This window comes from Eubalaena glacialis, chromosome 7 (genome assembly GCF_028564815.1).
Source record: "Eubalaena glacialis isolate mEubGla1 chromosome 7, mEubGla1.1.hap2.+ XY, whole genome shotgun sequence".
In the NCBI taxonomy this organism is placed as follows: domain Eukaryota; kingdom Metazoa; phylum Chordata; class Mammalia; order Artiodactyla; family Balaenidae; genus Eubalaena; species Eubalaena glacialis.
Genome location: NC_083722.1, coordinates 75714574 through 75964445, shown reverse-complemented (window position 1 = coordinate 75964445; position 249872 = coordinate 75714574). Strand labels below are relative to the sequence as shown.

The window sequence follows — 249872 nt, the reverse complement described above, 5'->3', positions numbered from 1 at the left end:
GTGCCATTTTCTTAATTGTTTTGGGTTTGCTTTTGTAGGTCTTTTTTTCCCCCTTCCTCTTTTGTTCTCTTCTCTTGTGTTTCTTGTCTAGAGAAGTTCCTTTAGCATTTGTTGTAAAGCTGGTTTGGTGGTGCTGAATTCTTTTAACTTTTGCTTGTCTGGAAAGCTTTTGATTTCTCCTTCGAATCTGAATGAGAGCCTTGGTGGGTAGAGTATTCTTGGTTGTAGGCTTTTCCCTTTCATCGTTTTAAATATATCCTGCCATTCCCTTCTGGCTTGAAGAGTTTCTGCTGAAAAATCAGCTGATAACCTTATGGGGATTCCCTTGTATATTATTTGTTGCTTTTCCCTTGTTGCTTTTAATAGTTTTTCTTTGTATTTAATTTTTGTTAGTTTTATTGATATGTGTCTTAGAGCATTCCTCCTTGGGTTTATCCTGTATGGGACTCTCTGCATTTCCTGGACTTTGGTGACTATTTCCTTTCCCATGTTAGGGAAATTTTTGACTATAATCTCTTCAAATACTTTCTCAGGCCGTTTCTCTTTTTCTTCTTCTTCTGGGATCCCTATAATTTGAATGTTAGTGCATTTAATGTTGTCCCAGAGGTCTCTGAGACTGTCCTCATTTCTTTTTTTTTTTTATGTTTTTAAAAAAAATTTTGGCCGCACTGCACAGCTTGTGGGATCTTAGTTCCCAAACCAGGCCCTCAGCAATGAAAGCATGGCATCCTAACCACTCACTCACCAGGGAATTCCCTCTTTTGTCTTTATCCTGTTCCATGGCAGAGATTTCCACCATTCTGCCTTCCAGGTCACTTATCTGTTCTTTTGCTTCAGTTATTCTGCTATTGATTCCTTCTAGTGTATTTTTCATTTCAGTTATTGCTCATCTCTGTTTGCTTGTTCTTTAGTTCTTCTAGGTCTTTGTTAAAATTTTCTTGTATCTTCTCTATCCATGCCTCCATTCTTTTTCTGAGATCTTGGATCATCTTTACTATCATCACTCTGAATTCTTTTTCAGGTAGATTGCTTATCTTCTCTTCACTTAGTTGTTTTTGTAGGTTTTTATCTTGCTCCTTCGTCTGCAACATATTTGTCATCTCATTTTGTCAAACTTACTGTGTTTGTGGTCTCCCTTTCACAGGCTGCAGAACTGTACTTCCTCTTGCTTCTGGTGTCTGCCCCCTTGGTGGGTGAGGTTGGTCCAGAGGCTTGTGCCATTTTTCCCTTGATAGGGAGTTTGACTGGTGTTGTGGTGATCAGAGCCTGCCCTAGAAATTGAGCGGGGCCTCCCCTTTGCTCTGTGGTTGTCACTGACCTGTCAGGGATGGGGTCTGCTCCCTAGCTGTTCGAGTAGAGGCCCAAAGATCTGTTTCTTAGCTGTGATTCTGATCTGCAGTGCGAGGTATGTGGGATTGGACCACTCCCACTGGGAGAGAAGTCACTGTGTATTCCTCCTCTGAAGCTGTTTACCTGTGAATATGCTCTGTTGTATCCCCTTCTGCCCATTGTGAGGGCTCACAAAGTATATTGTTGGCACTGCTCTCAGTCCCACCTTAACTGTGGGTATGCCGGCAATCAGCCCTGTTGACTCTCAGGTGTTGTTTTCACCCGGCCACCGGCGCAGGTCCACTGAGGTCAGGTCCTAGGACTGCAGTAGTTGTGCACCTGGACCTGCTGTGGGAGCTAAGGAGGCAGCTCAAACTCTGGTCTGGCCCAACCCCCATGAGTACATGCCCACAGAGCCCACAGCTGCTAAAGCCAGACCCGTCGCAGCTGCAAGAGCACTTGTCCTTTCGGATGTTTCACAGGCGCTGAATTAGGGAAGGCATCAGTGGAGGTGTAACTCCGCAGTTTGTGCAGCCGCAAGGAGAAATTTTAGCTCTTCTTCCTTAGTCACACAGCCCCTGGGGATCAGCTGTGGTTTCAGCCCCTCCTCTGGGCGGATTTCCTAGTGGGGGTAGTTATCCACATCCTCCTGGGACAGCAGAGCAGGTCCTGACACCCACTGGTGAATTTCCTAGTAGCAAGAGCTATCCGTGCCCTCCTGGGACAGTGGGGTAGGTCCTGTGGCCCGTTGACAGAATTCCTAGTTTCAGGAGCTGTCCACACCCTTCCAGGTCAGCAGGGGCGGGTTCTGTGACCCGCTGGCAGAATTCCTAGTTTTGGGAGCTGTCCGCGCCCTCCTGGGTCAGTAGGGGCGGGGCCTGGTGTCTGCCTGCGGGTCTGGAAGAGGCGGCCAGTGCCCACCTCTGGAGCCCAAGATGGCGGTGGCTACTCGCACCTGCCCCCAGAACTCCTGTAGGCGGTGTGCTGTTGCCTGGGAGCGCTCACAGGGATAGAAGTTCTTATGGTGTTCCCTCTCCTCTTCTCATGCGCCTCCCAATAATGGTTCCTTGCCTCTCTGGTGGGCCCAGGCTTCTTCCTAGTACACCCTCAGTTGCTGTGGCCCAACCTCTTCAGGCTCTTTCTGCACCTAACCCTGGTCCTCTCTCTGGGACTGAGCTTAGGAGTCTGAGCGTTAGTACCTGACCCTCAACCTCACTAACAGAGGAGTATCTCAGGTTTGAGAGTGCAGGGTGGGGGTGCTGACCCTCTGTGCAGGTTACTCTCCATTTTGCCTTTCACAAACCAGTTGCTGCTTACCCTTTTAGGCTCCAAAACTCCCCCTCCGTCCTAATTTCTCCACTTGTGAGAAACCTTCCCAAGGTGCAGGAAACTTTCCTCCTTCACAGCTCCCTCCCCGGGGTGCAGCCTGTCCTGATTCCTTCTTTTTCTTTTTCCTTTTGTCCTATCCAGTTACGTGGAGGTTTTCTTGTCTTTTCAGACATCTGAGGTCTTCTGTCGGCATTCAGTAGCTGTTCTGTGTGAATCATTCTGCTTGTAGATCTATTTTCAATGTTTCTGTGGAGGGAGGTGAACTCTACTTCCTATTCCTTGGCCATTGTGATTGAGCAGTGACTTTCTAATACCTTAATTCTTCCTACATATATTAGTTGCTTTCTAAGGAAAATATTTCTCTTCTCATTAATTTTTTCATTTATTAATTTATATCGGTGTGACTGATGGGTTCCTATTTAATTCTATAGGTTATAATCTGCTATCATCATAATTTTGGTGCTCAAATTGACCCAGATTTGGCCACTGGGAGCCCTTCAGCCTGGCTTCTGCATTCTTCTGACATGCCCCCTTCACCTTTGATTATTTCTTACACCAAGATATTACGGACTTGGAAGAAATAGAAAATATATATTGGTCTTTGCCCCTAGACCCTGGCACAGAGCTCCTGAAAACCTTGTAATTTCTTTTTTTTTTTTAAATTGTGAATAACATTTTATTTAGTCATTTTTGTTTACAACTGAAACTATGGGAATTCAAAATTAATATACTTACCCATGAACTTCTTATAGACACCAGAAAATGTTTCAACTTTGTATTCCACATTATTCTGCTGTGCTTTATCCAAATGAACCTTTATGAGCCAGCTGCCATCCAGTTTCTTGCGGATTCTCTTGCCCACAGTCTCACTTGGGAAAACCAAGTCCTCCAGGATCACATCATGCACGGCTGTCAGAGTGCAGCTCCTGGGATGCTTGCTTATTTTTTGTATGGCTTTTTCGAGTTGGCTGAGGCAGAATTCTCCTCTGAGTGACAAAGACAACATGCCTCCTGCTGAACTTCTTCTCCAACTCACACAATAGCCGGACCTGGAGTTTCTGGAAAGATTTCAATTGAGGAATGAGAACAAAGGTTTTAATAGCTTTCTGACCACCACTAACTTCAATGTCCTTGGCAATTTTGATGTTCAGCTCTCACAGCTGGGCCTTGAGGTCCGAGTTCATCTCCAGCTCCACGAGGGCCTGGAAGATTCCAGACTTGAACTCCCAGCTTCTCACAATTGGGCTTCATGATCTTCGCACTGGAACTGAACATGGCCTTGACCTTGCCAATGAGGCTAACTAACATTTGTTCCTCACCGCACCCCACACTTGGAGGCCTAGGGAGAGGCCTAGGTCTCAGGAGAGCTCGTAAAATCCCAGAGGCAGAGGGGAAGAGGCGGGAATAGCGCAAGTAGAGAAACCGGAAGAACCACAGAGAAATGGTGGAAGCCTAGAGTCCCAGGAAGCACCCTTGTATTTTCTTAAGTGATAACAGCACTAGGAGCATCTTTTGTTCTAATATTTGGTCTTTGAACTGGATCCTGACACAGAGCTCCTGAAATTCTTATAATTTCCTGGATGATAGGCGTGTCCTTTGTTCTAATGAGGTGACTCTGACAGAGCTACTGGATGGACTAACAATGAAGGCTGGTCATTGAAAAGACTAATATATAATTAGAGTGTGGAATTTCCAGCTTTACACCCCCTTTTCTTGAGAAGGGAAAGGATTGAAATAGGGTTTTCCAAAAGTGGCAAAAATTAAGTGTTTTGTATGAGTAGTAAAGGAGACACACAGGAGAAAGACTCATAGGAGGCAGAAACTGACCTTTTCCCACTCAGAAGGGGAAGAATTGTAGATTTTTCTAACGTAGTGGTATTCCCTAGAAGAGATGCCACAGTATCATCTGGAAACTTGTTAGAAATACTCATTCTTGGGAACATGATATACTGAATCAGAAATGGTGAGTGGGGGCTTCCCTGGTGGCGCAGTGGTTGAGAATCCCCCTCCCAATGCAGGGGATACGGGTTCGAGCCCTGGTCTGGGAAGATCCCACATGCCATGGAGCAACTAAGCCTGTGCGCCACACTACTGAGCCTGCGCGCCACAACTACTGAAGCCCACGCACCTAGAGCCCGTGCTCCACAACAAGAGAAGCCACCGCAATGAGAAGCCCGTGCACCGCAATGAAGAGTAGCCCCCGCTCGCCGCAACTAGAGAAAGCCCATGCGCAGCAACGAAGAACCAATGCAGCCAAAAATAAATTAATTAATAAAAAAAAAAACACACAGAAATGGTGAGCGGGGCCCAGCAATCTGCTTTAATGAGACTCTCCACATCATTGGGACCGTTGATAAAGTTCGAAAAACATTGCCCTATTTCCCTCTTAGGTTCAACACCCACGACAGGATCTCTTCATGAGAAGATTGACCACTTTCTTCAGGGGGCAGAGCTAAGAGGTTATCTTGGAGTGAAAGCTACCACAGACATGCTTTGCATAAGTGGAGTAGAGAGCAAGGGAAGGACCTGACTAGTTCATCTATTCTCCTCATGCAGTTGTTTCATGAATGGCTGATGATTGCCCATGGTTTCCTCCTGCTGACTTGCTGAACTAGGCAAATGATAAAATGCCACATTGGCTCACAGGTGACCAATCCATGATTAGATTCACACTCAGGCCATTCTAATTCTAGATGATTAGCTGATTTATTCATTACTCCACAGCTCTTCTCTTTTTTACCACACTACACAGCATTACAAGAATGTTCTGATCTTCTGGGTGCATTACGTGAGAGATAATCCCATGTTTATTGTAAGAATTTCCTAGGCATACCTTCTGCCAAGTTTCTAACTCAAAAACCAATTTTTGAAAACCCATTCCGGAAAAGCAACTTACATAAAATTCAATCTCCTTTAAGTGTTTCTTAATTTGCTGAGATCTCCTACTCCTTTGCTATCTGTCTTATTAGCAAGCCAACTTCAGTGAAAATGGAGGTTTATTGGCTCACAAAGGTAAGAATTCCCATAGTATAGTGGGTGGTAGCCTCAGGCATGGCTGGGTCCAGAGGCCCAAAGGAATCCTTAGGACTTAGTCCCTCTCTTTCCATCTTTTGGTTCTACTTTCCTCTGTGTTGGCTCCATTCTCAGCAAGCTATTTCCATGTGGTGTCCCCCAGCAGCTCTGGTTTCATAATTCTTACAGTCATCAATCCTAGTAGTTCCACCACGGCACCAGAACTAAGTCCCAGTGGCCTGGCTTGCATCATGTGCATATCCCTGAACCAATCACTGTGGCCATATACATAAATTATTCCAACATTCCTCTAAGTAGTTGTACATCCTAGGTTGGTGCCTCCATCACCCAGGAGCAATCATGTGGGTGCCCTGCATGGGAATTCTCCACCCATCCTTGTGGAGCTTCTAGGGATGAGGGGTAATCAGGGCTCAGAAGAGCAGAGCTGTGTCTGAGGATGGACAGGTTAAAGAAAATGATCTCTGCCAGCAACTTACAGATCAGAAAATCCCGTGAGTTAGAGAAACAGCTACAAGGAGACATGACATTATAAGAGTTGATAGAGGAAGGCAGAGACTGAGGGAGAAAGATACTGGGGAACATAAAGAGATAATTATAATTACAGTGAAAGACAAGATTATGAAGGACAGACAGAGAGGGAGACACAGAGACAGCAATGAAGACCAACAAAGCCAGAGAACAGTATGCCCAGATGAATGGAGACACAGTAACAGCTCCTCCTTCCACCACCCAGTACACACACACACACACACGCACGCACACACACACACACACACACAGAAACACTGCCAGAGAGAAATAAAAATTCAAAGAGGCTGAGAAAGACATGTCTTTTGGGTATGAGGGATTTGGGGTGGTTGAAGAGAGAACCATTCATTCAGGGATGGTGGGACAGTTGTTTCTAGGGAGAAAGATTTGAGTCATGGTAAAGCCACAAATCCAGGGCCTGGATAGAACTGTGTATTCATTCATTACCTAAACATTTACTGAAACAACAAAAAGACAACCACAACCCAATTAAAAATTTTTTTCAATACTTGAATAGAATTTTCTCCTAGAGAAGATACACAAATGACCAACAAGCACATTGAGATGCTCAACATCACTCATCATAAGAGAAATGCAAAAGAAAACACAATGAGACACCACTTCACACTCACTAGGATGGCTAGAATTTTCTTTAAAAGGAAAATAACAAGAGTTGGCAAGGATATAGAAATATTAGAACACTTGTATATTGCTGATGGGATGTAAAATGGGGTAGCTACTAAGTATTTATAGTGGCATTATTCACAACAGCCAAAAGGTGCAGACAGTCCAAATACCTATCAAGAGTGGATAAACAAAATGTAGCGTATCCATACAATGGATATATACTCTACTATAAAAAGTAATGAAGTACTGACGCATGGCTACAACATGGATGAACCTTGAAAACATCATGTTAAGTGAAAGAAACCAGACACAAAATATCGCATGATTCCACACTAGGTAAATCTATGGAGACAGAATGCAGATTGGTGGCTGCCAGTGGCTGGAGGAGCAGGTACTGGGGAGTGATTGCTTTTTGGGTATGGGGTTTTCTTTTAGGACAATAAAAATATTTTAGAAATTGATATACATAATAGTGGTTGCTTAACACTCTGAATGTACTAAATGCCACTGAATATTATGTGGTTAATATAAAAATGGTTATGTGGATTTCACTTATCTGTGCGACGTGATGGTCAGTCAGGTGAGGCCACATGAGAATAGGAGAGGCACAGGAAACAAGGTTTACTGTACTTACAGATGCTGGAGAAGAGGTCACCACCTCATGTCACACAGGGTCAGAGGACAAGCATCAGGTACTGGGTAAGTGGCAGAAGACAGGGGTGAGAAAAGAACTTTTGCCATGGTCTTTCTTGAAGCAGGAAAGGCAAGGTTGGGCAGGGTAAACAGTTCAGGATTGGCTAGTTTGAGTAATTCAAGTGGGCTCTACGTTATAGGGGTGGTCCCCAGATGCCCGGTACCTGGACCTTGGATCTGGAATCTGGACCTGCGATGATTAAGGCACTGGAATATTGCCCTCTGGGGTGCACAGGCCCGAGAGAGGAGGTAAGGCTCTGGATTGGTTGGTTTGCAAATCATAGGCATGCTCCAGGCTGAGTCCTTTGCCATCTCAAAGAATTGGCCAGCCCTGGGAGGGGTAGTCTACCCAAGCCAGAAAGGAATGTTCAAAAATGATGTCAAAATGTCATAATATACAGAAAGTTAAAATGTATAGCCAGTAACATATTGAAAGAGAGAGAGAGGGAGAGAGAACCAACTGTTCTAGATCCTGGGAACACAGCACTGAACCCAGAGTCCCTGCTCTTTTGGAGCTCACCTCTCGTGGGGGGGGGAACAGAAAACAGAGAGGTAAGATAACCTTGGTAGGGATGAGGACTGAAACAGGAAAGCAGAGTCAGGAGCTAGAGTATACAGTAGTGGGCGGGAAAGCTATTTCAATAAGGTGATCAAATCAAAGGAGGCCTCTCTGGAAGGAACATGGAGCAGAGACAAACCTGAATGGAGTGAGGGCTCCACCTGCAAGAAGACAATCCAAGGAAAGGTGGCAGCAAGAGCAAAGCGCTGCGATGGGAGGGTGCTGGGGTTTTTTTGATATTAGCAGAGCCGCCAGGGAGGGCATTGAGAGAGTGAGATGGCCAAGGCCAGACTGTGTGGGCTTATGTAGTCCCCAGGCGGGTGGGGGCATTTTGGAATTGAATGGTCTAAATTGAATGAGAATGCTCTTGGATTGGAAGAATTAACATTGTTAAAATGGCCATACTACCCAAAACAATCTACAGATTTAACTCAGTCCCCATCAGATTACTCATGACATTTTTCACAGAACTAGAGCAAATAATCCTAAAATTTATATGGAATTATAAAAGACCCAGGATTGCCAAAGCAATCCTGAGGAAAAAGAACAAAGCAGGAAGCATAACCCTGCCAGACTTCAGACAATACTACAAAGCTACAATAATCAAAACAACATGGTATTGGCACAAAAACAGACCTATGGAGCAAGGGAACAGAATAGAGAACCCAGAAATAAACCCATACACCTAAGGTCAATTAATCTTTGACAAAGTAGGCAAGAATATATAAGGGGGAAAAGACAGTCTCTTCAGCAAGTGGTGTTGAGAAAGTTGCACAGCCCATGTAAATCAACGAAGTTAGAACACACCCTCACACCATACACAAAAATAAACTCCAAACGGCTGAAGACTTAAATATAAGACACGACACCATAAAACTCTTAGAATGGAACACAGGTAAAAGATTCTCTGTACCAGTGTTTTCTTAGGTCAGTCTCCCCCGGCAATAGAAATAAAAGCAAAAATAAACAAATGGGACCTAATCAAACTTACAAGCTTTTGCACAGCAAAGGAAACCATGAGCAAAATGAAATCACAACCATACACCACACTATGAAGGAGTTTCCCTGGAGCTGGCTGACTTGGCAGCTCTGCAACTTCATGTCTCCTACCCATGGCAGACATTACTAATCAACCACAGACCCCGCTCATCCCGCACCTGGCTCTTAGAATCCTCCTTCATATGGGACTCCAGACAACCTCAGAGCTGACCTGTGAGATGCCCAATATCTGCCATCATTTACCTTGACCCTTCACTGAGATAAGGGCCTCTTGAAACTTTTCTGACAGAGATCTTGTGACACAGTGTTGGAGCCGACCTGATCAATTCTTTATTGGGAAGGGGATGCAGTCTCTAATCCGACAGATCGGTGATCCCAGAGAGACCTCAAGCTCAAGTCCTAGCTAGCTTGCTGTGAGGTCGTAGCTGCCCTGGAAAAAGCCACGGTTTTGACATGTATGCCAGCGCCAGTAGACCTGGATGATGTGGGAAGCATGGAGCAAACAGCAGTAACAAAGGTGGATGCGCCGCATGCGACCAGGACTGTAGCCTGACCACTGCCCATTTTTGCCGAGCATAATACTCCAGTGCAGCCTGCCGCTTCTTCTCCAGCAGCTCTGCCAGCTTCTGTTTCCACCAGTACTGAATGATACACGGTCTGAGTGCCACGTGCAGCAGCGTCTGGCGCACCAGGGTGCCCCGCCACCAGGCCTGAATCTTTATGGTTTTCTGCTCTTCGCCTCCCTTTTGAGGGAGGGCCTTCAGGAAAAAGAAGGGACACTCAGGAAATGTTCCCGACCCACCTGGGCCCTGGTGTGAGCCAGGAAGGGGTCCTGATCCTTTATCAACAATGGCACCTTCCTCAGAAGTTTGTGAGCACTGGGCAGACCACTGGCTGGAGCCAGAGACCAGATAAGTGTCCTGTCTCTGCCACTCTTGGTTAACAGACACATCACAGTTGAACTCTTGAGTCTCAGGGTCCTCAACTGTAACATGGGGCACAACTGCCCTAGCTGTCACCTGGTTTCTTGGACCTAGTTGGCCAGTCTAGAACAAGAACACCACGATCTATGGGTCAAAGGGTTATTCTGTTGTGCCTGGGCCTGACCACCTACCTGGGAAGCATATCACTTCCCTTCAGACCTCACTCACAGGCTGGAGAAGGGGCATTCTTTGCTCTCCTTTCATGCCTGACTCCAGCTCCAATGCACAACCTGCTGTCTCCCTCCGTCAAGTCACAGGATTAGAAGTTTGGGACTTCCCTGGTGGTGCAGTGGTTAAGAATCCACCTGCCAATGCAGGGCACACGAGTTTGAGCCCTGGTCCAGGAAGATCCCACATGCCGCAGAGCAACTAAGCCCGTGTGCCACAACTACTGAGCCTGCGCTCTAGAGCCCATGCTCCACAATGAGAGAAGCCACCACAATGAGAAGCCTGCACACCACAATGAAGAGTAGCCCCTGCTCGCCGCAACTAGAGAAAGCCCGGGCGCAGCAACAGAGACCCAACACAGCCAAAAATAAATAAATAAATAAATTTATTTTTAAAAAAAAGAAGTTTGTCTGCCCCACACAGTTTGGCACCTTTCTCATTTATTCCTCACTTTCACTTCCTTTGGTTCTCACATCTTGAACTTCAGTTAACATACATACATGTACTCATGTAAACACACACACGCTCCCACACGGTTCTAGACTTGGGTTTCCCTGTAGTTGACTCTGCATCCCCCAAACACAGCCCTCCCACCCCACTCCCCAACTTGGCATAGTCTGGTTCCCAATTGTCAGGGTTTCTTCTCCCTACAACCAAGTCTCCATATCTCAGTCACACCCACCTTTCTCAGACTGAGAAGGAACTAGGACAAAAGGACAACCAGGGATGAGTCAATTCTTATTCATTCCAGTTCTGGATAGGACAACCACTCATCGTGGTTGGCCTGGGACACTCTCAGTTCATGATTGTTGCTCCTGAGCAATAATTCATAGCACTATCTTTCACTCACAAATGTATCCTGTTTTGGATGACAAATTCCCTGATCATCCCATGCTATGGACCATAGCGAAGACAACCATGACTCCCGGCTGACTTTGTTTAGACATGTTGCAAGTTGGGGTGCCCCTCAACTTTGAGGCTTTCTATCGGCTTACCTTTGGTGGAGGGGATGGAAGGGGTGAAGGTGGAGGCTCTTCTCGCTTTGTCTTTTTTTCTTTTTTGTTCATCAGTGGGGTTTCATCAACATTCTTCGGTAATCAGAGTTTAGAGGGGAAAGATATGGGTAGGTTGTTCTTTGTAAAATTCTGTGCCAAGTCCACCACATACTTAACCTCCTGCCTTGCCCAAAGACCCTAGATGTAGGCCGTGTATCCTTAATCAAATGTGCAAATCCACCTTCCCCTTCCTGCAACTTTGCATACACTGGCTCTCTCTTACGCAACATCAAATGCCCATGACTTGGAAATAGATGGTTCAAATTCCTCAGGTCTGCGATCCCCTAAATTTCCCAGAGTTAGGAGGTAGATGCTTCTATCGCTCTGCGGGCTGTACTCTTCCTTGAGATCCATACAAGTTGTTGTATATATCAGTAGTTTATTTCATTTTTTAAAATAAATAAATAAATTTATTTATTTATTTATTTATTTATTTATTTATTTATGGCTGTGTTGGGTCTTTGTTGCTGCATGTGGGCTTTCTCTACTTTTGGAGAGTGGGGGTTACTCTTCGTTGCAGTGCGCAGGCTTCTCATTGCGGTGGCTTCTCTTGCTGTGAAGCACAGGCTCTAGGCATGCGGGCTTCAGTAGTTGTGGCACGCGGGCTCACTAGTTGTGGGTCGCGTGATCTAGAGCGCAGGCTCAGTAGTTGTGGCGCACAGGCTTAGTTGCTCCATGGCATGTGGGATCTTCCTGGACCAGGGCTCGAACCTGTGTCCCCTGCGTTGGCAGGTGGATTCTTTTTTTTTCCTCCATTTATTTGTACATTTATTGTGATTATTGATACAGACATTTTCTATTGTCTTACAACATGCTGTTTATTTTACTTGCTTTTTTTTTGAATTTTATTTTATTTTTATACAGCGGTTCTTATTAGTTATCTATTTTATACATATTAGTGTATATATGTCAATCTCAATCTCCCAGTTCATCCCACCACCACCACCTGACCTGCCACTTTCCCCCCTTGGTGTCCATACATTTGTTCTCTACATCTGTGTCTCTATTTCTGCCCTGCAAACTGGTTCATCTGTACCATTTTTCTAGGTTCTACATATATGCGTTAATATATGACATTTGTTTTTCTCTTTCTTACTTACTTCACTCTGCATGACAGTCTCTAGTTTCATCCACGTCTCTACAAATGACCCAATTTTGTTCCTTTTTATGGCTGAGTAATATTCCATTGTATATATGTACCACATCTTCTTTATCCATTCGTCTGTCGATGGGCATTTAGGTTGCTTCCATGACCTGGCTATTGTAAAATGGTGCTGCAATGAACATTGGGGTGCATGTGTCAGAGAATTATGGTTTTCTCTGGGTATATGCCCTGTAGTGGGATTGCTGGGTCATATGGTAATTCTATTTGTAGTTTTTTAAGGAACCTCCATACTGTTCTCCATAGTGGCTGTATCAATTTACATTCCCACCAACAGTGCAAGAGGGCTCCTTTTTCTCCACACCCTCTCCAGCATTTGTTGTTTATAGATTTTCTGATGATGCCAATTCTAACTGGTGTGATACCTCATTGTAGTTTTAATTTGCATTTCTCTAATAATTAGTGATGGTAAGCAGCTTTTCATATGCTTCTTAGCCATCTGTATGTCTTCTTTGGAGAAATGTCTGTTTAGGTCTTCTGCCCATTTTTGGATTGCGTTGTTTGTTTTTTTAATGTTGAACTGCATGAGCTGTTTATATATTTTGGAGAGTAATCCTTTGTCCTTTGATTCGTTTGCAAATATTTTCTCCCATTCTGAGGGTTGTCTTTTTGTCTTGTCTGTAGTTTCCTTTGCTTTGCAAAAGCTTTGAAGTTTCATTAGGTCCCATTTGTTTATTTTTGTTTTTATTTCCATTACTCTAGGAAGTGGGTCAAAAAAGATCTTGCTGTGATTTATTTCAAAGAGTGTTCTTCCTGTGTTTTCCTCTAAGAGTTTTATAGTGTCTGGTCTCACATTTAGGTCTCTAATCCATTTTGAGTTTATTTTTGTGTATGATGTTAGGGAGTGTTCTAATTTCATTATTTTACATGTAGCTGTCCAGTTTTCCCAGCACCACTTATTGAAGAGACTGTCTTTTCTCCATTGTATATCCTTGGCTCCTTTGTCACAGATTAGTTGACCATAGGTGCATGGGTTTATCTCTGGGCTTTCTATCCTGTTCCATTGATCTATACTTCTGTTTCTGTGCCAGTACCATATTGTCTTGATTACTGTAGCTTTGTAGTATAGTCCGAAGTCAGGGAGTCTGATTCCTCCAGCTCCGTTTTTTTCCCTCAAGACTGCTTTGGCTATTCGGGGTCTTTTGTGTCTCCACACAAATTTTAACATTTTTTGTTCTAGTTCTGTAAAAAATGCCACTGGTAATTTGATAGGGATTGCATTGAATCTGTAGATCGCTTTGGGTAGTATAGACATTTTCATAATATTGATTCTTCCAATCCAAGAACATAGTATATCTCTCCATCTGTTTGTGTCATCTTTGATTTCTTTCATCAGTGTCTTATAGTTTTCTGAGTACAGGTCTTTCACCTCCTTAGGTAGGTTTATTCCTAGGTATTTTATTCTTTTTGTTGCAATGGTGAATGGGAGTGTTTCCTTAATTTCTCTTTCTGGCAGGTGGATTCTTAACCACTGCACCACCAGGGAAGTCCAGTTCATTTCTTTTTATTGCTGAGCAGTATACCATGGTATGAATGTACAATTTATTTAGCCATTCACCCATTTGGGTTGTTTCCAAGTTTTTGGCTATTATCCAACTTTGAAATATTGTACATGTTTTTGTTTGAACATAGGTTTTCAATTCTCTTGGGTATATATCTAGAAGTGTGGGTTATTGGTAATTCTATAATTAACTTTTAAGAGACCATTAAACTGTTTTCCACAGCAGTTACCCCATTTTACATTCCTATGAGCAATGTGTGAGAAATCTAGTTTTTCCAATCTTCGCTATCTGCTATATCATAGATATTGCTGTATTGCAGAGATGGAGCCAACAGCATTTCATGATGGATTGATGTGGGAGGGAAATGAATGGAGGTAAGTAAAAAGGAGTATTCAGAGAGGAATTTGAATCAAACAGATTGGGTGAATGGTCAAGTGAAGTAATTTTGGTCTTTTTTTTTTTTTTTTTTTTTCCCGCACTGTGCAGCATGTGGGATCTTAGTTCCCTGACCAGGGATCAAACCTGTGCCCCCTGCAGTGGAAGTGCAGATTCTTAGCCACTGGACTGCCAGGGAAGTCCCTAATTTTGGTCATTTTTGCCAACAGTCTCTCATTAAGTACTCTTGATGAATATCATTTCTGTGGAGTTGGGGGTAAGGGATGCCCAACTGGAGTGAGTTTAGGAGAGAATTGGAGGAGTGGAAGGGGAGACAGTGACAACATATTTTGCTATGAGGAGATATAAGAACTGGAATAGGAGTTAGTCAAGGATGGACTTTTTAAATATGGGGGACAGTTTGTATGCTGATGGGAATCATTTGGTGAAAAGGTGGAAACTGATTTAGAGAAAGAAATGAAATTACAGGATGACATCATTGCAAAGGGAAGAGGTGATAGGGAGCAAAAGAAAAAGAAGAGCGCAAGAAGAGCAAAGTGGAGAGGGTGGCCTCAGATGGGGCAAAGAATTCATTTCAACTCAAGAAAGGCAAAAAGTGTGGTGCAAATGATTCTGAGGTGGAGGATGAGATGATAGGAAGATGAGGTTCCAGTCTGCTGCTATTTCCTTGGTTAAGTGTGTGGTAACATCATCATTTGAGGTTAAGAGGAAAAAGAGGGAGAACTGACCATTTGAAGAGACTTGTATGCAAGCATGCAAGATCTTCAGGTCAAGAAGCAAGCTTATAACCTATTTACAAAACAGAAATACAGTCACAGATATAGAAAACAAACTTATGGTTACCAAGGGGTAAGGGAGGGAGGGATAAATTGGGAGATTGGGGTTGACATATACACACTATTATATATAAAATAGATAACTAATAAGAACCTACTGTATTGCACAGGGAACTCTGCTCAATACTGTCATGACCTATATGGGAAGAGAATCTAAAAAAGAGTGGGTATATGTATATGTATGGCTGATTCACTTTGCTGTACAGCAGAAACTAACACAACATTGTAAATCAACTATACTCCAATAAAAATTAATTTTAGGGCTTCCCTGGTGGCGCAGTGGTTGGGAATCTGCCTGCTAATGCAGGGGACGCGGGTTCAAGCCCTGGTCTGGGAGGATCCCACATGCCGCGGAGCGACTGGGCCCGTGAGCCACAATTACTGAGCCTGCGCGTCTGGAGCCTGTGCTCCACAACAAGAGAGGCCGCGATAGTGGGAGGCCCGTGCACCGCGATGAAGAGTGGCCCCCGCTTGCTGCAACTAGAGGAAGCCCTTGCACAGAAATGAAGACCCAACACAGCCAAATAAATAAATAAATAAATAATAATTAAAAAAAAAAATTAATTTAAAAAAAAAAGCAAGCTTATAGAGAAGTATCTTGAGAAGTTTGTCCATCTGTTGTCCTGAATAGAAACCCCAACCATGCAGTATGGTGATTTGTTTATCTTCAGGGAAGTTCAGCTCTTCTGGTGCAAGATGAAGCAGGTGAAGGGTTGCATTCATCCAAAGGTGGAGAGAGAGAGGGCAAATGGTGGTAAAATGGTAAAAGAATGCTTAATAGACAATGGATCTAAGCTGGGGCAAGGGGTGAGAGCATGACGGCATGATGGGCAGTAAAATACTGGTAAGGTCAATCTCTGGGAAGTTCTTAGGGCTGAAGAAACATTTGGAGTGATGCATAAGAATCAACGGCTCTAACACAGGGGTTGACAAACTTATTCTATAAAGGGCCAAATAGTATCTTAGGCTTGTTGTCTGTACAGTCTCTGTCAAAACCACTCAAATGTAGGTCATAGTTTTCTGACCTCTGCTCTAAAGGACAGAAGGCAAAACTCAGAGACCGGGGTGACTGAAATTATTATTATTGCTGTGATCAGTTTTGAGTGATGACAAGTGTCACTAAACAGGACCCCATGGGGCCTTCCTGGGACAGACCCCCCCACACACCCATGTCCTTTGCCCGCCTCTTGTCTGTAAAAACAACTTTAGCTAAAGAATAAATTTAGGGCTTCCCTGGTGGCACAGTGGTTAAGAATCTGCCTGCGAATGCAGGGGACACGGGTTCGAGCCCTGGTCTGGGAAGATCCCACATGCCACAGAGCAACTAGGCCCATGAGCCACAACTACTGAGCCTGCGCTCTAGAGCCCACGAGCCACAACTACTGAGCCTGCGTGCCACAACTGCTGAAGCCCATGCGCCTTGAGCCTGTGCTCTGCAACAAGAGAAGCCACTGCAATGTGAAGCCCGCGCACCACAACAAAGAGTAGCCCCTGCTCACTGCAACCAGAGGAAGCCCGCGTGCAGCAGCAAAGACCGAACGCAGCGAAAAATAAATAAATAAATAAATTTATTTTAAAAAAAGAATAAATTTAATCAGAAAATTAAAAAAAATGCAAAAACAAAGGCAAGCAGTCAAACAAGACAAAATAATAATAGTTTAGCCATTAAACAAAGGCAAGGACCTTTAGTTCCTCCTCGAGGGCTAGAGATAATATTCTCAGCCATATCTTTCGATCTGTTTTACAGATACTGAAACCCCCACCAGGTGGAAGAAGTTAACTGTATGCTGCCCACAAGCACGTAGACCCCAGACCAGTTGGAACCAAAAGGTTCATGAGGTTGACTCCTGGTTTCTCACCACCAACTAATCAATAGAATACCCATGATCTGATCATGTACCCTGCAACCCTCTCCTCAGCATGTAGCCCCTTCCTCTTTTCCCCATACTGTCTTTGAACAAAATCTAAAGAGTGGGGAATTGGTTCTTTGGGATATGTGTCCACCTTCCTCCCAGGGTTGCCAACTTCCTCAGTAAAGCTATCTTTCTTTTTACCTAACACTTGTCTCTCAGTATTGGATTTTTTTTTTTTTTTGGCTGTGTTGGGTCTTTGTTGCTGCACATTGGCTTTCTCTAGTTGTGGCGAGCGGGGGCTACTCTTTGTTGCGGTGCATGGGCTTCTCATTGCGGTGGCTTCTCTTGTTGCAGAGCACCGGCTCTAGGTGTGTGAGCTTCAGTAGTTGTGGCACATAGGCTCAGTAGTTGTGGCTTGCGGGCTCTAGAGTGCAGGCTCAGTAGTTGTGGCGCACGGGCTTAGTTGCTCCGCGGCATGTGGGATCTTCCCAGACCAGGGATCGAACTCGTGTCCCCTGTATTGGCAGGTGGATTTTTAACCACTGCGCCACCAGGGAAGTCCCTTGTCTCTCAGTATTGGATTTTCAAACGACAAGCAGCTGAACCTAAGTTTGGTAACACAAGCACTAGGGGAATACCACCCAAGTGTGGTGAGCATTTGTTACCACCGAGATAAGCACAGAGATTGAGAATAAGCATTTAGACACTTTTAAAGCAATTTGAAATAGTAATTTTGTGTCTGTTTTAATAATTAAAAACAAGCCTTGTATTCTGTATGCCTTTTCCATTTATTTTTATCATAATTTATTTCTTTGTTTTACAAAACAATCAGTCTATGATGGATTGGACATTAAAAAAATGGTCCTTCCCCACAGACAGCTTCAGAAGCAATGGTCTTTAGTGCGATCATAGGAGTTAAGAACTAAGCTAGGGTGGAAGTCAAAATCACTGGAGGTGAGAGGCAAGGGGCTTGGGGGCATCATCCGGTCAATGTTGAAGTCACTAAGAATGGTGTCATACATAGGGTGGAGGTGGTTGATATCAGTGGGAGTCCTATTTGTGTTCAGCACCCTAGAGAAGCTAGCACTGAGGAGGGAGGATGGAGACAGAACTGAGGTTCCTTAAGATCACGATATCCGCTATTTCCCAAAGAAAACAGCATCCAAATTAGCATGAAGGTTGCAAAACCTTGTGTCCAGTCATCACTCAGGCCAGCCTCCTGTGCTTTCTCTGTTCCCAGGAGAGCCAGACAAGTGTCTAACTTCTGTCTGGGGCTTGCCAAACAGAAAGCCAGTGGGTGTAACCCCAGCTGGGCCCCGACAGTAGGCTGAGAGAGTGTGGCGTGGCCTCACTCTCAATAAGAGGAGGTACCCAGAGTCTTCAGGAATATAAAGCCCAATGCCCCCCAACTGCAAGTTTAGGAGACAAGACTGATGCTGGGACTGTGGAATGAGACACCTGGCTCTGCATATATGAGGTCAGCCTCAGGCAGCAATTTCTGATTTGCATAGAGTGAGTGGCATACGGCCACTGTGAGTCCAGAACAGGGGCCATAGGTACTGAGGGGTCGGGGTGGGGATGGGAGGGAGAGATACCTATATTGAAGTATTTCCCCAAGTAGAAGAGGAGGGGCAGGGCCTGAATCTTTGGGGTCCCCATCCTGTGGGAGTCACTGAAACACACAAAACCTGGTCAGACATTTATTGGGGCGGTGGAACCAGCTCTCCACCTTATAGTACTCTTAGACTGATAGGATTTCAATATGGAACTCTGGCTGGTTGAAAGTGCCTTCATATTGTGCCTGTGAAACATCACTGGTCTGAAAGGTGAAGCAGCTCTTTGGAGCTTGGAGTATGCAGACAGCGTTGCACACTTGGCAATAACGTTGATGGCACTGCCACATGCGAACCCAGGACTGGAGCTTGACTGCCGCCTGCTCCTGGATTACATAGATCTTCAATGAGGTCTGCCGCCGCTTATACACCTGCCTCCACAGGACTGTTCTCCACCAGGACTGAATCATCCAGGCCCTGAGGGCGGCTGCCAGCAGGGTCCTACGCACCAGGGTGCCACGCCACCAGGCCTGGATCTTCCCAGCCGCCTTCTCTCTTGCTCTCTGGCGTTGTTTTGCAAGAAGCAACTAACCAAGCAAAGCAGAGGACTCCCAGTGAATTTGTCACCATCAACCACAGCTCTGGTGTCTGCCACAAAGGACCTCTGATCTCCCCTCTTAACAATCAGCCTTTTCCCTGGTGGTTCTGAGGACCCAGGAGACCTGGGTGGGGTTTTGGCTCTAATTCTACCTTGTCTGTGGCCATGAACACATCTGCTCACCCTCTGAGTCACAGTGTTTTTGTCTATAAAATGGGCATATGCTTGCCCTGTGGTCTTCACAAGTTCATGGAATCAGTGGAAACACTTTCTGATCCAGGAGACCCGCAATGGATGTGAGGAACCAAAGGGTCCTCATAAGGATGAACCTGTGCATTCACAGCTTGCACCTCAGCCCAAATTCCAGCCTGTGATGCTGCCGCCTGACGTCTCACACCATGTCACAGCCCCTTGGCGTCTTCCCCACCTCAATTCTTTTGACTTCCACTACTATCTCTCAGTCACCCTCATATCCTTCTAGGCCCAGACTGCCCTTTCTCCAGCTCTCCAGTTCTCACTGTGCTGTGTCCCACCTTCCAGGTTGCCTGTGGGTATCCCGATTCCTTGCTTCTCTACTGTCTCTCTCCCCTGCATCCTTAACACAGATCACCCAGAATAGGGAAGGAATTTACAAGGACAGGAGGGCAACACTGGGCTGACTCCTTTGAGACTAGCGATGGAGTCTTTACTTCCAAGGACCCTGGGGTCAGAGGGCCAATGATCTGTGGTTCTCTCATGCTCTTGGGTCCCACCTACCTTTTTTTGCCTCTCTTTCTCTAGAGCATCATTATCTGGTTCAGACTTCTGCAATCAGAATGTAGGGAGAAAGCATGAGTGAGGACTAGCCTCTGGGCAAAGTCTCCATAGCCCCAGCTCCCCGTTCCTTCCCTTGGTCCTTTGAAGTCATCTAGTGCTTCCCTCTGCCATGGGACAACTCCTCACGCCCGGGGAAGGGAGTGTCTAAGTCTTACACAGCATTTACTGCCCATGGTTTGAGGGCAGTGGTTCAGGTGTTCACATCCCCCTCTGGTCGCTGCTCCATTGGCCCTGGCAGAGGCAGGCAGGATGGTAGATGAGAAGATAGCCATGATGTCACAAGGGCAACTATGACCCAGGGACCATATTGTCTTCTCCAGGCTCAAACTTGTTGGATAAAGTGGAAACACCTGCCCATTTCCCTCCTGCCAGGGATGGACCAGTGTCTTTGGTAGTACCACAGCCCCTGAGAGTCTGTCTTGTCCCAAGAATGATCTCTGGTCTGGCCCACCCACAAGATCGTCCTGTCCTCAGCCGCTGAGTAGCGCAGCCCACACAGTGCAGAGGAAGGTGCATGGGCTCAGGCTGCTCCCCATGCCCTCCTGCTTTCTCTGCCATGGTGCCCTTCTTCAGTGGGTGAGAAAGTCCTTCTTTAATGGGGAGCAGTGTGGGTATGGATGGTGAGCAGAAGGGGCCAAGGAAAGTTTGGGATGGATGTACCTCAGCCAATTTCTACTCCCTCCCTCCAGCTGCTGTAATCCCCTGTCCTTCTGTAGCTGTTGGGTTCCACTTAGCAAGTCAATATATGTTCCTTATAACAAAACAAGACTTTTCATCCTGTCTGAAACAGTGGGTTGGAGGAATTTCCCAAATGGTCATGACCTAGGAGACAGGTAATATCCCAGACTCCTCTGGTAGTGGCAGTGGTCATATTTTAAAGTCAATTAGGGGGACTTCCCCGGTGGTCCAGGGCTTAAGACTTCGCCTTCCAGTGCAGGGGTTGTGGGTTCGATCCATGGTCAGGGAGCTAAGATCCCACATGCCTCGCGGCCAAAAAACCAAAACATAAAACAGAAGCAAACCGAATGTAAAATGGATGGCTAGTGGGAAGGTGCTGCATAGCACAGGGAGATCAGCTCGATGGTTTGTGACGATCTAGAGGAGTGGGATAGGGAGGGTGGGAAGGAGGCTCAAGAGGGAGGGGACACGGGGATATATGTATACATATAGCTAATTCACTTTGTTGTACAGCAGAAACTAACACAACATTGTAAAGCAATTATACGCCAACAGAGATGTAAAAAAAAAAAAAAGCAATATTGTAATAAATTCAATAAAGACTATAAAAAGGGTCCACATCAAAAAAAATCTTTAAAAAAAAAAAAGTCAATTAGGTATTCAGGCTTGCTTCAAAAGCCAGCTGTCTTCTAGCTGTCCCCACCACCATTTCCCAGCTACGCTCACATTCTCTCTCCCTCCAGATCTCAGTAACATGCTGACACTGACATTGCCTCTTCATTTTAAGGCATTATCTATCAACTTCCCACCAAAGAAGATGAGGATTTAATTTTTCTGTCCCACGCCAAACAACCCCACTTTTTCTTCTCCTCATCTTCCCCATGAGGTTATTTGTTTTAGGTCCAATCATGATTTAGTGTTTACATTATCATGACCATGTGAGTGCTACTGACAGCCGTGCCAAGGAGCACACTCTGATTCCCTTCCTCTCCCTGCACAGTTTCATAGAAGCTTTTATTATGAAAATGTTAAAAATATACATAATTTGATAACAGTGACTCCAAATGTACTCAGGACCCAGCATAACCTGTCTTCCTCCTCTGAATTCATTTCTAAGTGATCTCCAATGATTCTCTACAGCAGACAATGCTGCAAGGAGCATCTTCCTGTCTCTTTGCAGCTGTGGGAGGCGTTCTCCAGAGATACACACAGGGTGGCTTGCTGAGTCATAGGACAGGTGGCTCCTCCACGCCACTAAATCCTGACTAACTGCTCTCCAAAGTGGCAGCCCCAAGTCTAACCTATGTCAATCACTTACTAATTTTTCCTGAACTGAAAGATGTAAAGTGGTGTTGCCTTGCTATTTTACTTTCATTTCTCTGAAAAGAGACTTGAGCAGAGTGTGACTCTTAAGAGTGAGTACCTGGGTTCCAGTCTTGACACAGACCCTTTCTGGCTGTGTGAACTTGAGGCAGGAGATAGATGGGCCCCAGGCTGAGTAGCTGGAGTTTGTCCCCTGTGGTCAGATACTCCAAGATGAAGATAACAGCAGGAACAAGAGAGGAGCTGAGCTCTGCCCAGATAAAAGATAAAGAGACCACATATTTCTCATTCTTGAGGTCAAGGAGACCTTTCTACTACACATGTGCAGAAAGGCTCCTTGGGTGCCAAAAAGGGAGGGGGCACCACCCCATGATAGGTGATGTCAACCTACCCATAGGCCTCTTCGCTAGAATCCATCTTGGCTAAGAGATCCATGCGCACACAGGGAAGGACCCTGAGTTAAACCAAATGCAGACTCAGAGCCAAGCAAAGCAAGATGATTGCCAGAGGAAACCTGGAAGTATGCTCCACATAAGTGATTCAAACTACCACGAGGGCACGACTCTCTCGGAGCCCGCCCGAGTGAGAGTACGTCTATTCACACATACCCTTTTTCCTCCTAATAAACACTTTACTTGTTTCACTACTTTCTGTGGAAATTTCTTTGTGGAAATTCTACAAAGCCAACGGGCCAGGGCCTTGTCACTGGCCACTGGTCTTCGTGGTCTAGTGGCTACTAGCGGGGGTTACTGTTTGTTGCGGTGCACGGGCTTCTCATTGCAGTGGCTTCTCTTGTTGCGGAGCACAGGCTTAGGTGTGCAGGCTTCAGGAGTTGTGGCACGCAGGCTCAGTAGTTGTGGCTTGTGGGCTCTAGAGTGCAGGCTCAGTAGTTGTGGCACACGGGCTTAGTTGCTCTGCGGCATGTGGGATCTTCCTGGACCAGGGCTTGAACATGTGTCCCCTGCATTGGCAGGCTGTTTCTTGACCACTGCACCACCAGGGAAGCCACCAGCATTCTCTTGTATGACTTCCTTGGATAACCCTTTGCTGGATAGAAATGTTGCAAATATCCTTCCCAGACATCATCTGCCTGTTAACTTTTCCCATGGTGTCTTTCATTGCACAGATATCTTTCCATTCATTTCCCCCTTTATAATCGTGCTTTCTCATCCAAACTCACACATTTTTTCTATTAGATTCTGGTTTATGTTTTACATTGAGGTCTTCACCAAGTGACAGGAACATGATTCTGCACACCGTGTCGCCCTCTTTCTAGGATTTAGTCCCTCATTTTGATAGAGCACATCCTATCTTAGTTTCCTAAGAAAAGGTGCATTGACACAAATTTGCAGAGAGATGCATGGCTGAAAATGACTTTATGCTCAAATCTGATTGATAGTTTTGCTTAGTATAGAAGTGTAGCTTGAAAATAATTTTCCTCAGAATTTTGAAGACTTTGTTCCACTTTCTTCTAGAAGTCTAATGCTACTCTGATTCTTTAGTCCATGGGATGTAACCTATTTTTTACTCTTTGGAAGCTTTAAAATCTTCTCTTTATCTCTGATGTTATGAGTTTATTGTTGTTTCAATAAATACTTATGTAATTAGTACACGATTCTATCCAGGTCTTAGATGATTCAAATCCTACTCTCTAGAAACAACTGTCCCACCATCCCTGACGATTCTCTCAGCTAACCATCCCAGGTCCCTCATCCCTAACAGACATGTTGTTCTCAACCTCTCCAAGATTTTTTTCTTATTCATTGTGTTGGGTGCTTGATTAGCCTTTTAGTTTAGAAAATTCATGTCATCAAACTCTGGAAAACTTTATTGTATTCGTTTTTTAAAAAAAATAATTCCTACCCTTCAATTTTCTCTATTTAGTACTTATACAAATCCTATTAGTAAGATCATAGATTGATCCTCTAACTTTTCAATATTTTCTACATTATCTTCTAACTTTTTTTTGTTCTACTTTTTTGGAAGATTTTCTCCATTTTTTTAAGAGTCTTAACTTGCAAGAGCTCTTTCCTGTCTTCTGAATATTCTTTTATTGGCACACCATTCTTGTTTCACTGATTTGTCATCTCTTATCAGTCTAGAATGTTAGCTATAGTTATTAGTTTGGGTTTTTTTTTTAACATTTTTCTTCTGTTCCCAGTATTGCCTCTATTTCTTTTAAGCCTTTTTTTCCTGTTTTTGTTTTTGTCTCAGTCTTTCATGTTAGAAGCTTTATGCAAATATCAACGATTTACATTAAATGTTCCCTATTTAAGTGTAAGAGGAGAATGCTGAAAAATAGAAAGGAAGCTCAGCGTCCATGGGTGGGGCTTATGATGCCATTCAGTAAGGGCTAATAAGGCAGAGTTGGGTTTTGTTTCAAACATCAGTATTCATTTGTTTTATTCTTTGGAGCTTGTGGTAGATTGCATTAGTGGCCTTATACTGACAACTTTTGCTATGGGACTTTGAAGTTTCTTCCCATAAGGGAACAGAATCTATCTTCCTGTGTCTTGGGTTTGGCTATGTGACTTGCTCTGCCCAGTAGAATAAGGTGGAACGATGACATGCAAGTTTGACTTTGGCTTTGAAAGGCTTTGCCCATTTATATTTGCCCTTTTGCACTTCTGCCATTGCCAAGACAAGAAAAAGCCCAGGTAGCCTGCTGGTATGAGGAGGAGGAAGAGAAACATGGAGCAGAGCTTCCCCGGCCAAGTCACCCCAGTTCAACGCAGCCTAGGTCAACATGCTTACTGTTGCATGCCACTGAGGCTTGGGGCAGTTTGTTATGCAGCATTTGTGTAGCAATAATGGACTGATTCCCCAGAGAAGAATCCCAGAACCTTGAGTCAGAGAGTAGGAAAATGAAACTTGACTGCAGGCCTTCAGGGAGCTGAGTTGGCAAAGAGGTTTGGAGGTCTCAATGTTCACCCTACACACTTCCAATCAATCCCTCCATTTTAGTATAGCACTTCACCTCTGCCTTCAGCATGCCTGAAATCCCTGAGTCCAGATGTTCCTTGCTTTAACTTATCTGGAAAATAAACCTCTCTCTTGCCAGGCCTGGAGCAGGGGCTATTGCCCAGCGGTACACATGAAGGAGGGGAATAGGGTAATTCCTACAAAGGAAGGAGGAATTCCAACAAATCCTTAAATAAATGTTTAATCCTCACCTAGAGATTCTTAATAGCTGGTGCCCCAATTTCACAGTATGTTATTATTACAGGTTTGTAATGCATTTTAATGTGACTGATCATTATCTCAGTCTCTTTTTTCAAAATTGTCTTAATTGCGGATATTTATTTATTCTTCAATATGATTCTTTTGCCTCAGTGTGCTAATTTACCAAAAACTCCTAATGAGATTTTTATCGGAATTGAGTTTAATTTACAGATTAACTTAGAAATAATTGACAACTTTACAACGTTAAGTTGTTTTATCAATGACTATTTACTATTTTTCCTATTTATTTAGATCTTCTTTTATGCCCTTTCGAGCTGTGGACAGAAGTGGTATATGTAACTTCAAGGACATGCCCTTAAAGAGAAGTAGCATGCCTTTCTCCTTCTCTTTCATCCTTACTGGCTAGATTAGGGATGTAATTATTGATCGTAAAGCTGCCATCTTGGATCATGAAGTAACCTTGGGACTAGAGGCCATATATAGCAAAGTAAAAAGTTGGAAGGGGAAAGGATTTCTTAACCTGTGGGTACCATGCCAGGCCTGGAACATGTTTCTGAACTTAAACCTCAATTTGTTTAAACCACTGCTACTTTGGTTCTGCTTTCATTTACAGCCACCATATAGCTAAACTCTACCCCAGTGATTCGCATAGTGGAGTTCCCTAAAACAGTAGTCACAGAATCACCTGGAAACTTGTTAGAAATACTCATTCTTGGGAACGCGATATACTAAATCAGAAATGATGGGTGGGGCCCAGCAATCTGCTTTAATGAGACCCTCCACCTCATTGGGACTGTTGATAAAGTTTGAAAAACATTACCCTATTTCCCTCTTAGGTTCAACACCCACAATAGGATTTCTTCATGGGAAGATTTCTTTAGGGGGCAGAGCTCAGAGGTCATCCTGGAGTAAAGGCTGCCACACATACGCTTTGCATAAGTGGAGTAGAGGGCAAGAGAAGGACCTGACTGGTTCATCTATTCCTCACACAGTTGTTTCAAGAATGGCTGATGATTATTGCCCATGGCTTCCTCCTGCTGACTTGCTGAACTAGGCAAATGATAAAATGCCACATTGGCTCACAGGTGACCAATCCATGATTAGATTCACACTCAGGCCATTCTAATTCTAGATGATTAGCTGATTTATTCATAACTCCACAGCACTTTCCTTTTTCACCACACTACACAGCATTACAAGAATGTTCTGATCTTCTGGGTGCATTACGTGAGAGATAATCCCATGTTTATTGTAAGAATTTCCTAGGCATACCTTCTGCCAAGTTTCTAACTCAAAAACCAATTTTTGAAAACCCATTCCGGAAAAGCAACTTACATAAAATTCAATCTCCTTTAAGTGTTTCTTAATTTGCTGAGATCTCCTACTCTTGCTATCTGTCCTAGCAAGCCGACTTCAGTGAAAATGGAGATTTACTGGCTCACAAAAGTAAGAATTCCCATAGTATAGTGGGCGGTAGCTTCAGGCACGGCTGGATTCAGAGGCCCAAAGGAATCCTTAGGACTTAGTCCCTCTCTTTCCATCTTTTGGTTCTACTTTCCTCTGTGTTGGCTCCATTCTCAGCAACCTATTTCCATGTGGTGTCCCCCAGCAGCTCTGGTTTCATAATTCTTACAGTCATCAATCCTAGTAGTTCCACCATGGCATGAGAACTGAATCTCAGTGGCCTGGCTTGCATCATGTGCACATCTCTGAACCAATCACTGTGGCCATATACATAAATTATTCCAACATTCCTCTAAGTAGTTGTACATCCTAGGCTGGTGCCTCCATCACCCAGGAGCAATCATGTGGGTGCCCTGCATGGGAATTCTCCACCCATCCTTGTGGAGCTTCTAGGGATGAGGGGTAATCAGGGCTCAGAAGAGCAGAGCTGTGTCTGAGGATGGACAGGTTAAAGAAAATGATCTCTGCCAGCAATTTACAGATCAGAAAATCCCGTGAGTTAGAGAAACAGCTACAAGGAGACATGACATTATAAGAGTTGATAGAGGAAGGCAGAGACTGAGGGAGAAAGATACTGGGGAACATAAAGAGATAATTATAATTACAGTGAAAGACAAGATTATGAAGGACAGACAGAGAGGGAGACACAGAGACAGCAATGAAGACCAACAAAGCTAGAGAACAGTATGCCCAGATGAATGGAGACACAGTAACAGCTCCTCCTTCCACCACCCAGCACACACACACACACACACACACACGCACGCACACATACACACACACACAGAAACACTGCCAGAGAGAAATAAAAATTCAAAGAGGCTGAGAAAGACATGTCTTTTGGGTATGAGGGATTTGGGGTGGTTGAAGAGAGAACCATTCATTCAGGGATGGTGGGACAATTGTTTCTAGGGAGAAAGATTTGAGTCATGGTAAAGCCACAAATCCAGGGCCTGGATAGAACTGTGTATTCATTCATTACCTAAACATTTACTGAAACAACAAAAAGACAACCTCAACCCAATTAAAAATTTTTTTCAAAACTTGAATAGAATTTTCTCCTAGAGAAGATACACAAATGACCAACAAGCACATTGAGATGCCCAACATCACTCATCATAAGAGAAATGCAAAAGAAAACACAATGAGACACCACTTCACACTCACTAGGATGGCTAGAATTTTCTTTAAAAGGAAAATAACAAGAGTTGGCAAGGATATAGAAATATTAGAACACTTGTATATTGCTGATGGGATGTAAAATGGGGTAGCTACTAAGTATTTATAGTGGCATTATTCACAACAGCCAAAAGGTGCAGACAGTCCAAATACCTATCAAGAGTGGATAAACAAAATGTAGCGTATCCATACAATGGATATATACTCTACTATAAAAAGTAATGAAGTACTGACGCATGGCTACAACATGGATGAACCTTGAAAACATCATGTTAAGTGAAAGAAACCAGACACAAAATATCGCATGATTCCACACTAGGTAAATCTATGGAGACAGAATGCAGATTGGTGGCTGCCAGTGGCTGGAGGAGCAGGTACTGGGGCGTGATTGCTTTTTGGGTATGGGGTTTTCTTTTAGGACAATAAAAATATTTTAGAAATTGATATACATAATAGTGGTTACTTAACACTCTGAATGTACTAAATGCCACTGAATATTATGTGGTTAATATAAAAATGGTTATGTGGATTTCACTTATCTGTGCGACGTGATGGTCAGTCAGGTGAGGCCACATGAGAATAGGAGAGGCACAGGAAACAAGGTTTACTGTACTTACAGATGCTGGAGAAGAGGTCACCACCTCATGTCACACAGGGTCAGAGGACAAGCATCAGGTACTGGGTAAGTGGCAGAAGACAGGGGTGAGAAAAGAACTTTTGCCATGGTCTTTCTTGAAGCAGGAAAGGCAAGGTTGGGCAGGGTAAACAGTTCAGGATTGGCTAGTTTGAGTAATTCAAGTGGGCTCTACGTTATAGGGGTGGTCCCCAGATGCCCGGTACCTGGACCTTGGATCTGGAATCTGGACCTGCGATGATTAAGGCACTGGAATATTGCCCTCTGGGGTGCACAGGCCCGAGAGAGGAGGTAAGGCTCTGGATTGGTTGGTTTGCAAATCATAGGCATGCTCCAGGCTGAGTCCTTTGCCATCTCAAAGAATTGGCCAGCCCTGGGAGGGGTAGTCTACCCAAGCCAGAAAGGAATGTTCAAAAATGATGTCAAAATGTCATAATATACAGAAAGTTAAAATGTATAGCCAATAACATATTGAAAGAGAGAGAGAGGGAGAGAGAACCAACTGTTCTAGATCCTGGGAACACAGCACTGAACCCAGAGTCCCTGCTCTTTTGGAGCTCACCTCTCGTGGGGGGGGAACAGAAAACAGAGAGGTAAGATAACCTTGGTAGGGATGAGGACTGAAATAGGAAAGCAGAGTCAGAAGCTAGAGTATACAGTAGTGGGCGGGAAAGCTATTTCAATAAGGTGATCAAATCAAAGGAGGCCTCCCTGGAAGGAACATGGAGCAGAGACAAACCTGAATGGAGTGAGGGCTCCACCTGCAAGAAGACAATCCAAGGAAAGGTGGCAGCAAGAGCAAAGCGCTGCGATGGGAGGGTGCTGGGTGTTTTTGATATTAGCAGAGCCGCCAGGGAGGGCATTGAGAGAGTGAGATGGCCAAGGCCAGACAGTGTGGGCTTATGTAGTCCCCAGGCGGGTGGGGGCATTTTGGAATTGAATGGTCTAAATTGAATGAGAATGCTCTTGGATTGGAAGAATTAACATTGTTAAAATGGCCATGCTATCCAAAACAATCTACAGATTTAACTCAATCCCTATCAAATTACCCATGAGATTTTTCACAGAACTAGAGCAAATAATCCTAAAATTTATATGGAATTATAAAAGACCCAGGATTGCCAAAGCAATCCTGAGGAAAAAGAACAAAGCAGGAAGCATAACCCTGCTAGACTTCAAACAATACTACAAAACTACAATAATCAAAACAACATGGGGGGGCTTCCCTGGTGGCGCAGTGGTTGAGAATCTGCCTGCTAATGCAGGGGACACGGGTTCGAGCCCTGGTCTGGGAAGATCCCACATGCCGCGGAGCAACTAGGCCCGTGAGCCACAACTACTGAGCCTGCGCGTCTGGAGCCTGTGCTCCGCAACAAGAGAGGCCGCGATAGTGAAGAGGCCCATGCACCGCGATGAAGAGTGGCCCCCGCTTGCCGCAACTAGAGAAAGCCCTCGCACAGAAACGAAGACCCAACACAGCCAAAAATAAATATAAAAATAAATAAATAATAGATTACTATTAAAAAAAAAAAAAACAAAAAAAACAACATGGTGACTTCCTTGGCAGTCCAGTGGTTAAGACTTGGCTTCCAATGCAGAGAGTGTGGGTTTGATCCCTGGTCGGGGAGCGAAGATCCCACATGCCTCGCAGCCAAAAAACCAAAACATAAAACAGAAGCAATACCGTAACAAATTCAATAAAGACTTTAAAAATGGTTCACATATGGAAAAAAAAAACCTTAAAAAAACCCCCGAAAAACCCATGGTATAGGAACAAAAACAGACATATGGATCATAGGAACATAATAGAGAGCCTAGAAAGAAACCTATACACCTACAGTCAATTAAATTTCGACAAAGGAGGCAAGAATATATAATGAGGAAAAGACAGTCTCTTCAGCAAGTGGTGCTGGAAAAGTTTGGCAGCCCCATGTAAATCAGTGAAGTTAGAACACACCCTCACACCATACACAAAAATGAACTCCAAATGGCTTAAAGACTTAAATATAAGACACGACACCATAAAACTCCTAGAATGGAACATAGGTAAAACATTCTCTGTACCACTGTTTTCTTAAGTCAGTCTCCCCAGGCAATAGAAATAAAAGCAAAAATAAACAAATGGGACCTAATCAAACTTACAAGCTTTTGCACAGCAAAGGAAACCATGAGCAAAATGAAAACACAACCATACACCACACTATGAAGGAGTTTCCCTGGAGCTGGCTGACTTGGCAGCTCTGCAACTTCATGTCTCCTACCCATGGCAGACATTACTAATCAACCACAGACCCCACTCATCCAGCACCTGGCTCTTAGAATCCTCCTTTATATGCGACCCCAGACAACCTCAGAGCTGACCTGTGAGATGCCCAATATCTGCCATCATTTACCGTGACCCTTCACTGAGACAGTGACCTCCTGAAGATTGTCTGAGATCTTGTGACACAGTGTTGGAGCAGACCCAATCAATTCTTTATTGGGAAGGGGATGCAGTCTGTAATCCGACAGACCTGTGACCCCAGAAAGATCTCAAGCTCAAGTCCTAGTTGGCTTGCTGTGAGTTCATAGCTGCCCCTGAAAAAGCCACGGGTATGGCAATTATGCCAGCGCCAATAGACCTGGATAATGCGGGCAGCATGGAGCAAACGGCAATAACGAAGGCGGACGCGCCACATGCGGACCCAAGACTGTAGCCTGACCACAGCCCATTTTTGCTGAGCATAATGATCCAGCACAGCCCGCCGCTTCTTCTCCAGCAGCTCTGCCAGCTTCTGTTTCCACCAGTACTGAATGATACATGCTCTGAGGGCTGCGTGCAGCAGCGTCCGGCGCACCAGGGTGCCCCGCCACCAGGCCTGGATCTTTATTGCTTGCAACTCTTTGTCAGAGGGGGGCGCTTCCACTGGGGGGTGGGGCTGCAAGGAAAAAGAAGGGACATTTAGGAAACATTCCCGACCCACCTGAGCCCTGGTGTGAGCCAAGAAGGGGTCCTGATCCTTTATCAACAATGGCACCTTCCTCAGAAGTTTGTGAGCACTGGGCAGACCACTGGCTGGAGCCAGAGACCAGATAAGTGTCCTGTCTCTGCCACTCTTGGTTAACAGACACATCACAGTTGAACTCTTGAGTCTCAGGGTCCTCAACTGTAACGTGGGGCACACCTGCCCTAGCTGTCACCTGGTTCCTTGGACCTGGTTGGCCAGTCTAGAACAAGAACACCACGATCTATGGGTCAAAGGGTTATTCTGTTGTGCCTGGGCCTGACCACCTACCTGGGAAGCATATCACTTCCCTTCAGACCTCACTCACAGGCTGGAGAAGGGGCATTCTTTGCTCTCCTTTCATGCCTGACTCCAGCTCCAATGCACAACCTGCTGTCTCCCTCTGTCAACTCACAGGATTAGAAGTTTGTGACTTCCTTGGTGGCACAGTGGTTAAGAATCCACCTGCCAATGCAGGGGACACAGGTTCGAGCCCTGGTCCGGGAAGATCCAACATGCCATGGAGCAACTAAGCCTGTTTGCCACAACTACTGAGCCTGCGCTCTAGAGCCTGTGCTCCGCAACAAGAGAAGCCACCACAATGAGAAGCCTGCGCACCACAACGAAGAGTAGCCCCCGCTTGCCGCAACTAGAGAAAGCCCGGGCGCAGCAACAGAGACCCAACACAGCCAAAAATAAATAAATAAATAAATATATATATATATATAAAGAAGTTTGTCTGCCCCACACAGTTTGGAACCTTTCTCATTTATTCCTCACTTTCACTTCTTTTGGTTCTCACGTCTTGAACTTCAGTTAACACACATACATGTACTCATGTAAACACACACACACTGCCACACAGTTCTAGACTTGGGTTTCCCTGTAGTTGACTCTGTGTCCCCCAAACACAGCCCTCCCACCCCGCTCCCCAACTTTGGCATAGTCTGGTTCCCACTTGTCAGGGTTTCTTTTCCCTACAACCAAATCTCCATATCTCAGTCACACCCACCTTTCTCAGGCCGAGAAGGAACTAGGACAAAAGGACAACAAGGATGAGTCAATTCCTATTCATTCCAGTTCTGGATAGGACAACCACTCACCCTGGTTGGCCTGGGACACACTCTCAGTTCATGACTGTTGCTCCTGAGCAATAATTCATAGCACTATCTTTCACTCACAAATGTATCCTGCTTTGGACCATAGAGAAGACAACCGTGACTCCTGGCTGACTTTGTTTAGACATGTTGCAGGTTGGGGTGCCCCTCAACTTTGAGGCTTTCTATTCGCCTACCTTTGGTGCAGGGGACGGAGGGGGTGAAGGTGGACGCTCTTTTTTCTTCTTTTTCTTCTCTCTCTCTTTTACTAATGTGGTTTCATCAAGGTCTTCTATCACGATTTGACAAACGTGGCCATCTTTCTATAATCAGAGTTCAGAGGGGAAAGATATGGGTAGGTTGTTCTCTGTAAATTGTGTGCCGAGTCCACCACATGTTCAACCTCCTGCCTTGCCCAGAGACCACAGATATAGGACTTATATCCTTAACAACCGTGGAAATCCACCTTCCCCTGCTGTAACTTTGGGTAGACTGGCTCTCTCTTACACAACATTGAATGCCCATGACTTGGAAATAGATGGTTCAAATCCCTCAGGTCTGTGATCCCTTAAATTTCCCATAGTTAGGAGGTAGATGGTTCCATTGCTCTCAGGTCTGTACTCTTCCAGCCACAGCTCTGGCAGGAAGAGGAAGGGAAGACAGAAATGATGTCATAAGGGCACCTATGACTCAGGCATCAGAATTGTTCCCCACCATTGAGCCCTTTTTGTGAGAATTTGGAAATCCTGTCCCTTCTTCCTGCCATAAATGACCAAAATTCGGCTAAAATGGCAGGACACTGAAAATACTGGCCCATTGGCACAGAATTGTATGAAGTTGGTCATATCAGGCTGGTTGATAAAAACATAAATTTGAGACGATTTAAATATTCGTCAATAGGGAATTCAATTTCATTGACTTTAGTTCAATCAAACAATGGAACCAAGTAATATACAGAAAGAATGAGTTTGGAGCAAAATCTTAAACAGGTTCTTTACAAAAGATTTATGATGGCTAAGAAGCACATGAAATGACGCCCAACATCATTATTCATGATGGAAATAAAATTAGAACCACAATGAGATATTTTCTAGACACCCTAGAGAATGGCTAAAATAAAAAATACTGACAACATTAAATATTGACAAGGATGTACAACAGCTGAATCTCTTATACACTGCTGGTGGTAACATAAAACAGAAGAAATACTCCGGAACATGGTTTGGCAGTTTCTAATAAAGTTAAGGATATCTCCACCCTATAACTCAGCAATTCTACTCCTAGGTATTTACACAAGAAAAATGAAAACATGTGTCTACAAAAGATTTGTGCAAAAATGTTCATAGCAAATTTATTCAGATAGGTGAAAACTGGCAACAACTGAAATGTTCACCATAGGTGACTAGAGAAAGCAACTGTACTCTGTTTATATAATGAAATAATATACAGTAATAAAAATGAACAAACTACTGAAACACACAATAACACAGGTGAATCTCAAAGACATTATGCTAAACGAAAGAACCAGACATAAAAGAGTATTTACAGGATGATCCATTTATACAAAAATTTTAAAACAAGCAAAATTAAAATATAGGTGAAATGATTCAGAATAGAGATTACACCTAGAGTAGAGGTATAAGATGTATTGCTTGCAAACAACACAGAAACAAAGAGAAATGTGCTGTATCTTGTTTTGGGTGGTGCTTACTGGGGAATATAGAATTGTGAAAACTCACCTAAATGATCTATTAAGAAGTGCTTAAAGGGGAAGGATCAAAATGGCAGAGGAGTAGGACGTGGAGCTCACCTTTTCCCCACAGATGCATCAAAAATACATCTACATGTGGAACGACTCTCATAGAACATCTACTGAACACTGGCAGAAGACCTCAGACCTCCAAAAGGGCAAGACAATCTCCACCCAACTGGGTAGGACAAAAGAAAAAAAAAAGAGAGAAAGGAAATGGGACGGAACCTGCACCCCTGGGAGGGAGCTGTGAAAGAGGAAAGGTTTCCACATATGCGGAAGTCCTCTCACTGGAGGGGAGATCAGACAGGACAGAGGGGGAGCTTCAGAGCCTCAGAGGAGAGCAGGAGAGCATGGCAACAGGTCTGCAGAGGGCAAAGTAGAGAGAGACCTGTACTGACATTCGGTGCTGACCGGCACTCCCTAGCCTGAGACGCTTGGCCATTGGGGCTGGTGGGGGCTGGGTGCTGAGGCTCGGGCTTCGGAGGTCAGACCCTGGGGAGAGGACTGGGGTTGGCTGCTCGAAGGCAGCCTGAGGGGGCTAGGGTGTGGTGCGCCACAACGGAAGGAGTCCGGGAAGAAGCCTGGGACCGCCAGAGAGGCAAGGCGCCATTGTTGAGGGGCGAGTGAGGAGAGGGGTGGGCACACCATAGGAGCTTCTGTCTCGCTCGCTCTCAGGGGGCAGGACACCGCCTACACAAGCTACGCGGGTGGTGGGGAGGGGTGGGGTGCAAGCCGCCACTGCCATCTTGGACTCCAGAGTCAGGCGCTGACCATTACCCTGCTGAGGGTTCTGTGAGTGGATGTAGGTCACTGTCCCCAACTTCCCAGGAGTGCGCACAGCCCACCAGTGCCAAGGGTCCCACAAACAGGCGCCAACCACTGCCCCCGCCTCCCCTGGAGTATATGCAGTCAACTCCCTCCGACAGGGGATCTGTGACCAGGAGGCAACCGCTGTCCCTGACTTCCTAGAAGCGTGTGCAGGGGCTGTGCACCTGCACACCCCCTATCAAGGGGATACTGGGCAGCACATGCTGAGGAAAGAGACAGCAAGCATCCAAACCAAAAACAGCCCTCACACCAAAAAAATATTAAACCCACACAAGCTATGCAGGGACATTCCCACATATAAATAGCCCTACAAGATGACAGTAGGTATTTGTTTCTCCTAAACTCACAGAGTAAGAGAAATATAAGCAAAATGAAGAAGGAGAGGAACCACTCTGAGTTAAAAGACCAAGAGAATTCCCCTGAAGGAACAAACAATGAAACAGACCTCTTTAGTCTAATAGACACCAAGTTCAAAAAGAAGGTAATGAGGGATTTCCCTGGTGGTCCAGTGGTTAAGAATTGGCCTTCCAATGCAGGGGACATGGGTTTGATCCCTGGTCAGGGAACTAAGACCCCAAATGCTGCAGGGCAACTAAGCCCACGCACCGCAACTACTGAGCCCGTGCACCACAACTAGAGAGCCCGCATGCCACAACTACTGACCCGGCGTACACTGGAGCCTGCGCACCACAACTACTGAGCCTGCGCGCTCTGGAGCTCACACATCACAGCTAGAAAGAAGCCCGCGCGCTGCAACTAGAGAAGACTGCGCGACACAACAAAGAGCCTGCGCACTGCAGCGAAAGATCCCACATGCCTCAGCAAAGATCCCACAGGCCACAACTAAAGATCCCAGAAGTGGCAACAAAGATCCTGCGTGCCGCAACTAAGACCCGGCACAGCCCATAAAATAAATAAATAAAATAATTTTTCATAATAATAAATAAATAAATTTTTTTTAAAAGGAGGTAATGAAAATACTGAAGGAATTAAGAAAAGCTATCAACAGAAATGCAGATTACTGTAAAAAGGAACTAGAATCTATAAGGAGGAGCCAGGAAAAATTAGAAAATTCATTTGTTGAGATGAAAGCTGAGCTCAAAGCAAAGAATAGCAGAATGCATAATGCAGAAGAAAGAAGAAGTGAACTGGAAACTAGAATGGAAATTACCCAATCAAAAGAGCAGACAGGGGACTTCCCTGGTGGTCCAGTGGTTAAGACTTCGCCTTCCAATGCAGGGGGTGCGTATTCAATCCCTGGTCGGGGAGCTAAGATCCCAAATGCCTCGTGGCCAAAAAAACATAAAACAGAAGCAATACTGTAACAAATTCAATAAAGACTTTAAAAATGGTCCACATAAAAAAAAAAAAACAAAACCTTAAAAAAATTAGTTAAAAAAAAGAGCAGACAGAAAGCCAAATGAAAAAAAATGAAAGCAATATAAGAGACATATGGGATAATGTAAAGTGGGCCAATCTACGCATCATAGGGATTTCAGAAGGAGAAGAAAGAGAAAAGGGGATTGAAAATGTATCTGAAGAAATTACGGCTGAAAACTTCCCAAACCTGAAGAAGGAAACAGATATCCAGATACAGGAGGCACAGAGGGTCCCAAACATGATGAACCCAAACAGACCTACTCCAACAGACCTACAACAGACATATTACAATAAAAATGGCAAAAGTTAAAAATGGATTCTAAAGGCCACAAGAGAAAAACAAAGAGTTAATTACAAGGAAACCCCCATAAGGCTATCAGCTGATTTCTCTACAGAAACACTGCAGGACAGAAGGGAGTGGCAAAATATATTCAAAGTCTTTTTAAAAAAAAAAAAATTCCAGGATTTAGATTTTTTTTTTCTTTTTATTTATTTATTTATTTATTTATGGCTGTGTTGGGTCTTCGTTTCTGTGCGAGGGCTCTCTCTAGCTGTGGCAAGTGGGAGCCACTCTTCATCGCGGTGCGTGGGCCTCTCACTATCGCGGCCTCTCCTGTTGTGGAGCACAGGCTCCAGACGCGCAGGCTCAGTAACTGTGGCTCACGGGCCCAGTTGCTCCGTGGCATGTGGGATCTTCCCAGACCAGGGCTCGAACCTGTGTCCCCTGCATTGGCAGGCAGACTCTCAACCACTGCGCCACCAGGGAAGCCCTGTTCAAAGTCTTGAAAGAGAAAAATCTGCAACCTAGAATACTCTACCAAGCAAGATTATCATTTAGAATATGAGGAGAAATAAAGAATTTCTCAGACAAGTCAAAACCAAAAGAATACAGCAATAGTAAAGCTACCCTAAAAGAAATATTGACAGGTATTCTCTAAATAAAAAAGAAGCAAGAAGATATAGGAAGAAGGAAATAAAAATTGGAAAGTAAATCACTTAAATTAGTCAGTATACAGATCAAAAAGAAAAAAAGAAAAACCTACTTGTGAAAGCAATGATAAACACAAGGAACAGCAAAAGGATAAACAAGAAGATATAAAAAGGGACATCAAAATCATAAAATGTGGGGAAGGAGAGTAAGAAAATGCAGATTTTTTTTCTTTCTTTTTTTTTTTCTAAAATGTGAGTCTATAAGACTATCAGTCTAAAGTAAGCAGATATAGGAAGGGGTTAACATACTTGGAAAACCAGGGCAACCACAAATCAAAAACATACAATAGATTCACAAAAACTAAAAAGAGAACACAAGCATAAAAAAGGAAATCATCAAACCACAAAAAGAAAAACATAAAGAAAAAGAAAGGAACAACCGAGAAACAAAGAACCAACTGGAAAATAAGGTTTGAAATGGCAATAAATACATATGTATCATAATTACCTTAAATGTCAATGGACGGAATGCTCCAATCAAAAGACATAGCGTGGGACTTCTGTGGTGGTGCAGTGGTTAAGAATCTGCCTGCCAATGCAGGGGACACGGGTTTGATCCCTGGTCTGGGAAGATCCCACATGCCACGGAGCAACTAAGCCTGTGTGCCACAACTACTGAGCCTGTGCTCTAGAGCCCGCGAACCACAACTACTGAGCCCACGTGCCACAACTACTGAAGTCCGTGTGCTCTAGGGTCCACATGCCGCAACTACTGAGCCCGTGTGCTGCACCTATTGAAGCCCGTGTGCCTAGGGCCTATGCTCCACAACAAAAGAAGCCACCACAATGAGAAGTTGCCCCCGCTTGCCGTAACTAGAGAAAGCCCGTGTGCAGCAACGAAGACCCAACGCAGCCAAATAAATAAATAAATAAAGACACAGCATGGCAGACTGGATAAAAAAACACAAGCCTACAATATGCTGCCTACAATAGACCACCTTAGGGCAAAGGACACACGTAGACTGAAAGTGAGGGGATGGAAAAAGATACTTCAGGCAAACGGAAATGACTAGAAAGCGGGAGTTGCAATACTCATATTAGACAAAAGAGACTTTAAGGTAAAGACTATAAAGAAAGATAAAGAAGGACACTATAGGGATTCCCTGGTGGTGCAGTGGTTGAGAATCTGCCTGCTAATGCAGGGGACATGGGTTCGAGCCCTGGTCTGGGAAGATCCCACATGCTGCGGAGCAACTAGGCCCGTGAGCCACAACTACTGAGCCTGCGCGTCTGGAGCCTGTGCTCCGCAACAAGAGAGGCCACGATAGTGAGAGGCCCGCGCACCGCGATGAAGAGTGGCCCCCGCTCGCCGCAACTAGAGAAAGCCCTCACAGAAATGAACACCCAACACAGCCAAAAATAAATAAATAAATAAAATTTAAAAAAAAAGAAGGATACTATATAATGATAAAAGGATCAATACAAGAAAAGGATATTACACTCATCAACTTATATGCACCTAATATAGGAGGACCCAAATACATAAAACAAATACTAACATACATAAAGGGAGAAATTGATGGAAATACAATAATAGTAGGAGATTTTAACACCCCACTCACATCAATGGATAGATCTTCCAGAGAGAGAATCAATAAGGCAAAAGAGATCCTAAATGATACAACAGAAGTTAGATTTAATTGATATTTTCAGGACATTACATCCAAGAAAAAAAAAAAGGATATACGTTCTTTTCAAGCACACATGGAACATTCTCTAGGATTGACCACATACTTGGGCACAAAACTAACCTCAACAAATTTAAGAGTACTGAAGTTATTTCAAGCATCTTCTCTGACCACAATGGCATGAAACCAGAAATCCACGACAGGAAAAGAAATGAGAAAAAAACGACTACATGGAGACCAGACAAAAAAAGGACTCCATGGAGAATAGACATGCTACTAAAAAACCAATGGGTCAATGAGGAAATAAAAAAATAATTTAAAAATACCTTGAGACAAACAACAACGAAAATGTAACCATACAAAATCTATGGGATGCAGCAAAAGCAGTTCTTAGAGGGAAGTTCATAGTGATACAGGCCTTCATCAAAAAAACAAGAAAAATCTCAAGTCAACAACCTAACCTACCATCTAAAAGAGTTAGTAAAAGAACAAAGAAAACCTAAAGTCAGCAGAAGGAAGGAAATAATAAAGATCAGGGAGGAAATAAATAAAATAGAGATTTTAAAAAAATAGAAAAGATCAATAAAACCAAGAGCTGGTTCTTTGAAAGGGTAAACAAAATTGACAAACCTCTGGCCAGGCTCAACCAAGAAGAAAAGAGAGAACCCCAAACAAACAAAATAAGAAATGAAAAAGGAGAAATCTCAACTGATACCGCAGAAATACAAAAAACCATAAGAGAATACTATAAACAATTATACACCAACAAATTTGATAACCTAGAAGAAATGGACAAATTTCTAGAAACATACAGCCCACCAAAATTGAATCAAGAAGAAACAGATGATTTGAACAGACTGATCACTAGAAGTAGAATCTGTAATTTAAAAAACTCCCTACAAACAAAAGTCCAGGACCAGGTGGCTTCACAGGCAAATTCTACCAAACATACAAAGAAGAATTTACACCGATTCTTCTCAAACTATTCCAAAAGACTGAAGAGGAGGAAACACTCCCAAAGACATTCTATGAAGCCAACATCACCTTGATACCAAAACCAGACAGATACCACCAAAAAAGAAAATTACAGGCCAGTAACTTTGATGAATATAGATTCAAAAATTCTCAACAAAATATTAGCAAACCAAATCCAACAAAACACAAAAAAGATCATACACCACGACCAAGTGGGATTCATCTCAAGTTCACAAGGATGGTTCAACATTTGCAAATCAATCAATGTAATACACCACATTAACAAAAGAAAAGTTAAAAATCACATGATCATCTCAATAGATGCAGAAAAAGCATTTGACAAAATTCAACATCCATTCATGATAAAAAACTCTTACCAAAGTGGGAATAGAGGGAACATATCTCAGCATAATAAAAGCCATTTCTGACAAACCCACAGCCAATATAATACTCAGTGGTGAACAGCTTTAGCCTTCCCACTAATATCTGGAACAAGACAAGGATGCCCACTCTCATCACTTCTATTCAACATAGTATTGGAAGTCCTAGCCAGAGAAATCAGAAAAGAAAAAGAAATAAAAGGTATCCAAATTGGAAAGGAAAAGGTATAATTGTCACTACATGAGGATGACATGATACTTTATATAGAAAACCCTGAGGACTCAACACAAAAAATACTAGTTCTAATAAATGAATTCAGCAAACTAGCAGGATATAAGATTAACATTCAAAAATCTGTTGCATTTCTTTACACTAAGAGTGAAACATCAGAAAGGGAATTTAAAAAAAAAAAAACCTCTTATTTTTAAAAAACTTTTTATTTCATATTGATTAACAATGCTGTGATAGTTTCAGGTGTACAGCAAAGTGATTCAGTTATACATTTTCCCATTTAGGTTGTTACATAATATTGAGCAGAGTTCCCTGTGTTATACAGTAGGTCCTCTTTGGTTATCCATTTTAAATCTAGCAGTGTGTACATGTCAATCCCAAACTCCTTAACTATCATTTCCCCCCACCCTTTCCCCCTGGTAACCATGTTTCTTCTCTAAGTCTGTGAGTTTCTGTTTTGTAAATAAGTTCATTTGTATCATTTCTTTTTAGATTCTGCATATAATGATACTTTCTTTCTCTGTCTGACTTACTTCACTCAGTATGACAGTCTCTAGATCAGGGGTCCCCAACCCCCAGGCCATGGACTGGTACCGGTCTGTGGCATGTTAGGAACTGGGCCGCACAGCAGGAGGTGAGTGGTGGGCAAGCGAGTGAAGCTTCATCTGTATTTACAGCTGCTCCCCATCGCTTGCATTACCACCTGAACTCTGCCTCCTGTGAGATCAGCGGCAGCATTAGATTCTCACAGGAGCGTGAACCCTACTTAGAACTGTGCATGTAAGGGATCTAGGTTGCGTGCTCCTTATGGGAATCTAATGCCTGATGATCTGATATGGAGCTGAGGTAGGGATGCTAGTGCTGGGGAGCAGCTGCAAATACTGACTATCATTAGCAGAGAGGTTTGACTGCAAAGAGACCATAATAAATTGATTGCTAGCAGACTCATATCAAAACCCTATCAGTGAGTGGCAAGTGAAAAGAAGCTCAGGGCTCCCACTGATTCTGCATTATGGTGAGTTGTATAATTATCTCATTATATATTACAATGTAATAATAATAGAAATAAAGTGCACAATAAATGTAATGCACTTGAATCATCCGGAAACCATCCCCCCCCCACCCTGATCTGAGGAAAAACTGTCTTCCACGAAACCGGTCCCTGGTGCCACAAAGGTTGGGGACTACTGCTCTAGAGCCATCCATGTTGCTGCAAATGGCACTATTTCATTCTTTTTAATGGCTGGATAATATTCCATTGTATATATGTACCACATCTTCTTTATCCATTCCTCTGTCGATGGACATTTAGGTTGCGTCCATGTCTTGGCTATTGAAAACAGTGTTGCAATGAATATTGGGGTGCATGTATCCACTGGGACCATGTTTTTCTCCAGATATATGCCCAGAAGTGAGATTGCAGGATCATATGGTAGCTCTATTTCCAGTTTTTTAAGGAACCTCCATATTGTTCTCCACAGTGGCTGTATCAATTTACATTCCCACCAACAGTGTAGGAGGGTTCTCTTTCTCCACACCCTCTCCAGGATTTACTGTTTGTAGATTTTTTTGATGATAGCCATTCTGACTGGTGTGAGGTGATATCTCATTGTAGTTTTGACTTGCATTTCTCTAATAATTAGCGATGTTGAACATCTTTTCATGTGCCTCTTGGCCATCTGTATGTCTTCTTTGGAGAAATCTTTATTTAAGTCTTCTGCCCACTTTTTGATTGGGTTGTTTGTTTTGATGATATTAAGCCGCATCAGCTGTTTGCAAATTTTGGAGACTAATCCCTTGTCGGTCACATCATTTGCAAATATTTTCTCCCACTCTGTGGGTTGTGTTTTCGTTTTATTTATAGTTTCCTTTGCTATGCAAAAGCTTTTGAGTTTAATTGGGTCCCATTTGTTTATTTTTGTTTTTATTTCCATTACTCTAGGAGATGGATTGAAAAAGATATTGCTGCAATTTATGTCAGAGAGTGTTCTGCCTATGTTTTCCTCTAAGAGTTTTACAGTGTTGAGTCTCACATTTAGGTCTTTAATCCATTTTGAGCTTATTTTTGTGTATGGTGTTAAAGAATGATCTAATTTCATTTTTTTGACATGTGGCTGTCCAGTTTTCCCAGGACCATTGAAGACACTGTCTTTCCACCATTGTACAGTCTTGCCTCCTTTGTCATAGATTAATTGATCATAGGTGCAAGGGTTTATTTCTGGGCTTTCTATCCTGTTCCATTGATATATTTATATTTCTATTTTTGTGCCAGTACCATACTGTTTTGATGACTATAGCTTTGTAGTATACTCTGAAGTCAGGGAGCCTGATTCCTCCAGCTCTGTTTTTCTTTCTCAAGATTGCTTTAGCTATTTGGGGTCATTTGTGTCTTCATAGAAATTTTAAGATTTTTTGTCCTAGTTCTGTGAAAAATGCCATTGGTACTTTGATAGGAATTGCACTGAATCTGTGGATTGTCTTGGGTAGTATAGTCATTTTGGCAATATTGATTCTTCCAATCCAAGAACATGGTATATCTTTCCATCTGTTTGTGATGTCTTTGATTTCTTTCATCAGCATCTTATAGTTTTCAGAGTGCAGGTCTTTTGTCTCCTTAGGTAGGTTTATTACTAGGTATTTTATTCTTTTTGATGTGATGGTAAATGGGATTGTTTCCTGAATTTCTCTTTCTGATCTTTCGTTGTTAGTGTATAGAAATCAACAGTGTATTAATTTTGTAACACGCAACTTTACCAAATTCATTGATGAGCTCTAGTAGTTTTCTGGTAGCATCTTTTAGGATTTTCTATGTATAGTATCATGTCATCAGCAAACAGTTACAGTTTAAATTCTTCTTTTCCCATTTGGATTCTTTTTATTTCTTTTTCTTCTCTGATTGCCATAGCTAGGACTTCCAAAACTATGTTGAATAAAGATGGAAAGAGTGGACATCCTTGTCTTGTTCCTGATCTCAGAGGAAATGCTTTCAGCTTTTCACCATTAAGTACGATGTTAGCTGTAGGTTTATTGTATATGACCTTTATTATGTTGAGATATGTTCCCTCTATGCTCAATTTCTGGAGCGTTTTTATCATAAATGGGTGCTGAATTTTGTCAAAAGCTTTTTCTGCATCTACTGAGATGATCATGTGTTTTTATTCTTCAGTTTGTTGTTGTGGTGTATCACACTGATTGATTTGCAGACACTGGAAAATTCTTGCATCGCTGGGATAAATCTGACTTGATCATGGTGTATGATCCTTTTAATGTATTGTTGGATTCGGATTGCTAGTATTTTGTCGAGGATTTTTGCGTCTATATTCGTCAGTGATATTGGCCTGTAATTTTCTTTTTTGTGTGTGTGGTATCTTTGTCTGGTTTTGGTATCATGGTGATGGTGGCCTCATAGAATGAGTTTTGGAGATTTCCTTCCTCTGCAATTTTTGGGAACAGTTTCAGAGGGATAGGTGTTAATTCTTCTCTAAATGTTTGATAGAATTCACCTGTGAAGTCATCTGGTCCTGGACTTTTGTTTGTTGGGAGTTTTTTAATCACAGTTTCAATTTCATTACTTGTGATTGGTCTGTTCATATTTTCTATTTCTTCCTGGTTCAGTCTTGGGAGATTGTACCTTTCTAAGAATTTGTCCATTTCTTTCAGGTTGTCCATTTCATTGGCATACAGTTGTTTGTAGTAGTCTTATGATCCTTTGTATTTTTGTGGTGTCAGGTGTAACTTCTCCTTTATCATTTCTAATTTTATTGATTTGAGTCCTCTCCCTTTTTTTCTTGATGAGTCTGGCTAAAGGTTTATCAACTTTGTTTATCTTTTCAAAGAACCAGCTTTTAGTTTCATTGATCTTTTTTATTGTTTTCTTTGTCTCTATTTCACTTATTTCTGCTTTGATCTTTATGATTTCTTTCCTTCTACTAACTTTAGGTTTTGTTTGTTCTTCTTTCTCTAGTTCCTTTAGGTGTAAGGTTAGATTGTTTACTTGAGATTTTTCTTGTTTCTTGAGGTAGGCTTGTATTGCTATAAACTTCCCTGTGATAACTGCTTTTGCTGCATCCCATAGGTTTTGGATCGTTGTGCTTTCATTTTCATTTGTCTCTGGGTATTTTTTTATTTCCTCTTTGATTTCTTCAGCAATCCATTGGTTGTGAGTAGCATATTGTTTAGCCTCCACCTGTTCATGTTTTCTACAGTTTTTTTCTTGTAGTTGATTTCTTCTTCTTCTTCTTCCTTTTTTTTTTTTTTTGGCTGCACCGTGGGGCATGTGGGATCTTAGTTCCCTGACGAGGGATCGAACCCAAGCCCCCTGCAATGGAAGTGCAGAGTCTTAACCACTGGACTGCCAGGGAAGTTCCAGTTTAAAAAATTTTTTTTCTTTAATTGTGGTAAAAGTCATATAATATAAAACATACTATTTTAACCATATTTAACTGTACAGTTCAGTGGCACTAAGTACATTCACATTGTTGTGCAACTCTCACCATCATCCATGATGACCATCTTTAGTGTTGTGTTTGGGTTGCTTTTTCTTTTTTTTTTTTTTTTTTTTCTCCTCACCTCCCTCGTCCCTCCCTCCAACCTTTTCCAAGGCTCTCCTCAACCATTTCTCCCGTCACAAGGCATAACGCAAGACCCTCCTAGAACAGAGTAGGCTGGGGGAAGGGGGGTGCGGGGGAAGAACAGGGGCCGACAACCTCAGTCCCTCCCTTGCCCACCTCCACCCCAGGGGTCTTTATATTTCCTTCACCTACCCGTACTCGCTTTTTCTTTTTTATGTGTTTATCTACTGTAGTTTTTGGTTTTGCTGTTCCCATGAGGTTTTGATATAGCAGTCTGTATATGTACAAGGTTGTTTTAAGTTGCTGGTCTCTTTCCCGCCTAGAGGAGCTCCTTTATCATTAGTTGCAAAGCTGGTTTGGTGGTGCTGAATTCTCTTAGCTTTTGCTTGTCTGTAAAGCTTTTGATTTCTCCATCAAATCTGAATGAGAGCCTTGCTGGGTACAGTATTCTTGGTTGTAGGTTCTTCCTTTTCATCACTTTAAATATATCGTGCCACTCCTTTTTGGCCTGCAGAGTTTCTGCTGAGAAATCAGCTGATAACCTTATGGGAGTTCCCTTGTATGTTATTTGTCGTTTTTCCCTAGTTGCTTTAAAAATCTTTTTAGTCTTTAATATTTGTCAATTTGATTACTATGTGTCTTGGCATGTTCCTCCTTGGGTTTATCCTGCCGGGGGCTCTCTGTGCTTCCTGGACTTGGGTGACTGTCTTTTCCCATGTTAGGGAAGTTTTCAGCTATTATCTCTTCAAATATTTTCTCAGGTCCTTTCTCTCTCTTTTCTCCTTTTGGGATGCCTATAATGCGAATGTTGGTGTGTTTAATGTTGTCCCAGAGGTCTCTGACTGTCTTCATTTCTTTTCATTCTTTTTTCTTTATTCTGTTCCGCGGCAGTGATTTCCACCATTCTGTCTTCCAGATCACTTATCCATTCTTCTGCCTCAGCTATTCTGCTATTGATTTCTTCTAGTGTATTTTTCATTTCATTTATTGTCTTGTTCATCTCTGTTTGTTTGTTCTTTAGTTCTTCTAGGTCTTTGTTAAACATTTCTTGCATCTTCTCAATCCTTGCCTCCATTCTTTTTCTGAGATCTGGATCATCTTCACTCTCATTATTCGGAATTCTTTTTCCGGAACGTTGCCTATCTCCACTTCACATAGTTGTTTTTCTGTGGTTTTATCTTGTTCCTTCATCTGGGACATAATCCTCTCCCGTTTCATTTCGTCTAACTTTCTGTGATTGTGTTTTTCATTCCGCAGGCTGCAGGACTGTAGTTCTTCTTGCTTCTGCTGTCTGCCCTCTGGTGGATTAGGCTACCTAATAGGCTTGTGCAAGCTTCCTGATGGGAGGGACTGGTGGTGGGTAGGGCTGGGTCTTGTCCCTCTGGTGGGCAGGGCCGTGCTCAGTAAAAGTTTAATCCACTTGCCTGCTGATGGGTGGGGCTGTGTTCCCTTCCTGTTGGTTGTCTGTCCTGAGGTGACCCAGCACTGGAGTCTACAGCCTAGACTAATGGGGCTAATGGCGGCCTCCAGGAGGGCTCACCCCAATGAATATTTCCCAGAACTGATGCTGCCAGTGTCTTTATCCTCACACTGAGCCACAGCCGCCCGAAACCTCTGCAGGAGACCCTCCAATACTAGCAGGTAGTTCTGGCCCAGTCTCTTGTAGGACCGCTGCTTTTTCCCCTGGGTCCTGGTGCGCACAAGACTTTGTGTGTGCCCTCCAAGAGCAGAGTTTCTCTTTTCCCCAGTCCTATGGAAGTTCTGCAGTCAAATCTCACTGGCCTTCAAAGCCAGATTCTCTGGGGACTCTTCCTCCCATCACTGGACCTCCAGGCTAGGAAGCCTGATGTGGGGCTCAGAACCTTCACTCCAGTGGGAGAACGTCTGTGGTATAACTGTTTTCCAGTTTGTGGGTCGCCCACCCAGCGGGTATGGGATTTGATTTTATCACAATTGCGCCCCTCCTACGGTCTCATTGTGGCTTCTCCTTTGTCTTTGGATGTGGAGTACTTTTCTTTGGTAGGTATCAGTGTTTTTTTGTCGATGGTTGTTCAGCAGCTAGTTGTGATTCCAGTGTTCTGATAAGAAGGGGTGAGCGCACGCTACCTTTTAAAATAGCACCAAAAACAAAACAAAACAAAATGAAACAAAAACCCAGGAATAAACCTGACCAAGGAGATGAAAGACTTATACGCTGAGAACTATAAAACATTAATAAAGGAAATTAAAGAGGATTCAAAGAAATGGAAAGATATCCCATGCTCTTGGATTGGAAGAATTAATATTGTTAAAATGGCACTACTACCCAAAGCAATCTACAGATTTAATGCAATCCCTATCAAAATACCCAAGACATTTTTCACAGAACTAGAACAAATAATCCAAAAATTTATATGGAACCATAAAAGATCCAGAATTGCCAAAGCAATCCTGAGGAAAAAAAACAAAGCAGGAGGTGGGACTTCCCTGGTGGCACAGTGGTTAAGACTACATGCTCCCAATGCAGGGGGCCCAGGTTAGATCCCTGGTCAGGGAACTAGATCCCACATGCATGCCACAACTAAGAGTTCGCATGCCACAACTAAGGAGCTGGTGAGCCGAAATTAAGGAGCCTACATGCCGCAACTAAGAAGCCTGTGGGCCACAACTAAGGAGCCCACGAGCCACAACTAAGGAGCCCACCTGCTGCAACTAAGACCCAATGCCACCAAATAAATAAATAAATATTTTTTAAAAAGCAGTAGGCATAACTCTCCCAGACTTCAGACAATACTACAAAGCGACAGTAATCAAAACAGTGTGATATTGGTACAGAAACAGACATATGGATCTATGGAACAGAATAGAGAGCCCAGAAATAAACCCACACATCTACGGTCAATTACTCTTCGACAAAGGAGGCAAGGATATAAAATCGGAAAAAGACAGTCTCTTCAGCAAGTGGTGCAGGGTAAGTTGGACAGCTGCATGTAAATCAATGAAGTTAGAATGCACCCTCACACCATGCACAAAAATAAACTCTAAATGGCTTAAAGACTCAAACATAAGACATGACACCATAAAACTCCTAGAAGAGCGCACAGGCAAAACATTCTCTGACATAAATCATACCACTGTTTTCTTACGTCAGTCTCCCAAGGCAATAGAAATAAAAACAAAAATAAACAAATGGATCCTAATCAAACTTACAAGCTTTTGCACAACAAAGGAAACCATTAAAAAAAAAAAAAGAAAAGACAACCTACAACCATTAAAAAAAAAAAAAGAAAAGAACGTGGGGAAAATATTTGCAAATGATGTGACAGACAAGGGCTTAATCTCCAAAATATACAAACAGCTCATACAACTCAACAACGAAAAAACAAAGAACACAATCGAAAAATGGGTGGAAGACCTTAACAGACATTTCTCCAAAGAAGACATACAGATGCTCAGTAGACATATGAAAAGATGCTCAACATCACTAATTATTAGAGAAATGCAAATCAAAACTACAATGAGGTACCACCTCACACTGGTCAGAATGGCCATCATTAAAAAGTCTACAAATAATAAATGCTGGAGAGGATGTGGAGAAAAGGGCACCCTCCTACACTGCTCGTGGGAATGTAAGTTGGTGCAGCCACTATGGAAAACAATGTGGAGGTTCCTCAGAAAACTAAAAATAGAATTACCCTATGATCCAGCAATCCCACTCCTGGGTATACACCCAGACAAAACTATAATTCAAAAAGATACATGCACTCCTATGTTCATAGCAGCATTATTCACAATAGCCAAGTCATGGAAACAACCTAAATGTCCATTGATGAATGAATGGATAAAGAAGATGTGATACATATATACAACGGAATACTACTCAGCCATAAAAAAGAACGAAATAATGCCATTTGCAGCAACATGGATGCAACTAGAGACTATCATACTAAGTGAAGTAAGTCAGACAGAGAAAGACAAATACCATACGGTACCACTTACATGTGGAATCTAAAATATGGCACAAATGAACCTGTCTATAAAACAGAAACAGACTCACAGAGATAGAGAACAGACTTGTGGCTGCCAAGGAGAAGGGGAGTGGGGGAGGGAAGGACTAGGAGTGTGGGATTAGCAGATGCAAACTATTATATATAGGATGGATAAACAACAAGGTCCTACTATATAGCACAGGGAACTATATTCAATATCCTGTGATAAACCATAATGGAAAAGAATATAACAAAAAAGAATGTCTGTATGTGTATAACTGAGTCACTTTGCTGTACAGCAGAGATTGGCACAACATTGTAAATCAACTATACTTCAATTTTAAAAAAAGCACTTAATAAAACTACAAAGAATGAGTTTGTTTGCTATGTACCGACATGGAAGGTGAAAGTAAAACCAATTGAATTGAAGAACAATACCATCCCTATCTAGGTACATATTTATATGTATTGCTATAAAGGCATTATTTTTAAAAGGAGGGGATTAGGGAGTTACACACTATAAAAATTTAAAAAAAAATTTTTTTTTTAAATTTTTTGGTTGTGCCACGCAGCATGTGGGATCTTGGTTCCCTGACCAGGGATCAAACCCGCGCTCCCAGCATTGGAAGCACAGAGCCTTAACCACTGGACCACCAGGGAAGTCCCCACACTATAAAAATTTAGCAACAATCATCTTTGATGAGTATAGTGTAGCTGGGGAGACAGAGTAAACTCTTTCACTGTGGCTGAATCCCCTGTGTCTGGCCCTTCTGCCAGGTACCCAGTTATCAGCCTCCTGGGAGAGCCAGACCCACATAGAGTACCCATCTCAGGCTCTAGTGGCCTCAAGCACTCTCCTGTCTTCCTCTTCACCTGAAGAGGAAGTCACAATCAGGAGATGGGGGAGGGCCAGCCACTGCACAAGCAGGGCCCACCTCTGCCTACTTCTGGCCTCGGAGGACCCACCCGGAGCCAAAAGATCAATGCTGAGCAGAGAGGCCCCTGGCCAAGCCCCAGCAGTTATTGAGAGGCCCTGTTTCCCTCTCCGAGGCACAGACCCAAGGGTCACTAAGGAGCATATTTGGAGTGCGGAGGGTGAGTATGGGGGAGGCCAGTATGAGCTACAGGGGGTGTGTAGAGAAGAGGAGGAGGCTATTTACGGCCAAGGTGTCAGTGTGAAGTTAATGGAATTAAGGCAGTGGGGAAGATAAGAGTAAGTTGGAAGATGGGGGAAGTGGTGGGTGCAATGCATGGGACAGTGAAGGCATGGGAAGCATCTGAACATAAAAGTGTCAGACAATCCCCAGATGCCAGGCTTCCATCTCTGGATTTGTTTCTTAGTTCAGACCATGGCCCAGAAAATTTTTACTACTATATTATTACTTTTCAATTCCTTCAATCAGAAATTTAAAAAATATTTTGATCAGCTTTTCCAGTTATTCTTAAAGGATTAATCCTAACTACTTAGCACACCATCATCAGAAGCGGGGGCTCTCTCCACGCTATATTTTTTTCTACCACTTTATATTCAACTTCTTATCTCCTTTTGTTAACACAATTTAGGTGTGTCCATTTTGATCCAGCAAGAAAGTCTATGTATTTTTAATAGATGAATACTGCAAATTCACATTTATTATGATTTCTATTATGCCTGGACATACTGCCATATTGTTTAATGGTTTCCATTTATCTTTTTTTTTTCAGTTTCTCTTTCTTCATTGGATTGGTTGAATTTTCTTTGAAATTTTATCCCTTTTACTATCTTTTTTTAAAATTTTTATTTATTACTTATTTATTATTTTTATTTTTGGCTGTGTTGGATCTTCGTTTCTGTGCAAGGGCTTTCTCTAGTTGAGGCAAGCGGGGGCCAATCTTCATCACGATGCGCGGGCCTCTCACTATCGCAGCCTCTCTTGTTGCGGAGCACAGGCTCCAGACGCGCAGGCTCAGTAGTTGTGGCTCACAGGCCTAGTTGCTCCGCGGCATGTGGGATCTTCCCAGACCAGGGCTCAAACCCGTGTCCCCTGCATTGGCAGGCAGATTCTCAACCATCGCGCCACCAGGGAAGCCCCCTTTTACTATCTTGAAGTTGAGACAGAAACTGCTAATTGCCTAGCCAGTATTCATTTTCCTAACTAACAGAACTGTGATAATTTGGAGTAGCAATGTGTCCAGAGCAGGGAGGAGGAAAAGACAACCTTCCAAAGCCTCACCTGTAGCTAGGGCTGGTCATGTGGCACTCACTGGCCAATGAGATATCAGCAGAAGTCACAGGGTGGGTCTTTTGGGAAAGCTTATAAAAAGGCTGACTCTGGACAGAACGGCTTTCTTGCCCTTTGCCTTTACCTCTCTTCTTTCCTGAAATGTTCACATGATGGCTGGCACTCTGGTAGCCATATTGAGAGTAGGAGGAAAAGGGACCAATCATGAGCATGGGAAAGAAGAGTAATAGAAGAAGTCTGAGTACCAGCCAGGGACTTCCTACATCTAGGCTTTTTGTACGTGAGACAAAAAGAACTCTCAGGCTTCCTTGGTGGCGCAATGGTTAAGAATCCGCCTGCCAATGCAGGGGATACGGATTCGAGCCCTGGTCCGGGAAGACCCCACATGCTGCGGAGCAACTAAGCCTGTGCGCCACAACTACTGAACCTGCGCTCTAGAGCCTGTGCGCCACAACTACTGAAGCCTGCACGCCTAGAGCCTGTGCTCCACAACAAGAGAAGCCACCACAATGAGAAGCCCACGCACCACAACAAAGAGTAGCCCCCGCTTGCCGCACCTAGAGAAAGCCCGCGCACAGCAACAAAGACCCAACTCAGCCAAAAATAAATAAATAAATATATTAAAAAAAAAGAATTCTCTCATTTGTTTGAGTGACTATTGTCTAGGTTTCTTTCCAATTTGGATTCCTTTTATTTATTTTCCTTATCTGATTGCCGTGGCTAGGACTTCCAATACTTTGTTGAATAAAAGTGGCTAGAGTGGGCATCCTTGTCTTGCTCCTGATCTCAGAGGACATGTTTTGTGTATCCCTTAACTACTTATTGTGGATATAGATGGTTTTACTACTTTTGTCTTTTAACCTTCCTACTAGCTCTGTAAGTGGTTGATCTACTACTTTTACTATATGTTTACCTTTACCAATGAGATTTTTCTTTCGTAATTTTCATATTTCTAGTTGTGGCCTTTTCTTTTCCACTTTGAGAAGTTCCTTTTACATTTCTTGTAAAGCCGGTTTAGTGGTGCTGAATTATTTTAGCTTTTGCTTATCTGTAAAACTCTTTATCTCTCCTTCAAATCTGAAGGATAGCCTTGCTGGGTACAGTATTCTTGGTGGTAAGTTTTTTTTCTTTCTTTCTTTCATCACATTGAATATATTGTGCTACTACTCCCTTCTGTCCTGCGAGTTTCTGCTGAAAAGTCAGCTGATAGTCTTATGGGAGTTCCCTTGTATGTAACTAGTAGCTTTCTCTTGCTGCTTTTGAGATTCTCTCCTTATATTTAATTTTTGCCATTTTAATTATAATGTGTCTTGGTGTGAACATTTTAGGGTTCATCTTGTTTGGGACTCTCTGTACTTCTTGGACCTGGCTGGCTGTTTCCTTTCACAAGATAGGGGAATTTTCAGCTAGTATTTCTTCAAATAAGTTCTCTGCCCTTTTCTCTTTCTTCTCCTTCCAGGATCCCTATAACGTGAATGTTAGTATGCTTAATGTTGTCCCAGAGGTCTCTTAAAAGTATCCTCGTTTTTTAAAAATTCTTTTTTTTTTTTAAGTCTCACCAGGATTATTTTCACTAATCTGTTTCCAGTTTTCTGATCCATTCCTCTGTATCATTAATCTACTGTTGATACCTCTAGTGTATTTTTCATTTCAGTTACTGTATTCTTCAGCTCTGTTTGTTTCTTCTTTATATTTTCTAACTCTTCGTTGAAATCCTAACTGTGCCTATCTACATGGTCCGAGGGGGCTGGGTTCCTGGTGCTAACAGGCTAGAGAAAGGATTCCAAAATGACACTTACCAATGCAGGTATTATCGTGGTAGAATTAGCTCCCCAAATTGGCTGCTGCCAGCATCTCCATCCACAAGAAGATCCCCAGTTGCATCCTGCCCCTCCAAGATGCTCTCCAAAATCAGCAAGTGGGTCTGACCCAGGCTCTTTTCAAACTACTGCTTCTGTACCTGGACTTGGAATGTTTGAGATTTTGCATTCACCCTTTTAAGAGTGAAGTTTCTGTTTCCTATAGACCTCTGGCTCTCCCCCAAATAAGCCCCACTGGTTTTCAAAGCCAGACGTTCTGGGAGCTCATCTTCCCAGTGCAGGGTCCCTGGTCTGCAGAGCCTGATGTAGGGCTGAGACTCCTTGATCCTTGGGGAGGACCTCTACAGTTGTGATATTTCTTCCATTTGTGGGTCACCTTCCCAGGGGTTTGGGTTCTGACTATACTGCATTTCTGGCCCCCTGCCCATTTTGTTGTGGTTTCCCTTTTATGTCTTTAGTTGTGGAAAATATTTTCTGCTAGTCTTCAGGTCATTCTCATAGATAGTTTCTCTGTAAGTAGTTGTAATTTTGGTGTGCCTGTGGTAGGAGGTGAGTTCAGGGTCTTCCTATTCTGCTATCTTGGCCTCCACCCACCCCTCAGGTATTAATATTGATAACTATGTTGTTCCTCTTGAAGATCCATAAGTGGCTCTTTCAAATAATGTGTTGTTCTTTTTTTAAGGCTAAGTGGTCTTCTGTGAAAAATATTAACTTTATTTCTTTAAATTGTCTTTTTTTTTTTTTTTTTCCGGAGCTCCCCAGCCCCTGTGAGCTAGGTTTGTTTGTCAGTTATGCTGTTGGTGGTGGTGGTAGGCTGGCTGGCTGGTTGGTTGTTTGGTTTATTATTTCTTGGTGGTTTTTTTTTTAAAATTATTTATTTATTTATGTATGGCTGTGTTGGGTCTTCGTTTCTGTGCGAGGGCTTTCTCTTGTTACGGCAAGTGGGGGCCACTCTTCATCGCGGTGCGTGGGCCTTTCACTATCGCGGCCTCTCTTGTTGTGGAGCACAGGCTCCAGACGCGCAGGCTCAGTAGTTGTGGCTCACGGGCCTAGTTGCTCCGCGGCATGTGGGATCTTCCCAGACCAGGGCTCGAACCCGTGTCCCCTGCATTGGCAGGCAGACTCTCAACCACTGCGCCACCAGGGAAGCCCTAAATTGTCTTCTTAAATCTTCCCTTTAGCTATTGTGCTTCTGCTTGTTGGGTTTAGGGAGGTTTTTTCATGCTGCTGGTTTCCCCTAAAGCTTGATGACTCCTGGTTGCATACTCATCTTTGTTCTGAGATTCTCTTTAGCCTGTTGATGAATGCTTAGTCCCTGACTCTACAGATTACATGGGTGGTGTGGGATAAACTGTTGGGGTGAGGTGTCAGTGGGTGGTCACCTGGGCAGGAGTCTTCCTGTACAAGAGTGTCACATGGTAGCAGGCTCTGCCTCTCCTTCCCAAGCCAGTCACAGTTCCTCCCTGAAGACAGGCCCTCTCTTGCCAACTGCATGACGGGCCCTCTCTTGCCAACTGCATGACTCAACTGGAAAGTTGGCTCCTCCTCCTACAGATATATTCTAACTAGTCCCTGTGGTAGCCCACAGCCTCTGCTGCCCCCTGCACAACCTACCTCCTAGCTTGAAGGGACTGCACGGCTCTGCACTTTTGTATGAGACCTTTTTTAGAGCTTTGATTCATTTTCTTTCAGTCTTTCCATATCTGCCTCTGTCCTTTAAAGCAGCAGTCCCTAACCTTTTTGGCACCAGGTACCAGTTTCATGGAAGACAATTTTTCCACAGACCAGAGGTTGGGGAGGGACGGTTCAGGAGGTAACGCAAGCGATGGGGAGCAGCAGATGAAGCTTCGCTCACTCACCCACTACTGACCTCCTGCTGTGTGGCCCATTTCCTAACAGGCCATGGACAGCTACTGGTCCGCGGCCTGGGGGTCGGGGACCCCTGCTTTAAAGTGTCCATATAATTTCTGTCCACTGAAGATCTCTTCCTATTTTTTTAAGGTACTATTAGAGATTTTTTTAAAATGTATTCCTGGATTTCCCTGGTGGTGCAGTGGTTAAGAATCCACCTGCCAATGCAGGGGACACGTGTTCGAGCCCTGGTCCGGGAAGATCCCACATGCCACGGAGCAACTAAGCCCGTGATCCACAACTACTGAGCCCGTGTGCCTAGAGCCCGTTCTCTTGCTCTGCAACAAGAGAAGTCACCGTGATGAGAAGCCCGTGCATCGCACTGAAGAGTAGCCCCCCCTTGCTGTAACTAGAGAAAGCCCGGGCGCAGCAACAAAAGACCCAAAGCAGCCAAAAAAAAAAAAAAAAAATGTATTCCTTTTCTGTTATTCCCAGGAATTTGCAGTGGGAGAGGAAGATCTGAACCTGTGCTCAAATATTTTAATCCATTTTCTTATGGACATTTTCTGAGTTTTCTTTGTGGTCATGTTTCCTTGAAGTTTGGGGTAAAAATGTTGAAGCAGATTTTAGCCAGTGATGAAGAATTTCCTCTACAGATGGTATGTCTTTTTTTGAAATTAAAAATGTAAACTTAGTTTCTTCTTGTTCTTCCTTTCTATTTCCTCACTTTCTCTCCTGAACATTTCAGTCTGAAAGTCATTAGGCTGGGCAGTGCGACATAGGTGTACTGGGGGGAGTGGGGAAGAGAATCCCCATGGCACAGAGCAGGACATGGATCCCAAGAGGATGAGGAAGGTGTTGGCATGAAAGGTCTACCCAGCATGGAACCCAGGCAGGGGTAGGAAGAGTCCACACAGGGATCCAAAGTCATGCCAGTGATGTGCATCATAACTAGTGGGGTGAGGAGGGCATCCTTAGTGGTATATTCAAGTCTGAATTTGAATACAGTGAGGAGGATATCCACACAGGGTGGCCTGACATTTTGTGTATTTATTAATGGTATTATTTTCTCTTTCTTTGCACTAAGGATTTGAAATCTGATGTATATTTTACATTTATAGCACTTCTCAATTAGGACTAGTCACATTTCTAAGTATCAACAGCCACATGTGGTTACTGGCTACCACATTGAACAGAGCAACCTTAGGGAATACAATATATATCCTTAACTTATCAAAGTGTAATATAAATTTAGTACCAGACAATTCAAGGACTTCAGAACATTTTAACTTTGGTTAACTCCTTTTGCAAGTTAAATAATTACTGTTTTGCACAGTCCACATTCATTTAGATTTCCCCAATATTCTCTATTTTCATTTCTGTTGCATCTCTGCCTGCCACCTAGGCTCATTTTCCTTCTGCCTATACAATACCCTTTAGTATTTATTTTAGTGTTGGTCTGCTGGTGATCAATTTTCTGTTTTTGTCTAAAAAGTTCTGTATTTCCCTCACTATTGAAAGATGGTTTCAACAGGTAAGTCAGTAGTTATTTATTTTCTTTCAATACTTTAATAATATAATTTTACTGTCTTCCATTCCTTCTGCTAAGGAGTCAGCTGTTAGTCTAACTGTTGCTCTTTTGAAGTAATCTTGTTCTCTTTCTGAGAGTTTTCTCTTTGTCTTTGGTTTTCACCAGTTTTCCAATTATGTGCCTATGTGTGGTTTTCTTTTTATTTTTTCCTATTGGGCTTCTTGAATCTGTGGTTTTCTATCTTTCCTCATTTTTTGGAAAGTTTTCAGCTGTTCTCTCTTCATATGTGGCTTTCACCTCATTCTCTATCCTCTTCTACTAGGATAGGAATCTAATTATATATTTGACTTTTCACTGTATCCCCAGTGTTTCCAATCCTCTCTTTTGTATTTCCATCTTTATGTCCCTCTGTGCTTCACTGTATATATTTTCTCTTGATTTTTCAGTTAAGTAATTATCTCTTCATCCTTGTACAATCTTCTGTTAAACTTATGCATTGAATTTCTAATTGGTTGTTGTGTTTTTCTGTTCTAAAATTCTGTTTGATAGTTTTAAATAAGTTTCAGTTTTCTGCTGAATTCTCATTTTGTCTTTTATTTTCATTAACATATTAAGAATATTTATTTTACAACTTGTATCTGTACCTTCATTATCTGTCTCCACTGTCTTTTTCTGTTTGTTTTTAATTTGGCTGCGCCGGGTCTTAGTTGTGGCATGCTGGATCTTCATTGCTGCACATGGGATCTTCAGTTGAGGCATGCAGGATCTTTAGTTGTGGCATTTGGGATCTTCAGTTGTGGCATGTGGGATCTTTTAGTTGCGGCATGTGGGATCTAGTTCCCTGACCAGGGATCAAACCCAGGCCCACTGCATTGGGAGCATGAAGTCTTAGCCACTGGACCACCAGGGAAGTCTCTGTGAGTCTATTTCTGTTGTCAGCTATTTCTCTTGTTTTCAAGGTGGGGTTTTTTTTTTTTTTTTGGTCTTGAGTTTGGCTATTTTTTATTGAGTGATGGATGCTGTATAAGAAGATTCTTCAAAATAAGTTGAAGTCTGAGAGGAAGTTCTCTTTCTTCAGAGATGATTTACATTTGCTCTGGTAGGTGACTGGAGCATTAGAAATCCTGGGTTGCCTTAATCTAATTTCAGAGATTGAGATGATGTGAAACTGACCTTCCATCATTGGAAATGCTAGTCTATTTCTAATTCACTTTTCTCTTAGTATTGTAAGCCCTCTTGCCTTCCAACACTAAACATCGGGGATTTACCAGGATGCCCTCATTCTTGGCAGTCCTGGTCTCCAAATTCTGTGCCTCCTCACAAAGAAACTGTCAAAAATTCTGCTCAAAATTTCAGCTTGTTGACTTTCCAACGGTCTCTTCACCACCCCTAGCACCACCTCTACCACTAACCAGGGAGGTGAATAATAAGATGCCAATGTTGAGTTGACTTTTTTAATTTTTGATTTCTGTGTCCAGAACACTGGATGCTTGTGACCTCAATAATCTAGTTTCTCTCATTTATATAGGACATCCATCTATCTTCTGCTTCCCTAAAATGTTTCTTCAACTTTCTCAGCTTTAATTCTAGTTACCGTTTACTTTTTTATTGACATAAGAAACACGTAAAACTTACCATCTTAACCATTTTTAAGTGTACAGTTCAGTGCTATTAAATATGTTCATAACGTTGTACAACTGTCACCATCATTCATCTCCATAACTCTTTTCTTCTTGTAAAATTGAAACTCTGTGCCATTAAACAATAACCACCCATTCCTCCACCTCCAGCTCCAGGCAACCACAATTCTACTTTCTGCCTCTATGATTTTAACTACTCTAAGTACTTTCTATAAGTGGAGTCATTTAGTATTTGTTGTTTTGTGACTGACTTATTTCACTCAGCATAATGTCCTGAAGTTTCATCAATGTTGTGGCATAAATCAGAATTACCTTCCTTTTTAAGGCTAGATAATATTCCATTGTATGTATATACCACATTTTGCTTATCCATTTATCCATCGATGGACACATGGGTGCTTTGATATTTTAGCTATTGTGAATAATGCTGCTATGAACATAGGTGTACAAATATTCTTCAAGACTCTGCTTTCAATTATTTTGAGTATATACCTGGAATGGAATTGCCATATAATAATTCTATCTTTAATTTTTGAGAAACCACCATGCTGTTTTCCACAGCAGCTATACCATCTTACTTTCCCAGCAACAGCGTACAAGGGTTCCAATTTCTCCATATTCTCATCAACACTTGTTATTATCTGGGTTTTTTAAAAAAATAGTATCCAACCTAATGGGTGTGAGGTGGTATCTCATTGTAGTTTTGATTTGCATTTCCCTAATGATCAGTAATGCTGAGCATTTTTATATGTACTTATTGGCCATTTGTATATCTTCTTTGGACAAATGTCTGTTCAAGTCCTTTGCTCGTTTTTTAATTGTTTTGTTGTTGTTGTTGCCGTCAAGATTTAGAAGTTTCTCTGTATTCTGGATATTAATTTCTTATCAGATATATTATTTCAAATATTTTGTCCCATTCTCTGGATTGCCTTTCTGCCCTGTCAACAGTGTCTTTTTTTGTTGTTGTTAGTTAATTAATTAATTTATTTATTTTTGGCTGTGTCGGGTCTTCGTTGCTGTGCGCGGGCTCTCTCCAGTTGCGGCGAGCGGGGGCTACTCTTTGTTGTGGTGCGTGGGCTTCTCATTGCGGTGGCTTCTCCTGTTGCGGAGCACGGGCTCTAGGTGCGCGGGCTTCAGTAGTTGTGACTCACGGGCTCTAGAGCGCAGGCTCAGTAGTTGCGGCGCACAGGCCCAACTGCTCCACGGCATGTGGGATCTTCCCAGACCAGGGCTCAAACTCGTGTCCCCTGCATTGGCAGGCAGATTCCCAACCACTGCGCCACCAGGGAAGCCCTCAACAGTGTCTTTTGATGCATAAAAATTTTTTAATTTCATGTAGTCCAATTTGTCTATTTTTTCTTTTGTTGCCTGTGCCTTCGATGTCATATCCAAGAAATCATTGTGAAATCCAATACTGTACAATTTTTGCCCTATGTTTTCCTCTAAGAGTTTTAGGTCTTTGAACCACTTTGAATTTATTTTTTATATGGTGCTGGATATGGGTCCAATTTCATACTTATGCATGTAGATATCCAGTTTTCCCCATACCAATTGTTCAAAACACTGTCCTTTCCCCCACTGAATGGTTTTGGCATCCTTGTAAAAAATAACTTGAACAGAGCCCATGTCTGGGCTCTCTTTTCTATTCCATTGGTCTCTATGTCTGTCTTTATGCCAGTACCACACTGCTTTGATTACTGTAACGTTGCAGTAAGTTTTGAAATTATGAAGTGTGAGTCCTTCAGCTTTATTCTTCTTTTTCAAGATTGTTTTGGCTATTCAGAGTTTCTAGAGATTCCATATGAATTTTAGGAAATTTCTATTTCTGCAAAAAACGTCATCAGGATTTTGATAGGGACTGCACTGAATCTATAGATTACTTTGGGTAGTACTGACATCTTTACAATGTTAAGTCTTTCAATCCATTAACATGGGATATATTTCTATATTTTTATGTTTTCTTTAATTATTTTCAGCAGTGTTTTGTAGTTTTCATTGTACAAGTCTTTCACTTTCTTGGTTAAGTGTGTTCCTAAGTATTTTATTGTTTTTGATGCTATTGTAAATACATTTGGGGGGATAATTTTCTTTTAGGATTGTTCATTGTTAGCAACTGATTTTTGTCTTCAATTTTGTATCCTGCTACCTTGCTGAATTCATTTATTAGTTATAACAGTATTTTAGTGGAACCAAAAGAAACTCTGGTGCTGATATTTTTCCTCCCTCTAGAGGGAGCTCCTCATCAGCCAAAATACAACGCCTTGGACAATGCTTTTAAAATACCTGTTTTGAAACGTTTTCTTCTTCATGTGATTTGGTTGCAAAAAGGAAAGTAGTTCACTCATAAAAATTCTTATAGTTTTAACACTTAAAACTTTGGAAATATAATTTCCTCACCTACTTGTCACTTACTTATCCTCCCCTCCCCCCATCTATTTGTTAAAAATATTAAAATGCAACACCTTCTGATTTGTTTGTAGAATAGCTGTTTGTCATTAGGAAATATAGACATTCTAAAGCCAATAAAACATTTGCATAATTGCTGGATACAACTGGAAAGTGTATTGAATTAGGAGGCAGAAACAAGAATGCCAACTTCCCTCCAAGCGTCAGGGCTTTGTGATGGTCTTTTCCAGTTTCAGCAGCCATTAAAATCAACATCAGGGGGAAGTGAGCTTAAATTCCAGACCAGCATATCACTGCAGGACAAAAGGTTAAACCAGGACTTCGCCCAAATAAGAAGAAAAACCAATCACCCAGCAAAAGACATGAACAGACAGTTCATAGAAAAAGAAACAGCGGGGCGGGGTGGGGGGTGGGGCGCAGATTCTGGACATATGCAAAGATGCTCAACTCACACATAAAAAAGAAATAAAAAGTTGATTGGTGATGACAGGTCCTCCAGGTTGGTAAGGGTGAAGAGAAACTATTATATGTTGTTGGTTAGAATGTAAACTGGCAAAACCTCTCTTTGAGTAACAATTTAACAAAATCCATCAAAACAAAAAATGCACAGACCCCTTGATCCAGCAACTCTACTCTGGGAATTTTTTTCAACAGAAATACTCCCAAAAGTTAGCATCCACTTGACATCAAAATCAGATTAGGTCAGCACAGGAAGAGAAAACTATAGGCCAATCTGACTGGTGAACCCACATGGCAAATATTAAAAAACTGAATCCAGTGATGATTTCAAATAACACTTAAATGAGTAGAATTTATCTCATGAATGCAAGTGTATTGATCATTGTTCTTTTTTTAAAAATTTATTTATTTTATTTATTTATTTTTGGCTGCATTGGGTCTTCGCTGCTGCGCGCGAGCCCTCTCTAGTTGCCACGAGCAGGGGCCGCTCTTTGCCACAGTGCGTGGGCGTCTCATTGCGGTGGCTTCTCTTGTTGCGGAGCAGAGGCTCTAGGCACGAGGGCTTCAGTAGTTATGGCTTGCGGGCTCCAGAGGGCAGGCTCAGCAGTTGTGGCACACGGGCTTAGGTGCTCTGCGGAATGTGGGATCCTCCCAGACCAGGGCTCGAATCCGTGTCCCCTGCATTGGCAGGTGGACCCTTAGCCACTGCACCACCCAGGCAGCCCGATCACTGTCCTTAACTACAAACAACACAAGCTGATTCATATTCATTTAAGCAGAAAATAAAAGTACTGAAACAATACTTATTAGCTCACCAGATTTTCAGGAAGCCTGAACAGTAGGCTCAGAAACAGACAGAGCAAAGAAAAGCTACATATCCAGAACCACAGAAAACGCCTCACCCTAGAACCAGCCTGATGAAGATTCCACCATGGGCACAAAAGATGCTCTCTTGGTTTTCTGGATCCCAAGCCGCAAGTTGAAAATCCCTAGTGGGTACATTTGACTGGCCAAACCTGTCACATGTCTGCCCAGCAGTCAGGGAAGCTGGGAAAGCAAGAAATTGGCATTTACAGCTCTATAATTAGAAGCAAGCTGTTTCCCACCAAGAGAGATAAGAAGGGTAGTCCCCAAACACAGGGAAGGGGCTCAGGTGCCAGGTAGTCTTAAATATGGCCAAGGCCCACCACTGTGAGGAAATTTCCACAGTAAAAAAATCTATTGATGTAATTTACAATATTAACAGATATAAGAGGAAAACCATGTAATCCTCTCTACAGTTGCAAAAAGAAAAACATTTAATAAAATTCTTCATTAAAAAAAAAATTAGGGACTTCCCTGGTGGTCCAGTGGCTAAGACTCCGCGCTCCCAATGCATGCAGCCCGGGTTCAATCCCTGGTCGGGGAACTAGATCCCGCATGCATGCCGCAACTAAGAAGTCTGCATGCTGCAACTAAAAGATCCCACGTGCCACAACAAAGATCTCACATGCCGCAACTAAGACCCGGTGCAGCCAAAATAAATAAATAAATAATTTAAAAAAATCATTTGTAATTCTATACAATAGCAATGGAGATTTTAAAAATGAAATTAAGAAAACAATTCTATAATAGTATCAAAAAGAATTACTTAGGAAAAAATTAACCAAGCAGGTGCAAGACTTGGACACTTAAAACTATAAAACACTGTTGAAATAAATTAAAGGAGACCTAAATATATGGAAAGATATTTTATGTTCATGTGTCAGAAGACTTAATACTCCCCCAGTTGACCTACAGATTCAATGCAACCCTATTAAAATTCCCACTGCCTCCCCTATTTTTTTCAGAAATGGACAAGCTAATCTTGACGTTCATATGGAATTGCAAGGGTCCCAGAACAAAACAGTCTTGAAAAAGATAAAGTTGGAGGATAGATATATAAATCAATGGATTAGAATTGAGAGACCAGAAGTAAACCTACAGATCTATGTTCAATTGATTTCAACAAGGGTACCAAGACAAGGGAAAGGATAATCTCTTCAACAAATGGTGCTGGGACAACTGGAAAAGCCCATGCAAAAGAATGAAGGTGAACTCTTACCTCACAACATTTACAAATATTAACGCATAATCGACTGAAGTCCTAAGTGTAAGAGATAAAACTAAAAAACTCTTAGAATAAAAAACACAGGGGTAAATCTTTATAACCTTGGATTTGGCAATGGATTCTTAGCTATGACACCAAAGCACAAGCAACAAAAGAAAAATAGATAAATTGGACTTCATCAAAATTTAAAACTTTTGTGCATCAAAGAACATTACAAAGAAAGTGAAAAGACAACCAGAAGAATGGGAGAAAATATTTTCAAATCATATATCTCGTAAGGATATAGTGTCCAGAATATATAAAAGACTCACAATTCAACAACAAAAAAGACAAGTAAGCCAATTAAAAATAAGCCAATTAAAAAGTGGAAAATGGTTTGAATAGACATTTCTCCAAAGAAACATATATAAATACCCAAGAAGCACATGAAAAGATGCTCAACATCATTAGTCTTAGAGAAATGCAAATCAGAACCACAATGAAACACCACTTCACACTAGCATGGCTATAATAAAAAATAAATGGAAAACAACAAGTGGAGATGTAGAGATTGGTAGGCATGTAAAATGGTATAGCTGCTGTGGAAAACAGTTTGGTGGTTCCTCAAAAGTTAAACAGAGAATTACCAGGTGACCCAGCAATTCCACTCCTAGGTATATACCTAAAAGAATTGAAAACAGGTGTTCAAATAAATACCTGTACACAAATGCTCACAACAGTACTATTCACAATCACCAAAGAGTGAAAACAATTCAAATATCTGTCAATTTACGAATATATAAACAAAATGTACCTATACAATGGAATATTATTTAACCATAAAAAAGAATGAAGTTACTGATACATTCTACAACATGGATGAACCTTGAAAACATGCTAAGTGAAAGAAGCCAGACACAAAAGGCCATATAATATATGATTCTATTTATACGAAATGTCCAGGATAGGCAAATCCATAGAGACTAAAAGCAGACTAGTGGCTGCCAGGGTGTGGGGCAAGGGAAAGAAAATGGCAAGTGACTACTTAATGGGTACAGGGTTTCTTTTGGGGATGATGAAATTAGAATTAAAATTAGATGAAATTAGAAACTGGACTTAGATAGTAGTGATGGTAGTACAACATGGTGAATGCACTAAAAGCAACCGAAATGTACACTTTAAAATAGTTAAAATGGTTAATTTTACATTATATGATTTTTACCTCAATTAATTTAAAAAGATACACAGAAACATACACAGTTTTCTATTTCTTTAGGTACATGGATGTTCTGTGTCCATAAATGCACAGCTAATTGTCCAGGATACCCTCCAAGCTGGGAGCAGTAATAATGTAAGGCAGAAAACACTGATTGCCAAGCAAAATTTATTTTGAAATGTATGAATTAAAAATAAATTATAGGGCTTCGCTGGTGGCGCAGTGGTTGAGAATCTGCCTGCCAATGCAGGGGACGCGGGTTCGAGCCCTGGTCTGGGAGGATCCCACATGCCGCGGAGCGGCTCGGCCCGTGAGCCACAATTGCTGAGCCTGCACGTCTGGAGCCTGTGCTCGGCAACGAGAGGCCGCGATAGTGAGAGGCCCGCGCACCGCGATGAAGAGTGGCCCCCGCACCGCGATGAAGAGTGGCCCCCGCTTGCCACAACGAGAGAAAGCCCTCGCACAGAAACGAAGACCCAACACAGCCATACATACATACATACATACATACATAAAAAGAATGTAAGCAGACAAGAATAGCATTAAAAAAATAAAAAATTAAAAAAAAATTATATAAACTATAATGGAAAAGAATCTAGAAAGAATATATATATGGATAAAACCGAATCGATTTGCTACACACCAAAAACTAACGCAACATTGTAAATCAACTATACTTCAATAAAAAAATAAATAATTTTTAATAAAAAATTTAAGTCTGTGCATGGCATAAGGTCTGAAAGAATAGCTCTGGGGGTAAATTTCAAGGGAAATTCCCTTTCCACCTTATATGTCTCTGCATTTTTTGAAATTTTAGAAACAGACATACTATATTTATAATCAGGGGAAAAAATTAAGCAAGAAAAAGAGAAGCAGAAGCTGGAGAGGGGAGCAGTGAGGAAATAGAGACCAAGGAGTGTCATCTGTGAATGCTTAGTAGGACTCAGGGAATGCATCTTCCCCTTTGGCCCCATATGCTGCCACTTTGTGAATAACTACAAAAGCGTGAACATAAAAGAGGCTGGCAGGTTTTTCCAGGGACTTTTAAGAAGGAGACAAAGCCAGGATATTCTGGCAACAAACAGCCAGGCCAGAGTGGGGCAGGGGAGAGGTCCACAAGGAACAGTGGGATCTAGTGTTCTGACCATGGCAACCCAGCCTGGATGGACTGAGCCTCAGAGTGCTGGCCACAACCACAGCCCCCTTCTAAGTGATCCCTTCTTCGGAATCCAGCAGATTGGGCTGGAAGTAGACATCTGACACCAGGACCAAAGGTTCAATGCAGTGATAGAGGCCTTTGAGATGGTTGATACCAGCACTCCGCTCACCCAGATTGCAGACGTTAAAGGAAGCAACAGGGTCCACTCTTGAGGACTCTTAATGTGATGCAAAGAGGTTGCTTGCTTGACAATAGGGCCAGAACCTATAAGACCTGCCAATGGACAGTGCCATGGCAACTAGTATGAGTCATGGTAAGAGGGCTCTAATACACATAAACAGGAGCCACAGCGCGTGGCCCCACGAGCAGTGGGTACCCAGCAAATCCTCATGCAGAAAAATGAGCAATACCATACATGCTGAAGGCAGAGCCAGAATGGCCTCCCAAATCCCAAAGGACTCACAGCATCTCTGCATCACCTGCGTCTGCAGTTCCAGTCCTAACTCTGAATGCTAGAAACACAGCTCTCTGTGAGCTCCCATGGGCCCTTGCCACACAGTTGCATTCTTACAGCACAGCAGGGCAGACCCAGGTTTTGTGGGAACTGAAGCTTATATAATTTGGAAGGCCTACTTTAAGAAAAAGAATACAAAATTACAGACTTAAAATTAGGCAAGTGAATATTTAGGACAAGTAAAGAAATCACATCAAATTACACATTTTAAAAAGTTGGCAAATATCACAAACGTAACAATGTATATATTACTTAAGTGTCCTACCTCTATAATATTTTTCCTACATTTTTTGCTGCATAACCTTTGATTACTTCTTCGTATGATGATTTTACAATATGATTTTCTATAGAAACTTGTTTATTATTGACATTCGAGATGTATAAAATGTGATTTCTTGTGCCAACATATGCACCATTCACAGCGGTTCTGGTTGGTTCCCTATAATCGCTGGAATCCTGATAAATTCTACTTCAGAAAATTTATACCAAAAAAAGAAAAAAAAGCTTAGAATGTTTATAACTGTGTCACTGCATTATCAAATATATTCCTGACAAGACAAAACTTCAATTTTAATCAGGCATCAATGAGAACAGAATCTACCTCTTACGGTTTAACATGCCTGATAAAAGGAAGAATTTTCTACAGACCGGTTTTTGTCTCCATACTTTTCAAATCTTGCTTTTCCTCCCCTGCACATATACTTCTGCTGCCGGACACTGTAGGGAGTCTCCATATCACCATAGCAGCACTTCTGTCCCAGTATCCTCATACCATGATACAGGTGAAAGGATGATGTAACTGGAAGGAGAACTCCTGGAAGCCATTGCTAGCAGAATGGCTAGCAAGAATTTACCTATTCCCAGGGGTGACTGTGAACCACATAAATCTATCACATTAACCCAAACTAAGTATATTCCAACTCATCTTCCCCTTAGTCACGTTCCAAAAGAAACTGCAGCCATTCCATGGCACCCGACAAGAAAAGGGTGACAGAGGGGGTCAGAGAGGTGGAGACAGAGGCCCTCTCCAATTGCAGCTAAAATATCTTGCTTTCACAAATTTAACAAAAAACATACTAGCCCATGAACACACTGCTTGGATCCCTCCCAAAGGCTCTGACACTTAAGTTTCCATAAATCCACACTGGTGATGAGTAGTCCTAAGTAAAATCCCTTACTTGAAGGAAAGCTGCATGAATCTCTCTCTTCACTGCCACCAGCAGGAACAGACATAAGTGACTGGAAGGTGTAGAAAGAGCAAGACTTAAGACACCAGTTAAGTCTGAGAAATAAACTGAAAGAAAGAGATAACGGCAGTCCCCCCAAAATGATGGGAATCAATAAATAAGGTGACTGGTCAATCCCTAAGGAGATAAAAACAAAAGAAGAGGAGAAAGAGATGTGGGCAAAATGTGGATGGACAGGACCTGATGAGGGGAGCCTTGTGTGCAGGTGGGCGGAGTCTAGTGATGGGGGTGCCTAACAGTTGAGGGCGGGGCTAAAGACTAGGGTGGCCTAACTGATAGATGAGTGGACCCTAAAGACCAGGGCCATGGACACACAAAATGTGAGTGAGGCCCATATGGAAGGGATCTGCCCAGTGGATAATGAGCAGTGTCTAAAGGTGAGTAGGGGTTTGGAAATAAGATGGATGGGGCCCAGAAATGAGAGGCCAGGGCTACCTGGGCCAGGCCCCCTTTCCTCCCAGCACCAGAGGTGGGTCTAGGAGTGGGAGGGTACCCCACTGAGCATCTCCATGTTCTTCCTTCCCCCGATCAGTTAGAGAAGGCAGCCATAAAGATTCAGTCATGGTGGCGTGGCAACATGGTACGCTGGACGTTACTGCATGCAGCACTCAGGGCCTGGGTCATCCAGTGCTGGTGGAGGTCGATGCAGGCCAAGATGCTGGAGCAAAGACGGCGCCTGGCACTAAGACTCTACACCTGCCAGGAGTGGGCAGTGGTGAAGGTGCAGGCACAGGTTCGAATGTGGCAAGCCCGCAGACGGTTTCTCCAGGCACACCAAGCGGCCTGCATCATCCAGTCTCACTGGCGCTGGCATGCCAGCCAAACCCGAGGCCTGATCCAGGGCCGCTATGAGGTCAGAGCCAGCCGGCTGGAGCTCGACATCGAAATCCTCATGACCTAGGGTGCTGGCAGAGCCAAGGAGACTGGATCTCTCTTCCAATAAAGACATTTACTGACCATGGTCTTGCCCTTTGGAAATCAGACCCATAGATGAGGGACCAGCCCCTTATCTTCCTGCCTTCCACCCAAAAAAAAAGATTTCCTGGCATCGTCTTAAAGCCCATGCCAGGGCAACTCACACTAGGCCTTTGTTCCTAATGCAAACCTGACCAATCCTGCACCCAAAAGAAACCTCAGGGCCCAGGTCAGTCTCTGACACCTCAGCCAGCCTGATCAGAGCTCCCTCCACAAGTTGGGGTAAGCATTGGGCTTTATTTTTCTGCAGCCCCTGCCCAGCCATCTCCGTTCAGGGTAGGACTGGCTGCAGTCAGAGCCAGCTGGGAAGGCCAGGATTCCACAGGTCTGTGATTGGCAGGGCCCTCAGGGCCAGCACAGAGCTTAGCAGGGAGCCAGGAGGACAGGGTACCCCAGATGAGCAACAGCTGGACAGGCACTGTGCCTCAATGGGGGATGGCCAGCCAAAGCCAGCCCCTGGGGAAGGCCAGCGCAGAAGCTGAGATGCTGCAGCTGTGCCTGCTGCCTCCCTCCCCAGGGGCTGAGAGACAAGGCTTCCCTCCCCTGTGCTGGCCACTCCCTGGGAGAACCAAGCATGGGGTTGGGGAGGGGAGAGAGAGCCTGGGGATTGGAGTGGGTAAACAAGCAGAGGAGGATTAGGGGTGGGCAGGGGGGATGGCTGTCCCTCTGCCATTGGAGGTCATTAGCTTGGGGATGCAGCCTCTAAATCCTACCACATCTTCAGAAGTAGCTGTGCCAGCCTCCCCTCAAGATTCCCTCTCTTCCCCAATCCTCCCACAAACTACCACACCCTCTGCTGGGCCTGCCTCGAGTGGGTACTGATGGATCTCTGCTTTGCTGAGTCTCTCGTTAACTCTTGGCATTTATGTCTCAACCATCTCTGAACATGATATCTCAGTCTCTGCTTTGTCATCCATGCCCAAGATCCCTCACTCTCACCCTGTGTCAGATATGATGTTTGTCTGAACCTGCATCCCAGAAGTCTGAGGTCCACGGCCCTCCCCAGAATTTTGCGATGGGTGGCCTTGCAAGGGATGGGAGGACCAGCTGGGGAGGTGTACAGAAGTCAGAGGTCTTCATGGGCCTTGCAGCTGGGTAAGGTTTTCCCTCACCACAGGGCCCATTGTATGTGTGTGTGTGTGTGTGTGTGTGTGTGTGTTTGGGATTCAGGGCAGGGTGTCCCTAGAAGCGCTGTGACAGATGTGAGGATTCAGAGTTCAGTTCAACATCCATCACCTCCAGTAGCTGCAGGTGACAACGATGCAGCTAGGTTCCTCACTCTTCCAAGGGACCCCTTTTAGGAGCTTCGGACACAGCTCTCTCCTCCCATACTGGCAGCAGTGAGTGGCAGGAAACTGGTAAGGTCTGCAAACTGAACATGACAGGAATTCTGGGTGACTAGCCCATTAGGCGCCCACCCCTGCAGTGAGAGGTGTTTAAAACCTGTGCTGACAAGAATTTAACTCTCTGATTCACAACCTACATTGGACATTGGAATCCCCTAAAACACACAAAAAAATACTGATGCCTGGGCCCACCCAGAGATTCTGCTTTAATTGGCTGGGAAGTGGCCTGGGCACTGAAATTCAATGTGCAGCCACAATTTGAAAACCGCTGAGATAAGTCCTTCCCAGCCTGGGTTATATGCCCGCCAATCTGCCTGTGTGGTCCCACCTGGGGAGAGTCGTGCAGAATTCCAAGCTGAACACTCAGTGGGCTCAAGGTAATCAAGGCTTTCTGCTCTCTGATGAGCTAAGAATGCAAAGTAAAATGGGGATCTAGAGGCAGAGCTGCTTTGGGTCAAAAACCTTTGGAAGCAGGAAGATGCAGCCCCTCCTGAGAGCTGGGGCCTGAGATGGGGAGAGGCTGTTAGGGGGAAAGTAGGCTGGGCCTCTTGTCCCAGGTAGAGGGGATCCCAGGAAGATGGCACCACACAGGTGTGAATAATGGAGACTCTGGGGCAGCCCAAGAAAGCCAAGTTTCATCCAAAGTCTTCACCACCACCTGCAAGAGTCCTTTCAAAGATCAGGGGTCTTGAGAAGCCAGGGATGGTCTAACCCCATGGATGTTGGGCATCAGAGAGCCCCAGGCAGAGGAATGAAGCATAGAACAGGAGTCAGGAGAGAAGCTCTTTTAGCAGCAAGGTCTGTGGCTAGTTGCCTAGATTTGTGGAGCCATCCTTCTCTCCTCAGCAGGGATGAGGCCACAGGTGGGACTTCTTAGAGGTAGACCTCTCAGAACCTCATAGATCCTCTCTTCTCTTCCCCACCGTCACTGAGAACTGAGCTGCATAAGGAGCTCTTCCTGAGAATACACTGAAACACTGAAGTGGGGATGGGAGGAGCATGCTTGCAGCTTTGAGTCAGGGGTAAGCCTAAGAGCACTCTGGGGGATTTGGTATCCCCATTCATGCTCCTCCCCCAGGTGACATCGTGGTCCCAAGAGATATGTGACCCAGGCCTGTTCAACAAAGAAATAAACTGACCCTCAGATGGGCCTAGCCTCCCGGGTCCCTAAGAAGGTAGTTCAGTAAGTGAAGGCTCATCTCCTACAGGTCCCCTTCAGCCCTGGAAAAGGTCCCCAGGTTACATCTAGTCTCCTTGCCACAAGACGCCCACCCCATGCTCTCTAGCCCCTTACCTCATGCATCACCAACCTCAGCTCTGATCCCACCGCTCCAGGGTCTCCATCCTGCCTTGTCTTCTTTCTCTTTCCCACATGCCAAACCCTAAATGAGATGCCCACAGCCACTGCCATGCATGTCTGGCAGCTTGAGTGGGCTGACGAACATCCCGCTGATCACTCACACACATTCACACACATTATCGAAGGACACTGGTTCTGACCACTACCCCACCCACTCCCATTTTGCCGGGTGGATGTTGCTAGTGTAAAGAGGTCTTTGTTCAGCTTTGTTTCTAAAAATCAAGTTTGTTCAGGTCCATCATAAATTAGTAGTCTGGAAATAAGCGCTTATTATGTAGAAGGGCTGGGCTGAGTTGAGAAGAAAATTTGTTTTCTGGGCACTCCCAAACTGGGCTTTCATATCTTCAGAACAAAGAACTTAGGATAGAGTGTGACCTTAAAGAGGGTGACCACAGATTCTGACAGCAAAAGGGTGTAGGGCACAGGGCAGGTAGAGAAAGTTCCAGACACAAAGGAAGAGACAAAAGCCCATTCACTGCCCTGAGACAGAGGAGTGTGAGGGGGCTTAGGTACTGCTGCAGCCTGCTGCCAGATCCTGCCCTTAGCCCCTCCCCTCAGGTCACCCCAGTAGGCACAGGGGGATCTGGGGGAGGCTGCATGGTTCACAGGCAAAAAGTAGTAAAAGCCAAGGAAGGGGGAGTTCCTTGGTGGCCTAGTGTTTAGGATTCTGGGCTTTCACTGCCATGGCCCGGGTTTAATCCCTGGTCAGGGAACTGAGATCCTGCAAACCGTGCGGCGCGGCCAAAAAACAAAACAAAACAAACAAAAAAGCCAAGGAAGGTACCAAAGTAGTGGGTCTGAGGGCTGCCCTTATTGAGCCCTGCATACTCCCTATGGGGCTGGGAAGTAGTCAAGAGTCCCTGGACCCCCAAGATGGGAGAGGTAAGACATGCCAAAAGGACTGGTGGTCCCAAAGAGGCCTAGGACAGAGACAAGAAGCCACAGACTGTGGTGACCTTACCACCTGAGGCCAAGGCAGGGACCATGGGCATCATAGAAGGTGGATTTAGGTCTGTGGGTGGGGGACACAGTAGGATTATCTTTTGGGGGCGGGCTAAAGACAACATGGTTTCCAGGAGAGCAGGCAGGACCACCCACAAGACCCAACCCAGGAGGGGAAAGTGGGAGATATCAATGAAAGATGTTTGGCTATGAGTTGATAATTGCTGAAGCTGGAATGATGTCTACTCTGTCTCATTTTGGATGTGTTTGAACATTTCCACAATAAAAACATAAAAAAATAACTTTAGTATAAATAATAGAAGAATGAAAATCACTTAAATAACTTCCATAACATTTGGGAATTGTATTGGGCTCTTAGGAACAGAAACCTGAAAACCAATGGCTTAAACAAAACAAAAGTTTGTTTTCTTCTCCCATAAATAAAGCCCAGCAGTGGGAAGGCCAAGGTACAGCAGCTGCATAATATCAAGAGGTCCCATCTTCTCTGTTTCCACTCTGCACTCCTAGGATGGGACTAGTCCTCTTACTCTAGGATGACTCCTAGAGTTCCAGCCATCATGTCTACATTTCAGGAGAGTAGATGAAGAGCAAAAAGAGAAACACTTCCGCCAGCTGACTTCATTTCTTTTAAAAACCTTTCCCAGAAGGCTCACTCACCCAGCCCCCTCCACTTGTATTTCATCGGCTAGAACTGTTACCAGACCTTCCCTGCTACAAGGACATGCATGCATTGCCGCCAGGTGTAACCAAAGAGGCTAGATTCTGCTGTGATGCAAACTTCCAAATCTCAATGGCTTAACTGAAATGTATTTCTCACTCACACAAATCTGCGGGGCTCCAGGCAATTCTCCATAAGGTGTCCCTCCGGGTGCTTGCTCAGCCTTCCAGGCTGCTCCATGCTTACACCACCTCCATGTGGATATGAGCTCCTGTGATTGCGCTCCTCGAAGTAGGGGAAGGAAGGGCTGGAGAGAAGAGCAGCAGCGTTGTAGATTTCCACTTGGAAGTGTCTTATTTCACTTCTGCTCCCTTTTTATTGGCTCAACAGCCATGCAGCTGTGTCTAACTTCAAGGAGAAGGAAAATACAATCTTCCAACTTGCCTGAAAGGAGAGGGAACAAGAATGTTGGTGAACGAATCAATGTGCCCCACATCAGGGTGCCGTTTACAAGATAGAAGAGAGAGTAGGTATGGGGGGCGGGGGGCGGGGGGCGGGCAACCAGCAGCCTCAGCCACAACCCCTAAAACATTAGAGAAAAAATATGAAGAAGAATTCTCCATCAATTCAACGGAAGTATGAAATGGAAAAAAATAAGAAAACAGGATAGAAAACCCAAAGATGGGAATAAGTCTGTATTAAATGGAAATGGGTACAATTCATCTATTAACAGAATCTGATATTAGGTTTTTAAAAATATCCAACCATATGATGTTTTATAATGGACACATCTAAAATAAAGTTGGAGACTGAAACTAAAACAACAGAAAAACATAAAGCAGAAGAGAACGTTTAGCTGTTTAAAAACACATTCACTCTCCTCTCTCCTAAGATCTAAGGAAAATGAAAAGAAAGCAATTAACTTCACCAAAAAAGCTCACAATTGGGAACAGAGTGAAACAAGGGCCGTCAGAGGATAAAGAGGACCACAATTCTGGAAAAGGGAAAGTAAGAGGAGATGGGTACCAGATGAAGCAGGAAGGAGGAAGCTGAAGAACAAATGCTCAGAGGGCCAAAAGGATGAGGAACCGGACTCAAACATAGGCACCTGACTCCAGGACCCAGGCTCTTAACCATTCTCCCAACTGCCTCCTCCAGGAGATTTGTGGCTCTGGCTGTAAAAAAGTCCTGATAGGGAACTCCCTGGTGGCCCAGTAGTTAGGACTCCGTGCTTCCACTGCAGGCGGCACGGGTTCAGATCGGAGAACTAAGATCCTGCAAGCAGCACGGCGAGGCCAAAAAAAAAAAGAAAAGTCCTCATGGAATGAAAGAATATGGAGCTCACACTCCTACATTTAAAGGATAAAATGAGTATTGAGGGCAATGGGCAGTCTTGCCACCATGAAGTTCTGCAAAATATAAAACAGCAGATCATTCCAAGTAATATAAACTATTCCAAAGTATAGAAAGAGCAGAAAGTTATCCAACTATCTTTATGATGCTGGCATAGCATTGTTATCAAAACCAGACAAGTATTCTGAGGATCTAATACTGTACTGTGTAATTGAAATTTGCTGAGAGAGTAGAACCTAAATGTTCTCACCACATATATAGATATGTTAACTAACTAGATGGGAAGAATCCTTTCATAATGTATTTATATATCAAATTATTAAAATGTATAATTTTATTTCTCAATTACATTTTAATAAAGTTGAAAAAACTCCTTAAAAACCACCAGAGAGGTTGCGGAGAAGATGGCGGAAGAGTAAGACGCGGAGATCACCTTCCTCCCCACAGATATATCAGAAATACATCTACGCGTGGAACTGCTCCTACAGAACACCCACTGAACGCTGGCAGAAGACCTCAGACCTCCCAAAAGGCAAGAAACTCCCCACGTACCTGAGTAGGGCAAAAGAAAAAAGAAAAAACAGAGACAAAAGAATAGGGACGGGACCTGCACCAGTGGGAGGAAGCTGTGAAGGAGGAAAGGTTTCCACACACTAGGAAGCCCCTTCGTGGGCGGAGACTGCGGGTGGTGGAGGGGGGAAGCTTCAGAGCCACGGAGGAGAGCGCAGCAACAGGGGTGCGGAGGGCAAAGCGGAAAGATTCCCGCACAGAGGATTGGTGCCGACCAGCACTCACCAGCCCGAGAGGCTTGTCTGCTCACCCGCCGGAGCGGGCGGGGGCTGGGAGCTGAGGCTCGGGCTTCGGTCGGATCCCAGGGAGAGGACTGGGGTTGGCGGCGTGAACACAGCCTAAAGGGGTTAGTGCACCACAGCTAGCCGGGAGGGAGTCCGGGAAAAAGTCTGTACCTGCCGAAGAGGCAAGACTTTTTCTTCCCTCTTTGTTTCCTGGTGCGCGAGGAGAGGGGATTAAGAGCGCTGCTTAAAGGAGATCCAGAGACGGGCGCGAGCCGCGGCTATTAGCGCAGACGCCAGAGACAGGCATGAGACGCTAAGGCTGCTGCTGCCGCCACCAAAAAGCCTGTATGCAAGCACAGATCACTATCCACACCGCCCCTCCTGGGAGCCTGTGCAGCCTGCCACTGCCAGGGTCCCGTGATCCAGCGACAACTTCCCCGGGAGAACGCACGGCGCACATCAGGCTGGTGCAACTTTACGCTGGCCTCTGCTGCCGCAGGCTCGCCCCGCATTCCGTACCCCTCCCGCCCCCCCGCCTGAGTGAGCCAGAACCCCCGAATCAGCTGCTCCTTTAACCCCGTCCTGTCTGAGCGAAGAACAGACGCCCTCAGGTGACCTACATGCAGAGGCGGATCCAAATCCAAAGCTGAACCCCGGGAGCTGTGCGAACAAAGAAGAGAAAGGGAAATTTCTCCCAGCAGCCTCAGAAGCAGCGGATTAAAGCTCCACAATCAACTTGACGTACCCTGCATCTGTGGAATACCTGAATAGACAACGAATCATCCCAAATTGAGGAGGTGGACTTTGGGAGCAAGAGATATTTTTTCCCCTTTTCCTCTTTTTGTGAGTGTGTATGTGTATGCTTCTGTGTGAGATTTTGTCTGTATAGCTTTGCTTTCACCATTTGTTCTAGGGTTCTGTTTGTCCGTTTTTTTGTTGTTTTTTTTTTTACTTTAAAAAATTTTTTTCTGAATAATTATTTTTTATTTTACTTTTTTTTTTTAAGGAAAGGGAATTTTAAAAAAATTTTTATTTATTTACTTATTTATGGCTGTGTTGGGTCTTCGTTTCTGTGTGAGGGCTTTCTCTAGTTGCGGCAAGTGGGGGCCACTCTTCATCGCGGTGCGCGGGCCTCTCATTATCGCGGCCTCTCTTGTTGCGGAGCACAGGCTCCAGACGTGCAGGCTCAGTAATTGTGGCTCACAGGCCTAGTTGCTCCGCGGCATGTGGGATCTTCCCAGACCAGGGCTCGAACCCATGTCCCCTGCATTGGCAGGCAGATTCTCAACCACTGCGCCACCACCAGGGAAGCCCTATTTTACTAACTTTATTTTATTTTATCTTACTTTATTTTATTTTATTTTATCCTCTTTCTTTCTTTCTATTTTTTCTCCCTTTTATTCTGAGCCGTGTGGATGAAAGGCTCTTGGTGCTCCAGCCAGGCATCAGGGCTGTGCCTATGAGGTGGGAGAGCCAACTTCAGGACACTGGTCCACAAGAGACCTCCCAGCTCCATGTAATACCAAACGGAGAAAATCTCCCAGAGATCTCCATCTCAATACCAAGACCCAGCTTCACTCAACGACCAGCAAGCTACAGTGCTGGACACCCTATGCCAAACAACTAGCAAGACAGGAACACAGCCCCACCCATTAGCAGAGAGGCTGCCTAAAATCATAATAAGGCCACAGACACCCCAAAACACACCACCAGACATGGACCTGCCCACCAGAAAGACAAGATCCAGCCTCATCCACCAGAACACAGGCATTAATCCCCTCCACCAGGAAGCCTACACAACCCACTGAACTAACCTTAGCCACTGGGGACAGACACCAAAAACAACGGGAACTATGAACCTGCAGCCTGCGAAAAGGAGACCCCAAACACAGTAAGATAAGCAAAATAAGAAGACAGAAAAACACACAGCAGATGAAGGAGCAAGGTAAAAACACACCAGACCTAACAAATGAAGAGAAAATAGGCAGTCTACCTGAAAAAGAATTCAGAATAATGATAGTAAAGATGATCCAAAATCTTGGAAATAGAATAGACAAAATGCAAGAAACATTTAACAAGGACCTAGAAGAACTAAAGAGGAAACAAGCAACGATGAAAAACACAATAAATGAAATTAAAAATACTCTAGAAGGGATCAATAGCAGAAAAACTGAGGCAGAAGAACGGGTAAGTGACCTGGAAGATAAAATAGTGGAAATAACTACTGCAGAGCAGAATAAAGAAAAAAGAATGAAAAGAACTGAGGACAGTCTCAGAGACCTCTGGGACAACATTAAACATACCAACATTCAGATTATAGGGGTCCCAGAAGAAGAAGAGAAAAAGAAAGGGACTGAGAAAATATTTGAAGAGATTATAGTTGAAAACTTCCCTAATATGGGAAAGGAAATAGTTAATCAAGTCCTGGAAGCACAGAGAGTCCCATACAGGATAAATCCAAGGAGAAACACGCCAAGACACATATTAATCCAACTATCAAAAATTAAATATAAAGAAAACATATTAAAAGCAGCAAGGGAAAAACAACAAATAACACACAAGGGCATCCCCATAAGGTTAACAGCTGATCTTTCAGCAGAAACTCTGCAAGCCAGAAGGGAGTGGCAGGATATACTTAAAGTGATGAAGGAGAAAAACCTAAACCAAGATTACTCTACCCAGCAAGGATCTCATTCAGATTTGATGGAGAAATTAAAACCTTTACAGACAAGCAAAAGCTGAGAGAGTTCAGCACCACCAAACCAGCTTTACAACAAATGCTAAAGGAACTTTTCTAGGCAAGAAACACAAGAGAAGGAAAACACCTACAATAACAAACCCAAAACATTTAAGAAAATGGGAATAGGAACATACATACTGATAACTACCTTAAAGGTAAATGGATTAAATGCTCCCACCAAAAGACACAGACTGGCTGAATGGATACAAAAACAAGACCCGTATATATGCTGTCTACAAGAGACCCACATCACACCTAGGGACACATACAGACTGAAAGTGAGGGGATGGAAAAAGATATTCCATGCAAATGGAAATCAAAAGAAAGCTGGAGTAGCAATTCTCATATCAGACAAAATAGACTTTAAAATAAAGACTATTACAAGAGACAAAGAAGGACACTATATAATGATCAAGGGATCAATCCAAGAAGAAGGTATAACAATTGTAAATATTTATGCACCCAACATAGGAGCACCTCAATACATAAGGCAAATACTAACAGCCATAAAAGGGGAAAATGACAGCAACACAATCATAGTAGGGGACTTTAACACCCCACTTTCACCAATGGACAGATCATCCAAAATGAAAATAAATAAGGAAACACAAGCTTTAAATGATACATTAAACAAGATGGACTTAATTGATATTTATAGGACATTCCACCCAAAAACAACAGAATACACATTTTTCTCAAGTGCTCATGGAACATTCTCCAGGATAGATCATATCTTGGGTCACAAATCAAGCCTTGGTAAATTTAAGAAAATTGAAATCGTATCAAGTATCTTTTCCGACCACAACGCTATGAGACTAGATATCAATTACAGGAAAAGATCTGTAAAAAATACAAACACATGGAGGCTACACAATACACTACTTAATAACGAAGTGATCACTGAAGAAATCAAAGGGGAAATCAAAAAATACCTAGAAACAAATGACAATGGAGACACGACGACCCAAAACCTATGGGATGCAGCAAAAGCAGTTCTAAGAGGGAAGTTTATAGCAACACAAGCCTACCTCAAGAAACAGGAAACATCTCGAATAAGCAACCTAACCTTGCACCTAAAGCAATTAGAGAAAGAAGAACAAAAAAACCCCAAAGTTAGCAGGAGGAAAGAAATCATAAAGATCAGATCAGAAATAAACGAAAAAGAAATGAAGGAAACAATAGCAAAGATCAATAAAACTAAAAGCTGGTTCTTTGAGAAGATAAACAAAATTGATAAACCATTAGCCAGACTCATCAAGAAAAAAAGGGAGAAGACTCAAATCAATAGAATTAGAAATGAAAAAGGAGAAGTAACAACTGACACTGCAGAAATACAAACGATCATGAGAGATTACTACAAGCAACTCTATGCCAATAAAATGGACAACCTGGAAGAAATGGACAAATTCTTAGAAATGCACAACCTGCCGAGACTGAACCAGGAAGAAATAGAAAATATGAACAGACCAATCACAAGCACTGAAATGGAAACTGTGATTAAAAATCTTCCAACAAACAAAAGCCCAGGACCAGATGGCTTCACAGGTGAATTCTATCAAACATTTAGAGAAGAGCTAACACCTATCCTTCTCAAACTCTTCCAAAATATTGCAGAGGGAGGAACACTCCCCAACTCATTCTACGAGGCCACCATCACCCTGATACCAAAACCAGACAAAGATGTCACAAAGAAAGAAAACTACAGGCCAATATCACTGATGAACATAGATGCAAAAATCCTCAACAAAATACTAGCAAACAGAATCCAACAGCACATTAAAAGGATCATACACCATGATCAAGTGGGGTTTATTCCAGGAATGCAAGGATTCTTCAATATACACAAATCAATCAACGTGATACACCATATTAACAAACTGAAGGAGAAAAACCATATGATCATCTCAATAGATGCAGAGAAAGCTTTCGACAAAATTCAACACCCATTTATGATAAAAGCCCTGCAGAAAGTAGGCATAGAGGGAACTTTCCTCAACATAATAAAGGCCATATATGACAAACCCACAGCCAACATCGTCCTCAATGGTGAAAAACTGAAACCATTTCCACTAAGATCAGGAACAAGACAAGGTTGCCCACTCTCACCACTATTATTCAACATAGTTTTGGAAGTTTTAACCACAGCAATCAGAGAAGAAAAAGAAATAAAAGGAATACTAATCAGAAAAGAAGAAGTAAAGCTGTCACTGTTTGCAGATAACATGATACTATACATAGAGAATCCTAAAGATGCTACCAGAAAACTACTAGAGCTAATCAATGAATTTGGTAAAGTAGCAGGATACAAAATTAATGCACAGAAATCTCTTGCATTCCTATACACTAATGATGAAAAATCTGAAAGTGAAATTAAGAAAACACTCCCATTTACCATTGCAACAAAAAGAATAAAATATCTAGGAATAAACCTACCTAAGGAGATAAAAGACCTGTATGCAGAAAACTATAAGACACTGATGAAAGAAATTAAAGATGATACAAATAGATGGAGAGATACACCATGTTCTTGGATTGGAAGAATCAACATTGTGAAAATGACTCTACTACCCAAAGCAATCTACAGATGCAATGCAATCCCTATCAAACTACCGCTGGCATTTTTCACAGAACTAGAACAAAAAATTTCACAATCTGTATGGAAACACAAAAGACCCCAAATAGCCAAAGCAATCTTGAGAACGAAAAATGGAGCTGGAGGAATCAGGCTCCCTGACTTCAGACTATACTACAAAGCTACAGTAATCAAGACAGTATGGTACTGGCACAAAAACAGAAATATAGATCAATGGAACAGGATAGAAAGCCCAGAGATAAACCCATGCACATATGGTCAGCTTATCTTTGATAAAGGAGGCAAGCATATACAGTGGAGAAAAGACAGCCTCTTCAATAAGTGGTGCTGGGAAAACTGGACAGGTACATGTAAAAGTATGAAATTAGAACACTCCCTAACACCATACACAAAAATAAACTCAAAATGGATTAAAGACCTAAGTGTAAGGCCAGACACTATCAAACTCTTAGATGAAAACAAGGCAGAACACTCTATGACATACATCACAGCAAGATCCTTTTTGACCCAGCTCGTAGAGAAATGGAAATAAAAACAAAAATAAACAAATGGGACCTAATGAAACTTCAAAGCTTTTGCACAGCAAAGGAAACCATAAACAAGACAAAAAGACAACCCTCAGAATGGGAGAAAATATTTGCAAATGAAGCAACTGACAAAGGATTAATCTCCAAGATTTACAAGCAGCTCATGCAGCTCATAACAAAAAAACAAACAACCCAATCCAAAAATGGGCAGAAGACCTAAATAGACAGTTCGCCAGAGAAGATATACAGATTGCCAACAAACATATGAAAGAATGCTCAACATCACTAATCATTAGAGAAATGCAAATCAAAACTACATTGAGGTATCACCTCACACCTGTCAGAATGGCCATCATCAGAAAATCTGCAAACAATAAATGCTGGAGAGGGTGTGGAGAAAGGGAACACTCTTGCACTGTTGGTGGGAATGTAAATTGATACAGCCACTATGGAGAACAGTACGAAGGTTCCTTAAAAAACTAAAAATAGAACTACCGCACGACCCAGCAATCCCACTACTGGGCATATACCCTGAGAAAACCATAGTTCAAAAAGAGTCATGTACCAAAATGTTCACTGCAGCTCTATTTACAATAGCCAGGACATGGAAGCAACCTAAGTGTCCATCATCGGATGAATGGATAAAGAAGATGTGGCACATATATACAATGGAATATTACTCAGCCATAAAAAAGAAACAAAATGGAGTTATTTGTAGTGAGGTGGATGGAGTCAGAGTCTGTCATACAGAGTGAAGTAAGTCAGAAAGAGAAAAACAAATACAGTATGCTAACACATATATATGGAATCTAAGGAAAAGAAAAAAAAAAAAGGTCATGAAGAACCTAGTGGCAGGACGGGAATAAAGAAACCGACCTACTAGAGAATGGACTTGAGGATGGGGGAGGGGGAAGGATAAGCTGTGACAAAGTGAGAGAATGGCATGGACATATATACACTACCAAATGTAAAATAGATAGCTAGTGGGAAGCAACCGCATAGCACAGGGAGATCAGCTCGGTGCTTTGTGACCACCTAGAGGGGTGGGATAGGGAGGGTGGGAGGGAGGGAGATGCAAGAGGGAAGAGATATGGGAACATATGTATATGTATAAGTGATTCACTTTGTTATAAAGCAGAAACTAACACACCATTGTAAAGCAATTATACTCCAATAAAGATGTTAAAAAAAAAACCAAGAAGGTAAGCATGATGTATAAAACATTGCTTTAATAATACAGTTATAAAGGAAAATATGATGAGAATTTACTCAAAAAAAAAAAAAAAACCCCAGAGAGGTAAATTAAGACCACTGTCCATAATGATGGACTGTTAAAACCCTAAATAGAATATTAGCAAATTACAAACATCAATTTTTGTTTCTTCATTTGTTTGTCTGTGTTTGTGTTTGTATTTTTTGGCCACACCATGTGGATTGTGGGATCTAAGTTCCCCAACCAGGGATTGAACCCTGGCCCTCAGCAGTGAAAGCAGAGTCCTAACCACAGGACCGCCAGGGAATTCCCCAAACATCAATATTTAAATGTATATACATAATGACAAAATAGACCAGGAAACCAATGATGGTTCAACACTGAAAAATCCATCATTGTAACTGATTAATTCAAAGAAGAAAAAAATCATATGATTAAAATTAAGCACTCATTCTCATTTTTAAAAAAATTACTAGTAAAGTGTAAAGAAAAGAAACTATACTAAGGATCCAAACAATAAAAAATATATAAGGATCTCACATAACTCAACAGCATAAAAACCAAGCAACCTGATTTAAAAATGGACCAAGGGCTTAATAGACAATTTTTTCAAAGAAAACATACAAATGGCCATCAGGTACATGAAAAGGTGCTCAACATCACTAGTCACCAGGGAAATGCAAATCAAAACCACAGTGAGATACCACCTCAAACCTATTAGAATGCCTATTATCAAAAAGACAAGAAATAACAAGCGTTGGTGAGGATGTGGAAAAAAGGGAACCCTTGTGCACTGTTAGTGGGAATGTAAATTGTTACAGCCACAATGGAAAACAGTATGGAGTTTCCTCAAAAAATTAAAAAGAGAACTACTGTATGATCCAGCAATCCCACTTTTGGATATATTTGGGAAGGAAATAAAATCATCATCTCAAAGAGATATCTGCACCCCCATATTCACTGCAGCATTACTCACAACAGCCAAGACATGGAAACCACCGAAGTGTCCATTGACAGATGAATGAATAAAAACAATATTGTTTTGGCTATTTTGGGTCTTTCGACTCTCCATACAAACTTAAAATCAGTTTGTGGATATCCACAAAACAACTTTCTGGGATTTTGTTTGGAATTGTGTTGAATCTGTAGATCAAGCTGGGAAGAGCTAAAATCTTGCAATATTGTGTCTTTCTATTCATATACATATTCTCTCTATTTATTTAGTTATTATAGTTTATATCTTCATCAGGGATTTATAGTTTTCCTCATATAGATCTTCTACATATTTGGTTAGAGTTATATCAAGTATTTCACTTTGGGGGATGCTGTGTAAATGGTAATGTCCTTTTAATGTCAAATCCCCGCTTTTTATTGCTTTTACGTAGGAAAACAATTGACCTTTGTATATTAACTTTGTATTCATCAACCTTCCCATAATCACTTAGTTCCAGGAGCTTTTGTATTCGTTCTTTCAGATTTTCTACATAGATGATCATGTCATCTGAGAACAAAAACGGTTTTATTTCTTCCTTCCCAGTTTGTATACCTTTTCTTTCCTTTTCCTGTCCTCTTGCTTTAGCTAATGGTGTTGAAAAGCAGTGATCTTGGTCCTGATCTTAGCAGAAAAGCTTTGAGTTTGATTAAGTATGATGTTAGCTGTGGGTTTTTTTTGTAGCTGTTCTTTATCTAGTTGAAGAAGTTTCCCTCTATTTCTATTTTGCTGAGAGTTTTTCATCATGGATGTTGGGTTTTGTCAAAGTATTTTTCTACATCTTGATATGATCATGTGATTTTTTCCTTAGCCTGTTGAAGTTATGAATTACATTAACTGATTTTGAAATTTGAACCAGCCTTACATAGCTGAAATACATTCCACTTAATTGTGGTACAATTCTTTTTATACACTGTGAGATTTTTAAATAATTAATTAATTTATTTATTTATTTATTTTTGGCTGTGTTGGGTCTTCATTGCTGCGCGTGGGCTTTCTCTAGTTGCGGCGAGCGGGGGCTACTCTTCGTTGCAGTGCACAGGCTTCTCATTGTTGTGGCTTCTCTTGTTGCGGAGCACAGGCTCTAGGCACGCGGGCTTCAGTAGCTGTGGCACGCAGGCTCAGTAGTTGTGGCTTGCGGGCTTTAGAGAACAGGCTCGGTAGTTGTGGCACATGGGCTTAGATGCTCCGTGGCATGTGGGATCTTCCCGGACCAGGGCTTGAACCCATGTCCCCTGCATTGGCAGGTGGATTCTTAATCACTGCACCACCAGGGAAGCCCCTACACTGTGAGATTTGATTTTGTTAATATTTTGTTGTGAATTTTTACATCTATGTTTGGGAAAAATGTTGGTCTATACTTTTCATTTCTTATAATGTCTTTGGCTTTGGTATTAGGGTAATGCTGGTCTCACAGAATGAGTTAGGAAGTATTCCATCTGTTTCTATCTGAAGAAATTATAGAGTATTGATATAATTTCTTTTTTAAATGTTTAGTAGAACTCACCAGTGAACCCATTTGAGCCTAGTACTTTATATTTTAGAAAGTTATTAATTATTGACTCAATTTAAATAATAGATATGGACCTACCAGATTATCTATTTCTTCCTCTGTGTGTTTTGGCAGATTGTGTCTTTTAAGGAATTGGTTTGTTTCATCTAGGTTCAAATTTGGGAGCACAGAGTTGTTCAAAGTATTCCTTTATTGTGTTTTTAATGACCATATTATCTGTAATGATGACATTAATGTGGTATCTGACATTAGTTTGGGGCAATTATCAGACATTATTGCTTCAAATATGGCTTCTGTTCCTTCTCCTTCTGGCATTCCCATTATGCGTATTTTACACCTTTTGTAGTTGTCCCACCATTCTTGAATTTTCTGGGTTTTTTTCTTTTCAGACTTTTTCTCTTTGCTTTTTAGTTTGGAAAGTCTATTATCATATCCTAAGCTCAGAGACTCTTTCCTCAGCCATGTCCATTCTACTAATGAATCCATCAAAGCCATTCTTCATTTCTGTTACAATTTTTTTTTATGTGTAGAATTTCTTTCTTTTTTTTTTTTTTACTTATTAGATTACTGCTTTATTATAAAAGGATATAATTCAGGAAGAGATGCACAGGGTAAGGTAGGGGGATGGAGGGTGGAGCTTTCTTTTCAGGTACCACTCTCCCAGAATCTTCATGTGTTCACCAGCCCAGAAGCCTAGAATTTCTTTTTTTAATTTTTTCTTAGAATTTCCATCTTTCTGTTTACATTATCCATCTGTCTTGGATGTTTTTTCATTAAAGCCAACAGCATATTAATAATATATTTATTTAAATTCTTGGTCTGATAATTCCAACATTCCTGCCATATCTGGCTCTGGTTCTGATGCTTGTTTAGTCTCTTCAAACTGTTTTTTGTTATTGTTTCTTTGGTTTTTTTGTTTGTTTTTGCCTTTTAGTATGCCTTGTAATTTTTTTGTTGAAAGATAGATGTGATGTATTGGGTAAAAGGAATTGCGGTAAATAGGCCTTTAGTAATGTAGTGGTAAGGTGTGGAGGGAGGTAAAGCATTCTATAGTTCTGTGATTATGTCCCAGTCTTTTGGTGATGCTGTATCCCTGGACTGTAAAGTTCACCAGTGCTTCTAAGTTTTTTCCTCCTTGCATGGAACAGATTGGCTGGAGGGACTGGAGTTGTGTATTTCTCTTCCCACATGTGTTAGCAGAGCCAACCAGAGTTGAGTGTTTCTCTTCCCCCTTGTAGGTTAGACTGTGATGTAATGCCAGCAGGTTAGGCTCTGGTAAAAATAGTTTCTCCCGAGGACAGGCCTTGTTAAGGAAACAGAATGCTCTTACATACTTCAAAATGATTTATTTCCCCTCCCCCTGTCAGAAGCACAAGGGTATATTTCTCTGATATTCACTGTGAGGGCCTGGTAGAGTTTCTGGAGATTAAACTCACAAAATGTGAGAGCTCCACTATGGCTAGGCTCCTCTGGTGTTTTTATCTCTCATGCTTGTCCACACTGAACCTCCAGCAATTCCTCAATTATAGTTCAGGTTTTCCTACACTCACACTGGTTCCCATGGAGGCTTCTGCTCTGATAAGTTATGATTCTCTGTATCCATCTATCTGTATCTTCAATTTGGGGGGCAATGGTTTGCCCTGTGACCTTACTTCTCTGACAGAATAAGAAGAGTTCTTGATTTTTTAGTTTGTTCAGTTTTTTACTTGTTGTTAGGATGGAGTGAAGACTTCTAAAGTCCTCACATGATGGACTGGAAACCATAAATCCTATCATTAATTTTTTATTCTAGTTATTGTATTTCATTTCTATAAGTTTTATTTGGCTTGTTTCTAAATTTGCTTGATTATTATGCATAATTTCTTGTTTCCTGATGAATTTTTTATATTTTTCTTTCACTTATCTCAAAATATTGCAATAGTTACTTCATTTCTGGGCTTGACCATATCAATATCTTAAGTCTCTGTAGATCCATTCCTGCTAATTCTCACTCTCATGGTGCCTTCTTTCCTTTTGTGTTTGGTAGGGTTTTTAAAATGTGATCTGCCCATTTTACCTGGGAGAATTACTTGATTCCTGGGATGAATATAGGTTCCTACAGAGAGGATTTTGGTTTTCCTCTCAGATGGTTGGGCAGACAATTAGTCCAGAAGGACTGCAAACTAAAATCTCAGCTTGCATGTTTTTGGATAATCTATGTAGTGTGAATTTTGGCTGAAAACCTGCAAGAGGTTGGCTGAAAACCTGCAAGAGGGATGTCTTTGGTTTTAAATCCTCAGGAGCTATTTTTCTTCCTTTATACAGTCCCAAAAATCTACTCAAGAAATGTTCTCTGCCATGTTCAAGGGTTGGAGGGGGGGGATGGTATTTGGGGGGTCCCAGATATATGGGAGAGGATCTCCTATTTGACTTCCCACCTTGGGCATGTCTTCTTGTTCCCTGATCCCTGTAATGCTGTGACAACCAGAGCTCAAATTCACATACTTTAGCAAATGTCCTCAAGACAAAAAGGAAACTTTAGAACTCCAGTTACTCTCTGAACTCCCATCTTGATTTGGTTTTGAGTTTCAGTATTCTTTTCCATCTTGCCATACTATCAATGCTTTTAAAATATAGTTTTTAAATTTTATTCAACATTTTAAATTGTTTTCAGCATGGAGACTGATCAGGATTCCTAGGCCACTAGATTGCTGGAAACCTAATAGCCTAATGTACATCATTTTTAAACCCAATTTGGCCAGATCCATAACTGTTTTTAATAGATATATCTTGGTCAATAGACCCTGCAGATAGAAATATCCCACAGCATCTACATTCTGTGTTATATTTCTCATGTCAATCAGAGCCCATAAAACCTGATCCGTTACGAGATGGCATGGCATGAAAAACCTCTGCCCAACAAGGAAGATCTGAATCAGTCAGAGTCTCATGAGCTAGAATTTGACAGTAAATAGGGAGCGAATCATTGAACATGTGCTGAGGCTTCACATGTCTTAGAGTCCATCAGATAGAGAACAGAACATGAACATTCGGAGAAAACAAAAGCTATGAAATAGAGAAGGCCCATAGAGAGAAGATGAGGACACTAGTTAGTTGACAGGAGGAGAAGGTAACAGAAGCAGAGAAACCCACAGGAGCCCAAGAGGTCAGGTCCACAAAGTCCTGAGTTCTGGAGAAGCATCCCATCCAGTTCAGGTTTCTGGGATGCCAGTCTTTCTACAATTCCATTACTTTGATCCCCAGGACTTATCTACCCTCTCCTTGATCCCTGGAATGGTCTTTCATCATGCATGCTACCTTTTGTGACACTCCTTGAAGCTAATGGAAACAGTAAAAACCTCCTATGACTACTTCATCACTGCCATGATGTAATACCACTTTTATGTTGAGCACATAAAAGTCCAGGAGAACATGGTAAGCAAGGAAGTCCTTGCAGGACTTGTCCCTCCACCTGAACTAGCTGAGTTACATATAATCTTGGTATGATTTCACTTCCTCTGGAAGGCAATGGAAGCACCATCCATAAGGTGATTAAACAAGCAAGTAGAAGTCTTAGGTCCTGCTACTATATCAAGGGGACTAATAACCCAAAGTCTTGGGATATATGCTATATGAACACTATAAGTTTGACATGTCCCCTAGGTTGCTATCTTTTTATTCCCAGTTGTGAAGAAGAGTTAACATAGCAGCCCTGAGAATCTTATCCTTAGGAAGGCATGCTTGAAAAGTCAGCCATTCACTGGTGTCAAGGAATTCAGATTTTGACAGTATTCCCACAATTCCCTAACTGATAAGGTCATTTACTTCATCTAAACTGTTTGTACAAGCAATGTAGTTTATGCTGAATACCCGCTTTTCTTATGGGGCTCTGGAATTTTGGTATATGCTATCCAGAGGGTGCCTATGTGTCTGAACCCCAATAAAACCCTAGGCTCCTAGATTCAAGTTATCCTCCCTGGCATATGTGTTGTCATAAGTCATTGTTGGAGGAATCAAGCACTTCCTGTGTTGACTCTAATAGGAGAGCACTCTTAGAAGCTTACATCTGGTTTCCTCTAGACTTCACCTACTTTGTTTTTTTCCTTTGCTGATTTTGCCTATATCATTTTACTGGAATAAATCTTAGCCACAGTTACATCTATATGTGGAATCCTATGAATCCTAGGGAATCACTAAACCTGGGGATGCTCCTGAGGACCTCCAACAAAGCAGTGTATAAAATCCAGAAAACAAAAAGTCATTAATTTATTGTACAAATATAAGGACACAGACTTAGAGGGTGCTGGTAGCCACAGAAGGAGGAAGGAACAGATGCAAGTTGTGAAACCCAGAGCAAGAGACAGAAAAGGCCTGAGCCTAATAAGGCCTGAGAGAGGATATGTGGCACCAATATCCCTGCTCTTCTAAGTAGCTGGTAACAGGGAAGGATTATAGATGGGCTACAAAAGAAGAGAATCCTGGTGTGGATGGGACTCAGAGACCCTATATTTCCATCCTGGGCTCTGCTCTATATCTGATGGATGTGGAGTGGACAGCTGTCACAACCTGCTCCATGGCACTTGTTATAGAAGACACAGCTGTGTGGTAGGTATAAAACCCCCTATGTCACAGTTATGATTATGATCTTGTAACTCACCTATCCCTTCCTACCAGTGCCAGGACTCTCAGCAACCACATGAGTGTTGGCTGTCATCCAGAGCCATGGCCAGATCCACTCTGGTGGTTTCCACAAGACTTGGGGTATCATGTGCCTTCATAAGTCCTGAGATAGGATAGGAAGCCACAAGGAATAAAACACCACATCTTCTACTCATCCATGTAATAAGAACAGAAAAGCGGCCAATGTATTAGAATTGAAGACATCAAAGACACAATCCTATGGCAGCAGGAGTAGGTAAGCGTATTTATTAAAACAGAAGCAAAAGATACATGGGAGCTCCACAGGAATAAATAGAATCTTAACTATTTAAATATGAACCCTTGGTATCCCAGGGCAGAGAATCTGGTCTTTTTGTTGGATACAGAGTCTTCCATATCCAGAGCTTGACATTGTTCTCTTGCTCCCTCTTATCCTCCCCTTTCCAGACTAGGGGGAGGGTAGTTTCTGGATGAGAGATGGAGAATGAATGGTGGGAAGAAGAATCAGCAAAGTGTGAACAAGGAGTGGGAGAGGAGGACAAGACTAGGGATTAGAAGGAGCTGTATATGGAAAACCTGGACTAGAAATACATGGTTAGGGAATAAGAGTAAACGGGTGAGGATCAAGAAAAGAGAAGTTGGAGAAAAGATAAGAAAGGCCCAAAGTCTTCTGGGTGAAGAGGTGGCAGCATATAGGAAGCCACAAGCCTTAGGCTGGGACTGGCAGGGTTAGCCATAAAAGAGCAGGAGGATCACTACATGGGTGGAATCTAGAGGGAAGGGATGTGACCTGAAATTATGAAGGCTGGCACAAGGAAATTCCTGAAACTCATATGGCATCCTCCAGATCTAACATGCAAAAAATAAAAAGAACAGGAAGCCCAAACTCAAAGAACAAGGTGATATGCCCTTAGGGGGAGAGGGGTTACCACTCAGGTGTCCTGGCTCCAAGTCAGTGTCCTGCTAACTTCCCTTAACTTTGAGCAAGGACTGATTGTTAAAAAGAAGAATCCAGGCTGTTCCAGAGAGAGACCCTGGGGCTGAGAAGGGTGGCAAGAAATTCTGTCTCTGCCTAGAAAAAAACACAAAAAGAGCAAGAGCATCCATGAAGGCAACAAGCCCAGTGATGAAGTATACTGATGTGCTGGACATTGCTGCATATGGCTCTCAGGGAAATTCAAGTCAAAACCATGATGAGATAGCACCTCACATCTGTTGGAGTGGCTATTATCAAAAACACAAGATAATAAATTCTGGCAAAGATGTAAGAAAAGGGAACCCCTGTGCACTGCTGGTGGGAATGTAAATTGGTGCAGCCACTATGGAAAACACTATGAAGTTTCCTCAAAGAATTAAAAATAGAATTACCATTTGATCCAGAAATCCCACTTCTGGGTATATAATCTAAAGGAATTGAAGCCAGGGTCTCAAAGAGATATCTGCACTCCCATGTTCATTGCAGCATTATTCACAGTAACCGAGATATACACACAACCTAAATATCCATCAACAGATGAACGGATAAAGAAAATTATATATACATGTATGATATCACTTACATGTAGAATCTAAAAAGAAAGGATACAAATGAACTTATTTACAAAACAGAAACAGACTCACAGACTTAGAGACAGAACTTGTGGTTACTGGGGGGAAGGATGCGGGAAGGGATAGTTATGGAGTTGGGATCGACATGTACACACTGCTATATTAGATAACCAGAGACTTCCCTGGTGGTGCAGTGGTTAAGAATCCGCCTGCCAATGCAGGGGACACGGGTTCGATCCCTGGTCCGGGAAGATCCCACATGCCACAGAGCAACTAAGCCCCTGCGCCACAACTACTGAGCCTGTTCTCTACAGCCAGCAAGCCACAACTACTGAGCCCGCATGCTGCAACTACTGAAGCCCACACGCCTAGAAGCCCGTGCTCTGCAACAAGAGAAGCCACTGCAATGAGAAGCCCGCACACCGCAACGAAGAGTAGCCCCCACTCTGCCGCAACTAGAGAAAGCCCGCATACAGCAATGAAGAACCAACACAGCCAAAAAATAAATAAATAAATAAAAATAAAAATAGAAACAGTAAACTGGTTTTTAAAATAAATAAATAAATAAAATAAAATAGATAACCAACAAGGACCTACTGTACAGCACAGGGAACTCTGCTCAATGTTATGTGGCAGCCTGGATGGGAGGGGAGTCTAGGGGAGAATGGATACATGTATATGTATGGTTGAGTCCCTTTGCTGTGCACCTGAAACTATCACAACATTGTCAGTCAGCTATGCTCCAATATAAAATTTAAAAATTAAAAAGAAAAGAAAATGATATATATAAAGAAAATGTGTGCACACACACACACACACACATATATACATTGGAATATTATTCAGTCATGAAAAAGAGTGAAATCCTTCCACTTGCAACAACATGGATGGACCTGGAGGACATTACACCACATGAAATAAGCAAGACATAGAAGGACAAATACTGCATGATCCCACCTTTATGAGGAATCTAAACCAGTCGAACTCGCAGAGAGTAGAATAATGATTACCAGGGCTGGGAGGAGAGGGAAATGGAGAAGTGTCTGAGTAAATTCTGGAGGTCTACTGTAAACATAGAGCTTATGTTAATTAAACAATACTGTATTGTATACTTAAAATTTGCTAATAAGGTATATCTTATGTTAAGAGCCCTTACCACAAAAGAAAAAATTATTTAACTTAATAAATAAATAAAGGGATGGAAGGAATCTTTTGGATCTGATGAATACCTTCATGGTCTTGATTCTGGTGATCTTATGGGAGTATACTTATCTCCAAACTCATCAAGTTGTATATGTTAAATATGTACAGCTTTTTGTATGTCAATCATGCCTCAATATAGTGGTTTTTTAAAGAATTATAAGAGAATACTAGGAACGACTGTACCCTAATGAAATGGATAACATAGATGAAATGGACAAATTCCTAGAAACACACAAATTATGAAACTTGACCCAAGAAGAAACAGGAAATCTGAATAGACCTATAACAAAGAGACTGAATCACTAATCAAAAACTTCCCAACCAAAAAAGTTTAGGATCAGGTGGCGTTGCTATTGAATTCTAAGTGAATATTTAAAGAAGAATTAATATCAATCCTTTTCAAACTCTTCCAGAAAATAGGAGAGAACACTTCTTAGTCATTCTATGAGGCCACCGTCATAGCAAAGCCAGAGAGGGACATTACAGGAAAAGAAAACTGCGTATCAATATCCCTTATGAATGTAGATACAAAAATCCTCAACAAAATATTAATAAAGAAGATCCTACAGCATGTTAAAAGGATTGCACACCATGACCAAGTGGGGTTTTCCCCCAGGATTTAAGGTTCAACATACAAAACCATCCAAAGTAATACAACACATTAATAGAACAAAGGGGGGAAATTCACATGATCCTCTCAATTGATGCAGTGAAAGCTTTTGACAAAATCCAACATCCTTTCAGGATAAAAACACTCAGAAAACAAACACACAAACAAAATATGGAAGATCCTCAACACGACAAAGAGCATTTATGAAAAAAACCCCAGCTAACATCAAACTCAAAGGTGAAAGACTGAGGGTTTCCTCCCCACCAAGATTAGGAACAGACAAGAATGCCCACTTCACTGTTTTTCAACACTGTATTGAAATTCTAACCAGCAATTAGGTAAGAAAAAAGAAATTAAATGCATCCAAATTGGAAAGGAAAGAGTAAAGTTATCTCTGTTCACAGATGACATGATCCTACATATAGAACATCCCAAATAGGGAATTCCCTGGTGGTCCAATGGTTAGAACTCCACGCTTCCACTGAAGGGGGCATGGATTCAATCCCTGGTCAGGGAACTAAGATCTGGCATGTCATGTGGCGTGGCCAAAAAAAAGAACATCCCAAATAATTCTGTTAACTATTAGAGCTAATAAATGAATTCAGCAAAGTTGTAGATACCAAATCCACGCACAAAAACCAGCTGTGTTATTGTACATCACCAATGAACAATCTGAAAAGGAAATTAAGAAAACAATTCCACAATTCACAATACTATCAAAAAGAATAATACATCTAGGAATAAATTTACTCAAGGAGGTGAAAGACTTGTACATGGAAACTACAAAACATTGCTGAAAGAAATTACAGAAGACCCAAACAAATGGGAAAACATCTTGCGTTCATGGATTTGAGGACTTAATCATTTTTGTTAAGATGGCGATACAGTTGGCCCTCCCTATCCGCAGTTTCCACATCCATGGATACGGAGGATATATCCATGGATACACTACATATCCACTATACTTTGCCATCTTATATAAGGGACTTGAGCATCTGTGGATTTTGGTATACAAGGGAGGTCCTGGAACCAATCACCCGCAGATACCAAGGGACAATTGTACTCCACAAAGTGATCTACACATCCAATGCAATTCCTATCAAAATTCCAATGATCTTATTTACAGAAATGAAAAAGCAGATTTTCAAATTATTATGGAATTGCAATGAATCTTGAATAGCCAAAACAATCTTTAAAAAAATAAGAACAAATTTGGAAGGTTCACATTTTCTGATTTCAAAATTTACTACAAAACTACAGTAATAAAAACAGTGTGGTACTACCATGCACAAAAATAAACTCAAAATGGCTTAAAGACTTAAACATAAGACATGACACCATAAAACTCCTAGAAGAGAGCATAGGCAAAACATTCTCTGATGTAAATTGTACCAACGTTTTCTTAGGTCAGTCTCCCAAGGCAATAGAAATAAAAACAAAAATAAACAAATGGGACCTAACCAAACTTACAAACTTTTGCACAGCAAAGGAAACCATAAAAAAAAACCGAAAAGACAATCTATGGAATGGGAGAAAATACTTGCAAATGATGTGACAGACAAGGGCTTAATCTCCAAAATATACAAACAGCTCATACAACTCAAGAACAACAAAAATAAACAACCCAATCAAAAAATGGGCAGAAGACCTTAATAGACATTTCTCCAAAGAAGACATACAGATGACCAGTAGGCACATGAAAAGATGCTCAACATCACTAATTATTAGAGAGATGCAAATCAAAACTACAATGAGGTACCACCTCACACCGCTCAGAATGGCCATCATTAAAACGTCTAGGGCTTCCCTGGTGGCGCAGTGGTTGAGAATCTGCCTGCCAATGCAGGGTATACGGGTTCGAGCCCTGATCTGGGAGGATCCCACATGCCGCTGAGCGACTAGGCCCGTGAGCCACAATTGCTGAGCCTGCGCGTCTGGAGCCTGTGCTCCGCAACGAGAGGCCGCGACAGTGAGAGGCCCGCGCACCGCGATGAAGAGTGGCCCCCGCTTGCCACAACTAGAGAAAGCCCTCGCACAGAAACGAAGACCCAACACAGCCATAAATAAATAAATAAATAAATAAAATTAAAAAAAAAAAAAAAAAGTCTACAGGACTTCCCTGGTGGTGCAGTGGTTAAGAATCCACCTGCCAATGCAGGGGACACAGGTTCGAGCCCTGGTCCGGGAAGATCCCACATGCCACAGAGAAATTAAGCCCGTGCACCACAACTACTGAGCCCACGTGCTACAACCACTGAGCCCACATGATGTAACTACTGAAGCCCGTATGCCTAGAGCCTGTGCTCTGCAACAAGAGAAGCCACCGCAGTGAGAAGCCCGTGCACCGCAACAAACAGTAGCCCCCGCTTGCTGCATCTAGAGAAAGCCCGCGCACAGCAACGAAGACCCAACGGAGCCAAAAATAAATAAATAAGATCCTGCATGCTGCAACTAAGACCCGGTGCAGCCAAAATAAATAAATAAATAATAAAATAAATGTTAAAAAAAAAAACTTTCGGGAGGGAGGCAAAAACAAAACAAAAAACAAAAAAAAAACTTTCATCTAAAAAAAAAAAAGTAAATCAAAACTTTAAGCTCAGGAATGAAAAAGCTGACATAAAAGGACTGGTGGTGTCTTGTGCATGCATTAGATATGGAATGAATATTAAATAACTAAGTAAATTAATGTTACAGAACAGAATTTAAACATGATTAAATTGATGAAATTGGACAGTGTAAAACTATTAATCAATGCTCTAATTACCATTTTAATGCAGTGTAAAAATACTAATTAATGAGAAACGTTCTCAATTTCTCAACAAGGAATTAATCAATCAATATGGTCTACAATGAAAATATGGTTAATAAAAAAAAGCATAATGCTGCAAGACCACCAGGGTGAGTTTTACATTTTGTGAATCAAACTCACGAGACACAAGAGGCTGTCCCAGCACCAAAGTTATTTCGCTTGGAGAAAGGATCCAGAACAGGGAGCCCAGTGTCCCAGGGCCTGTGAGACCCAGACACAGTCTGTCAAGCCACCATCCCTGAGGAACGGGAACCGACATGAGTGCAGACCACATCACCACAGAGAAGCTGCAGCGCCTGGGCTCCCTCCTCTGAAATACCTTGCTAGCCCCCTAGCACCTGTGGGTGTCTGCCTCGCACCCATCCGTGCATTGGCAGTGCATCAATGACGCGTTAGTCAGCAACCCCTAGACCAGGTGCAGTGTGCTTCAGGAAGAGCTAGCATCAGCTCACCCTCCTCTTGTTCATGTTGTAAGAAGGCTGACCACAGGTCAAACTCTCCTCCCATTCCCTGAGACTAAAGGAATGTTTACCTCTAAATGTCACTGTCTCTTTTTTTAAACGTACAGGGATCTTTCAGGGGGAAAAAATATCTTTAGTGGTGAAGAAGTGTATGTGAAGTTCTAAGTTTCTTCAGTTTCACTTCATATTCATTTTCTTCAATTAGAATCAAGTAAAATTAAATCTTAACTAAAAAAAATAAACATATGGCATGATCCCATTTTTATGAAAGTATTTCTATCTCCCATTCTTTCTGTAAAAACGCATAGAAATATGTCTAGGATGCTATACCAGAAATGTCAATGATGGTTATATTTGAATGATGAAACTTGAGGTTATTTATTTATTTATTTTTAGCTGCATTGTCTCTTCGTTGCTGTGCGCGGGCTTTCTCTAGTTGTGGTGAGCGAGGCCTACTCTTCATTGTGGTGCGCGGTCTTCTCACTGCGGTGGCTTCTCTTGTTGCAGAGCACAGGCTCTAGGCATGGGGGCTTCAGTAGTTGTGGCACGCGGGCTCAGTAGTTGTGGCACATGGCACGGGCTTAGTTGCTCCGGGGCATGTGGGATCTTCCAGGAGCAGGGATAGAACCAGTGTCCCCTGCATTGGCAGGCAGATTCTTAACCACTGCGCCACCAGGAAAGTCCAAGAGGTAATTTATTTTCTTTTTGTACTTTTCTGCTTAAACTGTTCATGGGGAGCATGTACTGTTTTCACAGAAAGAATAAAGCGATTTTTCTTAAAAACAAACAAACCCTGATATCTTGGCAAGAGTCCTCAGGTATAAAACTTCTCTGTTTTACTCTCTTCCTCTTCCCCCCTCCCCCACCCCAAGTCTCCTCCATTTCCCTCCTCCCTCCCTTTTCAGTTCCCTTTAACCCCCCACCTCTCTCCTTCCCTTACTTTCCCCAGTTCTAGCCCCTCTTCCCCAGACTGCGAAAACTGCATCTTTCGTGCTGATGCCCCGCTGGCCCACAGGGGTGGCAATGGTAGGCTCCTTCCCTTTTTCTGCAGGAGGCTGGGGTGGGCACATTTTTTCAGACCCTCAGCGACCCCTCAACCTCTCAGGACCCCCCACACCAGGAGAGGAGGTGAGAGCAGCCACAGTGGGTCGGGAGGAACGGAGAGAGAGCGCTCTGGCTGAATAGAGCTCTGGGGCAAGGCTCTCCACACGATTCCGCCCTGTGGACAAGCTTGAATCTTCTTCCCGTCTCCGTGTCATCCCCTCAGCTCCATTTTTTGCCCCCAATACCTTTGCTTAATACATCCCAACTTCTTGGGTTGCGATATTCTCTCAAGGGTCTGCCTCTGCAGAGGGCTCACTATCCCCTACGCCGCGCCAGGAGGATCAGTGAGCAGAGTGGCCGGAACCACCTTCGCCCAAGCCCAGGGACCCCCTGTTGAGAGGGAGCTCCAGGACCACCCAGACAGGCTGAGGGCTACCTGCAGTTTACCACAAGAAATGTCCCTCCAGAGGACGACTGGGTCGTGGACCGGACTAGAGAGACGATAGGTCTGCCTACCCACCTCAAGGAAACTTCCACGCAACGTTTTAGGCGCACAGTTAAAAGGATAACACCGCCCCCACCTCCACCCCCGGCTTCCCTTACAGATTTACTGGTGCATCTATGCCTCACTATCCTTGTCTCCTCTCTTCGTCCCTACCTCACTCTTACTTTCGCGCCTTACTGCGCTGGAAATGGGGGAAAAGAACTCTGCCAGACATTTTCCAACCTCGCCGCTCCCGCTTGGAACTTCTCATTGCGCAGGGCACGTCAGGAAGTTTCCAGCCCTTCTCAGAGGCAGCTACAGACCGCAACTACAGGAGCTTTGCCCTCAGGGGTTTGCCTTATCCACCACTTAATTAACAGTCATCAGCTACAACCGTGAGGAAATATAAAATGTAGCCTTACTTAAATAGATTGTAAGAGACTTCGTGCTGTGGTCTTGCCGCGGTCCCTTCGCGAGTTCCCTCGTGCCACAAGCGGTCTGCGTGTTGGGAGGGGGGGGGCCGTCCCGCGCCCCTCAGTCAGGGCCCACGGTGGTGGGACCGCGCCCAGGCCGCCATCATTAGTTGCGCACCGCCTCAGTGGGCTGCCTTTTGGCGGGGGTCCGCCCCCGCCTCGCCCTAAAGGCAAGTGAGCTCGGGCGGGGCTGCGTTGCCCTTGGGGCCACGCCCCCGGCGTACGTGCCCCAGAGGTAACCCGTGTATGCTGGTGCCATTGGCTCACCAGGCTTGCGGGATTGGGAGGCTCCGGGACTCTCCGTCTGCTTAAGTGCAGACAGGGTGCCTCCGCCTGGCGCCGCGGTATCCCCTCCCTGCCCCGCCCGCCGCCCGCCGCCCGCCGCCCGCCGCCCGCCGGTGCGAGCCCGCGGCGGGGAGGGGAGGGCAGCCTGGCGATGGGGGCGCCGCCCACAATAAGGAAGGGAAAAGAGAAGCTTTTTCACAAACCACCTCCCTGAATAGCCAATGCCTGTTTTCAGAAACTTATCACGCTTTTCGAGAAAGGGTGGTTCCCTGACCAAATACGTCCTAGAACTATGAGGATGTCCGTTCCAGGGGAGCAAACCCTGGAACACAGGAATTAATCATTGGCCATAGAAGCTATAGAGAAGCCTTCAGGAAGGTTGCTCATCCAGGGTACCATGGACGCCAGGTTAGGACACGGCCTCAGGACGCTGGGGCCAGCAGGACCGCCATATGGGGGAGGAGATAACCCCTATTTTGGCTAGGGTCGAGGGTACTAGGTGAACGGGGACCTCTGGAACCAATCCTTCTTAGGGAGCCCCCACAGGACCTCCTAACGCTAGTGCTCCTCTCTGTTACAGGAGCACTCTCTCCCTGAAGGAACAATGGGAAACATCTCCTCCATCCCCAAGGCCTAACCCCTTGGGATCATTCTGAGTCGCTGGAACAAGTTTTCTCTAGATTTTTAAAATTATTATTACAAATATTGAAGATGATATCGGTATCAGACAACATCAATTGCTTAAATGCAAACGTTATTATTATTATTATTTTTTTTTTGAAATTAACATTACTTTCTTTTTTAAAATTAATTAATTAGGCTGCCTCCGGTCTTAGTTGCAGCAGGCGGAATCCTTGCTGCAGCATGCATAATCTCTCCCAGCGCACGGGCTTCTCTCCAGCTGCAGCGCTCTGGCTTCAGAGCTCGTGGGCTCTCTAGTCGGAGCACACGGGCTCAGTAGTTGTGGCACTCGGGCCTAGTTGCCCAACCAGGGATCAAACCCACATCCCCCACATTGGAAGGCGGATTCTCAACCACTGGACCACCAGGGAAGTCCCTCTATATTCTTTAAAACGAAGAAATCTCGTTTTCTTTTGTAAAACAGCCTGACACCAATATAAACTTGAGGACCATCAGGCCTGGTCAGAGAATGGAATCCTCAACTATAATACCGTCCTACAGTTAGACACTTTTGCAGAAGGCAGGGAAGATGGACAGAAGTTCCTTATGTTCAGGCTTTTATGACCCTAAGAGAAAACCCGGAGCTATGCAAGTCCTATGTAAGGGAACCTTGCTGGCTGGGACCCCTTCAGGCTACACAAAAGCCCTCTCTATTGGCATTCCTGGAGGAACCCAAGCCCCCAGGCAGAAGACCCTAGCCCCAACACTCACCATCATCAGCCCCTCCCCCGACCTAAAAGCCTCTTTACCCTTCTGTACCAAAAGCACAGCCAGAGCTTCTTTGCCCCCTTCAGGAAGTAGTAGGTGGGCCTCAGGAAATTACCAGAGTCCACCTTCCTTTTTCTTTGTCTGACCTCAACCAGTGCCGCACCCCCTTGGGTGGATTCTGGGAGGACTCTAGCCGGTTCACCCAAGAATTCCAGGGACTGACTCTCTCCCCTGACTTTACCTGGAAGGACCTAAATATTGTTCTTTCCCACTGCTGTACCACTGAGAAAAAGACCTGTATTTGGGCACAGCATCAAACATATGCTGATGGATTACACGTTGCCCAACCTCATCAATACCCTGTGGGCATGACAGCAGTGCCCCTAATGGATCCCAATTGGGACTATCAGCCAGGCCAGCTTGGTATCACTAGAGGGGGCCACATGAGCCTTTGCCTCATTGAAGGGATGCATAATTAAACCTGTTAACTATAAGGTTAAAGAGATCACCCAAGGCCAAGATGGAAATCCAGCCCTATTTCAGGCCCAATTGGCAGTTGCCCTCAGAAAGTATACGAATGTAGACCCAAACACTTTTGAGGGACACATTGTGCTTGCAACCCGCTTCAATAGGCAATCAGCCCCTGACATCCGTCGGAAGCTTCAAAGCTTGCCATGGGGCACCAAACCCCTCTCAACCTTCTTGTTGATACAGGGTTTTCAGTGTCTTTAATAGAGGAAGAAAGGAAGAAACAGCATGACTTAAGAAATGGCAAGCCAGGGAATTCCCTGGTGGCGCAGTGGTTAAGAATCCATCTGCCAATGCAGGGGACGGGGGTTCGAGTCCTGGTCTGGGAAGATCCCACATGCCGCGGAGCAACTAAGCCCGTGTGGCACAACTACTGAGCCCACGTGCCGCAAATACTGAAGCCTGCACGCCTAGAGCCCGTGCTCCGCAACAAAGAGAAGCCATCGCAATGAGAAGCCCGCGCACCACAACGAAGAGTAGCCCCCACTCGCCACAACTAGAGAAAGCCCACGTGCAGCAACGAAGACCCAACGCAGCCATAAATAAATAAAAGTAACAATTTAAAAAAAATCCATCTTTAAAAAAAAAAAGAAATGGCAAGCCAAGCTTTTGGCAGTTGTCATGACAAGATTTAATCCACCTCCTGGTCACCCCAAAAGTACTCTCAGAAGACCCCTGCCAGGAAAGGGAGCCTGTTTTACCTGTGGGAGCTCCAAACACTGGAGCAAGGAATGGCCAGGAAACAGGTCCCAACCTCTACCCAGACGCCATGCCCAATCTGTAAGAAGATGGGCCACTGGAGAAGGGAATGCCCCCAGCTCTGAAGGGAGTGAGGAAATTCCCCCATGCCAGTCATGGCAGTGGTTGATTGATGGGACCTGGGACCTCCCAAGGCTTCCTAGAAGACAGTCATCACATGGGAGGAACCGCGGGTGACCACTGATGTGGCAGGTAAGCTTGTCCAGTTTCTAGTGAACACGGGAGCCGCGTATTCTGTCCTGACTTCTCACACTGGGCCCCTTGCCCTTGAAACCTGCTCTATTGTTGGGGTAGAAGGAATGCCTAAGCTAAAACATTTCACCACCCCTCTCACTTGCACCCAGGGAAAGACCCGTATAACTCACAAGTTTCTTTTCATGCCTAAATAATCCAGTCCATTTACTGGGAAGGGATTTTCTCTCAGCCTTGGGGGCAACTCTTACTCTCCCTGAAAACCAAAAGCAAGGCCTACTTTTGGCTGGATTATGCATTATGGACAGTCCAGCCCCAAATATTCCCCCCAAATTAAAAACAAACAAAAAAACGTATAGATCCACAGGTCTCGAATCAGGGAATCCCAGGGAAAACAAAGTTTGTCACTCCTTTAAAAAATCACCTTAAAGGAGGCTAATGGCTTCCCTTCCAGGTGTCAATACTCTCCCTTTCCAGTAAACTCCCTGTATCTCTGCTCTTTTGCTTCTCATGAAGTCATGTCTCCTTTAACCACACCCATCCTAATGGTCCTCCTTTTTTTTTTTTTTAAAATCCCCTCACATCTTTCTAGCAACTTCCAACCGTGAGGTCTGACAGACCCAGCGTCACTTTTTTTTTTTAATATTTATTTATTTGGTTGCACCAGGTCTTAGTTGTGGCAGGTGGGCTCCTTAGTTGTGGCATGTGAACTCTTAGTTGTGGCATGCATGTGGGATCTAGTTCCCTGATCGGGATCAAACCCGGGCCCCCTGCATTGGGAGCCCAGAGTCTTATCCACTGCACCACCAGGGAAGTCCCTTGTTATTCACATAGTCACAGCTCCAGCTTACAAACATCCGCTATCCAACACCATGAATGCCATTGCTAAAGTTACTAACTCTTCTGACTGTTGGATCTGCCCCCACAGCTGTACCTCCCCAGAGGACCTACATCTTTTAGGACTCCCTACCTCCTTGAGGGACTTGATGGGGCTAACAGCAAGATATTTTGGGTTCTCATTTACCACCCAGTGCAGTAAGGAAGGAAGGACTGGGGCAGGAACCAATTGGAGGCCAAACTGTCTGGAACAGACACCCTCCTCCAAATCAGAGGGAAGGGTATTTCAGCTTTTAGACAAAGTTAGCCTCTGTTTTACTGGTATTAGCATCTGGAGACAAGAATTACGATGGCTTAATGAAACATACTACAATCACACTCTAATGTTTAGTAATCACAGTTAGGTGACAGACACCAACCAGACTGCCAATATCTAATATGTGGGGAGCGTCACTATCTGGTGGAAGAACCTAGTGACTGGAATAAATAAATCTAAAACTCACAATAAAAGCATAATAATAGTTAACAATACACAAGAGAAGGCCAGCAGAGGGATTGGACAATATTCCGGACTAATGTTTAATATAATGAATACACTCAGATATACTCCAGTTTCTCCCTGTTAGCTGCTATATCGAAACCTGAGGTGCCAAGGGAAAAGATCCCACAGCTTCAGAAAACTTCAGCTTCAAATGATGATATGTCAGGGATTTCAAACCATCCCACTTGAAGATGAGGACTGTCAACATCCACTGGATAAGCATGCTGCCTCCTTCTACTCCCCACTCTCCATGTCCGCCACTGTAAACAACCCCCAAACCCCTATCTCTGACAGATAGCAAGGAGACCTGGACTCATAGGTAGGGACAACACCCATGCTCAGCTTGAAGCAGTTACAGGAGATGGACCATCGACCCTTTGCCCCTTGAAAGACTTTAAGGGTCCAGATTCCTTGAAGGGGGAATGTTAGAGCAGGTAGATAGCTAGATGTGAACAGAGAAAGGCGGACACAGGCCAAATGGCAGGAAACCATACATCTTGTAAACAGTGGGGGTCCTTGGGCAGACAAGGAAAAGCAGGAACTTCTGGACTGACAGGAAACCACACATTTGGGGTGATAAGTGTCCTGGAGCCAGACAAAGAAAGGTGGGAAAAGGCGTGACTCTCTGGAGTCTGAAGGTAACATTTTGCTCATTATGCTCTCATTACAATAAAATTAGCCTTGCAGATAAGAAGTTCCCATCATGCACCGACACCATGACACTTCTGATCAAGACTAAAGGACAAAAATCCCTCCTCCCCTCGGGAACGTGGAGCTGGGATGAAAATCAGGGAATCCTCCCCAGTGAATATTCCGTTCCTTCATTTCTATACCCCACATAACTGGCTTGCCAAAGAAGCTCAGCCCAGCTACTCACTTGAGCCTGCCCGCTCTCAGAGCGTTCTGTTGCTTAAGTAAATCCTGGCTTTGCTTTCTTTACCTCCCTGTCTCGTCTTCGAATTCTTTCTGCCATGAGACAAGAACCTACTCTCCAGTAACATCCGGAAAGGGCAGGGACCTCTGAGCCCCCATCCCTTTCAGGGCTTTGTGGACATGAATGTGGCATTGGAGAAGAGAGCAGGGACATAAACGCAGAACACTCAGGATTGGGAGGAGAACTGGGGGCTTGGTCTTAGTAATGTGTGATAAGGACTGAGAGCTAAGGAGTGAAGGACAAGAGATTCTCCACCTTCAACACTGTCGGGGAGTGGGGATGGCGAGGGAGGGAGGAAAGGGATGTGGTCCACAGACTTGAGGACTGACCTTTAGGAAGTCTTCACCCACCTCCTGCCCTCCTCCCCAGCTCTCAGGCCTCTGGGCCCTCTCCTTGGATGGGTGGCAGGGATAGAAGGAGAGTCTTCACTGAATACACTTTGTACCTTTTTAGCTGTGAACCATGTTAATTACTACCTTTTAAAACTTATTATTATTATTATTACATTTTAAGGAAAATACACTTGAGCCATGCGAAGGAGGGTTGCTTTTCAGCTGCAAGAGGAGTTGCAGAGTTGCTCAGTTGCAGAGCCCTGTCTTGGCCTGCCCAGGGCCTGGGAGGGTGGGCAAATGTTCCTTGGATCCAGTTTAGCATGAAGACCCAGAAAAGGCCACACTGGAAGCAGGGAACAGCACCACAGGTCCCATGGGGCGCAGCGCCCTGATGCCTGGTCACTAGGGGCTGCACCCAGGCCTGGGTCATTCAGGGCAGGGATCTGGGGCAGAGACACCCCAGTAGTGTTGCCAAAATGAGCAAATGAAAATACAGGCTGCCCAGTTAAATTGGAATGTCAGATAAACAATAAAAATGTTTAGTGTAACTATGTCCCAAACATCGCATGAGATATACTTATACCAAAAAGGTTTCCATTGTTCATATGACATTCAAACTTGACTGGGCATTCTGTATTTTATTTGGCATCCCTACACCCCTAATATTGGCTGGAGAGGAAAAGCCACTCTTGCAATTTTCTTTTTTCAGTTTTCTGTGTTCATTTCTTAAATTGTTAACCCAAATTTCCACAGCCTTACCAGCCTATAGATGCAAATGAATTCACTTAAAAATAACAAATGTCGGGACTTCCCTGGTGGTCCAGTGGGTAAGACTCCGCGCTTCCAATGCAGGGGGCTCGGTGGGAACTAGATCCCACGTGCATGCCACAACTAAAAGATCCCGCATGCCACAAAGAAGAGCCCACGTGCCGTAACTAAGACCCGGCGCTGCCAAAGTAAAAATAAATTTAAAAAACAAAAAACAAATGTCCCTGGTCTGCCCGTCTCCCAGTGCAATACCTCGTCCCTCTAAGATACCTCAGTCTGGGGCCTCCCCCAAAAAGTCAGGTTCCTCTGCTCCTGTGGTAGCTGGGTGCCCAGTGCCCGCTAGGCCACAGGAGGGAAGCGGTTGCTTGGCTGAGTCGTGTCCGAGCCTGTGCCTCGGCGCCCTCTGCTGGTGAGTCCCAGACTGCAAACGCGGGGGCTGCTCGAGGGCGCCGGGCTCCACAATCCCACGGTGGGGCGAGCGCCTCCAGGGATGGGAAAAAGGCCCCCTTCTCCCACCTCTCACCGGGTCCGACAGCAGATGGTCTCTCCAACTGCCCTCCCTACCTCACCTCCTCCCTCCTCACGCCCTCTTCCTGGCTTTGTTCGCGCCACGTGAACAGGCGATGCTCCAGCCTGTGCCTCCTCTTGGCTCCTTCCACCCCAAATGCTCAGCCTGGCTCTGAGCTGACCAAAGGCTCCTCCAAGTGCCAGGCAGGCCAGACAATGGAAAAGCCCACAGTTCCCAAGGTCACAGTCAGCTGCCCCGCCTGCTCCATCACCCACATCGTCCACGTCCTCCCCCAGACTGCCAGGTGAGCTTGTGTCCATTTAAATCTCCCGTCCTCACCCCAGTAGTGCCTTGGCCTGTCTGTAGCAGCTCCTTTCAAGGAAGGATGGCTTATTCATTTTCTGTGTCTCCACCAGGCGGGACTGGGTCTGTCTTGTGGCCACCAGATCCTCCTAGCATAGGCACAGAGCAGAATGAACAAATACTAGCAAAATGAAGGTTGAGAGGCTGTGGTGGGGGTGAGGGGCCTCCCTGGATCAGAGGCAAAGAGTGATTTTTTTTTTTAATAAAGACACTTTATTTACAGATAATACAAAATAAACCACAGGACAAACTACTGTGCAGGGGGAGCGACAGCCCCCATTTTGACCCCCCTCCCCATCCCAGAATAACTTATATAAAAAATTTAAAAGGCCCTAGAAGGAGGGAGGGGCAGGGCTGGAAGCACCTTTGCTGATTGGGGATTGGGGCCTTCAGTCCTCAGCCAGCCGGTTCCAGTGCAGAGTGGACCCTGGCTTGCTCCCTTCCAAGTCCTGGGCCAGGCAAGGAGGGGACACAGCTGCAAGGGCAGTTGGTGGTCGTTATAGAGGCTCCCAGACCAAGGACCCTGACTTCTGACTCTGAAGGGTTGGAGTGAATAGGTTGGTAAGTGGCGCTGGGGGTGGGCATGGGGTTGGCATTATTGCAGTGCTCCAGCCATCTTCCTCCTGGCCCTGGACACGGGTCTGCACCGGCTTCTGGGGAGCAGCCATGTCGGGGCAGGAGTGTGGGGATCCTCAAAGCGATGATGTTGTTGAGTCCACCACCTCGCGGCCGTTGCAAACAGTGGGGACAAACTGGGAGCCAGACCCTAGGGAAAGGAAGCTGGAGGTTGGGGCCAGTCCCAAGGTCCCTTATACAGTAGGGCAGGCAGCGGGGAAGCAGGGCTGCGGAGAGCAGCTCACCATCACCCCCCCCCCACCCTCTCCTGTCCAGTCTCATCTAGGGGGCACTTTACCCCCAGCCAAGGAATCTCAGCAACCCAGGGAGTTGCCCCCATGATGAGGAACTAAGGTGGGGAGAGGGGGCACAGGTGGAGAGGGGTCTTAGAAATAGATGGACGCTGACCTTGGCCGAGGCTGGAGCTGGCTCTGGCAGCTGCACTGCTGAAGCGGCTGGTGGGTGCGCGGTGGCTAACCACGTTCTTCTGTGGCTGGAACAGGATGATGTGCAGCTTGGGCGCGAAGAGACAGCCGAGCACCACAGAGCCGCTGAGGCTGACTGACACGCACATGGTGGTGGTCTGCACCTGTGACGGGAGAGGTCAAGGATGAGTCTGTCCCACAGGCCTGGGCCTGGCCCCAGGAACCCTGCCCAGGAGGTGGGGTAAGGAGCAGGGGAGACCGTAAGCATCCAACACTGGACCTTGGTCCGTCTGCCAAGCTCCAAAGAATTTTTAGGAAGGTTGGGCACAGTCCCAGCATCAGCCCCAGTGCACTGTCTTCCAGGACGACCAGAGTTCTAGCTGTGGGGGTGAACATGCAGGATGCATGTGGGAGTGCGTGTGCAGGCATGTGTGTGTGTGCGGGTGTGTGTAGGGGTGCAGGTATGGAGTGCACGCATGTAAGGGCATGAATATCTGTACGGGGGGTGTGTATGTAGGGGGTGGTGAGAGTGTGCAGTTGTGTGTGCAAGTATAGGATGCATGTATATGGATGTGTGGGAAGATGTGGATGTTTGCCAGGTGTGCTGGTATGTGCACGTGTGTGAGTGTAGGGATACATGTGTACGCGCATGTGTGTGTGGGTACTGTGTGTGTACATGCCAGGTAAGTCCTTAGCCACCTATGATTGGCATGCAAATGCAAATCATATGCAAATGCAGGCTGAGTCCGAGCAGATTCCCTCCCCAGCTCTGGACTCCACTGCCCAGGCTGGTGGCCCAGCAGGTGCAAGAGCAGCCAAGCCCAGCCGTCCCTGGCCACCGGCACTGCCCACCCTACCTCTGTCCTGAGGGAAAGGGCTTTTGCAGGGGCTCTTGCCTCGATTTTCCTGTTCCTTTAATTGTTAAAATTGTCAGCTCAGACCCTGCTCTATACTCCCAAGCTGAGCGACCTTAGGCAAGGAATTGAACCTCCCTGAGTCTCCATTTCTTCATCTGTAAAATGGGGAGAGCCACAGAATTTACTCCAGAGTTGTGAGGATTACCCAAGATTATCCTCTTATTGTTCAGAGCTCAGCTCACCTGTCACCTCCTTGGGGAGGCCTGCCCTGACCACTCCATCTGAAGCAGCCATTGCCCCTTGAAGCTGAGGAGACCCATTGAGCACTCAGTGCCAGTTGGAATTTTGCTAGGAAGCCACCAACTGGGGTACAGTTTTCACCTGCTTTGACCTTCCTGAACCCTACACCCCAGATCTCCTCCCCCTCTTTGCTTCACCTTTCCTGACCTCCCTGGTTTCATCTCTCAACCCCAGAGTCGCACAGCTCTGGGGGCACCACGCCACACTGCACAGCTCCAAGGGGCATCAAAGCATTGTACCCTCTGGGGCTGCTGGTTTAATAGCCCTGCCATTCCCATTCTTGCTTCACTCTCACCTCTGCCTACCTTTCCACCATGTACACCCCCCCACCTCAACTCCAGGTGAGGGGGAGGGCAATGCAGACCCTCTGCTCCAATCAGCTTCTGTATTGGCTGCCCTCCCCACCTCCTCCACCCTACCTATTCCCACCTGCCTGTGCTGCAGAGTCCAGTTCAAGGACCCGTCTTCCAAAAAGCCCTCTCTGACTTCCTACACACTCATACACAAACCACCACCACCACCACACACACACCTCCCTCTTCTGTATTCTCACTGGGGCCTTTTGTCAACCTAAACCAGTCAGCAGCTCTTTGGTCAATCACCCTGCTAGCCCGGAGCTCCACAAGAGCAGAGACCAGGGCTGCCCTTCTGCAGCCAACCCCTCAGTGGAGCAGGGTAGAGCCTCTGCTCATTTGGACATATTTCGGCACCTCCACCTCCACCCAGGTTAGGAGATAACATCTGAGTCCTGAAATCTCTTCTCAGCTCTAATTCCTCCACCTCCATGGCCATTTCCCCAGGCCCCACTCAGCCTTCCCACCTTCCCCTGGGGTCCACTCCTAACTGGGCCACCACAAGCTGTGTGCTCCTGGGTGAGGATTTAAACTGTTGGAGCCTCAGAGTTACCAGAAGATTAAATGAGATATCAGGAAATAGAAGGTCCTGTGTCCCACTCCACCCTGCCCCACATCCCCCCCAGCCTCAGCCCACCCTGGAGCAGGTAGCTCACCCGGTAGTCACTGGAGGTGACATAGAAGATGGGCAGGAAGGCCAGCCAGATGATGCAGGTGGTGTACATGGTGAAGCCGATGAACTTGGCCTCATTGAAGTTTTCAGGGCACTTGCGGGTCTTGAAGGCATAGAGTGTGCAGAGCGCAATGAGGAGCACATTGTAGGCCAGCGAGCCCAGCATGCTTGCATCGCGGTGGTTGCAGCGCAATGTCACTACCTCCCGCCGCTCAGGGGCTGTCTCCTTGCCCGTGCCTGGTGCCTCCACCACCAGCCAGGCAGCCACGATGAGCAGCTGGCCCGAGATAAGGGCCAGACAGATGGCCACCTGCGAGGCAGGGCTGATGAAGCGTGGCCGCTGGGCTCCCTCCCGGGCCCCACCGAAGATGCGCGCAATGCGGTTGGTCTTGGTGAGCAGGGCCGAGTAGCAGACGGAGAAGGCAGTGCCCAAACCGAGGCGCCGTAAGGTGCACACCACCGTGGACGGCTTGGCGATGAAGACGAAGGTCATGCAGTAGCAGAGGAAGACACCACCCAGCAGGATGTAGCAGAGCTCCCGGCCAGAGGCCTTGACCACTGGGGTGGCATTGTGCCGCACAAAGACGCCCAGTACAAAGAGGGTGGCCAGGGCGCCTAGGCAGGCGATGGTGACAGGTCCCACGGCCCAGGCATCGCCCCAGCGGATGTACTCCTGGGGCAGCTCAAAGCAGCCAGTCAGGCTGGCATTGGGCCAGTAGCCCAGGCCACAGTCAGCACAGGTGAACTCATCCAGCCGGTACTCGTAGGGCTGGCAGGGGATGCAGAGCCAGCAGCAGACCTCCCCCGGCTGCATGCTTTTCACCTCATTCTGGAGGCAGGGCTCACTGCAGCGAGAGGCAGGCAGGGGCCCGGCTGAGAGCGAGGCCCATGGGATGAGGCTGGTGTCCAGGGTCAGGCCTTCTGCCCAGTAGCCCACCTTCTGGTAGCGATAGCGCCCACTGCCTGCCCGCAGATAGGTGAAGATATTGTAGCGACCAATACCGTCCCCAAAGCGGTCGAAGCGGACCTCACTGTGGGTGTCAGCTGGGCGGAAGGGGGCTGGGGTCGGGGAGGGAAGGAAGAGAGGGTTGGATTGGTGGGTCATCCTGATGTGACCTCAACCCTAACATAGAACTCAAACCCCAAAGCTTAGGTCAGTCCTCATCCTTCTGATCCTCATCCCAGCACTAAAGCCAGCCTAACTCCAGCCATTTTTCTAAATGAGAGGCTACAACAAACCCCAACCCTAAGCCCCAAATAGAACCCCAACCTTAAAATCCAGGCACCTCCACAAACCTAATGCCCACACCAATCCCCAACCGTGACTCCCAAAACCCAGCCTTAGACCTTCCAACCCAGACCCCAGACCCCAACTTTATCCCAACACACACCACAGCCCTTTCCCCAAACCTACCATGGAGACCCCCTAAGGCTAAACTCGACCTTAGGTCTAGTCCTGGTCCTACTTTTAATCCCATCAATGACATCCCCAGCTCCAGCCCCGGGCAATCCTAACACGGATCCCAGTGCAAGCTGAATCCCAACCTCAGTGGTCACCTGGGACCACCAATGTTCACCAGAATATGCTTGGCAGGCAGCTCACAAATCACTTGACTCCCCATCCCCATTCCCCTGTGAACCTCACATCTCTCAGCCAGGCTCAGAAGGCAGGTACCCCTGTCATCCCAGGTCCCAGTGAGAAATGGTGTTCAAGTTAGCAGATCATGTACTTAAGGCCCCGTGGTGAATGGTGCAGCCTGGTGTTGAATGCAGGTCCCCCGCAGCCCCTACTCTTTCTACCCAAAAAAGTCCTCAAAATCCAACTTGAGCCCTACCGTAAATTCCACTTAGCCCAGCGGGCTAAATTTAGCCTTGTTCTAATGTCAACCCAATCAGACCCAAATGCAACACTAACCCCCACTCTGATTCTCCCATAACTCTGAATGTCAGTCTTATTGGAATTACTATTCCTCTTGATCCTGGTCCAGTACTCCAAGCTTTGTCAGCCCTGGCACCCTCTCTCACTGTTCCCACAGTGATTCTTCCTGAAGCACAACGATGATTCTGAGGCATTTATTTTTCTTGAAGCTGGAACTTCTATTAAAATAACTTTTGGTTTGAAGAGACTGTGGCCACCTTGAGTGGAAAACCAAGATTAGGGAGAGAAATTTTCCTGGAAAATAGAGTGTCATCCTGATGCACCTTTCTTCTGACTCTCACTGATATTTTGCTGCCTGACAATAGGCTTGAGGTCTCCTGATCCCTACTCCCTGCATGATAAAGAGACAGGAGATAAAGGGCAAGGCCCAAGCAGGAACCAGAGATCCTCACAGTGAAGGACCAGGCCAGACGTCTACTCTCTGGAAGGAACTCAGAAAGTGGAACCTTAGTCCTGGCTCCTGTTGGAGTCCTCTCTGCCTAGCTGTCCTTGTCCTGGCTCTGACACCAGCCCCTTGGGTAATGCCCTTATTTGCTATGGGCTATGTTTTCTTAGCCATGTACTAGAACCTGAGGGCCTGTTCCCTTTCACCCTCCGAGGGCAAGCTGCCTGGTGGACACTGGCCAGCACCATTACCATTGAACTTGACGTTGAGCACGAAGTCTTTGTAGAGGCGGCGCCCGTTGACAGGCCGCATTGCATCACAGAGGCGGGTGGTGTTGGGGCAGAGGGCGCGATGCATGTTGTGCAGTGCGTGGGCCATGGCATACACCGCATTGACCACAAACATGATCTTGGACTCTTGCTCAAAGGGCACAGCCTGCAGGGAGTGGGCTGCACAGTCTCTCTGCTGGAAGCTGCAGCGGAACCTCTGCTCCCAGAACTCGCGGAACCAGGGGTTCCGGCTGTTATTCCACGGGTCCAGGCTCCGGAAGTAGGAGGCAAAGTCGCTGATGGGGTAGGAAGCCAGCTCTATGGTGATGGCACCTTCAGCAGCGCCCTCGCTACCTGCCACCACGCTCTCCAGGGCCCCCCAGCCATCGCTGGCCACCCAGGTGAAGCTGGCATTGAGACGCTGGGTGGCAGCGAGGAGCTCGCGGGCGTCCTCGGAACGGGTGAACAGGACAGCCACGCGGGCACTGGGTTTCTGCAGCAGAGCTCGCACCACGCCCTCGAAGGCTGTGCGGCTCATAGCACGGCCCACCTTCTCCGAGGTGGCCACACAGATGTTGCGGGCACGGGCCTCTAGCTCAAAGGCTTCGATGCCTGTCTCGCCATAGTCGCCCTCGGATGCCACAGTGGACACGTAGGTCCAGTTGAAGAAGCGGAGAATCTCAGCCATGGCTTTGGCTTGGAAGAAGTCAGGGGGCACCGTGCGGGCAAAGTAGTCATAGCGGGACTTGTCACTCAGCTTGGCACTGGTGGATGCATAGCTGATCTGAGGGATCTGAAATAGCCGCAGGAGGTTGGCCACCTGGGGGAGGGGTAGAGAGGGTGAAGATAGAGACCAAGTCAAATGCTGGAGACAGATGTGCCCCCACAGCTATCGGACCTTGGGATCAAGTGCCCATGTGGTTGGCCCTGAGGTCTCCCTCTCCCAAAAGACCTATATCTTGTCTTGATGTGTCTTCCCCCTGGTGGCAGGGAGTTTTCTATCCCCTCCCAAGGGCTAAGAAAGACCCAGGGCCAAGGCACCAGGGTCCTGAGCCACACCTGAACCCCTTTGCTGTCTCCCTTCAGACTCATGGCAGTAACAAAAAGAGACAGCTAAGGGAAGGCCCAATTCCTGGGTGGAGAGAGGTTGGCCACTGGCTGCACAGGGAAAAGGAGGCCCTAGATGGCAAGTGGGATGCTCAGGGCTCTTAAGCTCTCTACCCCGGAGTCAATTCTGATGGGATGATGGAGAAAGAAGGAAAAGACTCCCCCAGGAAGACCCAGATTTGAGGGCTCCATAGCCCTGAGAGCCCAAGAGTTTGTCTCCACTGGATGCCTGAGCCTGAAATAAACAAGGCTTCCTGCCTACCACTGCCTGCCTGGCAGCCGATCTCCCACCCCCAGATCCCTGGGACCTGCCCCTAAGAGTGGGGTCCAGCCAAGGACCAGGTGGGATGGTGGGTAGGTGAGAGCAGGGCATGGCCCAGGTTCCACAAGCGGGAGTTAGGTCCTGTATTTGCAAGTGGGACACAGGTTTTTACTCTGACAGTGTCAATGCCTTCCCTGTACTTTCTAACTCTGTGCCCCTGGGCAAGTTAGCAAACCTCCCTGAGCCTCAGTTTCTCATTCCTGCCTTACAAGGTTGATGAGCAGATAAAAATGATGTATGTGAAGCCACAATGCCTGGAAGATGATAGGGGTTTTGGCAAGAGAGAAGGGGCCAGAATATGGAGGAATCATTAACAGGCAGGTGCAGCCTATGGATAAAGGACTGAGCTCTGCTTTGACCCAGACAAGGAAAAAGCAGACTGATGTTGAGGTGTGGGCCCTGATGCAGGAGGCGGGCAACTTGGGGTTGGAGAGAGGTAATTGGGCTCCTGGAGATGAATACATGGGGCCCTGAAGAGAATTGTGAAGAGCGGGTGCTGGGAAAGCACCCCAGAGGCCCCTGCAGACATCAGCAGGTGGGAGGCTGCCTACCCATCCCGGCCCCCACCCCAGGGCTGCAGATGTAGGTGCTGGTACAGCCACACCTGTCCAAGCTACTGCTGGCCACTTCCAGTAGCTGGGACTAGCAGGACCGGTAATTCATTCCCTGCAATAGGGGTATGAGCAGGCCTCCCCAACCCCAGGCCAGAAGCTGCCTTCATGGTTTAGACTCCTGCTTCCTTTCTCCTAAACAAGCCTTCCAGGTCAGGGGTCCTGGCCCTGCTTCTGATGGCAATGCCCTCTGCTGGCCTCCTAAAGGAAGCTGAGGCCCCAGACAAGGCCCTCCTTGCAACTCCCAACCCCAGTCCCAGCTCTGGCCTCACCTTCCAGCAGCCTATGTCAGGCACCAGGAAGGTAAGGGTCCAAGCAAGAGGAGGAACCCAGTCAGGGACAGGGAGGATCCCACCTGGGCTAAAGCAGCCAGGTGTGGCAAGGGACATTAGCTGAGCCAGTACCCTCTGCTGACCCCTTGTGGGAGAACAGGAGGAGGGAGGACCTGGTTCCCTCTCCTTCCCACCCCTTCAAATCCTACACCCACTGAAGACCCTTGGGTACCCTCCTCCTCACCTCCACACACATCCTGCTTCTCTTCCTTCTGGGCCCCCAACCCCTGTTTCTCTTCTCTGGTTTGCTCTTGGCTTCTATCTTCCACCCCTTTCCAATCCAAAGAGAGATGATCTGACAGTCCCGGAAGTCCTTGGCTGAGAGCCCTAGGTTCACGTCTCCACTTTGTGAGCACCTGGACTTGTGTCTTGCCTCTCTCCAAGCCTCAGTTTCCTCATCTATGAAATGGCTTAATAACAATAGCAGCTAATGTTGATTACGCCATTACGATCTGCCAGGCCCCGATTCATGCTTTGCATGTATTACCTCATTAAATTTCCACCACACCCCTAAGAGTGGTAAGTATTATGAGTCCCATTTTATAAGGATGAAACTGAGGCACAGAAGAGAGAAATAATGTCCAGAGTCACACAGTAAGTGTGAGAGCCAGGATTCAAAACTAGAGTTCTGACACAAAACGCCTATTAAGTTTCTTAGGGCTGTATAACATCAGACGTGTGTGTGCGTGTGTGTATGTGTTGGACGTGGGATGCTTTCCTTGCACAGTCTCTAAAATTCTACTCCCATTTTGCCACGGGGGCACTTTCTTAGTCTTCTGTAAAAAGCTAACTCAAAGGAAGCTTCTAGTCCCTCTTCTAATGCATGGTAGCCCAGAGCCCCTGCTCAGCAGGAATTCCAGGTTCCCACCTCTGGCCTCCCTCCCCAGCCCCCACTTAAACAGCCCCCATGTACCTGGATGGAGACATCGCTGTAGGAGCCGCCAATGACACCAGTGATGGCAGTGGGAGCATCACCATGGGTGGCATAAGAACCATCGGGGCAAACGTGGCGTGAGCCATCGGCACCATGGCTGAGTGATGCACGCACGAAGTCAAGTGCCTGCTCCAGGGCATGTGTGTCCTTGGAGCAACTGTCGAGTATGTGCGCACCCAGGCGCACGCCCGGCAGCAGGCTCGGGTCATGGTTGATACGATCCAGTGCAAAAAGCATGGCCTCCAGGCGCTGGATGCCGCGATGCTCATTGACAGGACCACACTCCTCTGCTGGGCCGCCCTTCTGGTGTACCGGAAACAGCCCACCCAGAATCAGGTCCCCCTCCAGGGTCAGCACCTTCTTGGCTGGGCCCTCAGCCACAGCGCCCCACAGCAGCAGCAGAGCCAGGAACCCAAGCAGTGATCCCATGGCCCCAAAGGGGATGGATGGGTCCAGCAGACCTGGGCCTCCAGGGGGTGAGGGCAGAAGCAGCAAAGGCAAAGAGAGGTGTAAATAGACCAGGAAAGGACAGACAGGAAAAGGATGAGGAGGGACCCAGCTCCTGCAGAGAGAGAGAGAGAGAGAGACAGACAGACAGACAGACAAACAGGTAGGGAACAGTGGAACCTGAGAGTGGCTACCCCTTCTGACTCTGCCTCCCGCAAACTCCTTTCCCAGGGACTGAGGAGCCAGGGAGAGGTGGTGCCCCTAACTAGGATGAGAAACTCCTGGGACACTCCTTTGGCCTGTCTCTCAGCCCTGCCCAGATCTGGGGCTGGAGATGGGCTCTGTGCTCATCCCAAATTTAGCAGAGATGGAGGATTACAGAGAGTAGAGGCCCAAACAGAAAACAGAAGACCCAGAAGAATGTCCAACACCCTGCACAAACCTGCCGGGACTCCAAAGTCAACAGCTTTGCAGCAGAAGGTCACAGTTACAAACTTGGGAGTCCAGTCCCTATCCTGAGCCTTGGATTTCCAGAGAGGAGCCATTGCTGGCTGAGAACCCACCAGGGAAGAGGGAAGGAAGAGTCTCTAGAGGGTAGTTAGTCTCCAACCTCTAGGGAAACTGAAGCCCAGGTGAGCACCCAAGGTTCCCAGCCTCTCGTTCTTAAAAAGCCATCCCCAACGCCCCCTGACTGGGGAATAGACTCTAGGCTTTGGAAGTTAGATAGCAAGGTAGAGAGGCTGGCCCTAGGGAGGGACACCGAAGTGACCACAGGCCCTGAAGTCAACAGGGAAAGTAGATGTGAGTGTATGTGCATGTCAGGGGTGGGGGGTGGGGCAGTCCATCTGGTCAAAATCTCAAAACAGGGCTCAAGGTGAGATTTTGGACACCCTAGCACTGTGTAGACTGCCGTTTGGGACTTTTTGCTTTCGTTTTCTCTTCAGCTCAGAACCAAGCAGAGAAAGTCACCATCTCCAGTCTCCCCATCCTTGGTCTCAGGGCCCTGTCCATCCTGGCCCTGGCCCTCAGAGACCCTGCCTCCCTCTTCCACTCTGCACCCTATATTTGTGCCCCAGCTGCCCTCCCAGACACCCATCCCACACAGGCTCTCACAATCACACAGGCTTGGGAAGGCTAGCAGAGGGAAACTGAGCCTGAAGAAGGGCAGAACTAGTTGAAGGACCCCATATCCTGGCCACAGAGACTGGGGCTCTTCACTTTGCCCCCTCAGCTCCCCAGGGTTAATCTGCCACTGGGGCTAGGCCAGAAGAACTGCGATCCTGTGCATACCCAGAAAGAAGCAGCTCAAGCAGGCAAACAGGAGAGAGAAGTAAGCATGAAGACCAACACAGATGGGGACACGGACCCAGATGGGGGCTGAGGCCCAAACTGGTCAAGACCACGATACTCCCACAGGGGTGGCTGGGACCAAAGCTCCAACAAGGGACAGAACCCTGAAGGGAGAGAGAACCCTAGAAGGGGGCAGCCTGGGGGCCTGGGCCACAAAATTCAGGGAGGGAGCGATGGAGCCTGAGAGGCTGAGACAAAGACAGAGGCACAGACAGAAAGACTGACCAAAGGACGGAGGAGCAGGAAGAACGAGGGATCGAGATGCAGGGCGTGCGTTCTTTGGGGCAGAAAGGCGGGACGCCTAGGGCTGTCTTCCCGCTTCCCGGAGCTCCTGGCAAGCGTTGTCTGGACGCCCTGGCCAGTCCCAGCCCCAGGAACCCCAGAACTCGAGGGCCCGTGGGAGCCCAGGACGTGGGGTCAGGATCGATAAGGTCGGTGGCGGCCGCGGCACCACCAGGCTTACCCTACCTTGCGCGCCCGGCTCTGGCGCGGAGAAAAACGGAGAGGAGCCGGGGGCGCGGGGTTCCAGCTCCCGCTAGCGCGCTCGCTCGCTCGCTCGCTCGCTGGCTCGGCAGCTCTGCGCTCTCTGCCCGCCCGCTCAACCTGCAGCTTTCAATCGCGGCCCGCCCCGCCCCCGGCCCCGGCCCCGGCCCGCCCTCAGCCCCTCCTCCATTCCTCCCCATTCCCGATCTCCCGCGCCCAACCGGGCCTCTGCCTCCCTCCAGACTCCTCCAACGCTCCCCTCTTCAGGCGCACCGGCTCGGCGCTGTCCGCCGCGTGGTGCTGAATCCTCGGGCTCTCCCGCCCTGTGCTGGAGCAGGTGCCTCTTGGTCCCCTCCGCCCCAAGTCAGACTGCGTCCCAGAGAGCAGCGGGCATGAGGCACTGGGCTGGGAAGGTCACTGAGCCCCGGGAGGTGCGCACAGTGCTATGGGTTCCCATCTGCGAGAGCGGGAGGGCTGGCCCTAGGGTAGTGGGGTCCACTGGGAGATAGGTAAAGGGGCACGTAGGAGATAGGTGGAGCGCTTAGCCTGCTGCATCCCTGTCCTCACACTGATTCTCCCTATCCATGAACTGCAGTTCCATCCACATGCCAGGCCTGGGGTGGGGGAATGTGTCTTCAGCCCCAAGTGCGAGCTGGGGCCTGAGTCACTAGAAGGAAGAGATGGAGTGGGGGGGAGGGAGAAGGATCAGAGGAGGATGGGACATTCTCTTCCTTCCTGCAGATGACCTTTAAAGCCACTACACCCCCCACACATCCAGCCCTGACCTCCCCCCACCCCTCCACTAATCTCCACTCTCATGTGCAAAGGGCATTAATGGCAAAGAGATACCAATCTGGGGTGGGGGGTGGGGTTGCAGGACCAGGGACTCAGGGTCAACCCTGAGGGACAGGCTGGGGCTGGCAGGGGGATCTGGGAGGGAGGGGGCTGGGGAAGAGGCTCCTGAAACTGGCTGCTGCGTAGGAGGGAGAGGGAGCTGGAGCCTGAGCAGAGGGAGGACAGCTCTGAGAAGATATTCTTGAGTCTTCTTCCCTCCTGCAGCAGAGTGGGGAAGGATACCCCTGGGTAGGGGTGGTGGATAATCTGCATCGCCACACTGTACTGAGGGATTTGGAGAGGGGGGCTGCACCCAGATTTAGCCCCAGAGCCACAACGCACACACTAACATGTACTAAGGGGCACAGCATCTCCACACGTTCCCCTGGTGCTGCCCTTTCTTCCACAGGTGTCAGTAGAGGTAAGGCTAGCTCAGACGCATGCCAATGAGCACATGCTAATCCCAGGTCCCTCTGGTACACACACCTACATGTGGGCTTGGCGTTGGGGGTTGGGGGGCAGGGGGTTGTCACCAAGGAAGGACAGGCTTTTTCCCCGGACACAGAAACTGGATGCTCCACTGCTCTGGAAAGAGCACAGCTGTACAACAGACCAAGACATCAAACACAAACAAACTCCATCGCTAATGTGAGGCAAGGTAGCAGCAGGATGAGGGTTAAGAGCTGTCAGACAAGGCTGGAGAGACAGACATGCTGTCTTCCAGCTCCTGCTGTTCCCACCCTCTCCACTGTCTCAGAGCAACTGATCCCTGGGGTAGGTGAGTGATGGGCTGGGCCCCTGGAGCAGAGGGGCTGACAGTAGCAGGGTTCTGAGGTGAGAGGAGCTGCACAGCAGTCCCAGCCCACTCACCAAGGCAGCCTCACAAAAGACAAGGAGCTTTAAACACAGCACAAGCCCAAGTGGCCATTATATGGCCGGCAGCAAGTGAGCTGCATGGTCCCGCCACAGCACATGGACATGCAGTTACACACCCAGCTATGCAGCCACCAATCCCAGCTATGCACACACAAACATACACCCAGCCTTACATGCAGAGCTGTACATGTGGACACAGCCACACACATAGCAGTACACATAAACACACAACTGCACACACAGCTGTATACACAGACATAGCCGTAATTCATAGCTCTACACGTGGACACACAGCTGTACACATGGACACATATACGTAGCTGTACAGGTGAACATGTCCACACATATATAGCTATACTCATGGACACACAGCTGCAAAGACCTATAGCTTTACATATGGACACAGAAAAACACACAGCTTTACACATGAACACATCCCGCCAAACATAGTTGTACACAGATACATAACTACACACAGACAGCTGTATATGGACAAAGCCCCCCGAGTGATGCTCCCAGATAGCCAGCCTCACACCCCTATAATACAACCAAAGTTAGACACTAAGCACAGCAACATGTGCACAGAGTCACATAGCCATCCACACAAATACAGCCACGCCCAGCCACAATCACATCCTGATGCACACTTGGGCAAAGCCTCACCCAGGACCACCATGACCCAACCCATCCATGGTCACACATAAAAGACCAAAGGCATGCGTGTGTTCGCATGCACACACGCAGATACACAGCCACTGGCAGGCACGGCAGGGATGTCCTCACCGGCTGGACAGATAACAGTGTCAGCACAGGCACACTCTAGCCACAGACACAAAGGCATCCCTTGGAAGCAGACTGAGGCAGGCTGTGAGCTCCCCACTCCTGAGCCCCAGAGGGCACCCCATGCTCAGCTTTCACACCCCTTGTCCTAATCTGCCTGCTTTCCAGCAGCCTGGGGGAGCCTCTGGGGCTGCTGCAATGGAGGGGCAGCTGTCAAGTGGGGCCAAAGAACAGGGAGTGAAAGGCCTCCAACTCCCCCTACCCCACCCCACCCCAGGGTACCTGGCCAAGTTCCTTCCTCTCCTCAGGTTGGGGGTGCTCCTGCCCACTCTGGGTTCCCCAAGGTGGAACAAATAAATGCACAGTACAAATCCAGGTGAAACAAAGAAAAGCATTTGCTTTATTCTGGGTCCTGGAAGCTCCAATGTGAATCTGAAAAAAAGATGTAACGGGGTGGCAGGCCCAGGGGCTGGGTGCTGACAACAGTCCCAGCTCCTTTGGCTCTGGGAGCTGAGAGGGCAGTGAGGAGAAGGCTTAGCCAAAGGCCCAGGGCAGTAGAAGTCAGGTCCGCTTGAGACCCCTGGCCCCAGCCTGAGCCCGGGAGGTGGAGGAAGAAGAGGACTGAAGAGGCTGCTCAGTTCCTTAGCAACTGCACCACAGGAACATGCAGGCTGCGGGTTACTCCTCGCCCTTCTCAGGGGTACTGGGCTCCCGGGGCCACTTGGCAACCCCCAGGGGTTCAGCCTCAGGGCCGACCCTTGGCTCCCCCAGGGGTCCCTCACCCTCCAGGTCCAGCTCCTCAAAGGAGGAGCCGCTGGCACCTGACTCGCTGTAGCTGTGCTCACTGCGGGTGTCACCATCATCCCAGCCACGGCTGCTCACCCCAAGGGACAGTGTGGCAGCTGAAGTCTCCCGGCTGCCAGGACCCACCTCCAGGCTTACAGAACTCGTGTCACTCATCGTGTCAGTTCCTGGAGGAAGAGGGAGCACAGGTTAGCTAGGGCCCCCACCCCCTCCTCCAGGGAGAGGACTGAGGCTCTCCCACCAGCCCAGCAACTCAGCATACACAGTGTGCTCATGAATAATAAAGCTGCCCCTGGCTCAAGAGGCTCATTCCAGCTGCCCTCTGCCCTGACTTGAGCTGCACTGGCAGGGCAGAGGGAGAGAACAGGGAGGAAGGGAGGAGGACAGCCTGCTGTATACTCCTCTCCCTACCCTGAATTAGCCTCAGCTCCCTGCACTCCCACAAAGCCTGCTGCCCCCCAGCCCCCAACAGTCCATTAGGGACCATTCAGCCCCAACCTGAGGAGCTGAGGGTAGGACAAAGAGACTTAAGTAGTGTCCCCTCCTCCACCCCCCATTTCAGGCTTGGAGAGAGGTTTCTCCAAGGCCAGAACACTGCCCATAAGGCCTGAGGACAGCAGAATGGACCAGGAGGCCTGCTCTCCTGTGTCCCTCCCCCATGCAGGGCTCCCCAAGGGGCAGCCATATCCCTGCCTCTGGCCCACACTGAGCCCGTTTGAGGAGGAGGTTGGGGCAGGAGTGGGATGGAGAAGTCCTGAGAAATCCTCGACCAATTACACGGGAGGAGGGTGTTGGGACGAAGCACTTTAAGGACTTTCTTCCTCTATGCCTGGGTCACCCCAGAGGAGTCCTTACCCATCCCCAACCACTAGTGGCTCCTGAGCCACAAAGCAGCAGAAGGGACCATGGGAGCACTCTGCAAGTGGCTGGAGAGCCCTGAGATCTCTCCCAGCCTGCTCCTCCCACCCCCAACACGTCCTCCAGGGCAGGTTCATCTGCCCTGTTCAGGAGCAGCCCCTCAATTCACCTCCTCAGGTCAGAGGCACTGACAGCAGTTGGGGGTGGCAAGGAGGAGCAAAGAGCTCAGGCCTACTGTGCGTAGGAATCCAGATTGGGAGAAGGTGGATATGCCTCCCTTCCTCTGTGAGAGGGAAGGGGGCAGCTATCAAACATCACAGAAAGTGACGGGTGGGCCAGCTTCCTCAGATCCTGTCTCCATGGTGATTGAGCCCCGAACCTGGCACAGCTGGGGACTGCTTGGCATTTGGGACTTGGCCTGGAACTTTCACTGAACCTCAGCTGGAGCCCAGGGTGAGGGGTGGGGTGGGGTGGGGTGGGATCTGCTCCCTCAGCCTCCTCGGCCCCAAGATGACCTCTGGGACCTACTGACAGAGGTGAGATGAGCCCTGTAAGTGCCAGGTTGCTGGCCCAGGGCCCTCTTCTTGCTGGGGCCTCAGTCGTGGCTCCCAGAGTGGAGGTATTCAAGAGTTAGCCAGGACTACTCCCTGAATTATAGGTGGTTCCCTCTGACCCTGGGGCAGGACTCCAGCCCCTCTTTCTTGCCTTAAATAATGATTGGTGCCCCAGAGGCTACAGGCCTGAAAGGAGCAAAGGAGGGGGATAATTTCTCCCTGGCCCCATTAAGTTCAATCCTCCCACCCACCCAAATGGCTCTCTTGGGACCCAGGTATGGGAACCTGCCTGCTTGCCAGCTAGCTGCCTCCTCCCTCTCCCAGTTCCTAGGCTAGGAATGATCAGAGGAAGGAGGCCAGGGGTGCCCCTTCAGGCCAGGGACCAGCATGCTGGGATGAGAACAGCCCCTGGGCACATGTGGACACTTCTGGCAAAGGAGTCCAAGGCAGGGAAGTGGCAACCCTCCAGCTCCATCAAGGTCTGCACAGGAGGAAGTCCAGAGTCCTGGGTCTGTGTCCCAGGGCAGAAGAGGCCAGGCAAGGCAGGGTAGCACCTAAATCCCGAAGGCTGCTGAGGCAGAGAATGAAGCTGCCACCTCACCCCAGTCTCTCCCTCCTCCACTGCCCACAGCCAGTGCAAGAAGATCAAATATTCATCGCCTCTCTGGAGCTAAATAATACATCAATGTAATAACAGGCGCAAGGCAGCTAATCACCCCCTTTCACCTCCCAGCCCAAGCGGGGGCCACAGCAGGGAGGCAGACAGGGACAGGCCAAGCCTTGGGCAGACAGGCATCCACCACACACCGCTGCGCAAGTGGCATGCACCTGGCAGGCAGACACCCAGAGTCCACCCCAGGTGCCAGGGCAGACCCTATCAGAGGAGGGCAGACCCCTTGCCTCCACTCCAGGGAGTGGGTGGGCAGGCTGGTGGGTAGGACAGGCCAAGGAGCTGGGGGCGTGGGAGCTAGGCTGCAGCCAGCTGTAGTGGGTGCCAAGCAGTCCTTCAACACCCTGGCAGGCAGTGTTTGGAAGGGGAGCTGGGTAGGGGGGGACAAGAAAGGGGGTGCAGGCAGCCGAGGGAGGTTGAAAGAAGGTCAAGGTGCTCCCCTCCTGCCCTGGGGACTGCCTTGGCCTGCTGACCTTGTAGCATGTCCTGTGCCCACAGTAGGGGCACTGAAGAGTGTCTGCCAGGCACTACCAGGCTGGTGTAAGCAGTGCCCCATGGAGGTAATTAAGTGGCAGATGAAGTTAACTCTGTTGGACATGGCCCCTAGGGAGTGAAGGCTGCCTCCCAGTACCCGCCCCCTGCCCCCGCCAACACATGTCTCTCAGGGTGACCTTGGCTGTTGAAGATTGGATGGACAGAGGGAGTCTCCTAAAGCAGGAGGTGAAGAGGGACAGTCACTCTCCTCCCAGCCCTGTACCACTCCCACAGGTCATGGACCTCCAGAGTCACATGAGGCTCCACCAGCATGGCCAAGCCTTAGACCCTCTAAGACCACTTGGGATGTTACCAGCAGGTCCCCTCGCCCCTGGGGACAGCTCAGGGTCACGAGAGGTCACGAAAGGGGGTGGGCTGAGAGCAGGCAAGCAACCTACTGGCCTGGACCTGGGGTAGGAAGGCTGGCTCTGATGGAAGGGGCAGGGCGCTGATCTCCTGGCTCCCCTCTGCATGCTCTCTGGTTCCTCTTTGACTGATTCACTGATTTATTCATTCTTGGCTGCGTTGGGTCTTAGCTGCTGCGCGTGGGCTTTCTCTGGTTGTGGCGAACAGGGGCTGCTCTTCGTTGCGGTGTGCAGGTTTCTCATTGCGGTGGCTTCTCTTGTTGCAGAGCAAGGGCTCTAGGCACATGGGCTTCAGTAGTTGTGGTTCGTGGGCTCTAGAGCGCAGGCTCAGTAGTTGTGGCGCATGGGCTTAGTTGTTCCGCGGCATGTGGGATCTTCCTGGACCAGGGCTCGAACCCATGTCCCCTGTATTGGCAGGTGGATTCTTAACCACTGGGCCACCAGGGAAGTCCCCCTGTTCCTCTTTGGAAGGAAGAAAGCAGCTGGCTCTGGGTGGGGCCCCATATTGGGGGACACCTTGTTCCTCTCCTTACCTTCCATATCCAGAGCCAATCTCACTTCCTGACGAGCCCACCCAAGTGATGCCTTTCCTGAGCAGCCTCAGCCCCCTCCCATGAGCATCCAGCTGTCTGTGATCTGTGTTTCCAAGGGTACTCCTGCTGCATCTGAAGGGAATCCAGGCAGGGTCTTTGTATCTGCATTGCCAGGGGTAACGTGTGAAGCCACACCTACATGGATCTGCGTGTCTAAGAACAGGTAACTCAGCACGTGGGTAGATGGGTCCCTTCTTCCACCTCTGTCAAGCTTCGCCTGGACACCCACAGTGCCACCCAGCCAGGGAGGAGGCCCCACCCTCTTCCCCCTGCAACACCCCTGCCCCATACCTGTGCCATCCACCTGGGCATCACTGGCCTCCGCAGGGCCCCGGAATTTCCGTTCTGTCTCCTTCACCTCAGGCACATAGAAGTCTCCCTGCCGTGCCAGTGGGCACATGAAATAGATCTGGTCTTGCTGGTAGATCTCCAGCCGTGGGTGGGCACACAACTTCCGCTCCTTGTGGGAGAGCACGAAAGGCGGAATGAGCCCTACAGGGCCTCTGACCCACACGTCCCTGAGTGGCCCCAGGAACTGTCTATTGTTTATTCCCTCCCAGGGGGCTGGCTCCGCTTCCTGCCCCAATCTCCCGGAGGCACCCACACAGCATCCTAAGGGCAGGGCCTCATACTCCAGGGGGCAGTGGTCTGAGGACCTGGGAGTCCTAGGACAGGTGCTAAAAGAACCCAGAAGCCTGGCACTGCTAATCCTGGGACCAAAAGGCTGTTCCAGAAAGCACTGGTCTCACAGAGCCACGAAGCTTAGCACCCCAGAGTACCCTAGGGCAGGGACCCCACAGTCTTTGGACCCAGGCACCCAAGCCAAGCCAAGGTCTGACCTGCCAGACTTGCCATCTCAGGATCCCATGGCCCTGACCTCCTCTCTGCCCTGGACAATGCTGACTGACCCACCAATATCAGGAGAGGCAGTGCCCCTGCCTCTCAGGCCTCTAGCCCCTGCCCTTGCAGACATGTTACTGACTAACCCTGAATAGGAGCTCCAGGCCAGCTAAACCTCTCTCTTACTCCCATTCCCCTGCTGGTTCAGGTCTATTCCAACCTCCGAGACTATCAGATGTGGTTGGTTCCCACCCCTTCTCAGACCTGGGTCCTGAGTTTCAGCCGAGGGGGAGGTGGCAGACTCTAGGCTGGAGGAACAGACAAGACAAGTAGGTCTAATATTGGACACTGCCCAACTCCCCAGTGGGCTGAAGTGCCAGCTTATAGGGCCCCACGTGTAGACAGGCACTCCACTCCCTTCTGCCTGAACACAGAACCCAGTGCTCCGTAGCCCCCAGTGTGTGTGAAAGGGGCACAGACACATGCCAGAGCTGCCCTGAGACAGGCAGACAAACCAGAACAGGGGTCAAGTGCATCTTGCTCCTGAGCCTGCCCCTCTTCCTGCAATGGAGCACAATTATCCACTAAGATGACTGCAAGGACCTTGCCCTGTCACTGCTCACCCGCCAACCTTCACAACACGGCTATTTATAGCACCCGCCCGGCTCTCACCATGAGCTCTGAAATGAGCCTTCCACTTAGCGGTAATGAGAGACTTACTGCCCGGTGGGGAGAAGCCACTCCAGGACTCCACTTGTCTGCCTGCCTGGCCACGCTTAGGGTTGAGGAACCCCCCTCCAATTGAAGCAAGTGGAGAGAGAGAAAAATGAGCCCCCGGGAGAGAGAGGGAAGGAAGGTTTATTTTATCCAGCCAGGGCCCTCAGCAGCCGGCTGGAGGCCACATGGGGGTGGATGTCCTGGCCCAAGGTCTAGCTGCAGCTCAGCCTCTGACTCCATGGGTGACCCAGGCAAGGCCTTTCATCCTAAGTCTCTGTGCGCTCGAACAGAGTGGGACACCCTAGCCCTGACTCCTCCAGGGGCAGTGAAGGAAAGTCATTATTTTTAATAGTTTGAGTCTGACCTTCTTTGCTAACATGGGTGCTCTTTTGGCCATCTAATGAGGCCATGCCCCCAGCTCTTCCCATCTCCAAACACATCAATGGCTGCCTCTGCTTTTCCACCTGCCCACACACCCACCCCAGCCCTGGTCTTCAGGAGGAGGGTGAACAAGAACACGACGTCAGGAATGAGTAGCTACCAGGCTCTGGGGCCCCTCTAATGCCAGCACCTGGGGGCGAGCATCTGCCAAACCTGAACCCCACTCAGTGAACTGGGTCACGAGGCCAGGGTCAGGGAGGCTCCCTGAAGAAGGTCCAGGTCATTCCCTGATAGCTAGAGGGAAAGGGCCCCCGAACCCAATCAGGGCATGGCCTTCACCAGCATTCCATGTTCTGGGCATTCAAAGGGTCCAAAAGGAAGCTGCTGAGAGGCGATCAGCTACCCGGAGGCCCATCTCTCAAGGGCTGAAGACAGTTGGCTTTTGGGGATGCTTCCAGGAATCAGAGCCTGTGCCCACCCAGAAATTCCAGGGACAACCCTCGCCAACACTCAAGCCACCTGCCTAGCTTTCCTTTTGGAAGTAACAGGGATGATAAGAGGGAGCAGTGCCCTTTCCACCCTCTCCTGGAGGCCAGGCATCAGGGTGGGTAGCACCAAGCAGCCACCCTTGCCAACTGCTCTGCCAGCCCCCTCATTGGCAGGCAGGAGGCAGCTCTCTGTGGCTGCTCTGTGCATCTGCCTCCTCCGGAGAGCCCGGTTCTGAAGTTGTCTGGCTGTGGACAGCCCCGTTGCCATGGAAACTGCATCCTCCATCCTTGCCGTCGCCTTCATCTCAAAGCCATCCGGGAGAACAGAGGAACAGGGGAGACAGAGGAGGGAGAGAAAACTGTGGCCTGGGGCTACCCAGCCTTTCCTTCCCTACCCAGCCCTCCCTCCTCACAGCATCCCACACAGAGAGCGCCAGCTGCCCAAGCCTGTCCCCAGGCCCCTGGAGGGGCAGCCTAATATCTGAGCCCAGCCCAGTCCTACCCAAGCCACCTGGGGGACCCTGGCCCTCCCTACTGGAGAGAGGCATGGAGCTAATTAAAATCTCATTGACGGCTCAGCCCAAATCATTTTAACACATGCTGGATCCTGTCAAAATTCAGACTCAGGGGCAGAGAAGGGGCAGGAAGAAGGCAAAGGCAGAAACTTCCAACCCAGGCCCATAGACAGGGGGAGGCGCTTATAACTGTCCCTGTAGCCTCTCCTTGAGATCCCTCTCCACGCTCTGCTTACTGACCAAGAATGAGTTCAGTGGGGGGCTGGGGATGGAGCGTGGGGGCAGGACTAGCCATATGCCCTGTCCCTAAGTGATCAGGCAGAGAGAACAAGCCCTTTCCCTCCCAGCCAGGTGCAGTCTCTGAGGGAAAAGAGGATAGCCATGGGCCAGCTCTCAGGTCCTCTCTGCACAGCAGGAGCTGTGGCCCGGGCAGCGTGTTGATGACCTGGTAAATATTGGAAAATCATCGAAGTAAGGCAAGGCCAGCTGCCTCTCCCTCAGCTAGCCTCAGGGAGCCCTTGGAGAACTGACTGCCAAGGACACCAGGCCAATGCCACACTGGGCTGGTACTGCTGGGGAAAGGGGACTGGATGGGCCTGGAGTCTTCCCAGCCCTGGGCACAACCCCTCCCACAGACCAGACAGCCAGAGGCTTGAGGAAGCATCACCAGGACAGGGGAACCTGCTCTGGCCACTGAAGCCACGGGCTATCTGATGAGGCCACAAGCCAGGGCAACTCATTCCCACACGCAGACTCAAGGGGATCACAAAGCCCTGCTCCAAGGTGGGAGAGATGCAGATGTCTATAATCCTCCCCGCCTAACAGGAAGAAGTTAGCTAATCATGCCAAGGTGCCACTAGGAACTGCTAGAAACTGGATTCTAGAGTTCCAGTCCCTCAGACACACCTCCAAGGCTTCCCTCCCCCCGGGGCTTCCACAAACAGAAACAATAGTTGGACTTGGGACCCACCCATAATGCAGGGATTTCCAGGAGACCTCAGTCACCAGCACTCCCCCCACCACTCCTGCACCAACACCAGCTCACACCCCCCACAGGGGTGCTGGCAGACAAGGGAAGGAGCAGCACACAAAAGGCTGCCATGGTGCCACTGCCCTGGCTACCTTGGGAACACACCACACACTCCCTCTTCACCTCAGGCTGAGCTCATGTCCTGGGTGGGGTGCAGCTCAGGGCTCCTGCAAAGGCACCAGATTGGCATATGCCGAGCCAAGGTTTCCCCACAGGACCCACGGTGCCTCCCCTGGTAGTTCTTACTGAATTAGGAGAGGGGAGGAGGGAAGAAAGAGAGAGGACTTGAACTACTCTCATTTGGTGTTCTGCTCTCAAACCATCAACCTGTGCCCTGGCCTGGACTAGGGGTGGGGAGAGTGCAACATGCAGAAGAGGTCAGGCCCAGGGCGGGAGACAGGGTGGATCCCATTCCCAGGCTGCCCAGATCCTGGGTTTGCTCAGAGCTATGTGGCCTCAAATCCCCAAAAGGACAAGGCAATGGGTGCAGGCCAAGGTCTGGGTCATGCACCTCCTAGATGAGCTCTAGGCCCAGAAAGGGATGCGGTCTGCTCTATCAATCTCCACCCCATCACAGCCCTCTACTTCCTGTCTCACTGAAGTGAGGGGCCCTGGGTCTTCCTGTTCACTCTGAGTGGCCCAGTCCTACCTGTCCCTCCACGCCAGGCTGGAGAGCTGGGCAGCCACACAGCCAGCAAACAGCTGTTGCATCCCACCCGAGGTGATGGCATCTCTTCACTGGGTGAAGTGAGGCATGCTCATTTTTAATTACACAGACACTGACGTGCACCCGCCTGCACATAGCAGTCCCTGCAAGTGGGGGCTCAGACCCTGGAGGCCCCTTAGGCAGCTGGTCTGCATCGAATGTGCAAAGTGATGGGGGAGGCGCAGCGGGGGCTGCTGCTGGAATGTGGCACATTGTTATTATTCTGCCCAGGAACTTCCATCAACTTCCCTCTCCCAGGCTCCCTCTCATACCCAATGGGCCTTTCAACAGCCTCTGGACCAAAACCTAAGCCTGTCTGTGGGGCAGGAAGTGACAGCAGGAGACAGCTCTGGGGATGCTGCAGTGCTAGCAAGGGAGAGCCTGCAGAAGGGATGGTGAGTATCCTTCCCCCTTGGAGCAGGACGGCCCAAAGCTCTGCAAATGAGAGGCAAAGGAGAAAAGGAATGAGATGGGGCTGCCAGGGACAGGACAGAGGGGGAAGGAAGTGGCAGAAAGAGCTCCAGGCAGGAGCCCAGAGCCTTGGCCTAGCTATTGACAAATGGGTGGCTTCTCCCTGGGTCTCAATCTCCCCAACTGTAAAATAAAGAGATTGGAATAGATGATCTTAAAATAAGTGAGGAATTGGAAAAGATGAATAAAACCCCCATTACTTAAAGATAAAACAATTGTACACTTGAAAAACCCAAACAGAATCAACGGAGAAACTACCAAAAATATTAAGCTCACAAAATTAACAAAAGCACAGCCCATTTTTCTGTGCACTGATCAGCCAGTTAGAAGATATAATGGAAGAAAGAGATGAAGGCCCTCTTGGGGTCAGGTCTAGCCCAGGGCCGAACTGGGAGCCCACCCCAACCCCAAATGGCAGGGGAGGCGATGGCAGAGAAGCAAGGCTTGGGTGGGAGTCTGGGGAAGAATGCAGAAGGGGGAAGGTGTGAGGGAGAGCAGGGCGCTGTGCCTGGCACCCCAGCTGCTGTGCCTGCTGCCGCCGCTGCCTGAAGACTTTTCATTTTCACCTCAGAGCCGGCAGCTTGCCATGCAATTTACACCTCTGCTCATATTCCTGCTCACCCAGGCCCTGGCTTCCTGGGCAGCCCAAGAGGGGGGCATCAGCAGCAGTGGAGACCAGGGTGGGCTGGGGCACTGAGAAGGGGGAAGAGTAGTTCTCTCTAAGCAGGCACAGGGGGCACAGGCCCTTAAGCATCCTAATACCTGGGTGGGCCGGGCAGGTCCTGATCTGCAGCCATGCCCAGCCTTTCCCCAGGGTCCAGATGGCCAATACTCAACCCCAGCTCAGCCCTGCTCTGGCCTTCGGAGCCCTTGTGGAGCAAGAGCAGAGGGCTGGAGTGTGTGGGGGTGAGTACCCACACGGGGAGCTCGGGGGCTCAGACCTGGGATCCTAACACTCTCCCTTCCAAATCTGGAAGGGGAGCCACAGCCTCCCAGACGACACTGCTGCCATGGCAGGCTCCACAGCCCATCCCTCTCTGAGATCCTGCCGCTGTCTGCAGCATCTGTGCAGTCAAGGACCTTGAGCCCAGTCCGGCTTATAAGCCAACGAAAATGTTCCTGATTGATTATCCAGCAGCAGGAAGGCTGCTTGGTGCAGATGGAGCCATGAAGTCAAGCACCTGGGAGCCAGAGGAATCAGGAAGTGCCAGAGGGAAGGACAGCTGGGCAAGTGGGGACGGAGAGGTGGGGAGAAAGACAGAAGGTAGGGGAGGAGGAGAAGGCCCTGAATTTCTCATCTCTGACTGGTACCTCCACTTGCTGCTCAGGAAAGACCTTCCCTCTGGAGCCTTAGGTTTCCTGTCTGCATAACCAGACAGACAGCCTCTCCCGATCTGAGGGCTCCACTAAAAGGCAGAGTTGTTCTGCTCTGGAGGGATCTCCCTCCTCAGAATCTCTCCTCCTTCCTTGTTCCTGAAATCCCAAGCTCTCTGGAAAAGAGCAAAAGAATCCTTCCTTGGTAAGGCCCATCTGCCTGGGGAAAAAGGCTCTCTCTGGATTGGTGATGGCCCAAGCCCACAGCACCATCCAGACAAGCCTCAGCCCCCAGGGTCCTGCAGGGCTGCCAAGCTACCATATCTGGGCTGGTATTTCGAGAGTGGTGGCTCCCACGCCCGCCCCAGCAAAGGCTGGCTTTGTGCTTTCATTACTGGGATAGGGGAGTGAGGAGGGGTGAAGCCTGAGAGGCTGAGGAACAAGATCCAGGGCCCCAGGCCGGCAGAGGGGAGAGCCTTAGCCTCCTGTGTGGGTCCCCACACCTCAACATCCAGGGGCAACTTCCTAAGGGGAGTCAGGGAAGCCAAGCCTTGGTGTGTGTTTGTGGAATTGGGGTGGGGGGTCTCCTCCCGGCCCAGGGAAATCTGGGAATGGAGAGTCACTGCTACTCTCCGCTAACTTCTGTTACTCTCGTTCAGAGTTTGACTGTGGCCTCTGGCTCTTCCTCTCCATCCCCCAGTGCTCAAGTCCTGTTCCAAAGCCAGCCTGGATGCTGTCACTCATCTGATCACATACCATTAGTGGCTCCCTAAAACCTGCAGGACCCAGCCTCATCTCTTGGGCCCAAATTCTTGCTCCTCCCCTGCACTCCAGCCACAATGGATACACAAAGCCATGCCCACGTCAGTGCCTCTGCCTGACCTGCCTTCCTACCTGGAGAACGCTACCCATCCTTCAAGGCTCAGCCCAAATTTCCCCACCCCCAAAGGTTGCTTTGCCTTTCCCAGTGAATCCATCTCTCCCCTCCCCACCCCACTCCCCCTAGGCTAAGCCCTGTGGCTGGGAGAGATGGTGGGAGGAAAGAGTTCTGGGGGCTTATCATTCAGCCCCAGGTCCTGGTGCTACTGAGCACACCCTCCTCCCTGAACTGGGGCAGGCCAATTAGCAGGTCGCAGCCCTGGCAGGTAAGCTGGCCCTGTAGCCGTCTCTACCTCACTGAGGGTAAGGACATGAGGACCAATAAGGCACCTGCAGCAGCTGTTTCCTGTGCCCAGAACAGCTGCCAAGGTAACCCTTAATGAGTCCCTGCTGGGAAAATGGGCAGCCAGGCTCTTCCTGCCCTTTGCTTCTGGCTCCCCCAGCAGGCTCCCAAATCGACAGCCTCAGCCCCTGACTCTGCCCGGCAGGGCTGGAAACAGAGGGTCAAGTGGGTGTTAGGACACAGTGCTGCTATCCCAGGCCCACTCTGGGTACCACTCCCAGTGCATCCCAAGTTCATGACAGTCCTCAGCCTGTTGGGCCCAGCCCCAATCATGGACAGGGCAGAGTGGCAAAAGGCATGTAGCCATCAGTGATTCTCTGCCCAGGGGATCCAGTCTGGACTTGGCCACTGCTTCAACCCTTGACCTTGGGTAACCTCCCCTCCCTAGCTCTCACTGTCCTTACTGGTAAAACAATGGGGATGCTGGCTTTGATTAGGACCCTATGCCTGCCTCCTAGCTGGTTCCTCCATGCCCCAAACAATGCCACACAAAAGAGGGCCCAGTAAATAACTGCAGAGTTAAGTGACTGAGCTGAGATACCAGGAAGGCCTTCCTTATTAAAAATAAAGCTTGGGGGGCTTCCCTGGTGGCGCAGTGGTTAAGAATCCGCCTGCCAATGCAGGGGACATGGGTTCAAGCCCTGGTCCGGGAAGATCCCACATGCCGCGGAGCAACTAAGCCCGTGCGCCACAACTACTGAGCCTGCGCTCTAGAGTCCACGAGCCACAACTGCTGAGCCTGCGTGCCACAACTACTGAAGCCCGTGCACCCTAGAGCCCGTGCTCTGCAACAACAGAAGCCACCGCGATGAGTAGCCCACGCACCGCAACGAAGAGTAGCCCCCGCTCGCCGCAACTAGAGAAAGCCCGCGCAGCAATGAAGACCCAACGCAGCCAAAAATAAATAACTCTAAAAAAATAAAAAATAAAGCTCGGGAACTCTCTCACATTAGCTCAGCAAAGGTGATGGGCAGGGAAAGAGATGACCCCAAATTTCATATCCCATGGGGGTTTCCTTACCTGGATTCCCACTGCCAGGACCATCCTGCTCCCTACTGGTGTTTTGGCCTCAGTGTGGACTCAAACCACCCCCATCACTGACTCCCTCAAAGTCACCCAGACAGGTTGAGGGAAAACAAACACAGGAGATCGTGAGGCACTGGGCAGGACCCAGACTCTGACCATGCTACTGGGAGCTTCCTCCCTGCTCACGCTCAACAGGATGACCCACTTCTGCAGGCACCCTGCTGAGGCAGCTGAGGCCCCCGCTCCTTAGTTTCCAGCTGGCTGTCCCTTGACACTGCCAGCCTATCACCCACCACTCGGGAATTCAGTCACATCCACTCCAGGGAAATCTCCACCGTGACACTCCCCAGGGCTTCCTCCAGGTCCAGCTTCCAGCTCCCCCAGAAAGTGCCTCTTCTGGGAACCCCTCCTGCCCCTGCCTACACAAGGGATGAGCCCTGGCACCTCCCAGCTCCACTCACATTGCAACTGCCACGGCGTCCTCAGGATCTAGAACAGACATACAGTTGGCCAGGGGTGGAGGAGGCATCTGCCCAATGGTGTACCCCGCTTAGGACAGAGGTTTTCAAACCAGTTAAGTCTCAAACATCCTCCTCCAAACAAAAGCTCAGGAGGTCATCTGATGTATAAAACCCAGAGGCAGAGCTACTCCAGCTGAGGCAGGTAAAGATCTGAGTGCGGCCCCCTATCCCTGGCTGCCAGCCACGGGGGCACCTTAGCACAGCCCCTAGGCTCCGGCCCCCAGAGCAGTCTGAGAACTAAGGTCTGGGGTCCCTGCTCACAGCTGTCCCTAGTAGAACAGCCTTATCAACCCAGCTACCCCTGAACTCTACCACCAAGGTTCCCCCACTGGCTCACTGTACCTACTCTGCCTATCACACCTCTCCAATTCTATGGAGAAAGAGCCACTATCTGACCTCCAGGGCTTGCCTGCATTTACCCAGCCAACCAGCCTCCACACAGACAATGCCCTGTGTCTCCCTAAACTCAGGAGATGCCCAAACATCACAAGGAGAGCTCCCTTGAAAACTTGGGGAAAGCAGAGACCCTGGGGAAGGGGGTTTATGGAAAAGATCATAGATCCTGTTGGAAGGAAGTCAGGCACGGGGGTCTTGGCTGGCCAGTCTAACACTCTCAGTGATCTCCTCACCAACTGCAGACAGATATGAGCCAAGTACCGAGCTCAGGGACCTCACACACAATCTCACACGTGGGACCCCAGGCCTCGCACTCAGCTCTGGTCTGCTCCATGTGCCCCAAGCCTTCCCTGGCTGCTCATTAAGACTGGTCTCACCTTGTGGTGAATTTTGAGGCCTTTGCCTATTGTTCTGGGCTGACATCTGGGTCCCACCTCCTCTGTGGCCTTGCAATTTCAAGGAAGCTCAGTTCCCTCCTTCAGCTGCCAGAAGAACCCCCTTCCTGGGGCTCAGGGAGTGGTCTCCTCTTGCCCTGGAGGCTAACTCCTTGGACCCTGGTGGAGCGGCCTGACAAAGCTGGGGCATCTTCCACAGAGACGAACAGTCACACAGAACCCAGGGACCCCTCACACACATGCTGTCCCAGAGTGCTTGGCCTGGGGCCCCCAGTGGTTTACGTGGAGAAAGGCAGAGTTCCAGCCCCTATAGCTTGCCAGGCTGCCAAGCTGGGGAAGCCTGGCCAGAGAGCCAGGGGCTGCCACACAGACCACAAAGCTGGGATCCAGCCATCCTTCCAGAATCCCCACAAGAGCCCTGACAAATGCTTGTCTTTGGTTCCTCACAGAGAACCCCCAGGACCTTGCTGTCCCATGAGACCAATCCTGTCCCAGGCTCAGACATCTGCCACTGCCGGAACAGCAGCTGCTCTCCACCTCCCTCATCCAAAGCTCTGAGATCATTCACCTCCACCCCTCGCCCCAGCCTCTGGGGAAGCAGGTGAGCCTGCCAAGTCCTCCCTCCCCTCCTCTTGGCTACTGCCTCCCTCACCCCTCCTGAAATAGAAAGCCGACGGGCTGCTGTCACTGCGTTTGAAGCAACTCCACAGCAGACCCAGCCTCAGATCCAGAGAGAAGCCAGTGGGGTGGAGAAAAAAGACACGCGCACATGTACGTAACATGTACATACACGCACGCACGCACGGTTAAAGGCAGCCAGCTGTCAGGGTTAGGAGAGTCAGGAGCACCCAGAGTCTCATTAGCAGCCTCTTTTCTCTGGTCTCAGGGCAGTGAGGAAGAGGGCAGGTGTGAGAGCGAGCCTTACATTCTCTTCTCTCTGTCACCTAGGCCAAGAGAGGCACAGGGCCACCCCCTGTCCACTGCAGGCTGAGACCAACAAAGAGAACCGGCCCCTTCCTCGTCTTTCACCTGGGTTTGTTCCCCACCCCCAAAACCAGCAGAGCACCTGGGCCGTGCCTCCACTGAGGGCAGCCCGGCATCTGTCTCACTCTCCCAGCTGGTGGTCAAGCCCACACAGCACGCCTCGCAGACATCCCTGAGAAGCCCCTTGCATTGCCCCGCACCTGTGGCTTCCTCATCACAGGCAGGAGAGAGGATGGTACGCCCCCTGCTACAGCCCCAACTCCAAGAAAATCAAGCCCAGAGCACAGCTGACAGGCTCCCACGGGAGGAGGAGGTAGGAGGAAGGGCTTTCATCAAAGAGGTGACGTCAAAACCAGGCAACTTGTGAAGCTGTCAGGGGCCAGGAAATTTGGACAAAGGTGTCTAAAAATAAACCCCTGAAGCCAAGAAAAGGCTGTGGTGGCTGAGTTGCTCGCCACCACACCACATGTCCTGTTCTGAGGTCTGGAACCCAGAAAGTCTCTTCCCAGGGGTGCTCCTCCAGACTGGCCCTTGAAGCTGAGGATGACACAGACAGGACCAGAGACACCACACACCAGCCCTTCCTTGGGTGAAATGATGAGCAGGCCTTAGGCACTGATGTCTCTCTTCCTGCCCTCAACACCAGCCAGCTCCCCCACCTCCTGCCTCACCCTGCCCCTTAGCCTCCGGCCCGACCCCACACCCAGCACCCTTCTGGCTGCCAACCTCCAGCTCACAAAGGAAATCCTCCTCCATCCTCCCCATGCCCCTTCCCTACCACAGCAGCCCTCCTGTTTCTTCTTCCTGTCTCTGCCCACAAAGGCCACAGCTGGTGACCCAGGGCCCCATTTATTCATTCCCAAGCCCTGATACCAGACACTTAACCAGGACATGTCTGAGCTCCCATTTCCATCACCAAGGCCCTGTCCCTTTTCCCAAGCTGCTCTGGAGAACAAGCCACCAGGTTCTTCCAAAACCGCCAAGTTCACATTCTTGCTAACTTTTTTCTCCTGTTCCCTGATCCCAGCCACACTGGCCATGCCCTCTGTACACTCTGCTGCCTCAGCCATCCTCCAGGGCAAATACTGTCAATAGGCTCATGTCACCAAACATATTCACCAGCCCAATCCTCTCTGAACTCCAGACTACACACGTCACTGTGGACTCCACACCCCAACTAAGATGTCCCTCAGGCAGATCCCCCGACACAGCCCACAGAGCTGGCCCCCCAAACCAGTTCCTCCCTCCGCCCTCCATACCTCAGTAGAAAGCACCACTACATGCTCACCCACCTGCCCTGCCCAGAGGGGACTGCAACCTGTGACTCCTCCCACTCCTTCCCCTTCCCATCATCCAACCCATCCATAAATCCATCAGTTCTACCTCCAAAACAAATTGTCAGTCTCCACCCTTGTCTGCATCTCTACAGCTACTGCCCCAGCCCAAGCTGCCGCCATGCACGGCAGGATTCATAACAGCTTCAAAGCACCTCCACCCGGCCCCCATGAGCCACGGTCCAGCCTTACCCTGCCCAATGACAGCAGAGCCCATCTTGCACAGGCGCAGCTCGGATCCTGGCTGGAACTCTGCAGTGACTTCCCACTGCCTTTAGATCAAACCCACGCTCCTCACCCTAGCTCTGCCTAGAACATTCTTACCGCCCCTCCAAGGGCTCTTCTAGGATTTTGCCTGAGAGGTTACCTCCTCCGAGAGGCTGTCCCTGACCACTCTGTGCACTTGGTTCCCCGCCTTTTCTCACCCTGTACTTTCCTAGCATGTATCCCGTTTTTGTTTGACGTTATTACCTATCTCCACACCTCACTGTAAATGCCTATTTCATGCACCAATATCTCACACCACATCCAGCACAGCACCTAGCACAGACACTCAATAAATACAAGTTCAACAGATGAATAAACAATCACTTCCAAGCCCAAATTGGGGTCATTTCCCTAGCACCCAAGTTTACAAAATGTTTTAGAGGAGGAGTAATTTACAACAGGGAAAGTTTGTCTCAGGGCCCTTGCTCTGCAGGGCCCAGCAGGATAGGGACAGGGTGGGTCTGGAGTGGGGGCTGAGCACTAAGGATGTCTTTGTACCAAGTCAGAGGTTAAATGACAGGACTGGGTTTCTGAACAAACTACCCGTACTCCTGGGAGATGCTTGGGGCCCAGGAGGTCTCGGGTGTATGGAAGAAATGCCAGCAGCCTCTGCCCATCTTCCTAGCTCCACAGGCACCTGCTCCACGACGTGCTGCCCTCCCAAAATGGCCTTTTCCTCCCAGGCTAGGCAGGCCTCCCCAGAACCCACTCAAAGGACTGGCTGCCCCCTGACACACACACCAGACTTGTGTCTCACCTTGATGTAGGTGTCCAGGGCAGGATGGACACGGCGGGTAGCCAGCCAGATGGACAGGGGTGTGGTGTAGGGGAAGGTGGCCATCACCACATGGCTGGGTGCCGGGAAAGAGAACACCTTGAAGCCAAATTTCTGATAGAGTCGGATGAGCTCAGGGGAGGGTGACTCCTCACCTTCACTCAGAATGCTGCCCACCGCACAGCGGCACTTCTCAGGGGGCACCTGGGGAAGCAGAGCAGGGGTGTCAGGGTTGGGCAAAGGAAGGAGGCCCACAGACCTCCTGCTTCCTGGCTTCTGTGCCAGCGTGGGCCTGGCAGAACCACTAGCTCCAACAAGCCACGCAGCCCCAGACACCATAATGGAGATGACAATTTCCTGCTAAAACCCGGCCTGTGGCATCCCGCTGCAGGACTCATCCATCCCTCCATTGCACAGGGCAGGCCCCTGCCGGCTGTGGAGGGGCCACAGAAGGGCTGGTCAGGAAGCAGAACTGAACTCTGGGTTGCTGATCAAACTGTGTGAGATCCTCTTCCCCAGGCTCTTAGGCAGGGCCAGCCATCATCAACAGGGCCTCAATACCTCCTCTCCAACCCACACCCTATCCTAAACCCTGCCCCACTTCCCAAGCCCCTTCTTGGCTGAGACTGCTGGTTCCCCCTAAGTCTCCCTGGACCCCTAGTACCTACACTTCACTTCACTCTGCTCCCCTCTCTCCCCTGGCTCCCACAAACCCCAGCCAGGTAAGGGCTCCTACATGAGTCTCCAACACTTCCTAGGCCTGACTCCAGGCCTGAAAGGGCCAGCACTTGCTTTTCCTTCTGGTATCAAGGGGTCCCAGTTTGTCTCACCTCCTGCCACCTGAATCTGTACCAGCCCCCAGGGGTATCTCTTCCTAAATCCAAGAGACTTACCACAGACCTTTTGCTCTCCATCCTGGGTTTTCCTCAATCTGAAGGCCCTACTCAGGGGCCACTGACCCCTAAATTTAAACTCCCTCTACCTCCACTTGCTCTTCTCCTCAGCCTACTTTCCCAGTACCGTGAAGTCATTTTTACCTGTCTCTGCCCTCCCACTGGCCCTTTCCAAGTCCTGTCAACAATCCCCCAGGGGTGTCTCAGCCCTGCTCTGCCTTTCTACTCTGGCCAATTCAGCCCTGTCCTTGGAGTCTCACTTTGCCTGAAACTTGGGAACTGACTCCCACCTCTGCGTAGTCCCTGGGGGTCACCTCCCACTCTCTGCAGCCCTGATCCCCTTGAATCCTATGTCATTAAGCATAACTCAGGGCTTTCGTGGCAGGCAATATGGTGCAGTGGTCAGGACCACAACTCTGGGAGAGGCAGGCCTGGGTGTGAATCTTGAGTCCTGTGCTTTGGATGAGTCCCTTGGTTTCCTGAAGCTCCAATTCCTTGATATCAACTTACAGAATTGTAAGATACTTCACATGAGGACTGAGCATGGTTCAGCAAGTGCTCCATACTTGTTGTCAGTTATTAGTAGCTATGACACCGGCCAAACAAGTAACCACTGGCCCAGGATGCCCATCTACCCAAACCTCTGAACATGTAGCTCCTCCCTGCCCATCCTTCAGGTCCAAACACCCTCTTGGAGAGCCTCTCAGGGTGGCTCAATGGCAACCCCCACAGACTCCAATACTGTGCTGTAAACCCTTACCCACATCAAGTCAACCTTGCAGCTCAGTCACTTCTCTCAACCTCACGCTCCTCCCACCCTACCCAGAGGTGCTGGAGAGCACTGCAGTACCACCTCTTGTCTCTAGATGGTGCAACTGCCCCATTCACACCCAAGACTTGAGGATGGCCAGAAAGGCAGGTGGTTCTGGCAGGCCTCCTGCTGACAGACCAAGGGACAGTGTCTGCGGCAAAGCCCATCTTCATGTTCCTAACTAACCCTAGCGACCTATGCTATACAAAAGAAACATCCAATACAGGTTAAACAGACAAATGGATGGAAGGTCAATTGATAATCTCCTCTCCAACACCTGGCCTGCCTGGGTTTGGGTCCCAGGGTCTTGATCACCTCAGCAGCCCTCACAGACCTTCCAGCTCCACATCTTTCTCAGTCCCCCAAAGGCACCAGAACACCTGTGATCATCCTGCTTAGACCCTTTCAATGGATCCCAATTCACCTCTATGACGAAACTCCCGAGGCCAGCATGCAAGGCTGTCTCAGGGTGGCCCACACAACACACTGCCTGGATTTGTCCACACACTCACCTAGCACTCCTTTTCTGCATCCCTAGGCCTGAGTAGGGGCCAAGACCCAGGTGGGCAGGCGCCCACTAATCATGTGAGTGGCAGAGGGAGAGACAAATCCGGGCTCTGGCAAGCCAGCCTTACCAGCCTCCTCTCCTACCACACCCCCACACAGAACTATTTGCAGCTCCCCAAACATGCCACATCCTCCCATGCTTCCTCCCTCTGCGTAGGCTACTTCCTCTGCCTGGAATGTCCTCGTAACCCTACTGCAGAGTCCTTTCTGCCTGGGAAACTCAACCATCCTTCAAGACTCAGCTCCTCCTGAAAGCCTCTGTTGCTCCTCACTAAGCAGCCCCTCCCCTCTGATCCCAAAATGCCCACCAGAGGGAGCAGGTCTTGTGCTGCACTGTAAGGAGGTGGCCTCTCCTCCTCCCCACCACTCCAGGCCTCTAGGGAGAAAGGTCCAGGATCCTGTGCACATAAGTTCTTCAGCGATAGTACAGGCATGCATGCATAAACCTGCTCGCACAGGCTCTGCATCATGAGCAAACCTCCTCTCCCTCTCCCTTGAAAAAGGAGGAACTCTTGTCATGGGGGAGGGAAGCAGCTAATAAGGAGACAGGGCTCCTGAGATCTTGGGCACGGGGACTCCCTTCCTGCCTGAGCAACTTTTCAATTCCAGAAGTGAGAACACTTCCTGCCCCTTCCCTTGTCCAATTGGCTAAGGGGCAGACTCGGAGGTTACCCAGCAAGCCTACCACCTGCTAAGCAGCCCCATACCAAGCGGGAGCTGGGAGACAGCTGAACCAGGCACCAGCAAGGAAGAGATGGGACAGGGCCTAAGACAGGCTGGGGAGTGGCAAGGCTGGTCTCAGAGCAGGGGAAGGCTTTCCTGGGCTCCCAGGAGAGCCCAGGCCTACCTCCAGGGGAATGGCCCACTGAGATGGTCAAGGGCCCAGAAAGGAGGAGTGTCTTGATGGCTAGAAACCCCACCCACCTTGGTTCAATACAATGTCTTTATTTGGGCCTGACCTTCGAAGGGCAGGCTGGGCCTTCTAGTTCTATCTGCCTTCTCCCTTTCTTCCCTGTATCAGTCATTTCTCTGGGTACCTATGACCAGAACAAGAGCTGGACCAGAACTAGCACCAGCAAGGAACCATACCAGGGAGACAGGGCAGTGGCCAGACCCACCACCAATTTCAGTAAGGCAGGCCCATCCAGAATCTGCCCTCAGAGCAAAAGTGCTAGGAAAGAGATACCAGAGTTATCTCCTTCAGGCTGTGAGGCCTCTTGAGTCCTAGCATTCTAAGAAGAGGACAGTCTACTTGGAACCTACAGCTTCCGGGTACAAGCTGGCCCTACTGCCCCTTCCGGAGAGGCCTTGCAGTACCTTGCTGACCCTGCTGTGTGAGGCCACAGCGAAGAGAGGGTCTCTGCCTGGCCAAGACCTCACTGAATCTGGAAACTGGACAAGATCAATAAATTCCAGGGTCCAGGAAGAAAAAAATGGTGTCAGCTAGCCCAGACCAAACCCAGCCTTTGGGTTCACTAGAAATGGGCCACCCCAGGTCCATAACCTGCATAATCTGACTGGGACAGCTGCACTGTCTGCCAATCCCAGACCCAGAGGGATACCTTGACTCCTCCCTGGCCAGACTACCCAGCCCACCTTTCCACAGGGGCCCGCAGTTAACCTGCTGTGAGCAGAAACCTAGGTTCCATCTAGCAGAAAATCATCACGGGGTACCTGGGGTAGGCGATGGCCTGGGCCTCCAGGAAGCATCAGCTCAGCTCACATTCCCATTGCCCTTGTTGAGGGCTCAATCCTGGGAAATCTTACTCCCTCACCCCACCCCTTCCCAGGCTCCATGTGACCTCAGTGCCTCCAGGGAGAGCAGGGGGCACCATCCCCACATATACTGAAGGGGAAGTACGGCACAGGCCTACGTCAGAAAACTCTTACTGGCCTCAGCCCCTGCAGACGTGGTGACCGTAAACCAATTCTCAGTGGACTAGGGGGAAAAAGAAACTTCAGTGTGGTCTAGTTCTCTAAAGGCGGTACCCAACCGCCACCAGTCCCCTCCCCAAACCCCTCCATGCCTGGAGGCAGCACCCCCTCCTAGGCCTTGCCCAGGTGAGCTGAACAGGCTGCCATGCTCCACCGGCCTCAGCCAAGCTCCCCACAAGGGCAGGCAAGCAGGCAGGTTACTTAAGCCCCAAACACAGCAGTGGAGGCGGTGGCAGCAGAGGGTGGGGCAGAAGGAGGAGGGCCAGGCTGGCAGACAGGACAGGCCCATGGGCACAGCGACAGCAGCCCAGCCACTAGGGCCTGTTCACAGGCCAGAACTGGTTAGGATCAAATAAGGTGCTCAGGGTCCTCTCCACCTCCTTCCCAACACCCAAGGCTCCCAGAGGAACTAGGCCCAGGAGGGGAGGCAAAAGTCACTGTCCAAGCAGGAGAGAGAGGGCAGAATTATACAAGGGCAGGACAGAACTGGGTCTCTGTGTGTGCGTGTGCGTGTGCGTGTGCGAGGGAAGGGGGGTGGAGAGGTGGGGACAGATCCTTGACTGACTCTGGAATCACCCCCTTCCCTTGGCACTTAGAAGAGGAAATGACGAGACTTCCCTGGTGGTCCAGTGGTTAAGACCCAGCACTCCCAATGCAGGTGGCCCGGGTTCAATCCCTGGTCAGGGAACTAGATCCTGAATGCTGAGACTGGGAGCCTGTGTGCCGCAACTAAGACCCGGTGCAGCCAAACAAACAAACAAATAAATGTTTTTTAAAAAAATCATTGACTTAAAAAAAAAAAAGAGGAAATGGCCACACTCCATGAATGCGGTATCCTGGAGAGGAGAGGGACACCTATGAGCCACTGCCAGGGTCTGTCAACTTCTTGCCACATGCTCCTTCCTTCCTTCCCCCCACCTCCACCAAGGCCCTCAGGGATGAAGAATGGAATCCTTCCTCCTGCACCACAAGAACCACTTGCCCAGATCTTACAGGCTTATCCCATGAGAACTCCAAAATATAGGGCTGGCTAGCTAACTGACATACAGACATACATATGCATGTCCAGGATATATATGCTCAAGCAGCATCTCATATGAAATGGTCCACTGCAATCGCCACAATCTTGCCTTGTTGGTACCCTTTTCTGTGTCACTTCCTGAGCCCAGAGCCAGACCAGGGGAGCCTCACCAGGCCTTTCTCAGGAACCAGCCTCCTTCTGTCCAGCTGAGGCCTGGAAGGGGTGTGGCTGGGGAGCTGTCAGTCTTATATCTCACGGGGGTGGGCGGCACCCACAGCACATGGCCACCTCTCACCTGGTCACTCACTGCCCCACTCACAGAACCTGAAATAGCCTCACTTCCTCCCACACTCAGAGAAGCAGGTTCTGGCTCCTGTTGTGCTGTGCTGGGGAGCGTGGAATGGGGATGGGACACTCCACAGCTCAGCCTATATCCTGTCCCTTCCTTCTGTGAACCATAATACGCAGGGCCCCATGCTAGACACTGCTGTAGGAGGCAGCTAGGGAGCAGAAAGCTTGGCTTCTTGGCCTTCCCCAGGACTGGATGAGGCCTGTCCTTCAGGCCTCCCTGACACCCCCCACCCCGACTGAGACGGCCTGAGGGCTGGGCCCCTTGGTCCCCACTGTGCAGCAGTGCCCAGGACAGAGTGGCACAGACAGGGTGCTCAAATATTTGCTAAATGAAAATAAAAAAGCATGAGTAAACTCAGATAGTACTGCAACTCCTGCTAACTGCTCCTTAGTCTCCTCCTCTATAATATCAGCAGTGTGGACCCAGAGGCTTCAGGTCCTTATGGACCAGATAGTCTGTGATAGCCATGAGCACCTGAAGCCTGGGGGTCCAGGGTTCCCTGAACCTTTTAGGATCTCTGCCAGGCAGGTGAGCCATCGCAGGTGTCAGGGTGTGATCCAGCTCTGAATAGGGACACAAGTTTCTTCCAGAGTGACCCAGGACTGGGATGGACAGGATCAGAGGGGCCACTTTAACATATATATTCATTCTCTGTGCCAACCAGACGGTCACAGCCAGGCCTAGGGTCTAAGCCTGGGTTATGAGTGCCCAGCCTAACAACCCCTCATCACACCTAATTAGCATGAGTGTTTTTTCCACCCATTTTTTGTTGTTGTTACAACAACTTCTTGAGGGCAAGGTACTGGGGTGAATGCCTCACCTATGTCACTTAATTTAACCCTTGCCAGCCTACCTATAAGCAGGTATTTTTAACATTACTCTGCAGATGAGGAAATGGAGGCTCAGAGAGGGTATGTGGTATGCCCAATATCACACAGCAGGACAGTGGTGAGACAGAATCAAAACCCAGGACTACTAACCTCGAGTCTGTCCTCTCAGGCCATGGGCCCCCAGACTGGTATCCAAGTCGGGCTGTGCCCAGCCAACCCTGGAAACCCAAGTCCCACCATCTCAGACAGTCCACCACACCTCCAGGAGAGCTGTACGGTGGGCTGCTTGGAGGTGGCTGGGTCAGGAGGCCATAGGGAGAGTGTCCCATGCCAGGATTCTTCTATCTCACTCTTCCCTGAGCCAGCCTCCAGCAATGACCCAAAGGTACGGTGCTGCCTTGGCCCTTTCCCATTCTGGAATTAGCACCTCCAACTCAAGAGGCGATGTACTGCTTCTGGAACAGGACATGCCGGTGAGGAAAGAGGCAGCTGCAAGGACCCTCATCCCTCCCACTGAGGTCTTGCAGAGGGTTCCAACTGGGTCAGATGTGGAAGGAGGGGCAGGGACCAGGGGAGGGTAGAGGAGGGACAGGGACTTACACAAGAGACCCCTGCAAGGGTGGGGGCCCGGCATCTGGTCTAGGAGCTTCCCATAGCCCAGTGCCTGCCCCATCCCACTTGGGTCCCAGTGTTCTTGACTGTCACTTAGTGCCACCTCCGAGCCATGTGACCTCAAAACCTCAATGTCTACTCATCCCTCAACCAGGCCATATCACCTCTCACCCAGACCCAGCCCAATCTCCTCGATGGCCCCCTGCCTCGTCTCCTTCTCTCCTCCACCTGCCATCCGCTTAGTTTCCTAAATCAAAGGTGGCAAATTGTGCTGTACCTTTCCTCCCAACCTACTGTACCTCCCACCACCTGGCCCAGCAAACCCTTCTACATCTTTCTCTGCCCACCACGTGTTCACTTGCCACACTTCCTCTGTCATCCGACATCTGCAGGCCTGCACTTTGCAGTTCCGCTTAGCCAGGAGGCCCTTCCCAGTAGAGCAAAATTCTACTTATGACAGAAGACCTCCTCTCTGAGCCTCCCTGGCAGACTTGAGGCAAACCCACAGCTCGCTCAAAGTTCTGTGAGCATCGAACACAGTGTCTTGCTGGAGATGCATCTGTATAGGGCTGACTTGCCAACCACACAAAGCTTCCTGAGGGCAGGGCCATGTCTGTTCATCTCCAGAGTGCAGGTGTCAAGCAGAACCTGGCACAGAGAGGGAGTCAGCACAGCCTTGTTTCGACTGAGTACCCCATTGTGGCCTGTTCAGCACATGGTGTGGAGGCTATAGGCCTTGCCCACTTGAGCTCTCCAGGCAAGAAAACCAGAGCTGGGGATTATCAATGCCTGGTGTGCCAAGGCTCAGAGCTGGAGGCTCCAGCTGGAGGCTGGAGAACCCTTGGCAGAGCTGCCAGCCCATGCAGCTGTGGGCAGCACCACCTCATGGCATGGCAGGAGGCCACATTGGTGAGTCCTGATTCACCACAGGCTGTAAATACAGCCATATGCCCACAGGGTGCCACTGATGTCAGGTTAGTCTCTGACCCCAGCATCTTGGACATTCTGGACAGCTCACCTGGCTCCACCTGCCCCCAAAGCACTCTCCCAACCAGGCAGCTTGATGTCCAAAGAAATGCCTTATCCTTGGGCCAGGGGACACCATAATGGCTGGAAGAGTCCACCTTCTTTCAGCATGAGAGCTGAAAGAGGGAAGGCAAAGAAACAAGATATGACCCCAAAGAGAGGGCAGCATCTGAAATGGCCTGGTCTTAGAGTGCTGGCTTCAAATGGGGCTGAGGGAGGGACAGAAGAGGAGGCAACAGACCAAGGCCCCCTCAGAGGCTAGGGACTCACAGTGGTGTGGCCCCCTGCACTCAGAAGTCCATGGGCAGAGACAAGCCAGGAAAATTAGATCGGGACAAGTAGAAAGCCAGCATATGGATGTCTGGAGCAGAAGTCCAGATTAAATCTGGAAGGAGCTTCAAGCTCAGAGAGGAGGTGGTGTGCACAGCCAGCTCAACGATTTTCCCACCCCTTCCTCAGAAACCAAAACACCCCTTGCCCAACAAGCCCTGCCCCATGTCTGTCCATGGGGTAGAACCCCAACCAGCACCCAGGAGGCTCCTTACCGTGCGGGGGTTGTCATAGTAGACGGCAACGGAGCGGAGCTTGGGGGAGACACTGCAGCTCTCTGTGAAAAGCTGCCCAGTCTCACCATAGGGCCCCACGTGGAACTTGTAGGCCACGGTGACGTTGCGGACGGGGGGTGAGCCAGCACTCACTGCCACCCCGGCCAGCAGCCCTGAGTACCCAGCAAAGGCCAGCAGCGTCAGGAGCAGCAGCAGAGTCAGGCCCCCAATCAGGCCCAGGAGTAGCAGGTCCGACATGGCTCTGTGCCCCCCACGCCGCACCCCAAGGCAGCTGCAAAGGAGACAGAAGGAAGAGGTGGCTGGTAGCCTGTCTGACCAATGTGCCCACCTTCCCGCCAGCCAGTTCTGGCCCAACCTCAGCCCTGCCTTGGGTGCTCTGATGCAGGAGAGGCAGGAGCCAGAGGTGTCTACACACAGAGTGACCTAGAAGGGAGTTACAAAGGATGACTGAAGCTACAAGCCTCTTTATTTCTTAATCACAACTGTTGAGGCTCTCAGAGCAGCTCTGTCAGCTAGCAGCCTTGGTCACACCTGGGGTAGCTGAGTCATAGAGGGGCACAGGAGTGAGTCAGCCAGGGACATACTCCTGGCCCTGACCAGCCGCCCCTGCTGGGCCAGACGTCAGCCAGCCTGCCTTTTCCCCACATTGCCTCTTCCTTACCACAACTGAGCCACACTGCCTGCCCAGTCTCCCCAAGCCTCATGGGCCACTGCCAGAGGGAGGACGGGCAAGCACAGGGCCCAAACACTTATTTAAAAACAGGGAAACCATGAGGAACAAAACGTCAGGGGGAAAAATGTGCCACAGGAAGGGACTCTTGTAGGAAGCTCTCCTTTGCTAAGCACATCTGGCCCGCGAAATACTGCTTTCCAACAAGCTCACCCATCCAGAACCAAAGGAGAGACGAGGTTAAAATAGCCTGAGCAGGCAGAACAAAGTCCAGCACTATGCTTCCCAGACTTGAGCGGAGCTACCGGTGCTAACAAGCTTCATCTCACTTTTCCAGTCCATAGATTAGAATCAGCAAGGAAGAGGAGGAGGAAAAGACTGCTAGAAGTTGGAGACACAACAGGTAGCGGTGAGAGTTAACCACGGCTGGAGCATTTCATCCCATGGTGGAGGGGTGCTAGCCTGGCAGGGAGCCACACCTGGGGTCCACTTGCTGCCCTGTCCCTCCCCCTTCCTTCCCTTCTCCCCAACATCTCCAGATGTTTGGAATTCAGTTTTTGTGGTTCTGATCTCCCCACCTGGCCTCCTGTACTAGGTAGTTTACAGGAAGCCATCCTGGGGTAGGTATGCTGGGGCGGGGCGGCGGTGTCTTTTTTCCTTTCTGTGTATGTCATTTATCTGACAATTCTCCCTCTTCCTCAATGGCCTTTCCCTGTTTCCCCTATTTGCTATTTGCATGGTACAAGCAATAAAGATACTTGTTTCAGGGGAGAAAAAAATAAAAAGCAGAGAAGCTATCAAAGAGCAAGCCTAGGGACACAACACATAGGTTGGTGTATGAGCCATTCAAGACAGACTGCCTGGAACTCCATGAAACTTGGGGCCAGAAGACTAACCCTCTTACACAGAGGGCTTGACCTGCGTCACCCAGGGAAAAAAAAAAAATCACACCACAGAGAAGACTATTTAAAGAGGAATGGAAGCATCTGACCCACTGGAGGAACATTCTCACCCTAAGTACTTTAAATTTTAAAAGCTGTAGGAGCTGAAAATCAACATGTCGGCCCTATGGAAAACAGCTGTATGGAATAATTTGTTCCCTGTGGGTTCTGGGTATCAAAATTTTTTGCTGAAAAACTGTCTTTGGAGTCAATGTGCACACAGTGTTTGTCTCACAAAAAACGCAAAGTAAACTTCTAGACCTTTGGCATCATGACCTTGAGGTGTCTCACACTGGTCTTCTCACCGACCCCTGTTCCTGCCCCCCAGCTGCGCTTGTTTTGGATGCATTCCCTGTCCTACTCAACTTGCCTCCAGTTAGTTTCACTCCTGTTTTCTTTGATGATAATGATGATAAATCTTTCACTGAGTACTTACTATATGTTAGGCACTGTCTAAACGTTGAAACACAGCTACTTCATTAATCCTCAAAACCAGGTGGGTATGGATCAGAAAACAAGTGGTTAGAGATTAAGAGGCTTGCCCAAGGTCACAAAAGAACTAAATAGAGCCACTTGGACAAAATGCAGGCAAGGAATCCAAGTAGTCTGATTCTAGGCCCCCACTTCCACTTTCTCTCTCCTCCCTGGGAACAGGACTTCCAGAAAAGCCGAAGCATTTAATCCATGTTGGATATCTCTGAACCCAAGGCTCTCAGCTGGAAGCTCTCAGCATCTAAGTCTCCCACTCATCCTGGGAGTGACCAGCCCTCACTATGACTTACCCCCATCTTCTCAGCTGCACACTCCCTGTCTCCTGAAAGGAGCTTAGTTCCCACCTTTCTCTTCTTCTCGTCTCCTAAACTGCTCAAAAGAGGGGTGAAAGGTACCTGGGGGCCGCAGAGCTTTGGTCAGCCCAGGAAGGAGGCAGGGCAATGGAAATTTCCCCTTTACTCAAAAGAAAGGGAAGGAGAAGGACTGGGGAAGCTCACCTCTAAGGCCAGTCTCAATTTTAGCAACTCATGGCATCCAGCACGGCAGGGACCAAATGCTCCAAGTGCTCCAGGGCTGGGGGCAGAAAGAAAATAACCACTGAGCCGGGCACCCTGCCCTGACTGATCTCTTTTCAGGAAAAGCCCACAGGAGCCTCTACAAGAACTCTCTCCCCGCCCCAAGGTTGCACTCTCCACCATGTCCTCAGACCCCTTAGGGAAATCAGAAGCCAAATTCCGCCTCAAAAATGTCAGCTCTTCACTAGACCCCTGCTCATATATCCCTGTTCTTGGAGAGCCCTCTTCCTGGAGGGCTCCAGCCACCGCACCTGGCCCTGACACAGCCCCTGCCGCTGACCCTGGGCAGGTTGTGACCCCTCTCGAGCCTCGGTTTCTCCTCAGGTTAGAGGCCCAGGCGGAGCGTCTGGGCGGGCTGCCCCGCGCTGGCTTCCCGAGGCTGCTCACGTGCGCCGCGGCGGCCGGCCTCGTCCTTAAAGGGCCCGCTGCAGGCAAAACTTTGGCACTCGGGGGACGCGGGAAGACGTGGAGTCTGAGGGGCCTGCGCAGGAAGGACGGGACGCTACCTCCACTCTGGGCTTCCAGCCCCTGCTCACCCTCGCCTCGCTTATTTACCCAGCCCTTTTCTTTTCAGCCACGACCTCACGGGGTCCCAGGCACCTCTGCAACTTAAAGGAAGTTAAAAGTTTGCAGCCAACGCTTCGAGGCGCGGCCTCAGGAGACGGGGGCGGAGTTAAGTATGGTTCTGGCCTCAGTCTTCGTGCTCCCCACCCCCTCGCCCGCCCCGGCTCCCTTGCCTCCGGGCGTGCCCTGCACCCGTGGCCGAGGCAGAGGGTGATCCGGGATGGTAGGCTGGTCCAAGGTCGCATTCGGGCCCTTGGACCGGCCGGGGCGAGCTGTGGGCGAGACGAGATGCAAAGAGCGGCTGAGCCGCGGGGGGTCACGGTGGGGACGCGGGGGGCCCTGAGGTTGCGCCCGGGCGGACTGAGGTCCCAGGCCCTCAGCGCGCGTGGAGCCGCCCCGGCGTGAACACCTCCCCGCCCCGGCCCTCACCTCAGCTGCCGCCCGCCGCGGACGCCGATCAGCGCACGCGGTTCGGCGCTGAGCCGCGGAGCCTGCGCGCGCCCGCCGCGCACGCTCGCTCCGCCCCCTCTCGCGGCAGGACGTGGCCGTGGCCGTGGGCGCGTGCGCGCGGGACCCGATGGGCAGAGGCCTGCCCCGCCCCGTATCCAGGGCAACGAACGTGAGCCTGTCAGGGGCCGAGCCCGTCCCGTACCTTCGTGCCTCCCACAAACTACTGGGTTGCAGACGGTGATTTAGGAACAACCTCTTAACTTCTGGGTTGTCGAGAGCACCCCAGACATGAGGGGAAGTAGAGAGGCAGTGTGGGGTCCCGGAAGGCGGCACCGGAGAGGATCGTTTGAAGAGGCTTGGGAAGTGCAGCACGGCAGTAAAAGTCTGGCATTTGTACCACCCTAGTTACTGCTACTTTCTCTCACTGAGGCTTTGCGACAGACCTGGGAACCGCGCAAGGCAGGGCCACTTGCTCCCGTTTTACAGCTGAGGCTCAGGGAAGAAGCGGGATCCAATCTCCGGACAGCGCAAATATCAGCTTCCTACCTCCAACACTCCACCCTTACCTCCCCCTTCCCCCCCCCCTCAAACGGAGCACAGGGGTGATCATTCATCCATCCAACATTTATTGAGTACCGCTCCCTGCTAGTACAGTTCTAGGGGCTGCGGATACCAAGTGAACAAAACCAAGGCCCCGCCCTCCTGGAGGTCACCGGGGAAACGCCCCCCTTCCAGGCCCCTCCCTCAGTACCCTAGACGCGGCTGTGGGAGGCAGGTCTGCCCTTCTAGCTTAAGTATTCTAGATAACCCCCCAAGTCAACTGTAAGTTCGTTGAAGACAGGTTCAATCTTCAGCTCGTATTTCTGAGGATCTAGAAACAGCAAAGCACTCTTCTCGGGCCCCAAAGATAAAACCTCGCCCTCTTGAGAGGCCCAGTCTTGCAGTGGAGGGGATGGGGGAGATGACAACTATGCTCGTAAGATTGGCTACAAGACAGGCGGGGCCAAGAGCTACTTTGGTGCTCCTCACATAGAGGATTGATGTTTGGGAGGTGAATCATCTTTTTGTGGATCCCATTACTGTACTAGCAAAGGGCAGACTGGACACACAGAGGCACTTGTAGCCGGTTTCCTTTCCTTCTGCTTCACATTTGTTCTGCCCACAGGCAGGGAAGACTGAACCTCACCCACAGGGCTCTGAGCCAACTAGCGGAATGGGTAGCTGACTCCTCAGAGGCACTCAGGGCTGGGCTGGCAGGGTCGTGGCAGTTGTTTTGCTGATGAACATCAGGCACATGATCATAACCCTTTGGGTGCCCCAGGCAAGAGGACTATACACTTGGAAGCATTTCCTGTGAGACGAGGAAGGGCCAGTACCCTCAAGAGACAGACAGCCTCTGTATGGTCAGTTCTGCTTCTCAGAAGCTATGAGCTTCTCCCACGAAACTGTTGTCTGGAGCTGCCCTTTCATAACTTGTCCTGTCTGCTCACTTCCTTTAGCTTGGTTGGGGAGCTCCAGAGCCCCACGTCAGAGTTCAGGGTGTGCCTTAGGAGCTTCAGCACCTCTGTGGTGAAAGTAGAGTTGGCCTGTGACTGGGGCTGCAGGCCATCAGCCTCCCAGGCTTCATTGCAGGCTGCCCCCAACAAAGCAAGCCCTGTCCTCCCCCGGATCCCTGCAAGGCCTCCACTAGCCACCAGGAGGCAGTAGCCCAGGCACTTTCCACTACCCCTTGCAGCAAGTCTGAGCAGAGCTGATCACCTAGCCATCTGCCTCACCCATGCTCCACCCCCAGTCCTATCTCCCAATAGCACATATTCTCCTCTCATGAGCCCAGACTTGGCCTTTGTCTCCTCCTGCCTTCCTCTGTCCAAAGAATTCCTACAGAAGCGCTTTAACTCTCGCTTAGTAAATTCCAGAGAATGTTTCCCCAAACTTGGGAAACTAAAGCATAGACCATCCCCTCCTTCCCTACCTCTTCATGCTCCAAAGCCCTTGTTAGTTCTCTGAGGCAGTGGTTAGATCCTCTAATTCAGATGACAAATGGAGAACACACATGCAATGTAAGATGCTCTGCAAACCCTGCCACCAGCCATCTCCCCCCCGCCCCGAAGGCACTGATGCTGTGCCCAATCCCTGGCCACTCACAGCCTAGTTAGGGCTGCCCCTGCAGGACTTGCCATGACTGAGGGACCAGCTAGCCTCAAGCCACTCTGAGTCAGCTTCGCTGTTTCCTCTAGAGCCAGGAAATGCGGTCCTCTTCAGGTGAGCAAAGGCAGAAAATGCCTAATGAACCCCACTGCATAAAAAGAGCGTGCCAGCAGTCTGCCCTCTGTTCCCACCCCCCACCTTCACAGGTGCCATCTCAGCATCCACTATGCTCTAAGTTATATCCCTTTCACCACCACCCAGCCAAACAGCTGTTCAGACAATTCCCTGATCAAACAACACTGCCTTCTTCAGTTTAAATTTTATTTTACAAAAAGAGAAATAAAGAAAACTGATAGGCAGTTATACTTACAATTGTTCTGTTTGCTTTTTTAAAAAAGTGACATGAAACACAAGTAAAAATAAATACGTCATAGAAACAGCCAGTTGCCCAGTCTCTGGGGCAGGAGCACCTGCCCTGCTGAGAGAGGAGGGAAGCCCATGATCACACCAGCAGCTGGAACACCCAGCTACAGATGTTCCTCAAAGCCAGGCGCAGGTCCCAGGCCTCAGGGGGTGTCCTGAAGAAAGAAGATGGAAAACCAAAGCCAGGTGCCAGGTCCCTGGGGCCACCTCATCTCTCCCCCACCCCACTCCTCCTGGCAGCCGTGTGGCCTTAGTGGTTATCCATTGTGACCCCCTCAACCCACCTGGACCCCCTTCCCCGACCCCTCTGGAGAGGGTACAGGAAAAAAACAGTCTTGGGCGGGCTGAGGGGATTCTTCTGGTTGAGTCCCCAGCCCACCCTGAGTAACACAACCAGATAACAGTTTACACCCACGTGCACAAGAGCATGCGTGTGCACACACTCTGTCTCACACACACACACACACACACACCCCCACACCCACACACACAAACCTGGGCTGAGCTCTCTTCCAGGGGAGGGCCCTGGGTCAGGTCACAGTATGAGGTCCCCTCTTTTCTGAATATTATCCCAGTAGTGGTAACAGAGAGTACCCAAATCACTCCCAGCCCCCAGCCCTACAGACTCTGCAGCCTGTCTAGCTACCTCTCTCCAATGCACTAGATTACTATATCAAATAGACCTCTGAGAGAGGAAAGGAGCAGACTAAGGTCCCTGAAGAGCAAAGAAGTTGGACACTGCCTGCTCAGGAAGTTCATCGTAAGACTCGGGTATTCATAAAAGGCCTAGGGCCAAGCCAGTGGCACAGAACAGACATTAAGGGGTCACAGTGGAATACACAGGACAGCAGAGAAGAGTCAGTAGGAGGGAAACAGAGTCTGAAGGTGACTGATGGAGAGCATAGCCTTCTCAGGCAGACCTTGAGGTGCGGATTTCTTGGGAACAGTCAGCAGAGGGCCAGAAAGTCTCTTGGGGAACTAATGGGGGAAGGAGCTCTTCTCTCAGGAGTTTTGATGGGGGAAGAGTCACCGAGCTGGGTGCATAGGAGGCCATGGCTCAGAAAGGAGAGACTGGTCTTCTGTGGAATCACAGGGAACTGGGAAGCACAAGGGGGTCATGGCCAGGAACACTAGGAACAAGGAATGTAAAGCCCCAGAAGGCCTTCCCCATGGGATAAGGACTCAGTTCCAGAGCAATGCCAGGCATGAAAAGACAAGCAGAGAGCCTTGCTCTGCTGAGTGCTTTGGGAGTGACAGTCCTACCCAGACTGCTAAAGTTTGGTTGAGTGTTTCAACCTATCAGCAAAATATTACCCCAATGATTTGCTTCAGGTCCTGGAGTGGGAAATTTTCATATTTAGTTGTGAATCACAAGTATATAGTGATTCCACACACTAATTCCTAGGGAATAGAGTTCCAAGGACCAGAGACATCCTTAAGTCAAAAGATGCTTAAGATAGATGCTTAAGAAGCATAACTCAAGGGGGTGAAAACTTTGCAGATATCTAATCTGAAGAAAAATATCTGGATCCAACATGGTTCACTTACTTTCTCACTTAAATGGCTAATCTGTCTCTGTTGAATTTTTATCTACAAAGATACTGAGAAAAGGAAATCAAGCATTATTACAAATGGTAATCCTGAATTATTAAACTGTACTATATTCCCTAGGCTGAGGATTTAGGCTAAACCAGACAGATGGGGCTTGAAAGGCCCTTGAAAACATTCTATGGAAGACCGTAGTGAGGGAAGATACCTAGACCTGATCTTCTGCCCTCCCTCTTATCACCATCCTTCCCTTACTCAGGCCTGGACGGTGCGTGGACATCACCACCAAGTGTTTCTGATCAAAGAAACTGTAAAACATGGTTCTTGGGCTCTGAGACATTTCCTGCTTCCCTCACACATATGCTTACGTTTGGTGTGCATGCACGCTTGCCTACCAGCACACAGAAAGAGACGGCAGAAAAGTCAGAGAAGTATTTTCAGGTTCAATTAAAAAAAACAAACCAAAACAAAAAAAACGAAACAAACCATGGAACCAGTAGCACTCTTAATTTCCCATGATCCCAGCCCTACCCCCTTACACAATATAAGCTGCACATATCAAAGAAAATCTTGTCTAGCCAGGTCAGCCTCCCAAAACTATGGCCTCTCCTGAGTTGAAGCAAGACCCAGCCCATGGAACCACTGGGTAGAGAGCAGGCACAAGCTGCCACTCAGAACACCCATTCACTTCCCGGTACCTTCAAAAGCCCATCCCTCCAGTGACTGGTTTCGGTTCCTTGCTGGGATAGTTTCTGGATTCTCAGAGCTTGCTGCTGTGATTTCCTAGAGGTGAACACAGAAATACCCCTCCTTCCCCAAACACACACACACACACACACACACAATTTCTGGGATCCCAGTGCTCTGGAGCCTTAGAGGCATCAGTTGTAACCCAGGTTGTGAGTGTGCTCTGCAAATCAGAGATCCAGGCTAGCTTACTCCCATTAACCAGCCTCAACCTGAGAGCCCACTCCAACTGAGTCCCTTCATCATTCATTCTTGGGATGCATCTCAAAGAGAAAGCACTGGTTGGAACTGCTGTTTTTAAATTATTAAAATAATTTGCATAGCTAAATTGTAGGTCTAAGGCTTCTCTGAGTAGGAGAGTTAAGTGTCTGACAGGGTGCTTATGGAAATACAGAAAGCAAGCTCCCTAAGTTCCACTTTTGGTGTAACTGAACAGCGCACAAACACACACACACACACACACACACCCATCAGCCATCTCGTCTCTTCTCTGGGGATAATATGCCAGAGTGTGCTAAGATTCCCCAACAATGGAAACAGGCTGGTCAGAAGAGTTGCGGAAGCAAGCAGCTACTACTTGGGGTGAGCTGGCTAAGCTGCCTCCAGGGCTTGGAAGAGGCAGGTGCAGCAGCTGCCCAGTGAGGAGGGACCCATGGGTAGGAGGTAAAGCTCTAAAGCCAGACAGGGTTTGTTCATCATAAAGAACTGCCCAGCAAGGTCTTAGCAGCAGGGGGAAAGAAGACAATATGAAGACAACCAGTGTTTATGCTTAATGCCTAGATGCCCCGCCCCCGCCCCCAGCAGAGACCCAGAATGACTGATGTATTCTTTTAAGACGATTTAAGTCTCCTACAGAGGAAGGGCTCCTCCATGTTCCTTCAAAGAGGATGGAGGTAGCAGACACCAGGCCCACAATGATCATCCGATAGGTTGAGGAAGCCAAGACATTTCCCAATAGGAAAATCAACAGTCTGTTCCCTCAACCCAGCAGCCACCTACACACAGCTTCACTAGTCAGCATAGAGAGCCTGCCCCTAAGGTCATCCCAGGAGGACACAGCTCCAAATTTGGGGTCACTTACTTCCCAATTGCAAACTCCATGATCCTAAATTTCAAGCACTGTGGAATGAGTCTCACCATCACTAACTATCCAGTCACAGGATTCCCTGATCTTCCTGAGAGGCCATTTCCTGAAAACATAGTTGTTTAGTGTAAACCTTGGTCAAGCCTAACTTTCTTTCCTTTGTCAATTCATCATCTACCCAGGATTTATTCACCAGCAGCTATGGGGTCTGAGATATCTTAAAATTTCCCTTCCCATCTCCTACCCTCCTTACCCTAACCTCCCCTCCCACCCCCCAAAAAAGAACCAAGACACATGAAAAGTCCAAATAATAAATAATTGCCCATAAGAAATAAATTAACATGGAGCTCTCTAATGGGGAAGGAAAAGGAAAGGAAAGGAAAGGCCACCAGAACAGGCAGCTGGGGGCTCAGTTCCAACCTTGTGAAGAATGTTTTTTCTGGCCACAACTCCATGACCTCCCACTCACACACTGCAATGCTTCTCCCTCCCAGTCTCTGCACACAGACAATCTCACACCCCAGAAAGGGAGATCTGCTCAGAGACAGCCACTGGGGAAAGAGACACAGATTGGTAATGCCCATTTTCTCTAATAATTTCCCCCAAATTTTAAAACAAGTCTGGCTCTGATAACCAGGGACGTGGGTTAGCTGGGCCTTGTCTTCACCCAAGTAGAAGGAAACTTGTGGTTTCCATGGCTCTTCTCCTGGGCTCACCCTGATGTTCATACTAATAGTTGCCATGAACCACCACACTCTGATTTCCATTTTACAAAAGATAAATTCATTTCTTAGTTTCCCCCTTAGTCCCTCCCTCCCTCCCTTCCCACCCGCCTTTACCCCTGCTCTGTTACATACATGTAAGTACAAACATAAACACACACACACAGGCACACACACACACATACCTGGTCTGCTTCTTTCCCACCCCCTAAAAGGATTCCACTTCATGTGGAATCTCAGTCTGCCTACCCTTCTTCTCTTACCCTCCCTCCCTCCCCTCCCCTCTCCAGGCCAAGCTAAATCACCCAGTAAGGCAGCTCTCTCGGGAGAGAATGTTCCCAAAGACAGAAATGGGATATGAGCATCTACCCTCAGATGGGCAAGCAAGCAAGCAGACAGCATAAGCAAGGCAGGCAGGAAGAGAGGCAGACTGCTCTGCCTCTCCATTCCTGTTTTAGGTCCCTGATTTCCCACTATTGCTGCTCTGTTGGATTACTTTTGCCTCTTTTGTTAAACAGCAACAGAGCCCTGCCACCTATGGTCAACCACCTTCTTTGTCCTCTTCCTTTTCCCTCCTGCCAAGTGCCCTATTCTCAGAAAGCCCAGATTGCTGCCTTCCATCTTGGTGGGCAACCTGCTGGGGCCCCGAGTGAGGTGCAGAGGGGCTCCCCAGCTATTTCCCAGTGACCTCTATTACATCATCGTCCTTATCCTCATCATCATTGGAGCTGAACCCCACCTCAGCAACCTCATGAGAGTCAAATGGAGGCACCTGGGACCGGAGAAGGCCGCCAGCTGGGTAGCCTGCATGTGGGGATATGTAGCCTGGGTAGACAGACATGCCCCGTGAAAGGTTGCTGGGCAAGACAGGGGAAGGAAAAGGCGCAAACATCCTCGGCTCGGACAGGAGTGGCTGTGAGAACGGGAGTGAGTAGCTGGGTAGTATCCCTGGTACAGAGGGGTTGAGCATGAAGGAGGGGTTGCTGGCAGTGACTGAGGTAGCCGTGGAAGAGGAACTGACGGGGCCTGCTGGCACCAGAGGGTCAGTAGTCACTGGAAACACCAGGCGGGCATCTGCCAGCAAATTGGACAGCTGGTAGTAGGAGGGGGTACTGCCCATAAACAGGGAATTCTCCCCAGCCTGGGAGGTGAAGGGTGGGGTGAGGTTATGGTTTAAGGAGACGGGTGGCATGGCAAACCCGCCAGAAACTGGATACCCGTGTTCATACGGCTGCACGGGGGCTGGCAGATGGCCCTTCCTGGACCGCCGGCGGGCTGACTCCTGGGCAGCAGGTGGTGTGGCCAACTTTCGCTTGTGGCCCCTTAAGTCCAACACTGGGTGCCTGTCACCACAGGGCTGGCCGGTCACCAAGAGGGAACTATTGAGGCAATGACCCCCATGTCTAGGTTCAGTCCCAAGAGCTGTCCCAGGAACAGCACTGCTGTCCACAAGTTGAGCTGGGGGGCCAGGCAGGGCAGCATTGGAGCTTGGGGAGCTCTGACGGGATTCCCGGGCAGCAGCCACATCTGCATACTGCTGGAGCTCACTGATGATCTCCGGGCTGTCTGGAGAGACAGGCCTGGCCAGCCCCTCAGGGTCGGGGGCTTTGGGTGATGAGGCACTGTGTCTGCCGTTGCTTGTAGACTCGAGAGAAGGCCCCTGGGAACCTGGGGACAAAATGTAGGTAACTGAGAACCAGAATGGTCAGGGAGAGAAGGCGGGTGTAAGACAAAATTCCATTAAAAAAAAAAATCCTGTCCTGTGGTCCCCCAAATTCAAATAGTTTGATGTGCAAACAACATCACCGAGTCAATTTTTCCCAATCACAAAGAAAGAAGTCCTTTGATCTAGGAAACAAGTCTATCCATGCAAAGACATGTAACTTCTCTGTACCCCAGTTCCCTGTAAAACTCCACCAAGGTGAATCCTATGAAATAAAGGATATGAAATGCTGAAAGATATTCTTTTAGTCACACTCCTTCTGGGGGCAAAGATGGTCAGTGACCAGGATGGGCGAAAAGAGGAAAATGAAGTTTAAAAAGCAGTCCATCCTGGTTAAAAACAAAACAAAATCCATGGCCATGAAAGTGAATGGGGCAACTGGGAAATCTGAAAATGGCCTGAATAGTAGGTAATATTATGGAATTGTTAACTTTTTTTAGTGCGATAATGGTTTTGTGACTAGGAGAGTATGTCCTCAATCTTAGCAAATGTGTGCTGAGATATTTAGGGATGAAATGACATGATGTCTTCAACTTACAAATAGTTCAAATAATAGGAAGGAAAGAGAGAGAAGAAAGTTTATGAGAATGATAAAAGTCATTGGATCTAGCTGCAGGATACATGGGTGCTCACAGTGCTGTTCTTTCAACTTGTCTGCATGCCTCTCAATATCCATGATAAAAGCTGGGAACAAGAGCAATCTAGCTCTCATACCCTCATACCTCATGGTGGGAGGATAAGTGAGAACCACTCCCATAGAGGGGACTTTTGCAAGAGTTCCTAACATTGTTAATGTGCCACACATATACTCTTTGATCTGGCAATCCCACTTCTAGGAATTTTTCCTACAGATACACCCATATGACTGTGAACCAGTACTGTAATGGTGGAGCACAACAATCTAAATGTCCAGGGACAGGGAACTCGGTAATGCACTGTATTATACCCATCTAACTGCATCTTGTGCAAACCTTCACTGAGGAACATTTAAAGAAAGGATAAGGAACAAGCACTGAGATACACTAGTGAATGAAGAAAAGAGCAAACAGTATATTACAGTCAGCATTTGTTTTAAAAATACAAAGAAAAGTTATATACATATATACATTTTTTTAATATACACAGATACACACATGCGCACATACATATCCCTGTACCATGTATATGTATAGAATATCTCTTAAAAAAAAAAAACAACAGGAGGGACTTCCCTCGTGGCGCAGTGGTTGGGAATCCGCCTGCCAATGCAGGGGACACGGGTTCGAGCCCTGGTCTGGGAGGATTCCACATGCCACGGAGCAGCTAGGCCTGTGTGCCACAACTGCTGAGCCTGTGCTCTGGAGCCCGAGGGCCACAACTGCTGAGACTGCATGCCACAACTGCTGGGGCCTGCGCACCTAGAGCCCGTGCTCTGCAACGGGAGAGGCCACTGCAATGAGGGGCCCACGCACCGCGGCGAGGAGTGGCTCCCGCTTGCTGCAACTAGAGAAAGCCCGCGAGCAGAAACAAAGACCCAACGCAGCCAAAAATAAATAAATAAAAATAAATAAATCTATAAAACAAACAAACAAAAGAAAACAGGAGTAGCACCTCCAGGAAGGAGCAATGGATGGCTGGGAGTATGAGGGAAGAAAAACTTACTTTTCACTTTACCCCTTTTTGTACCCTTTGAATTGTGAACCATGCACACATTATCTATTCAAAAAATAAATTAATTACAAACCAAACCAAAAAAAAAATGCCGTGTAGGTCAATGGAAAGTAGAAGCCACTATACCTGAGGCAGCCATCTGACCATCTTCAGGGGCCTTTGGTTTGCCAGTCGCCCGGACAGCAAAGATTCGCCCATCACTGGTACGGATGTATGTCCCTAAGAAGAAACATGAGGAAGACTGTTAGGAGCAGACATGCAATACAGCCAACCCTGGGAAACTCCAGGCCTAGGCACTGTGGGCTCAGAAACAGCTATAAAACTGGTGTCACACCCTCTCTCAATATCCCTGAAATGAGGAGTGGGATGACTGAGCTGTGGACCCAATATTACTCACTTATTCCACAAACACTGACTGCATGACTACCATATACCAGACACTGTTCTAGACACTGAAGTACACAAGACAGAAAAGGGCCCTGTCTCACGGAGCTTAACTCTAGAGTGGGAGATAGACAATTATGCTAGAAAATATCAGGAAAGGTTAAATGCAATGGAGGAAATAAATAGGGTGCTGTGAAAGAGAGTAAATTGGCTCCTTCTGTTCTGGCCCAGGTCCTCTTGATCTGGAAGGAGCCTTTTTCCCTCAATAACACACCTCCCTTGGTAGGAATAATTCAAGATGGGCATTCTATTCCCACATGGCACTAGTCTACCTTCCCTTGGTCTTGAGCATGTCATTTGATCTATCTCTTGGTAGGGCTGCCTCTTGGCCAGAGGTCAAAAAACTTTTTCTTAAAGGGTCAGTTAGTAAGTATTTTTGGCTCTGTGAGCCATAAGGTCTCTGTTGCAACTACTCTGCTGCTGTAACATGACAGCTGGGTATGGCTGTGCTCCAAAGGTCTTTATTTATGGACATTGAAATGTGAATTTCATATCGCTTTCATGTCACAGAATACTATACTTTTGATTTTTTTTTTCAACCAATTGAAAATGGTTGAAAATGTAAAACCCATTCTTGGCTCAGAGGTACAGTAACAGGAAGCAGGCATGATTTGGTCCGTGGGCCACAGTTTGCATACCCCTGCTCTAGGCCAGGAAGAACCCAGTAAGGGTGAACCCAGTAAGAGTATGACCTTCTCTGGGTGTCATGTATTTCATGGCATCTTTTCCCTGAAACTAAAAGTACTTTAACCCAACAGAGGCTAGGGCAAAATCTCCTTACTAAACAAAGACCCTTGGGGAGCCTCACACAGCAGAGGCTGACATAAAAGATAGGCTTCAGCTGTGTCCTAACACCATCCAGCCCAGATTTCTCCAGCAATCTCACCTGGAGAACTCCATAAGGAGGCCAGAGGCAGTGGACTTTTCAAATGGCCACACTGGAAAATTCTGTCATGCAACCCAGGTACACTAATTCATCCACCCACTGCATTTCCTAATCAGAGACGTCCACCCCACTCTAAGCAAGTAGGTAAGACGGCACAACAATAAACATGTTTTCTTATAACCCATTCCACAGCTCATTCCCTCTGATTCTGGTCTCCCTGTGTGTAGTGTAAGTGCTAGACATTAAGCTTTTGATTGCTAAGACATCCATTTCAAAGATATCCATCTTGGGTAAACAAACTGCCAGCTGTACGGCACAGCTACTAGCTAAACTACTAGGTAAGGAACCAGGCTGCTCCCTCCCTTGAAAAGTTCCTTTTTAGAAAGCCTGAGGTAACCTAGGTAACTAACCCTTGAGTGACCTCGCTCTTCCCTTCCCACACACTAATTCCCATTCTTATGTTTTAAATTCACCAATAAAGGGACTTCCCTGGTGGTTCAGTGGTTAGGACTCTATGCTTCCACTGCTAGGGGGAACAAGTTTGATCCCTGGTTGGGTAATTAAGATCCCACAAGCCGCACGGCGTGGCCAAAAATATAAATAAATAAATTCACCAATAAAGAGTGAACCTGTGAAACCTTAGCCACCCCACTCTTGGACCCTAATAAAGACAGAGACCCAGGTCCACAATCTCTTTCTCTCTCTCTCTTCCCACAACCTTCCTGTGTGGCCGTTGAGTGTGCCATGTACCCTACAGGACCTGTGAGTAGTAAACCTTGTTTTTTCAAAGTTCCCTGATGATTGTTGCTGAGGTACATCTTGCAATCATAATAAGAACAACAAGGGCTGGTCTAGCCACAACACTGGCTCTGGGGAAGTGTATGTGGGGGCTTGCCACAAGTACTACAGGACTGGATGAGTGCCCCAGGCATTCCTAGCCGATACTATCGATAGGCTGAGACCAACACAAAACACTGTGTGTATCCAAACCCACTCCAAGATTCTCCATAAAAACAATGGCAAAATATAGGAATGCAGGGACCCTAACTCCTTTCTTTTAAGCCACTGACAGATATCCTTTGAGCCCACCCCAACTCGGCTAAGCTCCTAGAAATGTCATTTTCTCATGTTTCCCCCACATGTTACACTCCTATAGGATGATTCCTATCTTCTCTCTAGCTCAAGCCATATGTATTTATTTTGCTTGCCAGCCCACCACTCTCAACCAAAGGTAGGGAATAATCCCTTTGGTCAGGCTCTCACCTTTTGTCCCACGGATGATGTGGATGCTCTCACCAGCATTAATTCTTGCCTGTACGTCTGTGGAGCTGTTGAGTCCAGGAATAACAATATCTAGTGGAGACAACAGACCTCAGATTTAGATTACATGGGGCCTGACTGAAGGAGGGAAATAAAATGCAAAGTCCACATGCACCCCTGTTCCTCAATGGTTTCCCTAAAGCATCTCAGTGGAGCAGAGGTCAGAACCAAGGAAGGTGAAACCAGCAGGGCCTCTCACAACTGTCTAAACAAAGAAAACTGTGAAAACAAGAAACTTTTTAGAAATCTGATCATCTTTCTGATCAATTTTCCTTGATTTAATTTAAAAATCATAGAGTTTTTGGTTTAGAAAAAGTTTCAGTTCAAATGGTTATTTCTATTTTTGTTTCTCCTTCCCTAAGCTATTTGCATGTATCTGCTGCTCCTGTCACTATGAAGACAAAGAGCATTTTCAAGAATCAGCAGAGAAATAGGATTATGAGAGGCTCTCTCTTTTTTCTGGCTGCGCCGCAGGGCAATGGGATCTTAGTTCCCCGACCAGGGATCGAAACCACACCCCCTGCAGTGGAAGCACGGAGTCTTAACCACTGGACCACCAGGGAAGTTCTGAGAGCCTCTCTGTTTTTAATTTGTTTCAAAATTTTTTTTTTTTTACAATGAACAGCTATTATTTTCATACTCAAAAACACCAATTAAGATGTTTTCATGAAAATGTATTATGAATATTTCTAGATAACAAGATGAAACACAGCATCATGAAATGCTTTCCTTCCCAATTACCCTGAACCACAGAATCAACTGCAGGGACGGATGGGCTGCCCACCTCCTACCACTGGCCCATCATGCTCGATCTACATTAAACTTACAAAGAAAGAAGCAAGCGACATTTAGGTCTTTAAAGAGGTTGAGAGCTGTCCTTCATACCCACCTGACCCTACAAGTCAGGCAGGACTCAACACATTCACACCTCTCTCTGAAGACCAACCCTATGTCCAGTGACATTTCCACAATCTCTGCAGTGTTCAGAGTCCATCCCACCCACCACATTCAAGAAAACCCAGTTCCGTGTTGCTATTCTTAAGACATTTCATTAGAATGCAAATTCTTCAAGATCAGGGACTGCTGCCTTCTCTATTTTTACCTAGAGTGCCAATGTAGTATGGCCTAGAATGCAAACATTGTTTAATAAATACTTCCTGAATGAACAAAGTAATTTTAAAAGGGACAGCACCCTGGAAGAGAACTCAGGAGCTCCCAACCTGTTGTGGTGACCACCTTCTGCACAAGGACTCCCGCACGTTGCAGGTAGTTGATTGGGAAGTTCATAGCTGGATTTGTGCTGGAGGCAGAGCTTACACTACCTCCCAGTGGGACATGCCGTGGCATCATGGGGATCGGGGTGGACTGTACAGGACGAACACTGGCCACAGGCTTCTCATCACTCTTCAGTGTTGGCTGCCTAGGAGAGAAAGAGAAGCACACTAAGGAAGTTTGGCAGAACAGCCCTTACTTACCTTTCTGCAAAGACTGCTGAGCCTCTCCAGACTTCCCCATTCTACAGCCTCAGATGCTGCTGAGAGAAGGATCAAAAGAACCTGCAGGGTATGGTAAATTCAAAAGGAGACTAGAGGCAGGGCTGAGACAGAGAGGAGACAGAGACAGCAAGGGATAAAGCCTCTCAGAGTCTAATAAGAATCAGATGTCAGTGGAATAACGCCTTTTTGGAAATGTGAGGTGACATCTGCTCCTCTAGCATTTGGACTGTCTACATACATTAGGAATTCGTCCTTGGAAGGAATTTGTCCTTGGAGTCAGGTAGAGGCAAAGAGGCATTAAGTGGGGGGAAGTTCTTCAGAACACGGTGCATACTAATTTGAAAATAAATGGGTGGAATTTTCCCACTAACCCAAGAAAATAGGGCCATGTGATGTCACATGTTCTGGTGATCTTGAGACCATCTATCCAGCTTTAACCATCATTACCCTCTGAAACCTCAAGTTTCAATAAGTAATGCAGACACCTCTCTCCTCTGCATTACTTTTCAATGGACTTCTCCCAGGGCCAATCCCCAAAGTGCCCCTATAGTCACAGCCACGACAAAAGCAGCAGCAGGCAAAACGCCGTGCACAGAAGTTGGGCTTCTAAATGGCACATAGCCATGGCCAGCCTGAGCACCGGTTGTGCATCTCTTACTACCAAAGTGCCAAAATGTTATCCTGTGGTCAATGATGCATTCCTCACTTTTCACCTTCCTTTCAACTGGATGTTGGTACCTTAAGAAAGCTACTCCTTATTTAAGGTTTTTGAAATTAAGCCCCTGTCTCTAAGCTTTCTGAAGTCTGCATCTTTGGTCTTTAGTTCTGAGAAAGAGAGCCTCTTGGACTGGTATGCTCTTCCTCATCTGACTGAAGACTGGCACATAAAAGAACACACCAGGGCTTCCTTGGTGGCACGGTGGTTGAGAATCTGCCTGCCAATGCAGGAGACACGAGTTCAAGCCCTGGTCTGGGAAGATCCCACATGCCGCGGAGCAACTGGGCCCGTGAGCCACAACTACTGAGCCTGCGCGTCTGGAGCCTGTGCTCCGCAACAAGAGAGGCCGCAATAGTGAGAGGCCCGTGCACCGCGATGAAGAGTGGCCCACGCTTGCTGCAACTAGAGAAAGCCCTCGCACAGAAACGAAGACCCAACACAGCCAAAAATAAATAAATAAATAAATTTATTAAAAAAAAAAAAAAAAAAAAGAACACACCACTGCTGTTGGAGTAGGTCTGCATGTCTCCTCAGTCACACTGCTCTCAGGCTGCCTTTGGGCAACCCCTGGGGCCCTGTGGATGCCATCATTCCCAGATAGGCCAGGTAGCACAGCAAGCTCACCAGGATCTGGGACCCACTTCCACAATGCCTGCCCAGGGTGGCTATGCAGGAGCTGGGGGCCCTGCTCAGATGTCAATGGGACTCTTCTCAGGATAAGAAGTCAGAAGGGTAACAGGAATCTAGCCTAAGCCCCATACTCTGCAGGGGCTAAGGCTAGGAATTTGGGCGGAAAGCCCTCCTCACATGTACCCAGACAGGATAAGGAATCAGCAGGATCACAGGATAGCTCATCAAATGCTGTGAGAGGCCGATGCCTCCCACAGGGCCAGAGTTGGGCCAGAAAAGGAGCTGAAATCTCCTCACAGCCCAGCCCATTTGTCACATCTTCCCTCCATATGGCTTTTCTCCTACTGGGTTCAGACTTAGTCCATTCCTGCTATTACAAGGAAAAGCCCAGAAAAGAGATAAAAGGGGTGGAGGTCGAGAGGAGAACATACTCAGGCAACAGTATCTTGGAAAATGACACAGAAATAAAGTTTGAAGGCTTTGAAACATAGCAATTTTCTACTTGAAAGCATCTTATACATAAAAAGTAGCAAATTTACTCACTAAAATTTAGTCTTACATAAAATCTTACATGGCTTCAGTTCCTTTAGAAGCTCATTTGACAAGTTTGTTTTTTTTCTTAAACATGGAATAGTCAAAAGAAACAATTCTTAAATCTATCCCTCTCAAAATAATTATCTTTAATTCAAGATAATCAAACAATGTAAAAATGCAAACCAGGCAATCAGGAAGCTGATCTGATAAAGGCTATGAGGCACTTTGTCTTGTAATGAGGAAAAAAAAAAACACAGATACTATTCTATAATTTCCTACAAAGAGCTTTTCTCCCGCCTAGCAATTGGCTTCCATGCTTTTCCTATTCTTAATAGTTCTGGAAGCTGTACTCAAGAAAAAGATTTTTTGCTCAGGAATAAGGCAGACACAGAATGAAATCCCATTAGGAACAGCAGAATTCCCTGACTACAATCCAAGACCCATAGAAGACCTGGCCTCCACTCTTGAACTTCGCTGCTAAGTGAGGGCTAGCACCAAGGTGCTGCAGATAGGAAGCAGCTGTGTGGGAGGGCTGGGCATTTGTGTTATGGGAAGCTGCATCTCCTCGGGAGTCCAGAGGGACTCTCCTGAGTCACAAGGCCAGCAGCTCACTCTTCCAGCCAGAGCTGCTTAAAACACCAGAGCTGCTGAACTGCTTCAGCACCTCATCCAAGAGCAGAACCTCTCAGTTCACAGCAGCCAAAGAGCAAGTTGTAGGGTCTCCCTTTATTTAAAAAAGGAACCAGTTGAAAGGCTTGGCCTTGGCCCAGCAGCAAACCTTCCTCCCTTTTCAGTGACTCACCAGTTTCTCTGACTGAAGGCAGGGATGCTGGTCAGGCTCTGGTCACTGGCGGGGTAATACTGCGCATATGATGGGCGGGTGTAGGGGACCGATGTACGTTTGTCTTCCTCATAGCTTTTCTTTGCTGCTTTTTTCTCAGCTTTGGTCAGCTTGTGATCCTTTCGGTTAAGGAGCAATGACTCATGCTCAAAAGGCTCCTGGGGACACAGGAGGATGTTGATTTAATTACCAGTCTTTGTGACGTACAATAAGCCTTACTTTGAAACCAAGAAATGGCTGGCTGTCTCCAGTATTTAGCAAAGAGCCTGCTCTCAGACAGACAGGCGGGTTTACTGTCTTCCTGTCAGGAGCATAAATTCTCAACTCTAACCAAGCACCAGCTTTAGACAACCTAAGTCTGCCTTCCATATCAAAAGAATGGGAGAGTTCAGAGAATTACCAGACTATATTTTCAGAACTTTCCCCCCTCTCTTTCTGCTAGGAAAACTCACAATGGCCAAATTATTATCATGACTGAGCTCACACTCCTAGGATGAGACTAGGATAGGATAGGTGGTTTGGAGAGGGGAGGGGGACTGTCTGGGGCAAGGAAAAGAGGCAGCTAAATTCAAGTCGTCTGCATGAAACAAAACTTTGGATGAAGGAAACAAGCTTGCCAGACAAGCCTCCCTCAGTGGAGAGTGCAGTACTGGGACACATGCATACCAGGGTCTTACCTTGGTGATGAGGTGAGGGTATTTCAGACAGGCAAGTTGCAGGACTGGCTCCTTGATCCCCTTTATGTTCAAGGATGCTTGGGGAGCTGGCTCCTTCTCAACAAAGTGCAGTAGGTTCTCCACCTCCTTTCGAGTAAAGTTCAGCATTGGATTGAGATCATCCACGACCCGATCTAGAAGGGAGAAGACATGGAGAAAGTCAGTTCACAGCAAAGAAAACTGCAAAAGCTAGCTACAAATATTGGAAGAAAGGTTGTGGGTGGCATAATTGTCACTAATATCTAAACCACCTCAGGCCACCCCATATCTGAAAGTCAAAGAGCAGGTCTGAGGCCCTCATGAAACAGAAATATGTTAAGAGAAAACTGCATAACCAGCTCAGCTCTTACCATTAAACCCATCTTCAACAATTTGAGGTAAATTCCCTCTTAAGCAATTATTTGAATCAGAATGAGATGGAAGGAACTGCTAGCTTTCTATGACTGAAAGCCTGTCTGTGTTTCCACATCCTGCCCCCCTCCCCTCCCACCCTTGATACAATTAGAATGGTAGCCTGTATAAATGTGCCTCTTCTGAGCCTGGAAGATGGCCCACCTGACATGCCCTGCTTGGAAATCTGACGGTCATAGATCTTCTTTTCGAGGGTGAAATCAGCCACAAGGCGATAGATGTGACAGGGCTTTTTCTGGCCGTAACGGTATACCCGACATACTGCCTGAGCATCATGGCAAGGGTTCCAGGAAGCATCAAACACCACCACTCGGTTGGCACCAATCAGATTCACGCCCAAGCACCCAGCCCTTTAAAACACAAGCCAATAATCACAGAACCTTTAGTTTTAAAGATAGTTTTCAAATTGGTTTCACCCTCTGTGACTCCTACCCCAATATCATGCTCTTTATCCTAAGCAGAATATACTGAATGATTCTGCTAACGAACAGTGCATTCCTCAAGCACTGAAAAGTATGCCCTGAAAGTCCAACATGGAAGTACCTACCAGCTCAGAAAGAAAACCCACTCTCCCATCCCTCTGTGATGAGTAAAGGCCCACATCTTGGCCCCAGAGTGATGTCACTGGGTGAGGGGAAATGTCTGCGTACCAATGTTTCTGATGTGTTTAGTCTAACAGCTTAGGAGAATGACTGGTTCATACCCTATCGAGGGCATTCTGATGGCAGAAGGCAGCACAGCCTTCAAGTCGCTTGGCATGAGACAAATAATGCCATCAGCCTTTTATAGTTATATTACACTTTCTACTTATTAAAGCACTTTCACATTCATCACATCATCTAAGCCTCAGAACCGTCCTGACAGAAAAGCTAATTATGACCATTGTGAATGAAGGTCTCAAAGAAATTCATGACACTATCATAATTGCCCTTCTAACACAATTTCTTTCTGGGGTCCCCTCTATGACCTCAAAAACAAGTCACAAACCTGAGGAGATCTCTTCCGACAGAACTTGGACAAGCCTTTGCCGTACCTGCCCATGTAGCCAAATGCCCTGAATGCAGTCCTCTGACCTCTCCTCTCAGGATCCACTCACCTTGTGGAGAGAAGGAACAGCCAGGTGGTGAGGTTGCTGGGATCATTGAACTGATTAATGAGCCGCTCCCTCTCAAAGGCAGGGGTGCTACCATCTAGCCCTAGGACAGAAGGAAACACACAAGAAATGGACAGATGAGGGCAGGGGTACACAGCAAAATCAATGTGCAAACGTGTTTAAAACAAAACAAACACACACAACAGTGCTCAGATTCCACACCCTGGACATTCCGTGGGGATCTACCATGAGACCCAGGCATCTATAATTTTAAAATACCCCCAAGTGATTCATATGTGCAACAAAGACTATAAACTGTGTTTTTCCCTTTAGTATCTTGGGTCAATTCTAAGGCCAAGGTTCCTAGACTTCAGAGTGCAAAAGAATCACCTTAGTTAAGGAAGCCTGGTAAACACTGGCTTAAGGTAACTGCTCTGCCTCAGTCCTGTGAATCTTAGTGACTGCAAAAGGACCAAGGGTTTTGTGTTTTGATATGGATGATGTTCCTCCACCACGCAGGAATCCACATTGTTAACAAGCTCCTAAGGCTAAGAAGTTGCTCTAAGGAGACATAAAAAAAATAGAACTGGAGCAGTGGGATGGGACATATGAGTGAAAAGACGGAAGCTCAAGAGAAAGAGAAAAGGTAAGTTTCAGTTAAGAAGCATGAATAAGCGAAGAGGGGCGACATTTGCCACCTGTAGTAAAGCAGAGAAAAGCGCAAAGCTAAGAGTATGAAATACTACATGGAGAACTGAATTACTACCAATGTAGGAAGCATTAGTTTAATTGCCTGGTATTAGAGGCTCCCTCAATCAACACCCCAACCTACCTTTCAACTTGAGTTCCCACAATTTCCAAGCACAAAAAAGCTCAGCACTGACTCATTGGGCAAGCCTATAGTCAACACAAGGATCCAGGCTAGCTCCTGTGCTGGAGTCTCATCACCACCCCCTGAACCTCCATTTCTCTAAATCTTTCCTTTAGGCCAGGGCTTCTCAACAAGAAGATTTCCCCACCCTACTACCCCACAGGGAACATTTGGCAATGTTTGGAGACAGTTTGGGTTGTTATAACTGTGTGGATGCTACTGCCATCTAGTGAGTAGAGAACAGAGATGCTGCTAAACATCCTACAATGCAAAGGACAGCCCCCTACAACAAAGAATTAACTGGCCCAAATGTCAATATCTGGTCAATAAGTCCCTGAAGTCAATATTTCTCAACTTTTTTTTTCATTACCACCCCATTAAGGAGGCTTTTTACACATTTTTTCCCAATCACCATGCCCTCCATAAAATTTTAACACTACAGATATACTGTATATGTTTACTCATTATATACATATTTGTGCTTTATACTTTTAAAAAGTTAAGATTTTTTTGTCTCCTCGAGAACCAATTTTCACCCCCTTAGGGACACCATCTCCCCCAATTTGAATACACGATCTAGGCTGTGTTCACTTTGTTCCTTCTGCCTAAGATGATCTTTGGGCCACACCAGCTCTGTATATCCAAATTCTCCCCATCTCTGCAAGTCTAGTACAAGTTCCACCTCCTCCAGGAAGCCTTCTCCAACCGTCCTCACCATGATGATTCTGTCCTCCTTAGAACCCCCATGAGGGCAATCAATCAATGCTACTTTGAATCTGTCCTTGAGTTGCTGCACCTCGGATGATGACAAGGCATACGTCTTCTACATCTCTGCACTCCCCCTATCTGGCTTAAGCTCTCCAGCCCAGGATAGTGCCTCACACAAAGCAGCTCGTTCTTAGTGTCTCTCTGCTCCTTAGTCAATCACAGATATTCCTGTTCACGTGATGGTGAATGGAGTAGGAGAAGAGAGAGAGGGAAAGGAAACCCTTAGGCAGACCTTGCCAAGGCTCCAGGAAGAAAGCAGCAATGAACTCACGGAAGTAGCTGACGTTTCGAACCCACTTCTGTACTCCTTGCCCCTCAGCACCGGGTAGACAGGGCGCTTCTCGTTTCCCTAGGAACTCCTCGATTAAAGCCAAGGTGGAAAGGCTCTGGCTGAAAGGGACACATTTGGTTCAGAAGGCTCCTGGACCTAAGGGAATCTTGTTACCCAATAGGCCCACCTCAATAGGCTCCCCTCTGACAGTGGGAGTTCCCACATCCTACTCCCCACAAAGAACCACCCTAGCTCATAAGGGAGTAGAGTCATCCACACACTTATTACCACCACCCTACTAAAAAATTCTCTATCCTATTACTTCCTTGATTGAAAAATTCTGAGATTTAGCTCAGTGCAGAGTAACAAATAGCATCAGCATTAAAAACCAACACTGCATGAATATGCATTAGATCTAATTATAGGCCACAGGCAATACTATGGATCTTACTAAGGAGATAGATCATTTAGTTGCTTCCAAGTTATGCAGAGAACCAGTCCATAAAAGCAGTGGAACACTAGGCTCTCCCTAAGTTACAATCACTGCTTTCCTCTCAAAGTATCTTACACATGGGAACCCTCACTCTGAGACTCCCAAGCCAGGCTCCTGCCACTTAGCTCTCACTGGAGCATAATCTAGCCGGAACAAAGGAGAAGCAATCTACTTTACGTCTGTTTCCCTGAGTGAGGCCTTGATGGGACTCAAAGCTCTGGCAAGACTGAGAATGTGACTTGGAAAAAAAACATCATTTATTTGGCCTTATATACAAAGCTTAGAAAAAGAAAAAAAAAGAAAAAGGCTGGGGAGGCATAGACACACTTTAGACCAGGGGTCAGCAAATGTTTTCTGTAAAGGGCCAGAGAGTAAATATTTTCAGGCTTTGCAGACCACACACAGTCTCTGCTGCATATGCTTCTCTTTTTTTTATTTTTATTTAAAAATTATTTTATTTTATTTTTTTTGGCCGCACCCTGCGGCTTACGGGATCTTAGTTCCCTGACCAGGGATCGAACCCGTGTCCCCCGCAGTGGGATCTCAAGAGTCCTAACCACTGGACCACCAGGGAATTCCCTGCATATGCTTCTTTAAAAAAACAAAAACAAAAAAACTCTTTTCAAATGTAAAAACTAGCTCTCAGGCTGTACAAAAACAGGCCACAGGTCATATTTGGCCTGTGCCGCAATCTGAAGGATTAGACTGTGATCTCCAATGTTAGCCTAAGGTTTCAAATTGTTCTCTGCAGACAAATTGCATTGGATAAAAAAAGAAACTCTAAGAAAGAGAAGAAATGCAAGAAGGTCCTCACAAGAAGCACTGGTTGCAGAGGCATGGAGATAAAAGGGGGCTGGTGCAACCCCGGATGGTCTCACTCTGCAGGGGTTGTATCACTCTTTACCAAAGACACACACTCGGCAATTTCTCTTCCTACCTGAACACAAGGATCTTGTCTCCAAGCTTCACACTTTCCTCAATCAGGTGGAAAAGCAGTACCATCTTGGGAGAGTTCTCTAAGACACCAGTCTGATAATTAGTCAAAAGGTCCTTGGCCTATAGGAGAGGAAATGAGGCAGCTTGGAGCAGGTCCATGGCCAGATTACTAGAAATAGAATTCTCACCCTCAAAGGCAGCAGCTCACGGGCAACCTTAATAGTTCCCTGCAGACCTTAGCAGTACAGTGCACTGCGCAAGCCCCACCCTCTCCCCACGAAAGCTTTGCACGATCCCTTCTCAGCAGTGGTTTATGGCCACAAAAGTATCTGCTTGACTCACCCATTCATATGTGACAATGTTGTTGCCTCGCTCCTGGAAAGGGTTAAAGCCGACCCCTTGTAGGAACTTGCTATTGGTCGCCTCTCCCATTGAGGCGCTGTCCTCACCCTTGCCTTTTGTTCCCTGTGAAGGGCAGCGGGCACTAGTCCCTGCTGAACCAAGCTCTTCCACGTCTAAGTCTTGCTCATTGGCCAGGTTCTCCTTCTGAAGGGCTTCGTACAGCACGTCGGGGTGATTCCAGATCTGAGGTTCAAGTTAAAGGGGAGGAAGCATAGGGCAGAGAACAATCTAAGGGTGTCCCAGGGAGTCTGGAAACATGCAGTTATTCAAACACACACCTCCCACAGCACACAGTCACACCAAAAATTAATGTCTCCCCAACCCCCTCATGGTCAAAGAGCCTGCACATTCATTTTCACTAACCAACTCCGATTGCCATGATAAATGAATGGGAGAATTCACACCAGGAGGCATGCCAGTATGATTGGTACACAACCAAAAAGGCTGTGTCACAAGTCTTGCATTCTTATTTAAGCAAGAACAAGAACATTCCTGTTTCACCATGTGGCTACAGTCAACTACTGTATGAAACTATGAAACAAGACCAATCTCTCCCTATGGACAAATGTATCTAACTTACAGATGACCAACCATAAGTCATTTCAGGGACTATTCCTGGCAGGAGTTGAGAATTCCAGGGGAAAGAGGGGTGGGGGGGGGTGGGAAGGGTATGTTTGCACCGCAGCATCCTCAAGACCATGTCTGCTTTAGCTTCCTTGCCCTGGTCTAGGACTGTGGGTACAGAAGAAATATTTTGAAACCCATCTGTCCCCAGACACACACCTTCAGCTGACTTATTAAAGCAGTGCTCAATTGGAAATAATATCCAGCAGGTTGGTTGAGAGCTGTCAAAGAAACAGATCCTTCGTGAGGCAACAGAGAGCATCTGGCCAGGTCAAAGACAAGTCAGGGTTCATCAACCTATTCACGAGGCTCAGTGCTAAAGACACCTAGGCCTTGCTGCCCCCAAACCATCTCAAGCATTATCAGAATGAAAGAGATCTTGATCTGATTAAATACAGAATCAAATGGAAGGTATCCCTAATAATGTGTCTATGCTATATATTTCTTGAATCCTGATTACGCTAGCAGTCAAAAATTTTGTCCCACGATGTTCCACCATCACTCCATTTCTCAGGTGAAAAAAATCAGTGAGAAAGGAAGTGACTTCTCAAGTTTGGTATAACAAGTTGCACATTTGCAAGGGCACCATTTACATTATAGTCTATGAGTGGCACTCCCGGGAACTGTCTCGCCTTGGAGCTCTCAATTCAGTGAACTTCTTCCTTTATCAAGGACTCCCAGCAGGAACAACTCCCTTGGGACCATGAGCATCCTTAGTCTGTATCTTAGTATTCCCTGAGGCCTCAACACACCTTGCAGCAGACACAGAAAGCCTTGAGGGGGTTCAGCCCCAGCCAGCCGCTGCTACCACAGTCCCGGAAGCGGTCCATGAACTGTGTATACAAATCTCGCTGGATCTTAGAGAGTCGCACCAGGATCACATTTTCTTCCTTGGCAGGGAGATGAATCTTCAGCACAGTGTGGCCTCTCCTACAAAGGTACAGATCAGAATTGACAAGGCAGTGTGTCCAGGAGGGGTCAGTGCAGGATAAAAACAGAACCCTGCATTTCTGCCACACCGCCTTCTTTAGGATCTCAACATTCACAACAGCCTTACCATAATGCGGATTGGCTCAGCAACCATCAAGAAACTTATTTTGAGTATAAAAACTAAAGCAAAGAGGCAGAGTGACCTGGGAACTCCAGGTTCTTACCCTAATCTAGGGCTGCTTCTCTAAGCTTTCTCCACACATGCCATCTTAACAAGGAAAAACAACGGGATGCTTCAGACTGGCCTAACCTACATCTTCTAAGATGCTGAAACTGGTGAAGTCATACCCCTGAGAACCACCACTTTATTCTTTCACTCAAGTCATTAGAATGGTAGCTGTCTCCTGCTTCTCTCAGCAAGTAAGGCAGATATCCCTAGTAACCTCAAAGATTAACTTCTGAGAAAAGCACTTCTGGACCAGACTTTCAGAGATCGAAATATTGGATATCCATCGTCTGCTAACTATTCAGGAAAAGCTATTCAGTAAAAGGAAAGTTTTACTATTGCCCTACTAGAAAGGGGCCCTCCCACTGTAACCACCTTTCCCCTTCAGGAAAGCCTTGTCATGTCTATTCCACCAGGGCTCTCCAAGGATTTAGAAAACAGAGCCCTGAGGATGGCTCACCTCTGCACAAAGCCCTCCAGGAGGCTGTGCAGGACATGGCTCCGGTACCGCATGAGGCGGACATCCTGAGGCGTGCTGTCAATACACTGTCCATTCAGGATGGGGCGCTCAAACATGTTGCTGAACTCCTGCCGGGTGCCAAGGAAGTCTGGGCGCACAAAGTCCACCATGCACCAGTACTCGATGAGGTTGTTCTGCAGGGGGTATCCAGTCAGCACCACCCGGCGGCGAGAGCGAATGTTCTTCAGGGCCTGTGAGGTGCTGGCCTGGCAGTTTTTGATGCGGTGTCCCTCGTCACAGATTACCACATCAGGGCCAGGGCGGCATAAGGCCTTCTCAAACTCTAGGGAGGGAAGAGGATCCGGAATAAGAGGGTGAGAGGGCCTGCTCTTAGTCAACAATATGAGAAGTAGGGGTGCACCCTGGAGGAGACAGAAGAAATGAAGGAAGCAGGAAAGCAAGAGTCAGCCCCCATTGGTGAAAGGGAGCCAGCCATTCAAGCTCCTGTGCATTTGGTGTGACACATTAACCTGGCCTATTGACTCTTGCAGTAAATATCCCTTTTCCCTCTTTCCTTTCCTTAATTTTTTCCCTTTAGGCTAAGAGTAAAACTGACTTACATTCCTAGGGCTTATACCAACTAGGTAGCAGACAGCATGACTTTACAGAGTACCAGCCTAGGATTAAAAATGAGTCTGGATGATATTGATGGGAATAATCCAGACACTTCCACTGGCTCTCACCATTGTCTTGGTGCCATCTGAGAGCTGGCTGGTGGGAACTAACTAAAGGACAAGGTCTTCCTGGAGTTACTCGCCAGTCAACGCTAAATGGCAAATTCAGCCACAGAAGCAAACCTAAAAAACAGAATCTCATAGATGAAGAGATCTATAAAATGAAACAGCCTCTGAACCTTAAAAAAAATTTTCTTCCCCAAATAGACCAAGGCCCCATAGAAGAGGGAACAGAACTAGAATTATGAGAAGAATGGCTTTCACCAAAAAACAAGAAAATTGGGATAAATTCTTCTTTTATAAATTCACAAACAACATTATTACTACTCTGTATATTAGCGATTTAAATACTTTATATTTTCTTAATGCTATCTCACAACATCTCTGGGAAGTGGTGAAGGGAGCAGTTACTCTTCTAACTGTTCTATGAAAGACACAGGGGAGTCTCCCCCATGCCAGCCTGTGGCCTGGCCTACCCAGAACTCCACTGCCCGCAGAGAAAGCATTACCTTCTGAGAGCCAGTGCAGGTCATCCTACCTACCTCGGGGACCAGGATTTCTGGTTCATGTCAATACAACTCACATCAATAATGCTTCCCATTTGACTAGGTGCTATAGCAGACACTATTTCTCTTCCCCTGGATCACCCTTTAGAGTATTCCCAGAGAGGCTGCCCACCTCTTCGAAACTCCTGCTGTCGATCTTCCTCATCCAGATCAATGATGACCGGGTGAGAACGTTTCTTGGTTTTCTTCGGTCTACCTGTGGCAAAGGATTTCTTCAGGGTGAGGAGTCTGTACATTTCGTACCCCATCAGCAGCACCCCACCCTCTGACACCCAATCAGCCATCACTTTAGCACGAGCTGCCATTGTCCTGCAAGAGTGAACAGAAAGAAAATATTATTGCTTCCCCTGCTCCCCAGGAAAAATTCCTCACAGTCAAAGCTGTGTTCATGTACATTCAGAAGTCCTTATTGCCAAAGACTTCATGTGGCAGCATCACAGGGCTGGCCAGCTGCCCAAGGACTTTCACACCATTCTAGAGATACTAATTGCACTAAGGATGGACTGGTTCACTGATGATGGTTAAATAACAAAAAACAGAAATTCAATGGCACAAGACAAGCACAAGTGACAACCTCCCTGGATGTACATTCATGACTACAATTCTACATTTGAGGGAGAATTTCAAGTTATTCCCATAATGAATACAAAGTAGTAAAAGCAAGGGCAACATTCTGCCTTTCACCTGCCCAGGCCCTCGTGAATAAAGAGCCAAGGACGCACAGTAAAGGAAAAAGAACAGCAGAGACCGGATGCCACTCAGCACAGTCCCTCTACTCCTAAACAATTGAGCCCTGGCTGTATTTCATTAACTGCTATGTGGACTGACAGTCCTGAAATCTAGGAAAGAGCAGGTGATCAGCCACCTGTGGGGCCACTCATAGTCTCCTCATTTTGATGTGTGTGACCAAACATCACAAAAGGTGGCCTCTGCAGAAAAGAAAGTCTACCTTCTCAATTATCCATATAAACGAGGGGAAAGGGTAGCATGGATTGCTGGCTTGGATCAAGAAATAGCTTTAGATTTTTGGAAACCAGGTTGAATTTACGGAATGGAAATATAAATAATTTTATTTAAATCTGAAACAAAAGAAGGTTTGCACCTTTCAAAGCTTGGAAGTTGTACTGTTAAAGGTCAAATATAGATCGGTGTTTAAAAGAAGAGACTGGTGATTAGGTTTCTAATAAAAGATAAATGTAAAAGGTGAAAAGTTAGGAGATGGAAAGTTTCATTTTATCATGTTGAATTTTATTACTATACACATGGGAAAATGTGACCATGTACACAGATTTTTCAGGATATAGAAGCATCTTCAAGCAGAATACAAGAAATTTTCCAGGCTACATAACTCTGACTTTACTGAAAAACTAGGCAGAGAAAAAATGAGTAGCAAGAAGAGAGAGGGGGATACATCAAGAAAACAAAAGGAATCTGGGAGGACAAGGCACATACCCAGATAGACTGCCTTGACATCCAGATCCTGGGAAGAAGTCTAAAAGGAAAGGGGGGGACCTTCCCTGGTGGCGCAGTGGTTAAGAATCTGCCTGCCAATGCAGGGGACACGGATTCAAGCCCTGATCAGGGAAGATCCCACATGCCATGGAGCAACTAAGCCCGTGCACCACAACTACTGAGCCTGCGCTCTAGAGCCCATGAGCCACAACTACTGAGCCCATGTGCCGCAACTACAGAAGCCCGCACTCCGCAACAAGAGAAGCCACCGCAATGAGAAGCCCACACACCGCAACGAAGAATAGCCCTTGCTCACCGCAACTAGAGAAGGCCTGTGCACAGCAACGAAGACCCAAGCCAGCCAAAAGTAAATAAATAAAATAAATAAAAATTTTAAAATAATAATAAAAAAATAAAAGGAAAGGGGCAGAGAGGAGAGGGCAGGACACCTACTTGTGCTCATCATTCAAGATGTGAACTTTAAAGAACCGAGGCTGGACTTCTTCAGGCTTGTTGTCAGCTGGAAGGGCTTCAGGAGCTGGGAGCCACATGTTGAACTCTGCCAGCCAGTTCTGAAGAGTATTAACCTTCAGAAAGTCAAGTCCAAAAAGAGAGTTTTAGGGAACAAGCTCAGAGCTGAGCTCATAAGGCTTTTTAGTGCCCAGTAAGGCATTACTCCAGAGCTCTGAAGAGGGGTGACCAAGTGGTGCCTTCCCAAACACTTACCGGCACAATGGCAAGGACGGTTTTGGCTGGCGTGTGGCGGAAGAGGACATCGATGAAGGAGATCACTTGCAAAGTTTTCCCCAGTCCCATGCTGTGGGCCAGGATACAGCCAAAGCCACTACTGGTCTTAAATCGCTCCAAGGACTCAACCAGGTTATCATACAGGAACCGGATCCCACCAATCTGACAGGGAACAAACACAAACAAATATCTTTGGCTGGCAAAGACCAGGGGTCTAGTTTACTTACTTTGGAACTAGTCAGAATTAAGTAAATGAGCAGACATTGTACCAGACAGCTGGTGTGGATGGCTACAGAAGTTTCCCTGAACCCTGACTAGTTTATTGGCTGGTGATGTTCTTCTCGGAGAAAACACAGAAAAGCATTCACCTGGTACAGTGGCCCATCTGAGGCAAGAACCTTGAGTACCAAATTCCTGACTGGGTCCTTCACTTAGGCTTCGTCTGGCTGACCTTGGCTGCTCACCTCAAGGCAGCCCATTTCACGAGGAGCTATTCTTACTGTTAAGAGTTCTTATGTTGAGTCAACCTCTGCCTTCATAGAGCTTTCACTCACTGGTCCTGGTTCCAGGTTCTGGGTCAACACAAACTACTCTGATCCTTCCTATCAGAAAGTCCCTCAGACTTCTGAGTCTCACATCTCTTCCAGAGCCACAACTCCCTAATCAAAGCACTGCTCTCCAGAGAGTATCTCAATCAGTCTTGCAGATCTCACAGAAGGAGGCTCAAGATTATTAAGCCAAAAGATTAGCACCTTCTACATGATAGGGCATCTCTCAGGCTTGTCCCTTCCCATTCATCAGGAATCCTGAAGCATCAACTGCTAGGAGGAAGAATCAGGCCTTTCCAATAGCTGCTCATGGTACCAAACAAGTACTTCACAGGCTGTGATGCGGGTGACGTCCACAGCAAGGAAGCTGAAAGGAGACCAAGAGAAGAGTCCAGATTTGCTGTACCTGATGCGGTTTCACTGCCCGTGCCAACTGCGGGGCCAGGAAGACATTCTCCTCCTCCGGAGGGTGGTTCAAGTTGATAAGGACCCGCCCCAGAGCATCGCGCTGATTTAAGACGTCATTCACATGGGTGCCACCTTTCTCCTCTTCCTCATCCTCCTCACTGACAGACTCACTGCTGTCCACAATGTGCAGAGTGTCCTCCTCTCCAGAGCTCAGTTCAATCACCTCTGAGACAGCCAACAAAACAAAACAAAAACTCAGGGAGCAGAGATAATTTACTGCTCGTTGTTAAAACAGGAGAGCATGGAAACAAAGTTAGAACTTGTTATCACTTGTAAAAATTTTTATTTCTATTATTTCTCTCTTTTAGCTTCACGTTAAGACAAGGGGAAAACTTATATTTACCAAGGAGACTCAGGGAAATTTGTCACAGTCAGACCCCAAACTGAATGAGGAAGGACTGAACAATTTTCTATTCAAAGGTACAGCCAATCTCTCAGGGCGAACATTGGGTCAGGAGGAAGGAGGGGCACCTCTGGCTCAATCTTACCATCTCGACTGCTTTTTTCATCCTCACTGCCACTGCTACTGTCCAAACAAATCACTTCCTGGGTCAAGACCCGAGGAGGCAGTTGGGGTCCATCGCTTGCTCTTAAGACAATTTCTTCTGGGGAAAAAAAGATGGACGGGAATGTCAAAACCACATTTAGCTCAAACATATTTTCCAAAATGATTTGCCATCCTCCTCCTTTGTTGCTCTCTGGGGGACTATCCCCTGAGGAGACAAGTAGGGGGCATCTCAAGAACCCCAGTCTTCTTCCCAAATTCCCTGTTCTCTACTGGCTGTTACTTCCTAGTATTCACCTGACCACTAGAAAATGTCCTAATCCCTTGGCATGTTAACATCCAAAGTTATGGATGAAAATCTAAATAAGATCAATTTGAGGAGGTACATTTTTATCCATCTTAACTTTTCAAATGAGATCCTCCTGATCGTGTGCTTCTAAGAAACTGAATGGATTGAAAGGATTCCTGAGAGGCCACCATCTTTTTCCAGATCTGTCCTTGACCACAGTGTGCACTGAGGGTCTCTTCTCCCTCCAGCGCGGGGCCTTTCCTGCCACCTCCACTGCTTACCGGGAAGGAACTCCAGGGGAACGGTGGGAATGGGGGCTGCGTAATCCTTCCTCTGCTGCTCCAGGCGTTTCCTTCTTTCCAATTCTTCCTGTTGTGCTGCTTTGGTAACTGGCTCCAACTGATCCTCCCGGAGCAGCTTGCTAAACATTTAAATAAGAGAGAGCACTTGGGTTCACTTGAGATTTGGGCAATGTAATGTCAAGATAAAGAGGGAAACCATCATTGCTGGGCTCAGAGAGCTGAGGTGGGAGAAGAAGCCATATCAGTCCCACTACACCCATGCAATGGGCAAGGCAAAAAAATAAATGGGACTTCAAGGCTCAGGTGGTTCTGGGCTAATATGTTTTTCATATTATTTAACTTCCTGTCAGGTCCCCCTGCCGAATCATCTCTGCACATAACAGATCAAGAGTGAAATAGAGTAATATGTAATTCATAAAGCTGGAAAGCAGTATAAAAAACAGAGTTGTTATATGGGAAAGTAGGATTATGGATGATTCTACATCCTTATTCCCCAAACTTAGAGTAAATTTTCAAGTCATCATTATGTTTAAAAAAAAATGAGGGTAGGAGGAAAAAAATATCATTTATCTCCTTTCAACAGCAAAATTGTCATTGGTGGAAGAAAGGACTATTGGGGATTTGGATAGTTAAGGAGGTTCACATCTGCTGATCTCTTAGCTCAAGGAAGAAGCCCTGCTTTGGACCAGACAGTCGTCTTCCAACTGATGTTGAGTTCTAAGAAAATAAGAACTCAACTTCTTTTATCTCCTCTTATTTTGAGACATAAGGAAAAAATAAAGGAAGAAACCAGAGTCCAACCAGAGCATGCTATGGCTGCTTCCCAGGGCCTCCAAAGAGTGGGACGCTCCCCAGGGGTGCTCGAGTGCCATCCACTTCAGCCCTGTATCCTCTGACAGCCCAGACCCAGTGGTCCTGAGCTGCATCTTCACTATTAATTGGGGCACACAACTTATACTTTTCTCCTTGGGAAATCGGACTCTCCTGCTCAAACCAGTCCTTTTGTTACTGACAGCCTTCAAATGAAGGTAATACTTCTACTCCCTCTCTTCCCCTCTTACCAAGAGCATAGCTCACCGTATGTTTCTCCTCATGTGGGAGGGCTTCTGAGCTCTCTTCTTTTTGGGGTCCTCGGAGGCAAGGCTCTTGCCTTGGTGGCGCCTAAGCTGCTCTGAAGGCTCAGACTGAGATGAGGTAGTTGAAGTGCACCGCGGTGGCCGCTGCCCATCTTCCCCGAGCTGGGCACACTCAGTGCCACACATGTCTTCCAGGGATGGGTCTGAAGAGACAAAGGGAAAGAGGTGCCAGGGACCAACCTTTACTGGAGGAAGAGTGGGTTTTGATGCCAGACACAGCAGGGTCCAAATCTCAACTCAGCAACTTATTAGCTGGTGATCTAATAAGGCAAGTTACATCTCTCCGAACCTCAATGGACTTATCTATAAAATGAGTATAGTAATGTCCACACTGCAGAGCTATTGTGAGGACTAAATAGCGTGCATGCTTAGAACCAGGCCTGGCCCCCAGAGTAGGCTCACAACAAATGATAGCCATCACTCTTGATATAATTTAGCACTATGATCAGAGTGAGGAAGTGTCATGGTCTCAGACTACTCAGAAAGGGACAACTGAGTTCCCAATACAGCTCACACTCATTTGTATGACTCTAAGCAAGTCTCAACTGCCAACAGGGAGACCACTCCTTCCTTCAGTGTATTAAAGGGTTCATTCAATTTGCCAACCATTTAATGAGGGATTACAACATGGCAAGCACTGTCCTAGATGCTTCAAGGAATATTTCTAAATTCCTTCCCTTCAAGGAGTTTGTTTTCTAGACATAATAAGGCAAGGTGCGCTAAATACCAAAGGAGGGGCAGGGAAACTGACCTAAAGACCTTCAAAGTTTAAGGTACCATTTTTCAGCCAGAGGTAATTAGCTAAACCAAGAATAATTGTGTTAGGGTCACAGGAATATGAAAGGTACTATTTCATGGGATGATCACACAAGGACTTATATGGGAGGTAAAATGTAAGTGAGAACTTAAAAGATGAACAGAATGTCTAATGGTATTATTGCCTTGGGGACAGGGGAAAAAAGGGAAGAAATTCCTGACAGAGGGAATGTCATTTGTGGTATCAACCACCAGCAAGAACTGGGGTCCATGTGCACATCCCTCTCCTCATTTGCTGAGCTGCATTCTGTTCGCTGGATGGGCAGGCTTTGACAATCACATAGACCTGTCCCCAAGTCTGCCACAGCCTCCCAGATACAAGCACTACACAACCAAAAGGTCTTTCCCAAAGGTAAGAGGAATTCAAAATAAGAACAGAAATGCTGAAACTGAGGTGCTCTAGTCCATGCCACTTGGCTCTCAGGCAGGAAGGACTCAGGAAGTTTTGTTTTTTGGTGGTATTATTTTTGTTCGTTATTTTGGATTTACCAGTTTTCCACTAATGTCTTTTTCTGTTATAGGATCCTATCTAGGATACCATATTGCGTTTAGCTTTCATGTCTTTTTAGTCTTCCCTAAACTGCAGCAGTTTCTCAGCCTATTCTTGTCTTTCATGACGTTAATTTTTTTTTTTTTTTTTTGTCCGTACCAAGGGACTTGTGCGATCTTAGTTCTCTGAGTTCGAACCCGGGCCCTGGCAGTGAAAGCGCCAAGTCCAAACCACTGGACCACCAGGGAACTCCCAACCTTGATACTTTTTTGAAGAGTACTGGTCAGGTGTTTTATAGACTGTCCCCCAATTTGGGTTTGTCTGATGATTAGATTGGGGTTATGACTTTTAGGAAAGAATACCACAGAGGTGAAGTGCTCTTCTCATCACATCTTATCAGGGTACATGATATCAACATGACTTATTACTGGTGACATTAACCTTGAAGTGGTGTCTGCCAGATTTCTCCACTGTAAAATTACTATGTTTCCCTTTCCATATTTTATTCTTAAGAGGCCAATCACTAAGCCTGGCCCACATTCAGGGGGAAGAGAATTAAGCTCCATTTCCTGGAGGGAGGGGCATCAAAGAATTTCTGGACATATATTAAAACCACATACAAAAAAATGTTTGTGGGGGGTACTTTGAGGCTTTCAGAACACAAATATCCTTAAAAGTTTCATCCACTAATTTTAACATTCATCAGTGGCTCTTACCTAGAGCAATTATTACTGTGGTGTTCTAATGGTGGTTTTCTATTTCCCTCTTTCCATCTACATTTATTATCTGGAATTTTTCTGTAAGGGAGACTTGTCCCTTCTCCCTCATTTATATATTCAACATTTAAAAAAACATGTCAGTATGGACTCAAGAAGAAACATGCAACCCTGTAGACTTTGGTAAAGGGAGGCCAGGGCTGCCACAGACCTCAATGAGTGAACCAGTAAGCTGATGTGCCCAAGCTGAAAAAAAGACTTACCATGGGTCATCATCCTACGCACTCAACCACCAAAAAATACCAAAGGGCCGTCTCACCAGTCAATGGCTAAGTCAGAGAATCATGAGTGTCCCAGGCATTCTGTTACTACTCACCTTCCGTGGCTTGGTGTAGCCCCTCCTGGCCCTGTTACCATTCTGGGTTCCCTATGGTCTCTTTCATATTAATGCCAGATTCTAGAACAGCATGGAGTTGGAAACTAATGTTTCCCAAGAGATAACAGAGCATAGGGGTTCAGTATAGACACTGAAGCCAGACTGCTGGGGTGTGAACACCAACTCTACCCCTTATTATAACCTTTCTGTTCCTCAATTATAAAAAGGGAATAACAAGTGTAGTGCTATTCCTCAGTCTCAGAGGGTTGTGGTGATGATTATATGAGATAGCCTAGATAAAGCGCTAAGACAATGCCCGGCACACAGTAAACATTGTATAAAACAGCTGCTGCTTTTACTATGACTACCACTATTCCAGGTACAAAGAATGGGTTTGGTTTCTTTTCTTCTTTCTTTCCTACAGTAACTCTACAAGGTGAGTTTTGCTCCCTTCATTCTAAATATGATAAACTGGGACTTCCCTGGTGGCTCAGTGGTTAAGAATCTGCCTGCCAATACAGAGGACACGGGTTCGAGCCCTGGTCCAGGAAGATCCCACATGCCGTGGAGCAACTAAGCCCGTGCACCACACCTACTGAAGCCCGCGTGCCACAACTACTGAAGCCCATGCGCCTAGAGGCCGTGCTCCGCAACAAGAGAAGCCACCGCAATGAGAAGCCCACGCACCACAACGAAGAGTAGCCCCGCTCGCCGCAACTAGAGAAAGCCTGCGCGCAGCAACGAAGACCCAAAGCAGCCAAAAATAAATAAATAAATTTTAAAAATAAATAAATATGATAAACTGAAGCCCTAAAAAGATAAAAAGACTTGCCTATGGGTATACAGGAAATAAGCAGGAAAACAGGAGCAGACAGTTATGAGAATAAGCTTTGTAGTCAGCCAATCCTGGTGTTGAATCCTGGCTTTGTCACTTATTAGCTCTATGTTCATGGGTTCAACTTCTCTGAGCCATAGTTCCCACATGTGTAAATGAGGATGTAAATAGCTCTCTCATGGAAAATATTATTCTTTAAACCCTGGTCTGCCAAACTCCATACTCCCACAACCACATTCAACAGTCTGGGAGTACACAAAGCTCTGGAGCTTGGTCAGCCGTGCCAGGTAGCAGTATTTATTTGTATGGAGAACTCAAACTTCAATTATATATCCTAATCAAAGATCAGAAATAAGAAAGCAAAGGAAGAAGCAGAAATAACATATGAAAACAGCATTTGGTTGTTACAAAATGAGTGTTTCTTACACACACACACACACACACCCCTCCACATTCTAAACCTTTCCACTTGAGACTGCCGCAAACCAGACACTGTTCCCTCTCCCATCCCCTGCTTTTAGTTTAGCCTAACATACATTTGAGCATCTGCTATGTACCAGGCCCTGTGCCAAGGCACAATGGAATGGTCCACGTGGGGAAACATGTGTATACGTATACAGTGGAATGCCTAATAGCAATAACATTTGGGGAAAGGACACTTAATCTAGCCTTGCCTATCACTGGTTATGGGGGCGCTTCCTTGGGAAAGGTGAGACTTGGGTTTAATCTAACAGAATGGGGTAGGCACCAGCTAGAAAAGGAAGGAAAAAAAGAACATTCTAGACAGATAGAGGAGCATAAGCAAAAGGAATAGAGACTCTAAACAAGGTGGAATGGTTAGGAAAGTACATGCAGTTCAATATTGGCTAAAATGAACTAAGCAAAATAGCAGCACAAGTGGCCTTCCAACCCAACAACCACTTCCCTGTCTCTTCCCAGGAGCCCCTTGTCCAAGGAATACTTAGGTACAGACCAGAGGTATAGACCAAGTTTCTTGGATGCTGGCACAGAAGTCAATCCCTGTCCCAGGGAGGACTAATTCCAAGGCCTTTTATTCCTAGCATTCTATATCCCATTGCCTGGTGTTTGGGTAGGGAGGGGAAGCTAATGTGGCCATTGTAAAAACCGTGGGTGGAGGGAGATGGTGGGTGTGGACCTGTGTGCATGCACGCACACACACTCACATGTGAATGCCCAGGTTGATTCACTCCCCTGAAGCAGCACTGGAAGCAACTTTCTTGACTCTTACACGGAGAGACCACTAAAGATTTCAGGTAGATAACCTTTGCTTTTTTTTTTTTAATTTATTTTTATTTATTTATGGCTGTGTTGGGTCTTCGTTTCTGTGCGAGGGCTTTCTCCAGTTGTGGCAAGCGGGGGCCACTCTTCATCGCGGTGCGCGGGCCTCTCACTATCGCGGCCTCTCTTGTTGCGGAGCACAGGCTCCAGACGCGCAGGCTCAGTAATTGTGGCTCACGGGCCCAGTTGCTCCGCCGCATGTGGGATCTTCCCAGACCAGGGCTCGAACCCGTGTCCCCTGCATTGGCAGGCAGACTCCCAACCACTGCGCCACCAGGGAAGCCCCATAACCTTTGCTTTTTGAACAGCAAACGGGAAATGGTCAAGGGAGGCACCAAAGAATGTTTATGACGGGACACTGCAATATCATTAACAGGAGCAAGAGGTTAAAACATCACAATCCCCTCTCCATTACCACTAGGTCCACAGCAGGCATTTTATAAAAAGGCCTCCTAAAGACAGCAGAGTCCAGGGTGGTTAAGTGGCCTTGGCTCATGGACTGTTCCACCTGCTGAGGAGACAAGGTGCCATCGCTCCTGTGTCCAGTCAGACATGAGAACTAAAAGAGAAGCTCCAAAGTAGAACTGCAAGTCTGGCTAGTTGTCTTCCCAAATTCACTACCTTCCTTAAACAGTCCTCTCGCATTTCCATCTGAAGCCCTACAGGAGGAAAGCTCAGCAACTCTTGGTTTTCCTTAAAGACTATCATTCCTTCAGGCCTCCCACTCCTCCAAAGAGCTAATACTTCCATAGCACTGTCATATAGTACTATTGTCACCTTCCTCCTAACTCACAGCCCTGAATTCTTCCCTCCTAATTGGGGGCCATCAAATTTTTCCTCCCAAAGGAATAGATGGCTAGACAGCAGGCTCAGGGCTGTGTTGGCACACTTCAACTTGGTGTTTTGCTGGGTCCCTTGACCTGGTTAGATAATGACCTTTGATGCTCTCCTGGCCTTAAGGCCTTTTGTTTTGTTTCTATTTCACAAGCAAATTTATTGAGTAACCACTTGGAGGAACAGCTGGAGGCAAGGCTACAGAGTAGGCAGAACAGAGTCAGAGTATAGACGGCAGGCCTTGAATGTTGGTCCAAAGGGTTTGAACTTGATCTGTTGGGCAGTGGGAACTTGTTGCCAACTATTGTATTTATTTCTTCTGGTTTCTGCCTTGCAGAATTGGCTGTTCCTGGGAGGAGGAAGAACAAAACCTGATAGTCTTTGAATGTCACAAATTCACTATCAGACATTCCAACTTGCGAGGCTTGGCTGTGAATTTCTGTCTGGCATGGGTTGAATGTAGCCAAGCACAGAAGTAATTTTTAAATGATCAAACAGTATATACAATTCTCATGCACACTGAGTTCAGACACAGGTTTCCCCTTTCCTTTATATACAGGATACAGGTCTAAATCAGCTCCTTACCACCTAGCATTCTTTGAATGAATCCTTAGCTTCTGTGTTCAACAACTACTATTTGCTTGTTAAAGGGGCTTTAGTTTACGGATGTGCTAATATTTAAAATTTGTTGTCATGTAAGTCAGTGTTTTACAAGTGCTTCATTACTGCTTCATAATGCTTATTGTGAAGTTTCTGGTTTCTACATAACATTATAATATACACCACATCTTAAACTATTCTTAATAATACAACTGTTATTTCCCTAAGTCAAAATATAACTTTTCACTGTGCTCTTTTGTACCTTCTGAATATTGAACCATGTGAATTTACAACCTAACCGAAATAATTAATTTAACTTTCAAAAAATAGCGCACCCCAAAATTCTGGAGTATAATCCACCAAAAGTCACTGAGGAAAAAAGATTAAAGATTCAACAAGGAGGTAGAGACATGTGCTTTGACAAAGGAAAATTAGTGTCTGCATGGTTCAAAAGTCAGTGACTACTGCCACCCAAGTTCAGGATCATGGAATCAGACCTGGTGGCAGATACCTCTGAACTTTCTCCCTCATGCAAGCCAGCTGTGAACAGTGATCACCAGAGTTATATAAACACCTATGAACACTTACATAAGCTTCTCAGGAACAAGTTATGAACACCATCACAACAAATATGATAGGCAAATGAGTAGCTTTGAAAAAAAAATACCTACATTTCATTCATTAGGGTATAAGGTACAAACACTTCCAGGGCCCTTTCTCCAGCTATTCCATTTCTTCTTCCTCCTCAATCTCATCTGTATAAACAAAGATCAGTGGATTCCAAGTCTTACCATGTACCTCCTGACGTGATGTGGTAGAATATGTGCACCACAACCTATGATGTATGTGTGTCAAAACACTGAACCTGAATCTGAACACACCTTGATATCTCATTCCCAGTTTGCAAAAATACAGGGAACAAAGGACTATGTTAAACTTGATAAACAAAACCATAGGGATACAATCAGCAAAGTCTAGAAATGTGCGAAACTACAGAACAAGTGAATCCTTTTCTTCTATAAATAAGTTGCAAGGAAAAAAAGAAAATGAAAAAGAGGTAGGTTATATCTTAGCTGTACTTAAAAAGCTTATATGTTAAAGAGATTTAAAAGACAAATCAACTAAATGTAGACCTAGTAGGGATTTTAATAAGTTAACAGTAAAAATATTTTTTAAAGATAATCAGAGATTATCTGGATATTTTATGATATAAGGAATTATTGATTTTAAAAAATTAGGTATGATAAAGGTATGGTGTTTGTTTCATTTTGTTTGTGTGTTTGTTTTTTAGGGACTTTATATATTAGAGAACAGATTAAATACACTCTGAAGTTTTTATAGATAAAATCTTACAAGGAACTAGTACTTCCAAATAACCCAAGATTGTGGGGGAACAGATTGAAACAAGACTAGCCCTGTATTTATAATGACTGAAAAGAGTACTGGGAACACAAGGTTCATTTTACATTTTTTAAAACTATGTCTCTATTTTTTTATTATGTTTGAGATTTTCCAGAATAAAAAATTTACAGTTTTTTTAACTTTAGAAGTTTCAATGGAAAATAAAATGTGACAGGCACTAACCTCTAAACTATTTAGGTCTCAACTTTTCCACATTTGTTAATATACATTTATTTTATACTGGTAATCAACGAATACACATCATTTTGTGTTCTACTTTTAATCACTTGTTTTATATATAAATATTTCTTTGATATAGTCCACATGTCATTTTAATGGCAAGCTAACAGCATATCACAGAATATTTTGTCATTCCCCTGCAGCTGGGCATTTGGGCTGTTTTTTATTTTTCAGTCACATCTATACTGGCATAAGCACCCTTGTACAAACTATTTTTCCTTTTGATTTACATATCTGTGGTATAATCCACTACAGCTGGGGAAATGAGCAAAGAGTATTAATGTTCAGGGATTGGCAAGTTTTTTCTATAAAGAGTCAGAGAGTAAATACTCTAGATTTTGTGGGCCATAAGGTCTCTGTTGCAACTACTCAACTTTGCTGTTGTAGCTCAAAAGCAACCATACATAAACAAATGAGTGAATGAGTACAGCTCTGTTCCAGTAAAACTTTATTTACAAAAACAGGCAGAAACAATCCTGAAAACGAAAAAAGTTGCAGGACTCACAATTCCTATTTCAAAACTTGCAACAAAGCTACAGTAATCAAAACAGTGTGATACTGGCATAAAATAGAGATATATAGACCAATGCAATCAAATAGAGCCCAGAAATAAACTCTCACATATATGGCGAAAATGATTTTCAACAAAACTGCCAATACCATTCAATAGGAAAAGGGCAGTTACTTTGCCAAATGGTACCAGGACGCTGGATATCCACATGCAGAAAAATGAAACTGGACCCTTACCTTATACAAAAATTAACTCAAAATGGATCAAAGACCTAACTGTAAAGCCTAAAACTATGAAACTCTTAGAAGAAAAACATAGGGGGACAACTTCATGACACTGGATTTGGCAATGATTTCTTAGATATGACACCAAAGGCATAGGCAATAAAAGAGAAAAAAACAAACAAACAAACTGGACTTCATGAAAACTTTAAAATTTTGCGCATCAAAAGACACTATGAACAGGGCTTCCCTGGTGGCGCAGTAGTTAAGAATCCGTCTGCCAGGTTCGAGCCCTGGTCCGGGAAGATCCCACATGCCACAGAGCAATTAAGCCCATGTGCCACAACTACTGAGCCTGCACTCTAGAGCCTGCAAGCCACATCTACTGAAGCCCGTGCACCTAGAGCCCGTGCTCTGCAACGAGAAGCCACCGCAATGAGAAGCCCGCGCACCGCAACAAAGAGTAGCCCCCACTCGCCGCAACTAGAGAAAGCCTGCGCAGCATGAAGACCCAACGCAGCCAAAATTAAACAAATTAAAAAAAAACACTATGAACAGAGTGAAAAGGCAACACATAGAATTTGCAAATCATATATTTATTAAGGGATTAACACCCAGAACATAAAGAGACCTCCAAAAACTCAATAACAAAAAAAAACTGATTAAAAAATGGGCAAAGGATATGAACAGTCATTTCCCCAAAGAAGATATACAAATGGACAAAAAGCACATGACAAGATGTTCGACACCACTAATCATTAGTGAAATGTAAATCAAAACTACAATAACATACCATCTCACACCCATTAGGATAGCTACTATTAAAAAAACAAGTGTTAGCAAGGAGGCGGAGAAATTAGAACCCTTATGCACTGTTGGTGGGAATGTAAAATGGTACAGCTGCTGTGGAAAACAGTATGGCAATTCCTCAAAAAATTAAACATAGAATTACCATATGATCTAGCCATTCTACTTCTATATATACACTCAAAAGAACTGAAAGTAGGGTCTCAAAGAAATATTTATACATTCACGTTCATAGCAGCCCAAGTATCCACGGACAGAGGAAAGGACAAGCAAAATGTGATATATACATACAATGGACTATTATTCAGCCTTACAAAAGGAAGGAAATTCTGACACATGCTACCACATGGATAAATCAGGACATTATGTTAAGTGAAATAAGCCAGTCACAAAAAGACAAATACTACATGACTCCACTTATATGAGGTACTTACAGTAGTTAAAATCATAGAGACAGAATGTAGAATAGTGGTTCCCAAGGGCTGGGGGAGAAGGGAATGGGGAGTAATTGTTTAATGGGTACAGAGTTTCAGAATGGGATGATGAAAATGTTTTGGTGATAGACAGTGGTGATGGGTGCAACAACAATGTGAATGTACTTAATGCCACAGTATTGTACACTTAAAAATAGCTAAAATGCTAAATTTTATGTTACATATATTTTACCACACATGCAGAGTTGACTTAGTTATTATGCTAAGTTAAAGTTAGACAAAAAAGGCCGCATATTATATGATTCCATTTACAGAAATGCACAGAACAGGTACATCTGTATAGACAGAAAGTAGGACAGTGGTTGCCAAGGACTGAGGGAGAGGATAACAGGAGTGTCTGCTTACACGTAACAGGGTTTCTTTTTGGGGTGGTGAGGATGTTCTGATATTAGAAAGTAGAGATGGTTGCACAACCTTGTGAATATACTAAAAACCACTGAATTGTACACTTTAAAGTGGTGAATTATATCTCAAAAAAACACACACACACTTTTTTTTTTTTTTTAATGTTGGCTTGGTGCTTCTGCTTCCAGCTAAGACGGAATAGCTTGAGGCAAACCAAAGGAGGCACCAAGAACAGCTAGGAATATGTTAGCAAATTTAAACAAACAAACAACAACAACAACAAAACTCTTTTGAAGGCACTGAAGAGATGCTGAGACAACCAGGAGTTGAAGGGACAAGATTCCAGAGGCGGAGAATGCTGCGCAACCATAAAAAAGAATGAAATCTTGCCATTTGTTGCAACATGGATCGACCTGGCGGGTATAAGTGAAATAAGTCAGAGAAAAACAAATACCATATTTCACTTGTATGTGGAATCTAAAAAACAAAACAAAGGAACAAACAAAATGAAACAGAAACAGACTCATAGATACAGAGAACAAACTGGTGGTTGTCAAGAGGGGGGTATGGGGAGACAGAGGAAATAGGCGAAGGGGATTAAGAGGTACAAACTGCCAGCTATAAAATAAATAAGTCAGGGGGATGTAATGTACACATAGGGAATGTAGTCAATAATACTGTAACAATTTTATATGGTGATGGATGGTAGCTGGTCTCATTGTGGTGATTATTTCATAATGTATAAAAATATCAAATTGCTGGGGCTTCCCTGGTGGTGCAGTGGTTAAGAGTCCGTCTGCCAATGCAGGGGGCCACAGGTTCGAGCCCTGGTCAGGGAAGATCTCACATGCCACGGAGCAACTAAGCCCGTGCGCCACAACTACTGAGCCTGTGCTCTAGAGCCCGCGAGCCACAACTACTGAGCCCACGTGTCACAACTACTGAAGCCCGCGTGCCTAGAGCCCGTGCTCCACCACAAGAGAAGCCATCGCAATGAGAAGCCTGCGCACCAAAACGAAGAGTAGCCCCCGCTCGTCACAACTAGAGAAAGCGCACGCACAGCAACGAAGACCCAACGCAGCCAAAAAAAAAAAAAAAAACAAACAAATCGCTAAGTTGTACACCTGAAAATAATATATTTTATGTTAATTATAACTAAATAAAAAGTCAAGTCACAGTCTTGTAGAAAACAGCAGAACATATATCTGATGAAAGACTTGTATCTAGAATATATTTTTCAAAACCACAATTCATTAAAAGGACAACAAGCAACCCAATAAAGAGCAAAAGGGGAGGAACAGATACCTCAGAAAAAGAGATATACAAATGGCCAATGAACACATGAAAAGGTGCTTAATATAATTAGGGAAATGCAAATTTAAACTATAATCAGATACCACTGGACACCCACTTAGAATGGCTAAAATTCCTAAGACTGGCCATATCAAGTGCTGGCAAGGATGTGGGGCACCTGGAACTCTCATGTACTACTGACAGGAGTGTGAAGAGGTACAGTCATGTTGGAAAACATTTTGGCAGTTTTTTATAAAGTTAAACATACACCTACCATATGACCCAGTAATTCACTTATAGATATTTTATCTAAAAGAAATGAAAACAGGGACTTCCCTGGTGGTCCAGCGGTAAAGAATCCACCTTCCAATGCAGGGGACGTGGGTTCAATCCCTGGTTGGGGAATTAAGATCCCACATGCCGCGAGGCAACTAAGCTCACATGCCACAACTACTGAGCTTGCGCGCCTCAACGAGAGAGCACTCTGGACCCTGTGCACCACAACTACAGAGCTCACGTGCCCTGGAGCCCGCACACAACTAGAGAGAAGCCTGCGTGTCACAACTAGAGAGAAGCCCGTGCACAGTGACGAAGACCTGATGCAGCCAAAAAAATAAAATAAAATAAATGAAAACATATCTCTAATTTTTTTAAAAAATCAACTTTACAGGAATGTTCAAAGCAGGTTCATTCATAAGATTAAATGTCCATCAACAGATGAATGTATAAACAAGGGGTAATATATTCATGCAATTGGAATACTACTCAGCAATAAAAAATAACAAACTATGATCATATGCAACAATACATATGAATCTCACAGACATTATGCTGAGTAAGAGGCCAAAGACAAAAGAATATGTATTGTATAATTCCATTTATATAAAATTCTAGAACAGGCAAAGCTAACCTATAATGACAGAAATCAGTTCAGTGGTTGCCTGGAAAATTGACTACAAAGGGGCATGAGAGAACTTTCTGGGAAAATGGATATTTTCTATATCTTGATTAGGGTGATGATAACATGGGTACATACATTTGTCAACAATCATCGACCTGCACCAGTAAAAGATGTGAACTTTATGTAAATTATATAATAAAGTTGATTTTTTAAAATTGTGTGATATTGCTAAGTTATTCTTAAAGAGAAATTCATAGCCTTAAATTAATGTCAAAAAGTAACAGAGAGTGGTCCAGAGGTTAAGACTCTGCGCTCCCAATACAGGGGGCACAGGTTTAATCCCTGTTCGGGGAACTAAGATCCCACATGCGGCAAAGGGCAGCAAAAAAAACAAAAAAAAAACAGAGAGTGAAAATCAATGATGTAAATAAATTTTCTTTTCAAAAAATTAGAAAAAGAACAGGAAACCAAACCCAAAGAAAGTAGTAGGAAGAAAACAATAAAAAGCAGAGGAAAACATACTTTAAAGAGCAAAAGCAAAACCAAAAGTTGATTCTTTGAAGCATAAATGCTACATCCTCAGAGAGCCTTACCACCACTGCCACAACCAACACACTGGCTAAAACAGGCCCTTCCTCCCAACCCCTGGGGCTTATTCCCTTTCTTTATTATTTACACGGTTCTTATCAAGATCTGAAGTTATTTTAGGAACTTGATCCAACACTTACCTGTCTCTCCTTTTAGACTGTAGCTCCTTGAGGGCAGGGATTCTGTCCATCTCATTCTCCACTATATCCCTCAAGCCTAACAAAAATGCCAGCTGCCTAACAGATGCTCAATAAATATACGTTGAATTTTTCAAAATGAGCTTGTTTTTATTAAAAAAACTGTCACTAGAGAAAAACACATATGAATAAAAAATCCACTGAAGTATACCAGTTCCTATTCAGTATGTTTATGTTCAATATCTTCAATATGTCATCATTTATGAGCGCGTATTGATGTTCTCTGTGGACTGAGCTTTCCCTGACTCAATATATGTCATGACAAGCCAATATATTTGCCAATAAGCCTTAAAAAGTTAAAAACTCACACAAGCCAAAATGTGATTCACCTTCAAAATAGTCATAGAAGCCAGTTTGAGAGGGAAAAAAATTCTCATCATAGTTGCTCCTTGGGAAGAAATAACTCTTCACAGCATTAATGCTAAAAGGCACTAGAGGATTCCAAATTAAACACATCTTTTAAAGTGAGATCTGAGAGCAAGGGGACCGATACCACTCTAACTAACTCATGAAACAACCTAAGACATGAAGAAAAGAAACGGCCAGGCTTTCCACTTAGCTCTCACAGGGCTGGGGAACAACTGCAAATCATTTGTAAAAGATACCAAGACTGCACAGGGGTTCTCAATCTTGGCACTGCGGACATTTGGGATTGGGTAATCCTTTGTTGTCGGAGGCTCTCCTGTACATTGTAGGGTGTTCAGCAGCATCCCACCCCCCACCCCCCCATCTACTAGATTCTAGTAGCATCTTCCCAGTTGTGACAACCAAAAATGTCTCTAGACATTGCCAAAGGTCTCCTTGGGGGCAAAATCAATCCCTGTAGAGAACCACTGCTTATAGCACAATCAAGGCCAAAATACTAAAGAAACAGTCATTTGTAAACACAACTACACCTCTTTTCAGCCCATCTGAAATTCTAGCCCTCTGCTGCAGACAGATTTAATTTTGACTCTGCTCAGCATGATGATGAAGATTTTTGGCCATCTCTGCAACCACAGGCAAGAATTACCAAGTTCTCAGCAAATCAGCCACAAAGTAGGAACTTCTGAGCAAAGGAAAGAAGACAGACTAAGGCTGAAACGTTGAAGGATTCTAGTTTAATTTCGGAATAAGATATAAAGAAATGAGCGAAAATGTAAAGTGAATACTTGGCTTTACTAAAATCTTACAGACAAGGTAATGTCTAGAATAATTTCACAAAATCAAAAATTTAAAAATCCAAATTAAACCCAAAGATGCTGATGAAAACCACATCCCAATCTTTAAAATATGCCTTTCCTATGTCCTCTCACTTTTTCACTCATGAAATAAGACTATCAAACAATATGAAAGATTGCTTAAACTGACTACAATGAAATTACAGATTTTTTTTTTTTACAACAAAGAGCACTGTGAGCAACGTTAAGAAATAAGCTACAGACTAGATGCTATTAACAATATAAATAGTAAAGGATTAGTATATCCAGAATATGAACACTTACAAATATGAACACTTAAATATGAAAATCATCATCACCACAAATAGCCAAAACTGACATCATTACTTGAGAAATTTGAGCTGGTTCTTGAAGTGTTTCCCAGCTTTCTCTAATCACTCAACTTTATTATTCCATCAGTCATAAGAAAACATCCACTATCATCCTTAACATCCTATGGCTATATACCAAACATGAATGCTCAATCACCTACTCAGCTTAATTTCCCCCATTCTTTCCATCCCCCAGAATTCCACAAGCAACCCCACACCTAGCCATCATCACACATTAAGGAAGAGAAACCTTACTGCTGCCCAAGGAACAGAAGGTGGAGAAAAGGCCAACCACTATCTGGAAATGGCTGCAGTTCATTGAGAAACAACACACCACCCAAGGCACCTGGTGACTGTGGCACCTGGCAACCTGCAGCCAGCTTCCTGTGGGGGAGAGCCCTTCCTTCTACACTCTGCCAAGGGCCTCAAGAGACAACAGGCTGGTCACTGTTTCCTCAAGAGTTCTCCAAGGGTCTCTCAACTCCCTAGTAATGTGTTGGGTTTTTTTAAAGAAATGGGCTAGGGGACTTCCCTGGTGGCGCAGTGGTTAAGAATCTGACTGCCAATGCAGGGGACACAGGTTTGAGCCCTGGTCCGGGAAGATCCCACATGCCGTGGAGCAACTAAGCCCGTGCTCCACAACTACTAAGCCTGTGCTCTAGAGCCCGCGAACCACAACTACTAAAGCCTGCGCACCTACAGCCCGTTCTCTGCAACAAGAGAAGCCACCGCAATGAGAAGCCGCGCACCGCAACGAAGAGTAGCCCTTGCTCGCTGCAACTAGAGAAAGCCTGCGCACGAGCAACAAAGACCCAACACAGCAAAAAATAAAAATAAATAAATAAAAATTTAAAAATAAATAAATAGATCTTTTAAGAAAACTGGGCTAGGCATAAAAAAGAATGAAATTTTGCCATTTGCAACAACATGGATGCACCTGGAGGGTATCATGCGTAGTGAAATAAGTCAGACAGAGAAAGACTAACACTGTATATTATCACTTATATGTGGAATCTAAAAAATAAAAGAAACTACTGAATATAACAAAAAAGAAACAAAAACAGATACAGAGAACTAACTAGTGGTTACTAGCAGGGAGAGACAAGAGGGGAGGGGCAAGATAGGGGTAGGGGATTAAGAGGTACAAGCCTCTTATATAAAATAAATAAGCTACAAGAATATATTGTACAGTACAGGAAATATAGCCAATATTTTATAATAACTATAAATGGAGTATAATCTATAAAATTTTTGAGTCACTGTGTTGTATACCTGAAACTAATATAATATTGCAAATCAACTACATCTCCATTAAAAAAAAGAAATAGGCTAGGGATATGAATGGGAAGACAGAAGCAATGAAATGTTTTTTGCTTGTTTCCCAAAGTATGAGTGATCCAAATATGGGAGAAATAAAAATAGATGAAAAACTCAAGCAAATTATTCCTGGAAACTTCAGAATCACTAAAGAGCTAGCGCTTTCACCACCTGCCATTCAGCACTACAGGGAGTAAAGTGGTACCGGATGTTCCAACTGATTGAGAGGTGTCGGGGCTGGAGCTGGTTCAAGGGCCATGTCAATCCATGCTGGGCTTCCTGCTCTTCTTGAGGGCTCCAACCGGCAGCCTCTCTCAAGGAGGCTAGAATTAACAGGACCTCTGCACCCGCAAAGGGAAGATTTTAAGAGAGAAATGAAGAGAACAAGCCTGCTTGCAGTTTCGGGGGATTGTAGCCCTTCCCTCTGGAGCTCAGGCAAGTAAAGCCCCATACTCTCCCACCTGAAAATCCATTTTAAATGGTGATGGAAGCACAGAATAACACACAAATCTTTGCAAAACATGCAAACTTCACTAGGGCCCCATGTAAGGGTGTCCACAACAAGCAAGAGGAAACTAGGAGGGCACAAGTGCTGTCCCTTTTAAGAGGGAATGGGCAAAGAGTAACACCAACAGCTCGAATTCTGCTGCTTTTATTTGAGAGAGGACTTGGGTACACACACTAAGGTGATAATCTTCCAAAATTTGTTACTGTTGTATCTGTTAACCTAAGAGAGTAGAAGACAGTAACACTGGTCCTATGAACAAACAAAAGCATGCTAGTAACCTGTATGGGGGGAAAAAAATCAACACAACTCAGTTTATTTTTTCATTCTACTGATGAATGCTTTGAAGCACTGAGGCTACGACCACAAAACACACACATACACACACACACACACAATTCCCAGAATGATTCAGTAGTTGAGAAAGGGCTGTACACAAAGACTAGGGTTTCACAAGCAGAGCATCAGATATCATTCTGGGAAAGCACAGGAGGCAAGAGAGAAGAAAGATACCTCCAGCACAAAATTTCCTCCACAAAATGCATTCACATATAACTGAAACAGTTAAATGATCCCTTCAGACTCTTAATGAGGATAAGAATTTCTGATTTGAGAGCAGAAAACAAGGTAGGTTGAGGAGCAGATGCTGTGGAGGGCAGGGCTCAATTATCAGTTCCCATACCCCAGAGAGCATCATTTAAAGTCACGCCTTGGCAAAATAATAAACAATTGCATGTCACTGACCTCCTGAATTTTCTCATTAATTGAAACCTTAAATGTTAACTCTATGAATGCAAAAGGCTGGAGAGTAAATTCTGGTCAGAGAAAGACAGGTAAAGCCCTTTCTGACTGACCACATTAGATATAAAACAAACCTTTTCCTTAGGGCCACAGAAAATGCAAAGAAAATATGCACCTATCTGAGAGCATGCTGCATCTTTGCTTCCGGATTAAAAGAGTGGCTGGAATGTAAGTACAACATTTCTAAGCTGGAAGAGCATTCAGCAGTGGCTCTCCCAGGACCTTACACCCCACAGGAAAACAACTCTATAGACCTCTACCGTATATGGTCACCATCAAGGAAAAAACCTCTCATCTCCTCATGCTCAATCACTAATTCTGTGCCTGAAGAAATTACCTAAATATCCCACTCTACTTCTCTCCATACCACTGTACTACCTGGTCTGGATTCTGGCACAAGCCTCCAAAGGGTCACCCTGCCGCCTTCTGATGACTCCCCCTCCAATCCATGCTGCTTGCTGCAGAAAGAGAGCTTTCTGAATCTGATCACGTCACAGTCTCCACCCACCCAGGATCTTCTAAAATACCTTAAAATGTCCCTTCTACCCTTAGGATAAAATCTAAAATGCTTAAGGCTTTTTCTGATTGCTAGTATCCAGCCTTCCTTCTGACCAGCAAGTACCTCCCTCCAACCACCTGCACCCACACACCCTCCACTCCCTGCTCTCTAGCCTCAAAAGCACAGTGCTCTCAAGGTCTCTAGGCCTTGGCTGAGCCTGTGTCTGTCTTTCCCCATTTCTTCATCTAACAGTTATGTTTTAGATTCTAATGACAATTCTAACCCATACTCTCTTTTGGGTCTCTGCTTAAAGGTTAGCCTCCAGAAAGCCCTCTCTAGGTTTCTTCCTTTTTATTTTAGTATGTGCCCAACTGCTAAGCTGTAGTGCCTGTCAATATAGCTGCAGAGAGAAAGTTAATAGCTGCTGCTGTCTCTCTTGGTATGCTGTTTAGGGAACTTCATTCAAACCTGGCACATTCTGCTTCTGTATTCTAAATTGGACCAAAGATTATTTGAAGACTTCAGAAGAAGATTTAAAAAATACTGAAAAACCTTCTCTTCAGGAGGGTTGCTGGGTAACTCCAAAATCAGGGCAGGCACAGCAACTGGGGAATAGCTGTAGTCCCAGCACAGGTCTGTGGTGAGCCCTGCTAGATATGGACCCTACCCCATGCCCAGTCATGTCCAAGTCCATCCAAAACTGCTCTAGTCACTAGCTCTGCTCCCAAAAGCACTGGGGCCCAGCTCACCAGCAATGCTTGTTATCCTTCAGCTAGATTTATTCATGTTACAAATATTACCCATTCAGTCCTCAAAACAGCCCTATTAAGTAGATGATATTACAAATATTCCCATTTTACAGATGAAAAAACTTGTTTCACAAAGCTATAAGTAGTAAAGACAGGATTTGAACTCAGGTGGTTGATCTGGCTCCAGAGTCCATGCTCCTAGCCACCACCCTGAACAATCTCTCCTCTACTCCCATTTCGCTGAAAGTTACAAGGGAAGAAAATAGAGTTCAGAAACAGAGCCACATAGGTACTGTGCCTTTGTTTACAACAAAGGGTAAAACAAAAAGGTAATGCAGAATACTGGATCAATTAGATAATCATATTGGTGGAGGTGGGGGGGGGGAAATGAAGCTTGACCCCTACCTCACACCACACAAAAATCAATTCCAGATGGATTCTAGACCTAAATGTGAAGGTAAAACATTAAAGCTTCTAGAAGATAACAGGAGAATATCTTCATGACCTTGAGGTAGACAAATATTTCTTAAACAAAGCACAAAAAGCACTAAACATAAAGGGAAAAAAATGATAAATTTGACCTCATTAAAATTAAAACACCTATAGATCATCAAAAATACAATCTAAAAAAGATTATAAAACTGCAAAAAATACACAACTAAGAGAGTGAAAAATCAAGCAATATAAATGGGAAAGCTGTATGTGTGTGTCTGTGTGTGTGTGTGTGTGTATTAAAAAGACTCACATCCAGATATAAAGAATTCCTATAAATCAATAAGAAATTTGTGGAAGAAAGAAAAATGGTCAAAAACATGAGTTCAGGCACTTCACAAAAGTGAAAATGATCATAAGCATGTGGAAAAGAGCTCATCTTAAGTAATTACGGAAATACGAATTAAAACCACAATCAGATACTCCCACTCCCTGGATTGTTGGGAAGGAATGTTAAAGGCCCTACAATTCACTCTGGGGACTTCCCTGGTCATCCAGTGATTAAAAATCCGCCTTCCAATGCAGGGGACGCAGGTTCGATCCCTGGTTGGGGAACTAAGATCCCACATGCCACGGGGCAACTAAGCCCATGCACTGCAACTACTGAGCCCGCATGCCTCAAATAAAGAGCCTGCATCCTGCAAACTACAGAGCCCACGTGCTCTGGAGCGCACGCACCACAACTAGAGAGAGGCCTGCACATCGCAATTAAGAGCCCGCGCACCGCAACGAAAGATCCTGCATGCTGCAACAAAGATCCCACGTGCCGCAACTAAGACCCGATGCAGCCAAAAAAGATAAATAAATAAAATAAAATGTAACATGTATTAAATAAAAAAAAAAAGTCACTCTGAACAACTGGGTCAATGTCTGACATGCTTTTCTGATGCAGGTTTATAAAACAATCTTCTGCCCCCAGCACACCCAAACTCTCTGCCCCTTTGTCTCCCTAACCCTAGCACACAGAAAAGGAGGACAGGAACAAGTACCAAAATCAGCACTACTTCATTTCTAACATGGAGGTCACCCTAAACTCTGACATACACTATTCTGAAAAATCAGTCCAACAACATATATTCAAGTTGTCTCAGGAAAAAGTGACACAAGTTTCTGGGGAAGAGGAGAAGGAAGAGAGAAATACAGAATAAAAAGAAAAAGATTTGGCTTGAGGGACTTTCTGCAGTCCAGTGGTTGGGACTCCACACTTCCACTGCAGGGGGCATGGGTTTGATCCCTGGTCCGGGAACTAAGATCCCGCATGCTGTGTGGCATGGCCAAAAAAAAAAAAAAAAGATCTGGCTTGAATCTGTAATTTAAGGAATGCTTCTTGTCATCTATGTTGAGAACAAAATTCTGAAATGCAATAGAATGCTATTAACACTGTCTTGTCTGTCTTAGTGCATTCAGTCACATGGTCTAACTGCTTCCCCGGCTGATTCATAGCCCTTTTGTTTTGGTGATTCCTTTTTGTTCCTAAAAACATGCCCATTCTTCCCTGTCTTCATCCAGAACAAGAGAACAACAGATCTAGAATTCAGGTTGCAGACTTCTCATTTTGTGGAAAAGAACCTAAAGGCTCATCAAGGACTTGCCCAAGATCACAAAATTTAGATGAAGATGGTTGCCTTGTCTTGTGGGGTGTTCCTCTCTCTATCATACACTAAAGTGCTGAGGCAAAGGCTTTCCCAGACCACAGTTACAGCTTGGCTTTAGCCAGTATGGACTGCCCCCAATCTCTCCTGCACCATCAATTTCTCCCTCCCTACCTGATCAGTCCCACTGGCAAAAAGTTAAAAAGATAAAACCTGTTTTCCACCTGTTCTTGTTTGAGTCCCTATCATTGCACTGAAATTGATCAAGGCCACCAAGGACCCCCACACTGTTAAATCCAACGGTCAATTCTTAGTCCTCATATTACCAGGACTATTGGTTGCCTTTAACTAACACAGTTGATCACTTCCTCCTTGAAATGATTTTTTTTTCCTACCTGGCTTCCATAACACTTTTCTCTTGGGTCTCCTATTACCTCAGTGGCCATTTCTTCTCAATTTTCTTTCCTAGATCATCCTCATTCCTTCCCCGCCTCTGCTGCCAAGTGCTTAGTTGTTCAGACCACTTCTCTTTAATTTCTCTTATTCCTGGAATAATCTTATCCTGTCCTGTGATTTAAGTACCATTCATATACAGATATATCCCACTTTTTTACCTCCAATGTAGAGTTCTCCTCTGAACTTCAATTTAATAGTCAACTGCCCTCTGGACATCTCAACTTGGAGGCATAAGACATGTCAAACTTAACATGTCTTCAAAACCGAACTCCTCTCTGTCCCCAATCTGTACCTCTCCCTTAATCTTCCTAAGCTTAGAAAATGGCATCTTCAAGTTGTTCAATAAAAACTTGGAATCCATCCTTACCTTCCCTCTTACTCTGACGCAATCTATATCTACTTCATTAACAAATTCTATTGGCTCCATCTTCAAAACATATCCAGAATCCAACTACTTCTACCACCTCCACCAAGTCACCATCCCTCCTGCCTGGAATTTTGCAGTATCCTCCTAATTGACCTGCCTGCTTTTGCCCTCAGCTCCTTCACAGCCTGTTCCTTACATATCAGCCAGTGTGATCTTTCCTCTGTTTAAACCCTCTAATGGCTCCCACCTCACAGAATAAGACCCCACACAGTCTGACCCCCATGGCCTCTCTTCTACCACCCTCAGCCTGGTACACTCTGCTTCAGCTACCCTGGCTCCTTGCTGTTTTCTCCATACACCAAGAAAGCTCCTGCCTTTGGATCTTTGCTCTTGCTATCCTATCTGCCTGGAATGCTCTTTCTCTAGACAACCACCAGGCTAGCTCCCTTATTTCCTCCATGGCTCAACTCAAAAGTCACCTAATCAAGTAAAGTCTTTCTTGACCATTCGACATAAAAAAGCATCATCCCACATTCATACCTTACCCAGTTCCCCTTTCTTCATAGCACTTAACACCTTCTGACATACTGTTTATGTACTTATTTATCATCTGTCTCAACCTACTAAAATGAAAATCCCATGAGGAGAGGCATTTTTATCCCCTGCTGTATTCCCAATGCCCATGCCCATGCCTAGCCAAAGAGTAGAAGCTCAATAAATATTACTGAATTACTGAATGCATTCCTTTCCCTTGTCACTCTCACATACTGTATTGTTCTCCTGGTGCCCCATGCTCTCTTTGAGACCTACCATTCTTTTAGGCACTAATACTTACTGGGCTACACAGCTTTTTATGCAAATTTGACTCCTAATAGACTCTGTTAGGTACCTTTCTAACAAGACCTTGATTTCAAATAATGAATGTGACCAAGTCTACTCTGATAGTCTTGTAAATAAATGGTGGTCTATGGGCTGGAGAATAGTCACTTGGATTCATGGATAGATGAATAATCTGATTTGCTGGATGTTAATGGTTCATCTAAGGGGAGGTCTCTAGCAAAACATAAACAGGTTCTATTCTTAGCTCTGATTCCATTGCCCCCCATGACTTGGATAGCCAATAGAGATGACAGAATCTGTTATCCAAGCAAAATAAAAGCACATGTCAATACAAAGGCTTATACATGAATGTTCATAGTGGCTTTATTTGTATTAACAAAACAAAAGAAAAAAAGGAAACCCCCTCCCAAAAAAAGAAACCCAGGGAATGGATAAACAAATTGGGGTATACCTATACAACAGAATACTACTCAGCAATGAAGACGAATGAACAACTGATATATACATGTGGATGAATCTTTTTTTATATAGATTTATTTATTTTTATTTATTTATTTTTGGCTGCATCGGGTCTTCATTGCTGCTCGCAGGCTTTCGCTAGTTGTGGCGAGCAGGGGCTACTCTTCGTTGCAGTGCGCGTGCTTCTCATTGCGGTGGCTTCTCTTGTTGCGGAGCACGGACTCTAGGCGTGCGGGCTTCAGTAGTTGTGGCGCGTGGGCTCAGTAGTTGTGGCTCGCAGGCTCTAGAGCGCAGGCTCAGTAGTTGTGGCGTATGGGCTTAGTTGCTCCATGGCATGTGGGATCTTCCTGGACCAGGGCTCGAACCCATGTCCCCTGCGTTGGCAGGCGGATTCTTAACCACTGTGCCACCAGGGAAGTCCCACACATGGACCCCAAATCTCATAAAATAATTATGCTGAGTGAAAGAAGTCAGACTCCCAGAAAGAGAAAGAGAATGAGAATGAATATACTATATGGCTCCATTTATACAAAAATTCTAGAAAACATAAACTAATCAAGGGCAGAAAGCAGAACAGTGATTTCCTAGGGACAGTACCCCTACTGGAGAACCAGGAAAACAGCAGAGAAATCAGCACAGGTAATGAAGTAAAAAGATACCAGAGGAAAAGAAGTGGGCATCTGGCTTTTCCTTGCAAACTCTGTAAGAATAAGGGTAGCAGACTTCCCTGGTGGCGTAGTGGTTAAGAATCCACCTGCGAATGCAAGGAACACAGGCTCAATCCCTGGTCCGGGAAGATCCCACATGCCGCGGAGCAACTAAGTCCGTGCACCACAACTACTGAGCCTGTGCCCTAGAGCCCGCGTGCCACAACTACTGAAGCCCGCGCGCCTAGAGTCCGTGCTCCGCAACAAGAAAGCCACCGCAATGAGAAGCCCGTGCACCGCAACGCAGAGTAGCCCCCGCTCGCCACAACCAGAGAAAGCCCGTACGCAGCAACAAAGACCCAATGCAGACAAAAATAAATAAAATAAATAAATTTATAAAAAAAAAAAAGAACCATGAGAGGCAAGCAAGACAGTCTGATGATATACCCTCACATCACTATCTTCTGTTACTTCTACTCATTCTACTTTATAGACGGGAACTGCAGAACTAGCTGTGGGGAGACTCCAGCTGAACAAGCTGGCAGTGGATAGCAGGAGATGTTGTTGTGGGTGTGGGGGAGTGAAATGGTAATTTCCTGCCAGAGGTAAACTGGAAATGGGGCAAAGACCTCTAGACAGTTTAAATGACAGAAAATTGATCCCTGAACCATATGGCAGCTGTTAGGATGAATGAGAACTGAAGACAGTAACATCAGCAAACGAAGAGGATAGATGCTCATTCTCCTGGAATCTGGAGAATGGCAGGAATGCATCTTCCTAGGCTCCTGAAGATCCAAGCAATGACGATCTAGTGCAATGTTCAGGTATAAAACTGAATATTGGTGTGTTATAAAAAGACAAAAACTTTATTCCTAGGTCAACAGGAAGCTTACAAACAACCAAATCCTATGCCATGAAAGGTTAGAATTAATTGAGAAGCTGTGTGGCTGGCCAGATGACCTAACATTAGACTAACGATGAAAAGGAAAAGTCCAATGCCACTTCAACAAGTTGGGGACAAAGGAAGGGTGAGCCAAGCAAACCAAACAGGAGTCCAGAAGGGGTCCACCAGCTACAGAGGGGCAGTTCTCTCCCAGTAGGAGCAATTTATAGTCACTTGAAGTAGCTGGGAGGCAGAGCAGCACCGCAGGAGATGCAATAAGCTTTCTGGAGTTGTGAACCCATCTAATAATCTCTCCCCAGATAACTTCCTCATCTTCACAGAAGCAGAATTGTGAATGTAACTTAGGAAACTCACAGACCACTCACGGTTATCCTCACACCTATCTGTGGCCACCTGATGGGTCCGTGACCACCAGACCACCACTTTGTCTCACCACAGGAACTCTGCCACTGACTCCCTCCATGACTTGAACAAGCATGCTCCAGTCTCAAATCTTTAGACCTAAGTCTGCACATCATCAAAGACAAGGTGAATGCTAAAGGTCCTTCCAGCACTAAAGTGAGGCTTATATAGAGGAACAACAATTTATTTCCTGAGGAAGAGCATATGAGTTCATTGTTGCTGTGTTCCAGTCTTTGCCTTCTCATGATGGATGATGACCTAAGAAATCCAACTGCCAACACGAAGTTGTCTCAGCAAAAATTCTATTAGAATAAAGATAAGGCAACCTCTGTCACTCACTAGAGTCACTCACCATCCAGCAGGTCTTCCTCGTCATCCCTGCCATGCTCCTCCACTGCCACCTCCTCCTCCTCCTCCTCCTCCTCTTCCGCATCCTCCAGCTCCACGTCTGGGTCCAGGTCTGGATCGCTCCCTGAGGCGGATTCGTCTGACATGGCTCCCAGAGGTCCTCAGTGGACATTACCGTCTCATGGTCCACTGCAGGGATCCTAGGAGGAGCACAAGAGGCATCAGAATCACCAAAGGCTTCACTTAGGAGCATGAATTTTTCAAAGAGAAAATGTCAAGGATGAATTCCCTGGGAGCTTTTCTAAGCAGGTCAGCTAACCATACCCAAATCTCAACCTTCCCCACAAGGGCACTGGCCCTAAGACTTATTTTGGTGACTCTCTGCCCAGCTCAAGCTTCTCTTAGCTGCTTGTTTGGTCCCTTTAAGATATTTTCTTGCCCAAACACCCTATACACCTCAGAATTCCCATTTGTTCGTTCCTTCATGCATCAACTGTTTCCTGAGCACCAACTCTTTATATCTATATATATACATATACATGTATATATAATCACAGGCACTGTACTAGGCTTTGGGGACACAGTAGAAAGAAGAAAAAAGTATGTTAGAGGGTGCTAGTTGGCTAGTGTGTGCCAGAAGGAGCTGTTATTTTATATAGGGGGAACAGGGAAGTTCTCACTGAGCAGAGGCCAGAAGGAAGAGGGAGCCACACAGACATCTGGAGGGACTGAGTCCAGGCAGAGTGAGCAGCAAAGGCGGAGCCCTGGAGCGGGAGTAACTGGGAGTGCTCAGGGAATAAGGAGTGGGCCCTGCCTTGGAGCACTACAAGGAAGATGGTCCACTCTCCAATCACCTGAATAAAGCACTTACAGGCTACTGGCTATTTATCACACTGTCACTCCTCCCAAATACTTAGGTAGCCTCAGGCTCCCCGTGGCTCAGAATGCCCCTGTGCCCACATCTCTGTTCTCAGGCTCTGCCCTACCTCTTGGCCCATTTCCACCTCCATTTCTTCCAAGAAGCCTTTGTCAACTGCCCCAGTCTTCTGGGATCATATTCCCTCTTCTGAACTCCAGAACTCCAGTAGCCATGCTAACCATGCTGACCTTCACCGAAGGCTTCATATGAGCTACCTGGCAAAGTGTTTGCCTTCTTTGGTTTCTCACCTCCTGACCCAACAGTAAGGCCCTAATGGCAGGGATTTAGCTGGGAATTGCTTCTTTGTATCCTAAATCTAGAAGCATGTCCTATTTATTCATTCACATTCGCTCTCTCTCTTGCCAACCAGCTCTATTACATTTACTATGTGTCAGGCACTATGCATGTCTGTCTATCTGTCTCTCTCTCCACTTTACTATTAGCAAGGTCATTTCTTCTTGAGTGGAAAGAAAAAACAAGATAAAGAAAGCTAGACGGATTGTTTCGTGATAAAGCAAATAGAGCAAAATATTAACATGAAGATTCACCAATTCTTTCAATTTTTTGGTATACTTGGTTTTTTTTTTAATAATAAAATGTGGGGGAGAGGGGCACAAGATAAATAATCTTTTATAAGACAAACTGTTGTAGACAACCACATCCAGAATCAGGTCATCCTAAAATTCCTCCCATCTCCCAAAATTAAAAAAAAGAAGGAAACACAAGTCTCTAATTATTCAACACAAATACTATTCCAGAACTGGAATCTCTTATTAAGGTCCAGACACAATTTGAAACAGAATTTCTATGTTCTCCCGAACAGAAACAGAAACAAAACAAAGCAAACTGGATCCTTTAGAATTTTGGAAAACTAGAATTTAAGTTTAAGACTGCTCAGTTAAAAACCACAGGAATAATGAGTGTGTGTGTCCTGATGGGTCACGTACTTAGCCTCTCAAGACAACTAAAGCAAAGAGCAGCTATGAAATGATTTAGTAATAAAATTCAAATTTTTGCATTAATAACACACTTCCAAAAACATTTACAAAGGGCACTAAGGTACAGGGAAGAAAAGTGATCCACAAATAAATATTAATATAACTAATGCTGGGTTTCCCTGGTGTCACAGTGGTTAAGACCGCCTGCCAATGCAGGGGACACGGGTTCGAGCCCTGGTCTGGGAAGATCCCACATGCCGCGGAGCAACTAAGCCCGTGCACCAAAACTACTGAGCCTGTGCTCTAGAGCCTGCGAGCCACAACTACTGAGCCCATGCGCCACACTACCGAAGCCCGCATGCCTAGAGCCTGTGCTCCGCAACAAGAGAAGCCACTGCAATGAGAAGCATGCGCACCGCAATGAAGAGTAGCCCCCGCTCGCCGCAACCAGAGAAAAAGCCCGCGCGCAGCAACGAAGACCCAATGCAGCCAAAAATAAAATAAATAAAATAAGTAGTAAAAAAATATATATATATATATATATATAACTAATGCTGAGCTACCATTCACTGACAAAGCAGATTACAAGTCTCTGAAGGAAACCTGTATCTTTAGTTCATTAGGTTTTAGAAAGGAAGTAGTAAACCAATTAAATATCAGCAGGTTTAGAAGTGAAATTTATTTCTAAATATTAGTATAATGATAATTCATCAGCAACTACTCTGTGTTTGGAAGTCAATGTTCATAATCAGCATAAACCCCCTGTTTCATTTCTAGACTGCTTAATAAGTGTTTTGCTTACAGTGTGCCTGGCTGATTATGGAGTGGCTTTTAGAGAACAATTTTTAATTAGCAAGTACCTTTAGGTAATCTGAATTCCTGTCATTTTAGAGAAGAAATTGTGTGGTGATGGAAGAATGACAATCACTGAGAGGTCAGCAATAACAATGAAAAGCCTGTAAACCCCCAGTTAACAAACATCTTCAAAACAACCTCAGCCCCAAGCTCCTGACAGACAGAAGCAAACATCAATTAAACATTCAACAACCACACATATTAGACTATGAAAGACATTGATCCAGCCCCCTTCTCAAAACATTTTAAAAACAGAGGAAACTTTAAAATAGTACCCAGGCCATCAGATGCCCATGACAGAGAAGAAACTGGAAAGTAATGGATTTCTTAAGTCCCATCAAATTTGGTTTTTCTCTTTCCTTCCCTTCCATGAGCCACTAAATTTCTTTACATAGAGAACACAATGAATTCTTTTCTCAGCTCTTTAGAACCATACCAACTACTTAAGGGGCAGGTTTTGCTGTTACTGATCACCTTCAAAAAAGCAACAAAGGGAAAATGGCAGAGGAAAAGCTGATCTTCGGGGGCAGCACAGTCAATTGCACTTTGTCTCTAAGGGGCTCCACCCACCCACACAGACACTTCCATGTGGGCAAAGCCTTTCAGAACACAGGGAAGGCAGCCCTGATTCAAAAAATTAGCTCTTAGTAGAACTGTTAGACAGACATGAGGAAAAAGTTGATGAGGAAAAAAATGCATCTACCCATTTGCTCCTCATCCCATGTGAAACACTGCTTCAATCTCCAGTGAAGAGAAGCTCTGCCTCTAAGACACAGAGACACTAGGAGAGTGATCATGGGTGTGTTACACCTTAATAAGGACCTGTATTCCTACAAAGCAAATTCTGGGACTCAAATTCTATTTTAATGAAATGGGAGAACTAGCTATTTAAAGGAACTCCAAACAGAACCACTCTGAAAGGTAAATATTCAACCCCTAAGTAATATGTTAATTTCTACAGTTTAATATATTGGGATTGCTAAAAGGAGGCTATAATTACGAAGAAACACACAGCCAATCCCAGTCGAGCCTCTCAAAGCAATCTTGAGAGTGAAGGAAAAGGGTCTTCTGCCCTGCTAAATTAAAAGACGACACCTGTCTGTAAAGTGTTGCCTGGCCAAGAATCAGCAGAATTAATCATGTGGGCACAGCCCTTAGACACACCCCTGGCAGGGAGACACACAGGAGGAAATAAACACACAAAGACACACACACACACCAGAGGGCAGACAGCAGAAGCAAGAAGAACTACAATCCTGAAGCCTGTGGAACAAAAACCACATTCACAGAAAGCTAGACAAGATGAAAAGGCAGAGGGCTATATACCAGATGAAGGAACAAGATAAAACCTCAGAAAAACAACCAAATGAAGTGGAGATAGGCAACCTTCCAGAAAAAGAATTCAGAATAATGATAGTGAAGATGATCCAGGACCTCAGAAAAAGAATGGAGGCAAAAAGATCGAGAAGATGCAAGAAATGTTTAACAAAGACCTAGAAGAATTAAAGAACAAACGAACAGAAATGAACAATACGATAACTGAAATGAAAACTACACTAGAAGGAATCAATAGCAGAATAACTGAGGCAGAAGAATGGATAAGTGACCTGGAAGACAGAATGGTGGAATTCACTGCTGTGGAACAGAATAAAGAAAAAAGAATGAAAAGAGATGAAGACAGCCTAAGAGACCTCTGGGACAACATTAAACGCAACAACATTCGCATTATAGGGGTCCCAGAAGGAGAAGAGAGAGAGAAAGGACCAGAAAAAATATCTGAAGAGATTAGAGTCGAAAACTTCTCTTACATGGGAAAGGAAATAGCCACCCAAGTCCAGGAAGGGCAGAGAGTCCCATACAGGATAAACCCAAGGAGAAACACGCTGAGACACATAGTAATCAAATTGGCAAAAATTAAAGACAAAGAAAAATTATTGAAAGCAGCAAGGGAAAAACGAAAAATAACATACAAGGGAACTCCCATAAGGTTAACAGCTGACTTCTCAGCAGAAACTCTACAAGCCAGAAGGGAGTGGCATGATATACTTAAAGTGATGAAAGGGAACAACCTACAACCAAGATTACTCTACACGGCAAGGATCTCATTCAGATTCGATGGAGAAATCAAAAGCTTTACAGACAAGCAAAAGCTAAGAGAATTCAGCACCACCAAACCAGCTCTACAACAAATGCTAAAGGAACTTCTCTAAGTGGGAAACACAAGAGAAGAAAAGGACCTACAAAAACAAACCCAAAACAATTAAGAAAATGCTCATAGGAACATACATATCGAAAATTACCTTAAACGTGAATGGATTAAATGCTCCAACCAAAAGACACAGGCTTGCTGAATGGATATAAAAAAACAAGACCCATATATATGCTGTCTACAAGAGACCCACTTCAGACCTAGGGACACATACAGACTGAAAGTGAGGGGATGGAAAAAGATATTCCATGCAAATGGAAATCAAAAGAAAGCTGGAGTAGCTATACTCATATCAGATAAAATAGACTTTAAAATAAAGAATGTTACAAGAGACAAGGAAAGACACTACATAATGATCAAGGGATCAATCCAAGAAGAAGGTATAACAATTATAAATATATATGCACCCAACATAGGAGCACCTCAATACATAAGGCAACTGCTAACAGCTATAAAAGAGAAAATCGACAGTAACACAATAATAGTGGGGGACTTTAACACCTCACTTACACCAATGGACAGATCATCCAAAATGACAATAAATAAGGAAACATAAGCTTTAAATGACACAATAGACCAGATAGATTTAATTGACATTTATAGGACATTCCATTCAAAAACAGCAGATTACACTTTCTTCTCAAGTGCACACAGAACATTCTCCAGGATAGATCACATCTTGGGTCACAAATCAAGCCTCAGTAAATTTAAGAAAATTGAAATCATATCAAGCATCTTTTCTGACCACAATGCTATGAGATTAGAAATTAATTACAGGGAAAAAAATGTAAAAAACACAAACACATGGAGGCTAAACAATACGTTACTAAATAACCAAGAGATCACTGAAGAAATCAAAGAGGAAATCAAAAAATACCTAGAGACAAATGACAATGAAAACACGACGATCCAAAACCTATGGGATGCAGCAAAAGCAGTTCTAAGAGGGAAGTTTATAGCTACACAAGCCTACCTCAAGAAACAAGAAAAATCTCAAATAAACAATCTAACCTTACAACAGACTCCCTGACTTCAGACTATATTACAAAGCTACAGTAATCAAGACAATATGGTACTGGCACAAAAACAGAAACATAGACCAATGGAACAAGACAGAAAGCCCAGAGATAAACCCATGCACCTATGGTCAACTAATCTATGACAAAGGAGGCAAAGATATACAATGGAGAAAAGACAGTCTCTTCAATAAGTGGTGCTGGGAAAACTGGACAGCTACATGTAAAATAATGAAATTAGAACACTCCCTAACACCATACACAAAAATAAACTCAAAATGGATTCAAGACTGAAATGTAAGACTGGACACTATAAAACTCTTAGAGGAAAACATAGGAAGAACACTCTTTGACATAAATCACAGCAAGATCTTTTTTGATCCACCTCCTAGAGTAATGGAAATAAAAAGAAAAATAAACAAATGGGACCTAATGAAACGTCAAAGCTTTTGCACAGCAAAGGAAACCATAAACAAGACGAAAAGACAACCCTCAGAATGGGAGAAAATATTTGCAAACGAATCAATGGACAAAGGATTAATCTCCAAAATATATAAACAGCTCATGCAGCTCAATATTAAAGAAACAAACAACCCAATCCAAAAATGGGCAGAAGACCTAAATAGACATTTCTCCAAAGAAGACATACAGATGGCCAAGAAACACATGAAAAGCTGCTCACCATCACTAATTATTAGAGAAATGCAAATCAAAACTACAGTGAGGTATCACCTCACACCAGTTAGACTGGGCATCATCAGAAAATCTACAAACAACAAATGCTGGAGAGGGTGCAGAGATAAGGGAACCCTCTTGCACTGTTGGTGGGAATGTAAATTGATACAGCCACTATGGAGAACAGTATGGAGGTTCCTTAAAAAACTAAAAATAGAATTACCATATGATCCAGCAATCCCACTACTGGGCATATACCCAGAGAAAACCATAATTCAAAAGGACACATGCACCCCAATGTTCACTGCAGCACTATTTACAATAGCCAGGTCATGGAAGCAACCGAAATGTCCATCGACAGACGAATGGATAAAGAAGATGTGGTACATATACACAATGGAATATTACTCAGCCATAAAAAGGAACGAAATTGAGTCATTTGTTGAGACGTGGATGGATCTAGAGACTGTCATACAGAGTGAAGTAAGTCAGAAAGAGAAAAACAAATATCGTATATTAACACATGTATGTGGAACCTAGAAAAAATGGTACAGATGAACCAGTTTGCAGGGCAGAAATTGAGACACAGATGTAGAGGACAAACATATGGACACCAAGGGGGGAAAACCACAGTGGGGTGGGGATGGTGGTGTGCTGAATTGGGCGATTGGGATTGATATGTATAAAATTGATGACTAATAAGAACCTGCAGTATAAAAAAACAAACAAATAAAACATCTAATACTAAAAACTTAACCCCCCCCCACACACACAAAGCCTTTGTTCACAAAGCAGACCATGCCTGGAGAGTCCACACTGAAAAATGCAATCACACGCTGCAGGGCAGCCCGTGAAATTTCAGAGATGTCTTTGTGTTCCTCAGCAGCATCCTGATCCTGCCTCTGATGAAGATAATCCATTCCAAACTGCCATGTCCTCATTAATTTTGGTGACCTTGAGTAATACTAAATTTCCTCAAATGATCTCAAAGCAATTCAACAGCAAGTGCCACTCACACCTTTTTTCCATTAAGAATATAAACAAAACCATGCGTTTATGCTAATTTACAAGGGGAGGAAAGTTTTCAGAGCATGAAAACATTCAGCCCAAAACTTTAAGCAACATCCCTTCAAAGAAACCCATTAGTCAAATAACTTACGTAATTCAAAGGGGAAAAAGAGTTCAGTTCATATATATTAGTACTCCCTGGGTATCTACAAGATTCTTCCAATCTGCTGTGAGAGATCGACTGTGGAGCTCTAAAGTTATTTCAAAACACCTTTCTTGTGCAAGATAAAGACCTGATGTGTACTTCAAACTTCCACGTAGCCCAAATGCCTTTTGATTATCTTTCAGTTACTTAAAAACACATTTAATACACATAAGCAGCCACAGAGCTAAACTGACAAGAGATCAAAATATTTTATTCAGAAATCTAAAGAGACTTTTGGCAATTAGGAACTTAAGACAAAATAAGGAAGGAAAGGTGAACAAACATTCAAGACTCCAAGAAGCAGGGCCACAGGAGACAACTCTCCCAAAAGGCAATGCAGTGAGGCCAGCACCAAGCACAGCAGAGGCACTGAAGCCACGTTTAAAGAATCAGTCAAGAAACCTAAATTATAGTCACAGCTCAATGGGAAACCAGCTGCATTACCTTGGGCATATCAGTTCTCCCACAACTTCCATTACCCCTCTTACTCCAGCCTAGAAGAAAGATGGGCCTGAGTTCATCTTTAAGACCCCTTCCAGATTCTATGACAGCAGTTTTTAAAGGGTGGTTCCCTCAGGTGGTCCTGAGGGTCCTCAAGACCCTTTCAAGGGAGCCAGAAAGTCAAAATCGTGCATGGGTTAAAGAGCCATTCAAAGTGCAAGATAGACCAATGGATTTTAATGTAACAGAATACAAAAAGTTCCTTGACATGGTTTCAAAGTCTCTGTAACAATTAACCTTGAAGAAACTACCATTTTTCGGCGTTTCGGTATACTAGTAAAGAATACCCACAGTGGGGCTTCCCTGGTGGCGCAGTGGTTGAGAATCCGCCTGCCAATGCAGGGGACACGGGTTCGAGCCCTGGTCCGGGAAGATCCCACATGCCGCAGAGCAACTAAGCCCATGCGCCACAACTACTGAGCCGGCGCTCTAGAGCCCGCGAGCCACAACTACTGAGCCCGCATCCCTAGAGCCAATGCTCCGCAACAAGAGAAGCCACCGCAATGAGAAGCCCGTGCACCGCAATGAAGAGTAGCCCCCGCTCACTGCAACTAGAGAAAGCCCGCGTGCAGCAACGAAGACCCAAAAGCAGCCAAAAATAAAAAATAAATAAAACAAAGAATACCCACGGTTATCTGTAAAGGATGTTAAAACACTCCTCCCTTCTCCAACTACATTCTTCATGTACTTCAACAATACAATAAGTCAACAACAAAACAGTAAGTCACAACAAGCTAAATGAAGAACCAGATCTGAGAATCCAGCTGTCTCTACTCAGACATTTTCAAATTTTCGAATGTGTAAAACAATTCTACCCTTCTAATTTTTTTGTTTTGGAAAGTATAGTTATTTTTCATTTAAAAGGTTATTTATGTTAACATAATTATTTTATTATTTTTAAATGAATTAATATTTTTTTATTTCTCAGTTTTAATTTCTAATACAGCATATATTGACCAATATAACCAATATAAACAAAAGTTCTTTGGGGTCTTCAATAATTTTTAAGAGTAAGTTTGAGAACTTGCTCTCCTAAGACAACAAAACTCTAAGATCTATGGTCTTTTCCCCCAAATTTTCAGGTATCACAAAGAAAGAAAAATTGGCGTTTTTTTTTTTTTTTTAATGTAACGAGCAGAGGACCACATTACATGAACATCATAAAATACTCCATACCATATTCAAATAAAAAAACACAAAATCAATCTGATATATAAATGATACACACAGGTTATTTTATAAATGTAATTAACCATCAAGGACAAATTTTCTCAATAACTGAAGTTAATACTACATTTGCAAAGTCAAATTTTCACTTTTACCACTGAATCTCTGCTATCCACATCCTCTTTAAAATAGCCAAGGGCTGAGGTTCCTTGTGTACACTGCCCGCCTCGTAAAGCTTCCCTGGCTATGCCCTTCATCCAAGAGGTCTCTGAGAAGCACATCCCTGCAGAGCCAGTCCCAGGAGTTTTGAATAAGTAGGAGTAAAGCCCTAGGCCACTGCTGAGGGGAGCAAATGAAAGATTCATTTCATTCTCTATGGAGGCAGCTGAAAAAAAAGAAGAGGGAGGGGTGAGAAGAGGGAAGGAGCGGGAGGGATGGGGGGAGGGAGAGAATAAACAATTGATCTGGGAAGATAGGAGCTAAAGCAGGGATGACAGCTTTGGCTATGAGAAGCCTGTGTGACATAGCCACTGCTCCCCAGAGAAATCTGGGCTCTGAAAAAATCTTCTCTCTCTCTCTCTCACACACACACATACACCACATATGTTAAAACATCAGATCTGTGTAATATGAGGGTGGTTAAAAAAAAAAAAAAAGATCCCTGGATCTCTAAATACAGGGGATGAGGCAAGAGTAAAAGCAATTCTGGCTAAATATGTTACCATTCAACTTGTGAGTCCTGTATCTCTTTCCACACAGCTCTAACTTCTTAAAACAGGGATTTCAGAGATAAGGGCCAACTTGGCAGGGGCATGGATGGCCCACTTTCCCTAGGCTTCCTGGAGCCTAAGCCAGCCCTGAGTCCAGATCAGCCTAAAAGCAGGTCAGGTTTATCTACTACATGGTGAGACTGAAGAGGCTTCGAGAGAGGCCAAATCATGCTTGATGTCCCATCCGACTCCCCCACCACAACCATATCCACTTCCCTCACCAGTCTCTTCCCCTAGCCCTCTGAGACCCCTCTCTCTCCTAAGAGTTCTATCATAAAGCCACGGAGTTCAGTCTGGGTGCTTCAAACCCAGGCAACTACAAGCTGTGCACAGAGAGGATGGTTTACCCTTCACAGCCCTGCAAACATTCAGCATGAACTTTGGTAAAGACTTCTCTGTATCTAGTCAACCTACCCACGAGACACAATCCTAAAAAGCTCTATGCAAGTAGCATCTCATCAAATCAGAGCTTTTAAAAATAAGACTATAGCAGGGACCCTGACATGAATCCTTCTATACTATAACTAGCCACTAACTTTCTGAATTGATGCTGATCACTTTAGATTTTCAGTTATTATTTCTTTTAAAATAATTATACCTACATCACATACAGGCTGTATACTGCGGTTTTCTCCTAAATTGGTATCTACTATAAATAAAAGTTCTAATGGATGACTACTATTTTGCTATATATATTCATATAATTGTATTTCTATGGCTACTCAAGTTTCTCACTTTGGCTTTGTCAGTGACATGGGCACTCTGTGCACTTAGCTCCTTAACGACATAGGTAAACTCTTCTGGCTCCACTTCTCACGGTTCTAAAATGAATGGTAATGCTAGTCAGCTGTAGACCCCTTATGGTGCCTATGGTACAATACAAAAATATATTTGGTCTTTGCCCCTGGTTCCTGGCACAGAGCTCCCAAAACCCTTGGAATTTTCTGAGTGATAGGAGTGTCTTTTGTTATTCATACCAAGCCCCTTTTGACCAGACCTGAATTTATGTTAATGAAGTAATTTAGGGTGGGGTCCCTAGAAAGCCTCAGGATGGGACTGGTCACCAGTAAGACCAAATGACTAGCAGGAACTTTCAGTCCTACCCACCAGCCTCCAAGATGGGGGCAGGGAACTAGAGATTAAATTCTATAAAAACTCCTGAACACTGAGATTTAGAGGGCTTCTGGGTCAGTGAATACATCGAGATGCTGGGAGGGTGGAACCTGGAAAGGGCACTGAAGCTCCACAACAACCCCCCCGACCCCATACCTTGCCCTATGCACCTCTTCCATTTGGCTGTTCTTGAGTTGTATCCTTTAAAATAAACCAGTAAACATAAGTATATTCCTGGGTTCTATGAGTCATTCTTGCAAATTTTTGAACCTAAAGAGGGGCTCATAGGAACCCCTGATTTATAGTCAGTCAGTGAGAAGTATGGGTAGTCAAGGACTTGTGACTGGTATGTGAAGTAGGGGCAGTCTTGCGGGACTGAGTCCTTAACCTGTAGAGTCTGCACTAACTCTGGGTAGTTAGTATCAGAATTAAATTGTTGAACACCCAGTTGGTATACAGAGAATCAAAGAATTGGTTATTGGTGCTGGAAAACATCCCAATGCCACAAGGATTTATAAGTGACAAATCACAGGAAAAATTTATATCTGCAAAGAATAGAAAATTTAAAGATCCATTATTTCTTGACTTCCCACATGCAAAAATAAATTGTGGCATTTACTTCAATGCAACAGGTAACCTGTACCTTTAAACTACTAAATGTCACATTTCCAGTTGACTTATATTAGTAATTACATGATACACAAATTTGTAAATGGGAATCCATAATGGGTTCACCTCCTCAAATCACAAAGGAAGAAAAGAACCACAGATAAACCAAATCTGTTTCCAACACCGTTTTCCACATTTTCAATGAATAATAAAAACTGATTATGAAATTTAGGAAAAAAACTAGCAGAACCAAGGAGGATCATTTAGTGACCTAAGCAATCTAAAATACGTATAGAAAAAAATAATTAAAAATTAATAAAATACGTATAGAGTCTAACCATCACCTGTCTATTAGATACCTCCCCCCTCCCTTGGCCAACACACCCCCTCCGACAACCAAACCTATTAGTAGCTACTAAAATGTGGAAGAATTGAATTACACTAATGAGTTCCATTCAAACACAATCCCTTGACTCTCAAGGTGGCATCACCCTTCTCTAGAATGCATGAGGAAGTCAGGATCAGAATGAGAATTGGAAGAATCCTGGGACTAACTGTACACATCCTACCATATACGTAAAACAATTCTCTAAGGACTGTTTCAGGTTAAAGGAGACTAAATGCAATGTGGGATCCTGGATTAGGTCCTGGACCTGGGGAAGAAAATAGCTATAAAAGCCAGTACTGAGGACAATAGTTGATGCAACTGAATATGGACTATGGATTAGATAATAGTATTGTATCAGTATTTTATTTCCTGATTTTGAGAACTGTTCTGCGGTTATGTAAGAAAACGTCTTTAGGAAATATACAATGAAGTATTTAGGGGTAAAAATAAAAAAATAACCTTCTAAAAGACAGTTAACAAGGACTAGAATAAAATCATCTGTTTCTGGTTCTCCAAAGATTTAAACACTTAATGAGTACAAAAATATCTTATTTCAAAGTACAGATTTGAAAGATTACCTAGCTAACTATTCTCCCTAGTTAATCAGTAACAAATAAGTAATAAAATTCCTTTCCTTTAAGACACAATAACTTAGGGTTAAAAAGGCTAATTAAGCCTCCCAGCATCCCCATGAACAGGCAGTATGTCCTCCTGCTAGGGAGTAGGCTTCCCTCCCTCTTCCCCTGAGCCCAGCAAGAACTGGAACCATCTCTGAGGCAAATCTCACCTGGGTTCCCTCTGGAAGGCTCTAGGTCTGATCAATGTCATAAACAAATAGCAAGCCACAGGCAGGTAGAAAGTGGACTCACTGGCTTGCCCTCCCTCTTCGTGTAGATGTGGCCCAGTTTAGAACAGTCTTCTAAGGAAACTTATGTAAGCAATCTAGATTATGTGTTTCACTGTTACTTTATGGCCAAGGTTATTCAACCTGTGCCCAGTTCTTAGGCTCTTACACACACACACACACACACACACTCCCTCTCTCTCTCTCTCCAACATTGTAAAAATATGTAGTTTAAGATTCATACCGCTGAACCAATCAGAGTTAACTTAAAAGTTGCACTGTAAGTCTCTCTCTAGTCTATCACTGGACATAAACACTGAAGAAACCACTGACATCTGAATATTAGCAAAGATAAGTGGGAAAGAAAGTGTGCACCTGACCTAAAGCCAATAAAGTAGAAAAAAGGCTTCTTCTTTCAAATTAATACTCCTATAATGTCTCTGGGGAAAAAGCATACGGAGTCTGGACAAAACTCAGACTATAGATTTTGCAAGTAAGAAGAGGATCGGCAGGAAAACCTCATTTCTGTAAGCAGAAAATAACAGATGCTAACCTTTGGGAAGAAGGGCCATCTGTCAAAGTCTGGAAGATGACCTGTGTGTGTGTGCATACCCAGTCGGGTACATCCCGTCACTCTTCAGATAAAGATGCTATTCCATAGAGACAAGGCCAAACTTCAATATACCAAATGAGAGGTGATATAATGAAGAGACCAAGATAATTCACACAGGGATATTATGGCCAGGAGATATTGTCACGATAGTGGGGATGAAGGGCAAAGGCTGAGATGAAATAAAAGCTTGAGGAAATATTTTAAAGAAAAAAGTGGCTGAAAGTTATCTGGAGATGGGCTTCCCTGGTGGCGCAGTGGTTAAGAATCTGCCTGCCAATGCAGGAGACACGGGTTCGAGCCCTGGTCTGGGAAGATCCCACATGCCACGGAGCAACTAGGCCCGTGTGCCACAACTATTAAACCTGCGCTCTAGAGCCCAAGAGCCACAACTACTGAGCCCGTGTGCCACAACTACTGAAGCCCACAGGCCCTAGAGCCCGTGCTCTGCAACAAGAGAAGCCACCACAATGAGAAGCCCGCGCACCACAATGAAGAGTAGCCCCCGCTCACCGCAACTAGAGAAAGTCCACGCGCAGCAACGAAGACCCAATGCAGCCAAAAATAAAAATTAATTAATTTATTTTAAAAAAAGAAAGTTATTTGGAGAAAGAATGGTCAAAGGGAAAGGCAGAAGGGCTAGTAATTTATTCAGGCCAAGCTTAGGTACCTTCTGTGATAAAGACACTGTGCCAGGCACTGTGGGGGTGATATAAATATACGCCTCAAGAAAGAAAACTCAGATGTAGAGCAAGAAGCCATAAGACTCCAAAACAGAAACAACAAAAATGTCATTTTTGGACACCAAAGATGTCGGTAGCATTTGAATAAATACCAAATACCAAATCAAATCTAATCATAATTTAAAATTATATCCCTAATACAAAAATGAAAAATGACATTATTGTCCCACTAGGAAATTTATGATGCATTTTTCTCCCCTAATTACATAAACATGTGCCTTAAACACATCTATACTCTCTTACATGGTCCCTTGGTGCCCAAGGATACTCATTCACCCTAGTACAGTTAACGGTACGGTCTGGGGCAGCGTGGTTTCTCTTTAACCAGGGTGAGGCTGTACCCTGGAATTAAACCCCAAACCTTTGCCTCATCAGCAGTCACTATGCCAACCTAAAACAGTTGGCAACCACCATCCAAGAACAATCTAGTTGACTGAGAGTGAAGAATAAAAGTGGAACACCTAGAGACAACTGCCAAATCTCAAGGACAGACATTCCAGGCCTGCATTTGGGAAAGAGGGCTAATAAAGTTCCAATCTTCTGGTCATTCAGTCAACAAGTAGTCATTAAATATTCTTGTGACCTATTCTCAAGTGGACATTGCCCCAGCACTGCAGCCAAAATAAAAATGCCCCAAAAAGAGAAGGAGAGTGAGTAATACAAAAATGACAGGACGAGGAGCTAATCCTCCCTCCTGCTCACCACAGCATACAAGAATAAGGAGTGCAACTCATTGCTACATAACAGTAAGGCTGAACAAAAGGCCCAGCTAAGTCAATGGTGGCATCTGCAGAGTGTTATAAACCCAGGGCTAGAGGATGCCACTCAGCCATGCTAATAGATAAAACTACTGAACACCCCACAACACAGCTATTTCCAGACTCTCCTTATCATCTCTCCCATTAACTAAAAACAAAAATATTGCCTTCCATAACAAACAATTCTGACAGGTGGGCCTCTTCACATTCAAAAGTCCCTGTTTTAAGATAGTTCTGCTCTTAATGAAGTTCATACATTATTTTTTGCACCAGTGTAGATAAGACATAGTAGGCAGGCCTCTACTTAGATTTTTGACTTGATATTAGTATTATACAAGCTGTATTTTACTCTTTATAATAAATAAAATATTGAAATTTTAAAAATAATTATACATTTCGAACTTGGTCAGGCTTCTAAAAAATGCCACTCACATAGAAGGATGGAAAGAACCCATGCAGTTTTTTTTTTTAACATCTTTATTGGAGTATAATTGCTTTACAATGGTGTGCTAGTTTCTGCTTTATAACAAAGTGAATCAACTATACATATACATATATCCCCACATCTCCTCCCTCTTGTGTCTCCCTCCCACCCTCCCTATCCCACCCCTCTAGGTAGACACAACCCATGCAGTTTTACAAATGCTGTTAGCACTGCTGTTATCTTGATCAAGAACTATGAAATGCACTCCATTTCAAATTTCAGAATGAACACAAACCAAGATTAAGTGCACCACTTTATAGCTTCCCCACTGATTCCACTTTTGTAGCAAAAGCCTATAAAATTATCTGCAAAAGAAATTATCAACTGAGAGTGAGTACTTGAATACTGGGTATACCAGAGTCATGAAGGCAGGACAGCACCAGAGTTAAGATTTCAGGTCAACAGCTCTAGAAACTATCTGGTGGAAACCAACAAGATAGCACCACAATGAACAAAGTACATCTAACAAGTTGGACAAGGATGTCCTGCTTGGCCCCTTGGCAATGGGGGAGACCCTGCAAATTCTCCCACTGCAAAAACACCTAGAAATATGGATAAAATTATATAAGTATCCATTCTAAATGCACAACTGCTTTCACAAAAAAAAGTAAGAGAAATCCCCAAGGAGCAATGATGAAAGGCAAACTGAAAACACAAACAAATACTGCTGACACTACAGCAGTCCTAGGGGAAGAGGAGGGTGCCAGCCTTGCAGGGGATGGGATGGGGGACAGGGGGATAAAGAGATAATACCCTGGGCTCAAAGAAGCAAAAAGAAGGGACTGCTACCTCTACATAAGGTCAGGACGTTGAAGAGTTATACTCTTATGAAAGAGTGGTCTAGAAAAAATCTAACCACCAACACAGAAGACAACATAAAATCTTGTGTCAACCTAGGTCAGAGGGGAGAAAAAAGGTATCCAATGGGAGTCTGTAACCAGAAGTCTGCCCTCAAACCAATTTGAGGTTGAAATACATACTTACCTAGGTGGTTCAAGAAATTAACCAAAACTAACAAGGCCCCAAGCAAGTGATACATCCTAGTTGCCTAGAAGTAAACGTAAAACATCTCTTGCATATACCTCAACCTGGACCACCAAGATAAAGCCTTACTGAAGATGAGCTCACAATTCAAAAGTATAAACAGAGGAGGGACTAATCATACAAAAGCAAGAGCCAAGAGGGTCAGATTCCTAAAAATCTACCTATACTGTGAAGGGAGAACATCCTTGCAGGAATGCAACAGAAGGACATCAGGCTATCCTCTGCTCGGTAGCCTGTGCTAAACAAGGGGACTATTCCTGGGAAAGGCCAGTCAGCTGCCCAGGAAACTGATGGTACTGTTGCCTCAAAGCCTCCTTTCTTTGGGACTTCCCTGGTGGTGCAGTGGTTAAGAATCCACCTGCCGGGACTTCCCTGGTGGCACAGTGGTTAAGAATCCGCCTGCCAATGCAGGGGACATGGGTTCGAGCCCTGGTCCGGGAAGATCTCACATGCCGCGGAGCAACTAAGCCTGTGCACCACAACTACTAAGCCTGTGCTCTAGAGCCCGCGAGCCACAACTACTGAGCCCACGTGCCACAACTACTGAAGCCCGCGTGCCTAGAGTCCATGCTCCGCAACAAGAAGCCACCGCAATGAGAAGCCTGCGCACTGCAATGAAGAGTAGCCCCCGCTCGCCGCAACTAGAGAAAGCCCAAGCGCAGCAATGAAGACCCACAGCAGCCAAAAAAAAAAAAAAAGACTCCTTTCTTTAAAAACAAGAGAAGGGGGGCCCATGGGCACTGGTGTTAAGCAACCCTATAGACAAAAGGTCTGAATCTCAACAGAAAAGAATCTGAGACTGAGGAGGCTCAATCTTTATACATGTTCATGAAGCTCAATCCTGGCAACTTTTGTAGGCTTCCCAAAGCATCTGAGACTGGCAATCAGACTGTGCAGTACAGGAGTGAAAAGTCCTCTTTGTTCTCATCTCTAGACACTGCCTTCAGATGTCCCACACCCTCCATTATCATCAACAAAATGGGAAGAAATAAAGCTTCCCGCGGGACTTCCCTGGTGGTCCAGTGGTTAAGACTCCACACTCCCAATGCAGGGGGCCCGGGTTTCATCCCTGGTCAGGGAACTAGATCCCGCACGCCTCAACTAAAAAGATCCCACATGCCACAACTAAAGATCCCGCGTGCCAACAACGAAGATCCGGTGCAGCCAAATAAATAAATATTAAAAAAAAAAGCTTCCCTCATTTAGATTTGTAAAAAGGAATCAAACACATGATCCTCACGTGTTTAATAGCATCCTATTATAAACATACAAATAACATATACTACATGCTCCCACAAAGCTGTGATTGTACCCTTTTAATTCTTTTTTCTCCCTATTATAACATCACATCTGGCCTAGTTTCTTCAACAGGCTATATCTGGTTTACCCAAGAAGCCATATATATCTATGATTTACTGAATCCTAATAAAATTAATTAGTCTCTTTTTTAGAGGATTAAAGGAAAGGGCACACACCAAGAGCCCCACTTATACTTCTGATGTAGTCCCTCTATTTCTAAGTCCTCACTCTATATTTGGTTAGGCATCCTAGATAACAAATCTCACATCTTCAGTTACATATAAAGGAGGACCCCAAATCTACTGCATTCTGCTAATTGCGGCCCACACCACAGTGGGCATTTTCTTGTTTTCCTGTGTAACGCAGACAGACAAATTGCTTCACTGCTTTGGGGAAGATACTCCTGACCTGTGGATTTCCTGAGTTCTTACCAGGTCCTGGCAGCAGTTTCAACCACTTCAGAAGGCTTGTATCTAATGAATATAACGCATTAACACTGGGATAAAGATGCTATAGCCAGCGGACAAACTCTGAAAAGCCCATCAGTAGCTGAATCAATTATTTAATTTTGCTTTCCAAAAGTTGTCTCCCTCTGAGCTGCCTCTAAACAACAGGAAGTAACTGATTTTTAAGGAAGATTTGAAAATAACCATAGCATGTCTAGAGAATTACGTGAACAGAACTTCAGCAACGAAAAAGGGATCATGATCTATAGAGGACAAGCTGATACTCTGCCACCTAGTAACTAATCTTCCCATATCTGGGCCTTTTCCAATGTCAGGGAAAGTCAATACTTTCATTATGTGCAGTCTTAACAATCAGTTAAAACTCACTAAAGATACTACTGAATGCTTACACACAGAAAAGAGTTTAAAAGGAATAAACTCTTCTCAGTGAAGTGATGAAGCAAATGCCATGGTATTCTACATTCGAACTGCTGACTCTGGTGATTTTTGATAAACACAAGGGGGCAGGGGAGTGGTGATGTGTAAAAACCATGACTTAGAAATCAAGAAGTTCTTTTACTAAAATGCACATTCTCTGTACCCTGACATAAAGAGGCTCTGAGATCTTGAATCAGGCTGTTCTATAAAGCTTCAGAGAAAGAACAGAAGAGATGATGACTGAGAACCAATAGTTGGAAAGCACATACACCATATGAAACCAAATCCATTACCTAAGGATTCAGCCTCCTAGCCAGGGTACTAGCCAATAAAGAATAGTGAACAGCAATAGAAGTCCAATTTAAAAAGGGAGAAAGAGGACTTCCCTGGTGGTCCAGTGGGTAAGACTCTGCACTCCCAATGCAGGGGGCCTAGGTTCGATCCCTGGTCAGGGGACTAGATCCTGCGTGAGTGCTGCAATTAAGAGCCTGCATGCTGGAACTAAAAAGATCCCGCGTGCTGCAACTAAAAGATGCCACGTGCTGCAACGAAGATCCCGCGTGCCACAACTAAGACCCGGCACAGCCTAAATAAGTTTTTTTTTTTTTTTTTAAGAAAGGGAGAAAAAAGATGGTTCCACAAAGATAGTTCTAATACATTCAAGTACCAAAATCAGAAAAACCTTTTTAATAACAGGTTACATCCCTCATGTCAGAAATTGACCGTTACCTACTCTAAGTTATTAAAATTGACAAAACAGCTCACCAAGAAGAAAGTTTGGTGGTCTCTAGAACGTCTCTTTCTAGAGAGTGATACCTCCAAAAATTCTGCTCAGCTCAACAAAAACGTATTAAACAACTACCATCTACTGGGGACACAAAGATAAAGAGCAAACACAGGTCAGGTCAGATCAAGCATTAAGAGGAATGAGGCCCAAAGCGAGTTTTGAAGAAAGAGTTGGACAGAGTTAAGTAATGGCAGGGTGGGTGGGGGGGGTGGGGAGTGGGGTAGGGGATGGAGGGGATGAGATAATGGAGATGAATAGAGAAGAGGAGGGAAGAGTTCAAAGATAGGGAACTCTATGAACAATAATTGAGAGACAAGAAAGAGCAGAATGTGAAATTAAACAAATCCAAGAAGGTTGTGTTACTGGAGCATAAAGTAGGGAGTATGGGGGAAGAGTAGAAAATGAACCTGGAAAAGCAACAGGGCAAAGATCATGGAGCACCCTGAATATGTTAAAGAGATTGGATATTATCCTACAAGGAAGATCAAAATAACATGATGAGCTCTGTCTTTTATAAAGATCACTCTGCACCATAGAATGTTATAGAATATAAAAGCATAGGTATATGCAGTTTCAAACTGAAATCCCAACTCATTTTTTCAGCGTGACCTTGGGCAAGTCAAGCTCTCTGAGTCACAGATTCCTCACCTGTAAAGTGGAGCCACCCCTTACCTTCAAGGATTATTAAGAGAATGAGGTAGTGAATGAATATAATATAAATGTAAATTGTACTGTGAAATTACACAGTTCAGTATTTAGCACACTGTAAGTATTCAAAACATGGTCTGGAAGAAATATTTGCTGGAAGAAATGTGTAAGATGCAATAAGAGAAGACAGGAAATAGCCAGTAAAAAAGCCAGAGGAAAGGCCAGATTTGAGAACTATTTAGGAGGTAAAATAAACAGGGCTAGTGGGGTACTATTCTTCAAGCCTCAGTGAAAAAGACACATAAGACTTCTCTTCCAGGTTTCCCTAACCAGGGCCTATGGTGCTGCTGTCACTTCCTCCTCAGACACCAACCCAGACTGGAGACCAGATGCTACAATATAGCCTAGCTTTTACTATCAGCACTGCTGAAGAGGCAACAAGTATATCATAGAGTGGGAACTCTTAGATGTCAAGAGAGACCCTAGTTAATGGTGCCATTTAACCAGAGCAAATTTACCTTTTCCTCATTTGGGGTAATGACACCTACACTTCAGGTGCTGCAAGTGTTCATGCAGCATATGAACCAGTAACATAATAAGGACTCAATAACTTAACACAACACAAACAAATCCTATGTAGATGTGAAGCTTATTTTACAGTGTCTCTCATGAAAACACTACAGCCTTATCACAGCTCCAGCCCACCTGGAAGCCCTGGTAGCTGAAATTGTACAATACACATCAGTGTGTTGGTTCTCATACAGGCAACCGATGTCCCATTTAGGGAGAGCCTATTTTTATTTCTAAAATGTGTGTAACATCTTCCACCATAATATGTGCTATCTGGTTTCTAAACAAATAAAACTGGTTTCAGAGAGCTCATCTCTGGAAATAGCAGCTGGGATACTGTAGTTTTACCCAAAAGTTAAGTAAAGAATTGGCCCCAAGCCCAGAAAACAGGCATTCCTCCCAGACAAAACTGGATAAACCAAGTCTACAAACAATGAGTGGATAAAACAGTAGGGAAGTAAAGACATGGAGAGAGCCGGAATAACCCACACCAAAAGGCCAACCCATAGCTCAAGAAGGGAACCAAGGAAGGCTTTAGAATGTACCAGTTCTGAAGCAGTCAGGTGAGGCAAAAGTTACCAAGTGTAAGACACCAAAGTTACTAAATGAAAAGTATCTGGAACATAGATATTCTCCCTGCTATGCCAAAGGTAAGATTTATGTAAGCAGTATGAACTAAATGCTCTATTCAGATTAAGATTCAAGACTCCTTATGAGAGGTTAGGCAGCTGGAGAGATATAACCTGGGGAAGGAAGAATATCAATGGAGACAAAATTCAAACACAGTAAATGTGAAAGAGTAAGAGTTTCCACTTCAACAGGCTAATTTATTGATGCTGCTATTGTTTCACACATTTGATTTCTTATAAGGAATGTATTGATTGTACATGTCACAAGGTATTACTTGCTACTTTCACTTATGAAATATTAACAGAAATGAATCTTCAAAGGAGAAAAACTTGCCAAAATGCCCTTGACATGGAATTGTTCTTTAAGATGCTGCCAGAGCACATGGTTTTGATTAAAAACAAAACAAACAACAAAAAAAAACCCCACAAGCCTTCCTCTAAACATCTAAAATGTGTTTTTTTTTAAAAACGTTTAATCTGAAATATCGACTGCAGAGTCAGTAGATGAAGGGCAAGTCTAACAGGGGCCAGCTGACAGATGAGACCAGGTCACAAGTCTCTGATAGAGGAATCTGCACTGACAGCACTGATTGGGTCAATCAGTGAATTCTAATTTGTCCTAACCAGAGCTTGCAAGACAGACCTGGTGAGGTTCACAAAAAAATCTATTAATATATGAAACAGATGGCTCTGACAAAGAGGTTTCTGACCTATTAGAGGAAAAGCCTTTCTGAGAACATAAAATAGATACAGTAGAGCAAATTTCAGGGGAAGATTTTCAAGACCATTTTTACAATATAATGTTGTACAAAATGTGCAAAAAACTTATAAATATTTAGATCCCAATTTTAAAAATAGAAGTACACATGTGCAAGTATGCCTCAGGCCCTTTTGCTCTATTTTTCCTAGCAGAATATGCCAACATCATTATAATGAACATGTTCACAGCTATCCTATTCCTAGGAACATTCCATGACCCCTACACTCCAGAACTATATACAACAAACCTCATTATCAAAACACTACTACTTACAATATCCTTCCTATGGATCCGAGCATCCTACCCCCGATTCCGATACGACCAACTAATACATTTACTCTGAAAAAGTTTCCTTCCCCTGACACTAGCCCTTTGCATATGACACATCTCACTACCAATTATAACTGCAAGCATTCCCCCTCAAACATAAGAAATATGTCTGATAAAAGAGTTACTTTGATAGAGTAAATAATAGAGGTTTAAACCCTCTTATTTCTAGAATAATAGGAATTGAACCTACCCTTAAGAATTCAAAGTTCTTCGTGCTACCATATTACACTACAATCTATAGTAAGGTCAGCTAAACAAGCTATCGGGCCCATACCCCGAAAATGTTGGTTCATATCCTTCCCATACTAATAAACCCATCCATCCTTATTATTCTCCTAACAACCCTTATCCTAGGTACGATAATAGTAATCACCAGCTCTCACTGACTACTAGCCTGAATCGGCTTTGAAATAAATATAATAGCCTTCATCCCTATTATAATAAAAAATCCTAGTCCTCGAGCCACAGAAGCCTCTACTAAATATCTTCTAACACAAGCCACTGCCTCCGCACTGCTCATAATAGCAATCATTATCAACTTAATATACTCCGGCCAATGAACCGTCACAAAACTATTTAACCCAACAGCATCTACACTTATAACTGTAGCCCTAGCTATCAAACTAGGACTAGCTCCCTTCCACTTCTGAGTCCCAGAAGTAACACAAGGCATTCCCCTAGCCACAGGCCTAATTCTATTGACATGACAAAAACTCGCACCTCTGTCAATCCTGTACCAAATCTCACCATCAATTAACTTACATCTAATATTAACCATGTCCTTACTCTCCATTTTAATCGGAGGCTGAGGTGGACTAAATCAAACACAACTTCGAAAAATCATAGCCTACTCATCAATCGCCCACATAGGATGGATAACAACCATTCTACTGTACAGTCCAACCCTAATACTATTAAACTTATTAATCTACATTACAATAACCTTCACCATATTCATACTATTTATCCAAAACTCAACCACCACCACACTATCACTATCCCAAACATGAAATAAAACACCCATTATCACTACCCTTACCATACTTACCCTACTCTCAATAGGAGGGCTCCCACCATTATCAGGATTTATGCCCAAGTGAATGATTATCCAAGAACTAACAAAAAACGAAATCCTTATTATGCCAACATTCATAGCCATCACAGCACTACTTAACCTATATTTCTACATACGCCTCACCTACTCCACAGCACTAACACTATTCCCTTCCATAAATAACATAAAAATAAAGTGACAATTCGACTCCACAAAACAAACCATTCTCCTACCAACAGCAATCGTAATATCCACAATACTACTACCCCTCACACCAATACTCTCAACCCTACTATAGGAGTTTAGGTTAAAACTAGACCAAGAGCCTTCAAAGCCCTAAGCAAGTATAATTTACTTAACTCCTGCCTAATAAGGACTGCAAGACTATATCTTACATCAATTGAATGCAAATCAAACACTTTAATTAAGCTAAATCCTCACTAGATTGGAGGGATACATCTCCCACGAACTTTTAGTTAACAGCTAAATACCCTAGTCAACTGGCTTCAATCTACTTCTCCCGCCGCGAGAAAAAAAAAGGCGGGAGAAGTCCCGGCAGGATTTGAAGCTGCTTCCTTGAATTTGCAATTCAAAATGACTATTCACCACAGGACTTGGTAAAAAGAGGACTTCAACCTCTGTCTTTAGATTTACAGTCTAATGTCTACTCGGCCATTTTACCTATGTTCATAAACCGCTGACTATTCTCAACCAAGCACAAAGACATTGGCACCTTATATTTATTATTTGGCGCCTGAGCAGGAATAGTAGGCACTGGCCTAAGCTTATTAATCCGCGCTGAACTAGGTCAGCCTGGCACACTAATCGGAGACGATCAAGTCTACAACGTATTAGTAACAGCCCACGCCTTCGTAATAATCTTCTTCATAGTAATACCCATTATAATTGGCGGATTCGGAAACTGACTAGTTCCCTTAATAATTGGAGCACCTGACATGGCTTTCCCCCGTATAAATAATATAAGCTTCTGACTACTCCCTCCTTCTTTCCTACTACTAATAGCATCCTCAATGGTCGAAGCCGGTGCAGGCACAGGCTGAACTGTATATCCCCCTCTAGCCGGAAACCTAGCACATGCAGGAGCTTCAGTCAACCTTACCATCTTCTCTCTACACCTAGCTGGCGTATCCTCTATCCTCGGAGCCATTAACTTTATCACAACTATTATTAACATAAAACCACCTGCCATAACCCAATATCAAACACCTCTTTTCGTATGATCGGTCCTAGTCACAGCAGTACTACTCCTACTATCACTACCTGTCCTAGCGGCTGGAATCACCATGCTATTAACTGACCGAAACCTAAATACAACTTTCTTCGACCCTGCAGGTGGAGGAGACCCAATCCTGTATCAACACCTATTCTGATTTTTTGGTCACCCTGAAGTATATATCTTAATCCTCCCTGGGTTCGGAATAATCTCACACATTGTGACTTATTACTCAGGAAAAAAAGAACCTTTCGGCTATATAGGAATAGTCTGAGCTATGGTATCTATTGGATTCTTAGGCTTCATCGTATGGGCTCACCACATATTTACAGTAGGAATAGACGTTGACACACGAGCATACTTCACATCAGCCACTATAATCATCGCCATCCCTACAGGGGTAAAAGTCTTCAGTTGATTAGCAACACTCCATGGAGGCAACATTAAATGATCTCCTGCCCTAATATGAGCCCTAGGCTTCATCTTCCTTTTCACAGTAGGTGGTCTAACCGGCATCGTCCTAGCCAACTCATCATTAGACATTGTCCTACACGATACCTACTACGTAGTTGCCCATTTCCACTATGTACTTTCAATAGGGGCCGTCTTCGCCATTATAGGGGGCTTTGTCCACGGATTCCCACTATTCTCAGGATACACGCTTAACTCAACATGAACAAAAATTCACTTTATAATCATATTCGTAGGCATAAACCTAACATTCTTCCCACAACACTTCTTAGGTCTATCCGGTATACCTCGACGATACTCCGACTACCCAGACGCCTACACAATGTGAAACACTATCTCATCAATAGGCTCATTCATCTCATTAACAGCAGTTATACTAATAATTTTCATCATCTGAGAAGCATTCACATCCAAACGAGAAGTATTAGCAGTAGACCTCACCTCTACTAACCTTGAATGATTAAACGGATGTCCTCCACCATATCACACATTCGAAGAGCCCGCATACGTCAACCCAAAATGATCAAGAAAGGAAGGAATCGAACCCTCTCCCATTGGTTTCAAGCCAATATCATAACCACTATGTCTTTCTTTATAAATGAGGTATTAGTAAAATCTTATATAACTTTGTCAAAGTTAAGTTACAAGTGAAAATCCTGTATATCTCTATGGCATATCCTCTCCAACTAGGCTTCCAAGATGCAACATCACCTATTATAGAAGAACTTCTACATTTCCATGATCACACATTAATAATTGTTTTCTTAATTAGCTCTCTAGTTCTCTACATCATTACCCTAATACTCACAACTAAGTTAACACATACCAGCACCATAGATGCCCAAGAAGTAGAAACTATCTGAACCATCCTTCCAGCCATCATCCTAATTTTAATTGCCTTGCCCTCTCTACGAATCCTTTACATAATAGATGAAGTTAATAACCCCTCCCTCACTGTAAAAACAATAGGTCACCAATGATATTGAAGCTACGAGTATACTGACTACGAAGACCTAAACTTCGACTCCTACATAATCCCAACATCAGACCTAAAACCAGGAGAATTACGACTACTAGAAGTAGATAACCGAGTAGTTCTACCCATAGAAATAACAATCCGAATACTAGTCTCCTCAGAAGACGTACTACACTCATGAGCTGTACCTTCCCTAGGCTTAAAAACAGATGCGATCCCAGGACGCCTAAACCAAACAACCTTAATATCAACGCGACCTGGCCTATTCTATGGACAATGTTCAGAAATTTGTGGCTCAAATCACAATTTTATACCAATTGTCCTAGAGTTAGTGCCCCTAGAAAACTTTGAGAAATGATCTACATCAATACTATAACATCATTAAGAAGCTAAACTAGCGTTAACCTTTTAAGTTAAAGATTGAGAGCCTAAGCTCCCCTTAATGATATGCCACAACTAGATACATCAACATGACTCCTCACTATCCTATCTATACTCCTAGCCCTATTTGTACTACTTCAACTAAAAATTTCAAAACACTCCCACTCCCCCAGCCCCAAATTAGCACTAACCAAAACACAAAAACAACAAACCCCTTGAGACACCACATGAACGAAAATCTATTTGCCCCTTTCATAACCCCAGTTATAGTAGGTATTCCTATCACCACCCTAATTATTATCCTCCCATCCATTTTATTCCCAACACCAAACCGACTAATCAACAACCGCACAATCTCCATCCAACAATGATTAACCAAACTAACATCAAAACAACTAATAAATACGCACAGCCCTAAAGGACAAACCTGATCTCTAATACTTATTTCATTATTCCTATTTATTGCCTCCATAGGATAGGACTAGATAAACAGAATGTAGCATATCCACAGAGTGGAATATTATCGAGCAATAAAAGGGAAGGAAGTACTAACGCATGCTACAGCATGGGCGAACTTTGAAAACATTATGCTAAGTGAAACAAACCAGTCACAGAAGGCCACATACTGTATGATTCCATTTATCTGAAATGCCCAGAATAGGCAAAACCATTGAAACAGAAAGTAGATTAGTGGTTACCAGCGGGTAGGGGGAAGGAAGAATAGGGAGTGGCTGCTTAATGAGTACAAGTTTCTTTTTGTAGAAAAATGTTCTGGGACTTCCCTGGAGGCACAATGGTTAAGAATCCACCTGCCAATGCAGGGGCCACGGGTTTGAACCCTGGTCTGGGAAGATCCCACATGCCACGGAGCAACTAAGCCCGTGAGCCACAACTACTGAGCCTGCGCTCTAGAGCCCGCGTGCCACAACTACTGAAGCCTGCGCGCCTAGAGCATGTGCTCACAACAAGAGAAGCCACCGCAATGAGAAGCCCGTGCAACACAATGAACAGTAGCCCCTGCTCACCGCAACTAGAGAAAGCCCGCGCGCAGCAACGAGGACCCAACGCAGCATAGTGGTGATGGTTGCATAACCTTGTGAATATACTAAAAATCACTGAATTAAACACTTTAAAATGGTGGAAATTTATGGTATGTGAATTATATTTCAGAAGGAAGGGAGGGAGGGAGGAAGGAAAAGGTTCTACAGGACAGAGAAGGAAATAATTTTGCCTGGAAAGGCTGGTGAAGACTTCCCAGAGGAGGCAACAGATCTGAACGTCAAAGGACAATGTCTTCTTTCCTTAAAAAGAGATTGATGGAAATAGAGACACAGATGTAGAGAACAAACGTATGGACACCAAGGGGGGAAAGTGGCGGGGGGGTGGGGTGGTGGTGTGATGAATTGGGAGATTGGGATTGACATGTATACACAAATATGTATAAAGTGTATAACTAATAAGAACCTGCTGTATAAAATTCAAAAAAAAAAAAAGAAGAGACTGATGAAGTCATTCAGAGAGAGGGAATGACATATGCAGAAGTACAGTTCCATAGGACTAGAGGCTGGGGGAGTAAATGGGGAAATTGTGAGAAGTAGACAGGCCAGATCTTGATCCAGCAGTGTCCGGAGGACTTTGTTTAGGAGTCTGAACTTTGTCCTATATAAAAATTGGCAAATATGTGGCACTTGGCACCACTCTCCTGTCTGCACCTCTGGCAGACATAACTATTATACCATCGAGCCCTTCTCTGCTGAGCTCAAAAGTGGCCTCAGTATCTATCTCCATGCAATCCTTCCCACAGTCCATGTGCCCCCAGTGGGAGCCACTAAAGGATCTCAAGCAGGGAAGTGGCATCATCTGAATTCCCAATTTAAAAAGAACACTGGTGGGACTTCCCTGGTGGCGCAGTGGTTAAGATTCCACACTCCTAATGCAGGGGGCCCAGGTTTGATCCCTGGTCAGGGAACTAGATCCTACATGCATGCCACAACTAAGGAGCCCACCTGCCTCAACTAAGACCTGGTGCAACCAAATAAATAAATAAATAAATATTTTTTGAAAAAAAAGAACACTGGTAACTGTGTAGAGCACTATTTGAAAACTGGCTTTTAGGAACCCCAGCTACAGGAACAGCAGAAGGATTTTTAACTGGAGAGAAATGGGTGACAGGCAACCCTTTCAGAAGGACTATAAAAATGAGAGAATGAAGGAAGGAAAATCAACCAGCATAATCCAGGACTATACCTGGAGGCCCTGGGTTAAGAGGAAAGAAACCAGAAAGAATGGAGCAGGGGTAAGGCATTACCAAGGAAAACTCACAGGAAGGAAAGGGAAAAATTATATATGAATCTGAGGCTTGAAGTCTGGCATACCCTTCACCAAAATCAGAAAGAACAGTAGAGGGATAGCTGGTTTGGTGGGGAGAAATGAAAAAATCCATGCAAGATATTTGATAAGTGCTAGAAAATAAACATAAAAGAGCCAACTGGTAGCAAACATGCTTTGGACAGGAAAGCAGCACACCAGTGAAGAATAAAGGCTCTGGGACGAGATGGCCTGGGTCAGAGTCCCAGCACTGCCACTTTCTATCTAAGGAATACTAAAGAAGTTACTTAATTCCTCTAAACCTAGATTTCTTTATCTATAAAATGAGAAGAATAACAGTACATAAGTAAGATTTTTTTTTTAATTAAGTGAAAAAAAAAAGTAATTAGCATATTGCCTAGCACACGGTAAGTTAGCTTTCAATTAATGTTGGTGATTACCTTTAGCTACTCCATGATGACAGTATGTAGTATGACCAGCTATGCTTTGGAGAAGCTAAACTGTATTACCCAAAGAGTTGGAAAATCTTCCCAACTCTGAGACAGGACAGGAAAGCAGAGGATTCTTTGAATTTTGAGGTCAAGGAATTAGTACCTGAATTAGTACCATTTCACAAGCTCGGCCTTTTAGGTTTAAAAACATTTCCTTGGGCTTCCCTGGTGGCGCAGTGGTTAAAAATCCGCCTGCCAATGCAGGGGACATGGGTTCCAGCCCTGGTCCGGGAAGATCCCACATGCCGTGGAGCAACTAAGCCCTTGCGCCACAACTATTTAGCCTGCGCTCTAGAGCCTGCGTGCCTCAACTACTGAAGCCCATGCGCCTAGAGCCCGTGCTCCGCAACAAGAGAAGCCACCGCAATGAGAAGCCCGCGCACCGCAACGAAGAGTAGCCCCCACTCACTGCAACTAGAGAAAGCCTGCGTGCAGCAACGAAGACCCAACGCAGCCAAAAATAAATAAATAAATTTATTAAAAAATAAATAAAATAAAAATAAAAACATTTCCTTAAGTGTTCTTAACTTGAAGCAAAGTCTACTTTAGCTCAGTCACTTATTCAATCAGTATTTATTGCAAACTCTTAGTACAAAGAGTTGTACTAAGTTGTGTAAATGTGGTACCTATACTCAAGAAGATTACACTAGGAGGGAAGAAAAACTTACACACACAAATAGCTGAAGCACCAGGCATACTGTGAAATGTCACTGATGCACTGCCAGTCATGAAAGTCAGAAGAGGGAGGACTCACTTCCAATGTGGATGAAGCTGTCACCTGAACTTAGTCTAGAAAGATGGTCGGAAATTCAATCGGCCAGAACACAGGTTCAGGAGAAACAATGGGAATAGGACAGCCAAAGAAAACAATGTGAATACAGACACAAAGCTGAAAAGTGCTAAATGTATGTTTCCGGAAGAGCCAGGAGTCAGGATTAACTGAAGAACTAGCCACGAGATAACTGGCCCTATGTTGAAGACAAATGAAAGGGAAAAGCCATAGGATGAAGCCTGGATATCCTGAGAGAGGCCAGATGGGAAAAGCCAGAAACTTGTTTGGGGAGTAGAATGATGCATGTGGTCCCACATATGCTGAGCAGGACATTTCTGAAACCACCTTCTCACAGCTGATAGGCTTTTAAAGCTGCACAGGACTTCAGACTCTAATCCAGCCCTACCATCCTTCTGACTGAGGACACCAAGATCAAGAGAGGTGACTGAACTGCCCAAGCCATGGAGTTAGTGGCAAGACTGAGTGAAGCCCTGGTGGGCAGACTCAGTTCAGGGCACTTTACACTCATTCCCATGACCAGAAAGACATGTCTAAAAGCCAGGATGAAACGTGGGTTTGTTGCTTGGTAAAGAAACCAGGGTTATAGAATTGAGTCACTTGGATAGCCTGAAGTGGTGGGAGTGAAAGAGCTAGATTTCTGAGGGCCAGACTACAGAGGGAATAGAAAAGGAAAAACAACAAACCTGGGTTACATCCACATCCAGGAGGAAAAAGGAAGGGGTTTTTAAACATCTGAGAGGCAGGCAGAGAATCAGGATAGTGCAGAATCTTAGAAGCCAAGGTCAGTGTCTCCTCTTCAGCTGACACATATGTGTTCCATAAATATCTGCTGAATGAATGGATAGATGAAGACAGAGTAAATGCAAAAAATGTTTGAGCCCCCACGTAGGTAAAGCACGGTGCTAAGCACTTCATGTGGGAATAAATGAGGTAACCTCACAACCACCCTATTAGGCGGCATTATATCATCATTATCTCACTGCATTTCAAGATGAGAAAACAAATTTAAAAATTGCCCAAGTTAAACAGCAGGTATCAGAGCCAGGATTAAATATCAAGTCCTCACTATTAAGGAAATGTTAATTTTTATCAGGGTAGAAAATGGCAAGGTAATGGTGTTTAAGAAATAAAATATTCTTATTAGTTAGAGACACACACTCAGTGACAAAGTCTGAGATTTAGCTTTAAAATATGCCAACAACAGCAAAAAAAAGGTGGGAAGGACAAATGAAAGAAAAAATTGGGGAAATATTGGTCATTACTGAAATTGAGTGATGGGTCCATGGGGTTCATCATACTATACTCCCTGCTGTTGTATATGTTTGAAATCTTCCATAATAAAAAGTCCACTCACATGCAGCTTCCCTCCCTGCAAAGATGGTAGGGAATGGGGAATTAGTCAAAACAAGGGAGAACAAACATCAAGAAAAAAATTTTTGTCTGGGCAACAAGGAATTCACTCAGAGATAGTATTCAGGAGAAAAACAGGACCAGAAGCCAGACCACAAAGGATTAAGAGATATAGATAAAGCAAGTAGTGAGGAAATGGCAGTAAAACTGCATTTTAGATAAAAGGGATAGGAAGGAGAGGGCTAGGATGGCATGAGAGGTCAAGTTACTATGGGTCTACCTTGTATGTAGGTAAAAACAAAAAGGGGAGGGAGGGAGGATAGGAAGATGCTAGAAAGAAGATAACTGAGTAATCAATTAATTAATTGATCAATCAATCTATATATGAAACAAAAACATGAAAAGATGTTCATCACTTACATTTAAGGAAATGTAAATAAAAGTTATCTAAGCTTCAATTGTCAAAGATTAAATTTATTGACAACGTTCAGTGTTAGAGGAGAAATATAAATTGATACAATCTTTCAAAAGTTATGTGATAATATCTAGTAAAATTTTAAACATGCATAACTTTTGACACAGAAACTACACTTGTAGGAATTTATCCTAAGAAGTATACAGAATACAGAAGATACGAAGATATATTTACAAGGATGCTTGTAACTGCAGAGAAAAACAAATGGCTATCACCAGGGGACTAGGAAAATTGATAGAAATTAAATACATAACTATTAAAAGATAGATATGTGTCCGAAACATGGGAAAATGCCCAAAATAAAGGCATTAAATGAAGACAGAAAGCAAATTATAGAAAAGTAGATATACTGTTATTCCATTTCTGTAAAAAGGAATTACTTTATCTCACACACATATGGAAGCACAAATACATCCATGTCAGCATACACAGTGGAAAAAAGTGTGGATAAATATAAACCAAATTCATGATAGTGGTTAACACTGAGACATGGGATTATGGGTTCCTTTCCTTACTTAAAAATGCCTCTGGGGAGGGGGAAGGGTAAACTGAAAAAAATTTAAAAAAAACAAAAAATAAAAAAATAAAATAAAATAAAAATGCCTGAATTTTACTGTGCTTATATATTACTTGCATAATCAGGAAAAAAGTCAAGGAATTTCCAAAAGCAAGAGTGATGAAAGTGTCATAATAGAAAGGAAAGGGGAAAAAATTAGTGAGCACAAGCCCTAAAGTGAAGTCACAGGTCAAGAATGAGGCAGACAGAGAGCAGGTCTAGGGCCTGAGGGAAAAACGAACCTTGCGAAACGTGCAACCAGCTGCTGTGGGAACTGGGACCCTGAGAATGCAGCACAAGAGCACCCGGAGGGGCAGAGACAGCTCAACTGAAGTGAGGCAGTGGGAACTGCTGACAACCAAAGCAGCCCATTTTCCTGACTCCCCAGAAACACTGGGCAGCCTAGGGGCAGCGAAAGAAGCCAGGGGAGAGAATTCAGGGTTGGCAACTGGCAGAGTGCAAAGGTTCAAGCAGGTTCTCAGACCTGGGGAGGGCAGCACTGTAACTGTGGACCATGGCAAACCAGCATCCAAACTAAGGTGGGAGGTGGGTGAAATAGTGGAGAAGAGAAAGGTAGAGAGATAGGGTGGGGGAGACAGTGAGAGTGGATGGCACAATGAGAACAAAGAGCCTAAGCTCAATCCAGAATCACACTTGCAGGATTCTTTTCCAAACTTCGATTTTTCTTCCAATTTCTAAACATCATCACATTAGGAGGAAGATCCCAATTTGTGTCACTGGGCTTCAAGGGCAAAAACTCTCCACCTGGTTCTGGGTGTTTCTCATAACCCGTAAGGGATCTGTGAGGAAGGTGGAGGCTCCATCTAGGTTCCCCCCACACCCAGCTCTTGCAGAGTTACTAGGCTGCTGTTAATAGAGCAGAAGCTCTACTCCCTGTGTGGCACTACCTTCTTTGTGTGTATCCTCTACTGGCCAGAAGCCTGGAAAAAGGAGTGACTGTCACCCCAAACTGAAGCCCTAACAATATCTCATGAGGACGTTAAAAAAGGCCCTATACTTAGAAAACCTGGCATCAAGTCCCACCTTTTTTTCTTATTGGCTTTGTGAACTTGAAAGCAAGCCACTTCACCTCTTCGTGTTTGCTTCTTCATCTATAAAATGGGGATAACTGCCTCACAGTGTTGTTGGGAGGATGCAGTAAAGTAAAATGTACATCAAAGTGTTTTATAAAACTATAATATCATACATATGCAAGGTATACGTATACTTATCATAGCAAAGCAAACATTTTTCAATTCTACCTATATATCACTTTCATCAACGGTGCTATAAAACCATAAATGGGTGCTAGCACCTTCAATGTGCCTATGCTGGCTGCAATTGTCCATGTTTGTATTGCTTTTAACCTATATAACAATTTTCTTCACAAGATTTCAACACTGCTCACAAATTTCTTCAATTTAACAGTTGCTTGCCACATTTAAAGTGACTTATGCTTTGTCTCAGTTTTCCTTTTTATCTCATGTCAATTTTTATCTTTAACTACAGTTACTTTTCATGCTTTCCTTTTCTTCAGTCTGTTATGTTTGTCACCTACATGAAAGAATAACCGCATTAGGTAGGCTTCAATAGAGTTCCTTACACCTGGCCAGTGGGATTCCTATGTGGTCTGATCAACCATGAAAATTAATTCAAAGTAATTTAGGTAGTATATTCTCAAGTTATTTTACCACTAAGAAGAACCAAGAGGGTGACTAAATGAACTGGCACAATTCCATTACTTCTAGGTTAATAACTCAGAACACAGAGCTTCCTAACAAAGAACTAATATATCAATTTCAGTGTTAGTACAGTATTAGGCTGAACAAAGAACTAATACAGATAATTTCATAATCACTGAGTTCAAATTCCTAAATAAAGTTTGGGCAAATGATCTTATATTCTGAATATGGCCACATTGAGCTCAGCTGGATCTTCAAAAAGTCCATCAGCTGACAAAAGTCACAACATCCTAGTGTTAAATCCATTACCCACTCCCAGGCTGGAAGTAGCTGTCTAGAGACCTTGTGGCCCAAACTGACTAGTCACTGTTCTTCACACATGAGGACAAATTGCTCAGAGCAGTAAATGGCCAATGGAAGATCTAGATAATACCCATAAAGAACTGTCACATTCTCTTCCAAGGGAAACTTCTGCCAAGACCCAAAGAGAGCAAGTAATAGCTCCCCAGCATCAAAACCATAAACATATGGAATAAGCAACACATTTTCACAGCAAAATCATGTATTGCTTTTAGCAACCTGGAAATACAAAGGCAGAAGCACTGCTTCAGCCAGGATCTGAGGCACCCATGAAATCAGAACCCTCATCACATCACCAGCTCCACAAGGAATGATTTCATGATATTTTACATGCAGAGGTCATTCATTTCTTCACTAAACATTTATTGAGTAGCTACTTCTGTATCAGAAATGTTTAGGTACTAGGATATAGAGTTAAACAAGACGAGGTCCTGCCCTCAAGTAGGTCACAACATAGGCACAGAAAACACACAAAAATACCCAAAGTTAAGAGTACAGTGATTATGAAAGACGCTTTCACAGATTGCAATGCCATACAAAGGAAAGGCATTCAGCTTAATCTGGGAAGAATCAAGGAAGAGTTTTAAGTGATGGTGCCTGAATTCCTAGTAAATTCAAGCCTAAGAGTCAAACAAGCACTAGAATGGGAGGAAAATTAGTAGGAGAAATAGCCTGAGAATGCTGGGACATTCAAGGAGCTCACTGTAACTGGAGCCTAAAGTGACAGAGGAATTGTGGCAGAAGAGGGACTAGAAAGGAAGATACCAAAGAGGCCAGGTCATAAAGGTCTTTGTGAGATGTTGAAGTAGAGACATATCAGGATCTAGATGTTCATGTATTTTGAGGCCAGAGGAATATTATTTACTTTTAACTGAAGTTAAAGACCACCCCAAACGGAGGGGGAATTTCACTAAGGAAGACTGGAAGAGATTTAGGGCCAGTTATTTTGAATCATTTTTGTCTGGCTCATACTTATTTTTCTCTCTACTTTCCCCCCCCCCCACAGGGAAAAAATAAAACTGAACAATTCTATAACAAAGCCTGTGAACCTTCTGTTCATCATAAACATTTCTGAACAGAGTGCTAGATTCTACCAAACTAGCCCAAATTAGAGAAAGACGACAAATCTCTCCAGCATCTGGAGCCTTCCAGGCAAAAAGACCAAAGTCAGGTATCTGAGGCCAACAGAAGAAAGCTAGAGAAATATCCTGATCAGGGGCCACACAGAATATGCTGCCTGGCATATCCAGCACTCTGTCACTGGGAATGCCCACTGTTCCCAAAACAAGGACATGCCAAACAGTTACCTCCTGGCTTCTCCATGGAAATTGCCAGGAAAAAACCTACCAGTGCCAGGAATGACCTTGGACTTTATAGTGTTGACTCCCGGCCACCAGTACTGGATAAAGACTACCTCAACAATTCTCTCACCTGTCCAGGGTGCCAACAGGTGTAGACAGAAGGCTGCCTTCCGCACCAGACAAGGAAATTGAACCTCTCATCCATGCATAGCACCCAGCCACACTCCTATTACTAATACTACTGAGAATAGTAACTCCCACATAATGATACACACAACCTACTACTAACAGCAAGCACTGACCACCCATGAAGCACCAGGCCCTCATCTCCAGTCCTCACTACAACCTGCAGAGGTTATTTTAACCCCATTTCACAGACTGAAAAAATTAAATTAAATTAAAAAACAAGGCTCAGAGAGGTTAACAGCTTACCCAGGTCAAAAAGCAAGCAAGAGGTAGAGATGGGATGACCCCAAAGACCATGCTCTTTCCATTGTACTAGACACCTCAGAATATTTCCAAAGAAATCAAACACTCTAAGCCTTCTTTCCAAGAGTTTCTGAGGTTATCCATCTGACTAAGAGGTAGTCAAAAACATTTTTCAGCAATCAGTTTGCCTTCAAAGCAACAAAATAAAGCAGTTTTCATTTTATTTGATCAAGTGAATATTCCAGATGGAAAAATGAAAGATACTTCAAAGAATTTATTTATTATCTAAGTGTCTTGATTTTAAACCTCTTCATTTATTTTTGGCCAAAATACATACAGAGAGATAGAGAAGAGAGCAAAGGACAGAATTTCATTTAACTAGATAGGAATGGAGATTAACAATTAAGCAAAAAAGCATTCAAATATAATTTATGCAGTAATAATTAAGAGGCAAGGAATTTCAAACAGGCTGAGCCTTACCTCAATCTTATTCCTCCTGTTCTAGGAGACAGCACTCCAAGGCATCAGCAGACACTCCCAGCCTACATACAGTGAACCAGACAAAGGGAGTAAGCAACGCCTTCATGCTCCCAAAACCAGTGAGAAGGAAAGTGTGATGGCTTCCTGGGGAACCTAAGCACATATACAGTATTTGTAAATCATAGCTCATCAAGACACACACAGCAACAAAATGTTTACCTTGTGGTTTGTCTACAGGCATACTTAAAGTTAACAGGTGTATGTAAATAAAACAATGCAAAAACAATCCCATACCATTGTGAACTTTTCCCATGGAAATATATGAGGATAATCAATTGTCACTAGTCAAAATCAATACTTTTAAAAAACTTTATTCAATGGTTTTACTGATTAAAAGCTTGATATGCCTGAATCACTTCTTCCTTCATAGACCTACAGCCACTTCTGAAATATGAACTATTACTATTAAAACATGAAAAACATCACCATTGTAGAGGTGCCCAACACAGTGCCTGGCATAATTCAATAGATACTGGTTTATGAAAGAATGAGTTACTTAAGATAGAAAACTTAAAAGAAAGAAAGAGACAGACAGACAGAAATAATACAGTGCAAGGGAAATATATGATTTTTTAAAGATTAAGGGGAAAAACAATCCCCAGAACCATCAGTACAACTACAAATAGTCAGAATTACCTCACATCTCACCTGAAAATTTATACTCTAATATACTCCAACGAGGCAATACAACTCCTAACACTCTAAACAAACTCTTAAAGTGCAATGATTCTGACACTTTTTTTTCATATGAGATTTGATATCTCATCTATAGACAACACACCAACTTTTGCCTGAATACTACATAGAGAGAGCTCTGGTGCACAGATGCAGGCCTCAGCTATTTGGAGTTTGCACATTGCCTTTCAATGATACAGATGAGACACAGTGTACAGACCAGACAGACAACACTTCTAGTGAAGATAATGTCCTGGGAGAGTTAAAATGACGGTCACTAAGATTTAACAGATTTAACGTAATGACTTCACGGTAGTAGGAGAAAATGAAGTTTAGGGATATAAAGAACTTTTAACAACATAAACTGTTAGAGTTTTCACATCCCTCTCTAGAGTTGCATACATTAAACAATGACACACAAATTAGTGAAAAGAGGCTCTTAATTTAGATTTAGAATTGGACTGAAAATCCCTAGAATTTATATATATTATACTGTCTAAGTTTGTCTATCATCATAAACAACAGCCATAGTGCTGAAAAGAAAGTATGAGTCACAATTCAAAAACAAAGGAGAAAAAAAATGAACAGAGGAAAGCTTTGGATCCAAATACCACAAAGAAATTCTTTACTTAAAACACTGTCGATGACAGCTAGCATTCTGACTTGGAGTAAGAAGGAATGGTCCACACTGTCTTCTATTCAGGAACAAGCTCAATTCAGCCCCCAAACGCTCCTTCCAGCACCATCTACCTCAGTGCCCAGCCACCAACACAGTCAGCCACATCCACTAGCAAGGGACAGGAATTCTAAGATCTGAGTCACCCCTCCCCCTCAGTAAGAGGTCATTCTCTATCAGGAAGCCCACTCTGCAAAGGCCCCTTGTTCATCTCACAGGCTGCTACCACCATGGCCCACAAAAAGCTAATTCTCCAACTTCAGCAGCCTACCAACCCTCCTCTATACTCTCCGATTCACAACTCCGGCTTCACCCTAACTCCAAGGTAGCCAACACTACTCACCGAGACATTCTTGTGACAAGTTCCCTACCTGAGAACCACTCAACTCCAGAATGCTGGGCCCTGGAGAATCCAGCCCTTTGCTCAACTCCCCTGTGCCCAGCTGAGCTCCTGCCTTTCCAGGAACTAATCACCGATTACCTCAGAGAAGCTAAATACTCAATACCCTTTCTCCCCAGCCAGATCCCGGTCTGCCAAGTTCACGGACCTGGGGGCGTGGAGGGGGTGGGAAGGAGGGCAGGGAGAGACGCATCTCGATTCGCCTTAGGCACCAGGCGCACTGAGGCCCCTAGAATTTCAAACGCATCCTCCCCCCAATCCACCCGCTATGGCCAGCCTCCAGGGCGTCTGCATCAGGCGCTAAGAGCGCACGCCTCTAGAGTTAAGTCTCCGTGCCCCTATGACTCCCTTTCCCGGCTACAAAAATTCTAAATACCAAGCCAACAAGGCCCCGGGTGGAGGCGAAGACCCCCGCCAAGCCTCCGGCCGCTGGAGTTCCCTAGGTCGGATCCAGCGCCCCAAGGCCTGGGCCGCCGGGACCCGCTTGCTGACCCAGGCCGCTGAGCGCCAGCGGCCCGGGCCGCGTCTCCACTCAGCCCCCATTGTTGCGGGTCCCGGCGGCCCGAGCAGGGAGCCGGGGGCCGGCACCAGCACTCACCTCCCGCGCCGCGGCTCCGGGCCGCGCCGGGCCGGGCAGGGCCGAGTGGCCGAGCGTTCCTCTGCGCCCGCCTAGGCAGTGCCTGCGGCAGCGGCGGCTGGGGTGAAGGGAGGCAGCCGGCCAGGCCCGGGCGCCGCGGGCTGGCTCCGGCTGAGCGTCGGTCTCCTCCTGCGGCGGCGCTCGCAGCCTCCGCTGGCGGTCCGCGCCAGAAAACGTCCCCCTCTCGGCCCGCGCGCCCGGCCGCCCGGACGGGAACACGCGCCGCCGACAGGAAAGTTCCGCTGAGAGACTAGTGGAGGCCGCTGTTGCCCCGCGCCGGGTGGACCGCGATTCCTCCCTCTACAGAGCCGTCTATGCTACAGATAACTTTTTTCAGGCGTGAATGAGGCACGGAAATCTCAGGCCGAAAGCCTGGGAATGGTTTTAGTGGTGGGTCCGACAGAATGGGTTTGCACCCCGCTAGCCACCAGAGAGGCACGTTGACCAGTCAGTGCTTCAATTGAGCCTCGGTTCCTCCTCATTCCTCACTTGGGGATAACCCTGGAGGCTTGTTAGGATTGGATGAGATGATGCAAGTGCCTGGCGCGGAGATATGGGGCTCAACATTGGGGATCGGTCATTGCTGATGCTGCCAATGATGATTGCTGCTACTACTGCTATCGCCTCCTACAGAGGTTAGGCGCAGCTCTCAAGGACCCCTGAAATTGATGCGCACCATGTAACTCTAGGTTTTCGCCCCTCCCGTCCGGTTTCCTGTTAACTGAAGCTGGAAAAAAAGTGGGGAAAAGAAAGGGCTTTCCTGATCACTGACACTCAGGGGGAAGTTAAGGATGCAGGTTCTCCTCCCTCAAGTTGGGAATTACTGCCATGTGGGCTACAGTTAACGAGAAGAGTGAACTGTGTCAGCTTTCTTCACTACAGCCCCAGGTTCCCTTCCTCTTCCTCCTTATCCCAAGAAGTGAACATTGACGAGATGATGAAAAAATTCTGAAAGTGGGTTCTGTTTTCCTCATAAAATCAAGAGGATAAAAAATCGTTTTTCGGACTTCCCTGGTGGCGCAGTGGTTAAGAATCCGCCTGCCAATGTAGGGGACACGGGTTCGATCCCTGGTACGGTAAGATCCCACATGCCTCGAAGCAACTAAGCCTGTGCGCCACACCTACTGAGCCTGCGCTCTAGAGCCCGCGAGCCACAACTACTGAGCCAGCGTGCCACAACTACTGAAGCCCGCGTGCCTAGAGCCCGTGCTCCGCAACAAGAGAAGCTTTGGCAATGAGAAGCCCGCGCCCCGCCACAAAGAGTAGCGCTACCCCGCTCGCGGCAACTAGAGAAAGCCCGCGGGCAGCAAAGAAGACCCAATGCAGACAAAAATAAGTTAATTAATTAATTTTAAAATATCCTTACTCCTTCCCACTTCCTTTTTCTTCTGGGCCTTCACACCTCCAGATATCAGTTATTTTTTGGAACAAATTAAATTATAAAAATACAAGTGTGTGTTCCCAAACTATCCATGGGAATTTAGATCTGCAGAAGGTGCTCTAAAAGTATCACAGCTTTCACATGTCCTCAGATTCTCCATTCTCACTTAGCCCCTTGGCTTTTGAGACTCAGGAAACTTTACCTTGATACCCTTCTCCCTTGTCTGAAGAGACTTTCCAGAAAAGCTCTGATATCAGTCACTTGAACCTAAATTAAATTTTGTCACTGTGTCACACATGTACACACATGGATTTCCATTTAGATTATCCTCTGGAAGTAAGGAAAGGGCTCAGCTGGCTAAAGACATTTTGGTAACCATCTGGAAACAGCAGGCTCATAGATAGAAAGCAGCATGCTCAAAACCTCTGGAGGCTCTCTGCTCCCTCAAGTAAGGGAACTTCATCCTATGATCTTAAAGGACAAAGGATGCCTCAAAAGCTGGTTCACTTTTCTCAGAATCCTGAGATCACCTGAGGTTCGACTCCTCCCTGCTCCACATTTTCACCAGTTGGCCTCTTAGCTTGGACTACCCGTGTGACACATAAAGCAGATTTGGTCTCAAGTGTCGAAGTAGGTTCAGGTGAGAGCCCTAAAGATGACCAAAGTGAGGAAAAAGAGACCAATGAAGCTGGGCAGAAACTTGAGAGAGCAGTTTTATTGTTTATCTCCTTCCCCTCTCCCAAGAGACCCAATACACAACTATCAGAGACACCCACACTTACCTGCCTCCTCTGTCACTGAGGTTGAGCAACAAGGGCTAGGGCTGGCTCCCCTGATGATGGAAGCCCCTTCTATTCCCTCCTCCCAAGATGCCATTGCCCTTCTGTGACATCACTGCTTCCTTGCCCTCTGGGAGCTTCCCTGACAACTTGAATAATGTTATGCCCTCACAACCACCTTTGGGGAACATGCTACCCCCCAATTCACCAGTAGGAAAGTGGATTATATTAGGGAGGAATCCCTAGAGTGATTTACACGCATAGCTGCCTATTGATGGCTCTGCCTTCAAGTGCGGTTTAAAAATTTGGGGTCTTCCTGCTGGGATTAGAGAAGACTCACCAGTGACTTGTTAATCAGAAACTATAACTAGGCCTTCTTCATCACTGTGAACCCACACCTGGAAAAACACCCTCTTCCTTTCACCTGTTTAACCTCCTCCTCATTCCATGAAAATCAGCCCAGTCCTTCTTCCACCAGCCACATTTCCAACACACTCCCACTTCTGGATGCCAAAAAACATGATCACTCTGAACCAGGTTCCAAGGTGACAGATAGTTGTTTTTCTTTCTTCGACAGCCATCCTATTCTTTTTTTTTTTTTTTGGCTGCGTTGCATCTTTGTTGCTGCGTGCAGGCTTTCTCTAGTTGTAATGAGCAGGGGCTACTCTTCCTTGCGGTGCACGGGCTTCTCATTGCGGTGGTTTCTCTTGTTGCAGAGCACGGGCTCTAGCCGTGCGGGCTTCAATAGTTGTAGCGCACGCATTCAGTAGTTGTGACTCGCGGGCTCCAGAGCACAGGCTCAGTAGTTGTGGTGCATGGGTTTAGTTGCTCCACGGCATGTGGGATCTTCCCGGACCAGGGCTCGAACCCGTGTCCCCTGCATTGGCAGGCAGATTCGTAACCACTGCACCACCAGGGAAGCCCAGCCATCCTATTCGTGGGATGTTTTTTAACTTTCACCTTGTACACAGCTTCTCTTATACTAGATTATAATCTCTGGGAGGCTTGAAAAAAAAATCCACCCCAACGTCTATTGAAGACCTAGCAAAACTGCTGCATCATAAAATTTCCCATTCAGCAATTACCTATTGGGTACCTACCATGTACCAGGCACTGTGCTGGATGCTGGGGAATACTAATAAGACGTGCCAAGCATAAATGTAAGCATTTTAGAGCTATTAACGCATTTGATCCTCACATCGACATAATGAGGTATGTTTAAGTATCACCCCACTTCAAAGATGGAAAAACTGAAGCTGGGACATAAGGGGTGGGGTTTGAGTACAGGACACTCTTATAACCATGCACTGAAGTGAAGAACTATACTCAAAGTTGAGCTTGGAGTACTCTGGTCTATAAAGTGAAACTAATAAAAACCTGTCCCATGTGGATGTTCATTCAGACATTTGTTGTCCCCGAACTGTATTTCAGATGCTAATCTAGCACTGAACAAGAGATTACAGGTCTCTGCCCTAAAGTAGCTTACCTTCTAAATAGGGGAGACAAATAGTAAAAAATAACTTCAAATTCTAATAAGTGCTGAAAAGAACATAAAACCAGAGACCTCTATGGGAGAGAGGCTGTCAGGAGAGGGAAGAATTGGGTAAGACCACCCGATGAGGCGACCTGTGAGCTGAAATCTGAATGCCAAGAATGCTAGAGAGAAGCATGTGAAGACTCAGGGAAGGACAATTCTAGGCAGAAGGACCAGAGCTCAGGAGCAGCATAAGGTGGGGTAAGAACAACCAGATGACTGCTCTGGAGAGTGGAAAAGTAGCCTGTAGCTCTGCTCCCAGATTTCATGGTCTTGAAGGGATCAATTTCAGGGCTGGTCCTGGGAGGGTGTGAAGGATACTGCTGATCAACTTCTAGGGAAGCAGCACAGATTTACTGTAGTACCTGATAAATGACCACGTACATTTGCCAAGTCAATGGACAGATGTCATAGAAACAGAGGCTTTTAAAAATTTCTACAGAGAATAAATCCATTCTCTCCAAGAAAAAGAAAGACATCCAAACTGAAAAAGAAGTAAAATTATTTCTGTTCACAGATGACATGATCTTATATGTAGAAAACTCTAAAGAGTCCACACCAAAAAAAAAAAAAAAGTGATAACTAATAAATGAATTCAGCAAAGTTGCAGGATACAAAACCCACACACAAAAATCAGTTATGTATTCATACACTAACACTGAACAATATGAAAAGAAATTAAGAAAACAATTCTATTTACACTAGCATCAAAAAGAATAAAATACTTGGTAATAAACTTAAAGAGAGAAAAGACTAGTACTCACACACACACACAAAAAAAAA

At 45.5% G+C, this 249872-nt stretch overlaps 5 protein-coding genes and 2 pseudogenes across 9 annotated transcripts; 2 read left to right on the top strand and 5 right to left on the bottom strand.

Annotated features, from left to right (window-relative positions):
• Positions 1-3352: 3352 nt before the first annotated feature.
• Positions 3353-3933, bottom strand: LOC133094732 (small ribosomal subunit protein eS7-like; annotated as a pseudogene).
• A 14860-nt stretch (positions 3934-18793) lies between these two features.
• IQCF3 (IQ motif containing F3) lies at positions 18794-20192 on the bottom strand. The gene is made up of 3 exons (XM_061195408.1): positions 20175-20192; positions 19960-20007; positions 18794-19192 (listed from the first exon to the last, which is right to left on the bottom strand). Exons 1-3 carry the CDS (start codon positions 20190-20192, stop codon positions 18794-18796), a joined length of 465 nt encoding a protein of 154 aa, XP_061051391.1.
• A 47512-nt stretch (positions 20193-67704) lies between these two features.
• On the top strand, positions 67705-68300 carry IQCF6 (IQ motif containing F6). 3 transcript variants are annotated; one of them, XM_061195407.1, is made up of 2 exons: positions 67705-67719; positions 67932-68300. In XM_061195407.1, exons 1-2 carry the CDS (start codon positions 67705-67707, stop codon positions 68298-68300), a joined length of 384 nt encoding a protein of 127 aa, XP_061051390.1. The 3 variants fall into 3 exon arrangements, with proteins under 3 accessions (XP_061051390.1, XP_061051388.1, XP_061051389.1); XM_061195405.1 differs by having other exon boundaries at positions 67705-67776; XM_061195406.1 differs by lacking the exon at positions 67705-67719 and adding an exon at positions 67804-67822 and having other exon boundaries at positions 67927-68300.
• Positions 68301-105823: 37523 nt separating this feature from the next.
• On the bottom strand, positions 105824-115245 carry GRM2 (glutamate metabotropic receptor 2). Its single transcript, XM_061195403.1, has 5 exons — positions 114233-115245; positions 110930-111767; positions 108338-109413; positions 106155-106335; positions 105824-105897 (listed from the first exon to the last, which is right to left on the bottom strand). The coding sequence occupies exons 1-5, from the start codon at positions 114680-114682 to the stop codon at positions 105824-105826; spliced, it is 2619 nt and encodes an 872-aa protein (XP_061051386.1). The 5' UTR covers positions 114683-115245.
• Positions 115246-119400: 4155 nt separating this feature from the next.
• On the bottom strand, positions 119401-149158 carry TEX264 (testis expressed 264, ER-phagy receptor). 2 transcript variants are annotated; one of them, XM_061196902.1, is made up of 6 exons: positions 149068-149158; positions 147997-148072; positions 145376-145667; positions 136766-136987; positions 123693-123861; positions 119401-119994 (listed from the first exon to the last, which is right to left on the bottom strand). In XM_061196902.1, exons 3-6 carry the CDS (start codon positions 145631-145633, stop codon positions 119702-119704), a joined length of 942 nt encoding a protein of 313 aa, XP_061052885.1. In that variant the 5' UTR covers positions 145634-145667; positions 147997-148072; positions 149068-149158; the 3' UTR covers positions 119401-119701. The 2 variants fall into 2 exon arrangements, with proteins under 2 accessions (XP_061052885.1, XP_061052886.1); XM_061196903.1 differs by lacking the exon at positions 149068-149158 and adding an exon at positions 148326-148428.
• Positions 149159-156050: 6892 nt separating this feature from the next.
• On the bottom strand, positions 156051-245551 carry RAD54L2 (RAD54 like 2). Of its 2 annotated transcripts, none has more exons than XM_061195402.1 (22): positions 245357-245551; positions 205828-206023; positions 180892-181093; positions 179794-179933; positions 179207-179323; positions 178657-178883; positions 177682-177864; positions 177409-177542; positions 175616-175812; positions 174204-174546; positions 173340-173517; positions 171904-172146; positions 171563-171681; positions 170133-170251; positions 168226-168325; positions 167274-167479; positions 166680-166852; positions 165964-166160; positions 163004-163203; positions 161727-161816; positions 159260-159352; positions 156051-157428 (listed from the first exon to the last, which is right to left on the bottom strand). In XM_061195402.1, the coding sequence occupies exons 2-22, from the start codon at positions 205967-205969 to the stop codon at positions 156434-156436; spliced, it is 4398 nt and encodes a 1465-aa protein (XP_061051385.1). In that variant the 5' UTR covers positions 205970-206023; positions 245357-245551; the 3' UTR covers positions 156051-156433. The 2 variants fall into 2 exon arrangements, with proteins under 2 accessions (XP_061051385.1, XP_061051384.1); XM_061195401.1 differs by lacking the exon at positions 245357-245551 and adding an exon at positions 242948-243047.
• Positions 232014-232679, top strand: LOC133095462 (cytochrome c oxidase subunit 2-like; annotated as a pseudogene).
• Positions 245552-249872: the final 4321 nt, after the last annotated feature.

Excerpts from the sequence above, each read along its gene's own strand:
- RAD54L2 (XM_061195402.1), bottom strand. The coding sequence starts at position 205,969 with ATGTCAGACGAATCCGCCTCAGGGAGCGATCCAGACCTGGACCCAGAC. Across the intron at positions 167,480-168,225 it reads CTGTTCCTTCTCTCCACAAG|GGCTGGGTGCTTGGGCGTGA; the intron begins GTGAGTGGATCC and ends TGTGTTTTAAAG. Across the intron at positions 163,204-165,963 it reads GCCTTCAGTCAGAGAAACTG|GCAGCCAACACTGAAGAGTG; the intron begins GTGAGTCACTGA and ends TTTCTCTCCTAG.
- TEX264 (XM_061196902.1), bottom strand. The coding sequence starts at position 145,633 with ATGTCGGACCTGCTACTCCTGGGCCTGATTGGGGGCCTGACTCTGCTG. Across the intron at positions 123,862-136,765 it reads CCCTGGACACCTACATCAAG|GAGCGGAAGTTGTGTGCCCA; the intron begins GTGAGACACAAG and ends CTCTCCCACAAG. Across the intron at positions 119,995-123,692 it reads TGCCCAGGTGGATGGCACAG|GAACTGACACGATGAGTGAC; the intron begins GTATGGGGCAGG and ends CTCTTCCTCCAG.
- GRM2 (XM_061195403.1), bottom strand. The coding sequence starts at position 114,682 with ATGGGATCACTGCTTGGGTTCCTGGCTCTGCTGCTGCTGTGGGGCGCT. Across the intron at positions 106,336-108,337 it reads TCACCTCCAGTGACTACCGG|GTGCAGACCACCACCATGTG; the intron begins GTGAGCTACCTG and ends CTCCCGTCACAG. Across the intron at positions 105,898-106,154 it reads CAGCTCCAGCCTCGGCCAAG|GGTCTGGCTCCCAGTTTGTC; the intron begins GTCAGCGTCCAT and ends TCCTTTCCCTAG.
- IQCF3 (XM_061195408.1), bottom strand. Across the intron at positions 19,193-19,959 it reads AGAAAGAGAGGCAAAAAAAG|TTGCTTCTTGCAAAACAACG; the intron begins GTAGGTGGGACC and ends TTGCTTGGTTAG.
- IQCF6 (XM_061195405.1), top strand. The coding sequence starts at position 67,705 with ATGGACACACAAAATGTGAGTGAGGCCCATATGGAAGGGATCTGCCCA. Across the intron at positions 67,777-67,931 it reads ATAATGAGCAGTGTCTAAAG|TTAGAGAAGGCAGCCATAAA; the intron begins GTGAGTAGGGGT and ends TCCCCCGATCAG.